Genomic DNA, 274,324 nt, shown 5'->3' with positions numbered 1-274,324 from the left:
TTTATGTTTTATTTCCATAACCATCGTGTGTTGTGTGAACTGGATTTTTAAATTTCGTATCAAATACTTTCTAGTTGGGCTTCCTTGGTGGCGCAGTGGTTAAGAGTCCGCCTGCCGATGCAGGGGACACGGGTTCGTGCCCCGGTCCGGGAAGATCCCACGTGCCGCAGAGCGGCTGGGCCCGTGAGCCACGGCCGCTGGGCCTGCGCGTCCGGAGCCTGTGCTCCACAACGGGAGAGGCCACAACAGTGAGAAGCCCACGTACCGCAAAAAAAAAAAACTTCCTAGTTGATGACACGTCCTTATTCCTCCGTTGGGCTGTCTTTCATTGTTTGGTACAATTTTTAACATTAGACTAGGCACAATTATTAACATTAGATGAAGGTCTCATTAGTTCTACTGAGAAAACTTTCAAGTAGGGTAACAGAGATCCACCTTGGCTACATGTTTCAGAAGGATAATTCCCTTGTGTTCAAAATAAAAAAACAGTTCTGCCAGGAGGGTCCTTCTAGCCTAACTCCCAAAGGACATCAGTACGGCTTTTATTCTTGGGAGATTAATTTCTGAGATGATTAACTGCTGCATTTGCCTGGTTAATGACTAGATCACAGATGCCAGGACAAGAAGACAAAAAAAGGAGCTGGAAATAATCACGCAGCTAAGGGGCTTAATGCAAGTCTCCTGGGAGACAGTACCCTTTATAGAATAACAGTACTACAGGACTGACTCATAAACTCTGCTGCTGTAAAGGAGGTTAAAAAAAAAGTGTCAATAAGAAAAGAAAACATGTTAAAGCTATAATATTCAAAAAAATAAAATTTAACTAGCTCTAACAGAATAAATCAGAAAAGTATTATAATTAAGGGAAATATGAACATTTAAAATGGGAGATGCATCTGTATTACAGTATGCTGTCATCTCTTAGAGCTTTTGCTACGATAGCATATGAGCACTTCTATAAAATATGAAGGTGGAATCAAAGATAATGTTATATTTTAAAGCTCAAAATTGGTCCTGTGCATGCACCATTTTTTCTCATCTTCAGAATCACCCTGCAAAGTAGGTCCCTTATCCCCGTTGTACAGATAAAGAAACAGAGGGTCTGAGGGGCCACACAGTCAATGAGTGGGGTTCAGCCCTGAAGCACACATCCTTCACAGTCCACTCCACTCCCTGTCAGGTCACAGCTCCAAGAGAGGGGAGCAAAGTCAAGACATTTCACCAGCTGGGCGCTTCCTGCTGTTTGGAAAGTGTCCATAAAATGTTGTCACATCATGCTTTCTCTTTATATCGAAACTCATATGAATTAAAAAAATAAACCCTCAAAATTGGCAGCCTATTCCTAGCTCTGTCCTCTCTCACCCTCCCATTCATATCCTACGGGCATAGAAAGGGTAAGCGTGCGGGTTGTTTCTAGTTCATCCACAGAGAGGTGTTTCCCTCCAGCGTATTTTTTCTGCATGACGGCCACAGGGATTTTCCACATTTGACTTTTCCATGCAAATGCTTTGAGAAGAAATAACCGTCCACTCTAACCAGCGGGGAGAAGGATGTCCCTTCAGGACGTCATGTCTGGGTGTGTCTGGTCACGGGTCCATCCAGCAAAGAGCCCCCAGGTCCCTCTTTTGGGGCAGAAAATCCAGCATCTTGCCTACACCGTGTCCGAGACCTGGGGAACTGGGGGAAGCCAGCAGTGTGCCGGGCTAAACCTAAAGGTACACACACACTCATTGACACTCACAAACTCACACTGATGTGTGCAGACACATTCACACTCACACTTATATGTATACACACACTTATATGTATACACACACACATGGCTGCAGTCATATGTGCACACTCACACACGCACAAACATGTGTGAACTCACACGTGTGTGCAGACAGACTCACAACACTTGCAGGCTTGCACAATCAGATGCTCACATGTGCATGTGTACAGACACACACCTTTGCATGCTCACACACACGCACAAACACGCAGGATGAGGTTGAGCTCCCCGACCCTGGAACCGGTGTCTCCGCAGACCCGACCTATGCTCCCTGCCATTGGTGACAGAGTCTGGGCCAATCTCTGCCCACTTCCTCCTCTGGAAGAGGACGAGATTGAACTAGGTGACCTCCAAAGGGCCTTTCTCATCTCTGGTTCTGAGTTCTGTGGTCCTATGAACAGTGGTTCAACAGACTCCACTACAAAATCACATCTGTCGTTACCCCGCAGGCCAAGATGTACACGTGCGCAGCGCCATCCTGGGATGTGGCATTGTGTCCCAAGGGACAGACGTGCAGGGCCATTGAGGGGCTCCAGATATTGTCTGGCCAGGGACGGCGTGGGCAGCCTTGCTCACAGCCTGCTGCCTGGAATCCTGTTCCCTGCGCAGCCCTGGCGACCACCATCCAAGAGGGGCGGGCGGAGGGGCCGTGCGGGGCCTGCCTTACCTGGCCCGGGGTGGGGGGCAGGGGAGGATGCACAGAAGAGGCTTAGGTGGCAGAGGTGTGGGGATGGAGGTGAGAACTGCCGTGGGGCACAGGGGAGCTGGGGGGCTCTGGACGGGGACAGCGTGGAGTCTGGAGACTGCTCTGCTAGTTGCGGGTTGGTGAGGCCATGCTGGAGGTGGGGAGGCGCCCCCGTCTCTAAGGGGTTACTTCCAGGGACACTAGCCATGATGGATGGCCATGATGAAGTTGTAAAAATGTTGTACTTGGAAGATACCCTAGGCAATCGGGTCCAGCTTCTGACCCAGTCCAGGTTGCCCTCTGTCACACCAATTACCTAAAGCCATGTTTCCCGGGACGCGGTGAGGACCACCCACATCCAAATACTGCGGACGGGCTTAATGGAAGTGCACGCGCCTGCTAGCCTCGCCCCAAACTTCTCAGGCTGTTTGGGGTGGGTCCCCAGGGGCTCAGGTCCCTCAGGGGCACACAAAAGCTTGAGCACGTTCTGCTCCCGCCGGCTGCCTCTAAATGGACATCCAGCTTTAACTGCAGCACCTGGAGGCAGGTGTGCTACACCCTCTGCTTTGGGCAAAGCCATCACTGAGGCAGAGGGAAGGAGTAAGCAAGTGGCAGGTGGGGTGACGTCCCCGGTGGCTGCCTCACTGCCCCTCCTCAGAGGGATCAATTCCGGTGGCTTTCACCCCTGCCTGCCCTAGGGATGGAGTAACCCACCGTCCTGGTTTGCCGGGGTTGAGGTACTTCTCAGGATGTGGGACTTTCACTGCGAACTCCAGGAGAGTCCCATGAAAACCACGATAAGTTTGTCAACTACTGGGAATCTCATTAAGAAATACCAGTCCCCACCCTAGCTGAGGAAAGAGCTTAGGACCTCTGGGGGAGGGGCAGGACCCTCTTTCTTTAAGGCACCTGATGTGGGGCGGGGGGCGTTCAAGGGGCAGCAAGGTGGACAACCTCTTGTCCGGTCCAGATCCAGCATGGTTTGCCAACGAGGAAACGGAAGTGAGATGCCCTTGGACAAGGTGACCGCATGTAATGGGCTGAATGGTATGTCAAAAGATATGTCCAAGTCCTAAACCCCGGTCCCGTGAATCTGAATTTATTTGGAAATAGAGTCTTTGCAGATGTAACCAAGACAGAGACTGGAGTGATGCGTCCACAAGCTGAGGGACGCCAAGCGTTGGCGGCTACACCAGAAACTGGAAGAGACGAGGAAGGAGTCTCCGTCTGAGCCTTCAGAAGGAAACATGCCGCTGACACCTTGGTTTCAGACAACTGGCCTCCAGGACTGTGAGAAAATAATGTTCAGTTGCTGTAGGGCGCCCCAGTCCCCCCAGGACACTCACACACCAGCGGCGTAGCCTCACCCACCTTTCCTGTGAACCCCCAGGTGGCAATCTTCCCTCTGCCCCCTGCCCTCTGCCCACCTCCCCTCTTATTCACCCCCACGAGCCCCACCCCTCTTCCAGCAGAGTTTATTTGCGGTGAACAATGAGAGACATTTGATACACGTGGGGTCTGTGAGCGACAGGTACATTCATTCTTTCAGGAAGTGTAGGCATCAACCTAAAATAACACAGCCGGGTTCTGTGCCTTCCAGGCATGGGGGCTTTCTGCAGCTTCCGGAAATGTCTCCAGAGGTGACTGTTAAGTCTCATCGCTGGGCATTTCCCACTGACAGCCCAGCCCGCTGTCGCGCTCTGCCAGCCGCGATCAAATGGGTCTATAACGCCTTCATCCCACTAGGAAAGCACCTTTTCCATCCTCTGGTGCAAGGGAGCTGTGCGCGGGCTTGGGCTGTATTGTCTCAGCCACATCTGGTGATTCCCCTGCAGAGACGACTCACTAGCGGCCCACACTTTGTTGTCCACACCCGGCACTGGCCCTGCCTGGTTTCTTTGCAAACCTTCCCTCACTTTCACTTGGAAATTCTCTCACATTGCCTGTTTCTCGTACTGCCTACAGTGAGTGGTTTTCAGAGAGTGCCGTTTTCGTCCTGAGGCCTTTATCCTGCTGGATGGTCCTAGGATTCAGCACCGGGGCCTTAGCAGAGCTGCATCAGAACACCCAGCACCCAGCATCAGGGCATCCGGGGCCCCAGCCCAGACCTAGCCCTCTCTGCCTCTCTGCCTGTCATGGCCTCAGCCAGTCGTACACGACAGCATTTCTCTTTGTGCTGCACAAGGAAAAGGGAGATTCGTCCTGAAAAAACTGGCGTGCATGTTGTGGACTGAATGTTTGTCTCCTCAAAATTCACAGGTTGAAGCCCACTGTGGCTCTATCTGAAGGAAGGAAGTATATAATTAAGGTTAAATGAGGTCGAAAGGATGGGGCTCTGATCTGATAGGGTTAGCACCGTTATCAGAGGAGACCCCAGAGCCCTCTTCCTCTCTCTCTTTCTGCCACGCGAGGACACAGCGAGAGGGGAGCAGTCTCCAAGCTAAGAAGAGCCTTCACCAGACACCTCCCCTGCTGGACCCTGCTGGTGGACTGCCGGCCTCCAGGACTGTGAGAAAGTAAATGTCTGTTGTTTAAGTCATGCAGTCTGTGGTCCTAGCTAAGTGCACCGAGAAGCTAGCAACAGTGTTGTTGGCGGCAGCCGCCCAGCACTACGGGTCTTGCTGGTTTTCTGAGATGAGGTCAGAGATGAGCTCAGAGCCTCCTGGGGGAAGAGAAAGCCCCCACAGTCTGGGGGGCCTCACGAGGCACCCTGGGTGGGATTTTGCCTGCAGACAAGTGGAAACAAGAGGACACGAGAAGGGGTTGTCTGGCGTCCGAGGGAGCAAGGCGGGTCCACATCACAACAAGAGCCAGCCGTTTCCAAGGTGACACAGGAAGCTGCTGGGGACAAGTGCGGGGCCAGAGCCCAGGAGAGAGCGTCGTTGCAGGTCTTGCTCCCATGGGCACGTCCAGCCCTGATGGTTTGATTCTGAAACAGCTCCAAGGAGGGGTAGGAAACAGGAAGTGAGAAAGGAGGAGGGGAGGCTTTGATACTGAGAGTTCACATTTGAGAAGAATCAAACATACAAGAAAGGAGAGGAAGAGAGAGAGAGCTTGCCTGCACAAATCAGGCTCCTGTGGGATGTCCGTCCTTTTCATCCGCAAGCTGTTTACAATCAGCTCTCTGCCTGTCCGTCCATTCATTCCACACACGTCCCCGTGGTGCCTTCCAGGGCCACCTGGGGACTCAGCAGTGGACAGGGCTGACCCGGACCCAGAAAGCCCTCAAGTCTGCTGTGGGTTAAATCGCGTCCCCAAAAAAGATATGTTCAAGCCCTACCCCCAGTACGTGGGAAAAGAGGTCTTTGCAGTTGTAATTTAGTTATGATGAGGTTATCCTGGCTTAGGGTAGACCCTAAATCCAATCTGCTCGCTGTCTTCCGAGGAGGGAAATTTGGATACTCACAGAGGCCGTGTGATGACGGAGACCGAGGGTGGGGGCAGCTGCAGGTCAAGGGACACTGGGGACTGCCGGCCACCGCAGAAGGGGACACAGCCCTGCCGACTCCTCGATTCTGGACTTCCGGCTCCTGGTCTGTGAGAGAACAAATTTCTGTTGCTTTAAGCCCCCCAGTTTGTGGTGCCTTGTTACGGTGGCCCTAGATATCCCACAAAATACAGTGGAGAAGTCTGACATTAAATATAATTTCACAATTAATTATGTCCTGACAACGGGGCCTGTGGAGAAAGCTGAGACCGGGAGGTTGAGGACTGGCTGCAGAGGCTCTGGGGCCGGGAGCTAGGTTCCTCCAAGGAACTGGTGGAGGGGAGGGCCCCGGGGCTCAGAGAGGCCAGATGCGGCCCCAGCCCGTCACATCTTGGCATCTTTCAGGCCACAGCCCAGGACAGCGTGGCATCCGAGGGTTGTGCCTCTCTTGAAGTGGGTATTGAGGCAGAGTGCCAGGGAAAGCATCCCGGTGTCACCTCCACCTGGAGCAAGGTGCTGACCTCCACGGAGTATGTGACAGGGCCTCGGTGTCACTCAGGGCCAAGTCACAGGAGGTCGACATCAGTTTCGGCAGGAGGTATGTGGGTCAGATAATGAGGGCTGTTAAGCCCTGGAATGCCGAATCTAGAGCACTGTGACAAGGAAACGCTCGCGCTGGTGAACCTGCAGAGGCAGCTGGGGCTCCAGCACCACCCCCCGTGCACCCCACCAGGGTCGCACCCAGGAGCACCCCCTGCATGCCTCCAGCCTCTGCGTCTGAGATTACAGCTGCAGGGCAAGGCTCCCTGCATGAGGGGGTGGCTTCAGCTGGGGGTGATCAGGCACTCAGCTCTGAGGAGCATGATACAGAGCGAGAGGGACCCACCGGCCGCCAGGGAGGAAGAGCTTGCCCTGGGCTTTCGGGCCCCACGGGTCTGGCTCCATCTCTCCGTCACCACTACTTTCTGAACAGCCTTGGAAGGCACAGAGACAATGCACCTCCTCACGGGTGGCCCTATGAGCTAGAGACCCTAGTATGTGACCAATGTTTCATCAAGGCTCTTGTCCCTGCTAGCCCCTCGTGAAGGTGGAGGACAGGGATGACCTTGAGATGACCTTGGGCAGGAAAGGGCAGTGCAATGTCAGCTGCAGTCACGTCTATGCGTGAGACCCACTGGACACATAGACTCCTTGCCACTGGTGGTCTGGGGACAGTCTGGGGACAGACAGGCAGGCAGTGAAGGCCTGGCCTGGAGGTGGACCCGATGGGAGTTGGCTGTGCTGGGGAAGCTGCCCCCACTAGTGGTGCAGGTGTGGGTACTCAGCCTGGCGACGTCAGTAGCCGGTCAGGGTTAGGGCAAGCAGGTGACACTGTGGCAGCCAGGACAGCATGGATCATGGGCACACGGGTGCCACAGACAGGGAGCCAGGGCAGGGGTCAGCTGGCCGGCCTCAGGAAGGTCCACCAGTGGTGGCAGGGCTGGCCCTGGGTCACAAACTCCTGATCCCCAAAGGACAATGCCCAGGGCCACCTTGGGATGGGGAGGGACCCTGAAGAGACCACAGGACCAAGGCACAAACGGAGGCTGAGCCAGCAGGAACTGGGTCCAGGGTCCAAGCCAGCCTGGGGCTGGAGGTCAAGGTCAGGCATCACAACTGGGGCCCGGCCTGGGGCTCGGGAAGGACACCAGGGCCATCAGGTCAGGGTTGGACCAACAAGGAAACAAATATTGGTCCAATCAACACCAGCTCAAATACTAATTCCTCCTTGTAACCTCCTGCCCTCCCCCCTCCCATCTCTCTTCCTTCTGAAGTTTTTGGCTCCTTTGTCCTTTATATCCGTGTGAATAAAGGTCTCCTCTCCTGATGGACGGGGGGCAAACCAACGGGAGGGATCATGGCTAAGGCCACCTCCTCCTGGTACCCAGCCCAGTGCCTGGCATACAGTAGGTGCTCAATAAGTTCTTACTAAGTGAATGGCCTTGGGTTAGCCCACATGCACATTAGCGGATCACCAAGACAAGCACACGGAACAGAGGTCCCCATGGCCAGCTTCCCCCACCCTCTGCCTTGAGGGTACCTTATTTTCGGGTCAACAGACCCTAACAGAACCACAGCCTTGCCCCCCAGCGTAATCCAGGCCACCCTGGTGTTCAGACCTTCAGGAAAGTGCTGCATTCTGGCGATCGGGCTCGACTGGTTGGGTCCCCTCTCCACGGGGGTTACAAATGGGGAACGATCATGGCAGCTTTCTTACTCATCTCCTGGAGAAGGAGTCCAAGAGCGAGAGGAGGACCTTCCCAGATGAGAAACTGATGCCCGATCGTGCGTGTGGTCTTAGAAATATATCTAAATTTAATGTTATTACGTGTTTAAAATTCTCATGGGGGGAGGCTCCCTTTAAATCAGACCACTTCACAAATCTCTGACCAAGAAAAGACTCTGAGTATCGCACCATAGGACAAAGAAGACCCTCTGGAAAATCTTGGCCGGTATTTGAACCTGGAAGAGACGCACAGCGTAACGCCGAAATCTCTGCTGGACGCTCAGCCCTGAGGCTGGACGATGCCTTCCTAAGGGCTGGACAGCCAGGCCAGCACAATCACCCTGAGGGTTTGGTAATGGGTTCTTAAACTGGAACCCATTACAAAACTGGAACTGGAGTGGAAGTTCTGGAACTTCCTTCCAGATGAGTAACTTCTTTTCTATTTTCCGAAAGTTAGGAGGTTTTCTTCTTGTTGTTCTTAAGAGATACACTGGAAGTGATGTTAAGAAAAACATACCCTTTCTGAAAACCTCAAAGTATGTGAAGAAAGTCCACCAGTGTCCCAGTGCTTTGCTGAGGCTTTTCTGGGGGAGGGAGGGCCTGGAATTCCAAGCCCAGCATTTGCAGAGTAAATGAATGAGTGTTTGCCCCACAGCGTTCGGTGGTTTGGGGCTTGTATAAATAAGAGACAGACAGATGAGAAAGCCCAAACGGAAAGACCGGCCTGGAATGTCTCGCTGACTGGTGGGGCCGTGGAGAGCAGTTTTCCATCCCAGAAGGAAACAGACAACGCAGCGTTTCCAGCACGACACCCGGGGAATCTGCTGAACAAATTAGGGAGAAATGATACATGCAGTGTCTTGGGGGCAACCGTCTCTTGGATCTCAACAGTGTTGGAAGGGAAAAGAACAAGTGGGGGGCACTTGAGAAGGCAAAGATGACAACCAAGGGTGGTAGATGTAGTGGGTAGAACCATATCCCTCCCAAAAAATTTCGTGTCCACTCAGAACCTCAGAGTGTGACTCTTTTGGAAATAGGGTCTTTGCAGATGGAATTAAGGTAAAGACAGAGAATGAGGTCATGCTGATCAGGGTGGGCCCGGAATCCAATGAGCCTGTCCTATTTTCTTAACGGTACGCGGGCCTCTCACCGTTGTGGCCTCTCCCGTTGTGGAGCACAGGCTCCGGACGCGCAGGCTCAGCGGCCATGGCTCATGGGCCCAGCCGCTCCACAGCATATGGGATCTTCCCGGACCGGGACACGAACCCGTGTCTCCTGCATCGGCAGGCGGACTCTCAACCACTGCGCCACCAGGGAAGCCCAAGCCAGAAGAGGACACCCAAAGGAGACAGAGACTGGAGTGATACATCTCCAGGCCCAGGAACACCAAGGACGGTAGCAACGCAGGGACCGGAAGAGGCAGGTGGATTCTCCCCGTGAGCCTGCAGAGGGAGTGCAGCCCTGCTGACACCTTGATTTCAGACTTTTGGCCTCCACGCTGCAAGACAATATATTTCTGTTGTTTTAAGCCACAAACTTTGTGCTAATTTGTTGCAGCAGCCCAGGACACTATTACAAATGAAAGGGATTAAAGGCTCCCACAGGACTTAGGCAGGTCCCACCCTGTGTCTTTGCTTGCTGGTGTGTTAGTTTCTGCTGTATAACAAAGTGAATCAGCTATACATATACATATATCCCCATATCCCCTCCCTCTTGCTTCTCCCTCCCACCCTCCCTATCCCACCCTTCTAGGTGGTCACAAAGCCCCGAGCTGATCTCCCTGTGCTGTGCGGCTGCTTCCCACTAGCTATTGGTTTTACATTTGGTAGCGTATATATGTCCATGCAGATGCCTGTTTTAATGCTTGCTCAGAGGCAAACCACGAGGAAGGGAATGATTTTCCTGCTGAGATACCTTTGCTCACAATAGATAATGCCTCTGGACACAGAACTGGTGCAGAATTTTTAAGTGGTTTGCCCTCAAGGTTTCACAAACTATTCTGAGAAAATTAGACAAACAAACCGTTGGTCAGGCAGTGGTGGGAGCAGAGGATCGAGGGAAGGATTCCGGAATCAAGCTCTGACTCTGCTTCCAGGCTGAGGTATCTCCTCTCCCCTGGCCTACGAGCCAAGAGAGGAACGGCATTGTGCCACTAAGCATCCGAGAAAGGCAGAGTGGCCAGGTAGGGGGTGCAGGACCCCCCAGGATAGGTCTGGCCGTGCACAGGCAAAGGCGTTTAAACCAGACCGAAAACCATGCAGGACCTCACATCCATCTGTCTACTGAGGGGCCTTGCCACACCCCCCTGGGCCCTGCAGAGCTGAAACCCAGCAATGCACCATAATTTCGAATTCTCCTTTTCTCAATTTTTATAAACTAGAAATAAAATGGCCTTTTGATCATCCGATTTATCCTCTTGGAAATACTCTTTTTGAGAAGAATGGGCACTGATCCCATCCATGAGGGCTCCATCCTCATGACTTCATCACCTCCCAAAGGCCCCACCTCCTAATACTATCACATTAGTGATTAAATTTCAACAGATGAATTTTGGGAGGACAAAAAACATTCAGACTATAGCACAGAGGTTATAACATATATATCAATACACATATATGCATATATATATAAAAAGATAGACAGGTTATACTATATATGTATATGAAAAGTATAAACAGACTATTCTGTACATATCAATATATATAAAAGGAAATATAGAGAGACAGATTATACTATAAATATCTAAGAAAAGATATCTAGGCATAGACGGACATTATACCATACATATGAAAAGATATAGAGAGATTATACTATATATATAAGAACAGATATATACATAGAGATCAAACTAGAGAGAATGGAGCAGAATTCTACCAACTGGTGAATCAGCTGAAAGTACAGGAATGTCTTGCCCTATTCTTGCAGCTTTTTTCTAAGGCTGAAATTATATATCACAATGAGAAGTTTATAAATCATTACTATGGCAACGCACCGCCTAGATCCCTTAGGGTTGACCTGGGAAAGCAGAAAGACGGTTTCTCGCCAGGCGGGACCTGCCTGGGCCATCTGTCCTGAGGACTCCTCCAAGCCAAGGCAGCTGCCTGGCCTTCGCAGGCGTGAGGGGGTTCAAAGGGCACTTACCGAGTCAAAAGCCTAGAATAAGGCTTCATGGACTGCTGTCAGCTGGGCTTTGCAGGGACCTCGGTGACCATGATGAGCGGAGATGTGCAGGCCACGCACCTAGGGAGTGGAGGGAGGGTCGAAGTGATGGGGGCCCAACGCGAGTTCCTCCTCCAGGGCCCTCTTGGGGCCCTCAGGCCTGGCCTTGCTCCCAGCCCCATGCACTTCCACCAGAGCAGACCACCCCCTCTCTGTGACGGGGACACCCAGCCCGCAAGTCAACAAAGGCTGCGGAAGGGGCAGTGTCCTGGGCCATCCAAGTGGCAGCTCTGACCCAAGTATGTGGAGAGGGATGCCCAGCTGGGCCACTGCCTGGGTCCGAGCCCCCAAAGCCATGGTAGGTTCCCTGGATCCCACAGCTGATAACCCCAAGGGCTGCATCAAGGCCCTGATTTCCCCTCCGGAGACGCAGACCCTGAGTGTGCATCTTCTCCCAGTCCTACAGCGACCCTGCTTGGGGACAGAGCGCCAGCAGGAGGCAAACCAATCCTGAGCCACACACTCGCCCCCGGTGGTCTGAGCCAGCTTCCTGAGCTGATGGGACCCGCACTTTTCACAGTCCTGCCCCATTTCCACTCCATTCGTTCAAGATGCTTTGACTGAGAACCTGCCGTGTGCCACCAGCCTGTCCCAGGCCCTGTGGTGACCGTTCGAACCGAGGCTCCTCAGGGCTCTGAGGAAGCAGGGTCGTCTCTGCCTGGTTCTCGAGGCCCAGCCTTGAGTTCGGCCTGAATCCATCACCAGGCTGCACTTGGTGTTCCAACAGGTGAGTCCCTGTGAGCCACTCACAGGGCCCCCCAGGTCTCTTTGCAGGCGTCCAGGCCCCACTCGGCTCCCCTACGCAGTCCATCCTCTTCCTTTTCGAGATGGACCCTGCTGTCCTCTGCCCTCCGTGCAAGGGCTCCTCTGCCTTCCAAGTCTCAGGCCCCCCACGGCTTTCTCTTCTCCCGACCTCAGGGTCTCCCATCCATGCCCTCCTCACTTCTCGCCAATAGAAAGTCTCTGTCCACTCATGTTCACGTATTGAGCCGGGCCAGGGGGGTTATGTCTATATGCTGACCTGTCAGACCTGTCAGGATCGTGGAGAAGTACCCGTGGGTTCCCAGCACCCGATATGCTATAGAGGAAACCGTATCAGGAGCAGGTCTAGAAGTCTCTTGAGGTCCAAGGAGATTTCGGGCTGGGCTACTCCAAGCGTGGTCCCCCGACCAGTGGCAGTGGCATCACAGGGAGCTTATTAGTCACGCTGACCCAGGCTGACCCAGAACAGCTACATCAGAATCTGCAGTTTTAGAAGCCCTCCAGGTGACTCGCGTGTGCATGAATATTTGAGAAGCAACTGGTTTAGAGGATGCTTTGCTATGGGGAAGAAAGGAAAGAAAAAAAGGTGACGGAGTTTTAATCAAGGGCGTCTGCCCAGGAGCAATGAACTCAGCTGCAGGTGTGAACGCCGAGGTTCCGGCACAGACTCCCACGGCTTCCCACTGGCCTGTCCCTGGCATCGGACAAGCAGCTAACGGGCAGTTACACACGAGGTCAGTTGGGTGCCCTCAAGCAAGTTGCCAGAGCAGCCTGACCCCAGCCCCCTTGTTACCGTGGAGGGAAGAAAACGATCAGGCGGTTTTCCTGAGCTCCCGCAGGATGGGGGCAGCCACCACCACCCTGTGTGCTTGTACAGCTCCGTCCCCTGGCCCTCACCTCCTCCCAGCCCAGCGCCTCATGTACCAGAAAGTATCAGCTGGAACCAGTAAGAGCAGTAAAGCGTCGGGGATGGAGGGCCCTCCGCTCAGTGGTCCGCAGCTGGGCTCTAAATCTGCAGCAGCTAAAGCCAGTGAGCTCACACCTGGCTTCCCTCTGGGCATGGCGGCGACGACCTAACGCTGGAGCGAGGCGACTTCGTCTCCAAGACACAGGGCACGCTACTCAGAAAATAAAGTGCCGAGGTGATGACATCAGAATCTTAAATTCCTTTTGGCCACAATAAAATTCTGAAGGTCTAGAAGTTACAGCTCGCTATGTGCTTTACTTAACACCTCCTAACTTCTGACATGCACAGTGGGTACCTTCCCTTATACGTAAGAAATGGCGAGCATTTCTCCCCCAGTGCACAGCCCATCCTGCTGCAAGGTCACACTGGATTCAGCACAGTGAGGTCATCAGGTTCCCCAACAGACGTGGAAACCAACGGCTCCCCAGATGTTTGGACTAGAGACGCTGAAACTCAATTTTGGTTTCCCAAAATTCCTCCCCCCACTTCCCCCCAGCACAGCCTCTGTTAAACCAGACTCTTTGTTTCCACTGAGACAGTTTTTGAGTAAATACTGCATCAAAGATTCCATCCTGCTTCAACGAAACATGAAATAGTCAGTTTCCAATTTCTAAATCCTGCCTTATTGTTTTAAACACAAATTTCAAAAGCCATGATCCCCTGGCCCCGTCCTGCACCAGAGTCTGCTGAAATGGCCCGGCTTTTTCTTCTGCACTTTGGGGCCCAGAGAGAGGACGAGTCACAGATGATGATCCTTGTCCTAAAATGAGGCTGAATGGAGGAAGCAGAGGTTCCTCCCTGAGTCACACGTCCCGTCTCTGGAGGGCAGATAGGGCGGACGCTGAGTAGAGACCAGCCTTAGTTCAGCGGAGCCAGCAGGAAACTCCCAAGGCTCCCAGACCCGCTGCGTGGCCGGTCTCTGCGCCGTTTAGGCAAAGGTGGACACGGAGACCGTCGTGGTCGTGTAGGAATAAAACAGTCCGCTCACCTACTAAAGTCACCTGACAGGTCTGGCGACCGCGATAACAAAGCCACGTCTGAACCCTCTGGGAAGCTAGGGCAGGGATGGGCAGCATTCTCTAAATACAGTCAAGTTCTGCATAGAAAGCAAACACTTCCAATGCTACTTGCTGTCTTTCGGCTTATTTATCCATTACCTTCCCTCCCCCACTTGTAGAAGGGGCCACTTCTGATCCTCATGGAAACCAGGGGCTCCTGTATTCATTCACTCACAGCTGCTGGAGGTGACTCTCGCCCACCTGCTTACTCCGCCCTGAGTGTCCATGGCCACACGTTGAGCAGACAACCTCCCCCATGCGTGCCTCCCTTTGGCGGTGTTCCAGGAGAGATAGGGGCTATCTTAGCCCAGATCACATGCAGAAATGCAGAACCACAGGGGGAAAGTCTGCGTTCAAACAAATCGTTATTGTACTTGTGCTACCATTTCTGCCAGGGATTCCAGGAATAGAAGGAATTGTGTGTATTTGAATCCCATTTTCAGCACCGACAAAGCAGATTTGAATTCTCCGTCCTTCCACCTGTTCAGGTCTGTGCTCCTACGAGGTGCCCAAGGTTCATCCTGCACCCTGACAGACACCGGCACTCGTCAGTGGACTCCAGGGACCATGGGGACTTTACCAAGGTAGGAGTAGGGGGCGGGCGAGGTTTGGGGAGGGGAAGGGTGGTGAAAACAAGCCCACTTGGGATCTATGGGTCTTGAAAGTCTTAAGGTGGGAAAATTCATAGCAATGCCACACACTCACACACACACGGAGACACACATCATTTAGGTGTTAATCTCCCTCATGGGATTTAGCTGCAGGGTCTAAGTGCAGTTGGCATGTGACTGATTGGCCAGTCCCAGGGCCTAGAGGACTGAGGGGTCAAGGCTGAATTTCTGCCTCCGGGGCATTACCTTCCCTCCGTCCACAGCCCCCTCCCACTGCCCCTGCCCACCCAGCCCCCAGGGGGGCCTGTGCACCCACAAGCCATGAAACAGGCACGGTCAAGACCTCAGAGGGCCCAGGGAAGCCTGGAGATTGCCCTATGTGGAAAGGAGAGGGGTCTGTGCCCTCCTGCCCCGTGGTCACCGGCTGACGAGACAGAGACCAGAACTGAGCAGAGCAGAACCAGAGGCATCAGGTGGGGCTGAGGCTGGGGACAGTGGCTCACAAGGGTAATGAACGCCAGAGGCTGAGCCAGAGAAAGGCTGGGCTCAGACGCCTTCACACAAATTCCAGGCCTCGTAACCAAGAGGAGCCCCGTAGAGTCAGAAAGAGGGAATGAGAAAATAGCACCATTTTATGCAATAGATTGTCAACTTGTGCAATCAGCGTCTTTCCTCTTCTTCCCACCAAGAAGGGGCCCAGGTTGCAAATATAAATAGGTACTGTCTTAGTCAGCTCAGGCTACTAAAACAAAACACCGGATACCGGGCAGCTAATAAAAAACAGACGTTCATTTCTCACAGTTCTGGAGGCTGGAAGTCCAAGACCCAGGCACCAGAGGACTCTGTGTCTGGTGAGGTCTCTCTTCCTGGTTCGTAGATGGTGGCTTCTTACTAGGGCCTCACATGGTAGAAGGAGCAGGGAGCTCTCTGGGGTCCATTTTATAAGGGCACCAATCCCATTCATGAGGGCTCCACCCTCATGACCTAATCAACTCGCAAAGGCCCCACCTCCTAACACCATCACATCAGGCATTAAGATGTTGACACATGAATTTGGGGGGTGGGGACACAAACATTCAGACCACAGCAGGTACCCAGAATCCGTGTGATGATGGAATTTGGGAGGTCCAGCTTCTTCATGGACACCTCCAATGCAGGGGACTGTCAGATCTTGGAAAAGCCTATTCTGGGGATCAAAGCCACAGCACAGGGGGTATCTGAGGTGAGCCGAAGCTGGAATCAGATGCCCAGAAGAACCTCCCCCCAAGATGAGGCAGGCTGGGTGGGGAGGGCAGTGGAACAGGATATGAGAGATGGGCCGGAGTACCTGCCTAGAGGAATGAGTTAAATGGGTCTTATATGTCTGAGCTTTTGACCAAATGGCAGTGGGGTCCCAAAGCTACACGTGGCCTTTGTCAGCCGTCTGACAAATGATGCCCTTCGTTCTTAGGGACAGGACAAGAGCTCATAGATAAAACTATGGGGCCGGCCAGGGCACCTACACTCCTGTGCATGCACAACTGTCCCAAGAAGAGCCACTGTCACCAACAGAGCCTGAGCCGGGCCTTAAGGTCAAAGGTCTGACGGGGCCCAGCTTCACTGTTTACCACCCGGTTGGCTCCAGCTAACCACTCTGAGTCTCTGCTTCCTCGTGGGTAAAATGAGGATGAGACTAAGGCCTGGCCCCCAAGTCCTTGTCAGGATCAAGAGAGCATGTCCCTAACAAAAGGGTAAGCAGATGCTCTGAAATATTACGTCGCTTTTTAGAACCCGTCGTCCCCTGGCCCTACTGCCACCCCACGCGGGCCACCTGGGACTCCTTGTGGGGGGAGCTCCTGCCTCATCCTCAGGCAACACAGATGGCTGTGAGGGGCTGGCAGGGACCCACCTGCCACTGCCAGGGCCGGCCGGGCGAGGCTGCACCAGTGAACAACTACAGCAGCAGAACTGAACTAGCGCACATCCAGCTGCTACGCTTCCTTCTACGAGCATTAGAAGGAAGGATGACTAGGACTAGAGTCTCTGCCCATCCTTGGCTCTGGTGTGGGTCACAGCAAAGCATCCACCTTCTTGATTCACCGCTGCTGTCAATTAAAAGATCTCTGAGGCCCGTCACAATGGCTTCCCAGCTGCGGGCTCAAGAGTACGGGATGCTTGCAGGCACCTGCCACCTGCCATTTGAAGCTCCCGCCGTGTTGTTTTTTTTTTTTTGCTGTCATATCATTTATCTAGTATTATATTTTTATATCAAACTTTGATTTTCTTTGTATGTTACATACTTATTTCTCATTAAGATGAGAAAGTGGTTATAATTGTGATCTCATTATAAATTCTGTAGATGAGTTTTTTATTGGGTCTATATTTCTTTTTTTTTTTTAACATCTTTATTGGGGTATAATTGCTTTACGATGGTGTGTTAATTTCTGCTTTATAACAAAGTGAATCATGTTTTTATCTGTTTCAGATCTCACCGTGCAGGAGAGACCAACTGGATGTAATTGAGGGAAAAGTTGTGTTCGCAGCGGGAAGATCAGAGCTGACTTCCGGTTCAGGCCCGGTGGACCTGATGGTTCCTCCACGGTGTGATTCCAGACTGGTTAGGAAGGTCACCTCGCCCCAATACACCCTGCTGGGCTGAACCCCTCCTTCCCCTCATGCTTAATCAGAGTAGGATGGCAGCTGGCAGCTACGCATCGATTTTGTAGGACAAATTAATTTAGAAGCAAGTTTCTAAATGTCAGAAAAACCTAACTCCAGATGTTTTGTTATTATCCAAAGATCACGATGAATAAATTGGACTCGTTGCAACGGAATGAAATGTATCACAGAGCATTACTCTTAGAATAATATTTTCTCATTCTAAAACATAATTGTGCCCTTATTTGTTTTTCAATTAAATGGACATAACACACCCTTATCAATTTTCCAAGTGAATGAACATAATTGACCATAGTACATAAGAACTTTCATTAACGCCTGAATTTCACTTCCTCATAACAAACCCCAGAACGAGGATCGGCGTGCAAATAGCTGGTTTGGGTGGTGGTCGGAAGCACAGCGGGTGAGGGAGGTCGGGGACCTGAGAGAGCTGGTTCCTCTGCGGCTGCGCGGAGAAACCAGGCAGAACACACGGCAGAACTGTCCCAATGAGGAAAGCGAGAGCCGAGGGTTTTCTCCAGTTTCCATCCCTCTTGCTTGGGGGTCACTCCCGGACCTCGCCTCCCTGTCCTTCAGCCCGTCCCATGAGCAGGGCAGACTCGCACCTGAGGCCAGAGAACGTCACGGATGCTGTTCCCACGGAGCAGCTGGGGCTTTTTCTGGGGGAGGGGACCCTGCAAAGTGGCTGGGGTGCCGACAGCTTCCAGCTGGAGGGACAATACTTGGTTCTGTCCTCTGCAAACTGTAGCACTCTCGTTTGTGTGGGAGCTTGAAGAATCTGGGCGCTTCCTCCTGCCGTCTTGTCGATTGCATCCCCCTCTTCCTACCCCCATCCCGGCTCTGCTGGCTGTACCTGTGTCCACGGCGGAGGCCCGGTCCCAGCCCCACAGCTCGTCTCTTTGCACCTGCTTCCTCCTTAAAGGATCCCACAACCCACGGTTGTTCATGCCGGAGACGGGGTCACCGTGACCCTCCCCCGCCCTCATCCCCCACTCTCCATCAGCCTCCGGTCCAGGGAAAATTGACCTCCTGAGTCCTCTTCTCGTCCGGCTCTGCTCCCCCTGTTGTCACTCTGACCCAGACTACTACCTTCCCTCCACTCCGGATGTGAGTGGCCACTTCCAACGTCCACTGCCCTGTGGTCCACGCCGCACACGGCCGCTCCAGGCACCAAACTCTCTGTCCTCCAGCCTGGGGTCCAGGTGCTCCAGAGTAAGTCCCCAAGTGAATAAGCGAGTGAGTAAAGGACTGCTGTTCCTTTCAAACATGTCTGGAATCCACCACCTGCCCCCCACACACACACTACCCTTCGGTGCCTCACAAGTTTCAACTCTTGGCCTAAACGTCACTTACAGATGCTTCGTCTGGCTCTGAGGCCAGAGGAGCTCCAGTTATAACAAGCTGGACTTTCTCATCATACCCCTTATCACAACGGAATTCAAGATTTGTAGAATTTCAGGCAATTCCCGGCAGTCCAGTGGTTAGGACTCCAGCTCTCACTGCCGAGGGCCAGTGCTTCATCCCTGGTCGGGGAACTAAGTTCCCACAAGCTGAGCGGCATGACCCCCCCAAAAAAAAAATTGTAACATTTCACATTTGGTAATCATCTGTCTTCTCCCCAAGACTGTAAACTCCCTGGAGACCAAAATAACTGCAGACTCCCCAGCCCTAGTGCCAAGGAGGTAGGCAACGCCACATCTGGTGAATGGTACAAGGGTGTCAAACTGGATTTCAGGTCGATGTGGCTAGTCCTCTGAGCCAGGGGCTGCGTCCAGCGCTCATGAGACTGGAGTGTTCAAATCAGCTGAGAACTCAGAGCTTCCATCAAGTGGAAACAAGAACCGAGATCGTCAGCTCTGAAGCAAGAAGGGACAGGAGTCCGCTGGGGTATGCGGGGGCTAGAGGGAGCTCTACGGCAGCCGCACCCGAAAGCTTGGTTCCTGTTCTGTCACCCACGGGCCGGGGAGGGAGGTTTTGCCAAGACATCAGCTTAGGACAGAGATGGCAAAGCTGAGCCTTAGCTGAGGAAATGGGCTCCTTATCCAGCCCGCGAGCACACTCCCAGCCAGAAACACAGGTAACAAATTCCAGAGGGCCAGGCGAGTCCCCAGGGGCTAGAGACGGGATGTCCCAGGAAGGCGTGGGGCAACCCAGAGTCTCAGGATGGGGCCTGGAGCGTCATGCTCCGCACAGGTGAGGACAAGTCTGAGAATCCCCTCCGAAGAGGTGGTGAGGCCACCCCAATCCAAGCTGGACAGGGGTCAAGTTTGGGTCCCCTGGCCCAAGCTCCAATCTGGCCAGGGTTGGGCAAGAGTGACCCCCCTGCAAGAATCGGGAAACTCCTGGATGAGCTTTAACAGGAGAGTCAGAGAAGAAGCCGTGGAGAAACGGACCTGAGCCCGTTCCTACTGGGGAAGGCCTGCGTCCACCACAACCAGTAACTTGTAGGATCTCCGACAACTCCCTGTTTGGTTCAGCGTGCCTGTTTCCCTGCCTCGGCCAGTAGTAGAGCTCGTGTATCAGCTTCCTGTGGCTGCTATGACAACGACCACAAACGGTGTTTAGAACAGCACAGATGTATGACCTTCACGATCTGGAGGTCAGAAGTTTAAAAACAAGGTATCGGTGGGGCTGCATTCCTTGCAGAACTGGAGGAGAAACTTCATGTCCTTGCCCTTTCCAGCTTCTAGGGTCCACGTGCATCTTTGGCTTGACCCCTCCTCCCATGTCTGCCAGCCACGCAGCATCTTCTCTCCTCCCTGATCTCAGCTCGGTCACATCTTCTCTGACCGCCCCACCCCCCGCCTCCCTCTGTCCCTTGTTAAGGCCCTTGTGATCACACGTAGGACCCACCTGGATGATCCAGAATATTCTTCCCCTCTGAAGATTCTAACTGAATCACACACGCCAAGTCCCCTTTGCCGCGTAAGGAAATATATTCACGGGTTCTGAGGATTGGGACGCGGGCCCCCGCGCCCTTGTCCTCAAGAGAGCAGGAGAGAGAAAGCAACGGGAAGCTTGCACCCAGCTCCCATATTGGAGAATGAGAGGAGGCGTGGCGGGCAAACCCAAGGGGAACCGAGTCATCACAGCCAGCGCAGAGCCTCCAGGAGGGGGAAGCCCAGACCTGAGCGAAGGAAGGGGAAGGTAGGAGGGAGCCGTGCAGAACTGAGAAACGGCACTGCGGGTTAGCCAGCAGGCAGCCTGGGTTTTCCACCTTGGATAGAGGCAGGATTCCGGAGACACACGCTTCAAGGTCATCTCATCCTACTGGCCGTCATCTCTCCAAATGTTGCTGTGAAACGAGTAGTATCTCATGTGAGGAAGACTTCAGAATCCCACCAGCTTGTGGAGCTATCACGCCCGTTCCCGTCCTCTGAGATCCAGACCACATGGCTCCAAATGGAAAGAATGAGACCCACGCCAAGAATCGCAGCGATTGACAAAGCTTCACGCCAGCTCAAGACGCAACTTGTTGGCATGTAGATTCGTGTTCCTAACCAACCTTGACGCCAAAATGTTGCATCTGCTTCTGCTCCTGTCGTTCATTTATTCATTCGGTTGTGCAATGCCCAAGTCCCTGGCGGCAGCTCTGCTCACAGACCTTTGATCTGCTCCCGGTGAGTCGGGCCTCTTTTCCCACCACTTGCACTGGGAAGAGCTGTTGTAATTGGGCATCGTGGCTGAATGTCTGGAGACCAAATGACAGCACGAGAATTTAACAGGTGAGGTCAACGTACTGTTCTGTTGGCAGATCCAAGAAGTAGGAGGGCTCCTGGCCAGTCCACAGCTGTCCACAGAAGCAGTAGGTGACACCCAGACAGTCCACAGCTGCTGACCCACTTTTGTTTCTTTTTTTCCTTTCTCTTGTAATAGCTTTATTGCGATACAATTCATATGCCATAGAATTCGCCCATTTAGAGTGTAAAATTCAAGCATTTTTAGTATATGCACAGGGTTGTGCAATCTTCACCACAGTCCTTTTTAGAATACTTTTCATCACCCTAAGAAGAAACCCATCAGCTATCACCTCCCCAATCCTCCCCCCTCCCCCCTCCCCCTCCAGCCCTAGGCAACCACTCATCTAATTTCTGTGCCTGTGGATTTGCTTATTCCAGACATTTCATATAAACAGGATAAGACAAAATGTGGCCTCTTGTGCCTGGCTTTTTTGACTTAGCAGAATGTTTTCAAGTTGCAGCCATGCTGTTGCAGGCATTGGTTCTTTGTTCTTTTTCATGGCTGAATAATACTCCACCGTATGGCTAGAGCACCCTTGTTTCCCGAGTCGTCTGTCGATGAGCACGTGGGTTGTTTCCACCTCTGGCTGTTGTGAAGAATGCTGCAGCCCCCGCTTGTTGAGGTCTTTGGGGCCCCTTCTCTGTCTCCCTAGGCAGGAGCCATGAGGACCCCCCCCCAGTTCCCTGTGAAGCACCCCAAGGCTTTCAGTCATCTCTCGGAATTCATGGCCGGCACTGCCTTGCTTTACTGTATGGCCTGAGGATGTGCAGAGCCCACGTTCTGCCGCTTGATGGTGTTAAATCCTGTTTAAGGATTTTCAGCAGGTTCCCTCTTCCTGGGGGGCCTAACCGTGAACTCTGGGGCTCCTGGGGTGAGACCATTCGGCCCACTCGCTGCCACCTCCAGCCCAGAGGCCCACAGGAAGCTCAGGAGAGGACGGTGGCGTCCACAGGGCCATGGCCGTCTCACCTAAACCACAGTCGTTAGGCTCCGGTCGCCTCGTGCCCTGGACTTCGGCTATGCATGAGTGCTAGCAGCTGTAAATCAGGAATCGGTTTTCATTACCTTGATTAAGACATCATGATGTATGTTGCTGTCCACACCCAAACACTATCATTATAATATTCTTGGAGCAAAACCTGTCCCTGCAGAGTAATGTAAACTGCTCACTGCACTTTCTTCACCTGGATCAAATCCCACTGAAATCGACATATTACTTCCTCTGTTCTCACTGGGAAATTGGTGGGAATCTTACCCGAAAGCCGTTGGCCCACTGGGAATAAAACACTGGCAGACGAAAGGGGAGAAGCAGCTCACTGTGTGCAAATTACCGACACACCCCCGTGCACTCATGCACGCACGTGCACACACACGCACACACACGTGCGGTGTTGACTTGTCTGTCTGGGCCCCCAAAGGTCCCCTCAGGTTACGAAGAAAGGAAGGGAAAGTGGGCAGTGGGTCCTGAGGACCATTCACTGAGCTGACCCGACCAGGGCACGGCTACATGGAGGGTGTTTCAGCCCCACGGACAGAACCATGCGGGGAGGACACCAAAGTCAAAGTAGCCAGAGGTTTGGAACTGGGGGAAGAGAGGTTCTGGTGACTATAGAACACCCTGGAAGGAAAGAGTGGAAAAAACAGGGGTAATTGAAAGGAACCAGCAACTTCACCTAAACAGGAGGACAGATTAGGGGGAAGGCCCTGAAAGTTCAGGAAATGTGAAATGTCCATGGGGAAAAAAAGGCCGTGGAAGGAGAAATCTGAAGACACCTGTTACAGCATCTCCAGTGGGTGAGAGGCAGGTGGGGAAATTAACGTGAAATGAAGAGACCCGGGGAGAGAAAATAGGGAGAATCCTTAGAAGAAAAAATTAAGTGCTGTGAGGAGCCTGGAGAATCTGTGAAAACACTGAGACCAGGGGAGGGAGTAGGAGGCGGGCTGGAGACCTCACTCTCCAGGGCCGTCTGCTTTCCACCCGGAAGCGGCATCTATGCTGCACTCCACGTGGCCACGCAGCTGCTCTCACACTTGGTCTTCACAGTAAACCTGTAGAGGGGGACTCCTGACATCCCCAGGTGGAGGTGAGAGGACCAAGCTTGCACGCAGAACCCAGATCAGCCCAGGTCTCCTGGCTGCACACCCCAGTCCACAGACGGGGCCCTGGAGGGGAAGGCTTGGTGAACTGACAGCAGGGAAGCTGCCTCAATGCCCACCTGCCCCCAACTGTGCCCTGTACCACTGCCCAGCCGGGTCCGCAGCCCGCAGTGAAGATCGGTCTGGGGTGTAGCCTAGCATCAGGCTTCCGGAAAGCTCCCAGGGTGAGTCTGATCACTGCTGAGATGAGGCTGGACGCTGCTGCTAGGGCAAGGGAGGTTCCATCCTCCTTTTAAAGGCGGCCCGGCAGGCCAGTCACCAGCTATTCACAATTGTAAAAATGTTTAAAGTCTGCAGACCGTGCCATCTGGTCATTCGCGGGACGCTACGTTTTAAAATGAGCTTCAAACCAAAGGCCAAGCAGGGAGGATCCGCAGCCAGGAGCGAGGATGGGGCTGGGAGAGGGCGGCGGACCTCAAGCCACCCTCCTGGAGGGGCAGGTTCAAGGTGAGCCACTCCCACGAAGGCACAGCACCTGCCTATCAGGTTAGGCCAGTCCTGGGAAGCCCAGACAGCCAGAGAGCATCTCGCCTGGATCAGCTGGGACATGCTGCAGGAGCTAACTTATTATGGGGTGGATGGGACAGCCGGAGATGGAGTCAGCCCCCCAGGGCTGAGCCTCAGCTGGGCAGAGACCCCCCGAAAGAAAGCCTGAGGCCAAGGACTACCTCCTAGGCCCTCGCCTTTTAAACCCTTGCCCCTGGGGCGTGGCTAGATGAGAGCAGCCTCTGGATTAAGTCAGCCTCCAGTCGCTCACAGCATCTGGAAGAAATCTAACCCCTTAGACACGGGGAAGGAGAGTGTCTTCGCGTATGAAAAGCCCAGCTGCGCCTGGTCTGGTTGCTATTTTGAAATTAGTCATCCCATTCAACCACAGATAACTTCCATCAATCAGCTGCAGTTACTGAGTGCCCAGTGGGCTCTGGTCCTGCCCTTAATTGTGGCCTAGTAGCCACTCTACTCATAGCTGGGCCAGAGTCCCTTTGTTGCCCCGGGTTGAGCCCCTGCACCTTGGCCACAGGGAACTTGGCCCCCTGTGCTGACCTTCTGGGATGCCTTTGGGGTCTCTTCCACACCCCACACCACCACCCCAGCTTGCACCTGCCTAGGGGACAGGCAGTGGGCACCGAGGGCTCTGGAGCTGGGCCACTCCCAGGACTGGTCTGACCCAGGTCTCACCCTTCCTTCCCCCAACTAATTTTTCCAAACTGCAAAGCTCCAACCGACTTCCAAAGTCACTCATTTTACAGAGAAAACACATGGAAATGCTAACATGGATTCAGATCAAGTGAAAGCCAAGAAAAGAAAACAAAGGAAAGGAAAAAGCTCTTCACGGCTTCACCAGCGGCAGCTCTGCGTACTCCCTGCTTCATGGCGCATCTGCCCCGGTTCCAAAGGGCTTCCTCTGGGGGGCGAGTGGGGCTTCAGAGTTGCTGACGCACCAGTTTCCTGGGGCTTCCATCTCCATTGTGGACCGAAAGAAAAGTGGTAAATGTGGGAACCAGGAGGACACCCCACTTTCCTGAGTTTACCAGCCCCGTTTAACTCAAGGATTCTCAGGCTCCCGGGGGGTAGCAGAAAAGAAGGCGGAATTTCTAGTCACCAAATGTATGTTCATGTACTTTTTTAATGTCTTTGTACCCAGGAGTCTTCATTTGATCTTGGTCCATGGAAAATGTTAGGATTCAGTTCAGTTGAATATAGCAAAGACCTGACAACAGTGTCTTAAATGCACAAAGGTTTAATACTCTTCCGTAAAAGAAGTCTGAAAGCAAACATTCCAGGGCAGATACGGCAGCTTCATGAAGTCAACAGACCCCTGTGCTGCTTCTGTTTTTCTGTCCTGCCACACGTGGCTTCCCTTGCCAGAGTCAACTCATGGAACAAGATGGCTGCTGGACCTCCAGCCATGGCATCCACATTCCAGGGAGTGGAAAGAAAGAAGCAGGGGTTTGTGAGAGAAGTGCCTCTTCCCTTTGGAGGAGACTTACCAGAATTCCCACTTTTCTATGGACATCTCTTTGGCAGAATATCACATGAGGGCCTGGAGGCTGGAAAAGGCTGGAAAAGGCAGTCCTTTAGCTAAGCACATTGCCACCTCAAATAAAATCACTTAGAAGGAAGGGGAGGGAGGGTGGATGTGAGGGTGGGTACCAGCAATCTCTCACAGATGCTTGTTACCCTGCTGAAAAGATGTAAAGGTGATGGTCACTGCCGGTCTCTCCTTTACGTCCATAGGAAACATGTGAAGAGGATCAAAGTTGCAGATGATGCTGGCGTCGTTTTCCTAGGTGTATAAGGAGGTTGATAAAAGCTAGAGCAGACGGAGAGAGGCGTGGCAAGATTTAACCTACATTTTTTTTTTTTTTGCATTGATGGAGTTTCTGCATCCATGGCCCCATCTGTTGACTAATCGGTAGTGACCAGGTGTTTATCAGCAGTTACTTTGTGCAGGTGACCCTGGGCTTGGAGCTTGCAGCATTGGTGGGAGTCTTAACTTAAGTCAGACACTTCAGACTGTCCTCCCCACCCCATCCATCAGCTGCGGCTGCCGCAGCAGAATACTGCAGACTGGGTGACTTCAACAGGAGGAGTTCATTCTCTCATGCTTCTGGAGGCTGGAAATCCCAGAACAAGGTACCAGCAGGGTTGGTTCCTCTGAGGCCTCTCTCCTCGGCTTGTAGATATCATCATCTCCCCGTGTCCTCACACTGTTCTCCCTCTACATGTCTGTGTCCTAATCTCCTCTTCTTATAAGGACACGAGTCAGATTGGATTAGGGCCCACCCTGATGACCTCATTTCAACTTAATCACCTCTTTAAATACCTTATTTCCAGTAAGGTCACATTCTGAGATACTGGGGGTAAAGACTTTCAACACATGAATTTTCAGGGGACGCAATTCAGCCCATAACACCCCTCAAAGCAGGACTCCAGTCACCATTCTCTATTTAAGACCCTGCTAATAATTTAGTGGACCTACACGTCAGTATTTCCTCAGGTTATTTCTCCTACTCATCTGTGTTTCACCAGAGCAGAGAGACATTAATATCTATTGCAGATGATTGGTTCCTGGAAGCTCTAAGGAGCAGAGCTTCAACGCCTCAAAAGGTGATTGTGTTCCACAACCAGGCTTTTGGCGTTTCTGGAAAAACAAATGGACTAATTTTAGGGACTCTGTCGTTTTCCTAGGTAAGTGCAGGAGCTCTCATTTTGGACCATTTATCCTGAAATAAGTACTAATCTTCAGTTCCTTGAGGCCTCTCAGATCATCCAGAGCCCTGGGTCTGCTGCATTTTTTTTTTTTTTTGCAGTACGCGGGCCTCTCACTGCTGTGGCCTCTCCCATTGCGGAGCACAGGCTCTGGACGCGCAGGCTCAGCGGCCATGGCTCACAGGCCCAGCCGCTCTATGGCATGTGGGATCTTCCCGGACCGGGGCACGAACCCGCGTCCCCTGCATCGGCAGGCGGACTCTCAACCACTGCGCCACCAGGGAAGCCCAGGTCTGCTGCATTTTGACGGCATCTTGACCATTTGTTTGTTTGTTTGGTTGTTTGCTTTTAATGCAAAGCCAGTCCCGTAGGTGGACTCCAAGTTTACAGGGATAGGAACACAGCTCACCTGTGCAGGCCCAGGAGACCTGAAATCGAAGGCGGGCAACAGAATCACGCCACCGTTCTATGCGTTGCGAATGCTGGGAAGGAGATGGATGGCAGCCGTATTGCCGGCTGAGGGAGAACGTCCCACACTCCACGACTTTGGGGCCAGGTGGTACCACCACCAGTGTCTGCAAAGACAACCAGAGCTGGGAAAGGGAAAGCCAAGTGCAGGAGCAGGTCGGCCCAGTCCTGGACCCCCAGCACTGTGGCCTCCACCACCAAGTTCACCTTCCCACGAGAGGCCCAGCTTTAACCTGACGCTGATGTTTCATCGCAAGATGGAAGAAGACTTTTCCCAGCAGGCTGGAGTCAGGCAGTGGCTCTCTGCAGCCTTTCCTACCCTTGGAGAGAGAGCCCTAGAGTCAAAAGTCTGAGTTCTGGTTCTGACGCTGTCCCCGGGCTGGACTGCTTGACTCCCACCTAAAAGGTGAGCAGCTGGACCTAGAGACCCCCAGGCCCCTGTCCATCTCCGGAGTCCTACGACTTTTTCTTGGGAACCAAGAGGAACTGATTTGAGAACCATCCTTGCGGATGCAACTGTGCCTTTCTAATCCAGGAGTCCAAAGCCGCCATGTTCCTCAGGGCCCCGTCCCTGCCCTGCCCACGGGGAAGGGCGAGACACGCAAGGCCCTGTCCCTGCCCTGCCCACGGGGAAGGGCGAGACACGCGCTCTACACAGGTTGAGCCAGACTCAGCTTACCTTCCGTCTTCCTCCGCCATCTGCAAACCGCTCTTTATTAAGTGTGAGCTATGATGGAAGTATAGCTGGCCCTCTGCCTCTGCAGATGCGGAACCCACGGATTCCGACGGCCAGCTGTAAGGGACTTGAGCAACCTCGGCCTTGGGTATCAAAGGAAAGTCCAGGAACGAATCCCCTGAGGATACCCAGGGATGCCTGTATTAGAAGCAAACTCATTTCTTTCCTCTTCTTAAAATAGATATACATTGATATATGCTTTTTAAAAAAATCTTCCTTTGTCTCAGCTAGAAAGAGACAAAGTCATATGTGTGTCCTGCACTTTCTGGTTGATTAAAGAACAGCTTGACCCGATAAATGGAAATTTTAAGGCGCTTACAGGGCCTGGAAAGAAACGCAGAAGCCAATTTGAGCACAGAATAAAAATACCATCTGGGTTCTGGTGACAATGAGTAACACTGTTGGCTCTTCTGAGCTCAGACAATTATTATATGAAAAAGAAATTTTTTAAGCCTGCACAGTTAAAATGGTAAAAGATGTTTCACGGTGAAAAAAAGAGACAAAATTAATGCCCGTAGTCGTGCATCGCGCACCCTGGTATCCAGGGCGTTCATCACGTCTGGAAGCATGTGGAGGATGGAGAATGTCGTTAGGGACATCTTCAACCTGGATGAGTATGAGGTGATGTCACCGTGTGTTTGGAGTTCATGGTCGCTCCTGGATGAGTATGAGATGATGTCACCGTGTGTTTGGAGTTCATGGTCGCTCCGTACACCCAGGAACTGATGACACGAGGGTGGGGTGGAGACGGGGAGGAGGTTGATGAGCTAGGATCATGGGGACGCTTTCTCGAAATACTTGGACTCTTGACCGAAACCCGCACGAGTCAATGGGGGATGGCCTCTTCTCCTAGTCTTGCCAGGAGACTGTTCCGTCCCTGAGTCAGGACCAGACATCACTCCCCCATTCGGCATCTCAGCCTGCCTGTCAGACACTCACCTGCCTCTGGTTCTGGGACTCTGGCCTCCCCTAGTCCCCATCCAGCCATGGAAAGACAAAGATTTCTCTCTCCAGGGCTAAAAGCCATCTCCGCGGCTGTGGGCGAAGGGGAGATGTCCCTCCCGCTGTTAGGGAGCAGAGACGGGTGTTGAAGGAGGGATGCTCAGGGCTCCGAGTTCCCCGATGCAACCAGGAAGCCGCCAACGTTTCTGCCAGTGTGGTTACAACGATCACAGCTCACACTGATTGAACCTCTATATGTGCCAAGCACGGTCCTAAGTGCTTTCTCGGGTATTGTTTCATTTAAAACTAATCACCCAGCAGTTAGACTCTTTCCCATATGTCAAACCACAGAACCCTTGACCTTCACATGCTGTCTGGACACCACGCTGCTTCCTCTGTTCCCCAGCCCCGCTCAACACACACACACACACACACACACACACACACACACACACACACACACACACACTCTTGCTGTCCTAATTCCTTGCCTGCATTCTTGAACCAACTTTAATCAGGCTGTCACCTCTACTACTCCCCCCAAGCAAATCTCAAGGTCACCAGTGATGTCACTGTTGCTCAATGCAGAGCTCAATCCTCGATCGGCCTCTTTCTTTTTTTTTAATTAAAAAAATTTTATATACAATTTTTAAAGGTTACTTTCCACTTAGAGTTACTAAGAAGCATTGGCTCTATTCCCCATGTTGTACACTACATCCTTGATCCTGTCTTGCACTCCAAATTTGTCCCTCCCCTCCCCCCATATTGCCCCTCCCCCTCCTCCCCACTCGTTTGTTCTCTACCTCTGTAAGTCTGCTTCTTTTTTGTTATATTCACCAGTTTGTTGAATTTTTTAGAGTCGACATGTAAGTGATAACATACAGTATTTGTCTTTCTCTTTCTGATTTATTTCACTTAGCATAATGCCCTCCAAGTCTATCCATGTTGCTACAAATGGCAAATTTTCATCCTTTTTTATGGCTGAGTAGTATTCCATCTTCTTTATCCACTCATCTGTCAATGGACATTTAGGTTGCTTCCATATCTTGGCAATTATAAATAATGTTATGAACGTCAAGGTGCATGTATTTTTCGAATTAGTGTTTTGGGGTTTTGGGGGTTTTTTTTTCGGATATATACTCAGGAGTGGAATTGCTGGGTCATATGATAGTTCTATTTTCAGTTTTTGAGAAACCTCCATACTGTTTTCCAGTTGGCCTCTTTCTTGACTCTGCAAGCAGCATTGGACACTGTGGATCACTCCCACCTTCTAGAACACTTTTGTTTACCTACCTCTCCTGGCCTATGTGATGCTTTTGTGTGGATTTTAAAAAGCCACTGCTCAGGGCAGATGCAACTCCATGGGCATCCAGCCCACGAGCAGAGTGAAGGTGGCCCCCTTCACCTGGAGCCTTTATGCAGTGCACAGACTGCACAACTGTACAGGGCAGTTCTGCAGGACTACAGGCTGAGGGTGGGCCATCTGATAGCAAGACGTCAGAGGCACAGAACAGGGAACTCGAGCAGACCCCAGAAAAGGTAGGTGGGGGTAGGAAAAGGTTTCTGGAAGAAAGGCAGAATGGAGAAGGAGAGGGCATGTCTTCCGGTGGGAGAAGAGCTTCCCAGTGAACTCTCACTGAGCATCTGACCCGGTGCTTACGTGAGGGCATATTCTGGAGTAAGGCTCGTGATGCATGTAACTTACTCTCACACGATTCAGCTCCATATCTATGTATGTATGTAAAGGGGGAGAGCAAAGGCTCAAGCAAACGGGGTCAAAGGTAGATGGACATTCTTTGTACTCTTCCCATACTTGCAATTTTCTGTCAATTTCAAGTGATTTCCAGCTAAGGTGCTCTTTTAAAAAGAGATCAGAAGTTGCCAGGGGCTGGGGAGGAAAGAGGGGTGAACAGGGAGAGCTCAGAGCATTTGCAGGGTGGTGACACTACTCAGTACAATACTGTTAGGGCGGATACATGTCCTCCCACACGTGTCCTCACCCATGGAATGTACAACACTGAGGGACCCCTAACGTAAACCATGAACTTCGGATGATAATGATGTGTCAATACAGGCTCATCGGTGGTGACAAATGTACTATCTGGTGGAGGGTGGCAGGAATGGAGGAGGCTGTGCCTGTGTGGGGAAAGGGGGTATATGGGAAATCTCTCAATATCGCCGTGAGCTTAAAACCATTCCAGAAAAATCTCTTAGTTATTTATTTATTTTTTATTTATTTATTTATTTTTGGCCATGCCACGTGGCTCGTGGGACCTTAGTTCCCTGACCAGGGATTGAACCCGAGCCCTCATCAATGAAGGCGCGGAGCCCTAACCGCTGGGTCACCAGGGAATTCCCCAAATGTCTTTAAATTTTTTTAAAAAAGTAGCAGCGGCTGAACCCGTAGGACACCCAGTTGACAACCTGGAGAGGCCACCTTCATGCAACCCCGGATGGACCGTGGCCCAGGACCGTGTGCTCTCAAGGGCCTGCAGCAGCAGATCAGCTTCTCAGAGGCCCAGGTCTCCCCTGCAAACTCTCCATCTCGGGCCTCCCCCAGCATGGGGCCCTCGGGGTGAGGCCGTGGGCTGTGGAGGGGCTGTGTGGACAGGAACCCAGGAACGCCCACATAGGCGGGAACTGTGCGCAAGGAACAGTGGCCAGACGCCGCGTATCACTGTATTCGCATCCAGGAAAGGCGCCACTGCCTTGGGTCCCCACGTGCAGGCGTCTGGAGGAAGCTGGTCCAGAGGCCACAGCTGAGGTCTGGAGGCCGGGCTGAGACCTGCCACTTCTGCCCGGACTCGACTTGCTCAAGCCCTCAGACAGAGGCGGACGACCAGCCCCAGGACAGCATCTCCTGACCTGACCCAGGAGGACAGCCTGGCTGCACCTCCCAAGGAAAAATCCCAAAGGTGGCAGGAGCGGGGTCTGGGCCAGTACAGGAGGGCAGGCCCACAACCTGAGCTCTACCGAGAACAGGCCCGAGGCTCCCAGGCTGACCTTCAGCGCCCGCTGCTTGGCCCGCTCGTAAGCCGTGCCGGGGAACCAAGGGATGGGCATCTCTTCCCACGTGCGGCCAGCCTGGGGCAGACAGAAGCCAGTGGACAAAGGCTTGGCGGAGGAAGACAGAGCCCCGCCCAGCACAGTCACCACCATGTCTCTTTCCCCATTCTCAGGTTCAGGGTTGAACGTGGGCTCCCAACAGATGCAGTTTCCAGCTAATGTTTCCCTGCACGGTATATAAACATCATAGCATTGGTTTTGACTCTTCGGTTCAAAAGTATTCGCCCAAACGAGTGATCTCACCATTCACATTTCTGTGTATAGAAATATCCAAAGGAGACAAGTCTCCCGAAGCAACGCTTGCCAAAGATATCCTCTCCTAACATCCTTGTTTATGGAAAAATTAAGTGTCTGTACTGAAGGTTCAGCAGAGTCGGAGGAAGAATCCTTGTGTGACGGACGCCAGCACAGTCCCAGAAAACCTTCCTACGTCTTCTGTTTAAACAGATCGGGGGGTCATGCCCCAAACCTAAAACCCAGAAACGAAAAGAGTCAGGAAAGATTGCTCTGAAACTCTGTCTTCCTCTAGGCTTCTCAGGGGAGTAGAGTACAGGGCAAGAAAGTTTTCCCTTCTGCCCTTTTAGGTTCTTTGGCTGGTCTGATCATTAAATCCACATAAGAGAGATTCACGGGAGAAACAAGCAAAGAAAATGACTTACGTATGGGCAGCCAGGTAACTGAAGCTTGTATAACGTCTTGAGCTAAGGAAAGGGGTGGGGTCTGGGGACAAGAAGGGGAGGAGGGGCCTTCACAAGGAAGGCAGAGGAGATGTTCGGAAAACAAAGGTTGCCCTGTTATGCAGGTAAGTTTCTCAGGTAAAAAGGCATCCCTGGTGAGCGCTCTCTTCCTGGTACCTTCCCCCTCTGCAATGTAAGCAGGCAGAGGGGGAGTATAGAAATTTTCCTGAATCTGCTGGGGGTTTGATTGCATTTAGCCCAAAATAATCACGAGAAAGTGGCATATTTTGGGGCGGCAAAACGTGCCCCCCTTCAACGGCACGATTTCAAAAGACGTCAGGACCCTGTGAACTTGAGTCTTCACACTTTTGAAGGAGAGCTTGTTTGGCATTCTTTATGTTTTTCTCTTTAAGATGGATTTTATCGAGGTAAAATGTACATATGATAAAATTTACTCACTTAGTGATATATATCTATATCAAACCATTATGTTGTACACCTGAAACTAATACGATGTTATATATCAATTATATCTCAATAAAAGCGTTCATCACTTGCAGGTGTACAGCTCTTCTCCGTCAACATATAGAGCTTTTCCATCACCCCAAGAAGTTCCCTCCTGTCCTTTCCCTGTCAATCACCTCCCCGCCTCAGCACTCCTGACTTACGTTCCTATATTTTTGCCTTTTCCAGAATGTCGCATAAATAGAACCATACAGTACGTAGCTTTTAGTGTCTGGCTTCTTTCACGTAGCACAATGCTTTTGAGGTCGTCACGTTCCTGTCTCGGTAACCGTTTACTGCTGAGGAGGGAGTGTTCCGTTGTATGGAGGTGACACTACTGCTTTATCAAGTGCCAGGTGATGGCCATGTGGGTTGTTTCCAGTTTGGGTGATAAAGTTGCTAGATGTTTTCTCCTCTCGTGGGTAAACACCTGGGAGTGACACAGATGGCTCACGGGGGACAGCATATGTTTAACTGCAGAAGAAGCTGCTAAACTGTCTTCCAAAGGGGCTGTAACACTGCACATTCCCACCCGCTGTGTGTGAGTCCCATACCCCCACAGCCTTGCTGACACCTGATACTGCGGGCCTTTAAAATGTTACCCATTCCAATAGGTGTGTAGGACATCTCATTATGATGTTAAGATTCGTTTCCCTAATGACTAATGATGTTGAGCAGCTCTTCACGTGCTCATTTGGGGTCTGTCTCTTGTCTGGAGTCTGCTCAGCCCATTTTTAGAAACGGAAGCTGCATTTTCTTATTCCGGCTGCTCATGAGGGGTGGGGTGGGAGGCATCTCAACCTGTCAGTTCTAATCACTTTCCTTCATGTCACCTTTAGGATGCCCTGAGCATCCCTGAGGTTCTGTAGGACACATGCAGCCAATCTGGGAAGGCTCCTCGGGGTAAAGATCCCAGTACCTGGGCACATGGGTCATTTGTGAGCACATGAAGTCCTCTCATGGACACTGTAGGGATGGTTCAGTAAAGTGCCTCTCCAATTCTGTGTTCACATGCTCTCCTGAGTGGGAAAGAAAGCGTGGACCATGCAGCTGTTGCGTTTAGAATCCCCTGGACCTGAAGCCTGCCTGGTGCTGGGTCCTCAGGGGTGGCCGATTTCAGCTGGTCTGAACCAAGTTCTTCTGGCAGTGAAGGTCACAGGAGCCCTGTAGCAAGGCCACCTTAAGGCTCTAGACAGGAAGGGCGTGGCTGGACCTCTGGAACCGCATACACATATGCTAAGAAGGGTTAGCCATCTGTTGATGGTGCTTTTGAAACCCATTCTGGAGGCATGAGCCCTGTCATGGTCTGGGTGGGCAGCTTCCCAGAGCACGCAGAAGTCCAGGAGATGCACTTTGAACGCACGAATCAGCAGCTCATGGGAAATGTGACTTTTTTAAATGGAGAGCGACTGCGTGAAGTCGTGTGCATGCTGGGAAATCAAGGTAGGTTTCCTTGCGTGGTAGATACAGGCCTTCACCTGACAATGTCAGCGGAGGCACCCACTTGGGTTTGAGGAAAGATGCAGTCGGAGGACCAGAGAACCAAGCCGGGGCCTGCAAAAGGGGTGCAGCGGAGCGGGCTGGCAACCAGGCAGATGGATTTAGGGCTACTGACATCTCATGGGTGCGGGGCCAGGGATTCTGCTCAACCTTCTACAGTTCACAGGATGGCTCCCGCGCCCAGGAATGATTCAACAGCCCCCAGCACTTCCTGATTCACGTCCGTCAGGCATCCAGCCAGCCTGTGATAGATGTGTCCAGTGCACTGGCCCGTCATTGACACCTGTGGTACTCCAGGCCATTGCCATGCTTATGAATTGCCATGTTGTCATTAACTATCATTAATTCCATTGTATTTTCATCCTCATCAGAGAAAAAAGCAACAACGGAAAACGCAAAGGTAAGTGAAGAGGGCGTGAGTGGCATATATGCCTGATCGTTTGTACACAGGTGGGAATGAAGCGGAGTGTCTGTTGATGGCGTACAGTTACGGCCGCGCATCCGTCCTGCACAGACGTCGCGTCCAAGGTCTGAGAAACCCACGTGTCATTCTCTTCAATGGTGAGGCTTCTCTATTCGCATTCTCGCATTGTTCATTTTAACTGGGAGGTTTACAAGACCTTAACTCATTTTCAAAACATAAAACTAAATGAAAAACTAGATGAGTCATATGTGATGGTTAATTTTATGTGTTAACTTGCCTAGGCTGCTGTACCCAGATTTTGGTCAAACATGATTTTAGATGTTTCTGTGAAGGTAATTTTTTAGGCGAGATTCATATTGAATCGGTAGACTTTGACTAAAACAGGTTGCCCTCTGTATTGGGGGGGGGTGGTCTCATCCAATCAGCTGAAGACAAAACAGGCCGACGTCCCCCAAAGAAGAAGGAATTCTGCCAAAAACGGAATTTGCGCTCAAACTGCAACTCTTCCCTGAGTCCCCAGTCTGCCCGCCCACCCTACAGATTTTGGATTTACCAGCCCCCATAACTGTGTAAAATAATTCCTTAAAATAAATATTTCCCTCTCTCTCAATATACAACAGATATATAGATACGCAGACACACACACACACACCCTGTTACCCTGCTGATTATTGGTGACGCTTCTGTGGAGAACCCTAACACACTACATTTATTATTTTTCTTGTAAAACGGCACTTGTTTGAGATTTTTAAACGGCTGACACTTCATTATTCACATGACGTTGGCTATTCTTCCCTTCACAAAGGTTTTTTTTCCTTTTTCTCAGGATATTGAATATATTTCCCTGTGCTGTACAGTAGGTCCTTGTTGTTTATCTGTTTTTTATATAGTAGTTTGGGTCTGCTAATCCCAAACTCCTAATTTATCCCTCCTCCTACCCTTCCCCTTTGGCAACCATAACTTTGTTTTCTATGTCTGTTTCTGTTTCATAGGTAAGTTCACTTGTGTCATATTTTAGATTCCACATTTAAGTGGGCTATCATATGATATTTGTCTCTCTCTGACTTACTTGTATGATAATCTCTATGTCCATCCACGTTGCTGCAAATGGCATTATTTCATTCTTTTTTATGGCTAACATTTCATTGTGTGTTTGTGTGTGTGTGTATACACACACACACACATATATATATATACACTACATCTTCTTTATCCATTCATCTGTCAATGGACATTTAGGTTGCTTCCATGTCTTGGCTATTGTAAATAGCTCTGCTATGAACACTGGGGTGCATGTATCTTTTCAAATTAGAGTTTTCTGTGGATATACGCCCAGCGGTGAGATTGCTGGATCATATGGTGACTCTATTTTTAGTTCTTTGAGGAACCGCCATACTGTTCTCCACCACTTTACGTTCCCACCAACGGTGCACAAGGGCTCCCTTCTCTCCACGCCCTCTCTGGCGTTTATTACTTGTAGACTTTTTGCTGATGGCCTTTCTGACCGGTGTGAGGTGGTACCTCATTGTACTTTTGATTTGCGTTTCTCTAACGATCAGTGATGTTGAGCATCCTTTCATGTGCCTCTTGGCCGTCTGTATGACTCCTTTGGAGAAATGTCTATTTAGGTCTTCTGCCCATTTTTCGATTGGGTTTTGTTTTTTTTTTAATTATTGAGTTCTATGAGCTGTTGGTATGTTTTGGAAATTAAGCCCTTGATGGTCGCATCGTTTGCAAATATTTTCTCCCAGTCTGTAGGTTGTTGTTTCATTTTGTTTACAGTTTCCTTTGCTGTGCAAAACCTGTAAGTTTCCCTTCACGAAGATTCTGAATTCCACCAGTACCTGGGTCACCGTGCGCATACGTAGCTTGTATAATCACAGTGGTGAGTACGTCTGAAGAACAATGTTGAAAGTGGCTGTCCTGTCCACCCACGGCAGGCGTCCATAGGCACGGAGACTCAGGCAGATCCAGCTGCCCGCAAGACACAAACGGAAGCTCAGATCACGTGTGTCTCCCTCCTGGGTACAGGGAGAAGGGAGTGGGAAACCAGTTCGGTTCGGAATGGAAAATGGGACGCTTAGAGGAGAAGGAAGCTCAGGACAAGTTGAAGCCAGAAAAAGCTGGACCAGAGTTAGAGGAACTGTGCAGTGAGACACAGAGGAAAGGGCTCCCCACTGCTTGAAGCTGACCAGCAATTCCCAGCAGATAATGGTGCTGAGGACCAGGGCCTCCTATCCCGTTTAACGTTTCATAGACGCTAGAATGCAAAGGAATGCAATAAATATTCATTGAATGAACAAATGAATGAGTAAATCCCATAAAGTCAAAATATAAGAAGTTTCTGTGCACACACAGGTGGGTTAATTCCTGTGCTCTCCCCAGCTATTAACGAAACCTCACATAGGAGCAGCCAGCACCTGCTCTAACACACACTTCAGTGGTTGCCCAATGCTCATTTGTGAAATCCATTTTTAAAAATCTGCTATTTCAAGTGTCTGGAGTGAAAATAGTGTCCCCATCATTTTTAGAAGTTTCCACAAAAGGCAGTGTGGTGGGGTGAATCGTGTCCCCCTAAAGATACGCTGAAGTCCTGACCCCAATATCCGTGACTGTGGCCTTCTTTGGAAACAGTGTCTTTGCAGATGTCATCAAGTTAAAATGTGGTCGTTGTGGATGAGCTGGTCTGTAATCTAATGGCTGGGGTCATAAGGAGAGAGAGATAAAGACACAGAGGACACACAGGGAGGCCGTGTGACAACGGGGCAGAGATTGGAGTGCTGTGTCCACAAACCAAGGAGGGCCATGGAGTGCGGCACCCACAGAAGCTGGGAGAGGCGGGAAGGACCCTCTCGTAGAGTCCGCAGAGGAAGCATGGCCCTGCTGACTCCTTGATTTGGGACTTGTGGCCCCCAGAACTGTGAGAGCACAAAGTTCTCTTGTTTAAGCCACACGGTCTGTGATGTATAGAATGAGTACACGTAAAATGGCACAGAACAAGGCTATGCCCTGAGAGCCAGTACTAGCAGTGAGCTGAACAGGAAACAAATTCTGAAACAAGTAACTCATACTCTTAGAGGTTTACATCATGCTGGGCACCTATCCACTGTCTAACACTTGAGACTCACTAACTCAACCCTTCAACAACCTAGGGGGAGACCAAGGCACAGAGAGGTTAAGTAACTCACTCAAGGTCACACAGCTCATCCCTGGCAGGGTGGGGATGTAACTCAGTTTGGACCCAGAGCCTCCTTCTTCAGCACTAAGTGATCCAGCATGTGGGCCTCTTCTGTCGCTGCAGCTGAGCCTCTGGAGCTGGAAGCACGCTCTCTGCAGCACTGTGGTCTCCATACGAAGCTCCAGGGTTATTCCCAATGAGACACTTTGCAGGCAGCACAACGCCTAGACTTGAAAGTGAGTCGGCCGTGTCAGGAGAGACGTGAGTGCCTTCACCGGGCAACTATTCAGTGAGGAGCTACTAGGTGCCGTCACCACCAGAACCGTCAAAAACTCTGGGTCAGACCTGACCGCACACATTCAGCCCTTCCCCTCCGCCTCTCGCCCCAGCCCCGCCCTCCCACCTTCAGCTCCGCCTCCGCCCAACAGCCCCCTACTCCGTCCCATCCCTGCTCTAGGCCTCCTGCTCTCAGCTGCCTTGTGCATGTGACCAGGCCCCACCCCTACATCTGTGACTGCGCGACCCAGCCCGACCTGGCCCTGCCCACCGCCATTAGAGCTTATGACTATCTCCCAAGTCCCATCTGCTCCCCCCACGTCAGTCCAGTTGTGCCACCCCCAACCGCTGGCTGCATCTTCCTTTCCACCCTCATCCCCCACTACTCCTCCTTGATCTTCACGCCTCATCTGGTCTCCAGGAGCATGAAGGTCCTCTCCGTGCCAGGCAGGATGCTAAACCCTGGGGCCGCAAGCAGAGAGAAAAGGTGCGGGGACAGGTGAGAAGGTATCTGCGATTGCCTCCAAGTGATAAGTGCTGGGCCCCGAATGCACCTGAATCCCAATGGAACAGCGAGGAAAAACTACTTAGCCCTGTGCAGAGGTCAAGAAGGGCTCCCCAGAGGAGGTGACACCAGGTTGAGGCTGGGAGGATGGCAAGGAGCTGGCTAAGCATGAGGTGGGAGAAGGACATTGCAGGGAGGAGGAGGGAGAAGCTGTGTGAGCTCCCTGAGCTGAAGTTAGCTCTACCTGATGGCATCTTGGCCCGCCTGCAGGCTTCAAAGGGCTGGAGAGACAGGCTGAGCTGCAACGGCCCAGCCTCGTGTGCCTTGCTAAGGTCCAGAGATGGCAGGACATCCCTAACTGCCACTGTTGAGTTCCACCCCGCTTTAGGTTCTATTCATACATAGAACATACGTTCCTGGTTCTCTTGCCAGATGCTTCCTCACCTCCTCTGGACCCAGAGAGACAAATAGCTTGGGGCCACTCTGCTGGGGGCAGCCTCTCAGAGTTCTTGTAGGGTCACTGCCATTGGGACTGTGATCTTAGGCCCGCTGTGGACGTCCCACGCAGTGCTGGGCATGTGTGAATGCGTGGGACCCAGCTTGGGGGTGGGGAGGCAGAGGACACAGGGACCCGTTGCCTTGCAACAACACCCCGCCCTCCCCCAGCCCAGCCAGACCTGGTGGTACCTACTGTGCCATAACTTTCCTCCCACCACCTGCAGGGTGACTGCACTTTGTCATCGTAATCCGTCCTGTGTATGATGCTGGTGTGAAGGCTTCAGCCTGCCCTGTCCCTGGAGCCCCTTCCCCGCAATGGCTGATGACCCTGGAGGGACTTCTCCATCCCTGGATGAACCAGCTCCCAATCCCAGGGCGCTAGAGCCTGACTCCCGCCTGCTTATCCCCAAGGCCCTAAATCCATCTGCCTGGTTGCCAGCCCGCTCCGCTGCACCCCTTTTGCAGGCCCTGGCTTGGTTCTCTGGTCCTCCAACTGCATCTTTCCTCAAACCCAAGTGGGTGCATCCGCTGACATTGTCAGGTGAAGGCCTGTATCTACCACACAAGGAAACCTACCTTGAGTTCCCAGCATGCACACGACTTCACGCAGTCGCTCTCCATTTTAAAAAGTCACATTTCCCATAAGCTGCTGATTCGTGCGTTCAAAGTGCATCTCCTGGACTTCTGCGTGCTCTGGGAAGCTGCCCACCCAGACCATGGCAGGGCTCATGCCTCCAGAATGGGTTTCAAAAGCACCATCGACAGATGACTAACCCCTTCTTAGCATATGTGTAATACAGTTGAATCCCTTCCCATCCGAGACAAAAGCTACTTACTGGATACACTCTGCCACGTTTGGGAGTGTTAGTTAATTAATCCGGGATAGATTAATGCAGCCAGAGCAAAGATTCAACAGGCAGGGGTGCCAGGCTGTGGGGCAGTGGCCAGGGTAGAGCTAATAGCATGCACGAGGGCATGAGAAGGAAGTGGAAAAGGGGGAGCAGCGGTCTGGACTGGGCCCTAAGGAACACCTCCTTCCCTCTCCACCCGGCAAACCCAGGGAGTCACAGTGCCCTAGAATCACCCCGCTGGATGTTTGCATCAGTGACCATGCCTGCTGTCTTATTTCAGGCCCTTTCCATTTCCCATCGCAAACATTGCAGAAGACCCACAGCTTCCAGGCTCTTCCCTCTCCTCCCCTCCAGTCCTCTGCAGAACACCCAGGCTCACCAGCTGGACATGTCTCTCCCGATGGTAAAATCTCTCACTCTGTCCTTGTCACCCAAGGGAAAGCATGGGCCCACAGAGCCCGCACCTGTCCATGCTCAGCCCTCAGCCTCGTGGGCACCAGCTGGGCCCACGTTAGTGCAGTGTGGACTCCGTGAGGGCAGGAGCTTTGCTTTTCCTATTGATCTGTCCTAAGGGCTAGAAGAGTGCCCAGCATGAAGTAGGTGCAGAAGAAAGCAAGAGAGAAAGAAAGACAGAAAGACAGAAAGACAGAAAGAAAGAAAGGAAGGAAGGAAGGAAGGAAGGAAGGAAGGAAGAAAGAAAGAAAGAAAAAGAAAGAAAAGAAAAGAAAGAAAAGAAAGAAAGAAAGAAAGAAAGAAAGAAAGAAAGAAAGAAAGAAAGAAAGAAAGAAAAAGACAGACAGAAAGAAAGGGAGAGAGAGAGAGGGAGGGAGGGATGGAGGAAGAAAGACAAGTAAGTGACCGTTGCGTTTGGTCCCGTGGAGGTCACCGCTGACCTTGGCAAGTCATGGAGACTCAGGAAGACTGGAGTGAACTGAGGAACACCCAGGGGGAGGGGTGTGAACAGAAATGGGGACACAGACACCTTCCAAGTGTCCTGATCATGCTGTATTTCATGTTGATGACCTCATGCACGCCATTGGCAAGTTGAGCTCCTTCAAGACGGGGCCTGAGCCTTGTGCATCTCTGCACCCCACCAGCAGCACAAGCACCCCCGCCCTTTGGCCCATGCTCAGTAAACTTACTCACTGAACACCTGGATAAAGCTGTTGGTGAGGGCTTCCCTGGTGGCACAGTGGTTCAGAATCCGCCTGCCAATGCAGGGGACATGGGTTCAAGCCCTGGTCTGGGAAGATCCCACATGCTGCAGAGCAACTAAGCCCGTGCACCACAACTCCTGAGCCTGTGCTCTAGAGCCCGCGAGCCACAACTCCTGAGCCCGTGCGCCACAACTACTGACGCCCGCGCACCTAGAACCCGTGCTCCGTAACAAGAGAAGCCACTGCAATGAGAAGCCTGCGCACCGCAAAGAAGAGTAGCCCCTGCTCGCTGCAACTAAAAAGAAAGCCCGCATGCAGCAATGAAGACCCAACGCAGCCAAAAATAAATAAATAAAAAATAAATAAAAGCTGTTGGTGAGAAACGTCACTTTTGCTCATAACCCATCAGCCATAACCGATGCCCCCTAATGGCAGGGGGCAGGACATGTAATTATCATGAGTGCCCTGGGGTGGTCGGAAGGAGACTCAGAGAGAAGCCCAGAAAGTCTCTGCTGCTCTGTAAAAGGGAACCCCATTCCATCCACTGTCAATGGAGCCCCCCTGGGGCCGGCGCCCACCTGCCTCGCGTCTTCACGCTGAGAGACAAGCGTGCTGAGGAAGACGTGGGCTCTGCCCTTGCAGAGCTCTGAACCTCAGCCTGGTGACAGGCATGTAAACCCACATTTCTTCACGAGAGGAGTGTCCCAGGCCCCCAGGTGTTGCTTGTTGGGAGGGCCAGAGAAGCAACACCCAAAAGTGGCCTTTGCCCTGAAAGTTAATTTAGAATTTCCTGATTATCAATGAATGTCTATTTCCCCTGTCATTACAACTCCGTGGTCAAGTTTATAATTGCTATAATTCAGTAACAAATTTCACCACCAAAAGTAATTTTCAGCTGGCTCGGTGAGTGTGCGTCAGGGTTACCTTGGTAAAGCATCAGAGGAGCGAAGCATCCCAGTGCCACGGATCAGACCCGCCCCACCTGCCATGGGTCGCTTCACACTCCAAGCTGTACCGCAGGAGCCAGGCACCGCCGCGGTGCTGACCTTCTCTTCAGATCCTGCACCCGGCGTCCCTAACAGGGCTTCGCTCAGAGCACATGCAGGAACTTCCCCCCTCGCCCAAACTTAATACGTCTTTACTTAGCAACATCTCCTAAGGTCCTACTTTTAAAATATTATAGATTTGTATGGAATTTCCTCGCATTTTTCTGTACGTGCCAATTTACAGGTTTCCCTGGCTTTTGTACTGCCATTATTATTTTCAAATGGGAATACGTGCAATTCTGAGCACATTACTTCTATCAATTTATTATGACACCTGTCGTATCACATGAGGGATTCTGTCTTTATTTCGTGACGTTTTTTGTTAATATGCGTCAGTGTTTTCTTTTTTTAATTTATTTTTTATGGAAGTATAGTTGATTTATAATGTGTAAGTTTCTGGTGTACAGCAAAGTGATTCAGTTATACATACATATATATATTCTTTTTCATATTCTTTTCCATTATGGTTTGTCCCAGGATATTGAATATAGCGCCCTGTGCTCTACAGTGGGACCTTGTTGTTTATCCATTCTGTGTATAATAGTTTGCATCTGCTAATCCCAAATTCCCACTCCACCCCTCCTTCACCCCACCTCCTCCTTGTCTGTTCTCTATGTCTGTGAGTCTGTTTCTGTTTCGTAGATAAGTTCATTTGTGTCGTATTTTGCGACACTGCAGTGGCTTCTCTTGTTGTGGAGCACGGGCTCTAGGCACGCGGGCTTCAGTAGTTGCGGCGCACGGGGCTTAGTTGCTCTGTGACATGTGGGATCTTCCTGGACCAGGGATCAAGCCCATGTCCCCTGCCTTGGCAGGCGGATTCTTAACCACTGCACCACCAGGGAAGTCCCCGTGCATCATTGTTTTGTTGTTGTTTGGTTGTTTTTTGCGGTACGCGGGCTTCTCACTGCTGTGGCCTCTCCCATTGCAGAGCACAGGCTCCGGACGCGCAGGCTCAACAGCCACAGCTCACAGGCCCAGCTGCTCCGCGGCATGTGGGATCCTCCCGGACCGGGGCACGAACCCGCGTCCCCTGCATCGGCAGGCGGCCTCTCAACCACTGCGCCACCAGGGAAGCCCCATCATTGTTTCTAAATCTTATATTCAGGATCACCCCAGGCTGATTCTGTTTCACCCCATGCATCTTGCTCGTCATTCTCACCATCTCCTCCAGGAACACTTTTATCTGCACTTATTCTAGATCTAGTTATTTTTCCCTGGAATAGCTTTAAGGAGTTCTTTAAGGAAGGAGTAGAAATGACAACAATAATACCTAATTCTCGTTGAATGCTTACTGTATGCTAGGCAGCGCTAAGGGACCTTCATTGTCTCATTTAATCCTCACACGTGTCTCATTTAATCCTCATACATGACCCGCGGAGGTGTGGATTGCCAACGCTCCCGTCTGAAGGATGAGGACTGCAGGTTGCCGAGGTTACGTACTAATAACTTGCCCAGGGCCACCCAGTTATTCAGTGGAAGAGCTGGCATTTGAACCCAGGACTGATCAATGCCACCACCACACTCTCAGCACCGCCTACTCTGCCTCTTGGTGCCCTCCTTAATAAAAAGAAAAAACATCAACACCCTGCATTTCTTGCGGTTGTGTCTGAGCCAGACCAGCCATGCCTATTAAAATCACCGCAGCTCAAGTTTTCTTTCACTGTGATCAGTGACAGTAGGTTCATCGTTCCTAATTGCAGAATTAAACCCTAGTTTCTCAGCGGCGGGAAGCTTCTTCATTTATTGTGCGGTTGACACCAAGTTGCAGACTTACAGGCCTGTCAGTTTCAGTAACATCTCCACAACAGCTCAGCTATGCTTGGTGACATTTTGTTTTTATAATATGTCCCATGAGGCATCAATGGTATAATTTTTGCTTATTATCTCTTTACCGTTTTATACAGATTGGACCCTGATAAAAACATTACCTGAGCAATTCTCTCCTGAAAGTTAGCTTAGACCTGCTAAAACAACTGATGGCTTATAGTATACTATAGTATGATTGTCTTGGTGGTCGCTTAGAGTTTTTGGTACCTGAGCTCAAGATAGGCCACTGACTCTAGCAGGCACTAAAAGGCAATGAAAACGGTGAGGTCCCCTTTCTTGCAGCACTGGGAGGGGATTTTAGTTTTAATTCAGAATTCTGATGAGCTAACTTCAAGCCCAGGAAAAAGATCACAGCACTTAATTTTAGAATAATTATTACACTGCTGATGATACAGTGGTGAGAGTATCTCAATAAGCATGCCTTCAGGACGAAATCAATCACTCCAGTCCATTGAGTGCAAGGGGAGGACTAAACCTGAAACGGAAATCAGATTTCAGAGGGATGCCCAAGCGTTTTTCCACGCTTACCTCTCTATCACATACTCTGAATACTTTATTTTTTTAATTTAGTCGATTTTTATAAGTCAAAACTTCTTGGGAATGTTGCCAAGCATCCTTTGAGAATCCTAGACGTATCATAGCCAGTGATACATCAAGTGAATTAAATACGCAGGCTTGGTAAAACCTCAGATGACATCACTGTGGTTTTCGGTCATGGGTCAGCCTCAACTATCAACTTTCGAAGTGTTGAAACATTGGCAATGATTTGCCTACCTTGTTAAGAAAGCAAGCAAGCATAAAAGGGACAGGGTATGTATTTTCAGAAGTAGTCATTTCACAGAGAACCAGACAGGATACCAAACCAATAGAGTCACATACTGAGGGCGGGATTCTGTCTAATGGAGGAAGCAGATCAAATCATTTGACCCAGTTTTTACGAGTGCTTCGTAAGCAAACTCCAAGTTCTATAATGTTTTATCAAGTCTAGTTCTATAGTTGCTATTTTAATATTAATTGGGGGGGAACTATTAAAGACGCTTAAATGTGTCAAATGTATAGCATAAAACATGACAAATATCAAAAGGCATCTTGGAGGTGATTAAGTACAGTAAGTACTTTCAAAATCAAATTTAAATGCACGTTTGTATTGCTTTTTTCAGTAGGGTGACTCACGTTCTGGACCAGGGTCAACGACGCTGACTCTTACTAAAGGAAAAGGGGCAAAGCTTTAAAGTCTCCAAGATTTTTTTAAAAAAGGAAAAAAGAAAGAAACAAAAAACAGTGGCATCTCTGATCTTTTAAAAATGGCTTCAGGGTCAGGGCTTCCCTGGTGGCGCAGTGGTTGAAAGTCCGCCTGCCGATGCAGGGGACACGGGTTCGTGCCCCGGTCCGGGAGGATCCCACATGCCGCGGAGCGGCTGGGCCCGCGAGCCACGGCCGCTGAGCCTGCGCGTCCGGAGCCTGTGCTCCGCAACGGGAGAGACCGCAACGGGAGAGACCGCAACAGTGAGAGGCCCGCGTACTGTAAAAAAAAAAAAAAAAAAAAAATGGCTTCAGGGTCAGATCAATTTAGTCAGCGTTTTTAGCCCTCTGTTCACTCTGTGCACGGAAACACACAAAGCTGGAGGTCCAAATGGGACAAAGTTAGCCATTTGTGAATGTCCTAGTGAGAGACACCCCCATTCCGCTCGTAGGTGCCCAGAACAAACTGCTGTTTGGGAAGGGCCGCCCCACCAATACCCTTTGCTGAGTTCGTTTTTCTCCCACAATCTGGTGTCTTGGTCTAGAGATCCAGAATGCCTGTCAGCTCCCTCGTGCCCGCCCTGGACCCGGCACAGCCTGTGTCAGGGATGAAGCTGGAACGCCTTGCTTCGTGGCCATTTACGGGAAGCGGGTGGCTGATTGATTCCAGAGCTCTCATTGTGGCACAGAGAGGACAGAGGCTGGCAGGGCCACCTCCTGCCTCAGGCCCGCCCTGCATCTGGGTCCCCGGGAGAGGCGGAACCGCCTGCCTCGGGCTCCACAGCTCTGAGCACACACGGGTCTCGCAGCGTTTACACCTGGACTGACAGTTCACATCTATTTCCCCAGAGAGGATGCCAGCTCCTTGAGGGCAGGGACCACCTGGTATTCATCTTTGCAGCCCAAGAGCCTGGGGCACGGCGGGCACGTAAATCATAATACTGAAGGCGGGGAGGGTGAAAAGGAGAGATGGCCGAGGGGTGGATCTGATCCGCTTCCCCACACACCTCACGCTTCACAGAAAAAGTAGCTCATCAAGCACAGGCCGTGGGCTGCAGGTCCCTCAGCTTCCTGCTTCCTTCTAGGTCTCCCGGCTGCACACGCCTTTCTCCCTGCCCCGACCACCTAACCTCAGCTCTGGGCCCTGGGTTACCCCTCCCGGTTAGAAGAGAAAGAAGATAAGGGCCGACCAGTTAACCGTGCTTCCACAGATCTGAAATATTTTCGGAGCGGCTTATCTGCAGGTCTCAGCCTTTGCTGTCTGCCCTGGTCTGACCTCTATTGCTCCACGGCCTGGCTTTTATGAGCCTCGCCTTCCTGGGGCGTAGACGGCAGTGGTCATTCTAAAGCGCAGGGGAGCCGTGTGGGTCTGATCACGATTGAGGGAAGACATTTGTGCAGCAGCGGCCGCCATTTTTCACCCTGCTCCACGGCCTGGGGACATAGATCCATCTTCCTTTACCAAAGGAATCCCACGGTGCAGCTATTAAAAGAACTGCATTCCTCCCCATCTTTCATGAGAGCAGCTTATGGAAGGGCACACAAGAAAACCCATCTAAATCCATGTTCTTTTTTTTTTTTTCCTTTTTTTTTTTTTTTGCGGTACGCGGGCCTCTCACTGCTGTGGCCTCTCCCGTTGTGGAGCACAGGCTCCGGACGCGCAGGCTCAGTGGCCATGGCTCACGGGCCCAACCGCTCCGCGGCATGTGGGATCCTCCCGGACCGGGGCACGAACCCGTGTCCCCTGCATCGACAGGCGGACTCTCAACCACTGTGCCACCAGGGAAGCCCTAAATCCATGTTCTTGTTGCACGGTTCATAATCAAATACCCAGAATTACAACTGCTATTGAAAACACACACACACACACACACACACACACACACACACACACACACACACACACACACAGAGTCCTCTCCCAATCTTGCCGAAGGCAAAAGGGCTGCTAGGAACTGGCGTTGAGGTGCTGACGTGATTCAGTTACTATCGGTGGCAACTGTCAGCCGAATTGGAGGACCTGGAGGTGTCTAGGTGTTTAAGGACCAGGGTGGTGGGAAGAGAGAGGAGGGGTGAGCAGGTCCTGCCTCTGAAGAAAAGAGCATGGCGGGCTGAAGCTTCTACTCGGGGGGTTCTTCAGTTCAGTACCCTCCCCTTTCTTACCATGATGTGCAAAGACCAGGCTTCTCAACAGTGAGGACACAGTGGAATTGACACTCAACCCAGCCCAGCCTCAACCATGCTCAGGAGAGAGCTGGGGCCCACCCAGTTCTGAGGCTCGCTGGCATCTCACATGGCAGACACCATGAGGGCGGTTGTCATGATCCATTCACAGAGAATCGAACGCTTCACCACTTCTCATTGCCTCCTTTTTCCTACATCATCATGTGCTTTTCAAAGACCTTCCCCCACGGCTGACATGGAAACAGGAACACTGTGTTCACGTGTCGTAGGTCAAATAGTAGCCTCCAAAAACATCTGGTCCCAATCTCTGGAACCTGTGATGTGACCTTATTATGGAAAAGGGGTCTTTGCAGATGTGATTAAGTTAAAGGTCTTGAGATTGGAAGATGATCCCTGATTACCTGGGTGAGGCCTAAATGCTGTCCCAAGTGTCCTTAGAAGAGAAAGGCCACAAGACAAGGAATGCCAGCAGCCACCCAAAGGTCAGAGGCCACCAAGAGATTCTCCCCTGTATCCTCCTGAGGGAGCGCGGTCCCGCTGGTACCTTGACTTCAGCCCAGTGATACTGACTTCAGATTTCTGACCTCCAGAACCATGAAAGAATAAATTTCTGCTGTTTTAAGTCACGAAGATTGGGATAATTTGTTAAAGAAACCACGGACAATGAATCCACCTCTCTCTACCTTAACCTGACTGTTTAAAGGGACAACCCCTCAGCTTAACAGGTTGGGCAAATTTGGACGTCTAGACACAAGTTCAAAATGAAACAGAGAATCACAGCCAGTTAAAACTTCGCACTTCCAGGGAATTCCCTGGCGGTCCAGTGGTTAGGACTCTGCGTTTCCACTGCCGAGGGTGCAGGTTCAATCCCTGGTCAGGGGTCTAGATCCCGTAAGCCACATGGCCCAAAATAATAATAATAATAAATAAAAACTTCCCACTTCCAAATATGTAGAGGCTTATGTTTTTAAACCCCAATTTACAAAAGGGCTGTTTGGTACAAGAGATACAAACAAGTCGAGTTATGGTATTACTGACACAGACTCAGACATCACTGTGATAGTCTCTGAGGGAAAACTGGCCATCGAGGGCAGATGGCCCAGGACACAGTGCTAGCGACAGGCCCAAAGCTCTGGGACTCACAGGTTCACAGGCACAGTCTCTGCACCAAGAGCCCAGAAGTGAAGCAGCTGACCTGCTAGCAGCCGGTAACCGATGAATAATGTCACAGCAAAGCCACCGCAGCACAGGGGCAGGAGGCCTGGGGCTGAAGCTTGGAGGAGAAACGGGATCTGCCAGCAGGCTGAATAGGAAAAGGGCATCTGGGCAGTGCCGGTCCCAGCCATGCGTGGCTGGAGCAGTTGGTGCAGGGGGGACGCCCAGAGCCACCTCCACTCCACTGAGGCCGCAGACAACATCCAATTTGCACTTAGATAAATCGGACTAAAAACGTTCTGGGTTGGCACGGAAAGGCGCAAACCCGAAGCAGGAACGTGGCTGAGTGGCTACAATGACTGGCCAGAGGCCCTGGAGCCAGGGAGCGGCAGCAGAAGGGCAGGTGAGGACAGATCAGGGGTGTTTAGAGGTAGATTGATAAGACTGAGTGACGGCTGAATGCAGACACTGAGAGAGAAGAGTCTAAAATTACCATCAGCCTTCTGGCTGGGGTGACAGGGCAGTCCCACTAAGTAGGACAGGGATAGGGGAGGAAGAAAAGGTTCAAGGGATGACAGAAAGAACTTAGGAAGTTGTGCTATGTGAGCGCAGAGCTGTAGGTTATCCAAACGGTGATATCTAACGAGGAGCTGTCCAGATAAATGATGTGAACCGTGTCTAAATAAATCTACATGTACATGGAGCTAGAAATCCTGCCGGGATGCATCCGTGTGTGGAGGACACACAATAAAAATATGAACTCAAGGTCAGGCACCACGCTGGGCACCGGGCAGGCAGAGGGGAACAGGAAGCCCACTGAGGGGGAGAGGCTGCTGTCAGGCAAATCCAATAACAAGTGCACACGTGTATAACAAGCTACACAAGCTGCTATGGGAGCACAGAGGGGGGCCCCAAATGCAATGAGGCTGAGTGATAACAGGGGAGGGGGCTGGGGGAGTCCTGGAGGAAGGAACGAGAACCAGCAAGATAAAATTATCAAGGGGAGACTGAGTGTGCACAGGGCAGGGGGAGGAAGAGCTCAGGGGAGAGGACAACGGACAAGGACACTCAGAGGTGAGAGGCAGAGTGTGACTTGTTCGGAGAGGACGTGTGTCCACGTGGGTGCCGGGGGACGCGGGATTAGAGGCGGGCTGTCACCAGTTTGGTCAGTCACATTACGAAATTTGAATGTCATCCTTAAAGCAGTAGAGAGCCATCAGCAACTTAAGCAAGGGAGTGGCATGACACCTTTGGCTTTTTAAGAGGATCACTTGAACTGCAGCACGAGGGTGGATTGAACGGGAACATGCTGGAGGCTGGGGAGCAGTTAGGAAGTTGGGGACTGGCCCGTGGTTACATTATCAGAGGTACAGCCAGGAGGTGGATGGCCCCGATTTGGTGACGGGCCGAATACTGGTGATGAGGGAGGGGCTCTGGCTCAGGCAGCTGGGCTCACGTCCCAGGGATGGACAGGACGGCATGGGGTGAGTGAAACAGGAGGGCCACGGTCAGAACGTCAGGAGACCCAAACTGTGAGGACGGTCTGGGCAGAGGAGCTGACACAGGAGGATGAGAACCAAAGGTCAGATAACGGGTAGAAAATCCAGGGGAGGGAATTCCCTGGAAGTCCAGTGGTTAGGACTCTGCGCTCTCACTGCCGAGGGTGCAGGTTCAATCCCTGGTCGGGGAACTAAGGTCCCGCAAGCCGTGTGCTGCGAGGCCAAAAAAGAAAAAAAGAAAAGAAAATCCAGGGGAACGAAGCATCACTGAAACAAGCAGGTTTGAAGGAGGAATTGGTAGGGTCACAAACCAAAGAGCCAACTGAACAAACTGCTGGATTTAGCAGTCAGGTCTCTTTTAGTGAAATGGCCTGATCACATGGCTTAAAGAGGAGACACCAGCGTGTATCTTCCTGAGGCAGCGGGAAGGGATGCAGGCAGAAGGCGATGGCTTTTGGCATACGGTACAGTACACTGAAAACTAGAAAACCCAGCTTCTAGCTCTGGTTACACAGCTGGTACGCGTTTTCTCACCCGTAACGTGGGGACAACTACGTGTGCTCGCCCAGCCTAACCACAGGGGACCCTAAAACTCAAGGCCCTTTGAAAGACTTATAATCACTGTTCTTTTAGTTCAAAGCCACTTTTTGCTCCACCACCATTCAGTTCAAAATACAAAGACACTTTTTCAAGCGTTTAAAGAGTTGCAGAAGAAAACTTTTAGGTGCAAGATTCTTCCTTTGAGACTGAGTCCTCTTAAAATTAGTGGAACGAAAACAACTGACAATAGAGCTGTTCATTTTGCAACACGTTTTTAATTTTAATCAACCTAATGCGAGATTATTTCTTGCACATGTTCCTCAGACGTTTCATAAATTTTTTTTTACCTAGGGTCGTATGTATAAACTCAACTTTAAAAAATTAAATTTATCTGAAAACTGACATTTGGAAAATATTAAACAACATGGATTTAAAAGCCAGCAATTTAAGCATTGGTCCTAAAAATTATCACTTTAAAAGGCAGTCTCGGGAATTCCCTAGCGGTCCAGTGGTTAGGACTCAGCGCTTCCACTGCAGGGGGCACCGGTTCCATCCCCGGTCGGGAGACTAAGATCCTGCATGCACCCCGGCCAAAAAACAAAACAACATGCGGTCTCCTCTCCATTCCAATGTGATGTGTTTTGTTTACCTTGCCTAACAGAACCTTTCTGTAGAGTTAGTGTGTACAGTTTGGCATTTCTGTTACACCAATCTTCTGGTTTTGAATGAGAGGGAAGTGAGTTTTCTAAATAATGGGCTTGTAATACTCATGCAAGAAAACGACAGTCTACGAGACAGCAATTGAGAATTGATATTAGAGAAAGTAAGTTAGTTGCCCAGCGATCGCTTAAGCCAATGCCTATTAAAAATGAAGGTTTTGTCTGTGAACACGCAGCTGACAAGTGGATGCCACGCGAGGCTGAAGAGCAGAGCTGCCACCCCCATCTGCTCAGGCGGGGTGAACCTGGAGGCCCGTTCACCCCAAGTCAGCACCGAGCGGTCCCCAGCGATCAGAACGTCCAGCTGGGAGGAAGCGTTAGCGCCCAGGTTGGTTCTCAGCAGGTCGGACGCCCCGTCGAGAGGCGTCCGCGCCGCCGAGATGCACCTGGACCCGCGCACCAAGGGGCTGCCGTCGGAAAACAGTCCTCCGAGGGCCGAGCGGAGGCGCCGCCGCAGCGCACCGGGCCGGGAAGGGGCACCACCCGGCGAGCCCACCGGCGCGTGTCCCCGCGGCGCCAAACCCACCGGGACCGCCAGGCAGAGCGCGGTCCGCGCCTCCGCGATACGCGTCCCTCCAGCCGCCGCTGCCTCCCATCAGGGCGGCCCACGGGGGAGGCGCGCCCCGCCTCGAGCGGGGGGAGGACGCCGGCGCGTGCGGCTCAGGAGGAGGAACACCGGGCGGAAGGCGCGCGCGGGAGGACGCGGCGGCGGTAGCGGCCAGCCGCCTGCCATCGGGCCCGCCCCGCCCGGCCCCCCGCGCCGCGCACCTCCCTCGCCCCGCCCCCCCGGCGCCTGGCGGCCAATCACAGGGCCGCGCACGTGACGAGCGCTGCCTGCGATGACCTCATCCCTGGTGTGGGATGACGTCAAATTCAAGATGGATGGAATCACAGCGGCAGCGGCGGCTGCGGCGCGCGCGAGCCGAGTGTGAGCGGGAAGGGGCCTGGCGTCTGCCTCGGGGCTGAAGACCGGTGAGTAACTGTCAGGCCCCTGGCCCTAGGAGAACTGCGGGGCCCGTGGGAGGCCACAGCCTCCCCGCAAAACGCGGCCTTTCCTGACGTAACTCTGAGGTGATTTCTCTCCTCCTTTTTCTCTCCGCCGGCGGGTTGCGGGCTCGGAGCGCTTCTGCGCGTGCGCCGGGCCCGGCTCTCACCGAGCATGCCCCGGGCTCCCACGTAGCCCGTTGTGCCTTCACACTGCGCATGCTCCTTGCCCGCACTTGGCCTCGCCCTCGCCACTGCGCACGCTCCGTCCCTCACTGGGCTTCCCTCGCCAAGCCCGGCGCCCTTGCGCCGGGCGGTTGGGGCGCCTTCCGGCCGCGGGCGCGTGCTCCATCCCGGGCAGGCGTGGAGGCCGGCTGGTGTCTGCCGGGGCGCGCGGGCGTACGCGGAAGCTGCGGGGCCGGGGGACCCCCGCACCTGCCGCGGCCCGCGCCCCCGCCCCACCGGCCCTCGAGCCCCGCCTAGCGGCCGCCGGCGCATCCAACCATTGACCCGAGTGGACTGCTTGCCCCGCCTCGCCTCGCCTCCTGGCCGGCCCCCCGCAGACCCCCGGGAGGACCGGTCTCCCCGACTCTCCAGCGCTGGCCCCGAGCGTCTCTGCTGGAATGCGGAGCGCCTCCCCCGCCTCTCGGGAAAGCCCCCGTCTGAAACCTGCGGCCGGAGGCGTAGGTTGCCGACCGGCCGCGCTGGAGACCCCCGCCCAGAGACCTCCGCGGGCCGGACTCCCCGAGATCTTTTCTCGCCCAGACCGCTTACCTGGCGCGCGTTCACTGGCCCCCGTACGGGAGAGCATGGCTGTGACCGCGGGAGCGCCCCTCGGTCCCGGCCCTCCACCCGGGTTGCTGCGCGCTCCGACCGCAGCGCCGCGCGGTTCTGGAGGACGCCGCTTCGGCAGCACCGTTCAGAGGGGTGACCGTAGAGACAGGTTCTCCAGCGGGGCGGCCTGGCAGTGGGAGGTGGGGGAAGCGGTGACCGGAGCCCGCGCAGTGCACAGCGCCCTGGGGGTCTTAGGGCGGGAGCCACCAGCCCCGCTCACGCCCGGCATCTGAGGGCGCCAGGTATTGCGCAGCATCCAGGACTGTTGACAGCGGTGACCCTGCGTCATCCATGGGGAGCCTGCGTTGTGGTCTGATTCCTTGTTCGGAAGAAAGTGGGTTAATCCGTGTCAGAAAGGCTTCTCGTTGACAGTTACTTTTGAAAACTTTTACCCGCTGGTGCTTGGAGTAAATCCTTCATCCACCTTAATGACTAATAGTCATGACGTTTAAATATGAGTACCAGTAAATATCAATGGTAAAAAGAAAGTAGACATGGGGGGCATTGGTTCACTTCAAAATAACGTTGCATCTAATTTATTCTTACTTTTTACACTGTTTGGTGTAGAATGTGCTTCATTCTCTGGAAATAAAAGTTGCAAAGGATATGACCCCTGCCCTTGAGGAACCTGACCGTGTTCATGGCAGGGCGTGTTAGGTGTGTAACAGGAGAGGAGCCAGGGTATTGAGAGGGTCTCTGGGTGAGGGGAGACGACCAGAGGGACCAAAGCCAGCGGGGGTGAGGAGAGCAGACGCCAGAGCTGACCACGAGCAAGGCTTGACGGGCGGTGGGCACTGGCTAGAAAGGAAAGAGGAGAGGTTTCCAGTTTGGGAGACCTGCTGGCTGGCAGCACACCGAACTAAACAGGAAATACGTGGGGACCGGCAGATGTGGGAGGGTAGGGTCCTAGGTACCATCCTGGACAAGAGGGCTGTCCTGTGATGGACGAGTCCCGAGAAGCCTCAGCAGGGATACAGAGTTGGAAGTCATAGGCCGGTAGCAATTAAGGCCACAGGCACTCACGCACAAAGCGAAGACCACGGCCATGCGCCGCTATCTGTGCCGGATGCTGGAGCAGCAGAGATGCGCCAGCCCAGGCCTCGAGCCTTGGTAATGGTTTCTCTCTTTACGCACCTGCTGGGCCTGCACTAAGCATTAGGAACACACAGCTGACAACAGGGCTTCTTCCTTTTAAGGACTCTCATGAGAGGGTAGATATAAAGGCCGATCATTCAAAATAGATGTGTTATTGCAGAGGGGACGAAGTACTGTGGTAGCTTAGATGGCTGAGCTACTGGCCAGGAGCACATCACTAGAGCTTTGTAGAGATGGTGACGTTTGAGCTGGATCTTTCTGTAGAGGTTAGCCAAGTAAAGGAAAGGTAAGAAAGACAGTCGGTGGGAATTGGGTGTGCAAGTTTGTAGGGTAGATGCTCACCCTCATGCTGTCCAGTAAGGGTGGAGAGACGAACTGTGATCAGAATATGAAGACTCTTGCATGCCAGTCTGTAGAGTGTGCATTTTATCTAGGGAGGAATAGAGAAGTCAATATAGTATTCTAAAGGGCACCAGTGGGACCAGCTCTGCTTTAGGAAAACAAAAGGCACGGACTCCACTCCTGCATCTAATCAGAGTGTCAGAGTACAGAAAAATCAACAGATATTTATTGTTGTGTGAGACACCACGTTGGGCATTGTGAAGAGTGTCAAAAGACATTAAATTGATTCCTAGTCCTTAAATAGCTTTTACATTTCTGCTGGGGAGACAGACAACTTACAGTATTCGGCACTGAATAAACACTGCGTAAATGGTGCCCCTCTGTAATGCTGCAGTTGAAAGGCGTTTGCTCGTTACAAACTGCAGTGGTCGAAGAAGGTGTGTATATTAGTTAGCTAGGGCTGCCGTAACAGAGCACCACAGACTGGGGGCCCTGAACACCAGCAATGTATTTCCCACAATTCTGGAGCCTAGAAGGGCAAGATGAAGGCTCTGGCAGGCTTGATTTCTCCCGAGCCCTCAGCTTGTGGACGGTCATCTTCTCTGTCTTCACATGGTTTCTCTCTGTGTCTGTGTCCTTCTCTCCACCTCTTACAGGAACACCAGTCACGTTGGATTAGGGCCCACCCTTAAGGCCTCATTACAACCTACGGTCTCTTAGAAGACCCTGTCTCCACATACGCTTACATTCTGAGGTGCTGGGGGTTAGGACTTCGACCTAGGAATCGCAGGGGACAGTCCAGCCCACGACCGAAGGCTTAATGGAGGAAATGGCCTTGAGCTGAGCTTTGAAGGGTGAGTAACGTTCAGCTGAGTGGGGGCGGGGGCGGGGGGTCTGGGACATTGCAGATTGGGTGACAGGAGAAGCAAGACCTGCGGGTGGTGTCTCAGAGACAAAGTATCTGAAGCAGGAAGTTATCACGAGGCGATAACTAAAGGAAAGAAAATTTAAAAAGTAGTTTGAAACCAGATTTACAGAGCCTTGAAGTCCATGTTTTTAAAGTTTTTCATTTTAACCTAATGGAGAACCATCGTTTTTATCATTTTATTTCTTTTTAGTCAGGTCTTAGGTCTCAGCTAAACTGTCACATCGAGGCATTTCCCGACCATCCCCTCCAAACTCTGGTTCCCTACCCCCCGTCATAGCTTCCTATTTATTTCCATTGTAGCTCTCAGCACAGTCAAAAGTTATCTTTTTTTACTTGTTTCCCTGTTCATCGTCTGATTTACCCCACTGGAAAGCGGGGGCCTTGTCTGTTCTGTGCGACCCTGTATTTCACCTGTGTCTGTCTGTGCCTTGCCTGTAATAGGAGCTCGGTAAAGAAGCTGAGTTCATAATAGTAATACCTAATGTGTGCGTCCAGCGGACGATCAGAGTTTTGCTTTCGGAAGCTCAGTCAAGGTGGATTTGGAGGCCATGATAGGAAGGACGAGTACCACTTGGAAATCTATTAGTCAGGGTCCTTTAGTGACAAGAGCAGAAACTGCCAGGCCAGCTTGAATAGAAGAAGAAATTGAAAGGTAGAGAGAGGGCTGCTCTTGACATTGAAGGAAAGACAAAGAATTGGGCCGGGAAGGACGAAGACCAAGGTAACTGCAGGAGCCCGTGTAGCGGGCACTGCAGGCTGCACTTCCAGGCCAGGGCTGAGATAAATCAGCTCCGCTAGTTGCTGCCTTTGTTGTTCTCAGCCCATATTCCAAAGGAGAAAGTTTCTAATGGGCTGGGCATTGGTTGTGTGCCCAGTCCTGAGCGAGGGGAGCACAGCACCTCAGACTCCTCGGGACGGGGGTGCTCCAGCAGGAGGGGCACAACAGGAGGCTGCTCTGTTAACCGGGCTGCGTTCTGCTGGGTGAGGGGGCGCGCACACCCTAAGACCAAATCAGACCTCCTCTCCACACAAAACCTGTGGTGAGATGGGGTCCAAGGGGGTGACATCGCTGCTCTTGAAGGGTCAGATCAGCGAGGCTGGCTTTGAATGCCCAGGCGCTTTCGAGGATGTCTGGACATCTGCGTTGTCTCCAAGTGAGCCATGATGAGATGGAAACTCAGAGCTGACTGCCTGCCACCATCTCATAGTAAAATCAAATGGACAGAGTCAGGCCAGACCCAGAGGTGAGGGTTTGGGAGTGAGCGGGGGTGTGTTTATATTCCGAAGCCAAATGCAGATGCTGTTTTTCTAACTACGTGTTTGCTTTGTGTTATATGCATTCCTTCTTTCTCCCGGTGTCATGGTTAGGGCTATATAAGCGATCTCCAGCATTCCAAAGGCTTGTGTGCCCAGAGTTCAGTTTCACGTTAATGTTTTGGATTAAAGAGAGATTTTCCTATAGAACTGGAGTAAGGGTTTTGTGGGCTGGTCTTGGAGCAAGTTTGATTTACAGTGTACCTTAGCTCTGATACCAGCCTGAGTGTTCGTCTCCAAAACTCGAAAGCTGCTGTGAGGTTATTTGGTCCCTTCTCATCTCCCCTTCTGCGCCCACTGTTCACCTCCTGATGTCCTTCTATCCGAGTGTCTAGCTCTGCTTTGCTTCTGTTTATATCCCTGGAATGTTCTATAGTCCAGAACTGCCTACTTTCCTCCATCTCCTTAAAAATCGTAACTTCCTACAGTTGGTATAAAGAGGGAATTATTTGCACTGAATTATGTTATATTAAGATATGAATTCCCTGCCCCTCTTAGCACTCGGTACCTGAGGACTTTGAGGCGGTGGTATGAAATAGTTTTCTGGAATCCAGTTGTGAAGTGCGCCGCAGCCATTCTAGGGAATTGGAACTTCATTCAGGCCAGGGGCTTCTGGAGTTTTTAAGCCCTGGCACTATTAGATGCATGTTTCTGGAAAGTATCTACGGTAGAATGGTGAAGAGTGGAACCTGTAGTATTGATATCATTATAATTGTCCGGTAAGCAATGAGTCCCCCATCTTCCCGCAGGTCCCCACCGTTCACTCATCGACCCTCCCACCCCTCGGCCAAATTAACTGCTTCCTGTAAACAGTATTCTCGGCACTTTTTGTATGCTTCGTTATGTTTAGTCTCACATGTCTGTCCTACCGTGGAAACGTTCAGGAAAGGAGGAAGAGAAGTAGAGTGCCCGCATGCAGACGGGAAACACCACATGCACCAGGAGCTCGCACACATACGGCGCCTTTTGTTCTTCGTGAGAATCCTGCGTGGTGGGCAGTGTTAGCCCCATTGAACAGGTTGAGGAAACGTGTGCTCAGGTTGAGTGACCTCTACAAGGTTACATACTTAATAGGCGGCAAAGCCAGGATTTGAGACAAGTAGACTAATTTGACAGTCTTTCCCGTGGAGCTGCAGTGACGGCCATGAATTGTTAACTGTATAAAGATTCTCTCATTTTGAAATATCAGGAAACAACATGAAATAGAAACAATTTAGGCAGAGTTTGGGGAGATACTTGTGTGCAGGGACCCAAGTGGTAGGCAAGCCCGCCTCGCTTCAGGAGCTGGTTTTCCCGGGGGTTTCCTCCCAGCCTCTTCTATGGTAGAGGGACCTTTTCTTTCATGTTTCACCCACTTTTCTTGTAAGAGCACCAAGGTTTCCACCGTGACTGAGTGGTGGCGGTAGCTTGGGCGCTGGAGGCTCATGCAGACGAGCAGTGGGCAGGAGGGGCCAGGGATGCAGCGACAGCGCACATGTCCGCGTCAGAGCCTTCAGACCTGGGATGCTCTGTCCTCTGTGAGTCAGAGGTCCTGAGTGTCCACGAGAGATTGGAGTTTGATGACCCAGCAGATTTATGGAGGAGAAGGTACCTCCAGCACGAAAGCTGGCCTCACCTGAGGCTGCAGAGCAGACAGGCACGCGGCTTTGAGCGTTCGGTCTGCACATCCACCAGCTACAAAGGGTTTTCTGGATTATATCATGACACGCAGCAGTCATGATTCTCACCCCCGTTTTTGCCTGCGTTCTTAGTGTAGCATTTTATATTTTTAATGAAGTTGTGAAGCTCAATCAATATACCTACTGTGTCATTAAAACACAGAAGTCCAAAATGTTAATTGTTTGCAGCTAGACCAGGAAAGGGGCCATTGTTAAGCTTTGATGATTGAATTAAAAGGTAAAAGCAAGGGCCTCTGCGTGAAGGAGAGGAGTCTGCACTGTGTGCTCCTGTCACCCCAGACACCGAGAGCCCTTGTCCTGGGCTCCTGAAGAGGATGGGAGAGGTCACTGTCCTCCGATGACCCTTGGGGGGCCTTAATTTTGCTCCGGGGGCCTCATGCCTCCACCCCCTCCCCAGCCTCCTGACCCGCCCTCCCCTACGTGTGTCTTTTGCTCCAGCTAGGCACTTGGCCTTGGCTCTGTACTGAACACACTGCTCCTGTCCTTGAAGTGTCCTTCACCCTTCCTTCCTGACGCCCATATTTTCTGAGTCCTGCCTGTTCAGGACACTTCTTTTGTAGAATCCCTTCCCTGACCTTCCTCTCACCTGGACCCAGTGCCATCACCTGTGCTCCACCTGTACCTCTGCGCCCTGCCGCCGGGTGCTTAGCGCACCGGAGCGTGTGGTGGTTTGACTTGCCCCGTTCCCACGCAAGGCCAGGAGCTGTAAGGCAGGACCATGCTTGTCAGGCTGCCACCCTCCCTGTCTGGCCAGTTCTAGCACATACTAGACCGGTGCCCAACCATGAGAAGTGTGTAACGTGATGACCAAGAGTCCAGGCTCTGGGGCCCGACTCCCAGCCCCACAATTAACTGACTGGGTGACCTTAGGCACACTGCCTGACCTCTCGATGCCTCGGTTTCCTAATTTGTGAAACAGGGATGATGGCAGTACCTAGCTCAGATGTTTATGTGGGAATTAAAAGGTACGGTATGCAGGTGAAGAGCATGGCCTCCAGAGCCAGGTCACCTGGTGTGAATTCTGCTGTGCTCCTGACTGTGCAAACCTGAGCCTCAGGCACATAGCCTTAACCCTGTGCGCCTCAGTTTTCTCAACTGTAAAATGGGGATAATGATGGTACTACCTCTTAGGGTTGGTGTAAGTATTGAGTTAAAGCCTGAAAACTGTTCACAGGGCTGCGTGGCAGAGCAAGCGCTCAGATGTCAGCTGCTGTTCGCGCCCGATCAGTGTCTCGGGAATGGTATGGAAAAATCAGTACCTGGAGCTGTTCTGCACTGTGATCAGGAATTTGGACATGCTTAGCCACTTCTCAAGCAGGCGCTCTCGATGATGACTATAAATTAAGGCTAGAGGCGAATGAATGGTTTTAAATTCCAAATACTTTTCAGGGACGGAGACCATTCCTCTTACAACTCAACTCTCAGTGACTTATTTTTCCCTAATTTCCTGTTTCATTCAAAAAGTATGGAAGTCTGTGGTTTAGGGATTAGAAGCAGTTACTTAGAACAAAAATAGAGGTCACGATAATTTGAAGGAAGAAAAAGAAGGAAACTTTTCCCAACAATGAACAGTGAGAAAATGCGGGTTTCTTGGCCTGTAGGAATAGGGAGCGGATGATATGTGCATTAGCGTTGCTTCGTGTCCAGGGATGTAGAAAATCTCACTTGGTTTAGTCCTCACACAGTCGCTTGGTTTCTTAGTTGGGGTTCCCCCAAAAGCAGACCCTGAGACAAGGATTCAAGTGTAGATGTTTATTTGGGAAGTGATCCCAGGAAGCATAAGAAAGGTTGCAGGGAGGGCTTCCCTGGTGGTGCACTGGTTGAGAGTCCGCGTGCCGATGCAGGGGACGTGGCTTCGTGACCCGTTCCGGGAGGATCCAACATGCCGTGGAGCGGCTGGGCCTGTGAGCCATGGCCGCTGAGCCTGCACGTCCGGAGCCTGTGCTCCGCAACGGGAGAGGCCACAGCAGTGAGAGGCCCGCGTACCGCAAAAAAAAAAAAAGGTTGCATGGGAAGTGAAGCAGGAAAGGATGCCCGTGAAGGGTACATTAATTACCAGGTTCCTGCTCACATTTAGAATATCTAAAGTGAATTCCTGAAAAAAGTCTGAACCAATTTTTTAAGCTTCATCTCAAGTAAGGACATCCTTCCAGTTCTGGCAGAAACCTTGGAGACACCCTTACCTCCTCACCTTCTTACCCTCTGCAGTCAGTCCGTTAGAAATCCTAATGACTGTCTTTACCTCCACCGCTGCCCCGCTGGTCCAGGCACTGTCCTGTCTCACCTGCATCAATGCGGTGGACTCCTAGCTGACTTCCCAGCTTACACCCTCTCCCATGGTCCATTCTTTGCAACAAAGCCAGAGGAATCTTTCTGAAACAAAATTCAGGTTGTTGTCATTCCTCTTCTCAGAATCTTCCAACAGCTGCCCTGGTAAAAAGTGCAGTCCCTCCGGTGGTCCCCCCAGCCCTGCACAGTGTCTCCCCAAGCTCCTTCAGTGTCATCATCCACGGCTGCTTCAGCTCTGCTCCAGCCCTGCTGTTACCTCGTCTCTTCCCTATGCCTATATGCTCTTCCCTCAGTGATCCTTATGGCTCATCCTTGCGTCCTTCAGGCCTTCTGAAATGTCACTTTGTTGAGTGAGTGAATAGGTGAATGACGTGAAGTTCTGGTAAAATTTGTAGTATGTTATAGGTGCTGAATAAATGGTAGCGATTATGGTTTTCTTTCCTGATTCTCACAGTAACATCATTATCCCTGCTTTACAGTGGGGAAGACTGAGGCTCAGAGAGGTTGATTAGCTTAGAGCACTGACCTTCAAACTGTCTTAACTCTGACCCACAGGTAATCTAGAGATGATTTAAAGTATATGGGAGGATGTGCGTAGGTTATATGCAGATACTACACCATTTTATATAAGGGACTTGAGCATCTGTGGATTTTGGTATCCGCAGGCTTCCTGGAACCCATCCCCTGCAGATACTGAGGGACCACTGTACATCTCACCCCAGTGCCGGCTTACATGTGTGGAAATGTATGCGTATAACTTGTGAAAGTTTCACGAGATCGTAGTCAGCCTTACTACATTTGAGACATTTGGACTTTTCTACTCTGCCCTAGTCATTTTTTTCAGTTGTTCACTTCAGACCACTAAATTGATTTTAAGAAACCCTTTTGAAAAGTACTTGTCCAAGCCTTTGATTCTGCATCTGCTGTTTTTCCCTGTGGCAGCATCTGAACTAGCTGTCTCAAAAATTAATTGCACTAAAAATAGTGTTCACAACACGGCTGAGTTATGAGGGTGGCATTATAAGCTTATTTTTTTCTCTGCTGACCTCTGTAAATGATGACAGGGGTTTCTTTGCACATAAATAGATGTGTGATTACAAAGACAGTATAGTAGGATTAAGGGAGAAATTTAAATGGCTAATCAAAAAAAAGGAAGGGACAATCTCCTTCTCAAGCACTCACCATGGAGGTGAAGCGATGCCAGGCAAGAATGAACCGCAGCTCGGTACAAGCTGACCAAGGCAGTTGTCTGTGGACGGGCTCCAGGCGTTGTCTCTGGAAGCAAAGTCACGTCTCCAGGTCAGTCAAATGGAGTCAGTACCTCAACAGGAGCCAGATCAGTGGTGGGAAGACCGGGGATCACACTTGGTCACTCCAGGTGGTGGCCTGGGAAACTCTTCCCTGCAGATTCTCCTGAAGAGCGCAGAGGCTAGTTGACCAGCAAAGCCTGGTCCTGTGAAGCCCGAGGAGAACCTGCAAACGTGCGGGTACCTTGTTTGGTGTATCTCTAGCTCACCCTCTAGGGAATGATAAAACTGTCCAAATAGTCTTAGTTACTCTGAATCCATTTTATATTAAAAAATAAATGTCATAACTATTTTAAAGAACAAGATGGCATTATAAAACCAAGCCAGAGACGAGACATTACCGTAGCAGCAGCCTGAGGGAAGTGTCAGATTTGGAGAGTCAGGTGTCCTCTCTGTGTGAAATGGCTTCATCTTCGTCAGAGGTTAATCTGGACCCTTTTATGCTGAATTAAATATCTATTAACCCTGCAGTTTCTGAAAATTAATTGCACATTTGTCAAGTCCTTACTAGGTATGACATACAGGCTCATGTAATTTTCGCAGCAACCCTAAAGGAGGGCACAGTTGTTAACCGTCTCACGTGAGGGACCTGCTAATCTGAGATGCTAGTGGACCACAAGGGAGGATCTCAACCCCAGCCTCTTGGCAGACACCCACCCCTGCCACCAGCCCCCCACTAGGCCTTTAGATCTCACCTTTAGATTTGAAGGGAGTTTCAGTGAAATCTCAAGTCAAACCCCTTAGTTTAGAATTAGTATAATTAAGTGTAGATCCAGGCTAAAGCTTCTACTGTGCTATTGTTGAAAGTGTAATTTGGTAAGGAAATAGTGTTCGGATTGCAAGGTGTTTAGCATAAGAAAGAAAACAAACTTCTTTATTCTTTAATATTTCTAACCTTTGCTAAACACTTTGATGCAATCGTAATTAGCAAATGATTTTCCTCTTTCCAAATTCTTACCTATTTTTTAAATTTTTTTTTTTTTTTGCGGTACGTGGGCCTCTCACTGCTGTGGCCTCTCCCGTTGCAGAGCACAGCCTCCGGACGCGCAGGCTCAGCGGCCATGGCTCACGGGCCCAGCCGCTCCATGGCATGTGGGATCTTCCCGGACCGGGGCACGAACCCGTGTCCCTGCATCGGCAGGCGGACTCTCAACCACTGTGCCACCAGGGAAGGCCTCTTACCTATTTTTGAGACCTCTACTTTACAGCCTATTGTTAATTCACATTGTGTTTAATCATATTCAGTAATAAAACTGCTTTCCTTTCAGAATTACGGACTTTATGGGGTTCAGTACTTCATACTTACTCTCTGAGCCAATGAAGAATAGAATTAAGCCTCAAACGGATGTGGGCCGTAAATATGGATAATAAACCTTGTTTTCAAATATTGCTTCTCTACGTACCTGCCAGGTTCTAGCTGCCTTTTTGCTGGTATGGAAATGCCTGTTACAGACCTTAGTGCTTAAAATCCTTCAGTTTTAATGACTGATGACCTACCTAAGCCATGAGGCTTGTTTCTGTATATTTTCCTTGTTACTTAAGTAAGATTATTCATCCAGAAACCTCGTGTTGGGCCACAGTCTGCTAGGCACTGGCACCTGTGAGAAGACAGCTGGCGTTCCCGGCCCTCGAGCAGCCCTCGTCTGGGGAGCTTCCGCCACCCTGCTCACGCGACTGCACGTTTGTCTTTCAGGTGAGCCCGAGCATGGAGGGGCTGCTGCACTACATCAACCCAGCCCACGCCATCTCTCTCCTGAGCGCCCTCAACGAGGAGCGCCTCAGAGGGCAGCTGTGCGACGTGCTCCTGATCGTGGGGGACCAGAAGTTCCGCGCGCATAAGAACGTCCTGGCCGCCAGCAGCGAGTACTTCCAGAGCTTGTTCACGAGTCAGGAGAACGGGTCACAGACTGTGTTCCAGCTGGACTTTTGTGAGCCAGATGCTTTCGACAACGTGCTGAACTACATCTATTCTTCGTCTTTATTTGTGGAGAAAGGCAGCCTTGCTGCTGTGCAGGAGCTAGGCTACAGCCTGGGCATCTCCTTTCTGACCAACATCGCTTCTAAGACGCCCCAGGCCCCCTTTCCAACGTGTCCCAACAGAAAGAAGCCCTTCACGGAAGACGATGAGAACAGTTCTCAGAAGAGAAGCGTCATCGTTTGTCAAAGTAGAAACGAGGCCCAGGGGAAAACCGTGAGTCAGAATCCAGCCGACCTCAGCCACCCTCCTCGGCCCTCCCCCGGCATCGCCGTCCAGGCCAATGCCAGTAAGGCCCCCGGTCCCAAGCCCACGGAGCCAGCGCACCACGTGGCAGCAGCTGAGAGGAGTCGGCCGAAAGATGGCCCCGCGGGCCTCGCGAGGCCCCCCGAGCTCGCCGGGCCATCGGAGGAGCCGAGCCGAGGCGGCCTGGCCAAGCGGGGCGCGGCGCCGCCTCCGAAGCCCCCGCAGGACCGGGGGGCCGCGGACGAGAGGCCGGGCGCCAGCACTCCGCTCCCCCGAGGCGTGGCCGTGGAGCTGGCACTGCGGAGCCCGCGGCCGCCCGTGCTGTCTCTGCGCGGCGCCCCGGAGACGCCCTTCCTGCTGAAGGAGGCGGGCCGGGGCGGCGGGCCGGGCGAGGACAGGAACCTGCTCTACTACTCCAGGCTGGGGCTGGTGATCCCGGCCGGGGGGCCGGTGCCCGGGGGCCAGGGCGTGGACAGGAGCGGCCCGCTCGTCAAGAGCCTCCTCCGCCGCTCGCTGTCAATGGACAGCCAGGTCCCCGTCTTCGCGCCCGCCGCCGACCTGCAGCCCCCGCAGGGCTCCTGCTCGGGCTCGGGCGACGCGGCGGGGAGCTCGCTCGGCGCCTTCTCTCAGGGGCCACCCTCCAGGGACGCGAGCGAGGCGGCGGCCCCCGACGCCCGGGCCCCGGCCCCGCAGCCGCACCGCCTCCGGTCCTTCAGCGCGTCTCAGCCGGCGGAGCGGCCGGGGGCAGCCCCCGGGCCCGAGGTGCGGGTCAAGGCCGAGCCGCGCAGTCCCCTGGAGCCCGGCGACATCATCCGTGTCACAGTGGGGGACGCTGCGGCCACCACGAGGGACCTGGTCCCGCAGGCGGACGACGACCGGCAAGACGCAAGCCGACTCCCGGCCAAGAGGCGGTTCCAGGCGGACAGGAGGCTGCCGGCCAAGCAGCCGAAGGCCGAGGGCCGGGGCTCGCCGGGCGCGGGAGACCCCCGTGCGGAGCGCTCGAGCCCGCCTCTTCTCGAGGCCGACTTCCCGGGTTCTGACTTGAGCAAGGACGAATTCGGCGAGCTGGAGGGTGCGAGACCAAACAAAAAATTTAAATGCAAACACTGCCTTAAGATCTTTAGATCCACGGCCGGCCTTCACCGGCACGTGAACATGTACCACAACCCCGAGAAGCCCTACGCCTGCGACATCTGTCACAAGCGCTTTCACACCAACTTCAAAGTGTGGACGCACTGCCAGACGCAGCACGGCATCGTGAAGAACCCGTCCCCGGCCGCCAGCTCGCACGCCGTTTTGGACGAGAAATTCCAGAGGAAGCTGATCGACATCGTGAGGGAGCGGGAGATTAAGAAGGCCCTGATCCTGAAGCTGCGGCGCGGCCGGCCCGGCTTCCAGGGCCCCGGCGGCTCCCCCGTGCAAGCCATCAAGAGGAGCCTGCGGTCCCGGGCCAAGGGCGCGTACGTGTGCACGGCCTGCGGGAAGGCCTACCGCTTCCTCTCCCAGCTCAAGCAGCACGTGAAGATGCACCCGGGAGAGAAGGCCCTCGGGGCCGGCAGGGCCAGCAGGCCCAGGGAGCGCGCGGCGCCCGGGGGCCCGGCGGGCGGCGGCTCAGAGCTCTACCTGTGCCGCCTCTGTAACGCCAAGCTCTCTTCTCTTCTAGAGCAGGGGAGCCACGAGCGCCTGTGCCGCACGGCCACCGTGTGCCCCTACTGCAGCCTCAGGTTCTTCTCGCCCGAGCTCAAGCGCGAACACGAGGGCAAGTGCGAGTACCGCAAGCTGACCTGCCTGGAGTGCATGCGCACCTTCAAGTCGGCCTTCAGCATCTGGCGGCACCAGGTGGAGGTGCACAACCAGAACAGCATGGCCCCGGCCGCAGGCGCCTCCCCGCCCCGGCCCGACCTCAACGGTGAGGCCAGCGGCCCGACCCGGCCACAGGCCCTGCCCGAACCCGGCCGGGCCGACGCCGCCGCCGCCGCCGCCGCCGCCACCACCGCCGCCGCCGAAGACGACCCCGCGGGCGGCCGCGGCCCCGAGCCCGTGAACTTCGACCCGGAAGACGCGCCCTGCCTCCCCGAAGACCTCAGCCTCTCCAGGCCGCTGAAGGTCCAGGTCAAAGAGGAGCCGGCGGAGGGGGCCGAGGAGGAGGCGCCCGAGCCCGGCGCGGCCCCCAAGGACCTGTGGCCGTGCGAGAAGTGCGGCAAGACCTTCCCGGCGCCCAAGCAGCTGGAGCGGCACCAGGAGCTGCTGTGCTCCGTGAAGCCCTTCATCTGCCACGTCTGCAACAAGGCTTTCCGCACCAACTTCCGGCTCTGGAGTCACTTCCAGTCCCACATGGCTCAGGCCGCCGAGGACCCGGCGCACAGGGAGCCCGAGGTGGGCCCGGGCCCCACTGGCTCCCCATCGCCGCCCCCTCTGCCCCCGCCGCTGCCCAAGATCCAGCCCCTGGAGCCCGACAGCCCCACGGGCTTGCCCGAGAACCCGGCTCCCAGCGCCGACAAGCTCTTCGCGGCTCGGGAGTCAGACACGCTGTTCTACCACGCGCCACCCCTCTCGGCGATCACGTTTAAAAGACAGTTTATGTGCAAGCTCTGCCATCGGACATTCAAGACGGCGTTCAGTCTCTGGAGCCACGAGCAAACCCACAGCTGAAAGGCCGCCCGCCTCGCTCCTGGGAGACCGGAGCCCCTCGCCGGATTTCAGCCTGTGCCGTGAGCTGTGTCAGAAGGGACAAAACATCTTTCCGAAAGGAGTAATAAAGGTTGCGGACTGTCATGCTTGAATATAAGTTTGAGGGAAACTGATGTTAATCAGCAATGTCCTTACTCAACCTAGAAAACTCCAAAACACCTTGTGCTTCTGGACCTACGGTCACAGGATGGCTTGACTTCGTTACTGTTGAAATTTGTTTTTGGTCGTGTGCATGGTTCCTCATTCCATGGTATCAGTATAATCTTTTACTTGAGGTGGTTTGGGTTTTTTTTGTTTTTACTGATTTGCAATTAGTGAAACACTGTTCAAGTATTTCTTCTTTTGATTCTCTTAAGACGCCTAAGTTCTGGTTAAATCTCAGCCGTGTTTGTAAGTCCAAAACGTATCGGATCGAAGTGGAGTAGTTTGCAGTATTAAGATCTTAGAATACTTCAGCAATAAAAAATGATAAACCTCAACTTTAATAAGTTATCCTGACACTTGATAAAAATAAATATTTGGTATTTTGTGGTCATTGAGAACTTTTTTTTGTATGAAAATTGTGAGATATAAATCAGCAATAGTAACACTTAGATTTTTATAAAATAACAAAAACTTGCTCTTGGGTCATTTCATATAATTAGTGATGGAAGACTTGGGAAATGAAAACATTAAGATTTCTGGAAGCCCTCCACGTCGGTTTCCAAAGCTTCGGTAGTGGCGGGCATGGTAATCAAGCGTGCTCCGTCACGGCTCTGAATTCAGACCAGCATCGAGGGGCTGTGCGTGTTTGCTTTCCTCTGGTTTGCGCTGTCACAAATGGAAACTCTCAGTGTATTGGGGACAGAGAACAAAGATAGCATATGGCACAAATTTTGAATTTAACATTAGTGTAACAAGGTCAGGACATATATTTACATAGATCCCAAGCCTCCGGAGTGAGTACAGCTGCTCTAAATCCCAAATTACCGTTTACTCTCAGACACTTGAAGCAGAGGGAGAAGCCACACTGCAGTCTCCACATGCTTTTCAAGAACAATATATACAATAATCAGCTTTCCTGCCTCTCTGTCTTGTGATTTCTGGTAGAATTTTTTGGAGTTGATGGTGGTAAGATGTCCACAGTGAGACCATTATGCTTTAAGTCACTGCTTAATATTCCATAAATATGTATTAAAGTACTATCAAGGGTCCAAAATTAGTGTTTGCTACTTATTTTGGCCCATAGGGCTTGGGCTTCTTTTCTTTTTTATTGTTTTGTGTAAATTGTAATTCAAAGCCTTTCGGTGGGTGTAATCCAAAGTTCAGTGGGGTGTTTCAAAAGGAAAAGTTTATTTCATTGGCAGGGGTGGGGAAGTGAGCTATATAAAAGTGGAAATATTGTTGAAACCCCTAAGTTCTTTCAACGTAACGATGGATTAAGCCTCCAGGTTTATTAATTTTTTTGCAAGCTGTTCTTTCAGATAAGAAAGTCAACTACTGTGACTAAGGAGTAATCTGCTGAGTGCCTAAATTGGTGCTCTAGCAGCAGAGAAGTCTACTCACCAGTCTCGTAACCCGCATTCCATACCGACGGTAGGAAGGGGATTCTTATTTTTTATTGAAACACAAGCATTTTTATAAAATTTTAACTGACTTTGTACATTGTAGAAATTACATATGAAAGTTTGCCTTTTATTCTTTCATTTGGAAACTATCAAAAGTCCCCAGCTATGGTTACTTCCTATTTTTGTTCTTAAATTTGATGGAGAAAGTAAAGTCAAATCAAGTTGCAGTTATTGATTATTGCCATCTTTGTGTTGTCTTGAAGAAATCTATGCATTTTAAAGACAAAACGAAAACGTGATTTTATGTGATGGATTACTGTTCTTTGAATTCACTGCCTGTATAATGTGGTATTTCTTACTCTGAACGTCCTGGTAGCTATCACTTCAAAACAAGCCGGTTTCCTTCAGAGTGATCGTTACTTATGGCTGTGGAAGGATGGGTTAGTAATTCCATGATACATGGGATCCTGGCGTTGTAAATTCAGGATCCCAGGACTTGAACCTTTATGCTACATTTTTGAAGATTTTTTAACAACGTTAATGAATAAAAAATATTTTTGATCTAAATATAGGCTCTGCATATCTGTTAGATTTTAAAAATTGCCAGTGTTTGGTCTTGTTCACATTTTTGTCTAGGCAAGGAGCATAAGATTTCAAAGAAAATTTTGAACCAAAAACATTTGTAATGCAGTTCTGGTTTTTCTATTACTTTTTATACTGTACCTTAAAAGCATCAGGCTGAAAGAGTTTATTTTGGTGGTCAAAAAATAGGCTTCCACTCATTTAACTATTTTAAATGTTAAGATGTAAAATAATGAAAGACACATAAATTGCTTTATTCAGTAAAGTTTTGTTTAAGAATGTTTATCTCAGCCAGTAGGCAAATACTTGGTATAAGACAAGTTGGCCTTTTCTTGCTGAAACACGTTAGCTAGTAAAGATATTCTTGAAGATGTTTTTTTCTGATTGTAATTAATTTTTGAGAATGTAAAAAGCTCTTTATTCCTTGTAAGTATTCAGGATGCCTGCTTTTTTATGCAATTGTGGAAAGAATGTCAGATGTTTTAATATATTCTTTGTTAATCGGAAAACTTGCTATTGAATCGTTTTCTTCATTTGGGGGAGGGAGGAACACCACGGAAAGTGTGTTTTTATCCAAGTAAGCAATGGAGGTAACAAATCGTGTGCATTTTTTACAGGTAAAATATCTAAAGAGTAATAGAATATTCACCTTTAAAACTGGTTGTGGTTAGTATGCGTTTATAATTTTGTCAAAATATACAGCTGACAGTTCGACAGTGATGTTGTCTGCATTCGTAGGGAGGTGGATGTGGCTCCTGGTTTTCTGTTTGGGAACAGATCATCATGGCCTTCTCTTTAAAAATATGCCCCAGCACTTAATCTCCGTGATAGTCTGATCCACACACAGCACCGATTGGTGCTAAGAGTAGAAACTGAGACAAGAATAAAATGTGCCCTTTGGTGGAGAAAAGAGGTGTAATCAGGCCAGCCGGACGGTCGGATGAGGGAGGGACAGGAATGGACTGATCCAAGTCGGCCTTTGTTCCCTCAAACTGTGTGTGTGTGTGTGTGTGTGTGTAGGGATGTGTGTGTGTGTAGGGATGTGTGTGTGTGTAGGGATGTGTGTGTGTACAGCCAAAATCTGGAACTTTAGGAAGTAAAGTTATTTTCATTTTCTTACTGCAAAAATAATGTCATTCATAACAGGTTTCTTTATAAATTGCACTAATTAATATTGGAATGTTACGAGTCGGTTTATCAATTTCTGATGTGTCTGATTTTTTTTGCAATAATTTTGAAAAGCATTATTGATTTAAATAATGCTAGCACATATTCTTTAATAAGTTCTTTAACACTGGCTTTTTTTTTTAAGTTTTACAAGTAGGTTTTTCTCTTGTGGCTTTAGCACTTTAAGGAGCTTGACGTTTGCATAGTTTTTGGTGTGCCCACTCAGCGCTTCCCGGCTGTGTGCACTAGGGTGCCCCGTTGCCACGTGACTGGGGAGAAAACTCACTGTCCGTGTTTAGATTCTGGAAGAGAAAAAATGAGTCAATGTCAGGTTTTTAAAAAATTCCATTTAGAGACAGTCGTTTGGGAACCAAAGTATTTTACTGTAAATCTTTAAAACAGTTGAATTCAGTGCTCTTTAGTCATTTATTAGTGCTGTCCAGATTTTCCACAAAGTTATACTTGGTTAATACTAATTCTCAAAAGGTGATAATTTCTTATCGACATTAATCCAAGGCAGTTTCAAAATTTTCATTGAATGAATGCTTATTGCTAAAAGAAAAACAGATGTGGCTGCTTTATAACTGTGTGTATTTTGTTGTCATACGCCTCAGCAGAGAAATCATTGTTCAATTTTATTTAGGAATAAGCGTTTTTGGACTGAAAACTCATAGTAAAATAGGACTTGTACCTAATGTTAAGCCATTGCTTATTTGTATCCAATTATCTGTTTACTTTGCTTAAATCTTGACTAAGGTTGATTGGAGTCAATAAATTTGTACTGTATTTTGTTTTGAATCATGGTCTCATTGGGATGTTTTGGACTTTAATTATATAATGAATAGAGTTTAAATTTATGAAAATTTAATTTATGAGATAAAGCCCTCCTCTTTGGGTAGTATGAATAGCCCCTTGAATCGTGAGAGATTTAATTCCCCTACCGCTCCAGGTGGCTTGTAGAATGAAATTTGCACTGAAGCTTAAATTACTTGGACACCACAAATACATGATAATTAAAACCCCATCAGGGACTTCCCTGGTGGTCCAGTGGTTAAGACTCCGCACTTCCCCTGCAGGGGGCGAGGCGTGGGTTCGATCCCTGGTGGGGAAACTAAGATCCCACATGCCATGTGGCGAGGCCAAATAAAGAAAAAAAACCATAAGTGGCAATCTTTATCCACCTTTTTTTTTTTTTTTTTTACTGTTCAGATGAGTAGTTTTTAAGCTGATTGTGGGGTAAATGCATGAAAGGAATGTGTTTAGCACCCCGCGTTGACATTTCAGCATAGCAATCGATAAACTAGTTTTGTTTCATGTTTTAAGGGTTTCCACGCAGCAGCATCTTTTATCATTCTAATCTAGCTCTTCCAAAACACCAAGACGTGTTCGCTCCTTTGCTATTAGCTTTCCCTGCAAGTGAAGAGCTGGGGTGACCAAAGCCGAGTCCGTCCATCTGGGCTTGCCCTCGCCTCTTCCCGTGGTTTTGTTTTCCCCGCCTGATATCCCAAACTAGCCTCTCCTGGGAGCCTCTGGTTAAAAGTTTCTTGAACACACTGCACCAGGAATAAGTGGTTTAATCTTTATTTTAATCTGCTTTAGCCCTGCTATTCAATTTGCCACCAAATTTTGTTTTGTTTAAAAAACTTAGGTTTGCCTTTTGTTCTTAGTAATCACGGCTTTTTGAGGTTGGGGTTGTGGCACTCCTGTTGCATCCTCGGTCTTAGGCACACACCCAAGACAGCAAACGCTTGTGGTGACAAAACCATGTCTCCAACATGGAATACTTCCCCAGCCAGAGGCCAGATCTTGGCTCTGTGAACGGTGGAAGTTGAGTGGCAGGTATTCCTCCTACACGGCATTTGTCTGGGGAAAATATTCCCCATGTTGTCACAGAAGCACTTTAAAAATAAAGCCTGGTGTAGCCCTGCTGTAGCGTGAACTTGGCTATCGTGATCGGCCATCAGCCCCTACCCACTGCATTAGGGTGCCTGGGTCCGTTTGTTGACCTCACAGTAATGCAAACCTGCTTTTCAGCCAGCTGTATGTCTTAGGTCCCACTTACTGCGGTTGGCATCATTTCTTCCAGAAAATACTTCCTTCCCCTATCCACCCACTCTTCACTCCAGCCCAAAGTACTCGTCCTCCTAAGTGTTCCCATAAGACCCTGACATGGTCCTGCCATTCCCCTTGCCACCTCCGTCTAACCATGTATGGTTTATGCCACGAGGCTGGGAGGGGCCCGAGGGCAGGGGCTGTTATTATCCATCCTCATCTCCAGGGCCAGGCAAGGGAAGGGATCTATTAAGTATTTGATACATAAATGCAGCAACAAAATCTTGTCTGAGATGAAAGACAACCAGACTGATGATTTTCAGCTAATATTAGGAGACTTCCTGAATACTTCTGCATATATTTCCCAGAATATTTTGATTCAGCTACTTAATAAGAGACCCAGAGTGTATTTTAATTTTTCCGTGGTTCTCAGTAAGCCCAAGGAGGAATGGAAATGTTCAATTAGCAGGTCTTAGGTTAACGAGCCCCTTGAACTGTGCAGACGCATCACCCTTGTGCTGCTCTCGCAGTTCTGGGTGTGTGGCCCATCACGGCTAAAGTGCCCGTTAGGTCACGCCGGTGTGGCCAGTTGCCTGGTAAGTTCATCAGTAAACCTAGGAGTAGCAGTAGCTAATCGATAGCTCTTCCTGGTGATGTAGGAATAACTGATGCAGGTGCTCTCACTGCATGTGAAGCAGGCACACGTGTGTCTGAGAGTTTGTAAAATAGCAACAGGCTCGTTTTCCTCCCATATTATTTTTATTTATTTATTTTGCGGTACGCGGGCCTCGCACTGCTGTGGCCTCTCCCGCTGCGGAGCACAGGCTCCGGACGCGCAGGCTCAGCGGCCATGGCTCACGGACCCAGCCGCTCCGCGGCACGTGGGATCTTCCCGGACCGGGGCACGAACCCGTGTCCCCTGCATCGGCAGGCGGACTCTCGACCACTGCGCCGCCAGGGAAGCCCTCCCATATTATTTTTGACTTTCCCTTCCTGTCCCCTGCTCCCCCGCCCCCTTCTCAGATACCCCAGTCCTCTCTGGTCTCCCTCACTCTGGAATATTCCTCAGTCTGTCTTTGACTTTTATGGCCTTGATCATTTTGAAGATTGTGGACCAGTCATCCTGTAGATTCCCTCAACTGGAGTTTGTCTGGTGTTTTCTCATGATGAGGCCATGTCATGCATTTTTGTACCGGAATGTCACAGAGGCCGTGTTCTTTCCATGTCAGCCTATGGGTGGCGTGCGACGCCTGTTTGTCCTGTTACTGGTGGTGTTAATTTTAATCATTCGACTGAGATCTTTTCTACCAGGTTTCTTCATTATGTTTTTCCCCTTTGTTGTTAATATTTTGCAGGGAGACGTTCTGAGACTGTGTAACATCCCATTATTCATCTCAGTTTCACCCACTAACTTTAGCCATCTGTTGATGTTTCTGTGTCTTGCCTGAATTATTTTTACAATTGTTTCCAAAGGGAGATTTTCTCAAACCTTCATTCTTTCTTCATTTATCTGTGGGCTTTCTACTGCAAGACATTAATTTGTTCATTTACTTGTTTATGTCTTGTGGATTCATGGATTCCTGTTCTATTCAATGGGTTATAATTAGTTGCCGCCATTTTTGTTTTCATTTTCATGCTCAGATTATCCTAGATTTAGCCAGTGGGAGCGTTACACTGGCTTCTCTGACCTTTGGCATGCCCCCTTCATTCCTTGAGTATCTTCTCACTTCCTGACACATCAAGGTGTTCCAGACCCATCTCATTCCTTCTCTGCCGGAGCCTGGGGAGTCTGATTCCTTTCAGTGGAGAATGGTGTTTGAAGACCAGGATCTGGGCGTTAAGCATGCTGATTCTAACTAACGTGTGGAGGCTCCCAGGCCCTTCTGCGGACGGGCTTAAAGGGGAGAAACACACACACATCTGAATTTATCTGGGAATCCTGTAGACCTATTGACATATTCAGAAATCTATGAGTTCACATCCATAGCTTCAATTCCAGTCCAACACCACACGATGTATTCTTTGGCTGCCTCTCCAGGTTTGTATCTCTCCTCTGTGACGGTGAGAAACTCAGCTCCCATTACCTCAGTTTCCCTGCCATGTAGCCAATCTCCAGCTCCCCTTGGGCCTGCTTTCCACACTCAGGCTGACTGCCGTCCACGTGGGGATCTACCTTATGGCTTTTAACAGAGGAGAGAAGGATGGAGGGAAGGAAAGGAGGAAGGAAGGAAGGGAGGAAGGAAGGAGGGAGGGAGGGAGGGAGGACTATAATTGTTTCTTTTTCCTTTCAGTTCTATCAGTTTTTATATCATGTAGTTTAACACTATGATATTAGGTGCATAAATGTACAAGGTTGATTAATTGACCCCTTTAACATTTTTAAAATGACCTTCTTTATCTACTGTGAAACCTCCTTTATTTGTATTAATATAACTACTCCAGCTTTCTTTTGACTAATTTGAGCGTGGTATTTTTTTTTCCGTCCTTCTACTTGTAACCTATTTGTGTCATTATATTTAAAGCATATTTCCTGTAGGCATGTATTTGGGTACTGATTTTTTAAATCCAATCTGACATCTGCTGTCTTTTAATCAGGGTATTTAGATCATTTATATTTAAGGTGATTACTGATCTGGTTGCATTTAAATCGACCATCTTATTATTCATTTTCTAATTATTTCACCTATTCTGTGTTCCCTGTTTTCTTTTTTTGGATTAACTGAGTTTTTATGATTTCGTTAATGATTTTTTAATTACCTTACCTTATGGGTGATATAAGAATTGACAGTATATGCTTCTCAGTCTTTGTGCTTGGTTGTCATACATTTCATGTCTGTGTATGTCGTTAGTCCCACAATATATTGTCATTATTTTGCTTTAAATAGTCAATTAAATTTTTAAAGGAATTTAATTAATAAGAAACAAAGTCTTTATATTTGCCCATATAAGTTTCCATGCCTTGAGCCCTTCATTTCACCTGCAGATCCAAGTTTCCATATGGTATCATTGTCCTTCTGCCTGAAGGACATTAACATTAATATTTCTTGTAGAAAAGGTCTACTGGTACTAAATTATTTCAGCTTGTCTAGAAAAATCTTTATTTTGTCAATTTTGTTTATTTTTTATTGAAATATATTTGATTTACAATATTGTGTTTCTTTCAGGTGTACAGCAAAGTGATTCTGTTATACATATATATGTATATATTCTTTTTTTAAAATTCTTTTCCATTATAGGTTGTATTTTGCCAATTTTGAAAGATTGTTTTGCTGGGTATAGAATTCTAGAATGGATAGGGTTTTTTTTCCCATTTTAAAGATATTGCTTTGCTGTTTCTACCTTGAATTATTTCCAGTGAGAAATCTGCTTTCCTTATCTTTGTTCTCATATACATAATATACCAGTTTTGCTTTTAAGTTTTTCTCTTTGTTACCAAATTTTTTTGTGTGTGAGAAGAGTGGCATTGTTTTACATTAAGTTCTTTTTACATAAATTTACATCACATTTTTTTTATTCAAACAGAAAGTCACAAAAATTATAATCATCCTCATCAGCTCACTCAGTCCCATGTAATTAATTTTTTTTCATCTTGATCGTTTGTTAGCAATTTTATGAATGCATCAGTTTTCCATTACAGTTCTGAAAAGGCTTATTCATTCAGTTCAGCAGTATAGTCAGTTACTAGAAACCTGTACTTGTCAGAGTCTTTTCCATGAATTCCTTGAAGATGAAACCCTTTTATAGAAACATTTTTGCAAAAGCATCAGAGTACACCCAGAACTGTCTGTAAATGACAAAAGACTTAAAAATGACCACGGTTAAAGATTTGAAGAAAGTTCATAATAATGCAATTGACAAGGAAATTTAGTTATTTCTGAGATATACATTTTAAAGTAATAACTAGAATTATGACTTATAACGTTATACCAGAACACATAAGATTTTTAGGAATTTCATGTAATGTCTGAAACATTTATATTAACATATTTCCATACAAATACTCCAAAGAAAGTTTAGTATAAGTTTTTCTAGTGTTTTTTCTAATTTTTGAATTTTATTTTATTTTTTTATACAGCATGTTCTTATTAGTCATCAATTTTATGTATAAAACACATCATCATACATATCAGTGTATACATGTTAATCCCAATCACCAATTCAGCACACCACCATCCCCACCCCACCCCCCGCGGCTTTCCCCCCTTGGTGTCCATACGTTTGTTCTCATCTGTGTCTCAACTTCTGCCCTGCGAACCGGTTCATCTGTACCATTTTTCTAAGTTCCACATATATGCGTTAATATACGATATTTGTTTTTCACTTTCTGACTTACTTCACTCTGTATGACAGTCTCTAGATCCATCCAAGTCTCAACAAATGACTCAATTTCTTTCCTTTGTATGGCTGAGTAATATTCCATTCTATATATGTACAACATCTTCTTTATCCATTCGTCTGTCGATGGGCATTTAGGTTGCTTCCACGACCTGGCTATTGTAAAGAGTGCTGCAATGAACATTGGGGTGCATGTGTCTTTTTGAATTATGGTTTTCTCTGGGTATATACCCAGTAGTGGGATTGCTGGATCATATGGTAATTCTATTTTTAGTTTTTTAAGGAACCTCCATACTGTTCTCCGTAGTGGCTGTATCAGTTTACATTCCCACCAACACTGCAACAGGGTTCCCTTTTCTCCACACCCTCTCCAGCATTTGTTGTTTGTAGATATTCTGATGATGCCCATTCTAAGTGATGTGAGGTGATAACTCACTGTAGTTTTGATTTGCATTTCTCTAATAATTAGTGATGTTGAACATCCTTTCATGTGCTTCTTGGCCATCTGTATGTCTTCTTTGGAGAAATGTCTATTTAGGTCTTCTGCCCATTTTTGCATTGGGTTGTTTCTTTCTTTAATATTGAGCTGCATGAGCTGTTTATATATTTTGGAGATTAATCCTTTGTCCGTTGATTCGTTTGCAAATATTTTCTCCCATTCTGAGGGTTGTCTTTTCGTCTTGTTTACAGTTTCCTTTGCTGTGCAAAAGCTTTGTAGTTTCATTAGGTCCCATTTGTTTATTTTTTGTTTTTATTTCCATTTCTCTAGGAGGTGGGTCAAAAAGGATCTTGCTGTGATTTATGTCATAGAGTGTTCTGCCTATGTTTTCCTCTAAGAGTTTGATAGTTTCTGGTCTTACATTTAGGTCTTTAATCCATTTTGAGCTTATTTTTGTGTATGGTGTTAGGGAGTGTTCTAATCTCATACTTTTACATGTACCTGTCCAGTTTTCCCAGCACCACTTATTGAAGAGGCTGTCCTTTCTCCACTGTACATTCCTGCCTCCTTTATCAAAGATAAGGTGACCATATGTGCGTGGGTTTATCCCTGGGCTTTCTATCCTGTTCCATTGATCTATATTTCTATTTTTGTGCCAGTACCATACTGTCTTGATTACTGTAGCTTTGTAGTATAGTCTGAAGTCAGGGAGCCTGATTCCTCTAGCTCCGTTTTTCATTCTCAAGATTGCTTTGGCTATTCGGGGTCTTTTGTGTTTCCATACAAATTGTGAAATTCTTTGTTCTAGTTCTGTGAAAAATGCCAGTGGTAGTTTGCTAGGGATTGCACTGAATCTGTAGATTGCTTTGGGTAGTAGAGTCATTTTCACAATGTTGATTCTTCCATTCCGATAATATGGTATATCTCTCCATCTATTTGTATCATCTTTAATTTCTTTCATCAGTGTCTTATAATTTTCTGCATACAGGTCTTTTGTCTCCTTAGGTAGGTTTATTCCTAGATGTTTTATTCTTTTTGTTGCAATGGTAAATGGGAGTGCTTTCTTGATTTCACTTTCAGATTTTTCATCATTAGTGTATAGGAATGCAAGAGATTTCTGTGCATTAATTTTGTATCCTGCTACTTTACCAAATTCATTCATTAGCTCTAATAGTTTTCTGGTAGCATCTTTAGGATTCTCTATGTATAGTATCATGTCATCTGCAAACAGTGACAGCTTTACTTCTTCTTTTCCAATTTGGATTCCTTTTATTTCCTTTTCTTCTCTGATTGCTGTGGCTAAAACTTCCAAAACTATGTTGAATAAGAGTGGTGAGAGTGGGCAACCTTGTCTTTTTCCTGATCTTAGTGGAAATGCTTTCAGTTTTTCACCATTGAGGACGATGTTGGCTGTGGGTTTGTCATATATGGCCTTTATTATGTTGAGGAAAGTTCCCTCTATGCCTACTTTCTGCAGGGTTTTTATCATAAATGGGTGTTGAATTTTGTTGAAAGCTTTCTCTGCATCTATTGAGATGATCATATGGTTTTTCTCCTTCAATTTGTTACTATGGTGTATCACGTTGATTGATTTGCGTATATTGAAGAGTCCTTGCATTCCTGGAATAAACCCCACTTGATCATGGTGTATGATCCTTTTAATGTGCTGTTGGGTTCTGTTTGCTAGTATTTTGTTGGGGATTTTTGCATCTATGTTCATCAGTGATATTGGCCTGTAGTTTTCTTTCTTTGTGACATCCTTGTCTGGTTTTGGTGTCAGGGTGATGGTGGCCTCGTAGAATGAGTTTGGGAGTGTTCCTCCCTCTGCTATATTTTGGAAGAGTTTGAGAAGGATAGGTGTTAGCTCTTCTCTAAATGTTTGATAGAATTTGCCTGTGAAGCCATCTGGTTCTGGGCTTTTGTTTGTTGGAAGATTTTTAATCACAGTTTCGATTTCAGTGCTTGTGATTGGTCTGTTAATATTTTCTGTTTCTTCCTGATTCAGTCTTGGCACGGTGTGCATTTCTAAGAATTTGTCCATTTCTTCCAGGTTGTCCATTTTATTGGCATAGAGTTGCTTGTAGTAATCTCTCATGATCTTTTATATTTCTGCAGTGTCAGTTGCTACTTCTCCTTTTTCGTTTCTAATTCTATTGGTCTGAGTCTTCTCCCTTTTTTTCTTGATGAGTCTGGCTAATGGTTTATCAATTTTGTTTATCTTCTCAAAGAACCAGCTTTTAGTTTTATTGATCTTTGCTATTGTTTCCTTCATCTCTTTTTCATTTATTTCTGATCTGATCTTTATGATTTCTTCCCTTCTGCTAACTTTGGAGGTTTTTTGTTCTTCTTTCTCTAATTGCTTTAGGTGCAAGGTTAGGTTGTTTATTCGAGATGTTTCCTGTTTCTTAAGGTAGGACTGTATTGCTATAAACTTCCCTCTTAGAACTGCTTTTGCTGCATCCCATAGGTTTTGGGTCGTCGTGTCGTCATTGTCATTTGTTTCTAGGTATTCTTTGATTTCCTCTTTGATTTCTTCAGTGATCACTTCGTTATTAAGTAGTGTATTGTTTAGCCTCCATGTGTTTTTATTTTTACAGATCTTTTCCTGTAATTGGTATCTAGTCTCATAGCGTTGTGGTCGGAAAAGATACTTGATACAATTTCAATTTTCTTAAATTTACCAAGCCTTGATTTGTGACCCAAGATATGATCTATCCTGGAGAATGTTCCATGAACACTTGAGAAAAATGTGTATTCTGTTGTTTTTGGATGGAATGTCCTATAAATATCAATTAAGTCCTTCTTGTTTAATATATCATTTAAAGCTTGTGTTTCCTTATTTATTTTCATTTTGGATGATCTGTCCATGGGTGAAAGCGGGTGTTAAAGTCCCCTACTATGAATGTGTTACTGTTGATTTCCCCTTTTATGGCTGTTAGTATTTGCCTTATGTGTTGAGGTGCTCCTATGTTGGGTACGTAAATATTTACAATTGTTTTATCTTCTTTTTAGATCGATCCCTTGATCATTATGTAGTGTCCTTCTTTGTCTCCTCTAATAGTCTTTATTTTAAAGTCTATTTTGTCTGATATGAGAATTGCTACTCCAGCTTTCTTTTGGTTTCCATTTGCATGGAATATCTTTTTCCATCCCCTTACTTTCTGTCTGTATGTGTCTCTAGGTCTGAAGTGGTTCTCTTGTAGACAGCATATATACGGGTCTTGTTTTTGTATCCATTCAGCCAGTCTATGTCTTTTGGTGGGAGCATTTAATCCATTTACATTTAAGGTAATTATCAATATTTATGTTCCTATTCCCATTTTCTCAATTGTTTTGGGTTTGTTATTGTAGGTCTTTTCCTTCTCTTGTGTTTCTTGCCTAAAGAAGTTCCTTTAGCATTTGTTGTAAAGCTGGTTTTGTGGTGCTGAACTCTCTCAGCTTTTGCTTGTCTGTAAAGGTTTTAATTTCTCCATCAAATCTGAATGAGATCCTTGATGGGTAGCGTAATCTTGGTTGTAGGTTTCTCTCCTTCATCACTTTAAATATGTCCTGCCAGTCCCTTCTGGCTTGCAGAGTTTCTGCTGAATGATCAGCTGTTAACCTTATGGGGACTCCCTTGTGTGTTATTTTTCCCTTGCTGCTTTTAATATGTTTTCTTTGTATTTAATTTTTGACACTTTGACTATTATGTGTCTTGGCGTGTTTCTCCTTGGATTTATCCTGTATGGTACTCCCTGTGCTTCCTGGACTTGATTAACCATTTCCTTCCCCATAGTAGGGAAGTTTTCAACTATAATCTCTTCAAATATTTTCTCAGTCCCTTTCTTTTTCTCTTCTTCTTCTGGTACCCCTATAATCTGAATGTTGGTGTGTTTAATGTTGTCCCAGAGGTCTCTGAGACTGTCCTCAGTTATTTTCATTCTTTTTTCTTTATTCTGCTCTGTAGTAGTTATTTACACTATTTTATCTTCCAGGTCACTTATCCGTTCTTCTGCCTCAGTTATTCTGCTATTGATCCCATCTAGAGTATTTTTCATTTCATTTATTGTGTTGTTCATCATTGCTTGTTTCATCTTTAGTTCTTCTTGGTCCTTTTTAAATGTTTCTTGCATTTTCTCTATTGTATTTCCAAGATTTTGGATCATCTTTACTATCATTACTCTGAATTCTTTTTCAGGTAGGCTGCCTATTTCCTCTTCATTTGTTAGGTCTGGTGGGTTTTTATCTTGCTCCTTCATGTGCTGTGTGTTTTTCTGTCTTCTCATTTTGCTTATCTTACTGTGTTTGGGGTCTCCTTTTTGCAGGCTGCATGTTCGTAGTTCCCGTTGTTTTTGGTGTCTGTCCGCAGTGGCTAAAGGTGGTTCAGTGGGTTGTGTAGGCTTCCTGGTCAAGGGGACTAGTGCCTGTGTTCTGGTGGATGAGGCTGGATCTTGTCTTTCTGGTGGGCAGGTCCATGTCTGGTGGTGTGTTTTGGGGTGTCTGTGGACTTACTATGATTTTAGGCAGCCTCTCTGCTAATGGGTGGGGTTGTGTTCCTGTCTTACTAGTTCTTTGGCATAGGGTGTCCAGCACTGTAGCTTGCTGGTTGTTGAGTGAAGCTGGGTGCTGGTGTTGAGATGGAGATCTCTGGGAGATTTTCGCCATTTGATATTATGTGCAGCTGGGAGGTCTCTTGTGGACCAGCGTCCTGAAGTTGGCTCCCCCACCTCAGAGGCACAGCACTGACTCCTGGCTGCAGCACCAAGAGTCTTTCATCCACACAGCTCAGAATAAAAGGGAGAAAAAGAAGGAAGGAAGGGAGGGAGGGAGGGAGGGAGGAAGGAAGGAAGGAAGGAAGGAAGGAAGGAGATAAAAATAAAATAAAATTATTAAAATAAAAAATAATTATTAAGAAAAAAAATTTTTTTAAAGAAAAAAAACAAAAATGGACGGATAGAACCCTAGGACAAATGCTGGAAGCAAAGCTATACAGACAAAATCTCACACAGAAGCATACACATACACACTCACAAAAATTGGAAAAGGGGGAAAAATAATAAATCTTGCTCTCAAAGTCCACCTCCGCAGTTTGGGATGATTCATTGTCTATTCATGTATTCCACAGATGCAGGTACATCAAGTTGATTGTGGAGCTTTAATCCACTGCTCCTGAGGCTGCTGGGAGAGATTTCCCTTTCTCTTCATTGTTCTCACAGCTCCCAGGGGCTCAGCTTTGGATTTGGCCCCGCCTCTGCAGGTAGGTCGCCGGAGGGCGTCTGTTCTTCGCTCAGACAGGATGGGGTTAAAGGAGCCGCTGATTCGGGGGCTCTGGCGCACTGAGGCCGGAAGGAGGGAGGGGCACGGAGTGTGGGGTGAGCCTGCGGCGGCAGAGGCCGCCGTAACGTTGCACCAGCCTGAGGCGCACCGTGCGTTCTCCGGAGGAGTTGTCCCTGGATCCCGGGACCCTGGCGGTGGCGGGCTGCACAGGCTCCCGGAAGGGAGGTGTGGATGGTGACCTGTGCTCGCACACAGGCTTCTTGGGGGCGGCAGCAGCAGCCTTAGCAACTCATGCCCGTCTCTGGGGTCCGCGCTTTTAGCCGCGGCTCGCACCCGTCTCTGGAGCTCCTTTAATCAGCGCTCTTAATCCCCTCTCCTCGTGCACCAGGAAACAAAGAGGGAAAAAAAAGTCTCTTGCCTCTTCGGCAGGTCCAGATTTTTCCCGGACTGCATCCCGGCCAGCCGTGGCGCACTAGCCCCCTACAGGCTGTGCTCACGCCGCCAACCCCAGTCCTCTCCCTGCGCTCCGACCAAAGCCCGTGCCTCAACTCCAGGCCCCGCCCGCCCCGGCGGGTGAGCAGACAAGCCTCTCGGCCTGGTGCGTGCCGGTCGGCCTGGTGCGTGCCGGTCGGCACCGATCCTCTGTGCGGGAATCTCCCCGCTTTGCTCTCCGCACCCCTGTGGCTGCGCTCTCCTCCGCAGCTCCGAAGCTTCCCCCCTTCGCCACCCGCGGTTTCCGCCCACGAAGGGGCGCCTAGTGTGTGGAAACCTTTCCTCCTTCATGGCTCCCTCCCACTGGTGAAGGTCCCGTCCCTATTCTTTTGTCTCTGTTTTTTCTTTTGCCCTACCCAGGTACGTGGGGGGTTTCTTGCCTTTTGGGAGGTCTGAGGTCTTCTGCCAGCATTCAGTAGGTGTTCTGTAGGAGTTGTTCCACGTGTAGATGTATTTCTGGTGTATCTGTGGGGAGGAAGGTGATCTCCGCGTCTTACTCTTCTGCCATCTTCCCCCTCTCTGTCCTATCCAACTCTTAAGAAAACAAAGAGAAGACTAATTTCATTCTTTTACATGTAGCTGTCCAGTTTTCCCAGCACCACTTATTGAAGAGACTGTCTTTTCTCCATTATATATCCTTGCCTCCTTTACCATAGATTAGTTGACCATAGGTGTGTGGGTTTATCTCTGGGCTTTCTATCCTGCTCCATGGATCTATGTGTCTGTTTTTGTGCCAGTACCATACTGTCTTGATTACTGTCGCTTTGTAGTATAGTCTGAAGTCAGGGAGTCTGATTCCTCCACCTCTGTGTTTTTCCTTCAAGACCACTTTGGATATTCGGGGTCTTTTGTGTCTCCATACAAATTTTAAGATTTTTTGCTCTAGTTCTGTAAAAAATGCCATTGGTAATTTGATATGGATTGCATTGAATCTGTAGATTGCTTTGGGTAGTATAGTCATTTTCACAATATTCATTCTTCCAATCCAAGAACATGGTATCTGTTGGTACATCTATAATTTCTTTCATCAGTGTCTTATAATTTTCTGCATACAGGTCTTTTGTCACCCCAGGTAGGTTTATTCCTAGGTATTTTATTCTTTTTTTGCAGTGGTAAATGGGAGTGTTTCCTTAATTCCTCTTTTAAGATTTTTCATCATTAACATATAGGAATGCAAGAGATCCTATACGTATAGCGTATAGGAATGCAAGTGGTGAGAGTGGACATCCTTGTCTTGTTCCTGATCTTAGAGGAAATGCTTTCAGTTTTTCACCATTGATAATGATGTTTGCTGTGGGTTTGTTGTATATGGCCTTTATTATGTTGAGGTAGGCTCCCTCTGTACCCACTTTCTGGAGACTTTTTATCATAAATGGGTGTTGAATTTTGTCAAAAGCTTTTTCTGCATCTATTGAGATGATCACATGGTTTTTATTCTTCAGTTTGTTAATATGGTGTATTGCATGGATTTGCATATATTGAAGAATCCTTGCATCCCTGGGATAAATCCCACTTGATCATGGTGTATGATCCTTTTAATGTGTTGTTGGATTCTGTTTGCTAGTATTTTGTTGAGGATTTTTGCATCTATATTCATCAGTGATACTTGTCTGTAATTTTCTTTTTTTGTGACATCCTTGTCTGGTTTTGGTATCAGGGTGATGGTGGCCTTGTAGAATGAGTTTGGGAGTGTTCCTTCCTCTGCAATTTTTTGGAACAGTTTGAGAAGGATGGGTGTTAACTCTTCTCTAAATGTTTGATAGAATTCAAAAGCCACCTGGTCCTGGACTTCTGTTTGTTGGAAGATTTTTAATCACAGTTTCAATTTCATTACTTGTGAATGGTCTGTTCATATTTTCTATTTCTTCCTGGTTCAGTCTTGGAAGGTTATACCTTTCTAATAATTTGTCCTTTTCTTCCAGGTTGTCCATTTTGTTGGCAGAGTTGCTTGTAGTAGTCTCTTAGGAGGCTTTGTATTTCTGCAGTGTCCGTTCTAACTTCTCCTTTTTCATTTCTAATTCTATTGATTTGAGTCTTCTGCCTTTTTTTCTTGGTGAGTCTGGCTAATGGTTGATCATTTTTGTTTATCTTCTCAAAGAACCAGCTTTTGGTTTTGTTGATCTTTGCTATTGTTTTCTTTGTTTCTATTTCATTTATTTCTGCTCTGATCTTTATGATTTCATTCCTTCTGCTAACTTTGGGTTTTGTTTGTTCTTGTTTCTCTGGTTCCTTTAGGTGTAAGGTTAGATTGTTTATTTGAGATTTTTCTTGTTTCTTGAGGTAGGCTTGTATAGCTATAAAATTCCCTCTTAGAACTGCTTTTGTTGCATCAAATAGGTTTTGGATCGTCATGTTTTCATTGTCATTTGCGTCTAGGTATTTTTTGATTTCCTCTTTGATTTCTTCAGTGATCTCTTGGTTATTTAGTAACGTTTTGTTTAGCTTCCATGTGTTTGTGAGGTTTTTTCCGGTTTCTTTTTCCCTGTAATTCATTTCTAATCTCATAGTGTTGTGGTCAGAAAAGATGCTTGATATGATTTCAATTTTCTTAAATTTACGGAGGCTTGATTTGTGACTGAAGATGCGATCTATCCTGGAGAATGTTCCATGTGCACTTGAGAAGAAAGTGTAATCTGCTGTTTTTGGATGGAATGTCATATAGATATCAATTAAATCTATTTGGTCTATTGTGTCATTTAAAGCATGTGTTTCCTTAGTAATTTTATGTTTGGCTGATCTGTCCATTGGTGTCAGTGAGGTGTTAAAGTCCCCCATTATTATTGTGTTACTGTCGATTTCCTCTTTTATAGCTGTTAGCAGTTGCCTTTTGTATTGAGGTGCTCCTCTGTTGGGTGCATATATATTTATAATTGTTATATCTTCTTCTTGGATTCATCCCTTGATCATTATGTAGTGTCCTTCCTTGTCTCTTGTAACATTCTTTATTTTAAAGTCTATTTTATCTGATATGAGTATTGCTACTCCAGCTTTCTTTTGATTTCCATTTGCATGGAATATCTTTTTCCATCCCTTCACTTTCAGTCTGTATGTGTCCCTAGGTCTGAAGTGGGTCTCTTGTAGACAGCATATATATGGGTCTTGTTTTTGTATCCGTTCAGCAAGCCTGTGTCTTTTGGAGCATTTAATCCATTCGTGTTTAAGGTAATTATTGATATGTATGTTCCTATGACCATTTTCTTAATTGTTTTGGGTTTGTTTTTGTAGGTCCTTTTCTTCTCTTGTGTTTCCCACTTAGAGAAGTTCCTTTAGCATTTGTTGTAGAGCTGGTTTGGTGGTGCTGAATTCTCTTAGCTTTTGCTTGTCTGTAAAGCTTTTGATTTCTCCATCGAATCTGAATGAGATCCTTGTCGGGTAGAGTAATCTTGGTTGTAGTTTCTTCCCTTTCATCACTTTAAGTATATCATACCACTCCCTTCTGCCTTGTAGTGTTTTTGCTGAGAAATCAGCTGTTAACCTTATGGGAGTTCCCTTGTATGTTATTTGTCATTTTTCCCTTGTTGCCTTCAATAATTTTTCTTTGTCTTTAATTTTTGCCAATTTGATTACTATGTGTCTCGGCATGTTTCTCCTTGGGTTTATCCTGTATGGGACTCGCGGCGCTTCCTGGACTTGGGTGGCTATTTCCTTTCCCAGGTTAGGGAAGTTTTCGACTATAATGTCTTCAAATATTTTCTCTGGTCCTTTCTCTCTCTCTTCTCCTACTGGGATCCCTATAATGCAAATGTTGTTGCATTTAATGCTGTCCCAGAGGTCTCTTAGACTGTCTTCGTTTCTTTGCATTCTTTTTTCTTTATTCTGTTCCACAGCAGTGAATTCCACCATTCTGTCTTCCAGGTCACTTATCCATTCTTCTGCCTCAGTTATTCTGCTATTGATTCCTTCTAGTGTAGTTTTCATTTCAGTTATTGTATTGTTCATCTCTGTTTGTTTGTTCTTTAATTCTTCTAGGTCTTTGTTAAACATTTCTTGCATCTTCTCGATCTTTGCCTCCATTCTTTTTCCAAGGTCCTGGATCATCTTCACTATCATTATTCTGAATTCTTTTTCTGGAAGGTTGCCTATCTTCACTTCATTTAGTTGTTTTTCTGGGGTTTTATCTTGTTCCTTCATCTGGTACATAGCCCTCTGCCTTTTCATCTTGTCTGTGTTTCTGTGAATGTGGTTTTTGTTCCACAGGCTGCAGGATTGTAGTTCTTCTTGCTTCTGCTGTCTGCCCTCTGGTGGATGAGGCTATCTAAGAGGCTTGTGTAAGTTTCCTGATGGGAGGGACTGGTGGTGGGTAGAGCTGGCTGTTGCTATGGTGGGCAGAGCTCAGTAAAACTTTAATCTGCTTGACTGTTGATGGGTGGGGCTGTGTTCCCTCCCCAGTTGGTTGTTTGGCCTGAGGCAACCCAACACTGGAGCCTACCTGGGCTCTTTGGTGGGGCTAATGACAGACTCTGGGAGGGCTCACGCCAAGGAGTACTTCCCAGAACTTCTGCTACCAGTGTCCTTGTCCCCACAGTGAGCCACAGCCACCCCCCGCCTCTGCAGGAGACCCTCCAACACTAGCAGGTAGGTCTGGTTTAGTCTCCCCTGGGGTCACTGCTCCTTCCCCTGGGTCCCGATGCACACACTACTTTGTGTGTGCCCTCCAAGAGTGGAGTCTCTGTTTCCCCCAGTCCTGTCGAAGTCCTGCAATCAATTCCCACTAGGCTTCAAAGTCTGATTCTCCAGGAATTCCTCCTCCCGTTGCTGGCCCCCCCAGGTTCGCAAGCCTGACGTGGGACTCAGAATCTTCACTCCAGTGGGTGGACTTCTGTGGTATAAGTGTTCGCCAGTCTGTGAGTCAGCCACCCAGCAGTTATGGGTTTTGATTTTACTGTGATTGCGCCCCTCCTACCGTCTCATTGTGGCTTCTCCTTTGTCTTTGGATGTGGGGTATCTTTTTCAGTGAGTTCCAGTGTCCTCCTGTCGATGATTGTCCAGCAGCTAGTTGTGATTCTGGTGTTCTCACAAGAGGGAGTGAGAGCACGTCCTTCTACTCCACCATCTCGGTTCCTCTTCTCTTTGTTACCAATTTTATGCAATCTGATTATGACACACCATGGTGTACTTTTATCGTGTGTGTGTGTGTGTGTGTGTGTGTGTGTGTGTGTGTGTGTGTGTGTGTGTATGCCCATGCACACTTGGGCTTGTTTAATTTCTTAGGTGTTTGAGTTTATAGTTCTTATCAGATTTGGAAAATTTTCAGCCGTTATTTCTTTAAATATTTTTTCCTTTCCTGCCCTCTCTCCTCTCTCCTTCCACAGCTCCAATTACACATTTATTAGACCACTTGAAATTGTTCCAGAGTTCACTGTTGCTTTATTAAAATTTTCCTTTTTGTTCTTTCTGTTTCATTTTGGATGGTTTCTATTGCTGTGCTTCTAGTTTACTAATCTTTTTTTTCTGCAGTGTCTAATCTGCCATTAACCATCTGGTGTAGTTTTCATCTCTAGAAATTTGATTTGGATCTTATCTTGTACGTCTCTACTTAACATTTTCAATCTTTCCTCCAGCTTCTTGAACATATGGAATACAGTTATAACAACTTTTTAATGTCCTTGTGTACTAATTCTATCATCTGTTCCATTTCTGGTTTGGTTTCAATTTACTTCTTTTTCTTCTCATTCTGGGTAACAGTTTTCTGCCTCTTGGCATATCTGGTAATTTTTTGTTGGATGGAAGACATTGTGAATTTTACCTTGTTGGGTGCTGGGTATTTTTGTATTCCTATAAATATGCTAGAACTTTGTTTGGGGGACACAATTAGCTTACTTGGAAACAGCTCTATCCATTTAGGTTTTGTTTTTAAACCATGTTAAGTGGGATCCAAGTGGCATTTAATCTAGGGCTAATTTTGCTCCACTGCTGAGGCAGATACACCCCTTCTAGCCAATGTCCCATGAATTATTTAAAGCAGCATGAGTTCTGGGATTGTCCCCTCTAATATGTTTGGGTGGCTCTTTTCTGGCGTCAGAAGTTTCCTCACGTGTGTTGATCTGTATGCACTGAAGAGTCAAGTGGCCTCTCTGGGCAGCCTTCTCCTCTCTGGTCATCTCCCCTTGAACCCCAGCCACCATGTCTTCCCTGGACTCATGGCCCCAGCTCCTGAGTCAGAGAGATGCTGCTTTGCCTCATGTTTTTCTCATCCCTCAGTGGTCACTGTTCTTCGTTGCCTGATGATCAATGTTTGGAAAATCGTTCTTTCATATGTTTTGTCTGGAATTCAGTTGTTTCATACAGGATGGTAAATGCAGTCCTGTTACTCCATCTTGGTCAGAAGGGGAACTGAGACTAGTTATTTTATTATTAATAGCTTAGCTAACATGTCCTAAAGTGTCTAGCACTGTGTGTCTGAGAAATTCTTCCAAATTCTAAGCAGCTCATAAATGAAATTTTCTCCAACTGGACCGAAAAATCACATATACATCTCAGTAAATCCAAACTAAACTTGTCCCCTCCTCAGCTGACCTTTCAGTCAGGTCTCAAAAAGCCTATGTTCACCTCAACACCAACTATCGCAAAAGAAATGATGGCGGAGGGGTTGTCAGGGTGGAAACAGACAGACCTCTCTCTTGTGATCAGTATGTGCCTGGTCGCACTTTTATACAATTTGCCACAGTAAGATAGTTTACGAGGTGGCCTGCACAAGTGAGGGGCCCTGGAGCCAAGCTTCATTAGCCACACAGTAAATCTGCCTCTGTTTTGTTCATTTATAGTGAAAAACCTAGGTCACAACCCATTATGTGAATTTCCTAACCTGGTAATGGGTCACAACCCACAGTTAGACGCTTTGTCCTGCCCAGGTCAGCAGATAACTGGGTGGCAAGGTGTCCTCTATAGGAGGAGGCCAGGGGACCTGGAACTTGCTGGCTGAGGGAAGAGCCGTCCCTTTTAATCCTCAGTGTTTTTGGTGGCAGAGGTGATAAGTAATTAAAATGGCAAGCACGCCAGACCTATTCTTCTCCCTCATGTGATAAACACATCCGGATGACACCTTAATTTGTTCCCCTCGAAACAGAAATTTGGCGTGTAAGGAAGCAGAGATTTGGTTCTAATGGTCTCAGTGATGAAAAGTAGGTGTTCACAGGCATTCAAGTTGGGTCTCCAAGTTTAGTTCAAAGAGCTTATCAAGAAACCATTTCTGGGACCTCCCTGGCGGTCCAGTGGTTAAATCACACGCTTCCACTGCAGGGGGCGCAGGTTCGATCCCTGGTCGGGGAATGGAGAACTAAGATCCCACATGCCACGTGGTGTGCCCACCCCCCTCAAAAAAAGAACCTGTTTCTGTTCACAAAATCAAAGACCAAAGATGGATTACTGAATAGTTTGTAACATTTGATGTTATTTTTGTCTGTTTTTTAGCAACGTAAAAGAACTTAAAGTACAAAATAGCCTTGAATAGCCCTCTCATTTAAAATAAAATCATTTTCATCAAGCGCTGTTGGGTCTCTAAGAAGAGTTGAGCTCTGTTTCTAGCCACCTACACACCCATAGAATGTTAGAAACACCCAGGGAACTTCTCCTGATTTGTTGCACTGAATAGTTGGAAATGGCTGTAGCTAGCCACTAAGGAAATGTTTACACAATTCACGAGCTGAAGCTCTTTCCCTGCAAACTTACTTTGATTGGTCCAAAGAGTTACAGTTGAAAGAGTTACCAGAGCTCTGGAACAGTCTTACAATGTATACAACTTGGAAATTTTTTTTTGAAATAACCATATTTCCAGTGTCAATACTAGGAATATAGTATGTTCCCAATAAGTGATTTTTTTAATACATTGAAGACAGGGACACATTATAACTTTTGTTGACCCTAGACACTTCGGGAGAACCTTTCTTCCATAGAAACATATAGATTAAAAATTATATTTTATATTTGAAATATAATATCATTTTCATTAAAAAAGAAAAATATAACTGGCTGAAGTGAGTTAAAACATTTTCTTCAGCGCTAAAACCTCATTTTTTTCCTTCTGCTTTTCAAAGAAATTAAAAAATTTTTGTGGTCCCCATAAAAACACTTTTGTGGTCCCCTAAAAGTACCATGGACTCTAAACCCTGTGCCTAGTGGATAAATCGACCCCGATTACAGGAAGAGCAAGGCCAGCAACCATGCGAGCTGCTGAGAGGCCGGATTCCCCAGATAGAGACGGAACTTGGGCTTCCAGACTTTCTGTTAGAGAAGTTATGACGCAGTGGGTGATCACCTCCCAACTTTATGTTTACTTTTTAGCCTGATACCTGAGATCAGGAATTCTTACTGGGTTTTTTTTTTAAATTCTTTTAAAAAATAATTCTGAAACACTTTTATTTCTGATGCGTGATGAATTGGATGCTCTGAGATTTCCTGCCGGGAAGCACTTGGATTCTTGATAGTACGCACTTTCTGATGAATTACCAGACCCGTAAGAAATAGGGGGATTTTCCAAGCCCCCTCTCCAGCTCACCCCCAAGAAGGAAAAAATCTCGTGAGCTGGAGAGAGCTGGCTTGCCTGAGGGTGGGCGCCCCTGGCATCACTCTCGGGGATGCTGAGCCTTGGGCAGTGACAAGGTGGGGGAGCTGGGACTGTGGGGCGGGGCAGCCGGGCTGTGCAGAAAAGCGTGACCGCAGCCAGCCTGCCCTCCTTAGGAAGTGTGCAAGGGCCAGAGCGTCTCCCTGTGCCTCAGCTGTTTATACAAACAATACGGTTTATGCTGAATACCTGGTGTCCTTCGGAGAGTCTGGAATTTTGGTATGCCAGGCAGAAGGTGCCACATGACCAGCTCCCAGTAGAACAACTGGCATCAAGCCACTAATGAGCACCCCTGGTAGGTGTGACGTGTGCTGTGCTGTCACGCTCAGGGCTGAAGGAACATGGCTCCACCAGGAAGCTTGCTCCTGCTTCCGCTGGGTCTCACCTCATGCACATTTCCCCTCTGCTGCATTTGCTTTGTATCCTTTCACTGCGGTGTATCATGTCCATGCGTCCTGTGAGTCCTAGCAAACCACCCAACCTGGGGGTGGTCTTGGGGCCCCCAATACGCAGTTTCAAATCCATGTCACCCAAGGCTCACAATTGAATCAGACAATAGTCCCCTCTGTTTGAAAGCACCCCAAATATAGTTGCTTATGATTCCAGCAGATCAAGCCAAGGGCTCACAGTGAACACGTGAGGAGGCAGGCCCCCTGGGTGAGATTTGGCAGTGACAACCAGCAACAGAATTAGATCACCGGAAGCTGCCAGTGTTACACTGTCATAGGGCAGGTACACAATAAATACTTATGAAACATTTTAAAGTAATAAAGTGAAATAATAAAGATGACAAATAACTGGACAGTATAGGGACTGATCAGGTATATTTGAGAAAGAAACAAATGGCATGTCTAGAGAAAAAATAATAATTTGAAATTTAGAAAAAAAACACCTCAATGAATGGTGCTGTGGACTGAATATTTGTGTCCCCGATGCCTTACATAAGAATGTGTAATGATGTTTGGAGGTGGCGCTCCTAGAAGGTGACTAGGTCATGGGGGTGGAGCCCTTATGAATGGGATTAGTGCCCTTATAAAAGAGGCCCCAGAGAGCTCTCTCAGCCCTTCTGCCGGGTGAGGACACAGTGAGAAGACGCCATCTGTGGACCAGGAAAAGAGCCCTCACCAGGCACCGAATCTGCCGGTGCCTTGATCTTGGACTTCCAGCCTAAATAAATTTCTGTTGTTTATCAGCCACCCAGTCTGTGGTTTTCTGTTATAGCAGATCAAATGGACTAAGGCAACTGGGTCAAAGAACAGATTTCATATGGCCAAAGAGAATTAATGAACTAGCAGATACGTCAGAAGAAAATTACACAGAATCTACAGAATGGCCATCATCAAAATGTCTACAAATTATAAGTGCTGGAGAGAGTGTGGAGAAAAGGAAACCCTCCTACACTGTTGGTGGGAATGTAAATTGGTGCAGCCACTTTGGAAAACAGTATGGAAGTTCCTTAAAAACCTAAAAATAGAATTACCATATGACCCAGGAATCCCACTCCTGGGCATATATCTGGAAAAAATGCAAACTCTAATTCAAAAAAATACATACACCCCAGTGTTCAGAGCAGCACTATTTACAATAGCCAAGATGTGGAAGCACCTAAATGTCCATCAACAGATGAAAGAAGATGTCATATATGTATATGTGTATATATATAATGGAATATTACTCACCCATAAAAAAGAATGAAATAACGCCATTTGCTGCAACATGGATGGACATAGGGATTATCTTACTAAGTGAAGTAAGTCAGACAGACAAAGGCAAATATCATATGATATCACTTATGTGTGGAATCTAAAATATGACACAAATGAACTTATCTACAAAACAGAAATAGACTCACAGACATAGAGAACAAACTTATGGTTACCAAAGGGGAAAAGGGTGGGGGGATAAATTAGGAGTTTGGGATTAACAGATACACACTACTATATATTTATAAAATAGATAACCAGCGAGGACCTACTGTGTAGCACAGGGAACTATATTTGATATCTTATAATAACCTAAAGTGGAAATAATCTGAAAAAAATATATATGTATGTATATATATGTGTGTATGTGTTTGTATAACTGAATCACTTTGCTCTACAACTGAAAAGTTGTAAATCAACTATACTTCAATTAAAAAAAAAAACTAACAAAAGTTACACAGAATCAGCACAAAGAGACAAAAAGTTTGAAAATATGGAGGAAAACTTCAAAGTTATAGAGGATTTCCACTCTGGTCAAGATGGAATAATAGGGACTGGATTTGCCTCCCCACCTAAAACAACTAAAACACTGGATAAAATATAGCTACAGCCCTCAAGGCATTGGATTCCCAGCAACAGACAACTCTTAAATATTTTAATGGTACTAAAATGTTAAGTATTTAATGCTATTTAACATTAATACTTTATAATAATGATATTTAATGTTAATGAGAGCATTGCCATGCATAGTAATTTCTCTTGATCAAGTGACAATTTTAGATAACTTTTATATTATTAAAGTATTTGATGTTTAATGTTATTTAATACCTAAAATAATATTTAATATTAATTTTAAATTATTTTAGATCATCACTTGGTCTAGATAGATTGTCAGACATAGCATTTACTGAATTAAAAATGAGATAAGTAAAGAAGTAGATTTTGAAAATACTATTGATGAGGTTTTTTTCCATTAAAACCAGGAAAGGAAACGTATAAATTCTGTTTATGGTGTTAGTAAAATACTTAAAATAATGTCATGCATTTCAGTATACGTACTTTCCATTCTTCAATATTTTTCAATTATCTTAATTTTCTGGAAAAAAACCAAGCCATTAAAAAAAAGTAAGACCTTTGATTTGCATTTCTCTAATGATTAGTGATGTTTCATATGTTTGTTGGCAATCTGTATATCTTTGGAGAAATGTCTGTTTAGGTCTTCTGCCCATTTTTGGATTGGGTTGTTTGTTTTCTTGATATTGAACTGCATGAGCTGCTTGTAAATCTTGGAGATTAATCCTTTGTCAGTTGCTTCGTTTGCAAATATTTTCTCCCATTCTGAGGGTTGTCTTTTGGTCTTGTTTATGGTTTCCTTTGCTGTGCAAAAGATTTGTTTCCTTAGGTCCCATTTGTTTATTTTTGTTTTTATTTCCATTTCTCTAGGAGGTGGGTCAAAAAGGATCTTGCTGAAAATCTGCAAACAGTAAATGCTGGAGAGGGTGTGGAGAAAAGGGAACCCTCTTGCACTGTTGGTGGGAATGTAAATTGATACAGCCACTATGGAGAACAGTATGGAGGTCCTTAAAAAACTAAAAATAGAGCTACCATATGACCCAGCAATCCCACTACTGGGCATATACCCTGAGAAAACCATAATTCAAAAAGACACATGCACCCCAATGTTCATTGCAGCTCTCTTTACAATAGCCAGGACATGGAAGCAACCTAAGTGTCCATCGACAGATGAATGGAGAAAGAAGATATGGCACGTATATACAATGAAATGTTACTCAGCCATAAAAAGAAAGGAAATTGAGTTATTTGTAGTGAGGTGGATGGACCTAGAGTCTGTCATACAGAGTGAAGTAAGTCAGAAAGGGAAAAACAAATACCATATGCTAACACATATATATATGGAATCCAAAAAAAAAAAAAGGTTCTGAAGAACCTAGGGTCAGGACAGGAATAAAGACACAGAAGTAGAGAATGGACTTGAGGACACTGGGAGGGGGAAGGGTAAGCTGGGACAAAGTGAGAGAGTGGCAGGGACATATATACACTACCAAACGTAAAACAGATAGCTAGTGGGAAGCAGCTGCATTGCACGGGAAGATCAGCTCGGTGTTTTGTGACCACCTAGATGGGTGGGATAAGGAGGGTGGGAGGGAGACGCAAGAGGGAGGAGATATGGGGATATATGTTTACGTATAGCTGATTCACTCTGTTATACAGCAGAAACTAACACACCATTGTAAAGCAATTATACTCCAATGAAGATGTTAAAAAAAAAGAAAAAGTAAGACCATGTATGGTGCACATTTTTTTCTTTTGCCTGTGGTCCAATATGGCTCAGGTCAGCGATGGCCTTTGTTTAAATTGTCGATATTCTGTTCATCATGGACTTTTTGCATGAATTTTGATTTTTTTCTAAATATTGTATTAAAACTGTGTTTATACTTGATTACTAAGTGTTTGGCATCCTCTTAAATTTTGCACCCAGACAAGTGCCTTCCACACCTTACCCTCGCCCTGGCACTGGGACCCAACCTCCATCCTGAGCCGTCCACCTGCCAGGAGCAGGGAAAGTGGGCAGAGATGGCGCTGCAGCCTTTTGCCCCGGCCAGACGCTTGAAGCCTTTTGGTTGAGGGTACAAGCTCACATCGTTCTTCGTCAGAGCTCTTGACTTAAAGAAAATGAGGTTGGACTTGAAAATGTATCACAGCTCCTGCTGTCCTGCAGGAACACAGAGGCTTCTGGAAATGGTCATTTGTTATCCTTGGGCAGCTGGATGCAAGACTAGAAGAAAGGGCTGCTGCCAGCGCCACTCAGTGGGCTCCGAAGGTGGAGCGGATGGGAATGGGGTGGGGACGGCGCGCCAGGAGGGGACGAAGCGTCGGGCAGGCCAGCGGCTCTGACCTAGCTCTACGTTAAAATCAGCACGGGAACTGTTAAGAAACAGGTGCACACTCACAATAGTACAAACGGGAAGCGACCTGTCGTCCCCCGAGGGTAGCCTGATGTGTCCCTATGATGGACTTGTACACTGCGGTGTGGAAGGGGCAGCTCAGCCCCACTGTGTGGAAGGGGAAGCGCAGCAGCTTCTAGAAGAACCCAAGCCGCCGACCCTGGACGGTCAGCCGTCATCACCTGGTTATCTCTGGAGGAGGCGACAGGGAGTGACTGAGAGGGAGTCCATCTCTGGACCCCAGGTGCTGGTCCTGTTTAGATTCCTGATCTGGGTTACGTGGGGGCCGCCCACTGGTGACAGCTCGTGGAGCTGAACACAAGATGCGTACACCTTTTCGGGTACATTATACTGCAGCAAACGTTCACAACGTAACTATAAAGTACACAGTGCTGGGCCCACAGCAGGCCAATCAGAGTTTGGGGGCCGAGCCCCAGGTCTGAGGCAGCTCTGCCAGCTCTCCGGGCGCCCCGATAGGTTCTGACGTGGGAACCGAGCGCAGTGCCTCCCAGACGCCAGAGTGGATCAACTCGCCTGGCATCTCGTTAACTGCAGCCCCTGGCTCCCAGGCCCAGGCGGGCCCAGGACTCTGCATTCCTGATTGCGTTTGAACAAGCCCAGTGGCACCGATGCTGCTGACACAGCACCACGTGGGGGCAGCCAGGCAGTGACCGTTCACTGTCTGTGCCCGGGGCGCCTGGGGACCTGCATTTTAAACAAGCACGTGGTTCTTAGGCAGGTTTGAAAGACACCGATCAAGTTCCCGACTGCTTCATCAGGTGGTGAGAATTTCCTTAGAATTCACTTTTTCTTCAGATGAGAAAGTTGGCGAAAGGGACTTTAGAAGCTACCTTTAAATTTTATTTATTTATGTATGTATTATTTTTGGCTGCGTTGGGTCTTCGTTTCTGGGCGAGGGCTTTCTCTAGTTGCGGCGAGCAGGGGCCACTCTTCCTCGCGGTGTGTGGGCCTCTCACTGTCCCGGCCTTTCTTGTTGCGGAGCACAGGCTCCAGACGCGCAGGCTCAGTAGTTGTGGCTCACGGGCCCAGCCACTCCACGGCATGTGTGATCTTCCCAGACCAGGGCTCGAACCCATGTGCCCTGCATTGGCAGGCAGATTCTCAACCACTGCGCCACCAGGGAAGCCCAGAAGCTACTTTTTTTTTTTTGCGGTATGCGGGCCTCTCACTGCTGTGGCCTCTCCCGTTGCGGAGCACAGGCTCCGGACGCGCAGGCTCAGCGGCCATGACTCACAGGCCCAGCCGCTCCGCGGCATGTGGGATCCTCCCGGACCGGGGCATGAACCCGCGTCCCCTGCATCGGCAGGCGGACTCTCAACCACTGCGCCGCCAGGGAAGCCCCAGAAGCTACTTTTAAAAATGATGTTTAAAAGGAGAAACCAGCCAAGGGCAGAAGGCACATTCCAAGTGGGGAGGCAGCTTGCGGTGGGCTGTCGGCACTGTGCAGGTGGGGACGGAAAACAGGGACCGTAGGGACACCCCTTCATCTCAAGGGAGGGTCCACAGAGCTCCCACGATGACGGCACCCTGGCCGGCGAGCTAGAAGCAGAGCTGGGCCCTCCTGGGCGTCCCTGAGCGAGGCTGGCAGCCTGGGAGAGCGCCCGTCCCTCCACTCTAGGGACCCCGTTCTGTTCTGATCTGCTTCTCATCCCTCACCATCGACAGCGGTCCCCAAACTAAACACATTCAGCCAGACTGGGTTGCAGCCGGAGAAGGAGACGATTCGGGTCAGGTCCTCAGGCCCAGGCGGGTCAACACAAAGATGCCGCCAAGCTGGCAGGTGTGACAACAGGATCCCCGTCCTTGGAGCTGGGCGAGCAGAGACAGGTGTGTAGGGGGAGATCTCCCAACCCCAGGCGTCCTTCCTGTGAGCCCCGGCCTCCTGCGGCCCTTGGGCCCGCTGCCCCGGAGGAAGCAGGTCTGTCCCAGCCCCACCTGTGCTCGGCCGCCTGGACCTACCTGATCTGGGGGCTCGGCTAAGAGACCCGGGCCAAGTGGTCCACTTGGCTCACCGGCACTAACGATGCCAGTCTGCCCCCTTGTTTACTGGTTACTTCACTCCCAGCTTATTCAGAACCGCGGTGAAGAAGGGGGTTGCTAATGTAGGGAGGGGGCCCCACTCAGAGATTCTAATATAAGGTGCAATGAAAGGGGAAGCGGAAACGTCCTGATTGTCCGCAAGGTGGCTACCAGAAAGTTCCATCTGGCACTGACCCTGACAGCACGTCAGATGGATCGTTACGCAGATGGTTTGCAAGGATTTAGAAAACAGCAGAGACTCAGAGCAGCCTGGGTCACCACCATCCACTCCCACTGCATGTGTCTGGTTTCCAAGTTCTAGAGCCATCACTACAGACACCTAAGATGTAGCGTCCGCCACATGGGGCCCACCATCCTCCAACATGCTCTCAGCCCTGGGCTCGATGAAGGATCTCACCCCCAGCCGCGGAGGAGGTCCGGCGGTCGCCTTGTCCCCGCCTCCGCCCCCGCCTCCCCAGGTTCCTCACCAAGTGCCCCTGACCCCTCGCCCACCTCATCATCTCTGCCCGCAGAGCCCCACAGGACGCGGTGCCCACCCGGCCAGGAGCGTCTGCTTCAAAGTGTCCTGCGACGGGACTTCTCAAATTTTAATGTGCATTGAAATTCTCCAGGCTCTTCTTAAAGTGCAGGCTTGGCTTCCACAGGGCCTGAGAGTCTGCATTTCCTACAGGCTCCGAGGTGATGCTGCAGCTGCTGGTCCCAGGCCGCTCTCTGCCTAGCTAGGCTCTGGGTGACATACTGTACAAACTCTTCCTTGCTCAGCCCTTGGCCAGTTCCCCGTCCCTTTAGGGCTAAGAGCCGACTCTCAGCAGGGCCACTGCCGGCCAGGCCCTGCCTGCATCTCCAGACCCCTCTCCATCGGGTCCCACCACGCCTGTTAAACGTGGGCTGCAGGAGCAAGAAGCCCAGCGCCTGCTCTCAATTCCTGGCCTTTGAACTCCCCGCTGTGCCCGCCCCTCTCTGTGCCCGCCCCTCTCTGTGCCCGGCCTTCCCGCCCCACTTCCTCTTCAGGCCTGTTGACTTCTGCTGACACTCAAGACCCTGTTCAGACTTTCCCGGACGCACAGCCACCCCTAACAGTCGGGCTGTCCTTCCTCTGTGGCCCCCATGCACGCTGTTCCGTAACTAATGGTTCGGGGGTAACTTTGTCCATCCCTCTGGACCAGGAGCCCTTGTGCAGCTTCTTCAGGTCTCCCCAAGGGACAGGAGCCTGCCCCCTGGCGTTTCACTTTTGGAAGCTATTCTAGGGAACAGGTGGAGGCTGGGAAGAAGGCCCCCCACCCCCCGCCCCGCCGCCCAGAAGGTACGGTATCAAGCTAGTTACGCTGTAGGCCCAGGGGCCCCTCCTGCTGGGACGCCTCTGAGGACAGGCGGACGGGGCCTCTGCAAAGGAAGACACGAAGAGGGGAGTGCTTACCCTGCATCTCCTGTCACCACCGGTCAGGGCTGGCCCGGAGCATATCGATGTTCTGTCATCTCAAGATTTACATGTGTTCAGAATAGTTGTGCCATCCGCAGGAGGTAACAGAGGGTGACTGTGCCCACCGGGAACAGTGGGCGCCGGGCAGGGCTGAGGCGAGAGGGAGGAGGGTGGGTGGGTGAGGCCCAAAGCACCTGACACTGGGCGGGATTGCAGCTCCCCTCGGGTGCAGCTCAGTGCGCGGACCGCTGCACCAGGCTCGGGACCAGCTGCCAGCTGTGAGCGCGAGGATGCTGGACGGATTGGACGGATGATGGATGGACAGATGGATGAGAACAAATGGCTTCGTTTTCTTTGTGGATCCGGTTGTCAGGTTGACAACCAGGAACTAATCAAGACCTCTCCTGACGGGCTTGCAGGGAGGATGGAGAAGTGGATCCGAGGGTACAGCCCACACCCACCGCCATCCAGAGAACCAGCCTCAAGGCAGAGGCTGGGGACCAGGCCGTTCCTGGGGGATTCTCCATCTTTCTCGGGCCTCAGCCAGTGCTGGCCCCCATTTCTCTGTCCAAAGACATTGAAGTCAGACTGACGATCAAATTCGCAGATAAAATAAAAGCTGGAAGAATACCAAGTAGATCACGGGCAAGGCCAAAATGAAAAAGAAAAACAAACAACTTCGTGGGAGCAGGAAAAAAACAAGGGCTCTGCAGAGCAACTTCATGCGCTGGAAGAATAAAAGCTGAAGGTCCGTCATTCATGTTAACTCAGGGAGATTCTTCTCATGGGGGTCTGAAGCGAGGTACTTTTTTTTCTCACCATTTAACTTAAAACAAGACGGAGCTTCAGAATCCCAGAGGAAAGGCTGCTCGAGGTATAGGTAAGCGCCTGATTCTCTGTGAGTCGTCTTTCCAATCCTGGATGTCGAGATGAGCCCCAGCGCCCCGCAGGTCTCCCTGCATCCCTGGTGACTTTCATGGACCAGGGCCTGATGGACCAAGTTCTGTGTGACATTTGCTACCAATATTTTGCTGTGACAGTTCAAGGTCCTGACTTGTGTTGTCACACAGACAAAAGCCCATCTGTCCTCAAAGAGGGGGCCCGCGGGGGCGCTCTCAAGTGCATCTCTAATCTGGTCCACAATTATTTACAGCAAGTCCCCTACATACGAATCGTCAAGTTGCGAACTTTCAAAGATGTGAACGTGCGTTCGCGTGTCCCATCACCTAAGTTCGTTCACGTGTCCGGCGTACATTGTCACATGCGTGCATCCTCGAGTGGCTGTGCTTTCGTGTACTATACTGCACGGCACTCTTGCTGTGCAGCACAAGGAGCTCACTAATGAAGACCTGATGGAGTTGGAGGCCCAGAGAAAGGACGAAGACGGACAAGAGGAAGAAGAAGTAACGGAAGAACCGAAGAGATTCACAACGCAGGAAATGGCAGGGGGTTTTCTTTATGTGAGGAGGCGCTGTTAGTTTCTGAGGCAAAGGACCCAAACCTATAACGGTACATGAAGGTTGCAGCAGCCGTTCAGAATGCAATCCAGTGCTACCGTGTCATTTATGATGAGAAAAAAAGAGCTACTACCCAGACATCACTGGATTGTTCTTTCAAGAGGGTAGACAGAATTGAATCCAGCAAGGAACCAGAACCTGTGCCATCAGCGTCAGGTGTGAGTGAAATTGCAGCTTGCCGTCCATCTTCTATTGCTGACGATCCTTCCGCTCTAACATCTCCCACCTCCTCTCCCTCCTCCAGTCGGTAACTCTTCTTGCCTGTTCACTCGATGCCAGCCCCTGTATGCCAGCCGTTGTACGGTACTACTGTACTTTTCAAGGGACTGTACTGTAAGATTGAAAATGTTTTCTTTATTTTCTTGTGTTTGTTTTTACATATTATTTGTGTGAAAAGTATCATAAACCTATTACATTAAAGTACTATATAGCTGATTGTGTTAATTGAGTACCTAGGCTAACTTTGTTGGACTTAACGAACAAATTGGACTTATGAACACACTCTTGGAACTGAACTCATTCGTATGTAGGGGACTGGCTGTATAGGCCTGTAATGGGGGCCCAGGCCCCCGTGATGGGTGATTGACAGCTCAGACACAAATGCTGCCTGGTGTGGCTCTCCCGCCACAGGAAAGACACCCGCACAAATTACAAGCGCGGAAAGGATTTCAAAGGGGACGGGCAGGGGACCGTGGAGTGAGCCCGACCAAAGGGCCAAAGGATCTCCCCAGGGGACCCAGCTAGGCCAGCATGCCAGAAGGAGGCCTCTTGAGGGACCCATTTAGAAACTGCCGGGAGAAGAGGGTGGGGAAGGGCATCTCAGGCCTGAGGATACCAACCCTGCGCGCACAGCAGGAAGAGAAAGCGGGAGCGGGTGCGGAGAGCATGGCGGGCTGCTGGCAGCACCACCCGTAGGAAACGGCCTGCTTTTCCAAAACAAATACACGAACCCTCATCTGCAAGGAGGAGCCGTGTTCCCAGGGGTCGTGGGTGAGCCGTGGGCCACGAGGGGGAGGCCGTGTGAGGCATGGGACCAGGTCTCCAGGCCTCCACAAAGGCACCTGTTGACACCCAGTGCACCTGACGTCCACGAGTGCCTAGAAGCTGAGGCGCCCAGCAGTGTCCCCGGGAGAAAGCCAGCAAGCCGTCCAGCCCCACCCTGTTTGTCTCGCAGCTTCACCTGTGGAACCCACCCAGCTCTCTCCCCTCGTACCCAGCGTGAAACAGTGCATAGCTTTTCTTTCCTTAAGTTGAGAACACTCTCCCTGCCCCGAGGCTGCTAACAGACTGTGCAGCCTTAGTTTCTGAGAGTCTCTACCACCCAGGCCAGCGTGGCTGCCTTTGTGAGGCCCTGAGCCCCGTGCAGCCCAGGGAGACAGGGAGCAGGGGCTGCTGCCGGCCCACATGGACATTCTGTGTGTGTTAGAAAAAGATGCCCCTTCCTCCAGGCAGGCTGCCCGGCAGCCCCAGGCGCCTCTCCACCCGATGTCCTTGTGCAGTGAGCAGCCTGAGCAACTGAACAGGAAGTCAGGGGTAGTCATAGAAATCCACTAAGGGGTCTCAGCCTCCACGGCTGCTGCCAGGGTATCCTCTGTGCAGTGCAAAAAGGCACGAAGGGGGTGTCCAGTGGAGTGGACCTTGTGGCCCCTGGGGTACCCAGAACCCCCGGGAGTGAGAAAAAGGGCAGTTCCTACGGAGTGTGTGTCAGTCTGCGACAAATACCCAGACACAGCGGAGAAGCCACAGGCTGGCGCCTTCACTTAAAGTTTCCAGGCTTTATGGATGTAAAATAAATTTAGTGTGGAGATCTTTGATTTTTAAATGTTTATGGTCCGTGCTGCATCAGGATGAATAACCTCAAACTCCCCCTGTTGAGGAGCCAGGATGACGGCACGACCCTCGATTTTGAGGCCAAAATCACACGTATCTTAAGCAGAAGCTTTCGAATCAGGGAAAGCATTGAAACACCCCAACTCAGGACTTGGGGCTGTAAACAGCTCAGTAAGGCTGCCGTGCACTTGAGTCCCTGTTCAGGAAGCCCCAAGAACGCTCGTAAGGAGAGGACAGGGACACGGAGTCACCTGTAGTGACCGGAAGCAACAAGTGACAACACTCGGCCTGTCACCATCCACCTCTGGGGAGCAAATCCTGGGTGCCTGTGGGCACTGGTGTGTATTCAGACTCTGGGATTTGGGCTTTGGTTCCGTTGGAACGTTCCGGCACCTGCTCTTCACCCGAGGCCCTGCAGGAGACAGAGGACTCTCCTCCACCCACCCCTGCGGTGCCCTGCGCCCAGCGCGCCCTCCCCGAAGGAGACACAGGCGCCGTCCCTGTCCTGCACCAACAGGGTAACTTCATATTCTGGGCCAACGACCCAAATTTCCCTTGAAAGCTTGCTTGTCGATTTTTATCGCTTGCATTCATTCATTCACTCATTCATTCATTCATTTGTGAATGAAAACTGTTGCCATATCAGTAAATAAAGATGTTGCAGCCACCGAGCCATCACATTACAGCCGCCCAGATGGGGAGCCCTGAGGGGACTCGGGATGGAGACAGGATGCCCGCCACCAAATTATCAGACATTGCAGCCACCGCCCCCATCCCGGATGGTGCCCCCTGAGGAAACTCAGGATGAGAAAGCACAGAGTACTGGCCCCAGGGAGCTGAGGGGCACATCAAAGGAATGATTTCAGTGAGCCCAGACTCTTGCATCTTCCCAGACATAGAAAAGCACTAAATCCGTTAAATTGAGATGTCTGGTTTTCTTTCATTAACAGTAAACTTTTGATGTTCCGACTACCTGGTCTTTGCTGCAAAAACTCCTCTATATCGTGGCTCCCCCCTTGCCTCTTCAGAGTGGTCCCTCAGCGCCATCTGAGATGCTGTGTCCCGGGCTTAAGTCCTCAGTTTTCCCCACCGAATAAAACATAACTCTCAACTTGTAGGTCATGCATTTTTTTCAGTCGACACATTCAGTCATACAGCAAGCATCCCTTGAGCCTGCGCCCTCTGACCTGTGTCGCATTCCGTGCTGGGCTACGACACTGCAGAGGACAGGAATTCTGTGTCCTTCCCGAGGGAAGGAGACACAGAAAATGAGATGCGCCCTTCTGCACATCACAAGAGAGGTGCTGAGAGGGCTGGACGGAGCCAGCAGTGAGGCTCTGGGAGCTGGGCTCCTGCCAGCACTGTGGTTTACATGCGTGTGTTAGCTTGTCCAGTCCTCTTGGAGATAAGAATAATAACCCCTTTGTACAGATGAGGAAACTGAGGCACGGAGAGATGAAATTACTTGCCTAAAATCACAGGGGCCCAAATTTGAACCCAGTTGGTCTGACCTGGAACGTGAGGTCTTAACCGCCATGTGACAGTTTCTGTTACGGGGCGACTTTGACCTGATCCTGGAAGAAGGAGAGATGATTGCAGGCGGAGGGGGGACGGGGGGAGCTGCAGGCAGAGAACGGCCTTGGTTATGCAGACCATCGGACGGGTCTAGGGTCTGTGGAGGAGGAGGAGGAGGAGGAGGAGGAGGAGGAGGCTGGACATGGCTGGGGAGGGCCCAGAGTGATCATGAGAAAGGGACAATTTGGCATTGCTTCCAGGCTGAGGGGAAGCAGCTCTGCCTGCCCGTCAGCATCACAGAAAGACAACCCTGGCCGCAGTGGGAAGGACCAAGCCCAAGAACGGGGGCAGAGCCTCTGGTCCCTGAAAGCGACCCAGCCCAGCCCTGGAGAACTCGGCTGGAGCAGGACCTGTGCACACCTGGGTTCAGGTGCAGACGGCAGCCCTAAATCCAACTTAACTCTGGGGCTCGAGCTACAAACCTCTAATCCAAATCAAGAGATGTTTCCAGAATACCTGCAGGTTCTTGCAGAGAGAATTCAGAGGACTCTGGTCTCAGTCCTAAAAGAACTCGAAGTCTAGCAGGGCCACACGTGCACACACATGCGTGCGCCCACACACACAGATACTTCTGTGAAGATCCCCATGACAGTCCAGCACGGTAGAGGAGGTGTGACAGTGGAGGGCATGCAGGCTCGGGTCCCAGGCAGGACACAGCACGTGGGAGGGACGCCGTGCGGGGAGCACAGGCCGAGGGCTATAACCTGGAGGAGGACCGGTCGGGGGAATCGGCAGTGGAGGGGGACTGAGCATGTGACTGGAGGGAAGAGGGTGCCCTCAGTGCCAGGAAGTAATCCTGGGGGCACTGGGAAGTCATGGACAACACCTGACTCTCTGTACAGCACTGTACAGGAGCTCTACCCCTGCTGGGGTCTCCAGGCCCCCCAGCGGCCCGGTGAGCTAGGCATCCACGTGTCCGCTTTGCGAGGGGAGGTGAGCTCAAGGAAGGTCAGGAAAAGTGTCAAGTCACCCAGCCTGGAAGGTGCATGAGGTGGGGAGCAGGTAGCTACAGCAGGTGGTCAGATGGCAGGAGCAGGGTGGCTGGAGGAGAAAGCGACACAGCCGCGGAGGACCGGCTAGAGAGCCCTGAAGACGGGTTCCAGGAGGAGGGAAGCAAGAAGCTGCATTTAGACCGAAAACGATGGGATTTCGGTTCTGACCCATCGGATGGGATGGGATCAGGGTTGGAGAAGCGAGGCTGGTAAAGATGATTCTGGTGTATTTGTGAGAGAAAATGATGCCACTGGAGCACAGATAGAGAAGTCGGAGGGTGGGAATATTTCTGTCGTTGCATAAACATTTTTTTTTTTTTTTTTGTGATACGCTGGCCTCTCACTGCTGTGGGCTCTCCCGTTGCGGAGCACAGGCTCCGGACGCACAGGCTCAGCGGCCATGGCTCACGGGCCCAGCCGCTCCGCGGCATGTGGGATCTTCCCGGACCGGGGCACGAACCCGTGTCCCCTGCATCGGCAGGCGGACTCTCAACCACTGCGCCACCAGGGAAGCCCTGCATAAACATTTTAAATCGTGTTTGTATGTTACCTCTCCAACAAAGTAAGTGCTCAGTAAGCATGAGTTGCCTGAATGAATGAGCGACTCTTCCCTTTGCGCTTTCTTCGATCGTGTTTAACAAAGAGAACCATCACTGACCATGGATAGGTTACTATGTTCTCCTTTTAATTCATTCACTATGATTTTTCTTTACTAAAGGTAAAATTCCCATAACATCAAAGTCACCATTTTACAGTGGACAATTTGCTGGCGTTTAACACCTTCACAATGTTATGCAAACATCACCCTAATTTCAGGACGTCTTCATCATTCCAGGAGGGAACCCCGTAACCATTAGGAGTCAGCCTGCGTTCCTCCCCACGCCCAGCCCCTGGCATCCACTGAAATCTGTTTTCTGTCTCTACGCATTTGCCTGTTCTGGACATTTCATATCAAGGCAGTCACACTCTAGGTGGCCTTTCGTGTCTGGCTTCCTCCACTTCACATCACGAGTTAAGGTTCATCCATGTGGTAGCATGTGTCACTACTTCATTCCTTTTCATGGCTGAATGCTATTCCGTGGTATGGGTAGACCCCTTTGTTGATCCGTTCATCTATCAATGGACATTTGAGTCTCCCCTGTCGTTTCAGCTGATTGGAGTCCTTGTCTTCTTGTGGCTGGTCCCAGAGTTACAGGTTGAAGGAGAGGTTCCCTCCAGGCTCACCTGGCATCATCTCTCCCACCTGCTCCCTCTTTCCTTGGCCTTCTCGGGACAGAGCTCATTAAAAACGATGGGTGGACCAGCTCTGCCACTTGGCCTCATGCACGAGGACAATTCCGTTAGTGGCCTCCTTGGTTGTCTCCCCGGTCCAGGACTCTCACTTACCACATTCAGAGATGGCCGGTCTAGCTCTCCCCAGCAAAAAAGGATGTTCTTTTTGTCACCACCTCTAACCAGAATCTTTCAATCTCATAAACCCAGCGTCAGGAAGCATCTCCCATGGTGTACTACTCCCTACCTCGTCCCGGGAAGGAGGGGAAACTTCGGTGAGGAGACAGCATCTGGGTCACTCTCATCCATCATTTCTGGACCTCAGAGCAGGACACAGAGCAGGACAGTTCCCCATCGGTCTGCCCCTCAGAGGGGCACATTTCCACACTAGACCTGCCACTGGCAGCGACAGAACTTCACATAGACCATATCTCTTTTCTGTTCTTTCAAGTTTGCATAACTTCTTAGATCAACTTTGCAAATAAAAAGGCAAAATACTCCCCGGGCGAGGTGGATACTGCATTTGAACAGCGATGCATAAACAACTCCGCCATCTGGAGCCCGCCCGATGAAGCCTGTGCACTTTTGCACTTGAGAGCAGCTTTGATGATATTTTTTGAATGAATATGCGGGCCTTTATCATTGGAGCAAATAACGTCAACCAGCCCTTTACAGCAGCTCGGACTAAAGACCGAGGGGTCCCAAGGGTGCACATCCGGGGGAGGCCGGTGTGTAGGGGTCCCAAGGGTGCATCCAGGGGGGCCGATGTGTGAGGTTCTCTGCTCCTGGTCACGTCTCTTCCCCAAGGCTGTTCTCAGTGAGCAGGGGGCAGTGTGGGAGCAGCAGGGCCCTGGACACACCCATGACTGCTCAGCTGTGTCCGTAGTAAACGCAGGGCCCCTGGACTGGAGGCCCCTACCCCCAAATGCGGGTAATCGTGTGTACCTCATAGCCTCGTGAGGGCTAAAATCAAAACGCGTCTTCTTCCTCCTTCATGGTCTCGATTCCCTTTAAGGAGCCTCCGGTCATTTTTACCCCGGATTAGTCTATGCTCCATCGTATTGGCTAAGATTCTGGGTGGTTTCAGCTGACAACTTTCTCAAAGATTCTGTTCACTATGAATCTATGTTCCGTGAAGCAGTCTAGCCGAGGGTCTTCGGGATAATGATGAATGACGTCACCGTGTGAGAGGTCTCTGCGACTGCCCTGGGCGTCACAGGTGACAACCCTTTTATAGAAATGTCTGCGTGGATTTGTGAGATCACGCACTTAATATAAATGTAGACTAGCTTCCTTGTCATCATCCTTTCCCCCCAGAACATTCTTTTTCTGGTTCTCCTTCAAAGGGGGGAGGGGCCTCATTTCCACCTACTCTTATTCACCTGCTCCCCTGTGGCCTTAAACCCCCAGCTCCTTGGTGACAAAGACCTCAGAGCCTGCGCTGCCCAGTCCCGATGCCTGCACGGGAAATCACCCTGGGCTTCTTCCTATTCCTCTGGGGAAGCCTCGGACTCGCCGAGCGTTTGAAAGGCAGCAGGTGTCACTCGCCGCGGCATTCTTCCATGTGTGGAGGCAGGACGGTTCTCCGTGTATTTTTCCCCCCATCGTACTGGACACAGAAGCATGGCGTTAAAACGATATATGTATGAAGATGGCCGACAGGCACATGAAAAGATGCTCAACATTGCTAATTATTAGAGAAATGCAAATCAAAACTATAATAAGGTATCACCTCACGCCGGTCAGAATGGCCATCATCAAAAAATCTACAAACAATAAATGCTGGAAAGGGTGTGGAGAAAAGGGAACCCTCTTGCACTGTTGGTGGGAATGTAAATGGAGACAGACGCTATGGAGAACAGTATGGAAGTTCCTTAAAAAACTAAAAATAGAGTCACCCTATGATCAACAATCCCACTCCTGGCCATATATCTGGAAATGATAACTCTAATTTGAAAAGAGATGGGCACCCCAATGTTCATAGCAACACTACTTACAATAGCCAAGACGTGGAAGCAACCTATATGCCCATTGACAGATGACTGGATAAAGATGTGATATATATAGATGTAGATATAGATATAGATATATGTAAAATGGAATATTAGCCATAAAAAAGAATGAAATAATGCCATTTGCAGCAACATGGATGGACCTAGAGATTATCATACTAAGCGAAATAAGTCAGAGAAAGACAAATATCATATGATATCACTTATATGTGGAATCTAAAAAAAGGATACAAATGAACTCATTTGCAAAACAGATACAGACTCACAGACATAGAAAACAAACTTATGGTTACCAAAGGGGAAAGGGGGGAGGCGTACAGTAGGAGTTTGGGATTAACAGATACACACTACAGTACTATATATAAAATAGATAAACAACAAGGATCTACTGTATGGCACAGGGAACTATATTCAATATCTTGTAATAATCCGTAATGAAAAAGAATCCGAAAGAGAATATATATATATATACATATATATATATACACATATATATAACTGAATCACTTGCTGTACACCTGAAACACTGTAAATCAACAATACTTCAATAAAGAAAAAATATTAAAAAAACAGTATATGTATGAATAATCAGGAGTTGCAGTGCCGCAAACACCCTCGAGGCAGGATTATTGTGTGTTTGCACAAACAGAAAGGGTGGGGCTGAGGCGGGACTGTTTCTCCTGCTGGGACCCATCAGCTGCCTTCTTCCCGTCACCTGGGGAAGAGCCTGAAGGGTAAGGGTTCAGTTGCTTCCCTCCATAGAGTTCCTGCTTCATCCTTGTGACCCCCGCCCCCCCCCCACCTTAACTCAAGGAGAGTCAAGCCGATTGGAGTGGACGTGGAGGGAAGCTGGAATCGCAGGGTTGTCTCCCTCCCCACCCCAGTTCTGCTGGCTGCCCGGTCCCTGGGCTCAGCGGGGCCCCCGGAGAGGCAGCTGGCAGAGCTTCTGGAAGGTGACTCTGCAGGAAATGATGCAACAGGAGATGCATGTGACGATCTCAGGTGTTCACAGGTACAGTTAGTTACACCTTCCACCCCGAGTGGCAAGGGAAGACGACGACTCCATCAGAATCGGTGAAAAATGAGACACTGCAATAAATCTGTGTGAAGAATCGCTCTTTAATTGCACAGGGATGGCCCACAGGTGTAGCAGGAAGGACCACACAGAGAACACCTGGATTCCAGGTCTAGCTTTGCTCAAGCCAAGCGGTCCTTGCCGAGTTACTTGCTATAGGAATCATCGCAGAGAGCTAGGCAAACAGAAGGCATTTGTGTTTTCCTCTTTTAATCCCTAGATCAATTGTTTCCAGACTCCAGTATTTTCCAGACCAGCAAAATTGTTCACTTTGTCTTATTGGACTGCTCGGTGAGCCGCTGGAATAGATAATAATCATTTGTAATTAGAACATCAGTTTTTTGTAGGTAAGTAGGTGTCTTTCGGTTGTTTTAAAAAGCCGTTTAATAGTGGTTTCCTTTAACTCCCAAAGAGACTAAATATTCCTCCTGTTATTTTCTTGCCTCTATCCTTGTGCCGGTAAGGCTTTTTCAAAAAAATACAGAGCACAGAGGAAAATCTGGGGCCAGAATGAAGGCAAAATATTAATTATAGGCACGTGCCTTGATGGGGGATGGGAGCAGCTTTCCGAGGTCTCACATGGGCTGGCTGAGCCCCGGCCCTCCCTCCAGCTTGCTGGGCTTGGGAGCAGCCGTGAGAGCGCCCTCGCGCGGCTGCACCATCCCGTACATCAAGTCCGCGTTTTTCTGAAGTCAGCGCCAGGAATGCCAGGTCAGGGGGACCTAGAAGCAGATCCCAAGGGTTCTGAGAAGGACGGAGCAGTGCCCCTTGGTGCCCAGGAGCCTGTACCCAGCAAGAAGACCGCACGGTGGCCGCCTCCAGTTGGAGTCTCAGATGCGGCCACGGCAAAGTCCCAGCGAGGTTGGGGGAGGGGGTGATGCCTGTCTTCAGGGAGTTCATCTCTCTCTTCCTTGGCACGCCCTCCCGCCAGGCCGCCCCCCCAACCCCCCATGAACTTGACCTCTACACTGAGGACACATCTGACTCTCCGACAGCGTGACTTCAGACTTCAGTGGACAGGTGCAGGGCAGCATTCTTTCGAGTCATGGAAAACATACCCTGTAGGTGACTGCCTCCTCCGAAGGACTTTTTCAGTGTATAAAAAAATACGAGGTCAAATATTTTCCTTCATAATGTAGGTCCCCGCCTCGGGTGCAAGTAAACTTGCCAGATCCCCTTGCTGTTGGGTAGTTACACAGGAGGCTTAACTGAGCCACCTGGCTGCGATGGAGCTGCCATCTGCATCGCATTCCTCCATCCACCCGGTTTGGACACAGAGTCACCCGGACTGCGTCATCAGGGTGGCCCAGGGCAGGCTCTAGGCTGCCAGGCCCTGCCTCTGCCCCCGCCCCCCAGGCCGTCCCGCCTGAATCACCGATGACTCAGGCTCCTCAGTGGCCATCACCAGGGGGAATGAGGGCACATCCTGTGACTGCTCACCTCCGGGTGGGAGGTGGACGGCCTGGCAGGCCCTGCAGGGCTGGGGGCAGGGGCTCGGGCCCTCCTTGATGGGCAGCGCAGGATGGCTGGCTGACTTCCCTGCCATCTTCCCCAGAAAGGGTTTGGGACACAGCAGAAGCGCCACAAGTCCCTCTTGTATGAATGACCCCTGAATGAACTTCCTTCCCCTCCGGGTTTGAAAGAATCCGTGTCTCCTGGACTTCAAAACACAAAAGGCAATTCATCTTCTTTAGACAGATCTTTGCCGGAGCACATGAGAAATGGGACGCCTTCATTTCCAGCTTTTAACATGTTTCTGTTTTTAGCAGAATTTGTTTGCTTTATAACAGTTGATGGAAAGAACACGGGCTTTGGGGTCGACACCACCTGGGGGCCACCTCTGGCGCTGCCATTTTCTCGCTGTGTGGCCCTGAGCAAGTGACTCAGCCTCTCTGAACTCAGCTTCCTCACCTTCAACACGGGATGATGCCATCCTTCACATGGCCACGAAAATTAAGTGAGCCCCTCCAGTGGAGCGGCTCCCCAGCATGCCTGCTGTGAGTGCCTGCAGCCACCCAGCCACACCAGCTGCATGTGGGGAGACCCACTCCCAGGTGCAGTTATGACCTCGCGGAGGGGGCATGCAGGACAGACCATATCTCCATCTCACGCAGCCGGGGCGACTTGCGTGCGGTCTGAACTTCAGACTCAGAAAACTTTCTCACAGCCCTCGTGATGCTGCGATTTGGGGTTAAGACAGTTATGCAGAGGTGCTGCCTTTCTCCCAGGGAAAGCATCACAAAACCTTGAAAATAACCAGCAAGAGGATGCAAGGCCTCTAATGCCTGGAGCAGGCTCCCTGCATTCCCCCCCCCGCCCCCACCCCCCACCCCCGCGCCGTCCACCCACCCCCCTCGACCCTCAGGCACAACAGGAAATGGCCCCCAGCCCCCGAGCCTCCTCCGACTGTGGAAATGACTAAGTCCTGCCAATGCAGCCTAGGAGATTGGGTCAAATGTCCCCAAGGACCCCACTGCTGAGGGCGTGGGCTCAGATCCAAATCTTAAAAGCGTTTTGCTAAGAAGGAATTCTCGGAATGTCTTCCATCAAGCACTGCCAGAGGAAGCTGCGTGTTTGTCTTCCCAGGTCACCCATCACAGCCCCGCTGGGGCCCGGGCTCCGGTCCATCGGTCCATTGGGGCAGTGCGGGCACAAGGTGATGGTTCAGGCAATCATCTTCCTCACAGTCACGCAGATGGCTGCAGCGTGAGGGAGAAGCATCTCCGCCAAGTCAGAGACAAACTAGATCTGCCCTTTTCCTCTTCTCGAAATGTAAGATTGGAACTGGAAACTCAATGACACCGTTGGTAAGTGTTTAAGTATCTATCCCAATTTTTTGCTCAGTATTTTTAAAAGCCCATATGAATATCTGGTTCAATGATAATGGATATTTTCTAGTATCGACAAGTAGAACTTTGTTTGTAGTTAGGAAACATATATGACGCTAGACATATTTATTCGTTTAAAAAAATGTAACATCATCATAGAACCTCCCGGGCTTGGTAGAGGGAAACATTAAAATACTTCCACAGAATATCGCTCAGCCATAAAAAGGAAAGAAATTGTACCAGTGGCAGAGACGTAGACAGACCTAGAGACCGTCATACAGAGTGAGGTAAGTCAGGAAGAGAAAGACCATATCGCATGCTAAACGCCTATATGTGGAATCTAGAAAAAGGGTACAGGTGAGCCTGTCTGCAAGGCAGAAACAGAGACACAGATGTAGAGAACAAACGTATGGATACCAAGGGGGAAGGGGGTGGGTGGGAGGAATTGGGAGATGGGGATTGATACTATGTATAAAACCGGTAACTAGTGAGAACCTACTGCATAGCACAGGGAGCTCTACTCAGTGCTCTGAGGTGACCTAAATGGGAAGGAAATCCAAAAAGGAGGGGATATATGTATACGTATAGATGATTAACTTTGCTGTACAGCAGAAACACACAAAATATTGTAAAGCAACTGTACTCCAATAAAAAAAATAATAATAATAAAAAAGAAGATTAAAAACAAATCCTTCCATGGAAGACGCAGAGATGAACCACCAAAGGGAACAAGGAGCCTTTGCTCCTGTTTCCTGTGTGCAGGCTCACAACCAGTTACCGTGGAACATTCCAGAGAGGAATTTGGAAACATAGTTTCTGCTGTCTCCTCATGCAGTAATGGGACCCACCTGGTCTCAGGTTCAGAGTCATGCCTTCCAGAGAATTCCAGGCAGGTGGCTGCCTCTGGGCGATCCAGTGGGTTGATGTGAAGACGGTTTCCCTTGGGCCACAGTATGAGTGACTGGCACCCGTGGGCCCCTCCCCTGCACCCAGACCCCTAGACCCCAGCCCCACCTGCTCACAGAAGCTCAGTGGGAGTGCTTGGAGGATTCAAAGCATGGTAGTTTCCTCTGAGGACTGGTTAAAAGCAGCAGACCGCTGGTGTAGAGTGTGATGGACCCCAATCCATTGGAAGGTCTGGTGGGTGAGAGCGAGTGTCCTTCCTGGGCAGAGCTGCAGTCTGGCTCCTTGGGTTGAAGGGACACGGGGTGGAGGAGAGGGCAACGTACTAGGAGCAGGGACTGTCACCATGTGTGACAGTGGTGAAATGCTACTCTTGCTGGAGACTGAGCTGTCCAGTATCCACTCCAGGCAGTGGATGAATGGGATTGGGCACCGGAGCAGAAGTAAAGGGAGTCTGTTCTCTTCCGTAGGTTTACAAGGTGTTTTAGTTCCTTCCTATTGCACGTCTTGGCCAACTGCATTTTCCTGTAAGCCCATGACGTTCCTCATTTCCCCTCACTTGGCTTCTACACAGAAGTGTTCAATATTTATATGTTTACCTTCCCTTTGGAAAAACTTACAGCAGTGTGACAAATTCTAAACCCTGGGTGGTTGTTAGTTTACAGTGTGTGACAAAGCCCCTACATGTGCTAGTGGGGTGAGCATGCGTCGCAGACACTGCCGTGTTGGGAGCCAAGAAGTTTTCGCCATTAGAAGATGGCCGACACCCTGCTTCTCTTCCTGATTTATGCGATAGAAGTTCGCGCCTAAAATGAAAGCCCGCGCACGCAGCACCAATGATGATTAGCCAAGTACTTCCCTCATTCTGAATCCCGCCCCCCTTTCTCTGCAGTGTATAAATACAGCTACCGCAGCAATAAAAGTTTGAGGCTTGATCAGGATTCTGTCTTGCCTCCATTCTTTCGCGTCTCCTGCCCTTCCCCCTTTTTTCAACCCCCACAGGTTCCTCCTCGGACTCACAAGGATTTGTCCTGCTGGTCGGGACTCCCGGGGACGCCCGGGGCCGTACACATTGCCGCAGAGGAATGGAGCTGGTTCCACCAGTCACACGGGCTGCGGACGGCTGTCTCCTACCTGCCACACAGCCATGCTAGGCATCGCACATGCGCACACCTGCTCTCACCGTCGAACAGGGAGACGAGGAGCCCTGGGTATCCAGTTACCCAGGTTATTCTGGCAACGGGGCCAGCATGACTGGGATTATTCAACTGCATAGATCTGGCTGCAGGTCAGAAAATATTAAGGTGTTTCTTCCAAATAAGAAGAGATTTCTGAGAAAAGCGGAGCAACTCCTCCCAAATCCTTTACAGCCTGAGGGCTGAAGGACGACTTACAGTTTAAAGGATAGATAACTGGCAGGAAGTTGATAGGATCATTCTATTTCCACTTTCTAATATCAGACCTGCCTAGTAAGGGCTGGGTCTCCCCGGCCCCAGCTCGCCTGGGCAACCTGATGAATTCCCCTCCCTGCCAGCCCTGGTCCTGTTCCCCACTAGGGCTGTCAGTCCACCTACCTCCCAATCCCTTCCTCCTTCTCAAAGAAAATCGGGCCCTCGGGTGTAAACTCCTTCACCCTCTACTGCTGTAGACTCGCCCACCCCATAAACAACAAGGTCCTGCTGTAGAGCACAGGGAGCTATAGTCAACCTCCTGGGACAAAACGTAATGGGGAAGAATGTGAAAAAGAAGGTATATATGTATAACAGAATCACCCTGTTGTACAGCAGAAATTAACACAACATTGTAAATCAACTATGCTTCAATAAAATAAATTAAAAAAAAAAACAAACCCTCACTCACCTTCATCTCCTGGCCTCCAGTCTCTAAGCCAGAAATACCCTCTCCTGGGAGGGCCCACACTCTAGGGCTTAGGGTACTGAGCTACATGCAGGCCTCAGGGACTTTGCACGCACACACTTCTTCAAATGCCATTACATCCAACCTCCCCCTTTCCAGCCCGGCACCTCACCCTCCTCTTCAGTACTTGGTATCCAGGGCAGATTCGTCACAGCATCTGTGGTTCTCTTTGTTCTACTGCTCCCAGGGTTTTCACGAAACAGCTGTCAATAAATGCCATTAGCCTCTGAACCAGATCCAGACCCTAACCTCCATCGGCCCAGCTAGTCCGTCTTCTTAGCAATCTCCCCTCTGAGCCAGGTTGGAAGGCTTCTCTTTACCCACTGCCGTGGCAGAGGGAGGGGCTGGGGAGGAGCCAGTGAGGACCCTCTGCTGCAGTGTCGGGGCCAGAATCCTCACTGATGTTACCAACCAGGCAGGCAGACCCTGGCTAGGTAAGAGAAGGCTAAGTGCTCAGGTCTAACCAACCCAATTCAAGGTCAAATTCCCTTCATACAGCCGCAGAACTACAAGCAAATCACTATTTTATGATTCAGGCTTTGCATTAGGCCTTGGAGAATCTCAGGCTAGTGTTTTGAGGCGTTGCCTAATGACGGGGGCGGACTGCAAGGTGAGGGGCGCAGGGAGCGCGCCACACACATGCGCACACGCAAACTTCTTAATGGGCATTTTCCTGAGACCCTCCCAGGAGTGATCATGGCAGCTCTTAAAGCGAGGTTCCAGACTTAGGGTGCGAGTGGTGGATTTCTAGGGGCTTTCCAAGTATGTTAAAACCGGACAACTGTCTTTTGCTGGTGGGCAGATGGCGATCCTAGAAATCACCCTTTCACACGCACAGGCGCGCGCACACACATGCACGCACACGCGTGCACACACGCGCACACAGGCTCACGGAAGCCCCGCCAGCCCGCCCCACTGTAGCCCTGGGGTTGGGCTGACTAATTGGAAAGTCCCGCGCTTTCGCGTCTCCACGCCGGAGACAGGTCCGCGCAGGAGGATGCAGCGCCGGGCGCACACGCGGCCACCGCGCAGCCACGGTCCGGGCGAAGGCGCCGGAGGTGGCAGGCGGCGCGCGCACACGGCCGGCGGGGGCCGAGGCCGCAGCGGGGGCGGGGTCGGCAGGGGAGCTGGGCGCTGGGCCTTTCAAGGGGCGGGCGGGCCGCGGGGAGCCGGGAGCGGGTAGCGGCGGGGACGACCCGGGCTCAGGGAAGGCCCAGGCCCCGCCCCGCCCCCGCCCCGCCCCGCAGGCCGCGCCCCTTCCCCCGCCCCGCGGCCCCGCCCCTCCTCCGGCCGCTGCTGGGCCGCGGGCGGGACGCCTGGGGCGGCGCGCTGGAGGAAAGGCGCCCGGCCACGGCCCCGGGAACTACCAGACGCCCGAGTCGGGAACGCGGGACGCCGCGTCCCCATTTGTTAGGGGAGGCGCAGTCCCGGGCCGTGGCCGTCGTGAGGCGGCTGGGCTTTTCCTCCCGCTCACCCTGCCCGCCGGCCTCTCGGCGCCCGGGGCCCGCGTCGCCGGCCGCCTGGATCCGCCCGCCGCGCCCCCTCCCCGCCCCCGCGAGCCCCGGCCGGCCGCGAGCTGATGTCCTGAGCTCGCCGCCCGCGGGCTGTGCGCCCGGCCAGGGGCTGCCTGGGAAGTTGGGGCGAGGCGCGCCGGGTATGCGCCATCACCATGTCCCGCCTGGACTCGTGGCTCGGTGAGGTCCAGTGGCTGGGCTTGGTGGCGCTCTTCGTCGTGGCCTTGGGCACTGTGGGCCTGTACCTGGCGCAGTGGGCGCTGGCCAGGGCGCGACCCCGCTCCCCGAGGCGGGCGGCGGAGCCCGGCGAGGGCCAGCGCCCCGAGCCGGATGCGCTGCTCGCCTGGATCGTGACGCTGAGCATCTGGAGGAAGCAGTGGCAGGCCGCCTGGGTGGCCGCCCTGAACGATGAGGCCAAACGGAGAGCGGTGAGTTTCCGTGAGGGCCGGTCGTGCTGCGGGGTCGGGCGCGGTGATCTCGGGGCGCGGGTTCAGAGCAGAGCTCTCCTTCCCTGGAGGCTCGCCACAGCCCTTGACTGATTCGAGGGGCAGAGCATCCTTGAAAGTTAGGAGAAAGACCCTGAAGACTGGAGGACCCTTGATGGGGAATCAAGACAAAATGATTCGATTTTATTAACCAGACATGAGGTGTGCCAGGCCCTAGGCTCCACTGGAGGGACAGACTGGTTGTTGGAGAGACTTTTCGGGGTGCCCCTTCCCCTTCAGGCTCATACTTGCCCTTCCTGGCGTCCCAGGTGGATTCCCGTATTCAGGTGGACCCCGAACTGCGTTTGCACCTGAATAACTGTGAACCAAATATGCTTCCACGTACAGAGCTGAATTTCGCCCAGCGTGTTATTTCCAGAAGGTTTGCATTCCTTGGCATTTAAAATTAGTGACCGTTGAGGGCTAGCCGCTCGCCAGACATGTACTGGGGGCTTCAGGTACGTCTGTCATCTCTGAATCCTCGCAACTCCTGCGACAGAGGCATTGTCAACATTTCACAGGTGGGGAAACTGAGGCCTGGAAAGGTTAAGTAATCCGCCCAAGGTCACACAGCCTGTGGGTGGCAGAGCTGGGATTTGAACCCACCTATCTCCTACCTCAAAGCTCAGGGGCTTATGACGGAGCTCTGCTACCTCATGCTCCTGTGGTTATGTTTCTTGTCTGGTTAATGACTGGGTGACTTATTTTTGCTTCTAAGACATCTTGGTTTAATGACAAGCTCCTGGCGTCTGCTATTTCTTGGTGTTCCATAGGAGGAATGGGGGCCTGGGGGGTTTGGGGTACCTCCCAGTCTTCGCCTGTCCTGATGGCTCCCAGGTGTACCGCATTCCGCCACCTGCTTGGGAACTCAGTGGAGAAGCCTGTGGCGCTTCGCTTTGGAAATAGTGAATGCTGTGTGTCTGGACCATCAACCTTCAAAATATTCCACGGTGGGCCCTCTGTGTGGTCTTTGCGCATGGCCTTGACTGACTCACATAGCCACGGATTTAAAAAACAAAATAGCTTTGAGTGTGAATGAGCATAAATCCAACAAAAGACCGTGTTCTGAACCCTGGGGAAAAAAGAAAAATAACCGTAACCTTTGGATGAAAAAAGCCTTCAAGGTCATTTGACTGCCGTCTGCCTCGGTGCCTGGAGTCCGTGCCGCGGCCGCCAGAACCGGACAGCTCTTCAGGGGGGCCACCCCACCTCTTGTGGGAGCCCCTAAAGCCACGTGACCTCACCTATGTGAGCAAACACAGCTTTGTTTCCCCACGAAGCTGCTGTCATTGATCCCTGGTTGACCTGGTGTCCGGGGCCTGCGTTCCGGGGCTGAGTACACTGCAGGCTGGAGTTGTGAGCGGGTGAAAGTCTTGTCCCAGCTGGATGAGACGGCGCATGACGTGGGCCACTGATTCTGCTTCTCAGCCTTTCGTGAGCTGTAACATGCGTGTTGGTGTGGGGCGAATGACCTGTAGGGTCCTGGTCGTCCCCCTGGGACTCCTGAGAGGGTCAGGCAGAGGCACGAGCCTCCCTCCTGTAAGTCTGGGACAGTCCTGCTTAAACCATTCTGCCGCGTTCCCTGACATTTCCTGATTGGCTTAGAAACTATGATTGCCTTCGATATAATGCTTCCAGATTACCCTCTTGCCTGGAGCCCTCAGAGAGAAAGGAGGATATCCCTGCTCTGGAATTTGTCTGCAGCCGGTCGGGTAAGGCTGAGAACTGAAGCAAATACCTGAAGGTTTCGGAGGCAAACCTGTCTCCCTACTCACTTGAATCCGTGTGGGAGGAGAGAGGGCCCTTGGCTCAGGGGGCGGGGAGAGATCTGGCTCCTTTGCACCTTCTCCATTCTCTGCTATTCGCCATGCACTGCAGAGTCTTAGACACCAGTTTTTCCAGAGCTCCTGCCCAAAAGGGGCAATAATGTACTGGGTTTAAGCTCAAGGCAGCCCTGAGTCTCCTCTGACAGTAGACTGGGTCTGACTGTGGTGTCAGGTGCGTGTGTGTGTGCGTGTGTGTGTGTGTGTGTGTGCGCGTGTGCGTGCGTGCGTGTGTGCGTGTGTGTGCGTGTGTGTGATGGGGGGAGGGAATTGCTGGCGTCACTTTGCTCTCCCTGGTGCCTGGAAATGTTGCTCGATTTGAATTCAGATGGAACGTTCTGCAGGCTGATAGGATCTGGGTAACTCCTGCCCTGGCCTTGGCATACCTCTCCCCTGTCCTGGGCCATCCCGACCGCGACACTCACGACAGCGTGGGTGAGCAGGCCCTGGTGTTCCGTTAGCGGCTGTCCTGACCTGGCAGCCAGCCCTGTGGAGTCTCCCTCTGCCCTGCCTCCAACACGATTTCCACTAATCCCCGATTAGGGTTGACCCTCCAAGCCCGCACTCAGCCCAGCGAGCCACAGCTTAGCGTCCCCCTTCTGCCCCCACCCTGTCCTGTTATCTGTCTGCCCTGGCCCGGGAGGAGACCACTTCTCTGCCTATCGCTGGGGGATTGGCGGTAACTCAGGCATCTCCAGCGTCTTCCGTGCGAGGTGGGATTCTCTCCTGAATGGAGCGACTCCTCCCATTCTGTTTTACTCCAGCTTGTGTTTTAGGACTGCAAGGAACCCTAAACCCTTCTCGCAGCACCTCTTGCTTCTCCGAAAGGCGAGACTGAGGCCCACGGGCTAGAGAGACTTGCCAGGGTTGACCTAGACCCTGGGCTGGGGGGTCTTCCTGGTCCATCCACATCTGCAGTCACGGTCCCCTGTGGGCAGCAAACTTGACTTTGAGACCCAAATGTTTCCTTTAGTTGCGGTCCAGCAAGAAAGGATAAAAGGGTGCGATTGTTTAATGCATCATCCCTAACAAAGGGGCTCCTATCTCCTAGGAGCTGAGGGTGGGTCAGTAGCTTGTGGAGTCTCCTTTGGCCCCGGATGACCAGGGACTGTGGCACTGCAGGTTCCCTGTGTCAGAGGGCCCCTGGGATTGTAACCCTCACTCTGAGTAATTAGAATGGTGAATTGGAGAGACAGGTGAGGAAACCATGGCTGCTCTGCCAGCTGGTCGGGCTGATGCCAGGTGTTTGGGGAACACTGGCGAATTGCCTAGAGAGCTTTGAAAAAATACACATGCCTGCTCCCTCCCCCGCTTCAGACTCAGGAAGTTGTTGGGGGCGCAGGGAGCTTCCTATATTGTTCACAAGTTCCCCGAGCTAGCCCCTCACTAGTGAGAAGCTGCTGGGTACACACAGTGTCCGTAAGCCAGCCACCAGTCAGTCAGTCAGGTCCCCCTCACCCCACGTCTCTCCACTCTGCCATCGCAAACACCTAATTCCAGCTGATCTGATGGCGGTTCGGTCCCAGAGAACAGAAAGTTCCCGGAACTGGCTCAGTCACCAGACTGGGAACTAATGCTGTGTTATTTAAAGGCAACAGCTGAGGTTTTCTCTTTGGTTTCCCTGCATTTACATGAACATTTACAAAGTGGCTTGGGGCGACAGTCACCCCAGCAGTGGTCCACACCTGGTGGCTCCAAGTGTTGCCGTTTCCACAGCAGGTCACCAGCTATGGAAGCCAGTGTGCCCGTGGTCCCCTGCCCCCTCCCGGTGGGCTGGGCAGCACCTTCCTCCCAAGGCTGCTGCTGTTGGGACCACGTGCGGGGAACAGCATTCTGAGAGTGAGGGCCACGTTCTAGACTTGTCCAGCAGGCCCAGGCCCCGGGTGGGGAGGGTTAACAGAGCTGTTTGTCTCTTTAGTCTTTTGCCCCAGGATTTTTTTCAGAGGAATGTTCTAAATGCAAATGACCGAGACTGTAGGACAATTTGTGGTCTTTGTGGGAAGAAACAAAAAAAATGTCCTGTGAACTTCGAACATGTTATTAATAGCTCTGACTCGTATAGGAGGTGTGGCAACTTGAAAAGTAAACAAAGTGACAAGACTTGGGAGTTTCCTTATTCTATAATGAGCTTCCTTCGTGCGCTGCTCCCAAAAATTCAAGCTCCTTGACCACCCACGGTGGCCACAGTCTAAGTCAGCTGGTAAGAATGGGAAGGCACTCTCTGCCTGACCCCCAAACCGGTCTCCTTTCCATTGCTCAAACATTCAGTGTTCTCTCCTGTGTGGGATCTTCCCACAAGGCATTTCTTGTGTCTCCAACATTATTTAACCTTCCTCCTTATTGAACTCCCGTCAGTATTTCAGGTCTCAGCACAGGGGTCGCTGACCTTCTGCTGCCCCACCCTCTCCCCAGCAGGACCCTGTGGTCACTGGTGCCCTCATCAGCTCCCGGGATTGTGAGGGAGGCCAGAGCCCTGTCCGTCCAGGCACAGCGCGCCCGGTGCCCAGCGCACGGCTGGCTTGGGCCAGGTGGCGATTGGAGCATGAATAACAGGCCCTGTTAGAAACTTGTCGCTGGAGGGGGACAAACGGTGGAGATGCGCATCACCCCGTCTGGACATAGGCCTCCCCTGCTTGGGAGCTGGCCAGGCCTGGGCCAAACAAGCTGTTTAATGTGCTTTGTTTTTCACTTCTAAAGAATCAACATTAAAGGAGGCTCACTGATGACTTTGCAAACTGTCAATAGAAACGAGGAGTAGATGCCAGTTCAGGTTGTTCTTTGCATTCACCCATTCTCTCAGCAAGACGGGAATTCAGGGGAAGGAAGAGTGGGTGTAGTGTTAGTGTCAACTAAAACGCAGCATCCACTCCTGTCAGCCCCTCGTGGGTTGCTGAGGAGGGAAGGGACCTCTTGAGCCACTCGGAAGAGCTGTGTGGCCACTGCTTAGGCTGGAAGGCAGCTCTGGGGCTGTGTGACCTTGGGCAAGCCCTGACCTCTCTGTGCTTCATCCGTGGAAGAGGATAAGTTTGGGTTCAGTCTGGAAAGCAGCATCCACTCCAGATGCGATGAGATCTGTGCGAGGCCTTTAGTCAATAGAGTCAACAAAGATGGGCTGCTTTCTTGTAACATCTTCCTTAAAAAAAAAAAGCTTTAAATTTTTTACTGCTTTTAGATTTAGAGAGAAGTTTCAAAAATAATTCAGTTTCCATACTTTCCTCAGCCAGCCTTACATAACCATAGCACAAGAGCAGAACCAAGAAATTAACATTGGTACGATGTCACTATAATATAGTATAATGATACTAACACTGTAAAAATATGAGAAATTAACATTGGTATAATGTTACTATGTTTCATAGTACAATCATATTATCATTGTAGCCTATAAGAAATTAATATTGGCACAATGTTACTATATTTTATAATGAAATGATATTAACATTGTAACAGTACAAGAAATTAACAGAAGTTTTTAACTAAACTGAAGACCCTACTTTTTTGTTCTTTTTTAACATCTTTGTTGGAATATAATTGCTTTACAATGTTGTGTTAGTTTCTGCTGTATAACAAAGTGAATCAGCTATATGTACACATATATCCCCCTATCCCCTCCCTCTTGCGTCTCCCTCCCACCCTCTCTATCCCACCCCTCTAGGTGGTCACAAAGCACCGAGCTGATCTCCCTGTGCTATGCAGCTGCTTCCCAATAGCTATTTTACATTTGGTAGTGTATATATGTCCATGCCTCTCTCTCACTTCGTCCCAGCTTACCCTTCCCCCTCCGCGTGTCCTCAAGTCCATTCTCTACTTCTGTGTCTTTATTCCTGTCCTGCCCCTAGGTTCATCAGAACCATTTTTTTTTTTTTTTAGATTCCATATATATGTGTTAGCATGCAGTATTTATTTCTCTCTTTTTGACTTACTTCACTCTGTATGACAGACTCTAGGTCCATCCACCTCACCACAAATAACTCAGTTTCCTTTCTTTTTATGGCTGAGTAATAGTCCATTGCATATATGTGCCACATCTTCTTTCTCCATTTGTCTGTCAACGGATACTTAGGTTGCTTCCATGTCCTGGCCATTGTAAATAGTGCTGCAATGAACATTGTGGTACATGACTCTTTTTGAATTATGGTTTTCTCTGGGTGTAGGCCGAGTAGTGGGATTGCTGGGTCATATGGTAATTCTATTTTTAGTTTTTTAAGGACCTTCATACTGTTCTCCATAGTGGCTGTATCAATTTACATTCCCACCAACAGTGCAAGAGGGTTCCCCTTTCTCCACACCCTCTCCAGCATTTATTTGTAGATTTTTTGATGATGGCCATTCTGACAGGTGTGGGATGATATCTCATTGTAGTTTTGATTTGCATTTCTCTAATGATTAGTGATGTTTCATGTGTTTGTTGGCAGTCTGTATATCTTCTTTGGAGAAAGGTCTGTTCAGGTCTTCTGCCCATTTTTGGATTGGGTTGTCTGTTTTCTTGATATTGAGCTGCATGAGCTGCTTGTAAATTTTGGAGATTAATCCTTTGTCAGTTGTTTGGTTGGAAATATTTTCTCCCATTCTGAGGGTTGTCTTTTCATCTTGTTTATGGTTTCCTTTTCTGTGCAAAAGCTTTTAAGTTTCATTAGGTCCCATTTGTTTATTTTTGTTTTTATTTCCATTTCTCTAGGAGGTGGGTCAAAAAGGAGCTTGCTGTGATTTATGTCAAAGATTGTTCTTCCTATGTTTTCCTCTAAGAGTTGCATAGTGTCTGGCCTTACATTTAGGTCTTTAGTCCATTTTGAGTTTATGTGTATGGTGTTAGGCAGTGTTCTAATTTCATTCTTTTACATGTAGCTGTCCAGTTTTCCCAGCACCACTTATTGATGAGGCTGTCTTTTCTCCATTGTATATTCTTGCCTCCTTTATCAAAAATAAGGTGACCATAGGGCTTCCCTGGTGGCGCAGTGGTTGAGAGTCCACCTGCCAATGCAGGGGGCATGGGTTTGTGCCCTGGTCCGGGAAGATCCCACATGCCGTGGAGAGGCTGGACCCGTGAGCCATGGCCGCTGAGCCTGCGCGTCCGGAGCCTGTGCTCCACAACGGGAGAGGCCACAACAATGAGAGGCCCGCGTATCGCAAAAAAAAAAAAAAAAAAGGTGACCGTATGTGCATGGGTTTATCTCTGGGCTTTCTATCCTGTTCCATTGATCTATATTTCTGTTTTTGTGCTAGTACCATACTGTCTTGATTACTGTAGCTTTGTAGTATGGTCTGAAGTCAGGGAGCCTGATTCCTCCAGCTCCGTTTTTTTTTCTCAAGATTGCTTTGGCTATTCGGGGTCTTTTATGTTTCCATACAGATTGTGACATTTTTTGCTCTAGTTCTGTGAAAAATGCCATTGGTAGTTTGATAGGGATTGCATTGATACTACCCAAAGATTGCTTTGGGTAGTATAGTCATTTTCACAATGTTGATTCTTCCAATCCAAGGACATGGTATATCTCTCCATCTGTTTGTATCATTTTTATTTTCTTTCATCAGTGTCTTATAGTTTTCTGCGTACAGGTCTTTTGTCTCCTTAGGTAGGTTTATTCCTAGGTATTTTATTCTTTTTGTTGCAATGGTAAATGGGAGTGTTTCCTTAATTTCTCTTTGAGATTTTTCATTATTAGCGTATAAGAATGCAAGAGATTTCTGTGCATTAATTTTGTATCCTGCTACTTTACCAAATTCTTTGATTAGCACTAGTAGTTTTCTGGTAGCATCTTTAGGATTCTCTATGTATAGTATCATGTCATCTGCAAACAGTGACAGCTTTACTTCTTCTTTTCTGATTTGGATTCCTTTTATTTCTCTTTCTTCTCTGATTGCTGTGGCTAAAACTTCCAAACTGTGTTGAATAATAGTGGTGAGAGTGGGCATCCTTGTCTTGTTCCTGATTTTAGGGGAAATGGTTTCTGTTTTTTACCATTGAGAATGATGTTGGCTGTGGGTTTGTCATATATGGCCTATATTATGTTGAGGTAAGTTCCCTCTATGCCTACTCTCTGGAGAGTTTTTATCATAAATGGGTGTTGAATTTTGTCAAAAGCTTTTTCTGCATCTATTAAGATTATCATATGGTTTTTATCCTTCAGTTTGTTCATATGGTTTATCACATTGATTGATTTGCATATATTGAAGAATCCTTGCATTCCTGGAATAACCCCCACTTGATCATAATGTATGATCCTTTTAATGTGCTGTTGGATTCTGTTTGCTAGTATTTTGTTGAGGATTTTTGCATCTACGTTCATCAGTGATATTGGCCTGTAGTTTTCTTTCTTTGTGACATCTTTGTCTGGTTTTGGTATCAGGGTGATGGTGGCCTTGTAGAATGAGTTTGGGAATGTTCCTCCCTCTGTTATATTTTGGAAGAGTTTGAGAAGGATAGGTGTTAGCTCTTCTCTAAAGGTTTGATAGAATTCACCTGTGAAGCCATCTGGTCCTGGGCTTTTGTTTGTTGGAAGATTTTTAATCACAGTCTCAATTTCAGTGCTTGTGATTAGTCTGTTTATATTTTCTGTTTCCTCCTGGTTCAGTCTTAGAAGGTTGTGCTTTTCTAACAATTTGTCCATTTCTTCCAGGTTGTCCATTTTATTGGCATATAGTTGCTTCTAGTAATCCCTCATGATCCTTTGTATTTCTGCAGTGTCAGTTGTTGCTTCTCCTTTTTCTTGTCTAATTCTGTTGACTTGAGTCTTCTCCCTTTTTTTCTTGTTGAGTCTGGCTAGTGGTTTATCAATTTTGTTTATCTTCTCAAAGAACCAGCTTTTAGTTTTATTGATCTTTGCTATTGTTTCCTTCATCTCTTTTTCATTTATTTCTGATCTGATCTTTATGATTTCTTTCCTTCTGCTAACTTTGGGGTTTTTTTGTTCTTCTTTCTCTAATTGCTTTAGGTGTAAGGTTAGGTTGTTTATTTGAGATGTTTCTTGCTTCTTGAGGTAGGATTGTATTGCTATAAACTCCCCTCTTAGAACTGCTTTTGCTGCATCCCATAGGTTTTGGGTTGTCGTGTTTTCATTGTCACTTGTTTCTAGGTATTTTTTGATTTCCTCTTTGGTTTCTTCAGTGATCTCTTGGTTATTTAGTAACATATTGTTTATCCTCCACGTGTTTGTATTTTTTACACTTTTTTCCCCTGTAATTGATATCTAGTCTCATAGCTTTGTGATCAGAAAAGATACTTGATACAATTTCAATTTTCTTAAATTTACCAAGGCTTCGTTTGTGACCCAAGGTATGATCTATCCTGGAGAATGTTCCATGGGCACTTGAGAAGAAAATGTGTATTCTGTTGTTTTTTGGATGGAATGTCCTATAAATATCAATTAAGTCCATCTTGTCTAATGGGTCATTTAAAGCTTGAATTTCCTTATTTATTTTCTGTTTGGATGATCTGTCCATTGGTGAAAGTGAGGTGTTAAAGTCCCCTACAATTGTTGTGTTACTGTCGATTTCCGCTTTTATGGCTGTTAGCATTTGCCTTATGTATTGAGGTGCTCCTATGTTGGGTGCATAAATATTTACAATTGCTATATCTTCTTCTTGGATTGATCCCTTGATCATTATGTAGTGTCCTTCTTTGTCTCTTGTAATAGTCTTTATTTTAAAGTCTATTTTGTCTGATATGAGAATTGCTACTCCAGCTTTCTTTTGATTTCCATTTGCATGGAATATCTTTTTCCATCCCCTCATTTTCAGTCTGTATGTGTCCCTAGGTCTGAAGAGGGTCTCTTGTAGACAGCATATATACGGGTCTTGTTTTTGTATCCATTCAGCCAGTCTGTGTCTTTTGGTTGGAGCATTTAATCCATTTACATTTAAGGTAGTTATTGATATGTATGTCCCTATTGCCATTTTCTCAATTGTTCTGGGTTTGTTATTGTAGATCTTTTCCTTCTCCTGTGTTTCCTGCCTAGAGAAGTTCCTTTAGCATTTGTTGTTGGTGCTGAATTCTCTTAACTTTTGCTTGTCTGTAAAGATTTAAATTTCTCTGTCGAATCTGAAAGAGATTCTTGCTGCGTAGAGAAATCTTGGTTGTAGGTTTTTCCCTTTCATCACTTTAAATATGTCCTGCCACTCCCTTCTGGCTTGCAGAGTTTCTGCTGAAAGATCAGCTGTTAACCTTATGGGGATTCCCTTGTATGTTATTTGTTGCTTTTCCCCTGCTGCTTTTAATATTTTTTCTTTGTATTTAATTTTTGATAGTTTCATTAGTATGTGTCTTGGTGTGTTTCTCGTTGGATTTATCCTGTATCGTACTCCCTGTGCTTCCTGGACTGGATTGACTATTTCCTTTCCCATGTTAAGGAAGTTTTCAACTATAATCTCTTCAAATATTTTCTCAGACATTTCTTTTTCTTGTCTTCTTCTGGGACACCTGTAATTCAAATGTTGGTGTGATTAATATTGTCCCAGAGGTCTCTGAGACTGTCCTCAATTCTTTTCATTCTTTTTTCTTTATTCTGCTCTGGGGTAGTTATTTCCACTGTTTTATCTTCCAGGTCACTTATCCATTCTTCTGCATCAGTTGTTCTGCTATTGATTCCTTCCAGAGAATTTTTAATTTCATTTATTGTGCTGTTCATCATTATTTGTTAGCTTCTTAGTTCTTCGAGGTCCTTGTTAAACGTTTCTTGTATTTTCTCCAATCTGTTTCCAAGATTTTGGATTATCTTTACTGTCATTACTCTGAATTCTTTTTCAGGTAGACTGCCTATTTCCTCTTCATTTGTTTGGTCTCGTGGGTTTTTACCTTGCTCCTTCATCTGCTGTGTGTTTCTCTGTCTTCTTATTTTGCTTAATTTACTGTGTTTGGGGTCTCCTTTTCTCAGGCTGCAGGTTTGTAGTTCCCGTTGTATTTGGTGTCTGCCCCAGTAGGTAAGGTTGGTTCAGTGGGTCATGTAGGCTTCCTGGTGGAGGGGACTGGTGCCTGTGTTCTGGTGGATGAGGCTGGATCTTGTCTCTCTGGTGGGCAGGACTGCCTCTGGTGGTGTGTTTCGGGGTGTCTGTTAACTTATGATTTTAGGCAGCCTCTCTGCTAATGGGTGCAGTTGTGTTCCTGTGTTGCTGGTTGTTTGGTGTGAGGTGTCCAGCACTGGAGCTTGCTGGCCGTTGGGTAGAGCTGGGTCTTAACGTTGAGACGGAGATCTCTGGGAGAGCTCTTGCCGACTGATATTACATGGGGCCGGGAGGTCTCTGGTGGTCCAATGTCCTGAACTCGGCTTTCCCACCTCAGAGTCTCAGGCCTGACACGAGACCGGAGCACCAGACCCTGTCAGCCACATGGCTCAGAAGAAAAGAGAGAAAAAAAGAAAGAAAAATAATAATAAAATAAAATAACTAAAATTTAAAAATTATTAAAATAAAAAAATTATAAAGTAATTAAAAAAAAAGAAGACAGTAACGAAACCAATAAACAAATCTGCCAATGATAACAAGAGCTAAAAACTATACTAAGATAAACATAAAAGTCAGAAACAAGTCGGTCGCAGACAGCAAACCCCAAGTCCACAGTTGCTCGCAAAGTCCACTGCCTCAATTTGGGTTGATTTGTTGTCTGTTCAGGTATTCCACAGATGGAGGTACCTCAAGTCGCTTGTGGGGATTTAATCCGCTGCTCCTGAGGCTGCACAGAGATTCCCTTCTGTTCTTTGTTTGCACAGCTCCCGGGGCTCAGCTTTGGATTTGGCCCCGCCTCTACGTGTAGGTTGCCCTCAGGCATCTGTTCCCACCCAGACAGGACAGGGTTCAAGCAGTGGCAGATTAGGGGACTCTGGCTCACTCAGGCTGGGGGCGGCGGGGCAGGGGGGGTGGGTGGCGGGGAGGGAGGGGTACGGTAGTTATAATTGGAATGCGGGGCAAGCCTGCAACAGCAGAGGCCGTGGTGACTTTGCAACCGCCTGAATTTCACCGGCTTTCCGCCAGTATTCTTTTATTGTTCCAGGGTCCCGTTCAGGTCCTACATGGATTGAGTTGCTGCTTTGCGTTTGTCTCCTGCAGGCTGTAACAGTTTCCCAGTGTTCCCTTGTTTCTTTGTGACCTTGACAACTCTGAGGACTCTTGATTGTTATCTTGCCAAATATCCCTCAGTTTGGTGTTTTCACACAAGTGGACTGCAGTTATACAAACCACGGAAGCGATGCGCCCCTTTCAGCGTGCTGCGTCACGGGGTGCGTGATGTCAGTGTGGCGTACCACTGGGGAGAAGCAGTGGCCTTCATTCCTTGGTTAAGGTGATTTCCGCCTGTTTCTCTTCTTACATCTTAGGTCTCCTCTTATCCTTTCGTGCTATAGTTACCACATAACTTGGGGAGATACTTTGAGGTTGTACAAATCCTGTCACCCCTCATACTTTCACTCACTGAGGTTGGCATCCATCTGTGTATCTAGTCTGCAGCCCTTGGCTTCCGTGGAGTTTGCCTAATGATGATTTTCTGTTTCCCTCTCTCCTTCTGCATTTATTCATTGGAATCCTACTGCAGGAAAGAGCTGCCACTTCTCCTCCATCTATATATGTAATTGATTATTTACATCAGCATGGACTCACGGGTATTTATTTTATTCCATGGATTATAATTCAGTACCATCACTATTTATTTTGTTGCTTAAACTGTCCTTGTTTTGGCCATTAGAAGCTCTTTTGTGTTCTTCCATCTATATATATATATATACACACACACATAGCTTTTTTCTTTTCTTAGCATCTCATTTCTTGACGGTTCCACAAGGTGTCTGCTCTGAGCTCGTCTTGTATTTTCCTCTTCTCTGGCCCTGGATTCAGCCACTTTTCTAAGCAGCTCTGATTCCTTTTCCTGGAGAAGTGTTTAGAAAACAAGATCTGGGCATCAGGTGTGCTCATTACCGCTGGGGTCTCATTGCTTCTAGACCCTCTTAGTGGACAGACCTAGGAAATGTATATGTGGACGCTAACACATTCATGTGCACACAGCTCTCTGTCTGCATCTTCAGAACCACGACTATACCTATATCCTGGATTCCAGGTCAACGGCACAGAGTTCATTTTCATCTTCCCCTTTCCGTATCTCGAACTTCTTCCTCCAGAAGTGAGGTATCTGGGACTTACTCTCTGTAGCATACTTATTTGGCCAATTCTAGTTTACACGTAACTTACTTTCTGAATTGCTGACCCGTACCCCCATGAGAAACACATTTACTGACTAGATTCTAGCATTTACGTGCAGCCAGGATACTGTTTTCTTCAGTTTCTCAGGTTAGATCTGTTCCCCACCCCTTCGCGTGGTCGTGTTCTTTACTTGTAGTGGAGTGAGGTTTGCCTTCTATCTGGGTTTCCTCCCGTACCCAGATTTTTCAAAAATCCATCTTTCGCCAGTGATTTGGGATGCCACCTTTGTCACATACCGTGTCCACACGTGTTGGGGTCTATTCTGGACATCCTGTTCCAGCCCTACTAGTCGTCTGTGTGTTCACGCTTTGAATCACAGAGGTTCTAGAGGGCGTCTTAACGTCAGGGAGAGCTAGTCTCTTGTTTTTGCTTTCTCAGTGTTTTCCTGGCAATTCCTGCCTGTTGCTTTTCCTGTGGATGTAAAATCTTGCTCTAGTCTGAGTGGGGTTGAGTCCGGAACGGGGCTGCCTTCCCAAGGACGGGGTGCAGAGATGTGGGAGTTTGTGGTTATGCCGCATGCACGCCGGGCTTCCTGAAACTCAAGGATCAAGCAGAAAGGGAAGGGGAACCTCTGGGTCCTTATTTTAATTTCATAATGTATTTCCTTTGTGAGACTGCCCCTTGACATTAACTTCCCTAGCAAAATATTTCCAGGGTTTTCATTCAGAAGCTGTCATACCTAAGAGGGCATAGATGGCATCTCCTGACGGGCAGGGGCAGGAGGTGGCATCGGGGCTGCTTAAGGCAACGCGGTGTCTTCAGGCTGGTGCAGAAGGTGCGTTGTCTCACACGCAGTCCCGGCGGCTGTAGCGACTCCCGCAAGGGGTCTGTGCTGGGCGCTGCCTGGTGCCAGGCTCTGTGCTGGGCGCTGCGCTTTCAGCCACGCAGCTTGGCACACAGGGCGATGGAATCCCCAAGCCCCTGGTCAGCAGGTCACACCAAAACAAGCTCCAGCCGTGGAGAATGTCAGCAGAGCAGCCCCCAAAGCACGACTTCATCACGCTTGAGAAGATTTAATATATTTAATTCTTCCCTGATGATTTTTAGGGGGTGAGATCAATGTTGCTAAGACAGGGTGAGGTTAGAAGCATGTTAGTGACAATGTTCTGTGCCCTGTAGGTTTACCCTGGATCACTGGGAATTCTTAAGACACAGCCCCGTGATGACTTCATTCTTGTTCCTCTGCACTGCACTTGCCAGCAGAGCTTTGGTGCCTTTTTGTACCATTTTAATTCCCTACCCTTGATCTGGCCTTGTAGTTGGAACCAGCACGTCACAGCTGAGAGTCTCAGAAATCGATGAGATACGGAGGGAAGTTGTGGGTCTGAATCTCTTTTTTAGCCAGTCGATCGGAGCTCACTTGACGATGATGTACTTTCTGGAACATGTCAGGAAAAGAGTTTAAGAAGAGTTTCGTTCCGGGGTCGTATTGTAGGCATAAGTGTTCAGCTTCTCAAGAGAACTTAGTTTTAAAAGACCAAGACTTGCTTGGCAATCCAAGCCTGATTTGTTCTTTTATAAAACATCAATCTTGTCGCCTTGTGGTCATATTCATTACTCGCACGTCTTGCACTTGGAGATTTTAATTGCAAGAACCAAAATGGACATAGGGCGACAAGCCACAGAGGACTTTTCTGGAAGCTTACGGGGATGCACAGAGCCGAGGGCGGGGTTGAACCAGGAGATCCTGGAGGGCAGGAGCCTGGCAGCTCTGGAGGAACCCGGTCCTTGGGCATGGCCACCGGCCCCAGTTCATTTCCAGCCAAGGAACCCCAAATCCCAGGGAGAAGCAGCCACAGCCTCCCACTGCGCTGCCCGCCCCCGGGTTCCCCCTCACGCGCCGTTTGGGCAGTGGGAGAGGAGGGGGCCGCCCACAGTAGAGTGCCAGCACCCACGTGGAACAGGGAGAGGTGATTCTCTGAAACCGGAGAGAGCGCTTTCCCAGAAGAAGGGCAGCACAGCCCTTGAACCTGCTGTGCCTGGCCAGGTGCTGTGTTTGTACTCCAGACCCACCGTCCACCCCAGGAGCCTGGGCTTCTCCCCTTACACCGTAAACACGAACTCTCAAAATATCCTTTGCCGACTTTATTGCAACATCTTTGGGTTCGTCCCTGCGCTCCTTACTGATTTTGGCCCATTGCTGCTACTTAGAGGCATGGATTGAACCAAAGGAAGTCAGACCACATGTTCTGAGGTCTGCCGAGCTTTGCGGCAAGTACGTCATTGCCTTTAGAAAGTAGCCACCCTGCCTGGCACTGCGCCCATCTCCTCACTGTGCTTTTCCATTCCAGGGCCCGCCACTCCTCTGCTTCCAGGAGGACCCGCTGCAGCAGCCCCTGGAGCTGGCCATGGGACAAGTGTCCAGCGTGACGCAGTCAGCCCAGGAGAAGGTGAGCCGGGCACCGTGACCTGCCTTGGGCCTTTCCTCACCGAGGAAGCGAATTTAAAGTGGGGTTGGAGGGCTTCCCTGGTGGCGCAGTGGTTGAGAGTCCGCCTGCCGATGCAGGGGACGCGGGTTCGTACCCCGGTCCGGGAAGATCCCACATGCCGCGAAGCGGCTGGGCCCGTGAGCCATGGCCGCTGAGCCTGCGCGTCCGGAGCCTGTGCTCCGCAACGGGAGAGGCCACAGCAGTGAGAGGCCCGTGTACCGCAAAAAAATAAATAAATAAAAATAAAGTGGGGTTGGATAACTGAGTCACGTTGCTGTGCAGCAGAGATTGACACAGCATTGTAAATCAGCTAGACTTCAACTTAAAAAAGAAAAAAAGCTGGGGTGGGGGAATTTATTCTGTCTTAGGATTATTGAAAACGCCAGACACCTTACATCAAAAAAATAAATCTGACCCATCAACTTGATGACTAGATAAGTAAAATACGGCCTCTCCACGTGATGGAGTGTTATTTGGCCTCCTAAAGGAACGCAGTTCTGACACGTGTTCCCGCGTGGAGGAGCCTCGAAGACACTCCACTAAGTGAGAGAAGCCAGACATGAAAGGACACATAAGATTCCACTTATATGAAATATTCAGAGTAGATAAATCAGTAGAGACAGAAAGTAGATTAGTGGTGTCCAGGGGCTGGGGCCGGGTAATGCTTGCGGGGACATGAACATTGACTGCTCAGGTGAACGGGGACAGGGTTTTGGGGGGTGACAAAAATGTTCTAAACTGGTGATATTTGTACAATGCTGTGAAATATATTTAAAAACCATTTAATTGTATAGTTTAAATGGGTGAATTATCTCTCTCTCTCTATATATATATATATAGTTATATAAATAATATGTGAATAATTTCCGTAACACGATATATAGATTTGAGTCATTTAGATATTATATAGAGTTTATTTTATAGCTGCTAAGAGCTCACATGCTGAAGTTACTTATTAGACTGGTCAAATACCATAAATAATTGTAAGTTCTTTTTTTTTTTTTTTTTAACAAAAAGTATCTGTAGAAGTGCTGAGAAACTCTTAGGTACAAGGCTTACCCTTGTATCTCTGTCTATTTTATTATCAACTTAAATGCATATCATTTAGCAGACAGCAAGGAGGGGACACCTGGGCGGCCCCCGGGCCCAGAAGGAGCTCCCATCCAGCCCCCTGGAACCCCACCTCTTGTGTATGTCCTCCCTGGCTCAGCTAGAGCATTGCTGGGGCATTTCAAACGTTTATTGTTCTGTGTGCACCATTTCACAAGAAGCTTTCTCCTAATAGAACGTGACAGTTTGGAGGTTCATCCAGGTTGATTTGTGTCGCTCTAGTTCATTAGCTGGAACTACAGTTCAGGATTCTGGGTGGACCAGGGCTGCTTTTTCCACCTTCCACTGATGGATAATTAGGTAGTTTTCTCTTTTTCTCAAGTACAGCAGAGCTGCCGTGGACTGTCTCCTGAGTCCTCAGGCACAAGAACGGGAGTATCTCCAGGGCAGGAGTGGCATTCCTAGGTTGTAGGTACGCACGCTTCAGCTCCACCATGAATTCCAGAATTGGCCGCCCAGGGGCTGGCCCAGCTACCTCTGCCGAGGCAGCGCAGGGAAGCTCTCTTTCCCCACCCTTGGCCGATACGGGGTCACAGAGCTCCATAACCCCTGCAACAAGCGTGGAGAAGTCTCTGGAAGATATTGGGAGGAAACTGGTGGGCACAAGGCAGGATGCTGACACCGGCACAGCCCGGAACAGCTGGAAGGGGCCTTGCGAGCAGATGCTCCAGTGCCTAAGTTTCAAAGGCTGGGGGACTGAGGGAAAGATTGCTGCTGGCCTCACCTACCCAAGGCCCCTGCTTGGGAAGTGCCCCTGTGCGGTGAGTGCCCTATTATTACAGATAGACCCCAGGTCCCTTTGTGGTGCACAGTTTCTGTTTGCTGATTTCTGACACTGTCAGCGTTAAGAGAGGGACAGATCTCAGGGGCTGGCCTGGAGGTGCCCGGAGGGAGCAGAGATTGGAAATGGCAATAGACTATTTTGAAAGGTCTTGATATATAGTGCTGGAAAAGCATCCTTTGGAAAGTGGACAGTTAAACTGTGTTTGTTTTAATACCGTTACAGAAATTGTGCATACCCGTCAAAAAGTTAAAAACAATATATAGAAGTGCGTAAGCTTTGTTTTAAGCCTGCCCCCTTCCTCTCTGCTCTCAGCCTTCCTTCCTCTGCTCCCCCCGGATAGGACCATGGACGGCTGTCCACGCTATCTTCTAGGAAGCTTTTTACCCAGTAAACTACTGGGAAAGTGCACACGATCTTGTGTTCTTTTCCAAGTTTCTTCGTAGTTCTTGACTCCTGTGTTTTTTTGACCAGGGACCGATTTTGTGCAAGACAACTTTTCCACGGATGGCGGGTGGGAAGCAGTGGAGGGGAGATGGTTCAGGCAGGAAGGTGAGCGATGGGGAACGGCAGATGAAGCTTCGCTCGCTCGCCCACCCCTCATCTCCTGCTGTGGGTTCCTGTTAGGCCACAGACCGGCCCCGGGGTTGGGGACCCCTGCGTTAAGCGAAGGACAGGCGTTGTCCCAGGAGCTCGTGCTCTAGGACTGCCTGTCGGGCAGGACACTGATGACGGTGTCTTCCTCCTTTTAGGATCTAAACAGCCGCCATGGGTTCCAAACTTAGGTTGAATCCTGTGCCAGCAATGTCGCGTGCCCTCTCTGCTCTGTGTGATTCTCGAGGGGGGAGAACCGTAGCAGAGTCTGAGGGCTCCGAAGGTGTCCACGGAATGCAGACAGGAGATTCGATGACATCCCCCTCCCCTTTCCACGCTCCCTCCGGAGTGTCAGGGTCTGTGTTTCTCATCCCTCTGGCTCAGTCCTGACAGGGGACGTGTGGATGACGTTTGAGGTAACGAAAGGGATGACTTTGGGGTCTGGTGTCTAGTCAGGTCTTCGATCAAGTCGATGAGGATGGGCTCTGGTCTCCCTCTGTGAGCATCTGCCCAGCTTGGGTTTGGTCTTGAGTCTCCCGGCACGACCCTCGCAGAGCAGAACCGGGTCTCCCCTGCCTCCCAGCTGCCATATGCTCAGACTTTTTCCTGCAGCCCCCGAAGACCCCCGTGTACCAGGGCAGCCCCCTTCGCAAGCACTGGCTCCTCGGCAAGCCGCCCGCCCCCGTCCTGCACAGGGAGTGGGGTCTCGCATAGCTTAGAGCATCTGAGCCACCCTGCAGGACCCGTGGGAGACGCGCAGTCCACACCCCGCAGCTGTGGCTGAACTGGGGGCTTCTGAGCAGTTTACTCGTGGCTCTTCTGACACCAACTGTGTGCGATTTTTCTTGCACGCAACACGCAGTCCTCCAGTTCTCAGGACGCCGACAGGGTGTCCTGCAATTCAACTCGATTCTGGCACTAAGCACCCACACAGCACAGACCCTACAGGCTAAGGGCTCAGCCCAAGACTGCCCCTCCCTTGAGACGCCAACCCCAAGTCTGGGCCTCCTGTACCCACCAACTGGCTATAAAGCGGCAGGTTCCCACAACCCCTTCCAAATGCTTGATCGTTTGCTAGAACAGCTCACAGAACTCGGGAAAGCACTTTACTTACTATTATCAGTGTCTAATACAGGACGTGGCTCAGGAACGGCCAAATGGCAGGTACCTGGGACAGGGAAGGGAGAAGGGGTGGGGAGCTTCCACACTCTCCACGTGTGCCGCCCTCCCAGGACCAGAAGCTCTCCGAACCCCATTGTTTAGGGGTTTTCTGGAGGTTCCATTACGGAGGCATGGCTGATTAAATCACAGGCATGGGTGTGTTCCCTCTCTAGTTGCCATCCCCTCCCCTGAAGTCCAGGTGGCAAAGCTGCTACCCTCTAACCACGCATTGGTCTTTCTGGCCCCCAGTCTCCATCCTGATGTTATCTAGCTCCCCCCCACCCCGCCCCGCAACCACCAGTCATCTCCTTAGTATACAAAAGACATTCGAGATTCCTCGGGCTTTAGGAGCTGTGTGCCAGGAACTGAGGACAAAGACGAGATATTTATCCCAAGAGGCAAGCCGTGCCGGGACAGGGGCATTTTTCCGAAGGAGTTCTCCCCGTGCAGGGCAGGACGCCCGTGCTCGTGTGGACGGGCGTCCTTTCAGGTGGCGACTGGAGGCACCCCTGGGTCTCCAGGGCTCACGGTCTGCAGACACACGCTCAGCTTAGCCGGGTGGCAGACCCAGCAAGGGCTCGGTACCAAGAGGCATTCTCGGCGGGACACTTCTTGCGGAGGAGAGCATTGCCCTTCACCTTCTCTCCGGGGCTCTCTGTGTCCTCCCTTCCAGTCTCAACACGCCCCCAGTCCATTTCTCTCTCCCAGACTGTAATTGCGCTCTTACACGAGAGCGTAAGCTATGTTCTCTTTCCTCATGTCCTAGGAGAGGTTTGCTCCAGAACGTTTGACCCAGAAGGAGCAGACTCAATTTTCCAAGTGGCCTGAGAGCAGCTCTTCCTTCTTGGGTGCAGCCGTAACCCCTCTAGGGCAAATGCATGGGTTCGGAAGCTTTGTGAAGGCGTGAGGTCTACAAGGGCAGCGTGGGAGCTCTCCAAACGTGAATCAGGGTTAGGAGTGTTGTGCTGGGACAGGCACTCGCTGCAAAGGCCACACATGTACTTAGCAAGCGTGGCGAGTGTCCCTGTGAACAGGATGTATATGTGGACGGCTTGCCAGGCAAAGCAGGGGTCGCCTGCTGCTGGGGGACGGCAGTGACGCTGGCCTTCTCGGTGTGAGGCCCTCACTGAGCCACAGGCTTTGTGTCTGTAGAGGATAAATCCCTCCCTGGCCCCGGCCTGTGCAGCACCTGCAGGGCCCCTGCCACGTGGTAGCTCTGATGCCGTCGGGCAATAAGGGCCGTGTCCGTCCTCATTAGTGCCCACAGCTCTTCTCTGCCCAAGGAAGCATTGTGCCCATTGTACGGAGGAGGAAACTGAGGCCAAGAGAGGCTGGGGCCCTCGGGCAAGGGAACTAAGAGCTGCTGAATAACAGAGGCTGGAACTGAACCCTAGTCGGCCTCCAGAAACCAGCCCCAGCCGCCATACACCATAAACAGCCCTGTTACTATTATTCTTTACGTTTTTATCATTATCATTTCACTTAAGCTCCCACCCACCCCCACCAGGAAAGAGATGGCGAAAATGGGAAAAAAGGAACTGAAAGGCACTAACCCAACCCTTGCTTCCGTAAAACCATGGCAACAAACAGACCTCGGGCAACTGCATGGAATTTCCCCCGGAATCTCATTCCACAGTGTATGTCGGGGAACCCCACAGCCGTCACTGGGATGAATTGTATATTGTGAGCACATGGGTTTTTTCTACCTAAGGCTGTTATACATTCATATACTAAAATATACCCTGGGAGCTTCTGGGCACCCCTGTGCTCTTTCCAGACCTTGGTGGACCCCTTACTTTGCAAGGGTAGAGCACGCAAAGTTGTAGTTGCAAATAGGAAATTTGGTTGACTCTTTTTTGACTTTGCATGTCTTGAAATTCCAGGTACCCCATTAGCCTGGTATTTATGCCAAAATACTAACCGGTTGTGAAATTGTTTTGAAGCCAGGTCTTTCCAAGGGCAGGTGCAAAATTTCTCATTGGAGGCCCCGCCCTTTGAGATGTGAATGGGAGCAGTGTCTCTGGGAGGGCCACCTGTTTGTTTGGATAAAGGCATGTGGAATTCCGGGCTGAGTCAGCCCTCAGGTACTTGGCCTGGTGAAGACCAGGTAAAAGGACCCTCGGGTAAGCTGGGCTTTTGTTTGTGAGTTGGAACACATCAAGCAGCAGCGGCATTACGTGGAGGTGTGACCAAGTGCCTTCCTTTTAAAGGAAGTGTCCCGTATATGTCTTTTAATGCATAGAGTCCACGGAGGAGAACAGCACATTCTTGGATTCTTAGGCCAAGGAATGCTCCCATTAAACCACACGATGTAGTAACAATACCTTCTGGTCGCGTACTATTACTGAGATGTAGTAACAATACCTTCTGGTCGTGTACTATTACAGAAAAGCCTCGTTGTTCTGTTTAAAGGATCCCAACAAGAGAAGGGATGGAGGGTGTAGTTGGGGGTGGGGTATCAGAGCCTGTGTGGTCCAAGGCACACCCCTCGAGGGGACGAAATAGAGCATCTACCCAGCATTCCTTGGGGTTGGCTGCCATCTTGTTTCCAGCATTTTTCACCTGGGTCTACTGGGAGAGTCCTTCTAGAAATACACCTTCACTCAGGTATTGTGAACAAGCGGGCAAGTAGGGTTAACTTTATAGATGTTCTGAGAATAGTCAGCTCTGATGCAGTTTACTTTTTAAATTGAGTCTGTTCCAGAGTAGAAGTAATATTTTCTATCAGGCTCGTGCCATCGTAAAGAATACTTACAGGGCCAAGACTGGGTTGCAGAGTTGGGGAAGAAATCTGACTGGGAACTCTGAAGGGTTAGCGAAGGGTCTTTACTTCCATTTTTATTTTGGAGTTCTTTCCCACACGATGTCATAGAGCGTGATTGAAGTGAAATATATTGGGTGACATAAACCTTTTAGGTCCTTTTTCTCAGCTGTATTCCTGATTCTTTTGGAGGCAAAAGTAATTAAACTATTTCCAGTTCTCTAGAGTGTTCTCAGAGGAGGAGCTGAGGCAATCGTACAAGAGACTTAATTGAAAAGGAAAGTGGAAAAGTGTGGTGACATTGACAGATATCTGAGGACTTTCTTGTTGGCAGGCAATAGCAAAACCTGGGACTACCTAGGCCTGGAATTCTTTAGGCCCCTGTCTAAACAAAGGAATGTAGTTTGAAGATAAGACCGATTTGCATAGGTATGTGACTGAGTTTAAGGTCTGGAAGCTAGAGAGAAAAAAAAAAACCTTGACTGATGGCCTCCCTGCCGTTATAACAAAACGTGCCCACTTTCACCGGCTGCCTCCCCTCTTGACCCTTGGGGGTGTACCAGGGACCCTGACCCTTCACCTGTCAGTGCAGCTGCTCCTTGGGCTAAAGACTTGCACCTTTGAAACCCTCCCCATGTGGAGCCCACCCCCCATGAAAGGCTCTTGTATGTAGAGAGGAGGGAGGAAGGGGGTTTATCTGAATACACGGTTCAGCCTTCTGTTGTGTGATTTTTTTTTTTTTTTTTTTTTTTTTTTTTTGCGGTACGCGGGCCTCTCACTGTTGTGGCCCCTCCCGTTGCGGAGCACAGGCTCCGGACGCGCAGGCTCAGCGGCCATGGCTCACGGGCCCAGCCGCTCCGCGGCATGTGGGATCTTCCCGGACCGGGGCACGAACCCGCGTCCCCTGCATCGGCAGGCGGACTCTCAACCACTGCGCCGCCAGGGAAGCCCCTGTTGTGTGACTTTTGAAATGGTTTGTGTAATCGAGGATTTCTTTGCTTTGCTTTGGGGAAAGAATCTCAAGGATAAAGCAGGTGGATTTGTGGCTGGCTGCTCTCAAGGGAGCTCGCTTCTGTGCGTCCAGATCTTGGCTTTGTGGAGTCCTGCTTCAGGGCCTCCACCACGGAAGCTAGATATTGCTTCAGTTTAACTTTAAAAATCCAGTACCGATATCAGACTGCTTTGGGGGGAGGCCCACACAGGAAAGGTCTGGCAGCCGTATTTAAACAGCCCTGTATCATTGGGGTGCCCCAAGGAGCTGACCTGTAAACTTCAGAAGGGAGCCCATGAACACGACTGTGTTGGGGCAGGGAGACTCTAGGGTCAAGACCAGGGTCTCTACCCGCGCGTCCGTATGTAGGTAGACGTCAACCCTGGACGCTGTGGCACTAGCTGGAAGGGTCTGCTTGACCTGGCATCAGGTGACTCTGCCTTCGGCTGTTCCAAGAGGGGACCCCTTGGGGGTGCGGACGGCCTCGCCGCTGTTTGCCTGGGTGAGAGAATTTAATCCCCGTTGTGGATGACACCTTAATGCACTAAAAGAAGATTACTTATTTTTAAAGCCTGCTTTCCATTTTGTTCTCATCCATTTGGCAAATGGGACATTATTACTCTCAGAGAGGCAGGGGCAGAGCCTGGCCCTGGACACGGATTTGGCCTAATGGTCATATCCCTCCAGCTGGACCCCTAGGAACACTGGTGGCATTTTGTTTGGCCATATCAAAACTGATCAGATTGTTGACTTGATTCGTTTTTCCAGCTGAATATACTAAAGAGAGGCCAAGCAATGGTCGGTCTATATGACAGGTGTTACTTAGAGGGTCAGAAAGCCATAGGGCCAGGGAAGACCCTCCAGGGGGGCCTCTGTGAAAGGGCGTTCAGACCCTTCGATGTCCCATTTTTAGTGACTCCACTTACTTTCCTGATGTGACTTGAATGGTAATTGTGACCTTTGGAGGCTTGCATTCTAGAAGTTTTAAAGTCTTTTAAAATCTTTGTTGGACTATTTGTTTATTTGCTTTTAACCAGGTGCTTGGGCTATCTGTGTATCAGGAATGGAGCAGTGGGGTAGCTTTTGGTAGAACTGGGTACAAACGGAAACCAAACTCTTTCTTGAGTCAGGGCGCTAAGGAAGCTGTCAGTGTTCTCGGTAACATTCTAATTCGCTTAGTGTAGACGTTTCCAAAGAAGAAGTCAACCAGTCACCGTCTGGTTTTTAATTTTAAGCAGTGAGACAAAGAACAGAGAGTCGTGTCACTTGTGTGTATAACTCATCCGGCATCAAAATCCATTCCTTCTGGGACGTCCCTGGCGGTCCAGGGGTTAAGACTCCACGCTCCCAATGCAGGGGGCCCAGGTTCTATCTCTGGTCGGGGAACTAAGATCCCGCATGCCACGTGGCTCGGCCAAAAACAAGTTCCTTCTAAAAGGGTTGTTTATAGAGCATTTATTTTTAAAATGAATACATGACATTTCTTATACAAACATTTTTTTGTGCCACCCTTCGATGAGCTCTGGAGATGCAATAACATGATGAAGATGTAGAGCTAACCCACATAAGTCAGTCCTCTGAGAGGGACTTGACAAGAACGGATGAAAATAAGGGTGGTGCGGTTTTCTGCCAGTATTTGGAAAAGGCAAGATTTCCTTTTTCTAACCCTGCTCTGTCAAGAGCATTTATAGTGGACACTGGAAATGGGCCCCTTGCAGGCGGCCTGGTATGGTACAGCTCAGGTTCTTGTTGGAGGGGCGGGTGGGCCCCGAGCGGAGTGGGTTAGCCAGGGATCAGCAGGGGGACATGTTTTTAGTCTGAACTTTGTGAAATAGCAGTTATCCTGACAAAGTAAATGTTTTGACAGTCTTCCTACTTGGTATTTTAGGTTCTAAATCCACCAGAGAATTAAAAGAATTTTTCCTTCCTTCCCAAGTGACACCATCCAATATGGGGTCAGCAGTTCCCTGGGGAACGTGGAATCCATCCCGCCGTACCCTCAGCCTCTGCCAACCCGGCTCTGGCCGGACGCACGGGCCGCCTACTGGACCCCCTCCATCCTCTCCCACTGCCCTTCCTCCCTCTGCCTTTGCACACCTGGCACCTGGCCTTCTGGTCCTCCCACACTGGGCTTGCTTGGCATCTTTGCCAGGAGGGTGGCCGACCCCTCGTTCTGGAAGGTCTGCTCCAGTAGGGGGACTCTGTGACAGAAACACGATGCTTCTCTGTGCGGTAGCAGCGTTCACACTCATCCCTCTAAAATGCTTTGAGATTTATGTCAGGAATATGGTCAGGTTTATTCCTGATGTAATTATTTTGTCTCATAGGTCTTTAAATGAGCTCATTTTACAACTTTTTTTTTTTTTTTTTTTTTTTTTTTTTTGCGGTACGCGGTCCTCTCACTGCTGTGGCCTCTCCCGTTGCGGAGCACAGGCTCCGGACGCGCAGGCTCAGCGGCCATGGCTCACGGGCCCAGCCGCTCCGCGGCATGTGGGATCTTCCCGGACCGGGGCACGAACCTGTGTCCCCTGCATCGGCAGGTGGACTCTCAACCACTGCGCCACCAGGGAAGCCCTGAGCTCATTTTATAATTCTATTTTTGTTAAGGCTATATCATTTTGTAACTGTTTAATATTTCATTCGTTCTTTGAATTATCCCTGCATCTTTGAAAACCACAATAGGTTCAAATTTATTAAAATAGAAACAATTTCTTGCGTTCTTGGTACGTTTTTAATTTTTTCCTTGTAACATCCATAAGAAGTTTTCTTTTTAAGGCCCATTTTTAGTGAGAGACGGTGGCTAATGGCATTCACTCCATGTGAATGTGGAACTGTCTGGGCAATTTAAAATCGGCTGCGTGGAGAAATAGAGCGAAGCCATGTTTAAAGAAAAAGATCTTTATGAGTGGAAAGATCCTAACTAGCTTTGGGCAAGCCAGAGTTAGCTCCCAGGAATGCACCAGGAAGAAGAGATCTGAAATATTGTTTCTAGTTTTCAAATGACTGCATAGTAGAAAAGGTGTGAATCTGGGTATTCATCCATATTTGAAACTCTGAATTCTTGTCCTTGCTGGTTTATAGAGTCCAGATTATTTTGCACAGTGAAATGAAGATGGGTGAGGTGCAAGCTCTCCTCTCTCTTGCGTAAAGTTCCGTTGTTTTATGGCCCCTTCTCTAGGTGGTGTTTTGTCATGTCGTGGGCGAGACCATCCAGTTCCTGGTCAGCGTGGGGCTACCCTCGTCCGAGGACACGGGGCGCCCGCTCTACAGTGTGCGGCTCTCCCCGCTTCATCTACAGGTAAAGTTGGGGAGACTGAGCGAGTCCTAGGAAAACAGTTCTCATAAACCTGCAGGGTGAGAGGGGTGCAATCAGACGTGCATGCTCCTGTTTTCATTAATTACTGTTCATTTCATAAGTTTCGAACTGTCACCTTCCATATTGTCTCTGTAGGAAATAAAGTGTGTGTGAAATAGGTGTATGTATACACACACACACACATATATACACACATAGATATATACACAGACACATATATATACACGCACACATATGTACACGTATATATAACGAATTCAGAGTTTCCCAACCATCCAGTACGGGAGATATGGTATTTTTCAAGGCACTGAAGCATATCAAGGGTGTGTCGACTGTTAGATTAAGGAAAATGTCATCTGAGAGAAGGCAGGTGGTTCTATTTCAGGATCAAGTACTAGACCTCAGAAGTCTCCTGCAGCTTGGAAAACAGCTTGGGGCTGGACTTGGCATTCCTCCTTTTAGTGTTCGAAAAAGTCAGCTTTGAAAGACCCCTTATTATTTTTATATGTTAAAGGATGAGTACTACCATTATTTTTTGGATAATAGACATTGTTATAATAATTATATTAGACTTACATAATTATAACGTTTATGATTGATACATTTATATATTGTATATGTAACATTAATAATTATACATAAAGCAATTATAAGTAGAGACATATGTAGTATTATAATAGACCTATTAGTGAAACTTTTGGATGCCTAAACCATCAGATAGCTGTGCATGTCACACACACAGAAGCAGGAGTTCACTGAAGCTCTTGTGTAGCCGGTGTGTAAAAATTGTGAATTTCTGAGTCTGCGTCGGGGGTCTCTGCTGATTCAGGCCGTTCCCTCTCCTCTGTCCTTGTGCTTGACTGCTAATTTGGGGGACGAGCGCAAATCATTCAGGGTTCTCAACCACAGGGGAAGATTATATTCCATTTGCTTTGCTTAAAAGACATGGTTTGGAACAACCAGAGCAAGCACAAAAATTTCTGGCTCCCTAAATGGCTTTTCTCTGAAACCCAGCCTCCCCAGCCCTACCCTGGTAACATTCCCTTTCCGAGAGTCGAAGAGGTTAAGTTGACCTCGTGGACTTGTCAGATGTTAAAGCCCTGCTGCTCCCCCCACTTAGTTTTTTGGACAATGTGATCAGAAGATTATTTTAAAGTCTGGGACACACGTACCCAGCATGACACGCGTTTCAGGATGGGGTGAGTCCAGCAAGGACCACAAACATTCACTGAGGAAACATAGTTTCTGAGATACTGTTTATGTGCCCTTTTCGGCAGCTCAGATACAGGTAACACAATTGTATCTTTGATCTCTTACCATAGTTTAAAAGCAGCCTGTGGATTACCTCTCAGAGCAGGGGCAGCTGCTAGAGGTTGGTGAATTATTAATGCTCATGGCAGGAGGCATCCCGTCCTCCGCTGTTCTTCAGATAAAAGATGCGTAGAGACGAGTGGCTAACCCCTCTCCCCGACCTGGTGGGAGCGACTCGGGGACTGTGGCAATGAAATTAAAGTGCACTTTTTTTTTTTTTTTTTTTTTTTTTTTGCGGTACGCGGGCCTCTCACTGTTGTGGCCTCTCCCGTTGGGGAGCACAGGCTCTGGACGCGCAGGCTCAGCAGCCATGGCTCACGGGCCCAGCCGCTCCGTGGCATGTGGGATCTTCCCGGACCGGGGCACGAACCCGTGTCCCCTGCGTCGGCAGGCGGACTCCCAACCACTGCGCCACCAGGGAAGCCCTAAAGTGCACTTTTGCGAGAGTCACCCAGAATTATAGGGCAAGGGAAGCATCATTTCTCTTACCTCATGCTAGTTGCTAGTGTGAGGGAGAGTACTGAGTACTAAGAAAACAAGTCTAAAGCCCTTCTCTCCTTCCCTTTCCCTGGGTGGTGGGGCAGAGGCGTGGAGGTGGGAAGGGTCAAGATTTTGGCTTTCGAATGAGTCTCCAGCTGAAGGAGGAGGATGGCGTATTAGTTTGCTCTAGCTGCTGAAACAAGTCACCATAATCTCAGCTGAAAACAGCACACGTTTATCATGTCACCATTCTGGAGGTCTGATGTCCAACACAGGCTAAAATCCTGGTGTTGGTGGGCTGCCTTCCTTTCTGGAAGCTCTTGGGGGAGAATCTGTTTCCTTGCTCACCCGTCATCAGCAGGATTCCGCTGCTTATGGTTGCAGGACTGCGGGTCGAATTCCTTGCTGGCTGTCAGCTAAGGGCAAGGTCCCAGGCTCGAGAGGCAACCTCATTCCTGGGTTCCTGGCATCCTTCTCTGTCTTCCAGTCACATCTCCCTGGCATGCTCGTCTGTCTTCCTCTTCCACTTTTAAGGGCTCCTGTGCTTCCCCAGGGATCACTGGGTTAATGCAGGGTTGTCACCACACCCCAAGGTCCTTACCCTAATCACACCTGTAGGTTCCAAGGATTGGGGTGCGGACATCTTTGGGGGGGCAGGCGTTATTCTCCCACAACAGATGGGTAGGGCCGGAAGGGGCATCGGGAGAGCTCAGAGTCCAAGTGGAGGTGGTGTAGTGGCCCCGGCAAGAGAGGGTAAGAATGCTGACGGCTCTGTACACAAGCCTCGGGGGCTGTGTCAGCATGTGGGGCTGGACAAGGCGTCCGGCTCCCTTCTCTTTGTCCCTCCGGCTCCATTATGCCTTGGTGGTGCTCTCAGAAGAGAGCTGCAAGGCAGAGGGCTGGCCATCGAGAGGCTGCAGGGTTTCCATGGCACCTGGCCTTTAGCCCCGACCCTGACGTTCCTCTCCAAGTGACAGGCTGAGTCAGAGGAAGGCGCCGGGGAGGGCGGGGTGGGCTACACAACAGGGAAAGGGAGGTCAGGGGATTTGGGACCCTCCTTTCCATTTTGAAAGCACACCGTATGCCAAGGAGGCGATAAATAACGGTCTAAGAAAACAAATGAACACACAGACACATTTTGAGGCTCCAGTGAAGAGAGCAGTCCTCCAATAATCTTTTTTTTTTTCCTTAATAGCTGGAGCTCCACATGAAGGAGAAGAGAGAAGACATTCAGGTCAAGTGGTCCTTCATCAGCGCGCCAGAGATGGCCATTACGATCCGGCCCAAAGCGCCGGGGGAGGTCAGTCCGTGAGTGTTTGTCATTCCTGCCTCGTGTACGCGCAAACATCGCACATTATGACCACCTGCCCTGGGAGACGGGGCCTCTGATTAATGCGTGTCTGATGTGTGATCCCGGGGAATGCACAGGGCAGTGATGGGGCAGCGTTGGTGGGCGGGGTGGGGGGCAGGGGAGGTGGGGAGGGCCTTCCGTGGATTTAATGCCAGCTCTCACCTGGGCTGCATCTGCAATCACCTGGCAGCTTTTAAAAATCCTGAAGCCTGCCCTGTCCCCCAGGCTTTTAAAAATCCTGAAGCCTGCCCTGTCCCCCAGGCAGGTCTAATTGGACCGGGGATTTTTTAAAGCACTTGTGTGCAGTGGTTGAAAACCATGGCAGTGATGGAACCTAGGTTTTCCTCACTGTTCTATCACACCTGACCCTCAGATGCCTTCCTTCACTGTGAGGGCGCTCGACTCACCTGCAGCTCAGCCTGAGTCCAAAGCCTGGCTTCCGAGGCCACCACCTCCTTTCTCCCCACAGCTTTTGCATAGCTGTGTCTCAAGTCTGAAGGTGATCTCCCCGCTTCCTGTGGTCCTGGGGGTGTGAGGAAGTGAATTGGGGAGAAGGAGGGGCCTGCCGAGTCACATGGGTGCTGTCACTTTCAGTTGCTGGAAAGATCGTGCAAAATGTAATCATTTGTCCATAAATAGTATAACTGTTTGTGCCTTGATGTAGGTGTAGGCAGTTTGTTTTTAAGACTAAGAAGTTTGAACGGTAATTCTTTTCCCTCGCATACGTCAGAAGTGGAATTGTTGGCCTGACCGTTTAGTTGTACAAAGTTCGCGTGTTAAGTGTTTCCCTAGTCACTGCTTTATTTTCTTTTTCTCCTTCCCGCCCACGTTTGCATCTGCTTTCCCCCACCTGGCACTGCTTTTTCAGGCCTACAGTACACACAGAACGGTTCTGTAAGCGGCTCCCCTGCCACCTCTGACATCAGACTTCCTAAGTTCAAGACTGCTCTGCTGGTCTTCATAGCAGAGTGTATCCCGCCGAGGGGGTACTGAGTTCTGTGTTCAAAAACTACTCGAATTAAGTGTTTTCCTCTGTGTGGTTATGGTACCAACCTGATGTGAGTTCATGTAAGCAGATGTCAGCATTTGCTTCTGTTAGTACCGTTTCGGGTTTTGTCCCCCATCTTTGTTGATTTACATAGTTTTTGAACGTGCAGAATATTAACATAGTTCAAAAGTCAAAATTACATGAACTGTTGTTCATGAACTCCACCCCATCCATGCCCTGCTCTCTGCTCGCTTGTTTCTTTCATTTTCGTTTACCCACCCTAGGTTTCTTTTTGCAAAACGGACCTTATTCCCCCATTCTCACCCACTCAGTGGCATGCTGTGCGCACTCTTCACACCTTGCTCCCCACAAGGCCCTGTACGTTTCTCTGCCAACCATGGGCTCCCCATATTAACAAGAAGCGTGACTTTCCCAATGAAGTAATCCTGTGGGATTAAACAGCCCCTTGGAGCTGGGTCCTGTGGACTTAGTAACCCCTTGGACCCCTGGTGGTTGAGATGGCATGGGGGCAGGGGGACAGCTATAAAGGAAGGTCGCCAAGTCAGCTGCTCTGTGGATCTAAAATGTGATGGTCTCTGAGCACCCCAGAACCCATCTTTCCCCCTTGGTTTCCTCCTCTGTCAAGTGAGGAGAAATGTGCGGGTTAAAAAAGATAGAAATAGATAAACCAAGTGCAGTACATCCATAAATGGACTATTATTCCGTCGTTAAAAAGATTGGAGTACTAATATGTGCTAGATTATGAGTGAACCTTGAAAACATTGTGCTCAGTAACAGAAGCCAGACCTAAATGACCATGTCACATGATCCCATTTCTATGAAATACCCAGAATACACAAATCCATGAAGATGCAACGCAGATTAGTGGCTGTCAGGGGCTGTCGTGGGGAGGATTGGGGAGTGACTGCTAATGAGTAAAGGGTTTACTTTGGAGGTGATGGAAATATTTTGGAACTAGATAGAGGTGATAGTTTTACAACACCGTGTATGTATGTACTAAACACCACTGAAATGCATACCTTAAAATGGTTACATTTATGTTATGTGAATTCACCCCAGTTTAAAAATAAGGGTATCAAGAACCTATTGCAATAAGAGAAAGATGATGGCGGAGCGGTTCTCAGTGCAGACCCTGGGGCCTTAGTGCCTGGGCTTAACTCTCAGCTCTGCCACTTATGAGCTGCAAGACCCCACACATGCTAATTAATTTCTCTGTGCCTCAGTTTCCTCATCTGTAAAATGGGGACGATGATTTTCAACGTGGTTGTGGGGATTAAACTAGTTAATATGTGTAAGTGCGTAGCATCGGGCCTGACACATCCTAAGAGTGACATAAGTGTGAGCCATTTTGATTATTATTAGTTTAGAGTTCCTGGCAGAGAGTAGATTTTCAGTAAATGGCAGATTTGGCCTAAGTTTGCTGTAACAAGGCCTGGCCAGCTGGTTGTCCTTGGGACACCACAGACCAATTTCTGAAATCACTTCCAGCCCCGCAAGTTGGAAGATTTTTCAATAGGTCTGTGGTCCTGGTGGAAATCAAGTCCTGCCAGTGTCCATCCCCCTGCGCAGGGGGCGCTGGAGCCCCACAGTGGGGACATTTACCCCAGAAGTGACGAGGGACACAGAGGGCCCTGGAGCCGTCAATGGCAGAGCCAGAGGGTGGCCAGGGTGGCCGAGCACCGGCACCCACCACACTGCAGCTGCTCTCCTGAAACCACGGAACGATGGCGTGGATGGCAGCAGGGCTGGCAGGGTTCGACATTTTCTTTTAGCAAGTGTCCAGCCAGATCCAGTTTTTAAGCGTTCAAAACAAAAGCTATTATATTCAAACAAGGCTTTTAACTGAGATTTTAAAAAATAGATCCTCCTTGCTTAAAAATTGAGAGATAAGATATGCAGAAAAGTGCATATATTGTAAGTGCGCAGCTGATTGAAGCTTTCACACACTGACCATTCATGAGTGCCCAGCGCCACAAACAGAGCAGGGTCAGCTCCCCAGAAAACCCCCTCTACCCGCTTCCACTCACTACCTGCAGCCCCTACAAAGGGTAACCATGCTCCTGACTTCTAACATGTATGACTTATCTATGCTTCCAACTAATAATTACCTCAAACCCAGCAGCGTGAAACAACACACATTTACCTCATAGTATCTGTCAGTCAGTCCAGGCTTAACTGGGTCCCCTGCTCAGGGTCTCATGGGCTGTCATCATGGTCTGGGCTGACTGCCCTTCCTAGAGCTCGGGATCCTCTTCCAGTCTCCTGTGGTTGTTGGCAAAACTCGGTTCCTTGTGGTTGTAGGACTGAGGTCCTCAGTTCCTTGATGGCTGTGGGCCGGGGCTGCTCTCAGCTCCTTGAAGCCCTGCAGTTCTGTGCCATGTGGCCCCCCTCACACGTGGAAGCTGACTTCTTCAAGGTTAGGAGGAGAATCTCTTGCTCTGGTTTGCTAAGAGGGAGCTGTATATAACATACCTTTGGCCATCACATCACTTTGCCGTATTCCGTTGGCTGGAAGCAAGTCACGGGCACCACCTGCCCTCAAGGCGAGGGGATGATGCAGAACATGACTCGTTGAGGATCATCTTAGAATTCTGCCCACAAACAGCATTAGCTTAGTTTTGCTTGTTTTGGTACTTTAAATAAAGGAGTCATGCAGTACTGTGTATGTGTTTTTCCGTGTTTGGTTTCTTTCACTTAACATTATGTCTGTGAGATTCATCTGTGTCTTTGTGTGTGCTTGTACATTGTTTGCGCTCATCGCCCTGTGGTATTCCATTGTGTGACTGCACCAGAACTTGTGTATCTGTTCAGGTATTGATGGATACTTAGGTAGTTTCCAGTTTGGGGTCATTATGCATAGTGGTGCTCTGAACATTCTAGGACACATGAGTGCGTTTCTGTTGGGTATTAATTATTGTAGCCTTATAGAGCTTGACACCTGGTGATGCAAGTCATCCTGCTGTGTTATTCTTCTACAAGCTTGTCTTCATTTTTATTGAGCCTTTCCATTTACTTGAATACCATTTATTTTTATTCTTCTTATTTATTTTTGATGTGGGCCATTTTTAAAGTCTTTATTGAATTTGTTACGTGATTGCTTCTGCTTTTATGTTTTGGTTTTTTTTTGGCTGCAAAGCATGTGGGATCTTAGCTCCCCAACCAGCGATTGAACCCGCAACCCCTGCATTGGAAGGTGACGTTGTAACCAGCGGACCACCAGGGAAGTCCCTTGACTACCTTTTAATAAAAAAAAAAAAAAAAAAAAATCAAACATCAGGCAAGAAAGAAAAAACATGTGCCTGTATGTTTACAGGAAAGGACTGAGAAGATATACACAGAAATGTTAACACATGTCTATGTTGCACATGTCTTATCTTTAACTTTTAAAAACAAGGAGGATGGGGCTTCCCTGGTGGCCCAGTGGTTGAGAGTCCGCCTGCCGATGCGGGGGACACAGGTTCATGCCCCGGTCCGGGAAGATCCCACGTGCCGCGGAGCGGCTGGGCCCGTGAGCCATGGCCGCTGAGCCTGCGTGTCCGGAGCCTGTGCTCCGCAACGGGAGAGGCCACAGCAGTGAGAGGCCCGCGTACCACAAAAAAAACAAAAACAAACAAAAAAAAAAACAAGGAGGATGAATGACTTCTGAGATCAGCAAAGATAAGAGTGAGTGAGTGTCTCACTGTCCTAGTCTGATCTCCTGGAGCCCTGGTGACCCCCAAGTCTGTTTGGTCCCAGGGACATCTGGAGAGCCGTGCATTTGCTTGCCCACTTGTACATGTGCCTGGTTACGAGATGGTTTGGTGACTCCCTCCTCTTTCGGCAGGACCAGGCGGTTGGGGCAGATGCAGTCTCTGAAAGTCTCAAGGATATTGTGAAGCACCTGGTTAGCTCTGCGTCCCCATCAGCGGTTCTGAGCACAAAGCCTACGGATGTGAGGGGAGTTCAGGTAAACCAGTTCACCGGGTTGTGGGTGCTTCATGACCCCCTGAAGGACCGTGGTCCACCCGCCTGGAGAATTTGTGTGCATTTCCCACGCTCGCCCCCCATCCCTGCACCTTGCCTCTGCCCACCCCCACCCCCCCTGCGGTAGAGCGAGATTGCACGGTTGCTTGCTGGTGGGTGATGACCACAGTCTGGGGCAAAGCTCCGAGTTCAGGGCACAGGGTTCCGAAGCCCCATGGGAGGAAAGGAAGAGGAGTCTGGCCCGCTCAGCAGAGTCCAAGCCGAAGTAGCCCAGATCCTCTCCTTTTAGGAACCAGAACTTGACTTTTTGCTGTGCCCCCAGAGACTGTTGTCTGGGCTCGCACCCTTCCAGAACTAAGGTACCTGGGAACTGCCCCGAGGCAGGCAGAGTGAGTGCACTGGACCCACAGACTTTTAGCCCAGGACGGGGACAGCCTCCATCCACACTGCCTCTCAGGGGTCTGTCGCCCTCAGGCAGTGCGGACACATGAGGCCCTCTCCTCTGTGGGGTCCTTCCCCCGCTGGCGACCCCCCTCCCCATGCTGGGGCCCTCCCCACTGCCCAATTAGGTGCCAATTCTCTGGCTAAATTCACGTCCAGGGCATTCTCCCAGGACAGCCTCCCTGGGCTTGGTCCCGCACATCTCTTTTGGCGACACATCTAAAAACCTTGGCTTGAGGTCAATTAATTCTCCTAGTCATGAGCAGATCTTTTCGTGATGACTATGCAAAACATACACTTACAGTCCCTAAAGTTATTTTTCCTATGTCTTTCCAGTATTTTTATGTGGCATGTAGAATAGCCACTGTTATTATATAGTGGGGGGTGAAGTCAGTGTGAAAGGGTAACTTTTTGTTTTTTTAAGTCTTTATTGAATTTATTACAGTATAGCTTCTGTTTTGTATGTTTTGGGTTTTTGGCCACGAGGCATGTAGGATCTTAGCTCCCTGACCAGGGATCGAACCCTCACCCTCTGCCTTGGAAGACGAAGCCTTAACCACTGGAGAGCCAGGGAAGTCCCTAAAGTATAACTTTTCATATGATTTTTTGATGCAGGCTCTCGGTCTCTGGTTCCTGTTAGGGCATCACCACTGTGAATGTGTAGAGCCTGGAGACAAAATCTCTTTGATTCACTGCACAGATATCAGGGGATCACAGTGCTTTGTGGTTCGCTCTGGGTTGAAGGTTATCAGAACTTGAGAAACCTGATGCGGCAGAGGAGCAGCTGAGTAAGCAGAGAGCAGAGGGAGGGGCTTGTGGGTGTGCGCGCAGGGTTCCCAGGGCTGTGCCGCCAGGTGGGGCTCGGCCCAGAGACGGGGGGTCAGGCCAGGCTTCCCAGAGGCGAGAGCAGAGAGGCTTGGCTGTTCTCTCTTTCAGTAATTCTATCCTGGTGGCTTAGTTCAGATCAGAGCTGCCTGTTTTGAATATGACTATACATTTTTAATGTCAACATTTGAGAAACTTCACAAAATAGTAGTGCATTTTTAGAATACACTGATTCAGAAAATAAAGGGACCAGGACTACCATAAATTCAATAATGCTTTTAAATAAATTTGTAGACTGTATGTATCAAAATAACATGCATATTATATTAGGGTTCTCTAGAGAAACAGAACCAATGGATGTGTGTGTGTGTGTGTGTGTGTGTGTGTGTGTATAAAATAGCCTCCATAACTGCATGGCCAACTATATATTTATGTATAAAATATATATATTTATACATATAAGGAGGCTTATTCTAGGGAGTTGGCTCATGCTAGAGGCTGACAAGCCCCGAGAGTTGCAGGAGAAGCCAGCAGGCTGGGACCCAGGAGAGCTGATGTTTCCACTCAAGTCCAAAGACAGGGAAAAATGGATATCCCAGCTCTGAGGCAGTCAGGCGTGAGGAATTCCCTCTTATCTGAGGGAGAGTCAGCCCTTTGTTCTATCCAGGCCTTTACCTGATTGGACGAGGCCCACCGCAGTGGGGAAGGCAATCTGCTTTCCACGGTCTGTTGATCTAAATGTAAATCTCAGGCAGAAACCTCCTGGCAGACATACCCAGAATCACGTCTGACCACATGCTGGGCACCCCACGGTCCAGTCAAGTCAACACATAAGATTAGCCATCACACATACACAATTGAGAAAACATTGCATCTCCACCCCAGACATGTGGGCTGCTCTGTCCCCAGTGCACAGGGACCTGGGTCTTGAGGACTTCTGTGATTACTTCTTGGCCTCCCAGCACCTGCAGCTCACAGTGGGCAAGGCCCTGCCCTGGCTCAGAGTCATGTCTTCTAGGTGGTGACCTAAAGAACACTACAGTCACTTGAGATGTTAGTAAGCATCCCCACCCCCAAAAGCACTCTGAGGTCAGATCAGCTCTTAGGATCCCTCCCTGGGAGGCGCTCGCTGTGCAGAGGCCTGTGATGTCTCTGAGAAGCTTTCCCAGGATTCCCAAATGTTTGTACCTAAGGAGCCCCTTGTAACTAACACTCGTAGCCATGAGTGGGAGGTGGAAGCTAGCTTGAGAAAGGCTGGTCTGAAGGTGACGTCCCACAAGCTTGGGGAGCTCTCTGTTGGAAACACCTTGATGCCCATTTGAGGATATGGGGATGAAGCAGGCTCAAGGGGTACCTGCCTCTGCTTTGTCCCTAGCGTGGCACCTGGATGACACTTAGATCCTCCCCACGTGGATGGCAGGTCTGCCAGGAGGTGGGAAGTAGCCAGTGTCCTGGCTGGTGTCGCACTTAGTGCTAGTGGGCAGTGGGCCCCTGCATCCCAGGGAGGGCGCCCCACTCTGTCTCAAGCTCCTGCCCTGGGTCACGCGTGGCCCCATCTCCACCCACAGTGAGATTCAGGGGAGTCCTCTCTGGGGGAATGCTTAACTCCCTCGCTCGCTTTCTGTGGGATGTACAGGCTTCCAAGGAGGGGAAGCAGCTGTGGGTGACTGGTACCCTCCCTCCCCAGTGGTTACAGAGCAGGCCTGGGAGCCAGGCTCCCTCTGGAGGTTTTCTTGAAGATTCCTTCCGTGTAGCAGGTGTCCAGCGGCCACTGCCTCTTTGCCACGGCTCACCGTTCTTTGTCTTCCTTTTGGCAGCATCTGCAGCGCACTTCATCTACTCAGGAATCCTGCCCCCCCAAACCTCCAAGGGCTCATGAGCTCAAGCTATTGGTGAAGAATATTCGAGCCTCGCTGCTGAGCCATCCTGGTGCTTCAGGTGGGTGGTGGCGCGGCAGGGGCGCCCAGGTGAGGGCAGGGCACCCGGCTGGCTGTGGATATGACCGTCTGCGGTGTGAGCAGAGGGGAGGAGGTGCCTTGTGGGTTGTCCGTGGCCTTTGCTTCCTCCTGTGGAAGGGGGGTGCCACACGGGGGGATTATGGGTGTCCGGAAGGCTTTGGGCCCACCGGGAACCCTGTGTTGCCCAGAGAGGCTCCTATGGAGACAAGACAGAAACATTGCAGAATGGGTGATTCCTTTTCGGTGATTCTGAGTCAGTGCTGAGACCCCGGATGCCTAGTAGCCTGGGACCGGACACATCCTTCCACTGTGGTGTGGTTTTTGCTAAGAGTAGCGATGAGTTCTTTGTATTGTCTGAGAACATCGGGGTTACTTATATTTATTTGTGGGGAGTTTCCTCCTGTTCCAGAAGTGCAGGTAGGACACGCTGAACTACCTAGAAACTCTGTGAATGAAGCTGGGTATGGGTGGTGTTTTGGTAACTCACACCTCGCCCCCTGAGGCCACGCCGCTTAGCAGCCGGGAGGGGCTCCCGGGACCCAGTCGGCCAAGGTTGGGGTCCCAATTTCTAACCTCTGCCAGCAGGTCCCCATCTGAGTCAGAATCTCTCCTTGAAAGTGACTGTGGTGATTAGTAAGATGATGTGTGTAGAACACCGAACACCACCTGGTACACGGTAAAGGGCCAACATATTCCAGTCCTTTACCGTTGAATTTTTTTTTTTTTTTTTTGCGGTACGCGGGCCTCTCACTGCTGTGGCCTCTCCCGTTGCGGAGCACAGGCTCCAGACGCGCAGGCTCAGCGGCCATGGCTCACGGGCCTAGCTGCTCCGCCGCATGTGGGATCTTCCCGGACCGGGGCACGAACCCATGTCCCCTGCATCGGCAGGCGGACTCTCAACCACTGCGCCACCAGGGAAGCCCTACCGTTGATTATTGATTACACAGTATATTCACGGCTTTCTGCCATGGGGCAAGCATTGCCTCGAAGCAGACACAACTGTTCACTAGTGAAATGTCCTTTTATCTGGATCAAATACCTCCAAAAGTTTTGACTGAGCTGAGTTAGGTATAAAAACCTACATCTGGGCTTCCCTGGTGGCGCAGTGGTTGAGAGTCTGCCTGCCGATGCAGGGGACGCAGGTTCGTGCCCCGGTCCGGGAGGATCCCACATGCCGCAGAGTGGCTGGGCCCGTGAGCCGTGGCCGCTGAGCCTGCGCGTCCGGAGCCTGTTACTCCGCAACGGGAGAGGCCACAACAGTGAGAGGCCCGCGTACCACAAAAAAAAACAAAAGCAAAAAAAACAAACCTACATCTTTGTAAGAGGGAAATGGGTTCTCTGGGAGGTATCCCCAGATTTAGCAGTTACCCCAGATGCCCTTCCTTTTCCAAGCTGTTAGTTTTGTCCAAAGTGAGGCCCACATCTCTGCTGGAGTAATGTTGCCCCCAGGGAGGGCCCTCACCAGAGACCTGTGCCCGCAGTCAGAACCGAGGGGGGAGCAGGGGCACTTGGGGCAGCCCAGGGCTGTGGACATCCAGTGAGTATCCCCAGATGAGGTGCTTTGAGAGTTTGTAAATGGCAAATGAAAGGAACACTGGACCCTCTGAGCCACAGGTCCAGTGAGCCAAGACCAGACATTAAACTCAGCCTTTCTTTTAGATGCAAAATGTCTTAATGCAACTAGAAAACAAAAATAAAAGCCAATATGGTGCCCCTCTGTTTGATTACAGGCAACATTAACCCAGTATGTGTAGTTCAGCTGAATGATCCCATCCAGAAGTTCTCCAGCACCCTCTCGAAAAACACTACCACCCTCACCTGGGAAGAAGAATTCACCTTGTGCGTAAGGGGCTGGGGTTTCCATGGCCACACCTACTCAAGACTGCCAAATTCTAAAACCATTCTGCAGCACTGTTCATACAAAAGAAGGGAGGGAGGGAGGAAGGAAGGGAGGGAGGGAGGGAGGAAAAAAGAAAATATAAAAAATTAAAAAGAAGTATATTAAGCATTGGAGGAAGCTGTAAGTCAGACATGGATTTCTTTTTGAAGGCAGCTCTTAGTATCGATTCACTCCTCACCGACATACCCACGCCCTGCTGTGACAAGAGATCTGTCGTTGGGCCTTCCACTTGCTTTAGAAACACACACCTTCCAGAGCAGAATGGAAGGAAACTTCCAACTGATACCAAAATCTGACAAAGAGAATGGAAAAAAAGGAAAATTGTAGACCACTTACAAATTATGATGTAGGAATTCTGACTAATGTATTATCAAATAGAATCCAGTAGCACATTAAAAATAATACACCAAGACTGACTGAGTTCATACCAGAAATGCAAGGATGGTTTAATGTGATGAGATCTATTAATGAAATCCACTGTGTCACTAGATCAAGGGAGAAAACAAACTTATTATTTCTCTGTATGCCCAAAAGATATTCAGTGACATTTAATAACCATTTCTAATTTTTAAAACTTAATTAGAACAAGATTTATGGTCACTTTTTTCATATGATTAAAAACAAAAAATCACTGTAAGTGATAAGTAGTAGGAACAGTCCCACTAAAGTCAAGAGAAGGATACCAACTGTTTTGTTCTAGAAGTACTAGTTAATGCAATTAGATAAGAAAAAGAAATGGTACACAAGTAAGAGGCAAAACTAATCATTACTTGGAGATAATATTATTGCATCTTTAGACTACTGCAGAAAATCAATTGAAGCTATTAGAAATGATGAATATAGGGTAGAAATAATAATATTATAAAAACTAATGTAAATAATATTTCAGTAAAGTAGCTGAGTACAAAAATACAGAAATCAATCCCTTTCTGGTGCGTAAACCATAATTAGAAAAAGTAATGGAAGAAGGTGTCCCATGTATAATATAAAGAGCCTTATAAATTATTAATGAAAATATGAGCACTCTCTTAGAAAACTGGGCAAAACTTCTGTACTAGAAAAGCAAAAGTAAGAGCCGTAGATAGCCAGAAACATCTGAAGCGATGTTCAATCTCAGTAATAGCTGAAGTAATGCAAACTTAAACAAAAGAGATTGTTTTTCGCCTTATAGGTTGGTAAAGAAAAAGTGAGAAAAGCCAGTGGAAATACTGTATGTATTAGAATAATCATTCTGGAGGTCATCAATATGTATAAAAAAAGAAAATCTCTTATATGCACGTACCTTTTGATTGACAGTTGCTCTTTTCCTAAGGAAATAATCACACAGTGTGTGCAAAGATATATGTATGAGGATATTTATCTCAGCTTGTTTATAATTACAAAATATTGGAAACAACCCATTATTAAGGGTTGGTTATTAAGGAACTGGCTGAATAAAATCTCTTAAGGCCAGAGCGTGGAATACTAGACACCTATGAAAAAGGATGTTGCTCTGTAGTTATTGACATGGAAAGATGTCCATGATATCATAAGTGAAAAAAATAGGTTACAAAGGAGGAGAGAGGTATGTTATGTTCTATATTTGTTTTCAGACAATTATATGGCTATATCTTTCAATACAGTACCTACTAGCCACATGTAGCTCTTTAAATTTCAATTAATTAAAAGCAAACAAAATTAAACCCAGTTCCTCAGTTTGCACTGGCCTCATTTCAAGTTCTGAATAGCTGTATGTGGCTAGTGGCCACCGAATTTGATAGCCTCTCTACAGAACATTTCCACCATCATTCAGAAAGTCCCATTGGATTACCCTAGGAGACCAGTCACCAAATATTAACAGTAACTATTTCTGGATGGTGAAGTTGCAGATAATCTTTGTATTTTGGTTATATATCTTTTTGTTTCTTAAATATTGATGGTGATTTGCATTCCTTTCTATCATCAGGAAAAAAAAATACTATTTCAAGAAAACAGTAAAGCATTTTTAAGGATTCATGGCCCTTCTTCCTTTCCACAGTGAGCTGAATGCCAAGTCGAGGGAGTTGCACCTGCAGATTTCAGAGGATGGGCGATCCTCAGAAGGTGGGTGGTCAGCAGGCAGACGGAGACCCTGCTCTCTGGGAGGGTCATCCAGCGGCCCTGACCAGGGCCTTGGGGTGGGGAGGGTGGGAGACCCAGCAGAGCCTCGGCCCCTCCCCCTAAGCCACTCCAGGTCTTCCTAAGGGAATGTTTGGTCGGAAGTCCATTCTGTTATTAGCAAGGTCAAACGTTTTGGGAAAGAGTATATTCAACTGGTTCTTTTCTTTTTCTTTTTTTTTTTTAAACGAATATCAAAAATCTTTTATTCAGCAGTTCTTGGCTTAGAGAAGTTCTCAACCCTCTTAGCCTTAATAGACCTTTTACTTCTTTTTTTTTTTTTTTTTTTTCCGGTACGCGGGCCTCTCACTGCTGTGGCCTCTCCCGTTGTGGAGCACAGGCTCCGGACGCGCAGGCTCAGCGGCCACGGCTCACGGGCCCAGCCGCTCCGCGGCATGTGGGATCTTCCCGGACCGGGGCATGAACCCGCGTCCCCTGCGTCGGCAGGCGGACTCTCAACCACTGCGCCACCAGGGAAGCCCCCTTTTACTTTTTTTTTTTTCTTCAGTTTTTAATTGTGTTGATACATATAACTTAAAAGTTACCATCTTAGCAACTTTTGAGTGTAGAATTCAGTGGTATTAAGTGAATTCTCATGGTTGTGCAACCATCACCGCCGTGCATCTCCAGAATTCACCTTACAAAACCAAAACTCTGTCCCCATTAGACACTCGCTCCCCAAGCCCCTCCCCCAGCCCCTGGCCCCCACCCTTCTGCTCTCTGTCTCCATGAATTACAGCTGACTCTTCCTTGTAGAATAAGCCATAGCAGCTTAACTTGGACACATGCTTTAGATACAAGTCAGCAACAAATAGAGGTAAAAATCACTAGTGAGCATGGACCTGGTGTGTATGTGTGTAAATCAGTAGTTTCAGTATTTATTAGGTTTTTAGGAATCCCTATGAACGTACCAGAATTGGGAAAGGTGACCCTTCCCTGGCTTATTCTGCTGTGAAACCTAGCCATCTGGTTACCTCCTAAAGTTACAAAGGCATAGGAAAAACAATTCAAGCTCCTAGGTAGTGGCAAGGATTTTTGAGGCAGTTTCCCTGGTTCTGTAGTCTAGAGATAACTCAGATGCCCCTGAGATAAGAACTGACATTCCAAGAGAGGGCGTGTGGTCTGAACACGGGGCGGAACCACTGTTTTCCTAATCCATTCCTGGGGCACCACCCCTGTTGGCTCCATTGGAATTTCATTCCAGTCCAGCCTGATGGGATCTATGAAATTTCAAACTTAAAAAAAAAACACAAAACCCAGAACAAACAACAACCATATAACCTTTCCTCAGGCTCATATATTTTTAACATCTTGCCCCATTTCCTTTATTATTTGTACTCACAATTGCTGGTTGCTCTCACTTTGCTCTCTCTGTCTGTCTACACACACACACACACACACACACACACACACCCCGAGGGTAAATGTGTGAACCATGTGAGTGTAAGTTTCGGGCATCCTGGCCCTTTACCCTCAATTCTTTAGTGCGTATTTCCTAAGAGTAGGGATATTATTTGTCCACAGCAAGTTATCAGCTTCCTGAGTTACACTGGTCCACTTCTTTACTGCCCAGATTCCAGTTTCCGTCAGCCAAGCCCCTGAGGTCCTTCCTAGCAGTATTTCCCCGTCCTGTGTAGGATCAGATACTACCTCTTGATGGTCACATCTGTAGCCTCCCTTGGTCTGGAACAGTTCCACAGCCTTCCTTTGTCTTTTATGACCTTGACTTTTCTAAAACTTTCTGAAACGGGAGCATCTCCCAGTGAGCGGGGCGTGTGTCCAGAGTTGGTTCTGGTTGCAGCCGCTCGGGGGCATCCTGTTCCTGTGGAACCCCATGGAGACGCCCCCGATGTTCCCTGTTTGTCCCCTGTCTCTTTAGCTCTGTTGGCGATGACGACCGTCCCCTTGGATTTGTTCAAGAAGCAGCCTTCTGGGCCACAGAGCTTTACGCTGACCAGCGGGTCCTCCTCAGGCAGCTCAGCATTGGGTTCGGTCACTGCAGAGGTAGGACGTCATTCTCTACGGTGCCCAGGCCCAGCTCAACCCACTCGAGAAAAGGGACATCTTCATTTATGTCTGTCAGGGTCTTGCTCTCGCTTGAACGTAAAGCAAGAAGCTTGTCGAAGACCTGATGTTTCCTCCCAGGCATTTCTAGACGTGAATGGGTTGCTTCCTGCCCAGGGTTGCGTTGCACTGTCTACCTGACGTAACTTTCCGTGATGCCCTTTCACGCAGGCCTAGCCCAGAAAGGGCTCTTTTATTTCGTTTGGTTCTCCAGCTTTTGTTCCCATCATTGTGTGCTGAGTGGCTGGGTTTGAGCCTGGGTCTCATCATCCTGTGTCAGTTCCGGGGAAATCGGTTAATTATAAGTTACTTATGATACTAAGCGACAGCTAAAGAAATCAGAGGTTATCGCAAAGGCAGGCAGCGCGCCATGGCGGGGTGTCCGTCTGCGCTGACTACGAAGCATGTAACCAGCCCTCTCTGCAGTTTTCCTACATAGAACCCGGTGAGGCGAAATCCTGGCAACTGCCTCCATCTGTTCCTGCTGCAAAGATAGAAAAAGACCGCACGGTGATGCCGTGCGGGACCGTGGTCACTACTGTCACTGCCGTGAAAACCAAGCCTCGCTTCGATGCAGGGAGGGCGTCCCCGCTGAGCTCCGGTGAGTTTCCTCCCCACAGAAACTCTGAAGCCACGCCTCCCCTGTAAATGTCTTGCCTCTATAAACTGCAGAGCGCTGTAGGCTGCAGGATTATCTGTAAGAAAATGTCCTGGTACGGGAAGAATGGGAATTGGCAAGGCTTCTGCATAGCTTTTTTTTTTTCAGACAATTATCTTTCTATCTTGTCAGACACATGACAAGCCAAAGCAAGGTTCAAACCTGTAGTGAATTCTGAAGGTAAAATCTAGATACTAGATGAAATATCCTGTTACATTAAGTACTCCATGAGGTTTACGTGGGGACAGCACACTATCTTGAAACATTAGATGTGAGCGGCCAGCATAGAGTTTCTTATGGTAAAAGCCATTCATTCGAAGGCTTGACGTGCAGTCATTTTACATCTAGCCGAATTCTGTACCTGTCCCCATGGCCACCGCCCTGGAGACAACTTCTGTAGAAGTGTATGATTTATTATTTTTTTAAATTTATAATGTGTTCCTGCCTGTACAAAAGTATTATCATCCCAGAATAAATCACCTGGCACTGTTCTTGAATGCAAAACAGAAAGTGAGATTCCAGTTTAATCAAAAGGTTTCTGAAATTTTATTTAAACCTGGGCTTCCAATGCCCCTTTTGGGCATTCCTCCCCTCCCCAAAAAAAGAATCAGAGAGGTTGTTAAAAATATCTTAGGGTTTGCCTCTTACCTTTTCCAACTGCATGAAGTAGAGTTGAAGTGAGGTGTGATTTCACTTCCCGGTAACTGTAAGAGTCAGACAGCTTTCGGAGGGCTGTTGTAATCAGGATGTCTCCCGGGCAGAATCTCCCCTGAGGACACCTGTGAAGGTGAAGGTCATCGAGAAGGACATCTCCATCCAGGCCATCTCCTGCCACGGCGCCCCCGTCAGCAAGATGTTCTCTTCCTCAGATACAGGTAACGCAAGGCCACTCGAGATGGTCCCCGCTCAGCTCCTTCAGGCTCTGCCCTCGAGCCCCGCATCTGGTGAGAAGGACGCTTTTCCTTTGTAGAGTTTGGGGAGAGGTGTTTTAATAAAGTAAGTGAGGAACTAACTGGAAGGAGAGAAGGGAAATGGAAGTCGACGGAAGACCAGGTGTGGCGTGGGCATCCCTGCCTTACGTTTTAGGGAACACTTGAACAAAGGAAGCGCAGAAAGCCAGCTGTGCCTCACTGTGTCAAATTTCTGAATGTTATTTTTTCTCTTATTCAACGTACTAGTTCCACGGATGTCATAAAATAAGCAGGACTCGGGGGCCATAATCATAAAGGCAACTTTATTTTGTCCCCCACTGTCCCCTGAAACCTGTTTAATAGGATTAGTCTCCCCTGGAACTCTGAAAGCAGATTTCCCACTTTTATGGTCGCCTGTGTCACTGTCTCTTGGAATCAGAGCATCATCTAAATTGGGGGGTTAAATTTTCTCCCTTCGCTCACGTGTGACCTGCAGTCTGAGAAGGGCTGGGTGGGCAGCTTCTCCCCACCGCCGTCCACTGAGTCCTGTTTCTGACCCTGCCAATGTCAAGGACAGGACAGGGAGGGATAGGCAGTGGGCAGGCAGCTCTCATGTGATGCCTGCTGTCTTGGGATGGCCGTGTGTTCTCCGAGCCTGGCGGAAGTGGAAAACTGCCTCTTTCCCTGTGGGAGCTTCCCTGGTTGTTTGGAAGCTGCAGGGTCCCCCCAGCTGCAAAATCCTAGACAGAAGCAGTGCCCCTCATTGGCCGCTCCTGGGGGCCCTGTCTCAGCTCTGCTTTGTACCACGGGGGCACCTTCGCCGCGGGCTGACGTCCCTGCTGTGGCTCCCCCTCTGGTCTGTGGGTGCTGGCAGCCCACACCGTGCAGCCAGGAGCCCTGCAAGCTTCCTCAGGCACAGCTGGCTCCTGGACGGGCTCGCCGAGGAGGGACAGAAGCTCTGGGCTCCGCGCCCCCCCGACTGGTGTCCCACGGCCTGGGACCCACAGCGCAGCCCTCTCCCCAGGCGTCCTCACCACATCCCGCTCTTCCCCCCGGGGTCGGCAGCCACAGAGTTCTCAGCCGCTTGGTCCCTCGCCACTGCCTTGGGAAATGTAGCATCTGTGTTTTTAGAGAGATTTTAATAGTACCTTACATCCAGTGATTCCTAAAGGCTTTCTTCCATTTTATCACTTCCGACAGGCCTAGTTTCTTGAAACCAAATCCACCTCTACTTCCGAGAAAGATGCTGGGCTGGCCTTCTCTTAAGGGCCTTTCTAAACCCTCCTGGCATTGACCTAGACATTTTCTAGGAAGTTCTAAGTTGAGAAATTTTTTTCTGTAAAAAACATTCTCAGGAATTAAAATTCCTTTACTACTTTGAGTTGATATCATAAATTTTTTTGTTGTTTAACTGAAAGTTATCATAAAGTTTTATGTGTATATGTTGACCAAAAAAAGTTGATCTTCCTTTTGTGGGATATCAATGTGTGTTTTAAGTCGTTAAAATACACACACACACACACACACACACACACACACAAAATGTAGCATCTGTTGTCAGCGGGTCGAGGCCAGACTGAGAAAAAGTCCTGGTAACATCCTGCCCCTTAATCCCATTGTCCTTTCCATCTTCCTGCCGCAGCAGACACCTTAGTGTGAGTTCCAGCAGCAGCTCTGCGTGGGAGAGACCTGGCGGGGCATCTGAGCTCCTCCGCCCACCTGTCTGTCTCCTACCTGCCCCATTTCTCAAATGGAAACTGAAAGGCACCTCCCTCAGAGGGCTTGGGGTTAATTACCTGAAATAGTGTGCACGGAGCTCCTTGCAGGGCACAGGTCCGTGTTAAGCCCTCCCCGGATGTTGGCCCGGGTGTGGAATTAACCCTGGGAAGAAGCAGCTTCTGTGAACCAGCCCTCGGTCACCCTGAACACTAGTTTTTGTGTTCAACCACTCCTGGGAGGGCCAGGGAGTAGCTGCGTTGCCTTTCAAAGTTCACAGTCTCCCCAAAGCTCAGAGGTTTCTGTTTTTCACCTCAATCGAGGCATATTTACATTCATTAAAGTGCGTGATTTGAAGCGTACACCTCGGTGAGTGTGTGTAACCACAGAGCATCAGCTCCAGACCCAGGGGCGTCACCTGTCCTGCTCGTGAAGTTTCCCCAGAACCCAGCCGTGGACACTTTGACATCCGGCCTCTGCTTCCTAGCTTCCAAGTCAGCTTGCAGTACTTGTGATGGGCCGGCTGCCCACGAAGTCACTGTCTGGCCCTTTACAGAAAATACTTGCCAACCCCCTGCTTAAAGACCAAATCTGTTGCTGCAGAAGTTCCTGCCAAAGCTTCAGATTTCGTTAACGTGCTTCACGCCCGCTTTTCCTCCGGCAGAGCTACTGGTGCTGAGCGGTGCCGACCCGGTGGCCGAAGTCGCCATCCGACAGCTCAGCGAGTCCTCGAAGCTGAAGCTCAAATCCCCGCGGAAGAAGAGCACGATCGTCATATCTGGGGTCTCCAAGGTGAGCCTCTGCCACTCGCCCTGCGTCAGCCCGTCCCCAGCCCGTGATCAGCTCCGGCGAGCTCCACCCCCAAATGTCAGCTTACATTCCCTCACCCACGAGGGGTCATTCGTGACGCAGCTTATCCTGCTGAGGAAGGAAACTTGAAAGTTTCTGACCGGGGATGCTTTGGTTGTCGAGAGGTTGGTCAATCATGTGAAGAAAACTTATTGAAAGAGAAAAGACCAGCGTGATGTCAACTCCCCTTTGGGGCAGAACCTCCACCCTCGTGGCTGCCCCATCCTGGGGAGCTTTCACTTCACACATTACACGTTTCCAAACCGTTTCCATTCTGCAGTGAATGTGTATGCCTTTCGCGATCAGAGAAACGAAGCTTGTTTTAAAACTTATCCTGAGCCCCATTGCTTCCTTCTCCTGCTCTGTGACCTTTGTCCAGAGCAGCTGGCGGGTGCGAGGCGTCCCTGGCGGACGCCGGGCAGGCAAGGGCCCACATTACAGTCCCTTACCCTTTTTAACGTTTCAGAACAAGCAAGGAGAATGTGAGCAATGGAGGGGTCGGTGGGACATTGGGTAGCTGGGAGAGGATGAGGAAGATGAATTTTTGGACACGGAGGGTGGGTTGATACTTTGAGGGCATGAGAGGGTGGGGCGGGAGGGCATGATGACAGTTGACCCCTTGGCTACTGGGAGAGGAGCCAGAACAGGTCCTGGGAGGCGCCAGAGGTGAGTCACCAATGTGGCCTTAGTGTCCAGGGGCCGGGTGAGTCTCTGGGCTTACCTGCGTGCGCTTCCAGAGGCAGCCAGCAGGGGGCGATGGCGTCCCTGGAAGCGCCTGGATGGCGCTTTTCTTTAGGATGAATAAATAAATGAGTGAAATAAGGGCAAGGCTCGTGACCGTCTCCTCCTCTGTGCCTTCTCTGAGATTTTATTCTAGATCATTTAGTCCATCCAACCGACTGCAGTTAATATCTTTGCTGATGACAAAATTCTCCCAAACTGAGTCAGTGGGCACTTCTGACTTGGCTCAGAAAAGGGCAGTTGTCACCTATCACTTAGCAGACTCTCCTGTGCAACTGCCACGCAGATCAGGAACAGCAGACCGGCCCCCAGGTACCCGCCCCCCCCCCACCGCCATGTCCCTGCAGCCACTTTCCTGCCCTCCAGCGAACCACTTTCCCACCCCCAAGCACCTACATCTCCTTTACGTATAAATATAACTCTTAGGATGCAAAGTGCATAGCGGTCAGTTCCTCCGTGCAGGAAACACAAAAGTGCTGTGGGAACAAAGGTTAAAGATAAATGGAATCTGGTACCCCGGAGCTCACATCCTCCGTCACCCTGTCTGCCAGCCCATACGTAGGAAGGGTGCTCTTCCCCCAGACCCCCCCAGCCTGCGACCTCGGGCCGACCCTCCGCCACAGGAGACCTTCGTCCACTGCGTTTCAGCCCGTGCTTCCCTTACCTGCCTCCTTGGAGGGCCGGGGTGCCTTCTGACGCTGAAACCGCCAGCCAGGATGTTTGGACAGGGCTGCTGAGGCTTCTCCTCGCCCGCTGCTTCTTCCAAGTATCCTTGGCATCTTCCTCACCCTGACTTTGTCTCTCACCCCCCGGGTAGACCTCACTATCTCAGGACAACGACACCTCCCTGATGCTGGACTACGCAGCCTCCATGGACAGCACCTGCCAGAAGGGTGCCCCAGACCAGCCAGGGGCGGCCGTGGCCCCTGCCCCACCCGAGGAGGGGAAGGAGACCCCCGCAGGGGCCCGGCTGGCCCTGGAGCCCCAGGAGACTGAGCTGGATTCCTGGGACTTGGAAGAGGAGCCACCGGCCGGGGCCGGCGCGTGGGGTGGCCAGGCCCCGCGGGACCCCGCTGGGGATGAGCTGTCGGAGCACTCCCTGAGTGTGTCTGAGCTGGAGCCGGGCACTTCCCAGAAGCGTAAAGGTACCAGCCCCTCCCGTGCCCGCCCCGCCCACCCCTCCTCACTCCCCACCACTCCCCCCCGCCCCACGGCTTTGCTCTCCTACTAGTTCCAAGCTAAGCAAGTTCTCACCCTCTGCTTTCCTTCCCTTCTCCTCTATAAGGGCACCCCACCCTCAGCACCCCTACACCTGCAGAAACACCTGCGCTGAACATCCGAGCCCATTTAGAGCCCGTGGGCAGGGGCAGGGGGTGCGGGCTGCATTCAGAATCCTTCCCAGTGTGAGCGGCCGGGTCGTCTCGCTTCATTTGTGGAGGCAACTCGTGTTCATGGCTAGAAGCGCCCCTTCCTCTGTCTGGGCACTCCTCCCCGCAGGAGTAGAAGTATCCAGAGCATTGACAGGGGTCACCAAGAGCCAGGTACCACGATTGAGCCAAAGAGACCAGCCGGGCAGAGACTGGGCTTCCCTCAGCTGCGGAGATGGGCACCCCTCCCCTTGTGTGCCTCTCAGACTCCCCCCACCCAACGGAAAGCAAACCAGACTTCCCCACTCGACCCTGACAGGGTCCACGGGGAGAGGAGCGCCCTAGAAAATTAGCCATTAACTTAGTATGTGTGCAGTGGTGAGCGAATCACTGCATTGGAATAAGCGACCGTTTCCCGTTAGCGCTAATCAGTGCTATAAATCTGTAGATGTCTTCAACGCGTGCAGTTTTTCCCAGACGGCGCTTTGGCACGATGGTGACCTGAAGATACTTGCCGAGGGAATGTAGTCCAGAGGCTCGGGCCAGTTCTAGATATGAGGCTTCAAGACTCACTGAGTCTCAGCTCCCTCCTCTGTAAATGGGGATGTGCCCACCACGTGCGCCCACCTCCCCGAGAACCCCACCGGCCAGGCGGTAATAGGAGAGCCCAGGCAGGGGCCGGAGCCAAGCCAGCCGTCCTGGGTGCAGCTCTGCACCAGGTCCCGGCTCCCCCGCGAGTGTGGACATTAGGAGTCTCGGCCACTCGGGTCGGGAGCCTTGGGGAGCTGCTCTGTTCTTGGTGCCACGGGCCAGGGGTTCCTACGTGGGGTGATCGTGCCCCCTCCCCGGGGGGCACCGGCCATGGCTGGAGACCGTTTCAGTTGGCACAGCTGGGGGCAGAGGGTGCTGGGGGTTCCGGTGGGTGGAGGCCAGGGGTGGCGCTCAGCACCCCACCACAGCATCCCGTGGCCCCGGCGTCCCCAGGGCCGAGCCGAGAGCCCCGCCGGGGCAGGTCGGCAGCCTGCCTGGCCCTCCTCTTTCCCGTTCGCTTCCTGGGCTCCCCCATGACCCACCCCTCGCCGGAGCAGAGCGGGACAGACGGGGTGGAGGCCAAGGAAGAGGTGGAGAGAGAGGAAGAAGCAGGTTCCTGGGTGTGATTTCCAGACCCTGCGATGGAGATCGGGCTCTATCTGCCTGCCTCCCGGGCTTGGCCCCTCATCCCGAGGACCCTGTCGGGGCGCCGGGAGCAGCACGGCAGTGAGCACCGCCCTCTGTGGTGGCTCCCTGGCTTCTGTTCTGGAAAAGGTGGCCCGACCGCTGGTACACAGCCCGGCACGTGCCCCCGGCCTGGGCTTTGTCTTAGGGCCAGAGCAGCCCAAGGAGGCTCCCCTGGACCTGAGGAAGGCAGGTGGGCGCTGGGCAGGGTGGAGTGCAGGTGGGGTGCCCTGTCTGTGACCTGATGGACCAGCAGGCCACCTCCTCTTCTCACAGAACCCGCCCCCCCTCCCGCCCGCCGTCCGTTCATTCTGGAAGGCCGAGCCTCACCACCCCGGGCCCGTTCGGAGACTGCTGCTCCTTCATCCCATCCCTCCTGCCCTGCCCCCCTCCCTCCCTCTGCTGTCCCTTCCGGGGAGCTCTTTCCCTTGGGTTTCCGTCCTTGCTGTGTCCTGGCCACCCCGCTCCTCTCCCGTCACCGGCCAGGTGGATGACACCCTCACTCTTGGGGACCTGGTGCCGGCAGGTGTGCCTTTTGCTCCACCCTGAGGCCTGGCAGCTGGGGCCGGGCACGGACGCTGAGCCAGCGGTCATGCACCTCACTCTTAGCGCTGCACAGACCCGGGAGCTTTTAAAGGGACACACTGGGCAGCGTTTTAAAAATTGCTTTTCATTCCATTGTTTCCTGAGAGATTTGCACTCGGCATCTCTACGAGATACTGTCAGAACCTTAGATGATTACGCTTTATGGGTACCAAATAGTTTTCCTTTTCCACCAGAATTTCTTCCAAACTGGTGATCTAGGGGGCAGCTCTGTGGAGTTTTCTCTCCTTTGTAAACTGAAGCCTATTTTTCAGTTCAAGAACCACCTGCATCCCCTGTCATAGGAAGGAGTTGGCTCTAGCTTTCCAAGACTGCCTATTTAGAATTCCCCTGGAACCCTGCTGATTGGAAATGTACGTGCGGTCATGATGCAGCCGGGACAGGAAATGCATTCCTCAAATTTGGTTTCATTTTTAGCTTAACAAAGCATTGATGTGCTGGTACAAATACGTGAATGTACTTAATACAACCGAACTCTACACTTAGAACCGGCTACGATGGTGCATTTTATGTTATGTGTATTTTACCACAAGTAAGAACAGAAGCATTGGTGGAGACTCTGAAAAATATTAAAAAGGAAAAAACAAACCTCTCCAAGCAAACTGCGCAGTAACGTCCCATGTTGTGTATAACGCAAATGCTTCAAACTCTTACGTCTCTCGTTCTGATTTTGCTGTTGCAAACTTTTCTTTTCACCTCTTCCTTCTCTCCATCCCTGCTCATGCCCTTTAACTTAAGAGGATCGCTATGCCAACCAGAATTAATTGCCTACACAGTAAGTTATTTTTGTTTTATATATATATATTTTTAATTAAGTATAGCCTTGCTATGAGAAGAGCACATATTGTAACTAAGCCGGAAGTTCACCCCTCCCCCTCTTCCTTTTCCCTCCCATCGCTTTCCACTTGGACCGTCCCGGTTGCCAGTTTTCCCATCTTCCTCCTTCAGAGTGCCCTGGTCTGGTAGTAGAGGGTCATCATCTCAGGGGAAGGCATCCCTGTGTTAGCTGACGTGACAAAACCACCTCGCCAAGAAATTCAGACAGACCGACTCCCTTAATCGTCCTTGGTGCTAAAAAGTCGTCACTTCTGTGACTGGGCCTTCCGTGGTTCCCCTTGTAATCTAAAGCTGTTCTTTGGGCAGCAAACTATAATTTATAAGGTTGCTTTCGGTCACTGTTTTCCTACCTATAAGATGTTAAGATGCATTCTTCAATGAGCAATTTACGTCTGTTGAACTGAGATGAGTGGGAATAAATTTGGGAATTTTGCAACATTAAAGCTATAATTTAGAATAATTATTTTTAATTCCTTCATATATCTGTTTATACCTTAGCCTTATGATGTCTTTGTATTAACCTTTAGTCTTAGGATTGTTTTTAGAACCCGGGAAAGATTTGTTTTCTTCCCTGTCCCATCTAAGATTTTGGTTCTTTGCCTGAAATTTCACATAACCTGTTTCCAGATCTTACCTTCAGGCATCTTTAAGATTGGGAGTGAGGCCTGCGTCTTGCTTCTTGTTGTGCGGATGAGGTAGCCCAGAGTGAAGGAGGTGGGCTTATCAAACCCAAACGGCCCCAGCGGCCTTGCCCCATTGATGTGAATTTCCCTTTCAGCAAAGGGTGACAGATTCTGTGGGCCCAGAGTCAACTGTGACATACCAAACTGGAGCTCTTCTCTCGGCCAGGGTTCTCCAGGGAAGCAGAACCAATAGGTTCTGTATTTCAAGGAGCCGGTTCGTGTTGATGAGTCTGAAATCTGCAGGGCAGGCAGGAGCTGGCGCCGCAGTCTTGGGGCAGAATCTCCGCCCCGGGAACCTTCCTTTTTGTTCTCAGGCATTCAGTGATTGGATGAAGCCCACCCACCTCACTCCGGGTTATCTCCTAGAGCTCAGGCACTGAGGGAGATCTGGACCACATCGACCAGGAGCCTTGCCCTGCGGCACTCAGCTCAGCACTGGGATGGAGTCACTGGGCGTTCTGGGACAAATTGGCACAGAAAACCGAGCTCCGATGTCCACTGGTCACAGCGGCGCCTCACGGCGCCACCTGCCAGCAGCCGAGGGGGCCCTGGCCCGTCTGAGCTACGACCTCACGCCCACCTGTGGTGCGGCCACATCAGCGTCCACTGAGCCCGCCTGTGGCCACGTCCTTCCGGCGTTACTTACCCCAAAGGTCGTGTGCTTTACTGGCCAAGTTTAAACGGACGATAACATTTTTATTTAGTCATGAAAATGGAATAACCTCTGTCTGTGCTGGTTATATTTCATGTTTGCCGAGTTAGTCTGTGGACCCTGGAGATGGGCTCACATTGCTAGAATGTTCTGTCCTACCCAGGCCGCCAGCATGCCTCTCGGGAGATTTACATCATCCTGGAAAGCCTGTCAGAGTCGTTCCCAGAGAGCAGGGCTGTGCTCTGCGATCCCTCTGGGAGCTGCATCCGTCTCGCCCTCCAGAGGCTTCGCCAGCGGCCACCCGCAGACCGGCGCTCCAGACGCCTACTGGCCACTTCCAGCTCAGATGCCATCCTTAGCGGCACAGAAGAGCCAGGCTCGAGAGCACGGCTTTGTAGGGCGAGCACGTCACCCCTCCGAGTCTCTGCTTCCCTATTTGTAAGCAAGAGATAAGAGCACCCTCAGAGGTGGCTGGGAGACGTAACCGGGGCCCCAGCCTGTAGATTTGCAAACCTCTGTGTCTCCCCTCACATGACTGTCCTCTGTCCAAGAAGCCGACGTCCCCACAGAAGCCATGACAAGTGGTGTCAAGTTAGGGGAAACGCGGACCTGGTGAGCCGTGCACGTGACCTCAGGACGAAGCACACCAGGGTACACGTGACAGCATCCGGTTCAGGCGGTGACGCTGAACAGGCAAAGTTAACAGCATAGCACACCTGCTCCAGAGGGTGGGCGTAAGGACCAAGAACAGAAACACCGCGTGGCAGGCCTGTTGGGGCAGCACAGGTCCGCAGCCGACATGGCGCTGGCTGGGGCGGGGACACTGTTGAAACAAAGCACAGCCAGCAGGGCCGTTTAAACAGTTACGGCCAACACATCTCTACCAGCTCTGCTCCCAGGACGCAAGTCCTTGCTGTTTTATGTTAATGTGACGAGAATTTGAAGTTTAGGCGTTTCAGGTGCAATGTCATCTAAACGAGAGAAAGCGACCGCTCAGAAGTGTGCAGACTCCCTTTTTAAGGAGTTTTGAGCACAGCTGCCCCTTGCCTGTTCCTGTGTTCTGTTTTCTCGCTCAAGCCAGGGTGCAAAGCCAGACCTTCAGAACCAGATGCTGTGCCCTGCAGGCTAGGCTGCCATGTCCCCATCTCCCGTCCCGCACGGCCCTGAGATATTAAAACGTGAAGGGGCATCAGGAAACTATGTAGAAGAAAGTGAACGCCCTGCTTACCTTCTGCCCTCTGGTCTGGTCCCCGGTGCTGACGTCTGTGTCCTTAGCAGTTTTCCACGTACCAAGTACTGATGGTGGTTTGACCAGACCTTGGTGGGTGGTTTCCAGCCCCAGCTGCATGTTAGAAAGACCTGGGATTTTTTAAAAGATGCTGATGTCCAGATGTCTCCCCAGAACCCCTCACATCAGATTCCCCAGGGCTGGGACCTGGACGTCTGGAGTTTTTCCAGGTTGCTGGCCGACTCCAGTGTGTCTTGGGGCTGAGAAGACGGCTGTAGCATCTGCCCTCTGCCCTGATCTAACACGGGGCGTCCAGGGTCCGAGGATAAACAGGAGGACGTGGCCGCTGCTTCAGGACGCTCATCTTAAGTCACATCCTCCCCTGCCCTTTCTTGTCTGTGTTAGATTCCTGGGGCTGCTGTAACAAAGTACCGCAGATGGGGTGGTTTAAACAACAGAGATTTCTTCTCTCTGAGCTCTGGAGGCTGGAAGTCCACGATAAAGGTGTGGCAGGGCTGGTTCCTCCTGAGGCTACGAGGGAGAATCTGTCCCAGGCTCTCCCCCAGCTTCTGAGGGTTTGTTAACCATCGTTGTCACTCCGAGGCTTGCAGGCGCATCACCTTGAGCTCTGCCCTCATCGTCACGTGGCGTCTCCCTGTGTGTCTCTGTCCAAATTTCCCGTTTCTATAAGGACAGTAGTCATACTGGATTAGCACCTGTCCTAATGACCTCACTATAACTTCATTGCCTCTTTAGTGACCGTATCTCCAAACAAGGTCACGTTCTGAGGTGCTGGGGTTCGGACCCCAACATAAGAATTCTGGAGGGACACGATCCAGCCCATGACACCACCCCCGCTCACACCTCAGACCTTGGCTCCAGACCCCAGACTGAATTTCAGCACAGGGACGTGTATGACCTGGGCTTTGCAGATGGAGCCTTCCAGGGGAGATATCCTCTTTCTGCCGGGCTTCCACATCCCTAGATCTGCAGCTGGCCTGGGGGATGGACTGGTCTGTTCCCCTCTCCACACTTCCATCCCCTGCCCCCTGCCCCGGGGAGATGGGGGTGGGGTGTGGCATTAGGGTCCAGGTTAACGGAGTAGGTCCATCAGACCTTCCTTCCTCTCCTCTGTTCCAATGTGACAGCCCCCCATTCACGTGCTATTTGGGGGCTCCAAGCTTAACCCAAAGCAGGTACCTAGAGGTCAGAAATACCTCCTAGGTCCCCCCCCACCCCAATCTGAGGTAACCTGGTCAGGCTGGGAGGCCCCGGGACTTGCAATATGCTGGGTAACTGACCGGTGGGCATCACTGCATCTGCCCCCGGGACTGGCCAGAGTCCAGAGTCAAGCCCTGTCGGTGGTGGTGACCCCTGCCGTAACACACCCTACCCGGTGGTTTTTTGAGATACGCTGCATCCTACAGGGATTGGAACGGCTCCCGGAACAGACCTTTCTGGCCCAAGGAGAAGCCCGTTGAGCCTAAAGCCACTGACACTTGTATACTCAGCCTTCTGCTTCATCCCTTTGCAGCCTTCCTCAGCCCCCCGTACACCGCCTCCAGCTTTAGACAATGGTAGAAAATGTCCGAGTGAGTCTTCGCAGTAGGTTGATTGGACCCAAAGAGCATATGAAAAACAAATCTCTTGGACAGCTTTGACCGAGTTAAACTCGGCGCATCCCTGGAGCTTTGAGCTGTGTTCTGCTGCTTAACCCAGGCAGAGCAAGTAGGACACGCATCCTTTTTTTTTTTCTTCATTGTTAATTGGAAAATTTCTTTTTTAAAATTTTTTTTATGGAAGTACAGTTGCTTTGCAATGTTGTGTTAGTTTCTACTGTACAGCAAAGTGAACCAGCTCTACATATATATATATATATATATATATATATATATATATCCCCTGGGACATGCATCCTTAAGTTCAGGTCCAGTAAATGGCCTCTTAAAGTCACGGGCGTGCTGGTTTTCCCGAGGTAAGTGCTGATTATGCAAGGGTCTGTGCATAAGGCTGAGTCAGATTCCACAACTGTCCATACATTTCACGTAGAAAAGCAAGTGATGCCTTCCAGCCTCCCGTCTGGATAAACCAGGATGGTGTCTGCGTATGTCATAGGTGTTGAAGTATTCTTTGTATCTGTCGTGAAAAGAATGGATTTTGCCAAATTAGCTGTAAAGCTCCTGATTGAGATGGTCAGGCCATTCTTTCAAAGTCACTAACACCTACATGCACGCGGTCATGGGTTTCCCAGCCTGGCTGGAAGGGCCCCCTGATCCCCCTGAGCCTTGTTCATAGGATGTGAAACTAGTTTGTGAAAATGGAAGCAGGTTAGTGGGCTCTGGCCATCGATATGTTAGCTGGCATTTAACCTTTAAGGAACCATTGCCGTGGAAATCAGTGCCGCTGCTAATTTTTTTTCTATTTCATATTGCACCACTTGACGTCATATACAGATAGGTCGAAGCAAACAAAATTGAGGGGTTTAGGTCTAAAGTGGTCAAGTAACAGACATCTCATGTGACTTAGCCTGATACACACGTGCTGGATCTGAAGTTGTAAAAGATCTTCCTTCCCTTAAAAGAATAAATGTTACTTAAATTTCCTAAGAGAGTGAATACCATTGTTCTCAGAGTCCTTAATTTGGTTTTAATAGCATGAGCGTCCTTTCTGGGGCACAAAGCACTCTGCCGTTTATACCCCTCCTCGTGATGGGGAGTCTCTGAAAGTCAGGGATCTAGACGCCTGCCTGGGAATGGACTCCAAGTGACCTACCTGCTCACTGCGCCTTGGAAGCACCTGTGCTGTGCTCAGGCCAGACCTAGCTGCCTTTCTTGTGCCAACAGGGAGGCGCGTTGCAGTCACAGGCTGCCTTCTATTAGAGTCGCTGGAGGGAGCCGCCTGCCTTCCTTTCCTCCTGGACGCGTCGCCCACCGGGCTTTTCACCCGCAGCCCCGCTGACCCCGTGCCTTGCTCTTGCAGGAGGGATTTTAAGGAAGGGCGCGAAGCTGTTCTTCCGCCGGCGGCACCAGCAGAAAGACCCCGGCCTGAGCCAGTCCCACAACGACCTGGTGTTCCTGCAGCAGCCGGCGGGGCTGCGGAGGAAGGGGTCGACGCTTGCCCGGTTCCTGAACAAGAAGCTGCTCTCCAGACACCGGGGCCAGAGCACTGCAAACGGCGCCCCCCTGGACCCCTGCCCGTAGGCCGGCGCGCGCCTCCTTCCCCGCGATGCTGCAGACGTGGACCCTCCGTAGCCACCCGCCAGGACACAGCCAGAGGGCCCGTGAGTTGTGGACGGCCTCCCTGTCCCCAGTCTAGCTGGGGTTTTTTCCAACAATTTCATCTTTTAAAGGGGAAAAAAAAAACCAACAGAAAACATTCTGAGTCTCCAGCCAGGAGGTTTCCCCCGGAGAGAACCTACAAAGCCCAGTTTGCCACCGGAAGCCACGAGACCCGACGGCTCTGCAGCGTGGGCGGTGCTCACGTCTAAGAGTTGAAGTTAAATGGGAGAAGGCTATTTACCACTGTGTGAACTATGGAACTTACCATAAGGGGCTGTGGACGGGCAGGGGAGGGGGACAAGCTTTGCCCTCCATGCTCTAACTTTGGTCCGTGCCTGGACCACATCACAAAGAGGAGGCCGCCTCTGTGCTGTCACTGTGAACGGAATGGATGGGTCACCTCTCCTAATTGGCTGCTCAGAATAAAAAGTGCAGGCGGCCCTGAGTACTGAGGGGTGGGACACAGGCAAGAGAAATTACCATGGGAATGGAAACACTGACAAATGTAGGAAGACATTTGCCTTTGATATTAGCCATATAACTTGAAAAATTATGCAAATACTAAATATATCCTATGCATATTATGCTGAACACTTTTCTAAGTTTGCTTTGAGCCTATCTACGAGTGGGAGATATATAAATCCTTATGTGGTTTTTATATTTTTCTCTATAGCATCAGAGCTGTAATAATACGAACAGAGCAGCCAACACAGGGAATGTTTCTCTCCCGTCCGGCCTCCTTGTTCACAGAAGCGCCAAAAGATGAAGTTAGGAGCAATAGGCCACAGCTAGAGGGACACGGGCACCACACACATATGGTTTTTCTGCAGTCCGAGGTTGGTTTGCCAAATATTGCCCATAGCCGAAACAAAGTACTTTTAGGGCAAAAGAGGAAATTATTTTATGTCTCAGATGTGAGTCTTAGGAATGGAAGTTTAATAACAAATGAGCCAACCGTGCGTCACGCTTCTTCTGTGAGCTCTTCAGAATTCTACTGTGTTTAGCAACTCTTGGGATGCCCTTGTTTTGATTTCCAGTGGAAAAAAACAGTTCAGCACACGATGTTAATATCCCTACGTGTCTTCCAAACCACTTTCCTCATCTGTACGCTGTTACCCTGGGGTTCATTCACAATTTTCACATCGTCCACTCCTTCTCAATGAAACACTTTTAGGAGACATGCTTATTAAAAAGCACTTGTTGGGCTTCCCTGGTGGCGCAGTGGTTGAGAGTCCGCCTGCCGATGCAGGGGACGCAGGTTCGTGCCCCAGTCCGGGAAAATCCCACATGCCGCGGAGTGGCTGGGCCCGTGAGCCATGGCCGCTGAGCCTGCGCGTCCGGAGCCTGTGCTCTGCAACGGGAGAGGCCACAGCAGTGAGAGGCCCGCGTACCGCAAAAAAAAAAAAAAAAAAAAAAAAAAAAAAAAAAAAAAAAAAGCACTTGTTATCAGGGTGAAAGGTTTTGAGTAAGATTCATTTTCCTCCAATAAGATTTAAAGGCTACAATGAAAACTTGGCTCCTGTCACAGATGTGAAATTGGGTGAATTCCTTCCTATAGCTGCTTTTGTGAATCCTTAAACATATATTTCAGGAGTAAGAGAGCCATGGATGAGCAAAACCTTTATAAAAATCAAAATTATAGAATTTTTTCCTTTCCTTTTTTTTGAGGGAGAGATTAGAAAACTACATTAAGAATTTTGTAAAATGCACATTTAAAATTCTTAGGTATCCCAAGAATTATCGAGTAACTGTAAAATGACTTTTTCAGCATAGTTTGCTTTCAAAGATTATACTCCAATTGTAATCACTGTAAATTAGCACCTGTTATTCCAAAATATAGTATATTCATACCAAGTTAGTCCCCATAGGCTAGTAATCGCTACTAGTCTTTCTGGAACCGATGGTCTCATTAATGTTCTCTTCTACTTGAAGGATTACTGTTCTCTCTCATGTGGTCGACAGAACCTGTGACATTCCAGAATTAATTCTAAGAGGATATTGTGTGTCGAATTTCAGGCACTGATGAGAAGTAGTTAGTACAATTTGTTTTTGATTTGGAAATTCAGATGGACTCGATTTATTCAAGCGTGAAGGTGTCAAGAGTTTTAGATTCAAGTTTCTCGCTCTGAAAAGAAGTCTTAGCTGTTCCCATTCCTGAATGACCCCATGAGCATTCTGTTCTCTGCTTCATCCCTTTATCCGGGGCTCTGCTCTCTCAGCTTCCTCGTGACTTGAAACCTCTTCAGGGTCCCGGGCATGGGTCAGGTGGGCTGCGTCCACCCCGTGTGTGAGAAGCGCGTGGATTAACACGAGGGGGACAGTGTTGCTGGGAGATGCGTATTTCTTGGTGTCTATTGGACGTACACCAAGAACCCTGTACATTTGAGTCAATCCCAGAGCTTACCCTCCAGACACACACACACACAGTCACCATCAAATGGCTTTTTCTGAAGTTACGGAGGACACTAACGTAGCAGGGAATAGGATGAGAGAAAAGAAGCGTAGGGTCAGGGTCGCACCATGAGAACAGGGGCTGTATCGATACTGTGAATGTTTCCATTCCAAGCTGTTTATCCAGATCTGGTTTTTAATGATGTAGGATATTTATGTCAAAGTAAATGTCATAACATCCATCTAGATTATACACCAAATGCAAAACCTACTCATTTGTAAGTCACCTTATTATTCCCTTACCTTTTCCACACGCTGGAGTGTTCTGAGGGCTTTTGGTTTGGTTTCTGTTTTGTCTCGATGAAATCTTTGCAGAGTGGTGCTCTGAAAGCAGTTTCTCGCGAGCACTAATGTTAATGTGCGTCTGTATGTCCGGAACCAGCTGGTCACGTTGGTTTTAATGAGCTGTCAACAATTCTCCTGGATTTGTTTAAGGACGAGCCTGTGTTCTTTGCGGAGGAATGAAATGGACCTTTAGGTGTGCGTGTATGTTTTCATGTAGCGTCAACAGAAGTACCCATCTCATCGTTCCAGTTGAAAATCTGCCGTGAGGAAGAAGGTTTAGACCGAGCACTTTATTTAAATCAGGTCTCAAGTTTAAGTTCACAAGCGGCCCTGGATTCCTAGAGAGGGCTACCTGGCCTGCCGCTGCCGACCCGTCACAAGCTGGGTGCCTGTCCAGGTGTTTGACTGTTTCGCTGGCCACACCTATAGAAGAACAGTGCAGATTTTCTTCTCGAACAGAAAGGGAAAGATTCATTTACGTTGCTGCCACTCAATTCAAATGTTTTCTGAGTAACCATCTCGGCTCTCTTGAAACCTGACGGTGTAAGTTGGTGGATGTTCGAAGTCAGAACATTTAACTCCATCAGATGAAAAACAGATCTCAGCGCCGGCCTAGACCTGACGCCAGACCCTGCCTCTGCTGCCCCAAACCTGCAAAGGCGTGATGACCAAAGCAGGCGGCACAGGGACGCCAGCACTGCTAATCCTGCGAAGCAAACTCGGGTTACACCTCTCGGGTTCCTTTTTTGGGGGGGGACATTCCTACTTTCTGGATGAGGACGCATTTGAAATACAACAAACTGCCCCATTCACCCAGCTGCCAACTGGTCAGTGACGTGCCGTTTATAATTTAGGCTTGTAGGGATTTTTCCCCCCGATGTCGTATCAAAGCTGCATTTTTTTTTTTTTTAAAGAAGAAAATAAGAGGTTTTCCAGGTATGTGGAGAGGTTTGGCTTGATGACCAAGTGTGGTGATGACTGTACCCGACGATGATTGTATCCCTGGGAAGCACTTTAAAAACAGACTGCAGTCCTGCGCCAGCCCTGTGCAGTTGGGTTCATGCGGGGAAGGTGTGGCTGGAACACGAACGGTCTTTGAAGGAAATAAACGTGCCCATGCAACACTAAACATTGAGTCGTTTCTGCCGAGTCCTGCGCTGTCCCCAAAGTCCAGCGGCTTCTCTGAGGCGCCGGACTCCTGGTCTTTCCTTTGTCAGGCGCCACCCTGGTCAGCTGGCTACACCAGGAGCTGTCCTCCTAACATTCTCCTCGGGTGATTTGTAAGTCACTTAGCACCTGCTTTAGGCCTGGGGCGAAAATCATTTACTAGACCGTCCATGTCTCCCGTGAACTTTGGGATTCTGGTGAATTGTAGGTGCTGCCAGTCAGGGTCTGCTTGGCTTGGGTCCCCCAGTGGCCACGTGACCCTGTATGATCCCCAGGGACCTTATGAGGAGTGCTGTCCCCTCGGGGCGTGAAGCCTTTATCCATCCATCGCCCTCGTTGTCATCGCCCCATCCCAGCAGTCGCCCGAGGGTGGGTGCACAGTGGACACCTGCACGGGGTCAGAGGGGCATATGCCAGGTGGGGCTCTGTGGTGGCTGGCATCCAGGCTGGCCTGGGCTCCTCCACGGTTACTGGGTGGGGACGGGTCGGCTCACGTCTCTCCTGGTCATCAGCTTCCCTGTTTCAGCAGTTTCATCCCACTAATCTACCCAAGCACCTGGCACTTAGAAAACTGGTACCCACCCCAGCCCCTCGCCCATCCCCCCACCCTTCCTCTCCGCTGTCCTGACCCTGCCTGTCCTCTCGGGTGTGGAGTGGTCACTTGAGGGCCGAGACTGACGCACAACTCTGCATTTCAGAGGAAGAGTCTGCCCGTGCAAAGCCCCAGTGTTAGCGGGGCTCAGACCCTGGATTCTCTGCTCTGGACGTGGCAGGTGGCGATGGTGCTGCGACTGGTTTGGGATTAAGGTATCCTGGGGCCTGGGACTGAACTGCTGCTTCCCGTGTGGCCGGTGGTCCACTCTGCACTGACACTCTAGGAATCTGGAGGGACTTGCTGGATGGCCAGCTTTCCCAGCCTGATCTCCTGCAGTCACCTGCAGGTGCACACTGTTCTTGCCAATCCCCTCTGTACAGCCCAAACGTATCCACTTCAACCACCTTTGGGCATTCTGGAATGCACACCCCTCGGCCCCAGGATGCACTTCTCCCTGTTCTTACGATCTAACCAAACACAAGCCCTGCTTTCTGCATGAAGTGCTCGGCACCTCGGATGCCCCAGGGCACTTCCGCTGGCATCCTTCAGTCCCTGTCACTTCCACCTCACTCTCTCCTAGACTTGCACCCCAGCAAGAATGTAGGTGCCCGTATCCCCTGGGTCTAGGATGGTGCCCACTTAGAGCAACGATGGACATCAGCAGACAGCTTTATATAAGCTCAAATAGGAAGTCTGCTTCCTCCCATCCTACCCCACTCACCAGGGCCCAGGGTCAGGGGACAGAGCCAGACATGGAGGGGCGGCACGTGACAAAAACGTGCTGCTCTTCATCTCGGTCACTTCCTACAATTATAGGGTGCTGTGAGTATATGTCAATAGATCGTTTATTAAAAGAAAATGCAGCTCGCTCACCACAGAGGGCTGGCCACCAGGACGAAGGACCTTGCACGGTGCCCGCCCTCAAGAGAACGCTGCCAAGGCCAGACCCCCTGAAGCACCAACTTTCACCATTGTCCACTGCTCACCTTGGCTCTGTAACCATGACTGTCCATAATGCAAATCGCCAAGCTGCATGTGCCAGGCACTCAAAACTATTCATTATTGGGGCTTCCCTGGTGGCGCAGTGGTTGAGGGTCCGCCTGCCGATGCAGGGGACACGGGTTCGTGCCCCGGTCCGGGAGGATCCCACATGCCACGGAGCGGCTGGGCCCGTGAGCCATGGCCGCTGAGCCTGCGCGTCCGGAGCCTGTGCTCCGCAATGGGAGAGGCCACAGCAGTGAGAGGCCCGCGTACCGCAAAAAACAAAACAAGCAAAAAACAAAAAAACTATTCATTATATTGATGTCATCAATATTTATAAAGTTGGATGCTTGCCTAGACGCCTTGGGTTACTTGGTATTTTAGAGAAATACCAGGAGAGAAAGACTCGAGATCACAGTGATCATAGCCAGTACTAACTGAGCACTTACTATGTGCCAGGAATTTTGCAAAGTGTTTAACAGATACTGACTCCTTATACTCTTTGAAGCAACCCCATGAGTTATGATCTATCTCTGCTTTACAGATTAGGAAGCTGAGGTACAGGGAGGTTAGGTGACTTGCCCAAGATCACACAGCTGATTAGTGGCAGAACCAGAATTTGAAGCCAGGTTGTCCAGCTGGAGACTCCACGTTTGCGACCACAAGTCTCTACTGCCTTGTGTCAACTGGAGAGACCAAGGACTTGTGGCCTTATGCAGTCTCTCCTGAACTTTAATGCTCCCTGTTGTGGGTGAGAATGATGGAAAGTGAGATGCACTGCTTTGCACACAGTAGGAATGAGATTATTCGCTGATTACTTCTCTCTTTATCTGGATGGGAAGAATTAGCCAGAATGAAAGTAGAGGCTAAAGGTGGTGTAAAGAAGTGAAGCTTAGGATATGTACATCCATAATGTCCCCTAGCAAAGGAGTTTTATATCTAAATTAACAAAAAACCAGAGCTGATGAGACAAGTTAGTTGGAAAGTACACGTCAGGCAAGCCAATGTCAGGACTGAGAGCACGACACCCAATCTGGGGCCACGTGGTAAACTGATGACATCTTAACGTCACAGCTAGTCTCTGTTCAGGAAGGAAAATCCACTGACTATAAGGGAGGCTCTTCCCTGTTTATGTTTTCTTTTTAATTCTCCCAATTTATTTTTAAAAATTCCAAACCCACAGAATGACCTACATACCCTTCACCTAGATTCCCCAGTTTTGCGGCATTTGCTCTGTCCAGCATCTATCGGTCAATCGATCGATTATTGTTTGAGGACATCATGTTTCACCGTAAATTCTTCAGAAGCCTTTTTCTAAGAACACAGGCATCTTCATGTCATAGTTCAATGCAATGATCACGTCTGGGGAATTTAACATTAATGTTTAAAAATTTCAATTTAACATCAGTGCAATACTATTATCTAGTATCACAGTCTATATTCACATTTCCCCGACTGCCTCCACGACATCCTTTATAGGTGGTTTTCCTTTTTTTCTGCCTGGAATTCAGTGAAGGCCTGTTGCATTAGTTGTTAACAATGAGAATTTGACACCTTCAGCAACAAACCTTTTTTTTTTTTTAACTTTAGAATTTTGGCTACAAACCTGCCTTAAAAGGAATTATTTCCAGCCCTCACAGACAGAATATAATGAACAGGCTGAGATTTCTTTTGAAGATGCAATGACCTTGGGGAATGTGGACCCAGCCCTGGGCTGCATGTGTTGCTATAAGAAATGGCTTTAGAGGGGTTGAGGTCTTGTCTGCTTTTCCACTCTGGCTCTGACCTGACACTTTTTTCTATAAACGACCTGCTTTTGTGCCTGTATGACAGTAGATACTTAGTGTGCAGAGACCAGAGAACCAGCCATCTGGGATGAGAATTGTGAGTGATGTCACCAGAGGGGTGGGCGTGTAGGTGGGGGGAGCACATTAGCTGTCGTGGTCAGTTTGGGGCTCTTGGGAGTTGGGGCACATCTGGGCAAAGACCTGAATGACGGGGAGATGGTGGTGGAGAACCTGGGAGCGTGTTCCAAGATAGTGGGAATGAGTGCAGATCTTGGGAATGTGTTGCAGGAACAGAAGCCTGGCGGCGGGCTGGGACTTCACCGCTGGAGGCGGAGTGGGGGCCACTAGCAGGGTGGAGGTGAGGGGACACAGGTGAGGTGATCTAGGTGTAGGAGGCTGTGGTGCAGACCTACCGTGCCACTGGGAAGCCACTGCAGAACATTAAGCATGGGGGGTGGCGAAACGAGCCCCTGCAGCACTGCACACTCTGCAGGCTCCCTCCCCACTCCCTGAGGATGTGCCCTGCTGATGGGTACTTCCCTGGCGGTCCAGTGGTTAGGACCCCGCGCTTTCACTGCCGAGGACGCAGGTTCAATCCCTGGTCAGGGAACTAAGGTCCCACAAGCCAAAAAGATCAACCTCAAACACATACCAATACAAGTGAGTCTGGCTGAAGGATAAATTCCTGCAGGCGGGACTGCTGGGCTAAAGGCTACGTGCATCTAGAATTTCTGTGGATATCAACAAATGGCCTGGATGGAGGCTGTACCCGTTAAACCTCCCACCCGGAAAGGATGAGAACATTTGTTTTTCCACAGTCTCTCCAAAATCATGCTATTCAACTTCGAAAATTCTTTGCTAATGTAGTTGATAAAAATGATCTCACTGTGATTTTGCTTTACATACATGGCTGCAACAATATAGTTGACTAGCACCTCCTATGCTTATAGGAGCCATTGCATTTTCTGTGCACGGTCCATAGACTGTTCATTTTTCTCTTGGGTTCTTTATCGTTTTCTTAATGGTTCTTAAGAGCTTTACATATATGAGGGGAACGAGCCCTTTCTAATATCAATTTCAAATCATTTCCCTCAGTTCGGCCCCTCTCTTTGACTTTGTTAACGAAGGCTTTTTGTCAGGCATAAATGAACAAGACAGCTTACATCTCTGAATATGAGAGGCCAGGACTAGATAAGCCATCCCTTTGGTCCCTTCTATTTCTAATACTTTGTGACTGGTGGGGGTCAGGAGGCCACACCAGCCCCCAAGCTTGGGGTGGAGGGAGGGGCAGAAACACGCAGTGCCAGGGAGCTCTCTGGCCTCAATTTCGCAGCCTGGGTCTGTGTGCAAACTTTGCACAGAGCAGTGTGGGGTAGTGGTTACGGCGGGGACTTCGGGAACTCACTGGGCCTGGACTGAAATGCTCCGCTCTCCGCTCACCAGCGAGCTGCTCTGATTCATGAAATTGGGGGGCAGAGCAAGGGCTTCCAAGCGTTCACTGTGTGGACAGAAAGATGACCAAGAATGGCAGCGGTCCATGGGCTAGATTCAGAAATCATTATGCTTGGGCAGCAAATCTTAGAACTGTTTTAAAGAAAAGTTCGACCCCCGCTCGCACCTAACCCTCCCAGCCCCCTCCAGGGAATTCAGGCTCGACGGAGCCATCAGAAGAAAGGTACTGGGTGTGGGTAGGGGCCCTGCGCGAGCTGCCAGCGCAAAGTTGCCGGGGTTGGCGAGACCCGGCTGCGCCACCGGGTAAGGGGCCGCGCGTGGCCGCACGACGCTCCCTCCAGTCTCGGGGAGAGGGCAGCCGGAACCCGCCCCGCTTCTACTCGCCGATCCGTATCCACGCCACTCGCTCACCGCGCGCCCCGTCCACGCCTCGCCGCTGCCCTGTGCACGCCGCCCAAGCCCCGCCACAGTCCTGTCTACACCGCTCCGGCTCCCCCTCGTCCACGCGGTCCGCAACCCCGCTGCCGCGTCCACCGCAGCCGCTGCCGCTCCACTGGTTTGTGCCACCTTCTCCTCCGTCCACACGACCCGCGCCCTGCTGCTCGCTGGTCCATGCAGCCCGCTCCACCGTTCCCCGTCCACACTGCCCGCTTCCGCGCCCAGGCCGTCCGCTCCGCGTTCACGCCGCCCGCTTCCCGTCCACACCGCCCGCTCCTCCGCCTCCCCGTCCACGCCGCCCACTCCCAGGCTCTCCCGTCCACACTGCCCGCTCGCCTGCTCCGCGACCACACCGCCCACCCCTGGTCCAGGCCGCCAGCTCCCCAGCTCTCCCGTCCAGGCCGTCCGCTCCCACGCTCTCGCGTCCACGCCGCCCGCGCCCCGGGAGAACTACAACTCCCACAATGCCCCGCCACCGCCCCCCGGCTTCCGGTGCTGCGTAGTTTCCGGAGCGGATCGCAACCCGGAGTCCGGATCCGATCCCGCTCTGCACATTCCAAAGGCAGGTAAAGCCCGGGCCCCGCGCCCTCCGCCCGCCCCCGCACGCGCCGCCCCGGCCCGGCCCGGCCCGCCGCCCCCGCGCGCCCCCGCCTGGCCCGCCGCCCCCGGCCCCGCCCGGCCCGCCGCCCGCCCCGGTCCAGCCGCCATGCCGCCTGTTCTTTGTTACATTCGCCGGCTGCGGGCACCGTGGGCGATCGGAGTCAAAACCCGGCTGGATTTCCCGGAGCCGCTCCGGGATCGCCCTGCGCGCCGCCAGCCCGCCCGCCGCCGGCCCCGCCGCGGGCCCCGCCGCCCGCTCCCCCAGGCCCGCCCGCTCGGGGCGCGGGGCCGGGGCCGCGCTCGCCCGTGGGCGCGGCGCTGGGGGTCCTCCGCCCCCGGCCCCCGGCCCGCGGTCCCGCCCCCGGGCGCCCTCGTCGCCGACGGTTCCTCGTGATGTCACTCTCCCCCGTCCTGGGCCCAGCCCCCGGGGGCGAATGGGGAGGGTCCCTGGACCCCCCGCTCCTGCGGTTAGCAAGGCAGACCCCAGGATTCGGGCGACGGGGCTGCCCAGCCTCCCTCCGCCGCCGCCCCGCCCCGAGCACCCTGCATCCTGTTTGTGTAAACCCTTGGGTGGCAGAGGCAAGGTAGTGAAATCCGTGGACAGGTGACATGTGCCCGCCCTCGGGGTGGGTGGCTGTGCTGGAAAACGGCGCGCTGGCCCCGCCCTGGCGCGGACAGGTGGACCAGCCGGCCATGTGGCCTCTGGCGAGGGGACGGGTATTCGCGATGAAGGTCAGCTTTGAGAAGACAAGTGAAAACGCATTATGGAAATATCCACCGTGCTGATAGCTATAGCTGTTATGTGTTAATCTCTATTAAGGTAGTAGATGAGATTTCCTTTTTTTCCTCAAAAGCTCAGAAATTGCCATCCTGCCCCACCAAGGGTAGATTAAAATGGTAGAAACAAGTGTGTGATCAGAGACACGTGGGCCCGTGTACATATTTAAGCGGCCAACCCACAAAAACCACGTTTGCTTAAGCCACTCATAGAATCTGGACTCACCAGATAAATTTGGAGAAACCCAGCTTGGTTCCTGGACGTATTTTTAAGGACGAAAAGTAAATGAGCAAGTGGTTTTATGACAGATCTTCAAAGGCAACAGTGAGAACTCTCCCTGGAGAGTGTAATGATGTAGACACTTTGTTTTTATAAGTTAGCCTCCCCCGCCACCGAGTACACACAAAACACCACCGTATTTTGTTTCAAACCTGGACATTTTCACGTTTTCCACATTTTCATGACTCCACTCTGCTTCTCTGGATTTCCTTGACATCACTGCCTTATGGTGAATGGTTAAGAAATAGGACTATAGTTTGAATTTTGAAAGGGAAAGATAGTAAGATTTATCCTGTATAAAGTTTTTTTCTCCTATATCTTTGATTCATATTTTTGCAAAAAAGCTACCAACAAAGAATACAATATGTTCGCTTTTGCAAGCAGAAGGAATAGTTATTTTTTCCAGAAGACCAATAAATAAATTTAAAAATCACCCCCAATTACAAGGCTAATAGCTTTTCTGGGAACAATTATATTTGAGAAAGAACTCCATTAGCTTGGGATATACCTCTCATGTATCATTCTTTTGATATCATCGTCTGTGTAGAAGGCCAGGGGAAGAACACTTCTCCCATTTTGCAGATTTAAGGGAGACTGAAGGCAGCTGTTTCTTGCACATGTGATTTGAGAGGCTGAGATTGTGGGCAAGGACTCAAATGCTTTCTCAGCCTCCTTTCCACAGTTGTGACGTGTGACAGTACCTGTCTTTCATCTCACATGGTTCACGCGTGCGCATGTTCATTGGCCGTCCACCCAGCAGCTTTCACGTGCCAGGCGCTGCAGAGGGTGAGAGAGAAGGCCCTGCCTGGTAGACCGAATGCTCTGGAGGGAGGGAGGTGGACAGTGGTTAGAGCATGTAGAAGAAGGCAGGAAGGGTGACAGGTGGAGGCGGGGGATGGGTAGGGGTAGGCACACTTGGGCAGTGGTGACCAGGAAGGTCTGTCTGAGAAGGTGACATTCCAGTGGAAGGCAGTGCTGCGAGGCCCTCAGTGGAGATCTGGGGTGAGGGTGTCTGTCACAGGCAGACGTGGCAAGTGCAAAGGCCCTGGGGTGGCAGCAAGCTCTGTGTGGCTGAGGTGGGGTAGCACAGGAGGGTGGCACAGGCTGTACTCTACTCAGAGTTTACCCTGAGAGCCAAGCGGACACCACTGGGGTTTGGGGCAGGGGTCCAAAGGATCTGTGTCTTTTTAGAGAGGACCCCGTGGCTGCCCAACAAGGTTCCCCTAGAAACAGGGTGGGGGCAGAGGGGAAATGAGGTGACAGGACAAAGCGTATTTCTAGAGCGAGGCAGGCCTTGCTGCTGGTTTGGGTGGGGAATGTGCAGGGGGTGACAGGAGGGGCCATTCACTGAGGTGCAGGTGACAGGTGTGCAGGTTGAGGGGTGGTCAGGGAATCAGGACCTGGTAGACCAGCAGCATCTTCAAACTGCCCCTCGGGTGGGAGAAACCCTTGCCCAGGGCCCATGGTCCTGGTCATCACCTTCCTTAAGTGCTCCCTTACTAAGGAAGGGTCCCTCCCACTGTCCAGAAGATGGCGACCCCCCAGCCCCAGTCTCGGTGTGGGCCGTGGTCAGCTCACAAGTACGTGGCTCTCACGGTGCATGGGAGACCTCGGCAGGTGGTCGTTGCTAAGTGGCGACTATAACGAAGTTCTTCCGTCCCAACTACTTGTCTCTGGGAGCAGGGTTTCCTGCACTCACATCTGTAAAAACGCAGGGTAGGAACAGAGTTGAATCGAATTCCATGATACGTGACTGGATTGGCAGAAAAGTCCTATTTATCTCATTAAACCCAGCTTCTGTGCTAGGTGACTGTTTACCAGTGTGGGCAGTATTTCCATTTTGATCAGTGGTGTCCCAGTTATTGGAACGATAGCGTAGTCCAGGAGAAATTAGCACAAACTCACGGTCATAGGAAATCAAGACTAATTTGATCTGTATGCGTAAACGGTGATCAATAGTCATTTCAAGCACAAACATAACACATTGGGTTTAACATCTGTGGTGATGGAAACAGACGATGGTAAAGACAGAAGCGCCGTGAGCCTCCTGACAGATGAAGAGCTTGTCCACATGCCTTGTGACCGGATGGCAGTGGGTATCACGCTGTGGTGTTTCGATTCCAATAGATGTGTTTAGAAGAGCCACATAGCAGTTTTATTTTAAGAAGTTAATATTCATAATATGCTGGAGATTACGTCCCTTGCAGCTGTTTAAAGTAAGGCTGAGCAGCTTACACTGTCAGCTGAAGGGCAGGAAATAGCATTTTGTAAAACACTTTTGTGGGACTGTCGGCAAAGAGGTCGGTCATGGAACCATGTGTCAGGTGGGCTCAGGGGCCTGGGTGGACTCGGGCATGGGAGGTGATGGCGGGTAAATGCCGGATCCGGATGGAGAAAGGACCGAAGGGCCGGCCTGGGCTGCCCCACCGTGGCGGCTTGAGATGGGAGCACAGAGGGGCCTCGGGAGGAGCAGCGGTTGGGATGGAAAGACCAGGAGACCTCGCAGGAAAGGGTTTCCACGGGGAGGGTGTGAATGCTGCCTAGGGGATGAAGGGGAGGCAGTCCACAGTGGAGGGCTTTGGTGGAGCCAGGAGGGCAGTTCTTCCCATTCAAGAGAGAAGCCGCCAGAGTCCTTCCCAGGACTTTTGCAATGAAAGGAGACAGAAGTGCGGCATTAGAGCCACAGGTAAAACTTCTTTGTTTTCACGAGTGAGCTCTGTTGAAGGCTGGTGTGAATAACCCAGGGGCGTAACTCTGCAGCAGAGACAGGTGTGTAATAAGGGAGGTGCAGGTGGGGCGGGGCCTCCCGGGGAGACGTGGCTGCAGTGTGCCTGTGTGGTGAGTGACAGGTGTGGCCAAGAGGGCTTTGGAGAGGAGGGGCCATTTGGATTAGGTTTTAAAGGTTAGGTAGGAGTTCGGCAGGTGGAGGGAGCTTCTGGAGGAGGAAACAAGAGGAAGGGGTCGTGGAAGCTGGGAGGCTGGTCATGGATGGTTTGGGGTGGTGAGGGACCTTTCGCTGTCACGGGGCAGGGGACAGCTCAGGGTCACAGTGGGGGCCCAGTTGAAGCCTCTCATCCTAATAGCATCTGAGGAAGCCCAACTCTGAATGCTCCCCTGGAGTCTCCCAGAGCCTGTGGGGTCATGTTTCCGCAAGCTTACAGCAAATTGAAGCGTGGGCTTCCCAGACATGACGGCTTTCTTTACCTGAGAGGTGCTGGACGTTAGGGCTCCGTTTGACTTGTTTTCAATGTTCAGCACCATCTGCTTCTCCAGCTTAAGCGCTGAAATAGCGCAGGTACCCTCGATAAATGGCCTTCCACCGTGATGAGGCCAGAGGCAGATGTTCTCATTCGAGTGTCCCTAGATCGTGATTCGTGTGTAGGGCCTGCAGGGGATGATGTGCCGGAACGGTCACTCCCTGCTCGCTGTCGGGGGGAAGGGACCCTACCTGCTGGACAGAGAGTCTGTCTTGGGGAAGGAGGGTTCCCAGTGCTTTGTAACTCAAGGCCTTTGGCCTTTTGTAAGCTTAAAAATATATATGCTAATTAGTTATAGTAAGTTTGCCTTTTATTGTGACCAAAAACATAAGTGCAATTTGGTCATATTAGTCGAGAGGTTTACAAAGTCTGTTCTGACCAAGCCGCTGCAATTCTGTTCATTGATCCATTGCTTCCATGCCACCCGCCCCCTCCGCCCCATCCCTCTGGGCCCCTTTGTCCCGCACATCTGACTTCTCTGGACTTTGTTCTCTGTGGTTTCTCTTTACACTGTGCTCTCGCCCTTATGCTGAGAACGTGTGAGGATCTTTTCACCACCAAAGGTCCCAGGGTGCCTAGTTTTAAAATATCTTGTCTGTCTCTCAAGGCCTGTTAAGTAAGAATCAGGCCTCACAGTCCCCTCTTTTCTTTTTTTTTTTGTTAAGCAAAAGATGATTGCCCGTTGGAGCTCTCATCAGCCTCAGAAGGCCAATTAGCTCAGTTTCCATTTCTGAGACGGCAGAATGCAAACCTCTCTTGCCCCCTTTGCTCAGAAATCCCTCCTGAAGAACCAGATGTGAAAGTCAGAAAAACAGGTGTCATCTTGGGTGAAACTAAGAGGTTCAGAAAGAGGAAACAGAAGACATTATAAAAGAAATAACACAAGAAAATCTGAGGACTGCAGGACAGGAGAGCCGGGTTGAAAGGGCCACAGCCCGAGCTCGGCACCAAGGCAGACTGAGCCTTCAGGGTCCTGGAGCTAAAACAGTCTAAGAGATTTGGGGGGAGGGAGTCACATACAGAGGGTTTGCCTCCTGGAAAGTCATCAGACTCCTCAGCTGGAGCATTGGAAGCTGAGGACGATGGAGTCTCACTTTGAACCTTCCTCAGGAAAACCACCGTGTACCGGGCAAAGCAGCTGGCCCGTGAGATCGGAGCAAAGACATTAGCAGACAGGCAAGTCCTCTCAGGAGATTTACTGCCCAGGCACCATTCTAAGGAAACTACTGGAAAATGTGCTCCCCAGATCAAAGGAGTAAACCAAGAAAACGGAAGCAACGAGGGCTCAGGGAACAAGAGCTCCACACCCAAGAGGACAAACGAATCCCAGGTGACAGTGGAAGGAAGGCCCACGCGGCCAGTGTCAGACCTGAAGGGCAGTGGGACAGGAAGGGGCCAACTAGAAAATGAGCAAAAGACGCGAAGAGACATTTAGCGAAGAGGATTTACGAGTGGCAAATAAGCACAGGAAAAGATGTGCAGTGTCATTAGCCATGAGGGAAATGCAAACTAAAGCCACTGCACACGTGTGCGAACGGCTAAAATAAAACACAGTGACACCAAACGCTGCCAGGGACGCCAAGAAACTGGATCTTTCAGACGTTGGCGGTGGGGCAGTTTCTTTAAAAACTAAAGATTCACCTCACGTAGGACCCAGTCATTACACTCTTGGGCATTTATCCCAGAGAAATGTCAACTTATGTCCAAACATACCCGTGCACAATTGTTCATAGCAGCTTTATTTGTCATAGCCAAAAGTGGGGACAAAACCAAGGCTCCTTCAGTAAGTGAGTGGTTAAACTCACATCATGGAGTGAGAGGCAGTAAAGGGGCTGAACTACTGATAGATGTAACAACCCAGGGACATTATGCTGAGGGAAGAAAAAAAGCCAGTCTCACAAGGCCACATACTGTGTGGTCCCATTTATATGACACTCTTGAAATGATAACATTTGTAGAGTTGGAGAACAGATTAGTGGTTGCTAGGGGTTAGGGATGGTCAGGGGACAGGGTGTGACTATAGAGGGGCACATGAGTGAAGTCTTTTCAGTGATAGAACATTCCTGAATCTGGATTGTGGAGGTCGTCCCATGAGCCTTCACCTGTGATGAGAAGACATTGAATTATGTGCACATGCACAGTGCCAAGGTCAATATCCTGGTTTTGAGAGTGTGCTGTAGTTACGCTCTCAAGCTATGTATGTGATATACATAGTTATGTAAGATATAACCCTTGGAGAAAACTGAGTGAAGGGTTCAGGGGACCTTCCTGTGCTATTTTTGAAACTTCCTGTAATTATTTCAAAACTAAAGATCTAGGAAGTATTCCATGTGTGGCTTACCTTATACTTCTGTTGAGACCACTGCTTTGGTCACTGACAAGGAGGGACTGCTAAGTCATCTGGGCCAAGAGCAAACTTGCAGGCCCTCAGCCTCCATCACCTCTGTCCTTTATCCGTCCCCTTCCATCACATAGGCAGTCCAGGGACGGCCTGGGAAGGCCCAGCCAGATTAACAAACAAGCGATAACCTTCGTTTCATACTTATATCAACAACCTTCTTGAAAGCGCCTTTTTCTTTGAGTTATTTTAAGCTACGCGTCTTTTAAAATTGTGAAGTTTTCACTTTCCAGTGTTTCAAAACTGCTTGTTTTTTCTAAACCCCAGCTTCTGCAGATCACACTTAAAAATAATCCTTATCGGGACTTCCCTGGTGGTCCAGTGGTTAAGACTCCTTGCTTCCACTGCAGGGGACACTGCAGGGTTCAATCCCTGGTTGGGGAACTAAGATCCCACGTGCCACGCGGCAAGGCGAAAAAAAAAATTCCTTTTCACCTTGCATGCACTAGGACAGCTACTGTCAAAAAACCCAGAAAATAACAAGCGTTGGCGAAGGTGTGGCGGGAATGGAAGCTGGTGCAGCTGCCATGAAAAGCAGTATGGTGGTTCCTCAGAAATTAAATGTAGAATTACTGTATGATCCAGTAAGTCCACTTCTGCGTATAGACCCAAAAGAGTCGAAGGCAGAGACCCGAAGAGGTATTTGCCCCTTGTTCATAGCGGCTTCATTCACAGTAGTTAAAACGTGGAAACGACCCAAGTGTCTATCGACAGGTGAATAACGATGGGGTATTATTCAGCCTTTAATAGGAGGGCCATTCTGACACACAGTCCAACGTAGATGAACCTTGAGGACGTGATGCTGAGTGAGACAAGCCTGTCTCGGAAGGAGGAACACTGTCCGACCACCTACAGGAGGTGCTTTGAGGACTTGGAATCTGAGCGATCGTTGTGGTAAAGAGTGTTCTGTCCCACGTTTGGTGTATGGTTCCCCTTCCAGGACCTGTTTCCCGGGGAATCTGGATCGAGCTGGTCTGTGCTGGGACGTGGGGGAGGCTCGTCTTACCCTCTCTTTCCTCTCCAGGTGGTGTTTGACCAGCGGCAGGCTGGGGAACACTCCCAGCGGCAGGCGATCTGTAGAACTGCACTGTGTTTTTATAGAAAATTTGTGTGAAACTGACAACAGTCCAATGAGGTTTCTGGGCCGTCTGAGCTGAGGGTGGCGGCAGGGTGTCTGCCTGCATCCAAGTTCTGGGTGATGAATGTTCGCAGCCGTAGGAGGTCCCTGACCACCTGCCTGAGAGCCAGACTCGGCCTCCCGTGGCCCTCGGAGCACTAGGCAGGGAAGCTGGGAGTGGCCCGGAGTTTGTTTTTGGCACGTTGAGCTGCCGCCGGCTTCCAGGCGGAGGTGCGGCCGGGGAGCTGGGTGTACGTGTGGGACCCCGAGTAGCGTCACCAGTGTCCATGTGGTATTAGCAGCAGCCACAGAAGCAGGTGTGACTGCCTGGGAAGAGGGTCCAGCACGAGGAGGGATGAGAAGGGGCCAGTGCTGAGCCCGTGGGAGCTAAGACAGCGACCGGGCGGCAGAGGAGGATACCCCAGGGGCCGGAGCACCGCGAGAGAGCAGCTCGGTGCGGTTGGCTGGGAGAGGAGTGGCTGTGGAGGAGAAGAGAGCAGTCAGCCACATCCGGTGTGACCCAGAGGTCAAGTGAGGTGAAGAAAAAGCTGTTTAGTGGACTTGGCATGCGTCCAAGGCCAGCTTTGGGGGCAGGACGCAGAGTCAGCGGAAGAGGAGGACCTGGGAAGAGTGTGTCGGCACCATTTACAAATAGCTTTAGTATGAACACACAAAACAGTGGACCCGCAGGCAACGGCTGACCGCACGTGTCCATCACCAGCTCAGCTGCTGTCGCCCAGGTCTGACTGCCCCCTCCACCCCGTCCAGGACTCCCCACCGGTAGGACCTCGAGGCAAACCCTGGTCACATCATTGCGTTTGTAAATATTTCAGTCTGTGTCTCTACAGGAGAAGGACTCTAAAAATAACCACAATACTGTTACCCACCTAAAACATTTAACACTGGTTCCTTAACATGGTCAAAATCTGGTCAGATATCCAGTCGGTGTTCAGATATCCAGTGGTCCGAGAAAAGTCATGTGTGCTTTATTCCACCAGGATCCAGACCATTCCCATTCATGTGCTGGAAGTTGCTTTTGAACTCCAGTGATTTGATTTCACTGATTTTGATGAGATCACTGTAGGTTCCCTGGTGGTTATAAGAAAGAACACAGAGAGATCCGTGTATGCTTCATCCAGTTTCCCCCAGTGGTACCATCTTGCACAACTCCAGTACCGGGTGGCAGCAGGGATGGTCACCTTGACGCAGTCCAGATACAGAATGTTCCAGCCCCGCAAGGAGCCCCCTGGTGCCCCCTTATAGCCTCCCCCTCTTTCCTCCCACCCCTCTCCCTCCTTTACCCCCACCAACCAGTGCTCTAGTCCCCTCCTCAATAATTTTGCATTTCAAGAATGTTATGTGAATGGGGTCATACGGCACGTAACCTCTGAGGACTGGCGTTTTTCACCCATCAGCACTCTGGGGATTCAAGATCGGTTGTGTGTGTGTCAGTAGTTTCGTGTCTTTAGTTGCTGATTAGTGTTCCAGGCTGTGGATGGACCACAGATTAGATTGTTTAACCAGTCACCCAGTGAGGGACTCTGGGTTGTTTCCAGTTTAGGCTCTTAGGAATAAAGCTACCCTCAGTAGTCATGTACAGGTTTTTTGTGGATGTAAGTTTCCATTTCTCTGGGATAACCACCCACCAGTGCCATTGCTGGGTCATAGGCCATGTTGGTTTTATCAGAAACCGTCAAATGGATTTCTACTCCCACCAGCGAACACAGATGCCCCAGTCCCCTCATCCCCACCGGCATCCCGCCGTTCTGAAAGGTGTGGAGTGGTGTCCTTGCGGTTTCTACTTGCGTTTCCATGGCAGCTAATGACATTGGACATCTTTTCATGTGCTTATTTGCCATTCCAGTGTTTTTGTTGATGAAATGTCTATTCATGTCTTTTGCCCATTTTCTGATTGGCTTGTTTGCATTTTTACTATTGGGTTTTGAGAGTTCTTTGCATATTCTGCATATGGTTACGTGGTTTGCAAAAATGTCTCCTGGTCTTTACATTGTCTGTTCATCCTCTTAACATCTTCTGTAGAGCAAAAATGTTAAATTTTGGTAAAGTCCCATTTATCAATTTTCCTTTAGTAAACTATGATTCTGGTGACAAGTCTAAAAACTGGCCAGTTCTAGATCTCAAAGATTTTCTCCTGTTTTTCTAAAAAAAATTTACTGTTTTATGTTTTAAGTCTCTGATCCATTATGAATTAATCTTTGTGTGAGATGTGAGGTCACAGTTCTTTTTTTTTTTTTTCCTGCCTCTGCATGTCCAGTTGCCCCAGCACCGTTTGTTGAAAAGACCATCCTTCCTCCACTGAGCTGCTTTTCCCCTTTGTCCAAAATCAGTCGAGCATATTTCTGTGAGTCTGTTCTCCATTTCCATTGATCTGTGTGTCTATCCCTCTACCAATACCAAAGTCCGTATTACTGTCCTTTATAATTAAGCTTGAACCAGGTAAACTGACTTCTCTCACTTTAGTCTTCTTTTTCAGAATTGTTTTTAACAGTTGTAATCATGGGGGCTGCCGAGTAAATCAGGTGTCACAGAGAGCATCTGCCCCAGATCTCCCCTTGCTCCCCATTTCCCACCAAGTTACACACAGATACTCCTGGTCTAAGCCTAGCTGACCCTCATGACAAATCTCGTTTCCTGACGTGATTACTGTGGTCCCCCAGTGCTTTTTGCAGTAGTAATCATGTAAGTGTTAAAAAGATTGAAGGTTAAGCAGCAGTTCTCAGACTTGAGCCGCATCAGGATAACCTGGAGGTTTGCAAATACACAGAGTGCAGGGCCCCAGCCCCGCAGGTCTGGGGAGGGGCCCAAGAATTCACATTTCTGAGAAATTCCCAGGTGCTGCTGGTGCTACTGTTTGATGGTCTAGGGACCACACTTAGAACCACTGATATAAGTAAGTTTCCCCAGGATCGGTGGTTAAAATGGCTGAATATCACACTTTGAATATTTTTCTGTCGTTTTCCCTACAACAGTACTATTTACAATCTCTTGGTCTGAGATTTCTTACATGCTGCAGAAGTCTGGAGACTGGACTTCCCTTCTGCAAAGGAGCATTCTGCACACCAGAGGAATTTTGCCAGCACACCACAGACTTCAGGAGGCTCCTTTATAAAAGTTATTTATGACAAACCCACAACCAACATAATACTCAACAGTGAAAAGCTGAAAGACTTCCTGCTAAAATCTGCAACAAGACAAGGGTGCCCACTCTCACCACTTCTGTTCAACATAGTATTGGAAGCCCTAGCCATAGCACTCAGACAAGAAAAAGAAATAAAAGATATCCATACTGGAAGGGAAGAGGTAAAGTTGTCATTATATGCAAATGACATGATACTATATAGAAGACCCTAAAGGTGCCACACAAAAACTACTAGAACTGATAAACGAATTCATCAAAGTAGCAGGATACAAGATTAACAAACAGAAATCTGTTGCATTTCTTCACACTAACAGTGAAATATTAGAAAGGGAAAGTAAAAAATGAACAATCTCTTTTAAAATCGCATTCCCCCCCCCAAAAAAAATACGTAGGAATAAACCTGATCAGGGAGGTGGAAGACTTATATGCTGAGAACTATAAAACATTGATAAAGGAAATTGAAGATTATTTAAAGAAATGGAAAGATATCCCATGCTCTTGGATTAGAAGAATTAATATTGTTAAAATGGCCATACTACCCAAAGCAATCTACAGATTAATTGTCCCTACCAAATTATCTGTGACATTTTTCACAGAACTAGAACAAATAATCCTAAAATTTATATGGAACCATAAAAGATGCAGAATTACCAAAGCAATCCGGAGGAAAGAGAACAAAGCTGGAGGCATAACTCTCAGACTTCAGATAATACTACAAAGCTACAGTAATCAAAACATCATGGTATTGGCACAAAAACAGACATATGGATCAATGGAACAGAATAGAGAGCCCAGAAATAAACCCATACACCTATAGTCAATTAATCTCAACAAAAGAGGCAAGAGTATACAATGGAGAAAAGACAGTGTCTTCAGCCGGTGATGTTGCGAAAGTTGGGCAGCTACATGTAAATCAGTGAAGTTAGAACATACCCTCACACCATTCACAAAAATAAACTCAGAATGGCTTAAAGACTTAAATATAAGACATGACACCATAAAACTCCTAGAAGAGAACATAGGCAAAACATTCTCTGACAGAAACCATAGCAGTGTTTTCTTAGTCTCCCAAGGCAGTAGAAATAAAAGCAAAAATAAACAGATGGGACCAATCAAACTCATAAGCTTTTGCACAGCAAAGGAAACCATAAACACAACGAAAAGACAACCTATGAAGTGGGAGAAAATATTTGCAAACGATGCCACTTGATTTCCAAAATACACAAACAGCTCATACAAGTCAGTAACAAAAAAACAAACAAACCAATCCAAAAATGGGCAGAAGACTTAAATAAACATTTCTCCAAAGAAGACATACAGATGGCCAACAGGCACATGAAAGGATGCTCAACATCGCTAATTATTAGAGAAATGCAAATCAAAACTACAATGAGGTACCATCTCACACCAGTCAGAATGGCCATGATTAAAAAGTCTACAAATAACAGATGCTGGAGAGGGTGTGGAGAAAAGGGAACCCTCTTGCACTGTTGGTGGGAATGTAAATTGGTACAGCCACTATGGAGAGCAGTATGGAGGTTCCTTAAAAAACTAAAAATAGAGCTACCATATGACCCAGCAATCCCGCCCCTGGACATATATCCGGAGAAAACTCTAGTTTGAAAAGACACATGCACCCCAGCGTCCACAGCAGCACTATTTACAGTAGCCAAGACATGGAAGCCTTGAGAGGCCAGACCAGAGGCAGGCACAGGGGAGGCGCCCACACTGGGCCACGGGGAAGGCCAGAACGGTTCCCTTTGTCCGCACCCTCCGATGCTGCCAGCTTTGTAAGCAGTTTGAGGGCTCCCTTAAGAGCCCACTGTTCTTGTAGAACTTCCTTGACCGTGAGCTGGTGTTGGTGGGTAGAGTGGGTTCCTGCTGATGGGCGGACGGCTCTCAAGCTCCTGGGGGCACCTCAGCAGCTCACGAAAGCGGGTTTTCATGTGTTTCCTCTGCCTCTTTGTCCCTCTTCTCTTTTTGCTCCGTGACCAGCCGTTGCCCCTGTTCCAGACTGGCCCCTGACCCCACCTATGGAGCCCATCAACCAGGAAACACCAAGTTAAACGTGCTGAGGCCACATGAGGCATCTTGTAATGTAAAGGGGTGTCCCCAGGAACAGAAAGAACTGTGCTGTGTTTGGGGAAAAAATATGCCCTGGTTGTCGATCCTTGGCATTTTAGGGGCAAATTGGAAACGCCATCTCTCTGCCTTGTTTCCTTATAACTAATTCACTCTTCTGTGGTGGACCTTTCAACTAATCATGTGTTCAGCAAATCAGTTTTCATTGGGACTTTGCATTTGTCTGCTATTCATTCTTCGCAAGCTCCCGGGGTGGAAATGGGGCAGAGGGCGTGTGGAATCGGCATTCATGGAGCGCCAGCCTGTGTACTTCCCCAGAAAGGTACCTAGTGATACACTCGGGCTTGGCTAGGAGTGGGATGCAGGAAGGATGTGTTGAGTTAGCTTAATTGGGGATGGAGGGGTGGGAGGGAAGAGGAACGATTATTGAGTGGCACATACGGGGTGTGTCTCACTTTACGCTCCCCCCAAAACTACATGAGGTGGGCATTTTCATTTCCATTTTATAGATCAGGAACCTGAGGCCCCATCTGAACATGTCCAGATCGCCCACGAATATGCAGGGGGCCTGAGCACAGCTGCCTGCTGTGGAGGTGAACCTCAAGGTTGAATGGGAGATAGAAGTGACCAGTTGTGATAAAGGTTTTGTGGAGAGCAGGTGGGCTCTCCTCCATGATGTCAGGCGGTGCTTAGTCCCCCCGAGAGAAATTTGGTGTCACGCACAGGTTAGCAGGTGGAAGAAAATGGAGGTCACGTGTGATGTGATTGCCCCGGAGGAAGTCATAGTCCCATGAGGGAGGAAAAAATAGAAGTGGCAGTGAGAAAACGGGCTTTTTAAAATAGTGGTGTATTTATTTTACAACTGGAAATGGATGGCTGATATGAAAGATGAAAGCCTGAGTTCACGAAGACGTCCTAATTCAGAGCCATTCACATCAATGGCTTATGAAAAAGCACCATTCTCGGTTAGAAAACATTTCAAGGCCCCCACCCGAACCCATGATAAAGGGGACCCTGCTGCCTGTTGCCTTTAAAGCACAAAGTCAGGGACTTCCCTGGCGGTCCAGTGGTTAGGACTCCACGCTTTCACCGCCAGGGGCCTGGGTTCAATCTCTGGTCGGGGAACTAAGATCCCGCAAGCCACATGGCAGGACCAATAAAATAAAATAAAAAATTTCTTAAAAAGCACAAAGCAAGTCAGTCCCTACACAGGCTCGAGGGGGCCATTAGCAGGGACTGTCTTTAAAAACGCCAATGGAAAAGAATCTGAAAAAGAACGTAACTGAATCACTTTGCGGTACAGCAGAAATTAACACAACACTGTAAATCAACTGTACTTCAATTCTAAAAATGCCTTTGGCCAAAGCTGATCACTAACGCGGCGCTCTGTCCTGACAGGTGGTGGTGATGGCGGAAGATGGGAACGAGGAGATCATGTTCATCTGTAAGTGGCCCGTGGCCCGTCCTCACCATGGAAGGCAAAGCCACGTCCACGCTTGGTTTCTGTAGGAGAGAAGAGCTCTCTCCTTTAGACGTGGCCTTACTTGTTTTAAGAACCGCGATTTATTACACGAGAAACGTGCTGCCGGGTACCGTTTTAAAAGGAGCATCTTTCTGAGAACTCCCGGCAAAGGGCACTCGGCAGGGGTGGCAGTTGACTCAGATGAGTAACCCCGGGTTTTAGAAAGAGGCTCACAACTGTTAGATTTATGATAAACAGGTTAAGTTGGTGAATTTTCATTTACGCTCGTTCCCTGGGGACACCACTGTCCTCCGTCCCCATAGAGGTGGCTTGGCCTACTTTGCAGCACGTCGTGGAGCAGGGTTTCCTCCTGGGGGCGCACGTCCTGCGTTGCGCTCTTTTTGCGTTCGTGGGGAGCACTGTCGCTTACCCCCAGGCCGCGCGATGCTCTGTGGGCGTCTCCCTCCCCACTCAGCGCCCCCTCTGACGCTGGGATGTTTGTTTGCAGGGTGTGAAGACTGCAGCCAGTACCACGACTCTGAATGTCCCGAGCTGGGCCCAGTGGTCATGGTCAAAGACTCCTTTGTGTTAAGCAGGGCAAGGTAAGTGACCGTCTTGAGCTGCTTTTGTTGTCCTGCCTGTCAAACGGGGTTTTCGGCATGTCACCTGCCGCAAGAGCCTGGTGGCCTGGGTGTCTACGAAAAGGGGGGGGGGAACAGCAAAAGAAGAAGTGGGAGAGACTTCGGTGAGAAGGGCTGTCCTCACGTTTGAGGCCGTCCGAAATCTCCGTCCCACCGTGAGCTGAGTCTCCTGCCGCCAGGATGAGCGGAGGCTGGTTGCAGACACTTCAGGGTCAATGTCTTTTATCTAGTTCCTGGTTCAGCTGATGGGCTGGGTCGGTTTATGCGTTGACCGCCATGGCCAAGCTTGTTCAGTCTCCCCTGTGGTCCGAGCCCAGGCCTGCCGTCTAACAGGCGCCTACTGTGGGCAAGGGGCGGGGATGCGGGCAGCCAGGCAAAGGTGTGGCAGCTTCTGGACGAGCACCTAGATCTGGTGAGGGGGCTCTGTGGCTCTGCCAGTGCACGTTTCCCTGGGGGGGGAGGGGCACAGCCCCACCTACCACGTAGTAGCTGTTTGAACCCGGACGAGACGTGCTCCTGTTGGCGCCTCAGTTGCCTCATCTGTGAAGTGGAGAGAATAACTACCCCTTGGGAAGTTGCTGTGATCGTTACACCTGATTTAGGGCCCGACATGTAGTGGCACTAAAATTGTCATCTAATCAACGCAGTTCCTAGAAGCCGCCCAACTGGTTTTCCCAGCCTCTTTATTTCCTTGTCTTACTGTTGCTTCCCTGCACAAAGCAGAGATTACTAATTTCGCCTGAAGTACAGATCTGATGAGCTCTCTCCAAAAACCTTCAGTGGTTGCCTGTCGCCCACAAAGGGCCCGTGGGCGCCATCGGTCCCTCTATGATAGGTTCCTCGTCTCAGCCCCCCTGCTCGCTCCTGGGAGGGGTGTGTGCTCCAGGCGCCCTGGGGGTCCGCGCCACTCCCGACGTGGGCCAGGCTGGCCCTGGCCTTCACGCAGGGCCCCAGCCCACATGCCTTCCCGCTGGCATGCGTGCCCCATCCTTGATATTCTGAGTTAACTTAGAAAGGCCACATCCTCGATGAAAGCGGCCCAGTGCGGCCTGGCTGGAAGCGCTTTGCTGGTCTTTGGAACGCGGTGGCAGTTCTCGTCTTCCCCGTGGTACTCTACACGCGGCCCCTCTTTGTGGTCTCTCTGTGGTCCTCCTCTCTCTGGTGGCCGATTGAAGCCCACACTTAGGATGTGTGTGTGTGTGTGTGTGTGTGTGTGTGTGTGTGTGTGTGTGCGTGTGTGCGCGCACACACACGCATCGGCTCCGTCTCCTGGGCGGGGATTTTAAACGCATCCTTGAGTCAACGCCCCTCTATCGCCCACTCTGGGGGCCAGTGGGAGCGACCTTTTCCGTCACCCTAACGCTCTTGTCCCCTGGTGTGGGTGGCACCTCGGTCAGTGGATGCCCGGGGCCGAGAGTCTCTTGCTTTGTTCTATTTCTAGGTCATCCCTTCCATCCAACCTGGAGATCAGACGCCTGGAAGATGGAGCTGAGGGGGTGTTTGCTGTGACCCAACTCGTCAAGCGCACACAGTTTGGCCCATTTGAGTCGAGGAGAGTCGCCAAATGGGAGAAGGAGTCTGCGTTTCCATTGAAGGTAAAAGCTGGGGCCAGTGGGGGAGGCAGAACCCCTGCTTTGTGACCTTCCTCATGCAGATGGGGCAATGCCTGCTGAGCTCCAGTGATTCATAAATGTCTTAGAAACAGCTCTAGGGATTGTAGTTCTGCTGAATTTCCAAGACAATGTTCAGATTTTTTTTTAGTTTGTTTTTATATCACAAGAGCATCAGAGTTAAGTTAGTATTTTGCAAGACATTAAAGAGAGTCTATTTAAAACATCTGCAAGAGTAGACCCCCAGCGCAGGCTTTGGGGGGGGCTTTCTGTGGACTTTTGCAGGAGTGCGCTAGTGTTTTTGCAGGGGTGTGTTAGTGTTTTTGCAGGGGTGCGTTAGTGTTTCTGCAGGGGTGCTTTAGTATTTTCACACCGGTGCAGAGCGTAGGATACCTTGCAAGACTCTTTCGAAAGGAAGGTGTCTTGTCGAGGCCTTGATGAGAGGCCAGTGCAAAATTTGGCAGCTCTGAAAAGCACTTCAGGCTGGAAAATGGCAGCTTTTATATGACACTGAGAAAAACAAAATGGAAGGAAATCCGTGGGAGGGCTTGGATCACTTAAAGTGAGACCCACGGAGGCGCCGTGAGGCGAGGGACGTGGGTGTCAGTCACAGCTCTGTCCCCGCACCCAGTACGCGCCCAGCCTCAGCCTGCTTCAAAAACACCTGTAAATAAACAGAGAGGAACAGGTGCTGGTTGGGCAATGGTTACCCCGAGAGGTGAGCTCTCCTGGAGACCCTTAGCAGAGACCCACGTGTTTCAGGACAGAGGTGATCTAGGTGACCGCGGAGTTCTGCCAGTCCTTGGAGAACTGAGTTTACAAGGCAGATTTCAGCACAGCAGAGCGGAAGGAAAGGCACTTGATTTGTTTACAAAGAAAGGAAAGAAAGAGACGTTATTTTACGTGAAGGAGTGCGGTAAAGAGGCCTGGGGCTGATGCACGTAATCGCTATGGGCCCGAGGTCGGCCGAGACCCCTTTGAAAAAGTCCTCTGTGCCTGTTTTGGTTTCTTTCAGCGACTCAGATTCTGAAGGTCTGTGTCTCGTATTGAGTTGTTTCCAGCACAGGCTCAGCGTTGATTACCTGGGTGCTGGGGGCAGCTTTATGCCCGTGGAGTGAGGGCGAGGGAGCAGTTCCCACACCGGCTCAGGGTCGTTAGGCACCTGGTGGACCCCTCTGCCCCCTCCTCTTGCTTCTGAGGGCTCTATCCTCAAAGGGGGCCTCCAGCTCTTAGCAGTGGGGAGCCCCTACAGGAAAAGCCCAGGAGAGGGGGGAGATTTCTTCCTACAACGAGGAAGCAATGATTGCATCGGAAAATGGCGGACAGGAACCCCCTATTCCATGTGGTTACTTTGAACTTCAAAATATTCAAGCTTCTCCCCCTGGTCCCTGCCTGCATTTAATCCACAAAACAGTGGTGCTGCTTTGCAGAGGAGGGCGCAGCTTATAGAGATTGAGGAACTTTGCAACAGAGCCGGGAGAAGAACTTGGGTGTCCCGATGCCCAGATGGGCCATGAGTAGAACTCAGGTGTCCCGATGACACCTGGGCCAGGTATAGAGTTCAAGTGTCCCGATGACGTCTGGAACTGGAGTAGAGCTCAGGTGTCCTGATTCCCACCTGGGCCATGCCTAGAGTTGAGGTGTCCCGATGACACCTGGGCCGGGAGTAGAACTCAAGAAGCACCTTCATGCCCACTTGAAAACTGATTAGAACCTGAGTGTCCAGGTTCTACACCTGGACCACAAGTAGACCTCAGATGTCCTAGTTCCCAGCCGGGCCACGCATAGAGCTCAGGTCTCCTGGCAACTCCTGGCCTAGGAGCAGAACTCAGGTTTCCCCGTGCAGCAGAATGCACGCGTCCGGGTGCCCACCTGGACCACAGGTGGGAATTAGGCGCGCCAGTCCCCACCTGAGCCATGCGGAGAACTAGGGTCTCCCGGTGACACCTGACCTTTTGCTGTGTCTCCTGCTTCCCTTCTGCTTGTGGGCAGCCTGACCTGTTCGGGGGTCTACCTCTGCCCTCCCACCACTGTAAATGCCCAAACAGGTCCGTATGGAGCACGGTTTGGCCTCTGATGTGGTGCCGTCCAGACTGGTCACTCAGCAGCCCCCTTCTCTCACACACACACACACGCTGACACGCACACCGGTGGATAACCAGCCCCCGCCCCGGCCCCTCGGGGGCCGCGCTCACCCCCAGGTGTTCCAGAAGGACGGGCACCCCGTGTGCTTCGACACCTCCAATGAGGATGACTGCAACTGGATGATGCTGGTGCGGCCGGCAGCGGAGCCCGGGCACCAGAACCTGACGGCCTTCCAGCACGGCAGCGACGTGTACTTCACCACCTCGCGTGACATCCCCCCGGGCACCGAGCTGCGCGTGTGGTACGCGGCCTTCTACGCCAAGAGGATGGACAAGCCCATGCTGAGGCAGGCCTGCCCTGGGCTCCATGGTACGTGGGGGCCCCTGTCCCCAGCGCGCCTGCCGTCCTGCCACCCCATGGGGACCCACGGCCCCTTGGCCGCACGCAGCAGCCCGGTGTTAGTGAGAAGAGTCGGGCCGGGCAGGCCCGCGGGCGTGGGGAGCACCGGGGGCTCGGTCCTGACACCACGTGGTGGGTCTGTAGGTCTGCTGGTTGAACATTTGGGCCGAGAAACCGTTAGAAGAGCTTGCCCCAAGCCAGGCGCTTGCTGGCGGGCAGCTCTGCCCCCAGCTCTGCGCCTTCACACGCGTCACTCACCCACCTGGTCCCTGGGGGTCAGGTTGTGGCCCCTGGGTTTGGGCAGAGGGAACGGAGCACAGAGAGGTTAAGGAAGCTTCCCTGAATCACAGTGCAAAGAGTGACAGAATCAGGGTTTGAACCCGGATTCTGGCTCCAGTGCTGGTGCTAGCCACCTTCCAGCAGCCTCTTCCCGGAGGTCGGGGTGTGCGTGTGCATGCGCGTGTGTATACGCATGTGTGTGCCTGTGTAGCATGTGTCGTCAAAGAAGGGCCTAGTGGAGTCACGTGTGATTCACCCACATCCCTTTGGAAAAGCAAATCAGAATACGTGTCCTGCTGACCTGGGGTCGGGGGATCACTGCGTGAAGGGGGCCTTTTCTACCCACACTGTGGGTCCTCGGGGTGGACCTGACCTTGAGGGACCGCGTGAAGTGGCTCACACGTGGCACTACAACCTGGGAGAGCAGGGCTTTCATACGGCTCCAGCTGGTCCTGCCCGGGGCAGACATGCTTGTTGCTGCCACGAAGATTACTTCCTGTGGCAGGGAGAAGCTGACACTGACTTTCCTTCCGACCCCCGAACAACAGGGTTCTGACAAGGAGATGATCCCTCTTATTATGAGCACCGTGGGGTACAGTCAGCTCCGTACAGGCTTGGGAGGTGCTGGTCTGTCCCACGTGTGCCTCGTGGCGGAGGTTTGGGAGCTGCTTCCGGTGGGCTCACGTGGCAGCGTGAGAGAGGGAGGGAGGTATCCGTGAGGTATCCCAGACGAAGCACCACAAACCGGGGCTAAAACAAAGGAAACGTGTTGTCTCACAGTCTGGAAGCCTGGAGTCCAAGCTGCGGATTTCCCAGCTCTGGTGTTGCCGACAGCCCTCGGCGGTCCTGGAGTGGAGCTGCAGCTCCCCATCCCTGCCTGGGTCTCTCCCTGTGCCTCTGGGTTCTCTCCTTATGAGGACACCAGTCACTGGATTTAGGACCACCCTCAACCAGTCTGACCCATCTTATCTTGGTCACCTCTGCAGAGACCCTACCCAAAGGTTCCAGGCGGACGTGAATTTCCAGGACCCCTCTTCAGTCCCTGCAGGCTGGCTGGGTGGTGGTGGCCCGTGGAGCCTCTGGGGGGTGCTCCGGGGGTGACAGATGGCTGCACGCAGGGTCTGGTGGCAGGAGAGGGTTTGCATCTTCGCAGGGATATTTGCAGGGAGACTGGGCTTGACGGCCCTTTCTTTATTTTGATAGTAAAGGGGGCAGGAAGAATTTGGAGAGACCCTGCGTTTTTCACCAGACTGCTCTAGCCCCTAGGATTTGCTAAAACCGGGGACCTGGCCCTGCCCCTGCCCCTGGGAGGCACCTGCAGTGGCACTCCACGGGGTCAGGAGTCATTTTCAAGCACCGAGGTGAGGCCACCTCCCTGGGTGCTGGCCAGGGTCACCAGGATCTTCCTGACCTGGCTTTCTCGTGGCATGGATTCCTTACCCCGTGCGTGTCCCGGGACCAGCCCAGACTGCACGTCAGGGTTTGGCTTGTAGAGCCTGACCTTGTCAGTTGTGTGCTGGAGGTGGCATGCATGCCCCTCATGGCTCTCAAGGTCAAAGTCAACACAGAGGTCACCTCCCCTTATCAGAGTTCCAGTTGTTGTTGGCTTTTTGCCTCCGGAGGGCTCTTGAATCTGGGGCTGCGTTGGAGAGCATGGATCTTCATGAAATGAGCCCAGGACCGTGTTGTCCAGTACCTGCCTCCGGATTCCGTTCTAACCGTTCTCAAGCAGGACACTAGGGTAGCTGGGGCCCCTCCTCTGGGCTTCTGAGAATGTAGGGCGCTGTTCATAACCAGGCAAGCAGCGTGGCCACCCTAAACTAGCTTCTGAATTGGGGAAATAAATAAGCAGCTTAGGTACTCGAAAAGTTTAGAAATAGCTTTTATGCTCTTTTTCACTTTCTGTTTCGGGACAAATGTCAAGCACATATTTCTTGGCGATGTGATGAAAGTTCCTGACTACTGTTAACTAGCTGGTTAGTTGGGTTCCTTGTTTCTTTTCTTCCTGGGGGAGCCCCCTGCCGAGTGCCCGCTTGGCGCCGGCAGGGCTGCTGGCGCCAGTACCATTGCTGCACCTAGGGACGTGGCAGCCGCCCTAGGACCCCCGCGTTGTCTCCTACCACGCTGGCCTCCTGCCCAGCCCCTTCCCCAAGCCCCTCTCCCCTCCCCTGACGTCCCCTCCTGGCACAGAGAGGCTTCTGGAACGCTGCTCCAGCCCCACCCATCCGGGTGCCCAGGGCCCAGGCGGTCTCAGGTGTGTGTTTTGAACACCTCACCCATCGGAAGCCGTGCGTTGGGAGTACTGGGTCACTGAGTGCCCACTTCTCAGTAACGGGTGCAGAAGAGACCTGTGAGGAGAGGCCTGGAAACCCGTGGAAAGCTGGCTTTCTGCAGGATTCCGATTATCCAGATCTGACAGGTAGGGAGATGGCTTCCCCTCTGCCCCTCCTGAGATGAGGCCGTTCCCTATCCCGCCTCTGGTCTGGACGCACCCGTGAGATCACACGGGGCCTTTGTGGCCAGTGCTGCACCCTTAGCCCGATGCGGGTGGGTCAGAGCAAGGTGAGGGGGCCTTAGGAACCAGCAGTTTGTTCCAGAAGCGTCCTGAGGGGACCCATGGGCAAGGAGCAGTCTGCCTCTATGTTATTTATCAACTTTCTAGGTGAGCATCGGAACTGCTAAGACTCATTAGTTCTCTCTCTTTGAATTTGCTTCAGACATTCTTGTCATAGATGTTTGCCATAGAGATCGGCCGATTTGCAGGCTGGCAGAGGACACTTTTAAATACAGAGGGAAGCAGGTTTCCTTCTTCCGGGCACACTCCTTTCAAAAATTAACCTGTTTTTTTTTTTTCTGGTAGTGGATTTACTTTTCTATCCCATGTTCTCCTTGAGCTCCCATTAAGGCTGGTTTCGCTTCTTTACACACACCTGGGCCCGTTGGCAGATGCAGGAGGAGGCCCAGAAGCCCAGTGGTCTCAGCGGGCGGGTGCGTGGGGCTCAGGGTCGGCTGTCAGCATCAGAGTTTCAAAATCAGCTTTCTAGTGAAAAAAATGAAATATAAGTACATCTCATAACGTTTGGGGAACTTTGAAATCACATATAACATCACCATCTTAACGACTCTTAGCATTTTTGATTAGCATTTTCTAATAGTTTTAAAAAACCAGCACTGTGGGCGTGTAGTTAACAAACAATAAAATAGCGATTTTAGGTGGACAGTTCAGAGTTTGGACAAACGTCTACAGTTGTGTGAGCTCCACCACGATCAAGATGTAGAACGTTCTCAGCACCCCAGATGGTTCCCTTGTACAGCTCTGTACTCCGTCCCCTGGCGGCCAGCATCTACCCTCTGTCCCTGTAGTTCTGCCATTTCTTTTCCGTCGTTTAAAAAGCCGTGCACTTCTGCATGGTTGAGGTCTTGCTGTACATGCTGACGTACCACGTGATTGAACTTCATCACACGTTTTGCCGACTGTCCTGCTGTGGGCCTTCTCCCTGTCTCTCCACTGCCAGCTCCTGTTTCATTTTGCGTAGACACCTCTTTTGTTGGGCATGTGAGTGGTTGGGATGAAGAATTGCCTTCTGACCGCTGGCTAATTTTTTCTTAAGTCTTTTTTTTTTTTTTTTTTGCGGTACACGGGCCTCTCACTGCTGTGGCCTCTCCCGTTGCGGAGCACAGGCTCCGGACGCACAGGCTCAGCGGCCACGTCTCACAGGCCCAGCCGCTCCACGGCATGTGGGATCTTCCCGGACCGGGGCACGAACCCGTGTCCCCTGCATCGGCAGGCGGACTCCCAACCACTGTGCCACCCGGGAAGCCCAAGTCTTATCTTTTAAAGCTAATTTTTGGAAACTAGAGTACTGCCCTCGGTGGGAGGACAGCAGTCATGACTGGTTCTTCTAGTTAGTCCCGTTGACCTAGCGTTCAGGACACCAGGCTGAAGAGATGGGTTTCCTGCCGAAGGTCAGGTCACAGGTCAGGCCTATGTGAATTCCATTCCTGGGCAGGGACCTCGTGGTGGAGAGAGAGCCGCTCACTCAGATGAAAAGAAACTGTGTTTATTCCCGAGTGTCCACTGCCAGCTACCCCCTGCTCAGCATCCTTCTCTGAAACTCCTGTGCAAGAGTGCTTTGCCCTCTTTAGAACCGTGTGTGTTTGGGAAGGTGAGTGAGATGCAGGAATTTGGCCCTGATCTCCTGCTGATTCTCTTCTGTGGATTCCCAGAGATGGGCGCAGAGGAGAGCTGAGGCTGGGCCGCAGGGCACACCCCACAACGGCGCCCTGCTTCTGGGCTGCGCACTCTCCACTCTTTCTGCTCTGGCTTTGGCATAACCAAAAATTTCATACTGCAGTTACATTTCTCTCTTCTTGTTATCTTACGGAGACTCAGAAAATGCCTGCAAACGGTTGTAGCAGTGGTCTCCATCTGTTTCTTCCATCCTTTGCAACCTTATCGCTGTGTTTATTTATTTTTTTTTTGCGGTACATGGGCCTCTCATCGTTGTGGCCTCTCCCGTTGCGGAGCACAGGCTCCGGACGCGCAGGCTCAGCGGCCATGGCTCACGGGCCCAGCCGCTCCACAGCACGTGGGATCCTCCCGGACCAGGGCACGAACCCGCGTCCCCTGTATCGGCAGGCGGACTCTCAACCACTGTGCCACCAGGGAAGCCCTTATCGCTGTTTTTTGACACAGACAGAGGCGTGCTCTTTCCTGGTTCTGAACGTGTGTGCAGTCGCCCTTCTGGATGGTTTTGCTTTGCGAGTGGCCCCGGAGGGTTGCGATGGGTCGTGCGTGTCAACACAAGCTGCACAGAGACGGGAGTGGAGGTGGTGGTGAGGGCTGGTGGCCCCCGTCCAGCCCTGACAGGCTGCCACGTGGGGTTTAGCGACTCAGCTTCCTGGGCCAGGACATCACGAACATACATTCACTTTGAACGTCCCCGTTACCAAGTCAGCTCGCACTGGTCACCGCACAAGCAGCCCGTAAATCGAGAGACCGGCTAGGGCAAGAAATAGCGACTTTATTGGAAAGCCAGCAGACCGAGGAGCTGGTGGACTCGTGTCCCAAAGAACCAGCTGAGTTAGCATTCAGGCTGCTTTCATGCTAAAAGGGGAGGGAATAAAATCAGGCGTCTCCTGGTTCCGGTCAGGGGATGTTAATTTCCTCCTTCCTGCAGCCATTCACAGGTGAGCCTGGTCCGGATGTTTCCTGTGAGCCAAGCAAAGGTGTTTTAGCTTTACTGTCTTTACCCGGGAGGCAGGGTTCCCAGTGAGGGGCCATTAGGTATAATTTAAGCTTATAGGCAACATCCCTTCAGTGATTAACTTGTAACAGAATACAAAGGTTCTTCTCCATTACATCCCCAACTTTGAGGTCTCACAAGAGCATCGGTAGTTTTTTTTGAAAAGGACCCTGAGCAACCAGGGTCTCTCTCTGTGTTCCATGGACCCTGGTCATCTCCCCCCACCCCCAGACTCCCACGGGGGTGCCGGGAGGGCTAGGGGCACTGCCTCCGCAGTAAGCACCTGCCCCAGGCAGCTGTTTCAACCTAAATTCAATAAAAGTGAAAGTCCAGCTCCCCAGGGGCACTCGGCGCACGTGGCTGCCCCCCCTGGCCGGCAGTTACAGAACATTTCTGTCATTGCAGAAAGCTCTGCTGGCCAGCGCTGGGCAGGAGCCGTGGCCACACCAGGGCGCGTGGCCTGGCTGTTTGGGGTTCCGCCCTTTCTTGTCACATGAGCCAGTGAGAGGTTGGGGAATTCGATGTGGGCCGTAGCATGCATTTTTTCTTTTCTTGAAGTCGTATGGGGGAGATGGTGTCTGGTCCCACCAGACTGGCTTCTGGGAGGAGGCCACGTTTCCGTGACTGGTGACAGCCCTGCGTCAGGCCCTGGTTCTAGTGCTCTGTGCCCAGCTTCCTCATCTGTGAAATGGGGACATTCACGGGCACGAGCGAGTCCGTGTAGGTAAAACGCCGAAAACGGCGCCTGGAGCATTGGACCTGCTCCCAAGCGGTGACAGTTGTTACCACTGTCATTGTCACCTCCTGCGAGGGCAGGTGTGCCCTGCACTGGGCTGGGCTGCACAGAGAGAGCAGCTGCTGGACCACCTCCCCCTCTTGTCTTTTGAAGCTGCAGGCACCCCAGAGAGCAGCACGCCAGTGGAGGCGGAACCCAGCCGGTGGGTGTGCAAGGTGTGTTCGGCCGCCTTCCTTGAGCTGCAGCTGCTGAATGGTAAGGGGCAGGTGCCTGCTTAGCCAGACGCCGGCGAGTCCCGCGCTGCGCTCCCCATGACGTGCTCTGTCACGTCCACGCCATCCCTCTGGGATGGTGGCAGAACACACGGGAGCTCCCTGGCTTTGCGGGAGCAGCTCAGCTCCCAGCCTGTGTCTTCCAGGCCTCCTCCCGGGGTCTGTGCTTTGGCTTGAAGTTCTCTGCGTGTCTGGCAGCGAGGGGTCTTGTTTCCTTTCTCTGAAGCTCAGCAGAGCATTAGTTTGGTGTGGGGGGACAGTCTCTCTTTTTGTAGCCTTCCCAAGCATTTGCAGCCGGGTGGCCTCATCGTTAGCTTGTTCTGCTACGTGGCCAAACTTCCAGACGCTTCCCGTGACACGCAGCACGTAACGTTGTTTGCTTTAAAACTTTCCTTCCCTCATCCCTCACCCCTCTCCTTCCCTGGCCCCTCGAGGGCACTCGCCCTGCACAGTGGCCCTGAGCGTGGAACAAGTGGGGAGACAGCCGCCACTTCACACCGAGGCCTGTGTGAGCCAGTCGAGGTTGTCGATGGGAAGAATGGCTCCTTGGCCGAATGTGCAGGCGGGCACCAGTGGTCACTGGAGGGCGCTGGTCCCCATCTGTCTCGTGGGTCACTCCTCCGTCCTCTTGCTGGTGCCCCGCCCTCCAGCCAGCCTGAGCCCAGCTCACCTTCATTCAGGGAGCATGGCCATCTCTGTCTGCTTCCTGTGTGTGGCCCAGTTATCTTTCCCTGGGAGGTCTTTGAGGTTTCTTCTGTTGAAAATAAAGGTTTTTGGCCTTCATGCAGTGTTTTGAAAGACAATTTTGTTCATTATGAATTGAATGTTTATCACTATGCCTCTTCAAAGGCTACGTTTTAAAATAACTGTGTTATATATTCATCGTAGAAAAATTAGAAAGCTTAAATGAGCTTTGAGAAGAATATAAAAGTTGCCTGTAAGGTCACCGTAGAGAGACCCACGTTACCTTTTTCCTGTGTTCTTCCAGTTTCTCTTTGCTCACACACGCGCACCCAGGCTTTTAGTTTTTACAAAACTGTACGCGAGTTTACAAAACTGCCCGGCTTCTGTCGCCTGACTGACTTCTTAAAATGGTGGTTGTGTTTGGTGCAGTGGAAATGCTGTCATTTTCAAAGCAGAAGAAATAACGTTTATTTGCCTCTGCAGAGGGCACCCTGTTAGCAAATAAAATTGAAAACAAGCAAAATGGAGGTTGGGAGTGGACGCCCTGCCTTATGCCTTTGCTCCCCTGTCCTGCAGAGCACCTGTTGGGCCATTTGGAACAATCCAGGAGCGTCCCCCCAGCCGGCCAGCAGGATTTGGCGGCGGAGAAGGAAGCAGACGTGCCCCGGGGGGAGCCTCCCGCAGTTCCCAAGAGTGTCAGTGCCGCCAAAGAGCAGAAGAAAAAGCCTCGAAGGGGGAGAAAACCCAAAGCATCCAAGCCAGAGCAGCCTCTAGTTATCGTGGAAGGCGAGGAGCCCGCAGGTGAGGGGGAGGGGCCCGCAGGTGAGGCTGGTCCCAGTCCTGGGGTAGCAGTGAAGGGAATGGGGAGGGACCTGAGGCCATGTTGCCTCCATGCCGGGTAGCAAAACTCGGCACAGAGCCCTTCTCTTTCGCTGAAGCAGCTCTTCGCGCACGGCGACTCGCAGTGCGGTTGGCAGGCTGTGCCGGCTGTGACCTTTGACAAGCGCGTCCACCTGTGTAGCCGGATATCAGGACAGAGAGCATGTCCGTTCCCCCCAGCCGCTTCCCGGCTTGTCTCCGCGTGGACTGGCCTTCCCGTCCTGGGCACTGTCTCTGTGCCCGGCATCTCCCGCACGGCGTGTAGGGGAGGCTCGTCCACAGTCGGGTCCCCGCTGCCTCTTCTCCTTTGCTGCCGAGCCGTGTTGGTCCATCATGTGGACGCCCCACCGTCTGCTCCCGTGTCCCCTGTGGACGGTCGTGCAGCTGGCCTCCAGGCCGTGGCTAAAGCCATTCTCTGACTGTACAGTAGCCTCAGTTGAGCTTGGAGTGACCTTGGGCCCTCATTCTCGGGTGTGGGATTCCCAAAATGCCATGTCCCCTCGGCCCTCACGTGGCCTCTGCCAGAAGTGCCTGGTGTCAGAGGATTCCTGGCGGGTCTCGCACGTAAGGACCAGACATGATGCTCAGACACTAGCGAGTCCCCTCACTACCTTCCTTACTGATCACTGGGCAGTTTTTCATTTCGCCGTCTGCCGTAGCCCAGGATTTCTTTTGCGAGAGTGAGAAGAAATTTTTATCCTTTCTTGGAATTAAAGAGAATTCAGAGGAGCAGCCCTCACGTAATGTTCTTAGGAGAAGTGGTTTAAACTTCCCCTGGACAGTTTCCCTACTTCTCTATAAACAAGTAGAGGAGAAGGAGGTGAAAAGCTTATTAAATGATTATTTCACTAATTCTAAGTTGCATTAGGAAGACGTCATAGTAGGTGAAGTGGCTAAATCTTTTCATGTAACCTTCCCATATTTCACTTGTCCAGAGGTTCAGGCCTGGGTCCCTATCACTGTGGTTATTTGATATTTGACTCTTGTACAAAATGATGATCTGCTTTTGAACATACTCAAGATGGCTTGTGTGATTACAAAAATTAATATTTCCAAATCTCTGTCAGGACAGAATTAGCTAGGTTGTAAGGTCCCACTGTATGTCAAAGTGTTTCGGTTTTAGGTGGTACGAAAGGGATTGAGATAGTGTCGTGACTTAACCACAGATTATAACTCCAGTTTTGAGTTAAGAATAATATTTTGCTTTTCTAAATCTGCAGGTAAATGTGTGGATTCTAAACTATCGCTAGTTTTTTTGTGTTTTTTTTCCCCCGTGTCAATCTTGTGATCTGTGTCTGCCCCGTTGGCCTGGCTGTGGCCCCTCGGGCCTGTCATCTTGGTTCGGGTGCGTTCCATCCCCGGCCCTGGTGATGATACGGCTTGTCCTGTCCCCTCCACACAGAACAAGTGGCAGAGATCATGAGCGAGGTCGAGCCTGTGGCTGCGTCGCCGGACGAACGGATCATGGAGCTGGTTCTGGGGAAGCTGGCCGCCACCCCCAGCGACGCGAGCTCAGTGCCAAAGTATGTCCCAGAGCAGCGCGTGGGCCCGGCTTCACAGGCAAAGGCGCCGTGGCGGCTAATCCATTCCAGAGGGAAGGCCGGATGAGAGGGGATGGTTTACTTCTTGTAGGAAACGTATGTGCTTGGGAAGCAGCAGGAACTCTGGAGCCCAGGGGGTTAATGGCGCATCCACTGTGAAATAGCTTAAAAATTTAAAAACTATTTTTTACGGTAGTAAAATACACATCGTTCACAATTTACCATCTTAATCGTTTTTAAGTGTACGATTCGGTGGTTTTAAATACATTCACCTTGCAGTGCAGCCTTCCGCCCATCTCTGGAACTTTTTCATCTTCCCCAAACTGAAACTCCATACTTACGAAAAACACTGACTCCCTATCAGCCCCTCCCCAGCCCCTGGCACCCACCATTCTGCCTTCTGTCTCTGTGAAGAGCTCAGAGGAGGTACCTGTGTCTCCAGGGGCCTCATATAAGTGTTCTCACACGGTGTTTGTCTTTTTGTGATTGGCTTATTTCACTTAACGTGACGCCCTCGAGGTTCACCTGTGTTGTAGCAGGTGTCGGAATGTCCTTCCATTTTAAGGCAGAATAATATTCCATCATGCGGGATGGACCACATTTTGTTTATTCATTCTTCCATCAAGGACACTTGCGTTGCTTCTGCCTTGGCTGCTGTGAACAAATGCTGCTATGATAGGACAGTTTGTATTTAAATTTCTGTAAATTTAACACCTTGCTCTGTGTGTTTCCACTTTTTATGAACGAGGAAAATGTTTGTATTTTAGTTATTATTCTTAGGCAGTTTTTTGCCCTGGAGTTGAACAAGCTGGTGGCAGTATTTTTTTCCAGCCCTTTTCCCACGGGGCCAAAACGCGCCTGGTCCTGGAGGGTTCGGGAAGCCGTGGAAAAACTGAAAACAGAGCAGAGCAATGTCAGAAATGGTGAACCTGACCTACTTATTTATACTCCATCTTATTGCCCAGAGGGTTTCGGTAACTTACCGTCAGAAACACATTTCATAGGGAGAAGAAGTTTGAAAAAATCAGGTTCGGGGAAAATATGAAACAGGGTAGAGGCAAGTGAAAAAAAAGAGAACAGTTATGGTTACTCCGGTCGGCACACCAACTGACCTCCAGGCTTCCCGGTGGCCAGAGTTAACGCCCAGGGAGCTGAGTGGCCGGTACGGGAAAAGCTAACTGGTGGCACTGCGCGTTCAGCGTGTCTGTCCCTTCCAGGTGCCCCAAAGCTGCAGGGGTGCGCCTGAGCACGGCCCCCCGCTCTCGTGTCCGGCTAGGAGGATTTGCCAGGGCCTCTCTCCAAGGTGACTGTGACCTTGAACTTTTTTCTCCGACCACCCTGTCTCCCACCGGTCTCACCGGCTGGTGTGTCTAACCCAGCAGGTTCCCGCACCATCAGAGCGGCAGCATCACCCTCAAGAGGAGCCTGATTCTCTCGAGCCGCCACGGCATCCGGCGGAAGCTGGTGCGGCAGCTGGGGGAGCACCGGCGGGTCTACCAGTGCAGCATCTGCAGCAAGGTCTTCCAGAACAGCAGCAACCTCAGCAGGCACGTGCGCTCCCACGGTGAGTCCCCGCGACGTCGGCGCCGGGCGGCTGGGAGCCGGGCGGCGCGCCCCAGGCGGGCGTGTGGTCTCAGGGCGCCTGGAGCAGTGGCGCGCGGCTTGTCGCTGCTCGTCCCTTAGGCGACAAGCTGTTTAAATGCGAGGAGTGCACCAAGCTGTTCAGCCGCAAGGAGAGCCTGAAGCAGCACGTCTCTTACAAGCACAGCAGGAACGAGGTGGGTGAAGGGCCGCTGCCGTCCAGTGACGGAGGAGAGCAGCCCGTTGGCGCTGATGAAGGAGTCACGGGGTGGGGGCAGCGGGAGCCGGAGCGGCCCAGGTGGGTCTGGGCCTGGCTGCGCGCCACCAGGGCTCGGGCCGAGCGAGAGGCCCGCGTGGGCAGCGAGCTCACCCAGACGTGGGGCTCTCTTTCAGGGCAGGGGCACGGCCAGACAGGGCTCACGCTCCACGCTGGGCAGGAGGGTAGCGGGGGAAGGGCCCGCTCCCTGAGGGGGCGCGTCCCAGCTGCCCCCGCTTCCCGCCCCCCCCCCACCAGGTCGACAGCGAGTACAGGTACCGGTGCGGCACCTGCGAGAAGACCTTCCGCATCCAGAGCGCGCTGGAGTTTCACAACTGCCGGACAGGTGAGGGGCCCCGCCCGGCGCTGAGGCGCGGGTACCTGGCGGGGTGGGGACCAGGTGTTCCGGCAGAGGGTGAAGGTGGATTTAACAGGTGTCCTCACCTGTAACGTTCCCCGCCGTTCGGGGTGCTTCAAGCAGCTGTTACTTACTCTCAAGAGACCGAAACTTTCCCTTTAGACGGGGATTTATTTCACATCCTGTTATTCCTCCGAAGCAGCCACATATGGCCCATGGTTGAGCCCGTGGTGAAGCAGGGGGGTTTCATCGTCGCCGAGGATGGTGAGTGGTAGGGTTGCTCCGGGACCCGGTGAGCAGTCCTTGAAGAGGTGGGGTCGCGGCTGGAGGGCTGGGCTTCCGCCTCGCTCTCGGCAGGAGCTTCCTCAGCCATCCGCTCCCCTCCCTCCGAGGACCCCGCCTGGGTCCAGGTGAGGGCCTTGCCGCTCCCTCGCACACTCCGGCCTCCGCTGAGCCTGCCGCTGTCCCCGGTCCCCACTCGTGACACGGACCCCCGTCTGCTTGCGTGCAGCTGAGGCCGGCGTGCTTGGGCCAGCCGGCGGCCGGGACGGGTCTCTGGGCCTGGCCGAGGGTCTCAGGCCCCGTGTCTGGCCGAGCGCGCAGCTGGCTAGTATACGCGATGTGTAAATCCCCGTGGACGGCCAGGAGACGGCTGTGCAGGAGCCCAGCCGGCAGGGGAGGCCCGTGTCCTGTCCCCGCGGCTCTTTGCCCTGTGCCCCGTGGGGGAAGGCGGACGGCTGCGTTCCCACCCAGGGAGGATGGGGTTGGCGGAGGGTCGCTGTTGTCTTTTCGGCCCCCTCTTCTAGGCATCGTCGCACACCTGGGGGGTGGATACCAGTGGCAGTCGGCTTAGAGACCTGCCAGGTTAACCTTTGATTCCGAACCCCCTTCCTGTCGAGCCCTCGGTGTGTGTCACCGGTCCCTCTGTATCTCTGTGCTGGTTCTCGTTAGGGTGCCGGGGGGCCGGCCCACATCTCAGGGCACCCTTACCCCGTCACCTAAATCGCCACTGCCCCTCCCTGCCGGTGGCCAGCACCCGCTCCTGCAGCCTCTGCAGTGTCCCTTCATTTGGTTCATTTGCTTGTTCCGCTTTGAGGGCTCCTGTTGGAAACTGCGGCTGGTGTCCTCCGTCCACAGTGCCTCGCTTCCAGGGCGGGGCTTTTCTGAGTGGCAGGTGAGTCTTGTCTCACCTGAGCTCCAGCTGCCCCGTGTCAGTCACGGCATGAAGTGGCCTTGGAAGCTTCCGGGTGCGCGTCCAGGTGCTACACCACCTGCATTCCGCAGCCCAGGTGTTCCCAAAACCTGGGGGAAATCCACCAATCTTTTGATGCCGTATCAGTCAGAGGACCCTCGAGCTGTGCTTACCGCCGGGCAGGATGGCGCTCCATGAGGCCACGCTCGGTTCTGCCCGAGCTCAGTGGGTGGGCCTCAGAGCGGAGGGGGATGCCCCTGTCCCGGCCCGGGTGTTTGCTGCGGCCTGCTGGAGGCGGAGGCAGAGAAGTTCTCTTCTTTTTATCTTTATTTCTCTGGACACAAATGAAACAGAAGGTACTAAGTCAAAGCAGCAGTTGCTACATGTCAGCAAAAAGTTCTGTTAAACCAGACGTTTGTCTGTCTTCGTTATATAGAAGTTAACAGAGCAGCGATGAATTGAAATGCAGTTTCTCCACAATTTCAAAGGTCAGAAGTTTTGGATGGAAGACAAAGGATAAACCTGGGAGCTGAGGTCATTTGTGTAATATATTATTTGCAGGCTGTTGTACTTTCTTGTAATAGTGTTCATGTTAGGAGAATGTGTCTTCCGTAGACCATGTAGTCAGGGATTTGTGTGAGGTTTGAAATGATGGGTCTGCTGGGCTTTTTCTCAAGCTTTCACTCAGCAGGGCCTGTCCTGGGTGTGAGGTGGCCCTCGTCTGCCCTCGACCTTCCTGAGGGAGCTGGAGGAGAGCAGAGGCTCATGTCTAGGCCCTCAGGCAAGATAGGGTCTCCCCGGAAACCCCCTGTCCCGCCTCCGGGTGACCCTGTGCCCCCTCCTCCACCAGAGCCCACGTGTTGGGCTGCACCCCCAGGCCTGCAAGCCTTGGAGCTGCCCAACCTCGAGACCAAAGAAAGAGCCCAGAGACAGCGACAGAGACATCAATGGTTTATTGGACGGGGGAACCTTACACGTCCGAAACAAAGGTCCTGAAGCCGCACCCTGCCACGTGCAGAGGGCAGGCAGCACATGGCAGGCAGAGATCTTCCCCCCTCAGGGGAGAAGGAGGCTGCAGTTTATAGGGGCAACTGACATCAGGTTGGCTCATCAGTTACCAGGGAAACCAGCGGCTGGGCACACCCCTCGCATCCCCTCAGGTCAAGGACCACCAGCAGGGCAGGTGTCTCCTTTAATGAACTCGAAGAAAGGCAGAGCCTTCTGGCCTGAGGATTAGACAGTCACCAGCTGGGGCAGGGGGCAGCAGTACAGGGGAGCGTGTAGAGGTGAGGCGGGCACTGGCTGGGCAGGGGGCAGACAGAGAGCGGGGCACAGCCATGCTGAGAGGCCTGACCATCCACCACAGAACAGGTGTTTGTTCTCAGTTACTGCATTTTGTTAAACATGAGTGTAGGCCTCGAGGGCAGCAGGGATTATGGCGGGGGAGGGGCGAGAAGGTTGTCGTCCAGCACCTGCCTGGATTCCTGAACTGGTGACATGTGGACGCCATGGCAGGAAAAGCCACCGTGGTGACAGCCTGGCCCAGACAGCTGCTCCAGCTCTGCTGTCACCTGGCGAAGGCCACACCGGAGCTGTTGGGGATGGTTAGAGGTGGGTCCTCTCCATACGCTGGGAGGGACTCGACCCGTTAGAGAGAAGAAGCGAAAGTCCAAGGGCCGCGCTACACCTTCCACGGCTGTCGGGTTCCTGGGCGTGTGGGCCACCTGGCCAGGAGGGAGGCTTACCTGTGTGGTTTAGCAGGCCCAGAGTGGGCGGGGTCTCCAGTGATCCCATGGAACGGCCCTGTAAGGCGCGGCCCTTCATCTCTGATGAGCAGAGCAGGATGGCAGACGCCCTCATCTCTGGTGGTCTCATTCCTAAGGATCCATGCCGAGGACATCCAGTAGGAAGAGCATCATTACATTACCTACAATATCAAAAATGATGAAGTAGGGCTTCCCTGGTGGCGCAGTGGTTGGGAGTCCGCCTGCCGATGCAGGGGACGCGGGTTCGTGCCCCGGTCCGGGAAGATCCCACATGCCGCGGAGCGGCTGGGCCCGTGAGCCATGGCCGCTGAGCCTGCGCGTCCGGAGCCTGTGCTCCGCAACGCAAGAGGCCACAGCAGTGAGAGGCCCGCGTACCGCAAAAAAAAAAAAGATGGAGTAAATTACGATGTATGAACTGGGTGGAAAATTATGTAACCACTAAAATCAGCATGGAAATGTCTGCATGATAAGCACAGGTACCGCACACACACAAACGCGTGTACCGGGGAGTGTGGATACCCCGGGGCCTCCACCTGGGGCTGCACCTCGGGGTCCACCTGGCAGAAGTTAAACTGCTGAGGCCTGAGTCCCCGGGGACGCTGGGCAGAGTCTGGAGCCGGTTTGGTTGCAACAGCTGCCTGGGGGATGCTGCCCAACGTACAGGGCACAGGACAGCCTCCCGCAGCGATCCGGCCAGAGTGTCAGCAGCGCCCAGGCTGCGATTCCCGGACATGGGAGTCCGCTGTGCAGCAGAGTGAGGACCGCGATCAGTCACTGTAGAAAACGAAACTTGGCCTCCGGGATTGGCGCATTCAGCAAACATTTGCTGACTATGGGAAGTGGCACGTGGGCTTTAGCCAAAGGCCCAGAAATGAGGGTGACACGGTGTGACCTCAGGCCCTCGCTCTGGAGGGGGACGCACGCTGTCATGCCCACCCGCTCAGGTGACACGGGACGGTGTTCCCGGTGCTGCAGGACGGCCGTGGGCAGTGAGGGCTGACTTTCGGGGCTGGCGTAGGTGACGGACCCGTGGGCAGTTAACGTGTCCTGGCAGGAGCAGGGTGGGCGTGGCGGGGTTGAGGGCAGAGGACAAGTCTGAGTGGAGAGCGCTAACCAAGGCCCCGAGACCCCCTAAACCAGGGGCGGAGGCTGGGTGGCTGGGGCCAAGGCAGACAGCTGGAGAGGTGCCAGGGCGGGGCAGATGCCCTGATGGCCCCTGTGCTTGTGCTCATGGGGGGCAGACCCCCCGGGCCTGGGGGTAGGGGACAGGACACCCCAGGGTCTGCCTTGGGTACCTGGAGGGAGAGAGCAGGGTGGGGCCTGTCCGAGGCCGTGGTGGGGCAGTCTGGCCACCTTTGGGGAGGGACTGGGGAGGGACACCGGGCTGTGGGTATCTCTGAAGACTTCAATGTGGGGAGGGGGTGTTTGCCGGGGTGGGTGCACGTCTCCCAAAGGGGACCTAGGGACCAGACGGTTTTGTTTACAGGTGGGAGACATTGGGGATGTCTCTGTGCGATGGGGGAGGAGCCTGTGGAGGGCACGTGGGAGGGGAGGGGCAGGTGATGGGTGGACTTCGGAGGAGCGGTGGGGCGGGGCAGGAGGCCGCTCATCTGACGCTGCGGGAAGGAGGGGCCGGCGCCGCGGTCAGGTTGGCTGAGGGGGTGAGGGCCAAGGACAGCTGTGGTCCAGCCGCTTTCCTTGCCACGAATCCCCAGATGCTGTGGGAGGCTTGTGGCGCCAGGGAGGAAGGAGGTGAGCTACCTGTTTGCTCTGCACGCTGCTCAGGCCTGGCTTGGCCGGGGGGCTTCGTCGGCTCAGGTGGTGCTGTTTCCTGGCCCCGCCCTCCTCCTGTGCCTCGTTGCCAGTCCCACGGCCATGATGTTGAGCCTGTAGTCGGTGTCATGTACCTAAAAGTTGCTGTGTGTTTCCCTGCTTCCTCGACAGATGATAAGACGTTCCAATGTGAGATGTGTTTCAGATTCTTCTCCACCAACAGCAACCTTTCCAAGCACAAGAAGAAGCACGGGGACAAGAAGTTTGCCTGTGAAGTCTGCAACAAAATGTTCTACCGCAAGGACGTCATGCTGGACCACCAGAGGAGGCACCTGGAAGGTGAATGCGCCTGCCGGGGAGGGGGCGGGGCTCACGCTGGCCCCGTCTCTGTGGGGGCCTGTTGGTGAGGCACCACCTGATGGGAATTGGCTCAGGCTTCCAGAGGTCCTGATGGGGGATTAGAGCATCACGTGGGAGTGGGAACGGTTGGAAACGCCCCAAACGCTCCGCAGCGGGAAAGTTAGGAAAACCAGACTCTTTGTAGGACTGAATTTTATCAGTCACCAAAATCTTTTTGTTTTCAGAGAGCTTAATATTGTGAGAAAATGCTTTCCATACGAAAGTAGGAGGAAAGCAGTGTATGAAATGTCACGTGGGGTGTGGTGCACTCTCAGCCGTGTGCGTGGGACGGAACGTTTCGGGCGGAGGCTGTTTGGGGCCGTGAGTGATTCTGCCCTTGTTCCTCTGTTTCCCCAGGGACCCCCGATGACCCTCGCCATTTGCGGTGGGCTTGGGGTGCCTGGGGGCTGCCTGTTGTGTGGTGGGTTTACGAGAGGCCAGCGCAGGAGAAAGATGGACTTCAGTGGGGTCGCTAATGGGGGGGAAGGTGGGAGGCAGCACAGTGAGGGATGAGGTGGGGTTGCGGGCGACCCCACAGGGCAGACCCTGAGCTGTGCAGGGGAAGGCAGGGGCCCCGAGAGAAGAGAGAGACCGGGACCTTGGGCCACAGGTGTGTCCTGAGCACCTACCCTACCTGGGAGGCTTTCTCAAAGACCCTCTGCTCAGACAGACCCTCTTTCAAAATAGCATTTTAGTTTTAGTGATCTTGACATTTTAGTTTTTTACCCTAAAACCCACTGCCCTCTTGCTGACCAGCCTCTGTAAGAAGCACTCACTGACCAGGGCAGCTTGTTATAAAAGTTTGAAAAAAAAATCGTTTTACAAAGAATTGTAAATGAAGTATACGCTTGTCAGGGGAAAAAGGTCAGAAAACGAAGTTGTACGCGAAGTCTGACCATTGCATGCAGCTGTGCGTGTACACGTGTCTTCGTGGCTTTTAAAACAAGCCTGGAGTCAGGTCACGTCCTGCATCACCTTTGCACTCTGCCTTTTTACCTGGCCCTCCTTCACGTGGGTTCATGAGCTCCACCCCCTTCCCTCTGTGATCTGGTGCTGCACTTAGCGCCTGGTGTCCACTTACTGGCCGGGTGGCCTTGGTCATGCTGCTGGGCCTCAGTGTCCTCACCTGTGTTGTGGGGATGGCCATTGTGCCGACCTGCTGGGCTGGTTGAACTGGACCCTGATGATAGAGCCCCAGGCGGGCCCGTAAGTGCCGCCATTACTGCCGGAAGTCAGGTGTTTCCTGATCGACAGATACGTGGGTTGCATCTTACAACTGTATCTTACAACATTTTACAGCTGACGCACTCATTTTCCTGAGTGATCTGACGCAGATCATTTTCCTCGGGAATGAGCGAATGCTGTGTGGCCGTTCCATGGTTTTTCCCTCTATACTGAAGCGTAATCCACGCCCAGTACAGACCTGTGTGCTTTACGCCACTGGGGGCTTTCTGGGGAGTCACGTACTTGTCTCCAGGCCAGCGAGCTGGCCGTTCTTGAGCCCAGCTGTGCAGGAATGTCCCAGAAGGACGGGTCAGTGGTGTAGAGAGAGACCGTGAGAAGGAACTTCTCTCTTTCTTTTATTCAGAGATTCCCTGTTTCCTGAGAACTTCTAAGTCTGTTTCGATCCCAATTATGATCACTTTTGCCTTAAAACCATAGAAATTTATTATTTTCTGACTTTTTACCTTGATCCTTATTGGGCTGATTTAATTTGAAGGATGAATATTAGTATCTTTTTAATAAGAATGCCCTCCTACGTACAGACGCCTCTGAGAACCCCACCTTTCCCTTGAGCTTCAGATTGAGCACAGATACCTCCCTTACCAGTAGCTCATTCTGACTCCTCTGCGTGGAAAGCTCAAGACACTTGCTGCCCTTGGATTTCCAAGTTTCAGGTGCGGCCCGGGTTCCGGAGTCGGTGGTGCGGGCCGCCTGCCCTCCCTCCCGGGTCGCGTGTCGGAGCGCCGGTGCGTCATGGACGAGTGACCCCGCTCGCTCCTTTGTCCCACCCGTGGGCAGCCCTGTCCTCCATCAGCTGGAGGTGACCCTGGCTGATGCGGGAAGGTCTCCTGTGTACTGACTCTCTCGGCCGGGGGGCGGGGCGTTTCAGGAGTGCGGCGGGTGAAGAGGGAAGACGCGGAGGCCGGCGGTGCCGAGAACCTGGTGCGCTACAGGAAGGAGCCTTCGGGGTGCCCGGTGTGCGGCAAGGTAACGCAGTCTGGGGCCGGGGCCCGGACACAGCTCGCCTTTTCTTATGGGAAGGCTCAGAGCTCTATGCACTGCGTGTGGCGGGAGTGGGGAAGGTTAAGATCGAGTGGGTACTTGGTGTCCCGAGCCGCGGCGTCCCCTCACTTGGTGCTCTGGTCATCTGCTCTCTTGCTGTGGAGGAAGGAGCTCAGCCTTGTCTCCCTTCGGCCACGATTTTCCACTAGTGCCACCCCGGCACGAACACTCCACCTCCAGCACCCCGAGCCACATGCCTCTGGCGGAGACGAGATGTCCGGGTTTATTTTCCTGGCCAGCACTGGTCCCCCCGCAGCATTTCCCGGTGAGAGACTGACGGAGCCACAGCCGTGTGCTCTGTGCCCAGTCCACGGATGCCGGTGCCCCGAGCGAGCAGATCCGTCCGGGGCGTCGGGCTGGCCGTCACTCCTCAGCAGGAGTGACGTTGACTCCTCAGCAGGCCCTAAACGTCCGGAGTACATTCCCCATCCGAGCAGCCCCGGGCCGCGTCAGCCCTGCAAGGGAACCCTGTCCGGGCGCTGCCATCCAGGCCACAGGGTAGCGTGGCCTGTGGGCTCCACGCTGGGGCTCTGACTTAGTGTGGGTTTGGGGGCTGGAGGGGGGAGTAGAGCTGGGGTAACGGAACACACGCCTGAGCCCGGGTGGCCAGGCTGGGCCGCTCCCGGGCAGGGGTGGGTGGAGGCTGCCCCGTGTTCACGTGTCCCGCTCATTCTGCCCACTGACCACCGGCTCTGAGGAGTGGTGGCACCGTGTCCCTTCCATGTCCCTGGGAGATGGTGTACGTGAAACCAGCCAGCCGTGTGACTGACGTTCAGACACCTTTTATTCTGTGAAATGTTCACTGAACTCACGGAGGGGCCAGGCAGGAGGCGAAAGGTCTCTCGGTGGCACATGGCTCGGGGTGCTGGAGGTGGAGTGTTCGTGCCGGGGTGGCACTAGTGGAAAATCATGGCCGATGGGAGACAAGGCTGAGCTCCTTCCTCCACAGCAAGAGAGCAGATGACCAGAGCCTGAATGTCTCTAGAACTGAATTCTTCATTGCTTCCAAGTATCCCGTCTCCAGCCCCTTCTGCCTGGAGAACACAGGTGCCGAGGGACACCTGCAACCTCCATCCCTCCCTGGAGGCCCATCTTCCTGCCCTGCTGACTCCTTTTCCCGCCCAGCCTCCCTGGGCTGTGGTCTCAGGGCTGTTGGCCGCAAGTCACCTGCAGATCTTGAAAAGCAGTGTCCGTGAAGGCATTAGCCTCTGTTCCCCGTGAACCGTGTCCCTTTCGTTCATGGCGTGTTCTCTTCCTGAGACCACGTGTGGTCGGGGTGAGCTCTAAGGAGGCCTGCTCTCCAGGTCACTCGGCCACTGGGGCGAAGGCCGTTCTCTCAGATCAGTGCGGGCCCTGGGGGCCATCTCTGCTGCTGGTTTTGTCCACTGAGCGCTGCTGGTGGACGCACAGCTGCACCTGGCCTGTGGGCAGCAGAGGGGACACATTCACAGAGTACTAGGTGAATGACCGAGTCTCCACACTCATCGCTTTAGACAGGAAGCGCTGAGAAACTGGGGGAGGCGGTGTGAGTTGTGCATGAAATACGGAACACCCACTGAGGACATAACTCTTGACCTCCGCTTTCGGAAAACTGCAGCTGTTTCTGTGACAGCCTTCTTGGTAGGCCCCATCCTAGTGAAATATTTAAGTGAGCGGAATAAAGTTGAGCAGAATACTGTTTACGGTGAAGACTAGACAACGGTTAATTCTGTACTATAATGTAAGCACCAATTTAAACGGTCAGACGGTCAGGATTCTAGCACCACGTGACTATTTGTGTCTCCAACACTGAGGAGTTGCTGCAGCTCAAACCCTGGGGGAAGCTGCGTTTTTGTGCCCGGTTACGGCCTCCCCGTGGGCCGGGCGCGCACGGTCCCAGGCTTCTCCGAGCCGGCTCTCCTCCCCACAGGTGTTCTCCTGCAGGAGCAACATGAACAAACACCTGCTGACGCACGGCGACAAGAAGTACACCTGTGAGATCTGCGGGCGCAGGTTCTTCCGCGTGGACGTGCTCCGGGATCACATCCACGTCCACTTCAAGGTGGGCTAGCGTCCCGCTTCCCGGGCTGCACGGGGGGTGGCGGGGCCGGCCCTCGTGGTCAGCGTGGCCGCCTTGCCGCTCTTCCGGTGAGCTCTCTGGAGTCTTCTTGCCGCGTCTCCTGAAGCCCACCTGCAGGGCTCGCGTTAAAACCCCTCCATGCTAGGCACCTCCCGGGAGAAGAGTGAGGGTCGAGGGTCGGGACGGGAGGCATTTGCTTCCCTCCCTGCCTTTGAGGAACCTGAGACGGGAGCTTGTGGGTGTGGTGGGGAGAGGAGTGAGGATTCGGGGTCATGGCTGCGGGGTTGGGCGGGGGAAGAAGTGCCGATCCAGGGAAAAGGAGGGAGGGGTCGGTGGTGACGAGGCCCACATGAGGACGCAGAGCACACCCTCGAGACACGTCCCAGCTCGGTGACTGCTCCCAGCAGCTCCAGCCCTGGCGTTCACAGTCGCCTGGACGTGAGCAAAGCCTGATGGCCCCACCGTCAGGGGGTGGGGTGTCCCAGGTGACCCGAGGGCACGGTTTCTGCATCCGGCCTACAAATCCCCGGTTAAAGCTCGCACCAAGCGTGTCAGAAATTGGACGCGGTGACTGTTTGCCAGGACATCGCGCTGATGGACGACCAGCAGAGGGAGGAGTTCATCGGCAAGATCGGGATCTCCTCGGAAGAAAACGACGGTACTTCCGACGAGAGCGCAGACTCGGAGCCTCACAAGTACAGCTGCAAGAGGTGTCAGGTAACTGGACCTGCAGCCTTCCGGCCCTGGGGCTGCAGGGCTCTGGCATTGCGGGGGGCACCTCACAGATGTCCCGGAAGGCGCCCCAGGTCTCGTCGCATCTCAGGGATGTTGGATACGGGTCTCACCGCCATCAGGGGACCACTGTCTCAGAATCAGTGTGGTCCACATGTGCCTGTGTGGCTGACCGGTGGGGATCCGTGTCCACGAAGGTGGGCGCAGGCCAGGGCTCCTCTCCTCCGCCTGCCCCCCACACGGCAGGGACCCTTGCTTAGAGGCTGGGGCGTGGTGAGTTTTCAGCAGTTTTGCTGTACAGCTTCACTGCTCTGGGAGCTGTGGTTCCCCATGGCCGAGCAGGTCCCTGTGTTCTCCCTGGGCGTTCGCGCCCGTGGGCTCGGCACAGCACCTGACCGTGCACCTGTCAGGGCCTTCAGGCTTGGGGGAGAGATGGGGTCAGGTGGGCGGAGAGGAGGGGCGTTCTGGAAGCTGGCTGGGGGGGGTGGGGGGCGCGGGACCTGCCGGCAGGTCCAGGAGGACCGGAGTCTGCTTCCTGTGCCCCCCCCTTTGTGATTTTGCCCACCGCTGGCCCTGCTCTCGGGAGTCCCCCCTCTCCTGCTGGGAAGCGGGCTCTCTCCGGCGTCCAGGACGCCTGGGTGGCGGCAGCGCAGCGTTGGCCGCGGGGATCCGGGCTGCGTGCGCACGAGAGCAGTGTGCGTGTCCACAGCTCACCTTCGGCCGCGGGAAGGAGTACCTGAAGCACATCATGGAGGTGCACAAGGAGAAGGGTTACGGCTGCAGCACCTGCCATCGGCGCTTCGCCCTGAAGGCCACCTACCACGCCCACATGGTCATCCACCGCGAGAACCTGCCTGACCCCAACGTGCAGAAGTGAGGCCCCCCCGGGCAGGGGCTCCCTGGTCTAGGGTGGTGCGGAGGGAGGGCTGGCTTCCTTGCAGAGAGGCAGGTGCCCAAATCAGCCGCCTGGGGCGCAGAGCAAGTTCTCCCTCCTTCGGGGGCCCTGGGCAGGTCTGGGGGAGGCACTGGCCTCGCTCCTTCGTGGGTCCTCAGGCCTCTCCCAGGTTGCACGCCTTCCCAGACCCCCGGCACAGTGGGCCACGTTGCAGGCCCTGCCTGCATACGACCAGAGCCCCTTTGCCCCGCAGTAATTAGGTTTCGTGAATGTCAGTCCCACTTCTGGCTACAGCCCGTAATCAGCGCTGTGTGTCCAAGCAAGTCAGGCAACAGCCCTGCTTAGAGCCGAGTAGTCTGCTCGGGCTGCCGACTGGGCCGCTTGAACAGCAGAAATGTATTATCTCAGTGCTGAAGCCCGGACGTTCTAGATGCAGCAGATCTGCTTCCTCCTGTGACCGTGAGGGAGCATCTGTCCCAGGCTTCCTCCTTGGCGTGTGGATGCCATCTTCTCCCTGTGTCCTCGTGGCCTTCCCTCAGTGCGTGTCTCTGTGTCCCTGTTTATAAGGGCACCAGTCATACTGGATTCGGGCCTGTCGTGAGGACCTCAATTTTAACTTAGACCCTCTGTGAAGACCCCCATCTCCAAGCACCGTCGCATTCTGCCGTGCTGGGAATCGGGACACCAACGTGTGAATTTTGAGGGGGACGATTCAGCCCAGATGGAGGCTGAAGTGTCTGGGTCCCTTGTCCCCCGCCCAGCACCTTTTATGCCCCACCTGCCGATAGAGGCGCTCAGGCAGGTGCACTCGGCCGCTGACGGCCCCGGGAGGCTGTGCGGGGCGTCCTGAGCCTGTGCCTGGTTTCAGGTACATCCACCCATGTGAGATCTGCGGGCGTATCTTCAACAGCATCGGAAACTTGGAGCGGCACAAACTTATCCACACAGGTAGCCGTGCCTGGGAGGACGCAGGGGCCCGGGCTGCTTCCTGCCCAGCGGTCATCTTGCCTCCCTGCCGGCACTTCTCTGTCTGTCTTTGCCACCGCTCCCCGCTCTGGGTCCCCGCGGAGACCGGGGAAGGAGGGCTCAGCGGGCACTGCTCCAACTGCAGGCGTGGGGCCGCACTTCTCCCGTCACTGCCGTCACGCGGTGACCGTGGGTGCGGATCTCCTGCTGTGAAAGTCTGACCTGTTTGTCTGTAGGTGTGAAAAGCCACGCCTGCGAGCAGTGTGGGAAGTCCTTTGCCAGGAAGGACATGCTGAAGGAGCACATGCGCGTGCATGACAACATCCGAGAGTACCTGTGCGCAGAGTGTGGGAAAGGTGAGGGCAGGTGGGGGGGCCCCCGGGCTGTGTGCTCAGTGTGGGGGGAGGGGGAGGGAGGGGCGAAGGCGAGAGCGGGCGCACGGAGGTGGGGGGGACCTGGCCGTCAGGCAGGAGGGGCGGCCAGGCCACACGGGGCCGGGGGGGTGGTCGCCCAGACCCGAGTCATTTACTCAAGAAAGGTAAGACCCGAAGAGGATCAGCGAGAAAAATAGAGCCGTCCACAGGCAGGGAGATGGGGTGAAATCAAAGCACAAGCAAATCGTTTTAAAAGTAGGGAAACAGTGCAACACAGAACTCTGTGAAGTACAGAATAATCTGAGGGGCCTCGTGTGGCCTGAGTGTAGGTGCAAAATCCTCACTGCCGACTGGAACTACTAACTAGGACCAGCTGTGCACAGTGATGTACTGTTACAGTGATGACTGTGACCTTTATTTGAGTCAGGTGAAATGAGTGAAATGATAATAAGTCCATTAATAAAATCTCTCACATCAGTAAGTAGAATGAGGAAAAAAAAGGTAATCGCAGTCCATGGTAAAATTTTTAACTCATTTCTGTTTGAAAACAAACCAGAACTGTCAGGAAGACTTGGGGCAGCAGATCTTTGGTGCTTTCAAGTGGCCGCCAGTGTTCTGTGTGGTGGGGAGCGGCAGTGCCGCCCTCCTTCAGATACGGGACTGGTCAAGTTCATCTGCCTTGCTGTGAGCGTCTTTTAAAAAATTTAATATTCTATCAAGTTTTTACTTTCTTCCTTTATGTGATTTAGGAAAGTACGAAGAAAACACAAATGCCCCGTAATTCCACTCACTGGATAAACCCGTTAGACTCATAAAATAAGATTACACGCAGAAGGCTAAAAGAACTGCAGAGAAAAGCAGAAAGTGCACAGTCCCCCACCCCTGGCCCCCAGTCCCTCTCTGCACAGGTGACAGTTTCTTGTCTGTTCTCCAGAGTAACTGTGTGCAGCGTGTAGATTGTTTTATTGAAAAAGTAACCCAGGCACCTAACCCCCCCAAAAAATTTTTTTGACACAAATGGCTATGCAAAGTAAAGTTATTCCCACCTCGGACCTCAGTTATACTCTTCAGAAGCAGCATTTGATTGTTGTGCACCGACATTTCTAGAAGTTTCCACGCATGTCAGCACTGGCCCTGCTGGCTGGAGCTCCAGCTGCCGCCCCCGTCTTTGCTGCAGCAAGTCCAGCCCCTTCCCCACAGAGCTAGAGCCAGTTAGAGGTGGGAAGGGTTGTAGGTAGACAGGTGTGGTGGGCCGTCCACCCAGCTGGGCGGGGGCAACCACACCTGGGACCTGAGTGCTGTTCAGTGAGCCCTGGCAGGTCAGGGAGGGGCGCCCAGGGTGGGCGCTGAGGTCACTGGCCCATCTTGTGTTATATACATTTTTGTATCTGAAGGGTATTTAATGTTTCATGATTTCTTTCATGACTTCTGAATGCTTTAAATACAATGCAGCTGTTAACACTTGGGTTACCGTATTCATTTCCCATAATCCTAAACTATCAGTGGTCATTTTACTTTCATATTATGATCACTGGCACATACAAGCAGATGCTTGTGCTTACCTGTTCTTTCCATCCCTTACTTTTTATTTACTTCCATATCCATCGTGGTGACCTTTTCATACCAGGCAAATATGGCCCTAATTTTCCTCTCAAAACCTTGATAGGATTCCATCCTGTGGATTCCTACAACCAGACCCTTTCATTTATATCTTCAGGGGGTTTTGGTGTGCAGTCTTTCATCATTCCAAGTGATGTTGCAGGAAATGCCCTTGCTTATTATTATCAATACTTTACATTTTCCCCCCAAATTCTGGACCTGACCGGGTCCTATTCAAATGGGAAGCTGTAGGAGTAATGAGAGTCCCGTCACCGGGCAGCAGAGACCCCTGTGCCATGCCTGGTGGGTTTCCACATATAGCACTAGTAGCCGAGGGTACACAGGAAGATTTGTTCAAAACACTTCACGCACCATGAGATGCTAAGGCCGCCCCCCAGGCGCCCTTTGCCCACAGACCCTGCAGCCCCCCTTCCTGTCCAGCACTGCTCACCTGGTGGGTCTCCTGGCCTAAGACCCTCCACCACTGATTCAAACCCTAAACCAGGGTCTTTCCTTCTTCAGCGCCTGAGTTAGGGAGGTTTTAGCATATTTCGCTCCTTTCCGCCAGCGTTGACTTTGTTACATTAACCTGAAGGTAGATGGAAAGTCTGTGTTTGGACCTTTAAGTATCTAATCTTAATTAACACATCACCAAGATCAACATTGGACTTCAGGAGACTTGGAGCCGCCTACCAGCTGAGTCAGTTGGGTCACAGTGGTTAGATGGGCACGGCTACCCGCAGCTCCTGTTGCTGGGAGCGCTGACCGTGCAGGCTGGGCGGGCGCCCGCCGAGACGGGCTGTCTGGAAGTGGCCTCCGAGGACACACGGCCCGCCTCACCGCGGGTGGAGGGGGCCCTCTCGGAGATGAGCCCCCGCGCCCTGTCCCTCTTTGCTCTCACCCCGACCTGTTGTGCCGGGGCGAGGGGGTGGGGCGCATGCGCCGCTGGGGTCCGTGGCAGGGCTGGGGCCTCCGAAGAGCCGCCGCGCTCCGTCCGCAGGCATGAAGACCAAGCACGCGCTGCGCCACCACATGAAACTGCACAAGGGCATCAAGGAGTACGAGTGCAGGGAGTGCCACCGCAAGTTCGCGCAGAAGGTCAACATGCTCAAGCACTACAAGCGGCACACGGGTGAGTCAGCCTCGGCCGCGGCGCCCTCGCGGAGGGAGCAGGCCAGCGTTGCAGGCGCAGCTCGGGGAAGCGCCGCCTCTGCCCCTCGCGGCCTTTAGCTCCCAGCACGCCCCGGGCTTCCTGACCGAGCTCTCGGAGGTGGGTTGCTTAGGTGGCCGGTTTCTCAGAAGCTCCCGGTCCCTGCAAGCGCCCTCCATCCTTGTGCGGCCTCACGGAGCTCGGGTTACCGCCCGGCTAGCTGTCCTCAACGCCTTCCCATCCACTCAGCCGTCGCCCTGCAGGAGCGTGTGAGGGAGAAACCATCAGACGAGGGCCCGGGGCGTGTGTACACGGCCGGTCATCCTGTCGTCTGGGTGTGTCCATCAGTAGGGCAGTGGCTAAATTATGGTGTGTTCACCATGAGGGACAGTGCACCCCTGCAAGTGATGGAATCGTATGTTAAGTTACGCAGACGTTTGTGGTCCAGTGGGAGAGAAACCAGCCTCTACAACAAATGAGTTCATTGTCTTATAAAACATTTGTGTGTGGATGAACGTGTGTGTATAAGAGGATTAAGATCGACAGCGGAGTGAGAGACGGTTATCCCTGGGTAATGGAGTTGTGTCTCAAGTTTCTGGTAGGAGCCTCTGGTTGGTTCCGTGTTCTCCCTAAAACGCACCTGAGTCCTGCCACTGCCTGGCCCAGCTCACCTGTGCGCCCACCTCTCTCACTGCCCCCAGGGCTGTCCAGGCCACCACGCAGGTCTGCTTTGGGTCCCCCTGGAGTGCCAGCCCCCAGGGCACTGGGCTTTCACAAAAGTGTGCTGCCCTTCTCTTCCTGGGGAAGCTCATCCGTTTCACTTCCCCTTTTCTGGGAAGCGTTCACCCCCTGGGACTGGGTCCTGCACCACCTCTCGGGTCTCACAACACTGCACCTGCTGGGCTGTAGTGGCCTCTGGCCTCCAAAAGCCACAGTGAGCATACGAGGGGTTCGCCGAATACAGGGCCAAGTTAAGTCCAAGATGAGTGGACCCTGAAAATCACTTACCTAGTTTTCCATTTGGGGGGAACCTTTATTTAAAAGGCGTTCTAAGGATCACTTTCTTGTCAGTTTGGGGAGGGAAACAGTGCGATGCCTGGATGCTTCCTTGCCGGGTTGCAGGCAGGCAAGGTGGTCACCCCAGACCGAGTGACTGATCTGAACACTCAGGACAGGAGTGAAGTGGGCGGAAGCCTTAAACGTGTCATAAACGTGGCCCTGCCTTCCCTGGTCGCGAGCTGTGCAGAGTAAGCTCATTGAATCAGATTCTGCTGAGACTGTGGCAGTCTGAGGGCCTCGGGCTGAAACTGTCCTTGTCACCCCTTCTGCGGAAGGAGCTCGCCTGGGTGTCAGCCATAGGGTAGCTTTCAAGCCACAGTGTGCCGGTCGCGTGTGGGAATGAACACTTACTGTCTGCTCTCTCCTGGTAATTTACCTCCCGTGCAGCTTCTGCAAATACAGAAATGTGTCAAGAACGAGACAGCTTCTGTGTGTAGTTAAAACACTCGTGAAACGTGAAATTAAGTGTCCCTTTTTCTGCAGGGATTAAAGATTTCATGTGTGAACTGTGCGGAAAAACTTTCAGTGAGAGAAACACGATGGAGACGCACAAGCTCATCCACACGGGTAAGCGGGGCACCTGGGGACCGGCCGCCCGCCCGCCGCGGGCTCCGCTGAGGCCATCGGAGCGTGCGCGGTGGGGATGGCATGGCTGTGATGCTGTTGGTAGGCCTTTTCAGATGTTTTGGTGCTGTTCTGCCTTAACGATGGCCTTTTGCCCCCAACATGTCAGCCCATCATAATTTTCGGACATTGTCCGAAACTTGAATTTTCGGATATTGGAGTAGCTACTGGGCTCCAGGAGGGGAGGAGGCCACGCTGCCTGTCCCGCGGCCTGACCACCGGGTGGGTGACCCGGCCGGCGACCCTGGCCGCACGTGCAGAGGCTGACCCCGCTCACCACCCGTGCTTTCTCTTCTGCCCCGTGCGTGTGGGAAGTGGGCAAGCAGTGGACGTGCTCCGTGTGCGACAAGAAGTACGTCACCGAGTACATGCTGCAGAAGCACGTGCAGCTCACCCACGACAAGGTAGAGGCCCAGAGCTGCCAGCTGTGCGGGACCAAGGTGTCCACCAGGGCTTCCATGAGCAGACACATGCGGCGCAAGCACCCCGAGGTGAGCCTGGGCGCGCGACCCTCTGCCTGCCTCCCCCCGCCTCCCCGCGCAGGCCCGGCCCCTCTGCCCTCTGCCCGGTGGCGGCTCCTGCCCAGAGACCCCGCCGCGCTGGCTCACCATCCCTGCCCCCGCGCAGGCCCGTGGTTCCTCCAGGCGGGGCCCGGGCCTGGCAACTCCCCTCCGCCTGCGTGCTGACGGCGCTGAACGAGTGAGTGAACAGAAGAGCCTGGAACGTGTTTTTTGCTGAGGTTATAAATTACATTCTCGCTGGAATTACAGCGAGACGGGAGTACGACCCTGACCCCTCCCCCTTTCCTCCCTTTGGGCAACTAAAAAAGATTCAGGACGGGAGCCTCCGTGTGGTGTTAGGGGCTGATTAGAAGGTGGCCCTGGGGACCGACGGGGAGAAGCTGTATTGAGGCAGATAGACCCTGGCTCACCCGTGGGCTGGTTCTAAAGGCAGGTCCAGTGCACGGAAGAATTTAATGCTTTTTAAAAAGAAGTAAACTGAAAAACAAAGCTAGAAGAAAGTACGGGAAAATAGCTATATCACTGAAGGGTGGAAACTTTCTAAGGGCAAAAGCGGTGAGAGGAGTCTCGAACAAACGATTTGACTAAGTGGCATAACATTTAGAACTTCTGTAGGTCAAAGGGAAAACGGAAAAAATGTGGTTAAGATATTACTACCGTTAACAGATAGAAACTGTTAACATTAAAGGTAATATGCATTCCATGAGTAGAACACAAAAAGAGCCCAGTGTGTCCACGGAGATTCATGAAAGCGAACACCTGTGGTTAAGACACAGGAGAAAGCCTTTAACAGTAGAGGTGCTATCCTTCCTCCGTTGAATTAGAGGAGGTTCTTAGATTCAAAATGCCTGTGCGGCGGGCGTGAGCCGGGCGCCCGGCCGTGGCGTGTCCTCCTGGGGGGTAGCGTGACCATCCCTCTAGTGTTTTATATAAATGACTACTTGGACCCCTCAACGTCCTGCAAGAGGAATGTGATTAAGTTAGTGGTAGTTTAGTGATGTGCCTGAATGTGACGTGTTTGCAGAGGACCCTGAGTGAAAGTGGGAGTGTTTGCTGTAAGAAAGCCGTGCACACCGTGCGTGTACCGCGTGTGTATACACTATGTCCTTCACGTTGTGTGTGTTCATGGGATACTCACGTATGTAATATAAATGGGGCGGGCGAAACGAGAAAGGACGAAAACATTACACGGTGGTCTTCTCTTGGCGTTGAAGTTTTGGTTATTTCTTCGCTTGTTCTCCGTTTTAAGTAATTTAGTGAACGTGGGTTACTTTCGCAATTGTACAAGCACCCTCTGCCTCATTTGGGTGGCAAGTGCGTCTTTTTCTGTGTCACCTTGACTCTGAGCTCTGGGGACCCCGAGGAGCTGGGGCTCCACCAGCTTCGCTGTCCTCACTCCTGGCCTTTTCCACCTAGTGGCCAGCTAGCGTTTCCACCTAGAAAAACAAAGTTGGGAGAGCAGGAACCCGAAGAGTCAGCATCCACCCGCTGCCCAGTGTCGGCAGACGGCGCCCTCCAGGTCTCGGGGCCCAGGGCCGGCGCTGCAGGCTCCCCCGGGGGCTTGTGACGTGTGGGAGTGATTTCTTGGTGACGTGTGGGTGTTTGTAGCTACACATGCTAACAGCGCGCACAGCAGTTTTTGCAGACGGATGGTGTGATGCACGTTGCTGGGTGTGGGAGGCCTTGCGGGCGCGGAGCAGCTCGGCAGACGCTTCCGTCTGGTTGACGGTCACTTCCTAGCCAGCCCCTCTGTGCGGCCACCTGTTCCTCTCACGCCCACCATGCCGGCGGCACAGCGCTCTGGAGGGGACGCCAGCTCACGGAGGGCTCCCCTGTCGGGGCTCTGTTCTCAGTCCCTTTTGTCTCTGAAGCCTTCAGCCTCTTCCCCCGTTGATCCTCTGATGTTTCTCTGTCATTTCCTTCTGTGTTGCTCAGACAGATGCAGTTAAGTGCCTGCAGGGATGAGCGCTGGTGACCGGCCGGACAGGGTGCGCCCCGTCCTCCTGGACCGACCGTCTAGGGTGGGAGACGGGGGGTGGGTAGGACGCAGACAAGTCAGACAGAGAGGAAGAGATGGAGTGAGGCCGAGGGAGGGCTCTGCTGCCGTGTGGGTGCCACCCTGGGGCCCGGCTGTGCAGGGGTGCGGGGCAGGGGGCCACGCAGTGCTGGGCACAGACTCGGGGGCGGGGGCCCCGTGGAGGCCGGCTAAGGTGTTAAGCGTAAACTGCTTTCACACGTTGGAGACCTTTCAGAATTGATGCGATTTTATCACTTCAAGGTATGGTCTTTCCCTCTGCTTTGAGTGAACGTTCCATTCAAAAAAATTCAAACACACACAGTACTTTGCACGCGTGGTCTTCTCTCCGAATAAGAGCGAAGCCAGCAGATGCTTCTGTGGTTGTTCTTCGTGGCATGAGCTTCCAGACCGTGTGACTAGGATGCTGATGATGTCGTCGTTGATGATGGAGGTGGTGGTGACAGTGATGGTGGTGGAGGTGGTGGTGGTGACAGTGATGGAGGTGGGGGTGACAGTGACGGTGGTGACAGCGGTGGAGGCGCTGATGGTGAGGGTGGGAGAGGACGGTGGCATCTGGCCGCTGTGACTAAGCTTTGCGGCATCACAGTCACACTTGGGTCCTCAGCGCCACGTCAGCATTTACGTTGCAACACACATGACCACGGCCTCCTTGCTGCCCGTCCTCTCAGAGAACGCCCAGCCCTGGTGTCGGAACCTAAGTCCAGAAGTGCAGCTCCCCGTCATTCTGCTGAAATGAGCCACACCCGCTATGTATAGCCTATAATTTTGTTCTTAATTTTTTTTGACAAAGAATGTAGAGATGCTTGCAGAGCCATTGGGCTGAAGAGCCCGTGCAGACACTTTCCTGGTCTCCCTGCTCTCGTATAGTCTTTGCACAGCGCTTCCCTTCTTCAGCAACTCCCCGTTTCCACACCTCCCTCCCAGGGATTCCGTTCTCTCTGCGCTCAGGGTCCGTCGCCCCACCTGTGATTTGTTCACTTAAGTGATCGCAGTCACGGTACAGCCGGCGTCAGCAGGTGTGTGGGTCAGGTTCAGGGAAGACCGGGTGGACCCCGGGCGTGTGTCGTGGCGTAAGGGTCTGCGTGCTGGGAACCGGCCGGTGCGGCTCACAGGTGCACTTCATCAGAAATGACCAATGAAACTACCCGGACTTCTCTACTTTTCAGGTAGAAAAGTCACGTGTGTACAGTGTAAATGTCTCATTCTCGATGGTTCCTTGTGGAACAGGTTTCCTGTATCTTATCCCGCTCCGCTCTCGGTTTGAAAGAACAAGATGGAGTGAGAATGCACTATGCACTGTGCACGTTAGTGTTTTCACTAAACTAAAAGGGGAGGAATAGTCTCCACCCTCGAGCGGTGGACAGTGCGGTGACACACGGACAGGGGCGAGGTAACACCCCCATGTGTGAGAGCACAGCGGAAACTTGAAGAGAGGGGGCCTGGGAGGAGGGGAGGAGAGCCCGGACGGGACTGTGGAATCCAGGTTTTCAAGACCCGAGCAGGGCCCATGAGGGCGTGGGCGCCTTTGAGGGTGGCTGCCTGTCGGCGCGTGTCTGGGTCCCGCCTGACCTGAGCCTCGGCCTTTGGGCGTGGTGTCCCGGGCTCACCGCCCTGTGGTCACTCCTAGGTCCTGGCCGTGAGGATCGACGACCTGGACCACCTCCCCGAGACCACCACCATCGACGCCTCCTCCATCGGTATCGTCCAGGTGAGCCCGGCGCACGCGGGGCCCGGGACGTCTCACCCGAGGGGCCCCGGCAGGTGTCCTGAGCAGCCTTTGGGAAAAAAACCCCACGTTTCACGCTCGTTTGCCTGTTTTATTGGTTGGTCGTCACCCCAGGAGCCTTTTAGTTTCTGTAAAAGTTTCTAGAATTTCAGTTTTCTGAATCCTGACATATCTCCTTTTAGAGGATAGATGGTTTCTTAAGTCACAGTCAATAGAGAGCGTGTGTACACATGCGTACGTGTGTGTACAGAGAGAATTAGATTTATTTTAAGGACTTGGTGCCCACGAGTGTGGAGCTGGCAAGTCCAGAGCTTTCAGGACGGGCCGGAGGCTGGAGACCCAGGAGGAGTTGATGCTGTGTCCGAGGTCCATCTGGAGACAGAGTTCCCGCTTCCTCTGGGAGCTTCAGGCTTTCCTCTCGAGGCCTTCGCCCGATGGGACGAGGCCCACCCGCATTGCAGAGGGTGCCCTGCATGACTCAGTACCCACCGATGTCAGTGTTAATCACACCTGAAAGATACCTTCACGGCAGCCTCTAGACGTGTTCAGCCACCCAGCCGGGCGCCCGAGCCCAGCCACGCTGACACTTAAACTTAAGCATCACAGGTGGTTTCCAGAAAAGCTTATTAGCACGATTAGATTATTAGAAGCAAAATAACTTTCAACGTATTAGGTGAACTTACTTTTAAAAGGAATTTTTAGTCAGTACCTTTATATAAAGAGCTTCTCTTATTTTATTTATTTTTTTTGTGGTACACGGGCCTCTCACTGTTGTGGCCTCTCCCGTTGCGGAGCACAGGCTCCGGACGCGCAGGCTCAGCGGCCATGGCTCACGGGCCCAGCCGCTCCGCGGCACGTGGGATCCTCCCGGACCGGGGCACGAACCCACGTCCCCTGCATCGGCAGGCGGACTCTCAACCACTGCGCCACCAGGGAAGCCCAGCTTCTCTTCTTTTAAAGGAAACGTGTCATGCTCTCGGTTATTTTAAAATCACGTTTCTACCTCTGTGTTTTGCAACGGAGCTTTGGGCGCAGCGCTCAGCGGCCGGGTTGTACTGAACCGCCGTGCCCCACGCCTCAGCAGCCCCGGAGGGCCAGGACCACGCCCACCCTGGCCGGGGCAACCCCTCCTCAGGGTCTGCCTGCCGCTGGGTGGGAGCATCCTCAGGGTCTGCCTGCCGCTGGGTGGGAGCAAGTCTCATGGATGGCGCCAAGGACCAGGAGGGAGGAGAGCCTTGCTGGCCACCGTGACTCAGCGGCCTCCGTGATGCTGGGCCAGCCCAGCTGTAGGTCGGAAAATAGGCCACACTTAGCAGCTCAAGAAGACATGTGCAGGGCACCCGTCTGGGGTCGCCATTACCGCCGGGCCCTGTTTGCTGTCCCCAGAAGAGGTGACCGTACAGTTCTTGCGGTCAGCCTCATTTTGATCCAAGATTGTGTCTGCAGTGAATCTGTTTCAGCCAGGGGATGAGAGTCCTGATGTGAAAGCATTTTTCAGTCTCAGACTGAGCTCAACAGGGCTGAAACAGTGGCTCAAAAAATCTGCTTTTGGGGATGTTTCTATTTCAGCACAAAATGTGGCTTTTAAAAATATGACTGGTATCTAAAATCCTTCACCTGAAAGAGAAGCAACTGAAACCAACAGGAACTTGCCCCTGTCCTTAGAAGTGCAAGTTAGCAGACAAGCCTGGTCACCTGCTGTCCAGGAACAGGGCCGGGCCGCGCTGGCCGCTTCGGGGACACGGCCCGTTGACCCGCCGTTGTCGCGCCTTCTCTTCCTGCAGCCTGAGCTGAGCCTGGGGCAGGAGGATCTGGCGGAAGGGAAGCACGTGAAAGCCGCCAGGAGGACTCACAAGAGGAAGCAGAAGCCAGAGGACGAGGCCGGGGCCACGGGGCCCGAGGAGGCCACCTTCAGCGAGTTCTCGGAGAAGGAGGCCACGTTCTCAGGCGGCGTCGGGGACGAGACCAGCTCCGCCGTGCAGAGCATCCAGCAGGTCGCCGCTCCCCGTGCAGGGCTGGGGGCCCCGGGCGTGGGGGGCCTGGACTCTGGCCGTGGCCAGCACGTGCCCTGTTTCCCAGCTTAGACCCAGAAGTCACCGCCATCCTCCCGGGTTGGGAACGGGGCTGTGTCTAGTTTGGGGAGGTTCTCAATGGCCTGAGCATGCCGGCCAGTCAGGCAGGGCCCGACTCTGCATGCCAGGGCGTGTGGCCGGCCAGCCTGCTGCTTTTAACCAAGGCTTCCCCGCTGGGGTTTCGAGGCCCCCAGCTCCTGGTCGGTGTGTGTCGGATGCCACACCCCTCCCCTGACTGGCCCTGGTCACCCCGGTTGCAGACGTTCCTGCGTTCCAGCCCTGTCTGGGGAGGAGCATGGCTTGCTTTTTCATTTATTAGCTCTGGCCCTGCACATTGGTTCACTGCCCTTCTGACCTTTACAGTTGGGATTTCCATTTACCATCATCACTTCACAGAAGTTAAGAGACAGTGAAGAATGTGCTCTGTTTTTCTCATTACTTTCTTCTGTTTTTTTTCCTAGCTACGGAAACCCTTTGATTTTCAGTTCCAGCTGATGGCCTCGATGACGGTGTCTGTATCTTGTTTCTCTCTTTCACTAGAATTCTTTTTCCAGGAAAAATGAACTTGGTTTAATCTCTCAGCAGCAGGTGTTTTAACTCCTTCCTTTGGGCCAGGGGTGTGATGATTCCAGCGTCACGAGATGGCCTCTGTGACAAAGTACAGCACAGGAAGCTGCTCATGTTCTCGATTCTGCAGGAACTAACGGTCCCGTGTTGTGCGTGGCTCTTCCAGGTGGTGGTGACGCTGGGCGACCCCAATGTGACCACCCCGTCGAGCTCCGTCGGCCTGACCAACATCACCGTGACCCCCATCACCACCGCGGCCGGGACTCAGTTTACCAACCTCCAGCCGGTGGCCGTCGGGCACCTGACCACCCCGGAGCGCCAGCTGCAGCTGGACAACTCCATCCTGACCGTGACCTTTGACACTGTCAGCGGCTCTGCCATGCTGCACAACCGCCAGAACGACCTCCAGATCCACCCCCAGCCGGAAGCCTCGAATCCGCAGTCGGTGGCCCACTTCATCAACCTGACCACCCTGGTTAACTCCATCACGCCCCTGGGGAGCCAGCTCGGCGAGCAGCCTCCGCTCACCTGGCGGGCGGTGCCCCAGACAGACGTGCTGCCGGCCCCGGCCCCCGCCCCGCAGGCCGCCCAGCCCCCGGCGCCGGCCGAGCAGCAGCCGCAGATGTACAGCTACTGAGTCACCCTGCGGGGACCTGGCGGAGAGAACCACGGGCAGGCGGTCTGCTTCTGTTTTTATTTGAGATTTGTTTGCCGGATACCAAACGAAAAACGGAAACACCGCACGTTGCAGCATCAGGACGGTTGACGTAGCTTTTGCAGCGTCATCTCCAAATTCACCAACAGCCATCCCAGTCTGTCAGCTGAGCTCACAAGTGACCCCGAGCAGGTCCCCCTGAGGCCCCATGTGCTCTGCGCAGCAAGGCCAGGCCCCCAGGCTTCCCCCCCGGAACGCGGATGGGCGCAGGGTTTGGGAAAAGGAAACCCAGGGAGGAGCAGCGTGGTAAGACCCGTATGTCACCAGGGATGTAAGTGGCGTGTTTCATGTTTCCCTTTCGGGCTCCGCTACTGTGTGGAAACGCAGCCGCTTTTCTCCTGTAGCTCCTGCACGTTTTTGCTAACGAGCAGATAGGAGTTCAAGTCACGGCGACTCTCTTTGAAATCTGAGTTGAGTCGAATTCGTTCTGCACCTGTGGGCTGAAACCATGTGGGAGGATGCCCTGTGAGAGCGGACGCCCCTCCTCTGGCCTTCACGAGTTGCTCTCGGGCAAGGGGTCGCGTGAGGCTGCCGACCAAGGCGCCTTAGTGGTAGAATTCGTGAATCGATTCTCAGTATGCCTCTTTCCTTTTTTTTTTTTTAAACTTTACCTCGAGCACGCCTTGTGTGATCGAGACTGCGGAGGCCACGTCGTTCTCTATTTTCCTCTAACACACAGAAGTCGTTTGCACTGTGGGACTGCGGGTCCACGTCCAGCTCTACGCGGCTGCCCCGATGCAGGGGCCGTGAGCCTCATGCCGGCCCCTCTGGGGGTACCTCGGGGTTGTGTCTCAGGATTCCCTGCCACCAAATGTATTTATGAGGGCTGAGGCGTAGCCAGAATCCCCCGCACTAGAGAACAGGGGAGAAATTCATGTCTTTTTTCTGTTTAAACTTTAAGTCCAAAGGTTGGTGTGTTTCAAGACCAGTTTTCTATAAAAATGTTGAATGAACTTGGCTCTTTCCCCAAGAAAGGTATAGGTTTTTTTGAAATGTGAAGACAGTGCTATTTCCTGCCAAGTAGTATGAAAGCAGAAAGGCTATTAGCTGAGCAGTAGAAGCGTCAGTGCCCCTAATGAATGAGTGAATAAATGTGCTGAGCGACGGGAGCTCTGCCCCTCCGGGGGACGCGCTTTCACACGTGTGCGCCCGTTTCAGAAGTGGCAGGTGAGGCTCTGGACCACCAAGGTGGCAGCCAGCAGCCAGCCCTCCCACGGCGCAGCCAGGGAAACAAAGAGGCGGGCAAAGAGGCTTGATTTCTACCCTCCTGATGCTTTAACGCTGTCCAGAATGAAATGATACGTTTGTTTGCCTTACTTTGTCCTGATCAGTATTTGTCCCCGATCCTGCATTGTTTGGGAGACCATCAGTAGCGGATAAATGAGGCAGAATAACCTTACGCTGCTAGTGAGGCTACAGACGACCTGTTATGCAAAATGCAACGTTCTCAGCACTTCGCTTCATTCCAAATCGCACGATTTTGAGGAGGGGGCTAGGCTTTGATTTGTGCAATACATGCTTTCGTGAACTAAGTTCATCACCCACGCGGCATGTGAAAGGGGCTTCAGGATTCGCCCTCCACACCCAGCTCACCGGTAACTCCCGACGACTCGCACCTCTGAATTGGTAGTGGGGGATTGTTTGACTTTTAATTTATGATAATTATTTTTTATGTTATTTATGTATATAATTAACTGCTTTATACCTAATAGTTTCATCAAATGAACTTGGGCTGGGGGTGATATACTTTCTAAGTATCGTCTCTGTTCTCCAAATGTAAGTGGTCCAGGTATCCGTGGCATCATCAAAAGCGCCGAGGTTCCTAAGGTATTTTCTTAAAAATCGCCGACCGTCCTTTTGCATTTGCAGAATGTAAGGGATGAAATGACCAAGTAAAAAATCCAAACATGATTGAACACCCACTAGCATTTATCTTTTATTCCTCTCCCCTATGAAACAAAGGCCTTTTAAATCACAATTTTATTTTTTTAAGAGAAGTTGTTTTTATGCTTAGAGTAAGAACGCATCAGATGTCTTTAAAGAACCCGATTTAGGTTGTGTGGCCCCTGTGTACCTCCCGCCGTTTATTTAACTACACAGATGCTTAATCATACTTCCTGTTATAATAAGAACTCTAAATAAAAAGCAAATTGACTCCTGAGTTTTCTGTAGAAATATTTGGTCTAATAGGGTCACTGTCTGAGGCAAAATAGGTTCATGTTGTCTTAAAACGGTTGCTATGAATTTGCATATAAGACACTGGGAAGCAAAAAATAAAAAAATAAAAAGTACGACTCAGCCCAAAGAGTTACCAGCTGTAGACTGTTCCGCACCTCTGTCGCTGTTTGCTGATGGAAAAGATATACTTTTTTTTAACTGATCCCAGTGCACAGCTGTATCCATAGGAGGAAATTGGATGGAGCCGTTGTGACCACTGAGCTCTGTGAATCCCTCGGGGTTATTCTAAATTAATAAACAGAAGATGCTTGGTTTTGGCCGGTGGATTTGTGAAGTTGTGTCGTTCTGTGCCCCCTGACGGTGTAAGCCTTGCAGAGCAGGCCCCCGGGATTGCGTGTCCCTGAGGCAAGGAGGGGACGGGGGCCCCGAGCGGGATGTGTTCCTTGTGCCGGGTGCCGCTCCACTGTGACCGACAGGGACCTGCCTTGGAGGATTCGGGGCCCGGGAGGCAGATGCACGGACTTCACAGTCACAGTGGCCAGAGCTCGAGGCTCCCAGCTCAGGGCCGTGTCAGTGACTTTCCCGTTGGATTTTGAAATGCATCAAGGCTGAGAGGTCACGTGTATTTCGTGTCCCGTTAGTTTGTATAACGACAAATAAAAGTTGCCATGAGCTGTGTTTTTCCATCGCTGGCCCTCTGCTCAGACTGCCCGTTCCCAGTAGTGGACACACGGTATATTTTGAGAACGGTTGTAATTCCCGTGTAGTTCAGACCCTGTGAAATGTTTGGATTATTTTAAATGACCCAAACATTGAAAATAAACAAGATACCGAGATATCAGAAGCTTTCACAAGGGTTGGTTTGTTTGTTTAAAAGCAACAAAGCAGAGCTTCCCTGGTGGCACAGTGGTTGAGAGGCCGCCTGCCGATGCAGGGGACGCGGGTTCGTGCCCCACTCCGGGAGGATCCCACATGCCGCGGAGCGGCTGGGCCCGTGAGCCATGGCCGCTGAGCCTGCGCGTCCGGAGCCTGTGCTCCGCAACGCAAGAGGCCACAGCAGTGAGAGGCCCGCGTACCGCAAAAAAAAAAAAAAAGGCAACAAAGCAGTGGTTGTAGCATTTTTTTGTAAAGCTTAGATGGAGAGAACGGACACAAAAAAAGATGAGCAGCCAGAGAGAGGGGAGAACTTAGTAAGCAAGGCGTTCCTTAGGGCACGTGGTCTGGAAGAATCCCTCATTTTATTGATCAAATAATGATATGTTCCGATTTGTTAGGAAGAGTCATCTTAAAGTTATGAAACACCTGGAGTGTCATCCGATCTTCTAAGGATTTGAATTATGAGAACCTTGTTTTAGGTACTTCAGTTGTATCTTAGAGAACAGCTGGTAGCAGCTAATTCTTCTGCCAGTGAATAGGGTTCACCCCCTCAACGTCCAACCAATTGTGAGCATGTTCTTGTATGTGCAGCAAATTCCAATAGAAAGGGGGAGACCGGCTGGGCCACTGGCTGCTTCCCCTTGTGGGTGTTTGCACCTGGCTTGAGCGCCCCCACATCAGGAGGTCCTAGTCCTGGAATGACAGCCAATGATCTGACCTGCGTGTGCTGCAGGCAGCAGAATTACCTGGGTGACCCGCACAACGAGCTGGTGGGGACCGCCCCTCCCCCCCAAGCCCTGGTACCCATGGACCTGAGGCTTCTCCTCCCTGAGCCGGGACCTGTGGCTCCCCGGGGTCCTGCAGTCCCAGGTGCAGGCTGCTGGCATCCAGACAACACTTGAGGGCGGGCGCCCCACATCCAGACTGCCTTGGCACCAAGCCTCCAGCTCTTCCTCGATGACCGGTCTGTCTGCCCACATTTGCTCCATAAGGAGGGAGACGGATCCCCCTCTCCATGGGAAGGTGTCCCTTCAATGGGACACAGACCCGCCCTGAGTGTTTGCAGAGAGCCCGGCCCAGCATACTTCCCGGGGAGAGTGAGGGTGCAGGGCCCGGGGCTTGGGGCCCGCTGTTCACTGTCTGTTCCACTTGGGCCTTTCAGCTCCTCCTGGGCGCAGTGCATCACCCCTTCACGTGACCATCTGCAGCTTGCCCTCAACCCCAGGAATTCTCTCTTCCTAGTTTTAGCCACAAAACAGGGTAGCAAGGTCACAAAGGAAGGAGAAGGCATGGCCGCAGGGTTGCGGGAAATGCTCTGGAAATCCAAAGGCGGCCCTGCCGGAGTCTCCACAATGAGCCGGGGCTGGGGGTGGGGCTGCTGCCGTCAGGAGCGGCCGCCGTTTCGTCTGTGCGTCGCCATCCTCTGTTCCGGGAGGCACACGGACTCATCCCCTGGATGTCGCCAAGGACCATCCAGCTCTCACGCCTGACCCCGGAGTTCGTGACCCCCGGCCCCCAACCTGGCGCTCCCCAACTGTCCCCACTCACGGCCCACAGCCCTGCCCTCCACCTAGTCGCACGGGCAGGAGCCCAGAGCCATCCCACGCTTACACCCCCTGTGCCTTCGGGTCTGTCCGGGTGTCACCATCCCCATGACCACCTTCCCAGCTGACAGCCCCTAAGGGGCCACCCGGCCCCCGCTCGTCCCCAGGAGCCCGTCCTCCACACGGTGGCCTCGTTGGCCCTTGTAAAGGTGCCATTCTACGTGTCACCCACGCACCAAGGTCCGCGTCCTCCAACGGATCCTAAGTGCTCCCTGGACACGCCGATCCCTTCTGCGGCCTCGAGCCTGCAGGAGCTGCCCCGCCTCCTTCTTCCCCGTTCTCTCCCAGGGTCTCCGCACACCCAGGGCCCTGACCCCCCGCTTGGTTAAGGCTGCTTGGCCCTCAGATCGCGGCTCAAACGTCACTTCCTCAGAGAAGCCTCCTGGAATCCCCCGGAAGCCCTCATTTCCCACTCTGATAGCAAAGCAAGCACAGTGCGCTCCAGTCGGCAATTACGCTGGCTGTTTACTCATTCTATGAACTTGTTCCTATCTGTGCCTCCCTGCTGTTCAGTAAGTTCCGGAAGGGCGGGGACTGTGCTTCTTCTCATCATTTCGTCATTTCCCCTGAGGCCCCCCACCCCCCGACAGTAAGCCCGAGCCACAGAGATTAATAGGCAGGTGATTTTCCCAAGGGTGGCCACCAATGCTTTGAAGCGCTCCCCCCCAAAACCCAACTTTGCTGTATCCAGTTGGAATTATCACTTGAAATTTCTGTCTTCATGAGACTCTTGGAAATCCTCATCTCCAATGACTCGATTTTATTGATAAGATTATTACTTCTTCAACTTTGTTTATTAAGTTATGATTTTTGCCCCTTGTTAGCAAATAGTAAAACGTAATCAAGCCTTTCGATTCTTCCTGCTTCGTGATTAATGGCAGGGGACCATTTAGCAGAAAATGGTCCTTTCTTTACAAGTGCTCTTCGTTATGTTAAATGATCACATAATGGAAACGGCAGTAAAGAAGACACTCATTCGACACAACCATATAGGTTTCAGGTCCAACATTGTAGTACCTTTTTGCAGACCCTGAAGTACACGTCAGCAGGCACCCTATGGTTTTCAAAAATCATATTCCCTGGACTGGCCCCATGCATGCCAATCATCCCTACATCACTTCCTAGCATCCTCGCTGTAACAGTCTATGGGACACACGTGACGAATGGAATAGAACAATGGAAGTTCTTGTTTTTTTGGAGTATGGTTGCTCTACAATGTTGTGTTAGTTTCTGCTGTACGACAAAGTGAATCAGCTCTATGTATACATATATCCCCTCCCTCTTGGACCTCCCTCCCATCCCCTGCCATCCCGCTGGGAATTTCTAATAAAGGCTACAGTGAAAAAAAAAAAAGAAACCCGTGCCTCGTGTTCTTAGCATCTCAGTATCCTGAGCAAAGATCTTGTCACTGCGGTTGGTTATCTGTTTGGTAGGTTGGACATTGATTTTTCGAGTTCTTTAGAAACGGAGCTGAAGTGCGTGCCCCTAGATTTTCAGCTTGCATACATCTCATAAGCATCAGCAAAAACATAACTGAAAGGAGTCGTATTTAAACACCCTGCATGTCCATTTCAGATAAGAAGAGTGACAGCCCGAACTCCTGCTTGCTTGGGGCTCCACCAACGTCAGCTCAGCCAGTCCCTCCAACGGCCCCCTGAGATGGCTGTCGTCTCATTGTGACATGACGCGGGGTTTCTCAAGCAAAGGGTAGACTTCACTGCCAGTGAAATAGCGTTAGAAAACGTTGTCTTAATGGCTCTGTAACGTCATGTGTGTGGAATTGGGTTTCTTCGCTTATATTTAGAACCGTGTCCGTACTTTTGGAGACATCGTGAATTTTTGCCTGAAGGGCCAAACAGTTCCTCTTAAGAAAAGAAGACGCCAGTGTAGCTGGCCCACACCAAGCCAGCATTCTGAGGCTTCTAAGAGCATCCCCCAGGGATTCGTCAGAACGTTCCCAAAATAACCAGCGTCTGAATTGTGGCACCAAATAGTACAGAGACTTTTTCTTAAACAGAGGCCTATTTTTTTCCTTTTTATTTTTTACAAAATTGTATTGAAGTATAGTTGATTTACAATGTTGTGTTTAATTTCTGCGGCACGGCAAAGTGACTCAGTTATACCTATATATATTCTTTTCCATATTCTTTTCCATTATGGTGTCTCACAGGATATAGTTCCCTGTGCTCTACAGTAGGACCTTGTCGTGTATCCATTCTATATAGAATAGTTGGCATCTGCTGACCCCAAACTCCCAATGCTTCCCTCCCCCACCCCTCCTCCCCCTTGGCAACCACAAATCCGTTCTCTATGTCTGTGAATCTGTTGCTGTTCCGTAGATAGGTTCACTTGTGTCGTATTTTAGATTCCACATATAAGTGATGTCATATGGTATTTGTCTTTCTCTGTCTGACTCACTTCACTCAGTATGATCATCTCTACGTCCATCCATGTTGCAGCAAATGGCATTATTTCGTTTCTTTTTATGGCTGAGCCGTATTCCATCGCATATATGTACCACGTCTTCTTTAGCCATTCATCTGTCCGTGGACAGTCAGGTTGTTTCCATGTCTCGCCTATTGTGAGTAGTGCTGCTATGAACATTGGGGTACATGCATCTTTTCAAATTACAGTTTTGTCCAGATACATGCCCAGGAGTGGGATTGCTGGATCATACGGCAACTCTATTTTTAGCTTCTTGAGGAACCTCCGTGCTGTTTTTTTCATCTTTTTAATTGCAAATGCAACAAAACATTATGACTTTACTGGCTCCCGTCTGACTGTCTTGTCAGCCGTGGCTCAGCTTTCCCGCTCTGGCTGTAATTACGCTCACCCCACCCCCCATCTGCCTTCAAGGGGGTCGAAGCCTAAACAGTCTAACCGACTAGTCACCAGCCGCAGTCAGACTTCTGACTCTCCAGGGCTCACCGTCGCCTCTAGCTTGCTGTGCAAATCTACGACCACTACTACCATCAAAGCTCCTACTGGGAACCAGCTCATCCCGGGCTCATCCCTGGCTCCGGTGACTCACAGCCCAGAAGAGCGTCTTTTCCTCAACTTGGGAACAACGCAAGTTTTACAGCCCTGAGCGGCCATTCAGCAACTGATTTCAAACCAAGAACAGAAACATGGCTAAACTCCCCCAGACATGATTTATTTTATTATTAATGAGGCAAGTGGAAGAGGTTTCATAATGTAATTGTTTCTGTCTAAAAACATCTTCGTGTCGGATAATTGAGGGTATTCATTCGTGTTCTGTTTGTGGTAAACATCAAGAAGAGGGGATTATAGCCTTTTGTCTAATAGCCTTTCACTTCTTAAACCCACCAACTCACTTCTTAACCTGCCGTAGTCCTTCAGCCTTTTCTCTTCATGTTTTCTCCTCTCGGACTTCCCCCTGAACCTTCAAGGGTTTCAATTTTCTTTTTTAATTGAAGTGTAGTTTATTTACAATGTTGTCTTGGTTACTGTTGTACAGCAAAATGACTCAGTTATACACATATACACATTCTTTTTTTTTTTTTTTTTGGCTGCGTGGGGTCTTCGTTGCTGCTGCCCGCGGGCTTTCTCTAGTTGCGGCGAGCGGGGCTACTCTCCGTTGCGGTGAGCGGGCTTCTCATTGCGGTGGCTTCTCTTGTTGCGGAGCACAGGCTCTAGAGCACGGGCTCAGTAGTTGTGGCTCACGGGCTCTAGAGCTCTGGCTCAGTAGTTGTGGCACACGGGCTTAGTTGCTCCATGGCATGTGGGATCTTCCCGGACCAGGGATCAAACCCGTGTCCCCTGCATTAGCTGACGGATTCTTAACCACTGCGCCATCAGGGAAAACCTAGAATAAGTTTTTACTCTTCATATTCATTTAGCGTGTTTTTGCAAATGAGTGTTTAACAGTACATCGGAGTGTAGGTAGAAATGTCTTCTGAAATACTTATATTTGCTGATCCATTATCACAATTTATATTTAAAATGTTGTAATTGCAATTTTGTTTTAATTATTTCTATCTGTGTTCAACTCTGCTTTCTGTGTGGACCTCACTGGTATGTACTTTTACCTCATGTAGATTTTCAGGAGAAATATGACTTATAGTTTTAAAGAATCTTTTATTAAACCATGCTTTACTGACAAGTTTATGTTTCAGTTTTTGGTGCATTTATGTTTAGTTTTAGAGCATGTATTTATCAGTACTGTAGCAAATACTTTGTCAATGAGAGAATTCTGTGGAGCCAGATTAGAGTTCCTGGTGAGCTAGAATGCTTTGTACTTTTCCAATAAGGCACAGATCACTTTATGGAAATTTTTAAACTTACATTCAAAAAGATATGTCACTCTATAACTATGTGCTAGTCTATTCTGAAAAGGGTAAAGAATAAGTCAAGTTTCTGAATTTGATTAATTAGAGGCTACCAAAGCTGAGGAAAGAAAGACCGAGATGAATCCCTAGAGAAAATGACAAATTCATCTTAAAAAAAAAAAAAAAAAGGACTCTTTATATTCTGAATTTCCTGGTAATGAGGTTTTTTTTTTTAATGGTGGTTTTCATTTTTTTGGCACCTGGCCCATGATTTGATGCTGAATCGTTTAGCATAGAAAAATGTATGGTTTCCATAGCAACTACGATTTCTTTCTCTCAATTCCTGCCTCTGACCAAGGCAATCTGCAGTTGCTTGCAGTGTTGGGGGCCCTTCGTTCTCCCTGCAGCTTTGAGTGGCCAGGGGTGAGCCCCTGGCAGTCAGTAGGGACCACCCAGTCTGACCTTCCCTTGTCAATGCACCGAAGGGAATAGGAAGCCAGCATGGGGGTGGGGCGGGCTGAGGAGGAAGGGGGCCCGCAGAGCCCACCCCCCCCATCATCGTTGAAGTAGAGACCGTCCTGGAAGTGTGGGCCCACTGGGGCTGTAGGTTAAAATATTTTAAACCACTGCTTTAACACATGCCACAGCGCCCTACAAATAGCTGGGGCTTGTTGGAAACAATGTATATTTATTCAAGACAGTTGACATTCCTTTAAACATCTTTGCTACTAAATTACCTTTTAATAAGTAATGCCAATATTACAGCGGTGGCTTGCAAAGCCTTTTGTTTGGTTTTGCACATTGAAGAGGTAAAATCTTGCCTCAGATAAACCGGATTGTTTTCGCGTTTCTACCGATTTCCTTTTCGGTAGCTACGCAAGCCGTCTGTTGCGCCCTGCGGTTTGTGTAAATGTCTCCTCTCTGAGACAAATGTCTCTGGAACTGTGGTTGCTGTGACAACTGGACAAAATCAAGAAGACAGCTGGACGAAAGTAACTGAGGTTGGTTGTCCGCAGGGAACATTGGTGGCAAGCCAGGAAACGTACACCTGGGAGGTGTCATATGCTTAACTATGGCACGAATCTTCTTACCAGCTTGAAGCAAAGTAAATGGGATAGTTGCATTTTTTTTTTAATTAAATAAGACTTTATTGAATGAATGAAAGAACGATCTTCAGCACTTCAAGTTTCAGATATGATGGAGAGGTTGAAAAGCATTTCTGATTTATGTTATGCGATCTTAAAATACGAAAATGATCATATGAATTTGAGTTAATAAAATAGCAAATTTTTGCTTAACATCTTACACCAATATGGAACAAAGCCAACAGAAAAGAGAAAGACAAAAGGCTATATAATTTAATATTTTCTCCATTAAATTCATAATGGTGATTTATTTTAAATGCCATACCTTTCTTAAATTTAATTTTTATTTTATATTGGAGTATAGTTGATTTACAATGTTGTGTTAGTTTCAGGTGTCCAGCTAAGTGATTCAGTTATACATATATCCATTCTTTTCCAGATTCTTTCCCCATATAAGTTATTATAGAGTATTGAGTAGAGTTCCCTGTGCTCTACAGTAGGTCCTTGTTGATTATCTATTTGATAGATAGTAGTATGTATATGTTAATCCCAGACTCCTAAAAAAAAATGAGTAGTTTTTTATGTAATAGATACAAAGGCATCTCCAGGAGAGCTTATAGAAGGCTTTGGCGTGAAAGGCAGGGATCTCTCCTTGAACTCTAACCCTAGGTTGTATCGTGGCTCTCAGGGAACTGACAGCCCAATCTTGCTTTCTCCTCCAGGCTCTATCCTGTCAATATTTACCTGGCTAAGGTGCACCTGGCTCCCAGCCCACGTACGCACTTCTGCCCCTTCTGCTCGCTATTGACTTGGACGCAGATATTAGCTGGTTGCAGAAGAAATTATTTCCACAGAAAGTGAAAGTATTTAAAATTGATCCAAAAATGGGACACTTAAAAAAAATCATTCACCTATTTTTAATGTGTAGTTAATTTAAATGTTAACATTAGTTTACTTAATTTAAATGTTAATTTTTAATTATTAGTTAAGACTAATTTACCGGTATTGGTTCATAAATTATAACAACGCAGGACACAAATAATGATGTTGATAATGGGGGAAACTGTAGGGGTGCAGGGGGACGGGAGTATATGAGAATTCTGTACTTTCTGTGTAATTTTTCTGTAAACCCAAAACTGCTCTAAATAAATGAAGTCTTAATTTTGTTAAAAGACGTATATATATGTATGTACATATGAAATAAGATAGGTATGTATATATGTATGTGTGTATATATGTATGTAAGTACATACGTCTATATGTGGGTATGTATGTGTGCATTTGTGTGTGTGTGTGTGTACTTGGCATTGGTGGGAGATCAAAATGGTTCAGCTGCCTTGGAGGACTGTCTGTCAGTATCTTTTAAAGTTAAGCGTACATCTCCCCCTCAGTTTGGCAATCCCACTCCTAGGTATTTACCCAAGAGAAATAAAATCATATGACGGAGGTGTCTCAAGGTGAGTGCCCCAACCGGGGCTGGGAGAGGAGGTGTGAGAAGGGGAGGGTGCTCTACTGCCTTGTCCTCCCTGGTTTCGTTCTCTTCCGAATTTTTACTTTGTGGACCTGGAGCACATACTGCAGGCCAGTCCTGGAAGGTCCCAGTGTTCTTTCTTTGATAACTTTCCGATCTCTCCATTTCTCTCTCCTCCTTTTTTTGGAATTCCTGTGAGTTGGACGTTGGCCCTTTCCTGCTGATCTACTCTAATTTTTCCTTCCATCTCTTTGCCTTTTGTTGAAATCTCTGGTAGACCTCCTTGGCTTTTCAAGTTTTTGGTTTTACGATTGTGTGTTAATTTCTAAGAGTTCTTTCTGGTTCTCTAGTAATCTTTCTCCCCACCGCCCCATCTTGTTCTAACTTCATAGGTGCAAATATCTTGTTCCCCTGAGATTATGTGCAGGTCTCTTGTTTTAAGTTTCCCGCGGTTTTCTCTGGACTGGCTCTGTTTCTTCTGAGTTCCCCTTTTCTGATTATTTTCTGCCTCTCACACTGGAGACGTTCCTCAAATCTCTGCCGGTCCTGCTGGTTCCTTGGGTGTGGGTAGGGCTACGTTCACCAGTCCCTTGCCCAGAGGCCCCCAAATGCCATGTGTAGAATGTGGGGTCATCTATGTGATGGGCAGTGGGTGTGGCGGGCATGTCTGGGTGACGGTGCCCTGGGGAGGGGGTCTGGTGCAGCTGAGTGGGGAGACCCTGGTTCAGGTTCACACACGTGCACGCACACAGGGTAAAGAAAAGTGCTTTAGACCTTAGGAGGGAATGCAGTTTCAGAATCAAGTTTTATAGAAGTTAATTAATTTTGCCATGTATTCGGCAGTCACGCCTTTGATCTTTTCTCTGCTTCCCTCTAGACAGTTCTTGTATTTCAGCTACATTCTTTAATCATAAATATTGACTTTTCTCTCTGCAAATTAAAAGGGAGCATTTAAAAATGCACCGTTTGTTTAAGTTTTAAATTACAAATGAAATGAGTAGCCATAAAGCAGAGGTGTGTTTGAGAATAATCGAAGGATGACATTGACGGAAGTCACCTTCATCTGAGTTCTCTCCAGCTTTACCACTGCCAGTGCCTCTCCAGGTAAACTCGTGGGAACCTCGCGTGACCAGTCTCCCAGGGTCAGCAGGTGGGATTTCACTCCAATCACCTTCCAGAATTTCGGATCAGGAGTCCGAACGGGAGTCGGTTACCGAAAGCATGAAAACCCGGATTTCTGCAGAATGATTTTATTCGTTGCGTGTATAACTTGGACCTACTGTTGTCTGATAACTTTCAAACGCGATGTTATTCCAGAAAGCGAATATGTTTTGTTGACCTTTAGAATGAATAGTGAAAAACACAAAATTTTGATAATCTCATCACTGATCATGAACGGAAGCAATTGATCAGGCGGGGAGGGCTTTGGCATTTTAAGAGACTGTAAGTAAACTTTGAATAATCTATTTCACCTTTTATTCTCAGGGTGGCCTAAAGGTTCACTGCAATAAATACATGCCTCTCATTTTGGTAGAAATGGGAATTTTGTGTCTATATAAAAATAGTCGACAGAAGGTGCAGCAGAGGAGAGACCTTTGCTGTTTGGAGGAACAATCTCCCCAAATACGCACTTAGATAATGATGGATAACCAGCCCAAGTTACAGCACGTTATCCCCGCAGATACGCACTTAGATAATGATGGATAACCAGCCCAAGTTACAGCACGTTTACATTGTCTAATTTTATCAGTTTTGCTGACGACTCTGAGCTAATATTCCCTTTAAGTTCAGAGCTCCTTAACTTCCACTCTCTCAAAACGAAAAAACTCCACAACACAGGTAATAACAGACTCTGACTATCTCATTTGCTTTATTCCTCAACATACACCAGTCCCAGAATAATAATACCCACAGCATGATTATCGGGAAAGGTCTAAGAGTTTTCTCTCTTTCTCATCGTTCTTTTGGTCCTCGGGTATTTTCCCCAGGAGTGACTTTCAAATTTCCATGTTTCCAAGTCACTTGAGATAGCTCCCCTCTGGTCGGTCAGGCCTCCAAAAGGATATACACATGGTTGGTTCTATTTTATTTTTGACCTTTAGGGATTGCTTTTTAAAAGTTAATTTGTTTTGTAAGTGAGTGAAATATTTGCACGGTTCCAAAGTGAAACCTTTAAAACAAGGCATGTCCAAAGATGGTGGGTTTCCACCTCAGGTCTTCCTGCCCCCCCACCATAGGTATCCTATTGCTTGTTTTGAAAATATAGATAGATAGATAGAAGATAGATAGATAGATGATAGATAGTTGACAGTTGATAGATTATGATAGATAGATGATAAATAGTTGAATGGTGGCTGACTGATAGCTGGATTATGCTAGATAGGTACATAGTTGATAAATAGTTGATAGATTATGACAGATAGCTGATAGATTATGATGGGTAGATGACAGATAAATAATTGAACAGCTGTTGATTGACAGATGGGTTATGATGATAGATGGGTGGCTGGCTGCCTTCCTATCCCCCACCTGTCCTGGACAAGCTGTAATGCACGCTTCGCGCTTCCCTCCCCCTTGCTCTGTCCACAGAGATCTGTGTGATCGCCCAGCGCCACCCCTAGGGACCGACCTCCCGCCTCTTCCCGACCGCCAGCTACTCCTCCATGTGGATGAGTGACAGTAATTCACCCAGGGCCCCATCCCTGGGGATTTGGGTTGCTTTCACTGTTTTGCTTTCACAAATTGTATAATATTTTAACAGAAATGTATTTTCAATGGGAAAGTACACCAGATGGAATTAACAGCAGAAGTTTTCAGTGCGTCACTGAAAGCCCATGAAAACAGCCCAGACAGGAAGAAAAAACACAGTCGTGCTGACGCTGGTACAGGCCAGGCAGACACGGTCCTGGGGACACGTTTGTCTGTTTAATTCCCACAATCCTGAGCAGTCGGGACCCTCAGTTCCACCTTCCTCCTTCTACAGAGGGAGAAACTGAGGCAAGAGAGCTCATTCACCCGCTGGGAGGTGGCGAGGCAGGACTGGCCAGCACGGGCAGCCCGAGCACCACCATGCTGCCCGCTGTAGGCCAGTCTGATGGACCCTGGGGGCCAGAGCCAGGCCACGGCCACCCTTGCCTACATGGTGCCCGGCGCAAAGCTGTGCACCACGAGGTTCTGCCGAGTGACCGGCAGACCGTTTGGCTGGGAACCTGATTCCCCAGCGGCCGCCGTTGCAATTCCCACGCTCGGCCCGCAGGTGGCAGAAGTCCACCTTGCCGAGACGCTCCCTTGAGAACTTGGTAAAGCCACCTGGGTGTGTGTGAGAAGTACCCAAGGACGATTCCTTTCCAAATAGACGTCCTGGGGAGGAAGGTCTTGGCTGGTGAGGGCTGATCTGGAGCAGCGATAGGAGAGACCCTGCAAGCGACGTGCATGCAGGACCCAGGCCCTGGGGTGGGCGTGGCTCAGGGGCGAGGGGCGAGAGGCGAGGGGCGGGGGTGGGGGTGGGGGTGGGGGGGGAGGTGGGAGGCAGGGGTTAGCCTCCTCCTGGCTGTGTGAACATCTGTGTACAAGTTTTGTTCGAATTCCCGTTTTAAGTTCTTTGGGGGGATACTCCTAGGAGGGAGATTGCTAGATTATATGGTAATTCTTTGCTTAACTCTTTGAGGACCTTCCAGACCGTTTTCCCATAAATACTTTTCAAGTTGTTTGATTCTAACTTAACAAACAAAACTTCCGGGCACTTCTTTGGGCCTAGGCGCACTGAGATACTAAAGGTACGTGTGGGGAGGACGTCTGGGGACTTCCTGACCTAGGGAGCCCGTGCTGTACCACCCAGGCCCTGGGGCCTCTGGAGGCCAGCCAAGCAGATCCTGAGTCACCGAAATCACCAAGGGTGAGTGTCAGCAGAGAGATGGCAAAGCCCCCAGCCTCCCGCATGACTCTGAGGGGCTGCCGTCCGGGTAGAGTGGGTCAGTGCTGTTGTAGACAGGAAGGGGAGGTGGTGACACTGAACAGAAAGAGGTGAAGGCAGGTGAGGCCCACCGAGGATTAGGGCCAGAGTGTCCCAGGACCAGGAGCCACACAGAGGGGCTGGGGAAGAAAGGCCAGTGGCTGGGACAGACAGGGGGTGGTGATCAGTGATGAGCCAGGACGGGTGGGCGGGGCAGCGTCAGACATGGGCCTCTGCCCGGGGAGGCAGAGAGGCTGCCCTGTCCCCTCGGGGCCCAGAGTGGAGGAACCAGGTATTAATCAGCAGCCCCCTGGTAAACACGATGATACACCCAGCCACGTGCCTCATGAGCTTGTAACAGAAGTATGTGACCGGGAAAACAGAGAGATGCGCTGAGTGGGAATAAACCAGGCTTCAGCTGAACCTCCCAGACAGAGAGGACAGCTTGTGCAAAGGCCCTGGGGAGCCTGAGTCGGAGGACCTGGGAGAAGCAGGGTCGGGGAGGGCCACCCTCCAAGGACAAGAGCAGCGGAGACCAGAAGATGAAGCTAGAAAGGCAGGCCCATTTCCAAACTAAAACAGTGAGGTGGGTTTTGTGTTTTCAGAACATCAGCTGCAGTGTGAAGACTGGAGAGGGGCTGTAATGACCCCGCTGGGAAATGACCAAATGGCCCCGGGGCTGGCATGGGAAAAGAAGTTCCCTCAGGAGGTTGTCAGTAGGGAAGAGCTAGTGTCTTGGTGATCAGACCGTGCAGACATTTCTCCCGGGGATGGGTACAGACTGAAATCTACATGCTAATTGTCAAAATTGGTGAAAATTATAAATCAAGCTAACAAAATGTTAAATAAAATGTAATAAGATGTATTCAGAATTAATGGAGGCAGAATTGCAGCAGTGAACAAGTTATGTTCTTTCAGCAAATAGCGTTCAAATCATGCAGAGAATTCTCAAAAGCAGCCATGCAGGCTGCTGCAGGAGTTGCAGCTCCAGGAGAGCAAGGCCACCTTCCTAGGGAGGAGCCTGCCGGGCAGAAAGGGGGCAGGGCTGGGAGGAGCCGCCGGGAGGATGGGGGAGGGGAGAGGGGCCAGGAGGGGGAGGGGAGAGGGCGGGGAGGAGGAGGGAAGGGGGAGGAGAAAGAGGGGCAGGGTGGGGAGGAGGCGGGGAGGGGGTGGGGAGGGAGGGGAGGGGCGGGGCCGGGAGGATGCCGCCGAGTGGCCTGGGCTCCGCTGGCCCCTCCCTGTGGGCCGCTCCAGCGGGAGGACATTAAAGGCGCTGGCTTCGTTCTGGACCCCGGGAACACGGTCAGCTTGGCTCCGGAACCTAGGTGAGCCGTTCACCTACGAAGGCTGTGTGAGGGGGCGCACTGCTCCCAAGGAGGGGACCCGCAAGGAGGACAAAGATAGGTTTAAACCCACGGAGCAGACACACGTCCCAGAAGTAATAAACCACCGACACTGTTTCTCCATATCCTGGTGCCTGCCATGCGCAGTCCTTGGAGCCCGACGCCATCCTGAGGCAGGGACCCCCCACCCCCACCCCCCGCCCTCAGGGACCGGCAAACTCATCCAGAGTCAAGGCGCCGGGACCCTGCCCCCTGAGAGTCCTCGCACCTGCCTGTCCTTGGCCTGCAGGGTCGTCCTGACCGCACGGTGGGACGGAGAGGCAGTTCCCGGCCCCTCGTCGGCTCGCGGGGTCAGCGCGCCGTGCTAAATGGCCACATGGAGGGGGGACATCCCATCGCAGCCGGGCACAGCCGGAGGGACCGCCTATGAGATGCGCAGGCCGAGGACCCGAGGGAGGAGGAAGCGGACCTAGGAATTCTTAGGGAGAAGGGCCAGCAGCATCCCCGGGGTCGCGCTCCTCTCTGCCCCTTCCCTGCTCACCAGCGCTCCCGGGCGCCACAACTACTGAGCCGGGGCTCTAGAGCCCGCGAACCACAGCTGCTGAAGCCCGTGCGCCTAGAGCCCGTGCTCCGCAGCAAGAGAAGCTGCCGCAGTGAGAAGCTCGCGCACCGCAACGGAGAGTAGCCCCCGCTCGCCGCAACTGGAGAAAGCCCGCGCGCAGCAACGAGGACCCAACGCAGCCAAAAATAAATAAATAAAACAAATTTTTAAAAAGAAGTTTTCAGTGATATAAAAATTCTTGACACTGGAGTGGGTTCAGTCATTTCAGCGAATATGAATGTTTACAAAATTATAGATAAGGTTTCTCTGTTTACTAAGAAACTTGCTATAGCTCATTAAGATGCAAAATTCAATCCAGTATGCATTTTCTTATGTAATAGTCTAATAAGATTTATTGTATTTGAAAGCTAACGTTAAAAGTTTTGAAATTCAATTGTATATGCTTGATCTCATATATAAAACGGTATGTTAGGAATTTTTTTTAAAGCTTACAAGTGCTAAAACATCTACAGTTTAAAAATGATGCATCTTTATATTTTGTGCCTTTTAAATGACTTGCTGTGTTGATTTTAAATCTTTTCACCTAGTTCATCGCTGTTACTTGCCATGTATTTAGGTTAAATATTTGCACAAGAAAATGACTATAAAAAATTTCCTTTGGAGTTTCTTAGATGGCCATGCAGTAACCATGAAGGTTTATCTCCTCACACAGTAAAATAAACAATGTTAAAACAACCATTAAAATATTGAAACTATAACTTCTTAAATCAGTGATTTGTTTTATTTTATTGAAGTATAGTTGATGTAAGTTACAGGTGTACAACATAGTGATTGACAATTTTTAAAGGTTATACTCCATTTATAGTTATTATAAAATATTGGCTGTATTCCCTGTGTTGTACAAAATATCCTTGTAGCTTATTTTATACATTACAGTTTGTACCTCTTAACCACCTACCCCTATATTGCCCGTCTCCCTACTGGTAACTACTAGTTTGTTCTCTATATCTATGAGTCTCTTTCTCATTGGAAGTTACTTTTATACTTGGAGACGTCAACCTTACCCCCCAACGACCAATGACCATTAACATAAATAACGATTACTGTCCTATAACCCCACAGGGTCTGGAACCCACCTGTCTTCACGGTTCCTGCAAGGGACTTTGTTTTCCTTGTACAGATTAAAAACCTGACCCTCAGAGTGGGCTGAGTGGCCGGTATGAGGACGCTAGTGAAGTTGGAGGCCAGTCCGCCCCGCTGTGGCCTGGATCTTTGGACCCATCCTCCTGCAGCTGGGGGCTGGCCCAGGAGCCCAACGCTGAGCCTGCTGCAGACACTCCGTAAATATGTGTCGAGTGGAGCAAGCAGGTGATTAAAGAAATGAAACTGGTGTGTTTTATTACTAGACTGGTGTGGACTGTTAGTCACCGATGCCGCCGAGCTTCCTGTAGATGAGACTCTGGATGTGAAAGCAAGTCTAGAGAAAGGTGCCACAAACAGCACCGATGACTCATTTTCTACTCAGTTTGCTTTTTTCCCACCAAAATAATGACCATGTTTATATATTTCAAGGTATCTTTATATATTTTAAATCCGATTATTTTAAAAATGTTAGTTTAAATGTTAGTTACATTTGCCACAAACAAGCTTGAAATAACCATTTGCCACTCCAGTCTCAAGGAGACCAACTGTGATTTCAAGATTATATGGAAAAGGACGCGGCTGCCTGATCTTCCCGAGGCCCTGGAACAAGCACTGTCCTGTTCCAATGTGTGAGCACCCGCGGAAGAGAAGCCCCGGGAGAGAATGGGTTCAGTTACTGGCTGTAAAATTCGATTACGTGCCCAGGGGAAGGTAAGGTCTGTGGAAGCTGAGTCTGAGGCTTCTGTGTGCTGGCTAAGATCAACCTCTCCTTTTCCGTGACTAACATAAAAATACAGATGACGTCATTAGAATGCTCCCGCATCCTGCCCCCATTATTCATCTCATGTGGCCAAAAATAAATCTTCCTTCACTGCACAGTCTACACCGATGAGTGTTTTTTTAGGCGTAGAAATTCGCAATTACACTTCCCGACCTCTGACGCAGATATCTTTCCAAGAGCAGGTTGCATTCAGGCTGGGAATTTTTTTTTTCCTCCCAAAGGTGGAAAAACATCTTCTCAAATGGTCTGTTCTACAAGTGAAAAGAAGCCCTACTCTAGGAAAGAACGGGAACTCCTGCTGTCTTTGGAATGCACTTTAGATTTGCTGTCGGGGTAACTGGAAAAAAAAAATGTTACTCTCAAAGTGGAAACTTCGGTGTAAAAAAGCGAAAGGTGGATCTCCAGGAAATTACGCTGAGTGCAAAATGCCAATTCCAAAATCTCCCACGCTATGCGATTCCTGTGTGCAAACATAATGTATTTTGAAATAACACAATTTTAGAAATAGAAGAAAGATTAGTGGCGGACGGGGCTTGGGAGTTCGGTTATCAAAGGGCCACGGGAGGGGTTCTCACGTGATGTAATGTCCCATAAACTGACTGTAGTGACAGATACACGAACCTACACAGGTGATCGCATTGTATAGAACTTCTTACTCACTGACAACGACAAATAACATTGGGGAAGTCTGAATAAGACCGGTGGATTGTATCAAAGTATCTACTTTTTTCTTTTTTGGCAAAGTTTTGCAAAGTGATAGCACTGGGGAAGCATTTGGCGGAGTGAATTATTTTTTATAACTGCATATGACTCTTCAATCATCTAAACACCCGCGCACACGCAGGTCAACAGCCGCCCGCGGCGCCCGGGCGCCTTCTCACGCAGAGCACACGGGGAGACAGCGCCGGGTCCTCACCGGTCTTTGGGTCGTTTTGCTGCGACCTGGCCCGGGGGGCGGGGCGCTTTGCGGACGTGACGTCAGTGGGCGGGGCGTGCACCTGGGCACCTGGGCTGCCGCGGCGGCGCGGAGCTGCGGCTAGACGCGCGCCATGGAGGGCGAGAGCCGGAGCCCGTGGGCCCTGGGGCTGCTGCGCACGTTCGACGCGGACGAGTTCGCGGGCTGGGAGAAGGTCGGCTCGGGCGGCTTCGGGCAGGTGTACAAGGTGCGCCACGTCCACTGGAAGACGTGGCTCGCCATCAAGTGCTCGCCGAGCCTGCACGTCGACGACAGGTCAGCGGCCCGGGCGGGGGCGGCGGCGCTGGGGCGGGCGGCGGGGCCCGGCCTCACAGCGGCGCGCGGCGGCGGGCCGGGGCCGGGGTGCTTGGATTCCGGGCGTTCCCGTTCTCTCCACCTGAGTCGCCTCGGGAGCAGCCTCGGAAGGAGAACCAACCGCCGGGCGAGGCCGTGAGCCCCCGGCGGGGTCTGCGCCTTTTGCTCGGCCGGAGGGACGTTGGGGGTGGTTTGGCGAGCTCCGGGTCTAACTGCTCACGCCGGTGCCCCGGGCTGCGGCTCCTACGGGGAGCCTCGGGAAGCCGCGTTTGCCTAAGACGGTGTTCAGCGCCCGGCATTGTTACCTGGCTTCCGGTGAGCCCCGGATTTTCAGGGTCGCGGGCTCACCTTGCGCCTTGGACCCGCGCCCCTCGGAGGCTCGTCCGGCCCGCCCAGGACCCACCCGGGCGCTGCGGTTTGCGCCCGGCTTAGAAAAAGTGCCGTGTGGGATCTGGGCTTTGTGAGTTAGTTAGACTCCGTTCGACTTACTTAGTAATTTACTTTGGAGCACAAATTGGTGTAAGACGGTAATTATTTCGGTCGGAAGCCCTGGCTTGGCTTGCAGGCTTCCTCGGCGCCCGGGCACTTGAGCGTCGGCGTTACCCGGCTTGGGCCTGGCCGTGGGGTCCGGCAGGCGGCCCGGGGTGCCAGGTTCCAACATTCAGCGCTCTCTGGCCGTACCCTCTCGTTTTAGCTGACTTAATTTAGAGGCCGAGCCTCTGCGGAGCGGCCTTGCACTTATGGTTGGACCATAGTGCCCTCCTGGACCCCAGTTTCCCCATCCCCAAACTGGGAGGCCACCTGCCTGTCCCTCGGTAACAGAGGTGCTCAAGTTAAAGAAGACGGTTGGAAAGGACCGGAGCTGCCCCAGTTAAATTCGGTCGGTGGATTGTGGTCTGTGTATATAATTTTAGGGGTTCGGTGGGAGGAGGGTCTTGAGAAGTAGCTCTTTTGGGGTGAGGGGTGTTCACTCTTTACGGTTGCGTTTTAATAATTTATAAACTTCAGTTGAGCGCGTTTAAATTGCCTATCCTTTGGTGACGTTTGCGTTCCACATGGAAGGTGTGTGGTGTTTTGTGTTCTGTGTGGAGAGCCCCCTGTAAGTCAGCCCCGAACAGACACAGACTCAGAAAAGCAGCTCCTTTGCTGCCTCAGAGACCTGGTTTCTAATCCTCGGCTTCTTGAATGCTGGGGCCTCCAAACTCCAGCTTTTCACCCCCAGAATGGTGGTGTGCGTGTCCCTGGACTGAGGTGCACCGAGGATTGGCAGCGTGTGCCCCCTCAGGTCCCGGAGGGGAGGAAGCCCCCGCGCACTTAGTGGCTTTGTGTTTTCCTCCTGGCCTGGGAGGTTATACAGCAGAACTGTTGGTGTGGCTTTTTGCTCTAAGCCTCGAGCACAGACAGTGTCTCTTGGAAACTTCAGTAGGGTGGTGGCGAGTGTCGCGCAAATATCACTAACGCGCAGGGGAGCTGCTTGTGAGGCTGTACCTCCCTCGGATCCCAGGAACTTCTCAGGCCGGAAGGGGCGCCCTGGCTATTTTGATGAAATCCAAACCTCTTTGAACGCCGGTCCCTGGTTAGAGCCTGAAAGGCACGACTCTTGCCGGCGTGTGGGTATTTTTACGCTCTCGGGGACGTTTATTTGTCTGCTGGAGTCTTCTGGCCGAGTTTTCTTCATCAGCCGCAGGTTTTAGCACCAGCGTCTTGTATCGGAGGAGCCTAGTAAACAAGCACGTCCCCGGGCTGACTCAGCAGCCCGCACCCTCAGGGTCTGTTATTTCCAGCGACCAGGCCCTCGTTTCTTGGGTGGCCCAGGTGGAGGTGGGGTTTCTCCACGTGAGGCGGGCCACTTAGGATCTTGCATTGCCTCGTTGCAAAGCTTTCTGTCCTTTACCTGGAAGGCTTTCCTGCCCTGCCCCAAATAGGCAGGTGGTGGCATGTACTGGACAGCTGGGTAGAGGTCAGCATTGCCCAACAGGAAGAGATTCACCTCTTGCACTTTGCCAGGCTGGGCGGGGCAGGCTGGCGCTCTGCGTTAGCGGCAGGAGCTGGGCTCTCTGACTGAGACGGTGGTCACACCCCTGCTCCCTGTAAAGAAGAGTCTTCTAGGTTCATTGCTGACTCTCTCTGGCTTGAGACGCCCATTAGGCGCTTGTGTCGCGCCCGCTGTGGTGCAGAAGCAGCTGCCTGCCCTGCGGCATTGCCTCTAGGCCTGGAAATGGCTACTGTGCTCCCCATCCTCCCAGGTTTTGGCAGGTGGCCTCGGTGCTCTTTTGATGAGCTGCCTCCCACCTTGACCCTTCTATTTGCAAGATGCTCCCTGGAGTGGGGAATAAGATTCTACTGGGGGTCCTAGGTGCAGCCCTCAGCCCCATACCCCTCGCGGCTAAGCCTCGTCTCAGCTGTTTGAAGGGTGGCGCCTCTCACCCCTGCCATGAGGGCCTGACCTTTTCTGTCCTGGGGCCTCCTGCACTGGTTACATAGGGACCCACCGCCAGTACAGGTGTGGGTCCTTTTCATCGCCTGCTTCTCCCTCCGGGCAGGCCCCAGTCTTCATGCCACCCCTTGACCACAGCAGGGCCTGATCCCCAGCGTGCACCCCGGGCCCTCAGAGCAGCAGGCTGCCCCAGGCCACGTGAGCAGGTACTTCTGGGTGGGAAAGGTCAGGGGCTGCCCGGTCCCAGACACCCCTTGGAGTTCCCAGAGAGCAGAGAGGCACCTGCCCAGGGGCTTCCAAGGGGCACCCCCGGGGAATTCCCAAGTGACACCCCATTGATCTGCACTCGCTCTCCTTACGGGCACATCTGGGAGCTTTGGGGGACGTGTAGCCACCCTGGCTGACCCTCATTAGGGGATCACGGGGGTTTGGCCGGAGTCTAGCTGGGGGGGGGGGCGGGCATTCCCATTTAGGTGGGAACTAAGCCTTGGAGGCCCGTTCCTACGGCCCCCAGCCCCTGGCTCAGAGGAAGCCCAGGATAACTGAGCGCCTGCAGCTGCTGGAGCTTGGCCGCGGCTAGTCAGGGCGAGCCCGAGCAAACCCCAGCAAACCCCGGGTGTGTAAGCACAGAGCTGACAATTGGACAAGCCCGGTTCTTGTCAGTTTAAAAATAGCAGTGTGGGAACCCCTCGCAGGCTCCCTGGGGACATAATGGATTGGTGCGCAGCGAGAAGGCCTGGCTGGGAGGCATCAGTAACAAATGATTAAACCGTTTTTCCTGCTGCCTTTTCCCACAAGTGGTTCCCAGGTTTCTCCCTCTGAGGAGCACTTTGTTACAGGGTACCCTTCTCTATAGCCCGACCCTTTTCCCCCTTCCCGTAGTTTCCTGCTACTCCTCTTTCAGCAGGCCTGTCCCGGGGCCCGTGTTCTCCCCCTTCCAAGGTACATGCCTCCGGAAAGCTTCCCTCGCCCACTGGATGTCTTTGGAATTTGTGGCTGAGCCTGGAGGAGAACCCCATTGCTTCTCCAGAAAGTGTCCTTTAGAAAGAGATATGGGAATATATGTATATATATAACTGATTCATTTTGTTGTGAAGCTGAAACTAACATACCATTGTAAAGCAATTATACTCCAATAAAGATGTTAAAAAAAAAAAAAAAGAAAGAATCAGTCTGGTGAGATTCCTCATATCTCTCCCTACCCCGATGCCCTCCCCGGGGTGGGGGAGATACGCTTTAGCCAGCCTCAATTGGGAAGAAACATTGAATGGATGTAAGTGCTGTGGATAAAGTGTCTTTAACATATTTTACCCCGACTTGGTCCTGTTAATGCCTAGATTTTCCATCTCCGACCAACAGGGGCGGGGCAGGGGTGCCGTCCCCATTCCTGCTGGGAAACGGAATTAGCAACCCTTCCCCGAATGGGAGAAAGGAGGTGTGACGGGAATGATTACAGAGGAGAAATACGATGCCAGCTCCACTGAATCGTGCCTAATCGTAGACACGCTCTTAGCACGTCACCATTCTTAGGTTGTACGAATGAAAACTGATGTCCGTGGACTCGGGTGGCCTGGAAGGTCACTCGTCACCGGGTGGCGTGGGCTTTGATGCTGATGGTGTGGCTGTGAAGAGGCTGGGCTCCCGAAGCCCCCCGGCCCCCCTCCTGCACCTGGGCTCTGGGACTGGCTTGAAAATCGCTCAGGTGCTAAAGTGATAATAGTCATCACAGTAATTCCATCTCCAGTTCCCTTGTGCTGTTGTGGGCATAAACCGGGAACACCGCTTCGAGGAAAATATATTAAAAGAAAATAATTGACACAGTGGTGGTTTCATTCTGGGTGAGAAGCACCTTCCTGTCTCCTCCAGCAGTGCCCGGAGAGGGCCCAGTCCAGGCTTATGGAATTGCTGATGCTGCCAGCTGCGGAGCTGGGGTAGTGGGTACTGGAGGGTATCCTAGGGGCAGCTGAAGAAAGGCCCAGAGGATGGGGTGGCTTGGATTTCGGCTCAGTGGTTACTAGAATGTAAACGGGATGAACATTTTTTGTGCCGACCCTTCTGAACGCTACCAAAGAGGATGGTTAGGGGGCCCGGCCAACCCACTCCCCAGGCCTGAGTGAGGGGCTCCCTGGGTGGGGGGGGGGTCCCCTGGAACCCCCTGCTGGGTGATCCCGGGACCTCCTTCCTCGCCCCAGGGATGCAGCCATGGCGGGGTCCTCGGCTCTTAGGCATTTCTGATTGAGCTGTCACGGAGAAGGTGATTTGTCCTGGAAACGAGGCCTTATCTTCCAGGATAGCTGGCCGTCCTCCACGAGCTGTCCTGGGATGCATGGTCCGCGGGACCGAGCTGCCTGGTGCTGCTTCCGGAAAGGGTGCGGGCTGTCTGAGAACATTCCGGCTGTGGCCAGCTTTCTGGAGCAGACAGCTGCAGTGGCTCGCCCCCCCCCCCTTTTTTTAAACTAAGGTAAATGGGCTCTCAGTGCGGTGGGGAGGGCCCGGGGCGGGGGAGAGAGCTGCAAACCTGCTGACCTGGGTGCACTGGGGTGGGGCTCTCCCGCCAGCTGCTCCCCTGAGTCTAGTGAGCTCAGCTGTCAGAAGTCACCTGGCTCTGACGTGTGCAGCCCTTTGGGCGAATGGAGCCTCACTGAACGACACCTTCAGCTTCAGCGGCATCGACATCCTCCTCAGCTGTCGGTCCGGCTGCCTCTCAGAACGTCTGCTGAAAGCGGAAAAAAGCCATCCTTGTGAGTGGCCGGCCTGTAACTCCGGAACCTGTAGTGCCTGGAAGCCTGCGGGCCTGGAGGGATCCTCCCGTGGTCTCCCGGCGGAAGCGGGTCTCTGTCCATCCTGCGGCCGGACCCGTGCCAGGGCCACGTGGGCGCAGTGTGCTGGACGACGCTGGTGGGGAGCGGCGGCCCAGCGGCCACTTTAACAGAGAATAAAGGCAGTGGGACCAGACAGGTCGCAAAACTGCTTCTTAAAATAGGAAACAGAGCGGCAGCGGTACTGATCCCCGCCATGACAGCTCGGGAGAGAGTGTTAGGAGTGTAGTTGAACTGGTTAGTGTAGGCGACGTGAGGTCTTCCCCGGGGAGGAGAAAGGAGATGGGCCCGAGGGCGCCGTTTTCTCTCCTTAACTGACAACCCTTATTTGAAATGTTGCTTGATGCAGCCCTTTCCTCTTTCAGATGTCCCTCGGGACCGGGCACGGCGCTGGGGTCTGCCTGCAAGTCACCCGGGAACCCAGCAAGCACTGTGGCTGCAGCCAGCGCTGGCCGGCCTGGGCCAGGCACCTGAACCCACTCTTCAGCCCGGCCCGGGGACCTCCACGGGGGCTCTTGTGGACATCGTGTGTTCCATTCATTGGATCTTTGACCAGAGTGCTAAGAGAGCATGTCATGCTGAGCTCAGTTTTGTCCTAGAGTCATGTCATGATTCACTCCTGATACCTGTCGCACTCTTTCCTGACGCCAGGGGAATTCTTTTGCTCCTTGAGCCTGTTCAGAGCCAAAGTCTTGATCCCCTTGCCCCCTGCCTGCCCCGCTCCTGCTGATTCCATAAATGGGGAGCCACCCAGTGATTCCCAGTAGACGTCTAGGGTCATCCTTGCTACCTCCCTCTTCTCCACATCCAGTCAGTCGGTCACCAGGACTTAATGGTTCTCCCTCGAAAATGGGCCCTGCATCCACCAGCTTCTGCACTCCTGGCAGCTGGGGCCCCGGTGACCACCCTGAGTGCCTCGTGGCCGCTCTGCCCCTGCTGCTTCCAGCCTGGGGCTCTGGTGGAGGAGTGGGACTGAGACCTTACGAGCCCTCGCTGCTGCCCTCTGCCCACCTGAGTCAGGGACCCCCTTTATTAAACGTCCCCAGGTCCCTGTACTTCCCCTTCAAAGAACTTGGATTTTCAACTGCACTTCTTTTTTTAGGGGTGATTTTCCACCTTCTCCCCTAGAAGGTAAATACCCTGAAGGCGCAAGGAAGGGGTCTCTTTCGTCCTCAGTTCTAACATGTAGAGGATACTCAGTAAATACTTACTAATAAATGAATTTTAATTGGGTGCAGATTAAAATTAAAGTAATTGCTGGGAGTACTTAGGTGGGTGATTCTAGACTGTAGTGGGTTATTTAAAAAAAATTTTTTTTGGCCGCACGGCATGCGCATGAGGGATCCTAGCTCCTCAAGCAGGAATCGAACCGGCACCCCCTGCAGTGGAAGTGCAGAGTCTTAACCACTGGACCGCCAGGGAAATCCCTTTAGTGGTTTATTTTAAATTTGGCTGAAAATGCGTGAGCTCTGTTCCAGTGGTTGTCAGGCTTAACTCTTGGCCTTTGGGGCTGGGTAAGTCTTTGCCCGGGGGGCTGTCCTGTGTGCTGCAAGGTGCAGGGTGGCGCTCCTGGCCTCTACCCACTGGATGTACCCAGCGGCGGTGCCCGATGTCCCCCGGAGGCAAAGTCCCCCCAGGGGAGAACCACTGGTCTGCACCCAGGGATCCTCTCCCTGAGACACCCGCCTTGGCCAGCGCTCACCTGGGGGAGGGCGGAGGGGCGGGAACTCCCCTCCCATATGCAGGGGCCGGACACGCGGGCAGGGGTGCTGTGGTCCTGTCCAGCTGAGCCCACCGCAGGCAGAGCTGGGTGCTGCAGACCTTGGTAAACAGTGCGGCGTGGTTCCTCCTTGCAGGTGGCTTCCTCCCTGGGAAGTGTTTTCATACCTGTAAAGGAGGCCTGGGAGTGAGCTGCGGTCTCAGAGAGGAGGTCAGATCAGTAAGAAGCAGCCTCATTTCCGTGGTAGTTTCTGACTCTCCAGCAGGCTGGGAAGCAGGCGCAGGCGCAGTGGGGCGGGCAGATGCACCCAAGCTCCGGAAGAGCCCCCGTGGTGGGAGCGGAGCCGTCCTGGGTCCTGGGCCGGGGGGCTTATGTGGGAATCTGCATTCTCGGGCGGGGGGTTGGGGGGCCCTGAGGCTGCCCCGGCTGCTTCCTGCCTCAGTTCCCAGCTCCCATAGGCTGTGTGGTTCTAGACTCTTCCTTTAGGAGCTTCCTAGAAAGCGGGTTCCTGGCACCCACCTAGAGCCTGTTCTCCGGGAGCGGAGCCCGGGAGTCTGCGTTTCAGCCGTCTCCCGGGTGCTTTCTACGGTGGCCGTGGTTGAGAACAGGCCAGGCCTTGGCCTTGTGGGATGTGGCCTCTTCTCCTGAATGTACTCTGAGACTTTGACCCATCACGCTGACGCCGACCAAAGCCCTGGATACCAGTCTATAACGGCTGCACCAGGAAGTGGCCTTAGACCAGGGGTTGGCAGACTTTCCGTGAAGGGCAGAGAGTAGACCTTTGAGGCTCTGCAGGCCACGGGGTCTGCGTCGCAGCTACGCATCTCTGCCGCGAGTGCGGAGACAGCCTCCGCCCTGCTGGACGTGGATGGGTGAGACTGCCATGCAGTCAGTTTCTTTACAGAACAGGGGCTGGCTGTGGACAGCAGCTTGGTAGTCGCCCAAAAGTTAAACACTGAAGTACTACGTGACCAGGCAACTCTCCGCCTCGGCACGTATCCAAAAGAGTTGAAAGCAGGGACTTGAACACCTGTGTGTATAAATGTACAGCATTAGTCACAGTAACCGGAAGGTGAAAACGACCCAAGGGTCTTGTCCATCAGCAGAGGAGCGGTAAACACAATGCGTATGTTCATACAATGGAATGATGTTCAGCCATAAGAGGAGTGACGTTTTGGTTTGTGCTACAGCGTGGATGGACCTGGACAACATATGATGAGTGAAATAAGCCAGTTACTAAAGGACGGATGCTACACGATTCCACGTATGTGAGATCCCTAGAGCAGGCAGATTCATAGACGGCAAGGGGAAGAGAGGGTGGGAGCGGGGCCTGGAAGGAGGGGTTCCTGTTGAGTGGGCACAGAGTTCTTGTTGGGATGAAGACGAAGTTTTGGGTGGAGTGCGTGGTGTTGGTTGCACAATGTCGTGAACGGATATGATGCCCGTGAATTGCACACTTGGGAATGGTTACGGCGATAGATAGTATGTTACGTACATTTTACTACAGTTTAAATAATGGTTTTAAAAAGAAGGTGGCTCTTGGGCAGCAATCTGCAGACCCTGCTTTAGACCAGGCTCCGTTAATTGCAGCGTGGGGTTAGGGTTTAGGAATGATGGGGCCAGCCAGAGTGATGGGCTTCACAGAGAAGGGGGCTGGGCTCTCTGGATGGATAATTCGTTAAAGCTTTTGGTCAAACCTAAACGTCCCTTCCGTCATCCCAAGGGAAGGGATTGTCGGTGTGGCCTCGTCATCTGCAGCTCGGAGCCTGCATTGGCTCAGTGCTACCGGAGGGTTTTCAGATAATGATTGCAGGCTCTCTCCTCCCTGCTTGCAACAACCCCACGACGCGTAGATGCGTTCGAATAACCACGGACTGAAGACATGGGAAGGCCTAGAATTTAATTATGTGACATTAAAGTGAGCTCTGTGGGTGTGTGTGTGTGCGCGCGCACGCACACATACGTGCCCTTGTACACGTGTACATGCATTTTAGTAATTTTCTCAGCCGTGTGGAGCTGCTGATCTGGCCACAGTGCCTGTGCCTGTGGCCAGGTGACCACTACGCACACATTCCTCACGTCTTTGAACTTTTCCAGGGAGCGCATGGAACTTTTGGAGGAAGCCAAGAAGATGGAGATGGCCAAGTTCCGTTACATCCTGCCCGTGTACGGCATCTGCCAGGAGCCCGTGGGCCTGGTCATGGAGTACATGGAGACGGGCTCCCTGGAGAAGCTGCTGGCCTCCGAGCCGCTGCCCTGGGACCTGCGCTTCCGCATCGTCCACGAGACGGCCGTGGGCATGAACTTCCTGCACTGCATGGCCCCGCCTCTCCTCCACCTGGACCTCAAGCCCGCCAACATCCTGCTGGACGCCCACTACCACGTCAAGGTAAGGACGTGAGGGGACCGGGTGGCCGGAGCGATGGATGCCCCGGGTGGGGGGCCGCGGGACTGGAACCTCAGGGCCAGCGAGGGGGCCGAAGAGGAGGTGGTTCCCTTGCGGGAAAGAACTCAAAGCAGAGGCCTCTCTCAGCATCAGGATCCCCAGTCTTGCCGTGTGTGGCTGGTAAAAACGCCACAGATGTGTAACTGGAAAATGGACTCTTATGAACAAGGGTCACGCCCCCAAGTCCTGGATCAGGACTCTAGGTTCTGGGCACCCCGGAAAAAGAGGCTGTGGGTTTGTGGATTCCGGTCTTACTGGCCATCTTACACAATCAGATTGAAGCGGACCTCGGCTCGGCCGTCTCCGTGTGGGCTGGGTCAGCCTGTTTCCCCTTGGTGGTTCCTGGGCTCAGGGTGATGGGAGTCTCGGGGTGCTCGGAAATGGGGGCTGCGGAGTGCTGTGGAGAGGGGCCCTGGAGGGACTCATTCTGTTCTCTTCCTTCAAGGCCTGTGAGTTCTGATTTTTTTTTTTTTTTTTTTTTTTTTTTTTTGCGGTACGCGGGCCTCTCACTGTTGTGGCCTCTCCCGTTGCGGAGCACAGGCTCCGGACGCGCAGGCTCAGCGGCCATGGCTCACGGGCCCAGCCGCTCCACTGCATGTGGGATCTTCCCGGACCGGGGCACGAACCCGTGTCCCCTGCATCGGCAGGCGGACTCTCAACCACTGCGCCACCAGGGAAGCCCTGATCTTTTTTCTTTGATAAGTTTATAAAGCAGAAAAGCACGAGGGATAATATAACTAAAATCGGGTGCCGTCCCCTTGGAACTGGCCCTTGTTAGTGTGGTAGGTTTGTGTTTCTTTGAAGATGTCTCTCCCTTGGAAGGCCATCGTGTCACACCGTGGGGGGCACTAGCCGTGGCTTTCCCACTCAGTGACATGGGTTCTAGGCTCGCCCACCTGCTGAGGTCACCCTGTCCCTCAGGAGGGCGGGTCAGGAAGGGCCACACGCCGTGGCCGGGGTCCCGTCCGGCTCCTCGGCGCCGTGGAAGGAGGGCTGGGCCCGGGGTCGCACACAGCCACCCCCCTGCACCCCGACTCTGCGGCAGGCACAGCACTCCGGCTGAGCCGGCCTGTGGCCGGTGGGGGAATCAGTTTCCACGTCGTACACTTAACGACAAGGTGTCCTTAAGGCGGTGTCCTTCGAGAATAAGATTTTATCAGAAGCTGGAAGTACCCTCCCGCTAAAGTGAAGCGGGGAATTGAGGGAACAAACAACAAGTGGGTGGTTCCCAGCCTTCCTGAGTTCTAGCAGCCCTGCAGTCCTGTTTCCTTCTGGTTGGGGTGCTGGCTTCACATGTGGACTCTGTCCCCGACGAGCATTGCAGAGTTGTGACGACCAGCGTGGGGTCCGTGGGCACCAAGTCAGAGTGAAACCTTTGATCTCAAACTTGAATGAGCACAAGCAAGGGGAGATGAGGATGGGTCCCCACTGTGCGCGAAGGCCCTGTCTCTGGGAGCTGCCCCGTCTGCCAGGGGAGGTTCCGAGGGGACGGTGGCTTCTGCTAAGCCGGGGCTCCGAGGGGTTAAATCGAGGCCAGGGTTGTCCAGCTGTGTGTGGTTGAGCAGAGGTTCGAACCGGGTTCTGCGGCCCTGGAGCCCTTGGTCTCCCACCCGCCCCACTGCCGTACGTGAGATGCTCACAGACATCACGGGTGGCACGCAGTGGCGCACGAGGGCAGAGGAGGTAGCGGGCGGTAGGTGTCCAGACAGCCCCTGGGGGTGCAGTGGGAGAGGAGTCACTGGAACTCCAGCTCGGGTGAGGGTGTCACTGGATGGGACTGGTCTTCAGAGAGGACCAGTCAGGAGTGGGGGCACCTGCAGAAGGGCCTTTCGGAGGAGGAAGCAACCCAAGAAAAGTCACGGCAAGTTCCGGGTTTTTAGGGGCAGGAGAAGCAGGAGGCATAGTTGGATTAGGGTACAGGGCGTGGGGAGGCCTTCCACTCGTCTTTAAGGATGCTGAGATGCCATTGTAATAGAACGTGCCTTTCTTAGGGAGACCCCACTGATTGCACCCCATCCCTTTGAGCGGTCTTTTCAGAGTCACGGAGTGCAGTTGGCCCAACGGGGCCTGTATCCAGCTCACTCCCTTCCCACCGTCCGGCCGCTCTCCTAACAGCCATGTGGGATGTCTGGGGCAGGAGGCCCGCCCTTTGAGGACCACGGTGACGTCCTCCTGGGCAGCACAGCCCTCGCGCACTCTGTCCCTGGCAGGTGGGGTGGTGGCCCTGTTGCTGGGGGGCTCCTCGCCTGGCCTGTGGGCGTGTCGGCGAGGGCTGGTGCTCTGGGTGCTGGGAGTGGCCGGCACATAGTCTCCTCCTGTCCTGTCCACGCCGCGATGCTGACCTGCGTCCAGGGATGGTCGCCGGTGCTGCGTACACAGTAGGACCGAACGCCCGCCCCGTAGGACGCTGAGTGCCGCTCGCTGGCCCCCGGGGCTGATGTCCTTGTGGTCGTTTCTGCGCTGGCTCCCGGGGTTCCTTGCTTTGAGCGCTTTCTTCCTCCTCCGCTTGTCCACCCCGGGCTTGGCAGGCCTGGCACTCGTGGCAGTTTTAGAAAGTGGGTGAACATTCCTTAAAGGACCAAGGGGCCTGTTAATAAGGACCTGGGGTGGCTGGGAGCAGTCTCCACTGACAGGAAGGGAGGGGACACTGCAGCTCCGAGGAGGTGGCCAGGCCACCAGCCCCTCTTTCCCAAAGGTCGGGAATGCACTTCTGTGACTCCTTTTTTTTTTAAAATAAATTTATTGATTGATTTATGGCTGCATTGGGTCTTCGTTGCTGCTGCACACGGGCTTTCTCTAGTTGTGGCGAGCGGGGGCTACTCTTCGTTGCGGTGTGTGGGCTTCTCATTGTGGTGGCTTCTTTTGATGCAGAGCACGGGCTCTAGGCACGTGGGCATCAGTAGTTGTGGCGCGCGGGCTCTAGAGTGCAGGCTCAGTGGC

General features: G+C 51.0%; 4 protein-coding genes across 20 annotated transcripts in view; all 4 read left to right on the top strand.

Moving 5' to 3' along the window:
• The first annotated feature begins 52,398 nt into the window (after positions 1-52,398).
• On the top strand, positions 52,399-95,397 carry ZBTB21 (zinc finger and BTB domain containing 21). Of its 8 annotated transcripts, none has more exons than XM_060150971.1 (4): positions 52,429-52,504; positions 53,918-54,007; positions 55,444-55,641; positions 63,998-71,310. In XM_060150971.1, exon 4 carries the CDS (start codon positions 64,010-64,012, stop codon positions 67,175-67,177), a length of 3,168 nt encoding a protein of 1,055 aa, XP_060006954.1. In that variant the 5' UTR covers positions 52,429-52,504; positions 53,918-54,007; positions 55,444-55,641; positions 63,998-64,009; the 3' UTR covers positions 67,178-71,310. The 8 variants fall into 8 exon arrangements, 7 of the variants coding, with proteins under 7 accessions (XP_060006953.1, XP_060006957.1, XP_060006954.1 ...); XM_060150972.1 differs by lacking the exon at positions 52,429-52,504 and adding an exon at positions 52,907-53,443; XM_060150968.1 differs by lacking the exon at positions 52,429-52,504 and adding an exon at positions 52,907-53,459.
• Positions 95,398-117,019: 21,622 nt separating this feature from the next.
• C2CD2 (C2 calcium dependent domain containing 2) lies at positions 117,020-176,635 on the top strand. Of its 4 annotated transcripts, none has more exons than XM_060150963.1 (14): positions 117,020-117,659; positions 133,012-133,110; positions 143,726-143,845; positions 146,850-146,954; positions 151,838-151,960; positions 155,061-155,181; positions 156,932-157,040; positions 159,119-159,183; positions 161,117-161,241; positions 161,728-161,902; positions 162,721-162,834; positions 165,251-165,378; positions 166,994-167,321; positions 175,605-176,635. In XM_060150963.1, the coding sequence occupies exons 1-14, from the start codon at positions 117,387-117,389 to the stop codon at positions 176,246-176,248; spliced, it is 2,529 nt and encodes an 842-aa protein (XP_060006946.1). In that variant the 5' UTR covers positions 117,020-117,386; the 3' UTR covers positions 176,249-176,635. The 4 variants fall into 4 exon arrangements, with proteins under 4 accessions (XP_060006946.1, XP_060006947.1, XP_060006949.1 ...); XM_060150964.1 differs by having other exon boundaries at positions 175,741-176,107; XM_060150966.1 differs by lacking the exon at positions 175,605-176,635 and adding an exon at positions 169,779-175,376.
• Positions 176,636-200,268: 23,633 nt separating this feature from the next.
• On the top strand, positions 200,269-243,910 carry PRDM15 (PR/SET domain 15). 6 transcript variants are annotated; one of them, XM_060150959.1, is made up of 23 exons: positions 200,269-200,310; positions 200,837-200,930; positions 202,411-202,564; positions 204,793-205,033; positions 211,478-211,579; positions 212,857-213,081; positions 214,562-214,682; positions 216,080-216,264; positions 216,384-216,478; positions 216,796-216,883; positions 221,798-221,965; positions 224,139-224,236; positions 226,221-226,352; positions 226,778-227,087; positions 227,732-227,975; positions 228,866-228,945; positions 229,200-229,319; positions 231,937-232,068; positions 233,629-233,712; positions 234,085-234,260; positions 237,956-238,036; positions 239,839-240,048; positions 240,860-243,910. In XM_060150959.1, the coding sequence occupies exons 1-23, from the start codon at positions 200,274-200,276 to the stop codon at positions 241,328-241,330; spliced, it is 3,648 nt and encodes a 1,215-aa protein (XP_060006942.1). In that variant the 5' UTR covers positions 200,269-200,273; the 3' UTR covers positions 241,331-243,910. The 6 variants fall into 6 exon arrangements, with proteins under 6 accessions (XP_060006942.1, XP_060006944.1, XP_060006941.1 ...); XM_060150961.1 differs by having other exon boundaries at positions 204,781-205,033; positions 216,083-216,264; positions 226,953-227,087; positions 227,812-227,975; XM_060150958.1 differs by having other exon boundaries at positions 204,781-205,033; positions 216,083-216,264.
• A 17,802-nt stretch (positions 243,911-261,712) lies between these two features.
• The window catches only part of RIPK4 (receptor interacting serine/threonine kinase 4), a 25,080-nt gene continuing 12,468 nt past the window's right edge, over positions 261,713-274,324 (top strand). The window contains exons 1-2 of one of the 2 annotated variants that reach the window (XM_060150954.1): positions 261,713-261,923; positions 271,036-271,327. In XM_060150954.1, the coding sequence (XP_060006937.1) occupies positions 261,742-261,923; positions 271,036-271,327 (474 nt within the window). In that variant the 5' untranslated portion in view covers positions 261,713-261,741. Of the gene's footprint in view, positions 261,924-262,147; positions 262,278-271,035; positions 271,328-274,324 lie in introns of those variants that run through there. The other variant, XM_060150956.1, reaches the window with a different exon arrangement.

Source organism: Lagenorhynchus albirostris, chromosome 5 (assembly GCF_949774975.1).
Source record: "Lagenorhynchus albirostris chromosome 5, mLagAlb1.1, whole genome shotgun sequence".
NCBI classification, from domain to species: Eukaryota; Metazoa; Chordata; class Mammalia; order Artiodactyla; family Delphinidae; genus Lagenorhynchus; species Lagenorhynchus albirostris.
The sequence above is the reverse complement of the archived record's forward strand: the minus strand, read 5'-3'. Positions and strand labels throughout refer to the sequence as shown.

What these genes read in the sequence shown, in the direction of transcription:
- ZBTB21 (XM_060150970.1), top strand. Translation starts at nt 64,010, where the DNA reads ATGGAGGGGCTGCTGCACTACATCAACCCAGCCCACGCCATCTCTCTC.
- PRDM15 (XM_060150957.1), top strand. Translation starts at nt 200,274, where the DNA reads ATGGCGGAAGATGGGAACGAGGAGATCATGTTCATCT. An exon ending in CCAGAGGAGGCACCTGGAAG is followed by an intron (nt 221,966 to 224,138) that starts GTGAATGCGCCT and finishes GGGGCGTTTCAG; the next exon opens with GAGTGCGGCGGGTGAAGAGG. An exon ending in CCGTGCAGAGCATCCAGCAG is followed by an intron (nt 240,049 to 240,859) that starts GTCGCCGCTCCC and finishes TGGCTCTTCCAG; the next exon opens with GTGGTGGTGACGCTGGGCGA.
- C2CD2 (XM_060150963.1), top strand. Translation starts at nt 117,387, where the DNA reads ATGTCCCGCCTGGACTCGTGGCTCGGTGAGGTCCAGTGGCTGGGCTTG. An exon ending in TCTCCCCGCTTCATCTACAG is followed by an intron (nt 143,846 to 146,849) that starts GTAAAGTTGGGG and finishes TTTCCTTAATAG; the next exon opens with CTGGAGCTCCACATGAAGGA. An exon ending in GTTCTCTTCCTCAGATACAG is followed by an intron (nt 162,835 to 165,250) that starts GTAACGCAAGGC and finishes TTCCTCCGGCAG; the next exon opens with AGCTACTGGTGCTGAGCGGT.